This window comes from Periophthalmus magnuspinnatus, chromosome 23 (assembly GCF_009829125.3).
Source record: "Periophthalmus magnuspinnatus isolate fPerMag1 chromosome 23, fPerMag1.2.pri, whole genome shotgun sequence".
NCBI lineage: Eukaryota > Metazoa > Chordata > Actinopteri > Gobiiformes > Gobiidae > Periophthalmus > Periophthalmus magnuspinnatus.
The window spans coordinates 18,222,440-18,510,797 of record NC_047148.1 but is presented as its reverse complement, the minus strand read 5'-3'; the positions used below and the strand labels follow the sequence as shown (position 1 = coordinate 18,510,797).

The 288,358-nt window shown below is 39.0% G+C and overlaps 15 protein-coding genes across 21 annotated transcripts; 6 read left to right on the top strand and 9 right to left on the bottom strand.

The window, feature by feature from the left end:
• Positions 1 to 4,647: 4,647 nt before the first annotated feature.
• Positions 4,648 to 103,574, bottom strand: LOC117392053 (netrin receptor UNC5D-like). The gene is made up of 19 exons (XM_055231560.1): positions 103,423 to 103,574; positions 99,697 to 100,112; positions 40,655 to 40,861; positions 32,246 to 32,389; positions 31,574 to 31,677; positions 23,801 to 23,975; positions 21,807 to 21,974; positions 20,043 to 20,207; positions 19,753 to 19,785; positions 18,216 to 18,401; positions 17,232 to 17,381; positions 16,931 to 17,149; positions 16,084 to 16,168; positions 13,452 to 13,620; positions 11,636 to 11,866; positions 9,949 to 10,098; positions 7,435 to 7,602; positions 7,030 to 7,208; positions 4,648 to 5,546 (listed from the first exon to the last, which is right to left on the bottom strand). Exons 1-19 carry the CDS (start codon positions 103,572 to 103,574, stop codon positions 5,339 to 5,341), a joined length of 3,309 nt encoding a protein of 1,102 aa, XP_055087535.1. The 3' UTR covers positions 4,648 to 5,338.
• Positions 103,575 to 129,399: 25,825 nt separating this feature from the next.
• Positions 129,400 to 132,713, top strand: arid6 (AT-rich interaction domain 6). The gene is made up of 6 exons (XM_055231397.1): positions 129,400 to 129,527; positions 130,206 to 130,362; positions 130,714 to 130,766; positions 130,861 to 130,958; positions 131,052 to 131,199; positions 131,465 to 132,713. The coding sequence occupies exons 1-6, from the start codon at positions 129,513 to 129,515 to the stop codon at positions 132,668 to 132,670; spliced, it is 1,677 nt and encodes a 558-aa protein (XP_055087372.1). The 5' UTR covers positions 129,400 to 129,512; the 3' UTR covers positions 132,671 to 132,713.
• An 889-nt stretch (positions 132,714 to 133,602) lies between these two features.
• LOC117392051 (rhotekin-like) lies at positions 133,603 to 145,354 on the bottom strand. The gene is made up of 13 exons (XM_033990032.1): positions 145,340 to 145,354; positions 143,173 to 143,378; positions 142,979 to 143,025; positions 142,833 to 142,886; positions 142,494 to 142,611; positions 142,036 to 142,254; positions 141,863 to 141,957; positions 141,634 to 141,740; positions 141,438 to 141,554; positions 140,965 to 141,118; positions 135,196 to 135,294; positions 134,814 to 134,900; positions 133,603 to 133,658 (listed from the first exon to the last, which is right to left on the bottom strand). The coding sequence occupies exons 1-13, from the start codon at positions 145,352 to 145,354 to the stop codon at positions 133,603 to 133,605; spliced, it is 1,374 nt and encodes a 457-aa protein (XP_033845923.1).
• Positions 145,355 to 145,784: 430 nt separating this feature from the next.
• On the bottom strand, positions 145,785 to 158,792 carry zgc:162472 (uncharacterized protein LOC553495 homolog). Of its 4 annotated transcripts, none has more exons than XM_055231394.1 (33): positions 158,655 to 158,792; positions 158,033 to 158,220; positions 157,387 to 157,942; positions 157,200 to 157,303; positions 157,037 to 157,102; positions 156,700 to 156,888; positions 156,423 to 156,556; positions 156,252 to 156,346; positions 156,117 to 156,171; positions 155,878 to 156,015; positions 155,591 to 155,800; positions 155,495 to 155,525; positions 154,023 to 154,182; positions 153,851 to 153,951; positions 153,419 to 153,773; positions 153,092 to 153,226; positions 152,950 to 152,983; positions 152,763 to 152,876; positions 150,979 to 152,692; positions 150,837 to 150,898; positions 150,567 to 150,742; positions 150,457 to 150,490; positions 150,235 to 150,385; positions 150,002 to 150,143; positions 149,894 to 149,921; positions 149,716 to 149,817; positions 149,415 to 149,631; positions 148,422 to 148,623; positions 148,157 to 148,347; positions 147,462 to 147,704; positions 147,221 to 147,376; positions 146,505 to 146,649; positions 145,785 to 146,413 (listed from the first exon to the last, which is right to left on the bottom strand). In XM_055231394.1, exons 2-33 carry the CDS (start codon positions 158,212 to 158,214, stop codon positions 146,297 to 146,299), a joined length of 6,339 nt encoding a protein of 2,112 aa, XP_055087369.1. In that variant the 5' UTR covers positions 158,215 to 158,220; positions 158,655 to 158,792; the 3' UTR covers positions 145,785 to 146,296. The 4 variants fall into 4 exon arrangements, with proteins under 4 accessions (XP_055087369.1, XP_055087371.1, XP_033845922.1 ...); XM_055231396.1 differs by having other exon boundaries at positions 148,422 to 148,605; positions 150,241 to 150,385; XM_033990031.2 differs by having other exon boundaries at positions 148,422 to 148,605; positions 158,655 to 158,756.
• Positions 158,793 to 159,399: 607 nt separating this feature from the next.
• Positions 159,400 to 165,276, bottom strand: dab2 (DAB adaptor protein 2). Of its 2 annotated transcripts, XM_033989731.2 has the most exons (15): positions 165,082 to 165,276; positions 163,642 to 163,868; positions 163,395 to 163,534; positions 163,180 to 163,278; positions 162,957 to 163,088; positions 162,783 to 162,875; positions 162,529 to 162,555; positions 162,405 to 162,452; positions 162,256 to 162,318; positions 161,354 to 161,956; positions 160,866 to 160,995; positions 160,149 to 160,793; positions 159,901 to 160,079; positions 159,731 to 159,813; positions 159,400 to 159,646 (listed from the first exon to the last, which is right to left on the bottom strand). In XM_033989731.2, exons 2-14 carry the CDS (start codon positions 163,763 to 163,765, stop codon positions 159,748 to 159,750), a joined length of 2,349 nt encoding a protein of 782 aa, XP_033845622.1. In that variant the 5' UTR covers positions 163,766 to 163,868; positions 165,082 to 165,276; the 3' UTR covers positions 159,400 to 159,646; positions 159,731 to 159,747. The 2 variants fall into 2 exon arrangements, with proteins under 2 accessions (XP_033845622.1, XP_033845623.1); XM_033989732.2 differs by lacking the exon at positions 161,354 to 161,956 and having other exon boundaries at positions 165,082 to 165,270.
• Positions 165,277 to 169,340: 4,064 nt separating this feature from the next.
• Positions 169,341 to 172,838, top strand: c9 (complement component 9). The gene is made up of 11 exons (XM_033989736.2): positions 169,341 to 169,433; positions 169,524 to 169,611; positions 170,207 to 170,357; positions 170,731 to 170,872; positions 170,981 to 171,119; positions 171,198 to 171,467; positions 171,541 to 171,781; positions 171,860 to 171,988; positions 172,090 to 172,265; positions 172,339 to 172,570; positions 172,639 to 172,838. Exons 1-11 carry the CDS (start codon positions 169,366 to 169,368, stop codon positions 172,794 to 172,796), a joined length of 1,794 nt encoding a protein of 597 aa, XP_033845627.1. The 5' UTR covers positions 169,341 to 169,365; the 3' UTR covers positions 172,797 to 172,838.
• Positions 172,839 to 173,754: 916 nt separating this feature from the next.
• fbp1b (fructose-1,6-bisphosphatase 1b) lies at positions 173,755 to 175,819 on the bottom strand. The gene is made up of 8 exons (XM_033989733.2): positions 175,576 to 175,819; positions 175,190 to 175,352; positions 174,998 to 175,090; positions 174,654 to 174,794; positions 174,435 to 174,572; positions 174,214 to 174,333; positions 173,956 to 174,145; positions 173,755 to 173,889 (listed from the first exon to the last, which is right to left on the bottom strand). Exons 1-7 carry the CDS (start codon positions 175,743 to 175,745, stop codon positions 173,957 to 173,959), a joined length of 1,014 nt encoding a protein of 337 aa, XP_033845624.1. The 5' UTR covers positions 175,746 to 175,819; the 3' UTR covers positions 173,755 to 173,889; position 173,956.
• A 1,938-nt stretch (positions 175,820 to 177,757) lies between these two features.
• On the top strand, positions 177,758 to 183,126 carry LOC117392049 (KN motif and ankyrin repeat domain-containing protein 1-like). The gene is made up of 11 exons (XM_055231558.1): positions 177,758 to 177,794; positions 178,324 to 180,618; positions 180,691 to 180,813; positions 181,177 to 181,276; positions 181,343 to 181,519; positions 181,592 to 181,679; positions 181,819 to 182,038; positions 182,202 to 182,344; positions 182,441 to 182,641; positions 182,876 to 182,974; positions 183,048 to 183,126. The coding sequence occupies exons 1-11, from the start codon at positions 177,758 to 177,760 to the stop codon at positions 183,099 to 183,101; spliced, it is 3,537 nt and encodes a 1,178-aa protein (XP_055087533.1). The 3' UTR covers positions 183,102 to 183,126.
• A 2,228-nt stretch (positions 183,127 to 185,354) lies between these two features.
• LOC117391818 (probable global transcription activator SNF2L2) lies at positions 185,355 to 189,776 on the top strand. The gene is made up of 6 exons (XM_033989735.2): positions 185,355 to 185,650; positions 186,896 to 187,131; positions 187,340 to 187,445; positions 187,925 to 188,026; positions 188,123 to 188,267; positions 188,337 to 189,776. Exons 1-6 carry the CDS (start codon positions 185,555 to 185,557, stop codon positions 188,462 to 188,464), a joined length of 813 nt encoding a protein of 270 aa, XP_033845626.1. The 5' UTR covers positions 185,355 to 185,554; the 3' UTR covers positions 188,465 to 189,776.
• Positions 189,777 to 194,013: 4,237 nt separating this feature from the next.
• Positions 194,014 to 197,059, bottom strand: LOC117392178 (neuropeptide FF receptor 2-like). The gene is made up of 4 exons (XM_033990197.2): positions 196,961 to 197,059; positions 196,215 to 196,541; positions 196,045 to 196,144; positions 194,014 to 195,539 (listed from the first exon to the last, which is right to left on the bottom strand). The coding sequence occupies exons 2-4, from the start codon at positions 196,531 to 196,533 to the stop codon at positions 194,639 to 194,641; spliced, it is 1,320 nt and encodes a 439-aa protein (XP_033846088.1). The 5' UTR covers positions 196,534 to 196,541; positions 196,961 to 197,059; the 3' UTR covers positions 194,014 to 194,638.
• A 1,973-nt stretch (positions 197,060 to 199,032) lies between these two features.
• Positions 199,033 to 216,529, bottom strand: LOC117392177 (electrogenic sodium bicarbonate cotransporter 1-like). 2 transcript variants are annotated; one of them, XM_055231984.1, is made up of 27 exons: positions 216,161 to 216,474; positions 214,241 to 214,314; positions 213,481 to 213,657; positions 210,359 to 210,491; positions 209,268 to 209,428; positions 209,011 to 209,190; positions 208,773 to 208,868; positions 208,406 to 208,482; positions 207,613 to 207,770; positions 207,453 to 207,540; positions 206,508 to 206,662; positions 206,201 to 206,329; positions 205,949 to 206,123; positions 204,945 to 205,078; positions 204,203 to 204,465; positions 203,744 to 203,796; positions 203,473 to 203,658; positions 203,186 to 203,299; positions 202,530 to 202,691; positions 202,272 to 202,450; positions 202,012 to 202,084; positions 201,633 to 201,701; positions 201,369 to 201,542; positions 201,129 to 201,293; positions 200,943 to 201,036; positions 200,547 to 200,624; positions 199,033 to 200,460 (listed from the first exon to the last, which is right to left on the bottom strand). In XM_055231984.1, exons 1-26 carry the CDS (start codon positions 216,178 to 216,180, stop codon positions 200,581 to 200,583), a joined length of 3,333 nt encoding a protein of 1,110 aa, XP_055087959.1. In that variant the 5' UTR covers positions 216,181 to 216,474; the 3' UTR covers positions 199,033 to 200,460; positions 200,547 to 200,580. The 2 variants fall into 2 exon arrangements, with proteins under 2 accessions (XP_055087959.1, XP_055087958.1); XM_055231983.1 differs by lacking the exon at positions 208,773 to 208,868 and having other exon boundaries at positions 216,161 to 216,529.
• A 963-nt stretch (positions 216,530 to 217,492) lies between these two features.
• On the bottom strand, positions 217,493 to 219,914 carry dck (deoxycytidine kinase). Its single transcript, XM_033990199.2, has 7 exons — positions 219,805 to 219,914; positions 219,413 to 219,528; positions 218,296 to 218,489; positions 218,048 to 218,195; positions 217,856 to 217,971; positions 217,679 to 217,778; positions 217,493 to 217,572 (listed from the first exon to the last, which is right to left on the bottom strand). The coding sequence occupies exons 1-7, from the start codon at positions 219,893 to 219,895 to the stop codon at positions 217,546 to 217,548; spliced, it is 792 nt and encodes a 263-aa protein (XP_033846090.1). The 5' UTR covers positions 219,896 to 219,914; the 3' UTR covers positions 217,493 to 217,545.
• Positions 219,915 to 220,466: 552 nt separating this feature from the next.
• Positions 220,467 to 224,069, bottom strand: LOC117392180 (MOB kinase activator 1B). Its single transcript, XM_033990200.2, has 6 exons — positions 223,773 to 224,069; positions 223,043 to 223,209; positions 222,731 to 222,824; positions 222,370 to 222,503; positions 221,928 to 222,091; positions 220,467 to 221,846 (listed from the first exon to the last, which is right to left on the bottom strand). The coding sequence occupies exons 1-6, from the start codon at positions 223,784 to 223,786 to the stop codon at positions 221,769 to 221,771; spliced, it is 651 nt and encodes a 216-aa protein (XP_033846091.1). The 5' UTR covers positions 223,787 to 224,069; the 3' UTR covers positions 220,467 to 221,768.
• Positions 224,070 to 224,505: 436 nt separating this feature from the next.
• tnpo1 (transportin 1) lies at positions 224,506 to 235,910 on the top strand. 2 transcript variants are annotated; one of them, XM_033989366.2, is made up of 25 exons: positions 224,506 to 224,646; positions 224,744 to 224,854; positions 225,193 to 225,268; positions 225,493 to 225,642; positions 225,734 to 225,840; positions 227,416 to 227,549; positions 227,741 to 227,822; positions 227,901 to 228,023; positions 228,099 to 228,217; positions 228,409 to 228,469; positions 228,552 to 228,714; positions 228,870 to 229,022; positions 229,101 to 229,326; positions 229,400 to 229,571; positions 229,658 to 229,744; positions 229,904 to 230,011; positions 230,471 to 230,629; positions 230,694 to 230,781; positions 230,859 to 230,957; positions 231,059 to 231,154; positions 232,594 to 232,669; positions 233,258 to 233,357; positions 233,434 to 233,508; positions 233,677 to 233,818; positions 233,899 to 235,910. In XM_033989366.2, the coding sequence occupies exons 2-24, from the start codon at positions 224,750 to 224,752 to the stop codon at positions 233,782 to 233,784; spliced, it is 2,667 nt and encodes an 888-aa protein (XP_033845257.1). In that variant the 5' UTR covers positions 224,506 to 224,646; positions 224,744 to 224,749; the 3' UTR covers positions 233,785 to 233,818; positions 233,899 to 235,910. The 2 variants fall into 2 exon arrangements, 1 of the variants encoding a protein (XP_033845257.1); XR_008649211.1 differs by lacking the exons at positions 232,594 to 232,669; positions 233,677 to 233,818; positions 233,899 to 235,910 and having other exon boundaries at positions 224,512 to 224,646.
• A 786-nt stretch (positions 235,911 to 236,696) lies between these two features.
• Positions 236,697 to 260,286, top strand: fcho2 (FCH and mu domain containing endocytic adaptor 2). Its single transcript, XM_055231472.1, has 29 exons — positions 236,697 to 236,875; positions 241,166 to 241,257; positions 241,927 to 242,001; positions 242,092 to 242,233; positions 243,083 to 243,235; positions 243,639 to 243,743; positions 243,840 to 243,938; positions 245,376 to 245,472; positions 248,103 to 248,147; positions 248,231 to 248,300; positions 248,370 to 248,394; positions 248,527 to 248,583; positions 248,936 to 248,995; positions 249,113 to 249,286; positions 251,879 to 251,903; positions 252,359 to 252,391; positions 252,951 to 252,990; positions 253,075 to 253,160; positions 253,746 to 253,832; positions 254,726 to 255,214; positions 255,470 to 255,585; positions 255,665 to 255,791; positions 256,482 to 256,593; positions 257,105 to 257,260; positions 257,725 to 257,857; positions 257,978 to 258,177; positions 258,266 to 258,330; positions 258,424 to 258,582; positions 258,656 to 260,286. The coding sequence occupies exons 1-29, from the start codon at positions 236,843 to 236,845 to the stop codon at positions 258,676 to 258,678; spliced, it is 3,078 nt and encodes a 1,025-aa protein (XP_055087447.1). The 5' UTR covers positions 236,697 to 236,842; the 3' UTR covers positions 258,679 to 260,286.
• The last annotated feature ends 28,072 nt before the right edge of the window (positions 260,287 to 288,358 follow it).

The window sequence follows — 288,358 nt, the reverse complement described above, 5'->3', positions numbered from 1 at the left end:
CCTCTACCAAACAAAGATACCCCCTCCTCACACACACGCACACACACGCACACACACATTGAGTTTCCATGCTTTTTGCGGACATTACATTGACTTATTTTGCGTTCACACTTGTCCTACTTTGGTTTTGGTTTACTCCTCATATAAACTTGTTCCAGTGCTGTTCTAATCTCTTGAATGCACCTTTTTGCATTTCCTTGAGACCAATAACCTTCACCTAATTGCTTATAATGAACTAAACAGAGCCAATCCAAAAACTTTAAACTAAGGATTTATTAGTAGATCAACTGATTCTTCTAAGGTAGACAGATCCCCATAATGTGATTTCAGTCCTCTCTCTGTGATAAATACCCTCCACGCACACACACACACACACACACAGGTGAAGGGTCACAATCAAAAGCCCCGTCCCTGTTTGCCCGTGCCCTGTGAAAAAGAGGTTAACCTGCAGTTTGCTGAGAGAGCGGCTGTTGACTGGTGCTGTCTGGTTGAAGTGGGGTGTACATTAACACGCAGGATTACGATAGAGAGAGGAATGCTGCTCTTTGTTGTAGCCTCTGTGATGTCATGAGCAGTACTTTCCCCTGGCACCTGGGCAGAGTCCCGCTGTGCCGCTGTAATGAGGCCTGAATCATCGCCCCAATGAATGTTTCACCTGTGTGTTTCAGCGGGCAGTGTAAAAGACAGGCTTCAGTCAGCAGAGGAGATTAGGCTGTCAGACTGTGTACATACAGCAGATAACAGTGAGGTGATGGGGGAAAGCAAACAAGAGGAAGATTTTACTGGCATTCATAAGCTCTGGTAGCGTTTGGGAAGTGAAGCTGAGCAATGTGGTGTTTCTTTGGTGTAGGTTACTAAATTCAAAGCCACTCACACAATGCCACATATTTTCTTGCAGCAGCTACTAGAAGTTATTTTTAACTTTTACTTGAAAACCCAAGCCTGTACAGTGTCCTATTCATATGCTCAAGTGAACTGATTTAGATTCTGAAAAGCTGCAAAGATGGAGTAGATCCTCTATTCCATTAAACACTCTTAATTGTTCAAATTAAATTAAAAAATGAATAATGAGATACGTTACTAACGGCGTCTTTGTTCTTGTGTGAACTGTAAATCTTACTTCTGAGTTGTTTGGGTAAATATGATGTATTTGTTATGTGTTGTCATTGGCCTTCTCACAAATCAGTCTGTGAACCTGACAGAGGAATGTGAGTGGGTGTCAGTGTGTGAGATTCTTCTGTGTGAGTTTTGGACAAAATCATAAGGATAAGTGGGAATGAGTGAGGAAGATAAATGGAGTATTTGTGCATTGAAAGCAGCAGACAGAGCGAGCATGGAGAGAGCGGCCGAGAGTTGGAAAAAGCAGGGAATTAGAGCCAGCCTCATGGCAGAGCCCACACTGCTGATGCTAGCTGTCTGATCCACACAGAGACAGTTGGCAGCAGACGCTCCACCAGCCACAAATGTACAGTAATTCAAAGCATGCGACGTGACGCCGCTGTGTGCTTGCTGAGGCTGCAGCCACCCACTCACTGGATCTGCCACAGTCACAAATGCACCCAGTACGCCTTTCCACGTGATGCAATTATTCACAGTTCCATGGCAAATTTGGGCTCAGGCTAATCTCAGCTAAATGGCATGGCGCCTCTTGCAGAAAGTCTGAAGTGAAGTCAGCTAAGTGGCAAAACTTTAGTTGGAATTCAGAAAGCGTATCAACCACTCTAATTTGACATAATGAATAAGGCAATATGTTGGTTTGCCTCAAGTTGGTATTGGCATCACTGAGCTTTTGTCTATATCACTCCAGTACAGAGGACTATTTTGTTCTTTGCCCCATCTCATGCCAAAAAATTAGCTTCCAAAATAAAAACCTCCAGTCTCCATGGAAACAGGAAAAGAGATAAGATTAAGAGCGTGTCTGTGGTGGGAAGGAGGAGCAAACAAAAGGACAACAGTAACAAGCCGACAAAAAGAAAAAACAAGATTCTAACTTTTGTAGGTTAGTTCTCATGAGCTTCACATGACTTGCATTTGCCCCCCTCCTCCCCTCCCTCTATGTCCCCCCCCCTCTACTTCCCCCTCCCTGCCCTCTCCCCTCTGCACAGCACATAGACTTCCTGTGTGTCCTGGCCTGAATGGTATGTGCATGGAGTGGGTGTCTGGGAGGCCTTTCATCCGCCATGGAAAGAAAAGATGTCGAGAGAGGGAAGGGGGATGAGGGAGGGTGTTTAGGGGGTAGGATGGAGGGGGGTTAAAAAAAAAGAAAGTGAGAGAAGAGAGTCATCTTTAATCTGCTATGAGTCAGAGCAGTTGTCCAGTGGGCAGGGTTAGAGGGCTCTGTTTATGCTTGCATGTGTGTGTGCGTGCGTGTGTGTCTGCGTGTGCGTGTGCATGTGCGTGTGTGTGTTGTCTGGAGGGGAAGAGGGAGGCATGGAGCATGCTGGGAAAAGCTGCTGCTGCCTGTTTGGCAGAGTGGGACAGATGACATCCGGCTGGGACACATTTTAAGCAATGAGAGGACCCACAGTGTACCTACTAATAAAATGAGGCACAAGGATGTGTGTGTGTGCGCGTGTGTGTGTGTGTGTGGGGGGGGGGGGGGGGGGGGGGGGGGGGCGGATGTGTGTGTGTGTGTGTGTAGGGGTGTGTGTGGGGGTGTGTGTGGGGGTGTGATAGGGCACACACAGTAAAAGAAATACAAGGAAGCCTTTCACATGTCATGGAAAAGTCTGGAGCCACAAGTGTGAACAGAACACAAGGTGCACAGCGTGGAGCAAACATCCTCCTGCCAAGGAAAGACAAATAGCCCCCTCTGGTGGTTGAACAACGATATCATTAAAGTTCAGAATAACAACTATTTGAATAGCTGAACTATTAATCCATTAATAAAATAAATCTAACTAATAAATAAATAAATGCAATCTTTGTTAAATTTTTTGTTTCTGCACTATCAATTCCATTTACAAAATATATAAACACTAAAGCCAAAATGTATTTAATTTATTATCACGAGCTATAGCGTTTTCATTTCAGTCAATAGGCCATAAATTGGCAATAATGGTGAACAACTTTTACCTTGAAAGAATGGCATATAGTCTAAAATATTATGCTCCCCTGTAACTTACACTCCCTGGGTCTTAAATCAAAACTAGAAATAAATGAGTTCCCAAAAATCCTTGGAGTAGTCTACATAGGAGAACAGTAGGAGATTTGAAGGACGAATCCACAAGTCACTCTCCTGGCTGCGCGTTGACGCGCGCGCACCAACAGATGGACACATTTATCTTGGGCCTGTTTCTGCAGTAACTGTCTGTTAAACATATTAACTGTTTCACTAAAGAAATGTAACATGGTAACATGTAGCTTTTCATTTTGTTTGCAATTAAAACAAGACAAACTAAATTTATTCATTTATGTATTTATTTATTTAAATTCAAGATGTAAAAACCTGGTCTCAAGACTCAACGTGGATTCAGAAGATCAGTGACTATGAGAAGGGAGCAGGTGACCACTGAAATACTTAATTTGGGTCACTTTATACAACACCTCTAGTTTTGAATGTTATTGCCCATAAGAATTGTTCAAGCATCAAAGCACTGGTGAAGGCATTACTCTAATGATACTTTTTCAGTCAGTGAGACACGTGGCCATATGCATCACTCATATTATTGTTATTAGTGATTAAAGTCACAGAGCACTATGGATACTGCCATCTCATGGCCTCTTATGTTTGGCAATTCAGAAATTATTATTTACATAACTTATTCTTCTTTAAAGTGCATATTACAGTTTGGGCTAGTATTTTCACTAAAACATATTTAAAAATTAAGCCTGTTTGATTCAGTGAAGTGTATAACTTTATTTCCTGTTTGGACACAGGCAGCAGGTCTGACAGACATAATTCCATAATGTTACCTAGCAACCATAATGTTAACAAAGACCAATACAAATAAATGATTACACCCTTATTTTATTCCTTCCTTGTGAGTAAATGGAACTTTCTGTGTTGACATAGGCAGATTTATTCCATTTTAGAACACTCTACTACTTTCTATATTTTTGTACTTTTTTTTAATCATAGTTTTGTAAAACTATGATAAATATTTACCACTAGCCCCACCAAACAAGCAAGTCATAATTAGAAGTCATATGCACTTTAAATCGTAAAAATTAAGCCTCTTTTTTTTTTTTTTTTATCAAATTAAAGAACACAGTGACTTTAAAGCATCACACACATTCAGATAATTCTTATTTGCATAATTCTCATTTGCATCTAAAGGAGACTGTAGTTTAGGCTTTATAAAAGGATGCATCAACCTGCATCACTTTAATTAGTAATCAGAGGAGGCACTTTGCCCACTCTTTGTTACACAATGTTAAATCAACATCATAGTCGAGAAACGGCCTTAGTCATAAGAAAGATATTTCACCTTAACAAATGAGACTTTGTTGGGGGCTGTAGCTTGTGACTTTGATAATAAATGAGTAAAGTCATTAAAAAGGGAACCACACAGAGTTTAACACAAAGTCACTTTATTAGCTTAAGGGACAGGTGGAACAACTCATTAGATGGATGACAAACTCATAGCTTTTCTGTTCAAGTATATGCCAACATTTCTGAGAATGAATAACATCAGTCTGGTGACTGTGTCCAGTGTACTTATGTTTCTGTTTTTAAATGAACCCACAGAGTAAAAAAATAAACCAGTGGAATGCAGTGGTTTTATGATTCCTTGATTCAAATTCAACACCCCAACATGTCATTATGTCTTGGTTTTTGCATCAAGTTATAACTTCAAAAAATGTGATGAATGTCACATTGTCTTTGCCTTAAGGCAAGTGCCTGATATTTCAGTTTGGCAACCTATATCCAATATGTTTTCCACCAACAGTAATCTTAGCCAGTGTGCAGAGGAGCAGAAAAAGGCCAACTGAATGACATGAGTGAATGTTTTGACAGCAGAGAGGACTGTGGAAGGGCAGGTGCCCAAGAATCTGATCCTGGAGGGAGATCACCGCTGTGGCATGATTGATTGGCAGTCTGTCAAAAACATACTCCATCATATGATGTGTGGCAAGTCCAACACACATATCCATAATCCTTGAATACACCATCCAAAGAATTATCTTGTCAGGGATTGACACGGATGCATAACCTCCAAAATCCTTCATTTTAGCTTCTTTATGCAAAATAAGAGATAGCTTTTCACAAAAACTCCAGTGCACTTTACTATTTGGTTTGTCAGAAGAGCCCAGGTATTAACAGTTCAACACTTAGTGTTATCTGTTCATCTTCTGTTTCTTGACAAAAACTCACAGAGCAGTGCAAGTGTAAATGTTATCCTAGATGATTGAGGTCTGAGTCCCGTGAGCCACGCTCCTCCTCGCTGTGGCCTAGTGAGTTTGTCCTGCAGGCCTGCACTCTGCTGATTTCCTCTAGAGCACAGGCCAAAGAGTCCAGGTCTGCTGAGTCCTGGTGCTGCGCCTCCCACAGACTCAGGATGGCTGAGGACGGGCTCTCCTGACAGGCAAAGTAGCACAGGTTCCTACAGACAGAGTCTGATTCAGTATGTGGTTCACAAATATGCAATATGGTGATTAGCAAGTAACACAGAGTAAACAACTTTGCAGAGTCACACTAAAATATAATATAAAGGGCATTTGGGGAAATACACTGAAATGATTCAGTACCTATTGATGCATTATGATGACTTATTATAGACGTGCTTGTCATCTTGAAGGAGATAAATAATACAATTTGTTGAAATTATACTGGGGTTGACTCTGTGTATTCTATTAGCAACAGAATACACAGAGTCACAGTTACTTACTATACAAGTTGTGAAAGCTGTGTTATTTAGACTTTCATCCAACAGAGTGCACTGTTTCATTAGGATAATGTCCTCTGAGCTGTTAATGCATTTCTCTATAAGTTAAATGCTTGTTGACTTCTTACTAATTCACATGAATACTCTTGGTCAATCTGCTTAACTAAACAGACATGCATATTACATGCTTACTGGTGTGTTTAACTACTGGAACCTCAGCCTTCTTTTCCCATCCCCAAGGCACAGAAGTCTGTTGTCAACACTGAATTCCTTAATAATCTACTGGCTGTGCTGGTTCATGTTTATCTTGCCAGTTACTGAGAATATGTACTTTCAACTTAAGGCAATTTCCCGTTATCTTTATCTCTTTTCAAGTGCTTCTCGGAGCTGACTGCCCTGATCTAATACTCTTCATGGCTTTAAGCGCTTGATTATTGACTGCATTTTAGAAGCGCAAATAGATATCACCATTACCAAACAAGAGCAGGTCTCCTCAGCCCACGCAGAAGAAGACCCGCTTGACCCCTGCTGAGTTCTGCAGTGAGCTGGAAAATGGAGCTCATGCAGAAACACTGCTAATGAGGAACACTAAAACATGAACACATTGTCTTGCCACTGGCTGAACTGTCAGACCATCCTTCAGTTTTCTGTCAGACATCTATAGTTTGTCTGACTTTGACAAAGTTGGCCTCAACACCTTCTTTTTCTCTGTTTTGCACATTTCTTCTGTGTGCATGTGTTTCCAGATCTATAATGAAATCAGCCGAGTGCTGCTTTACTGAGGGCTGGTTGGTTGAGGATGGAAGATTAGGTCAGACAAGCTGCTTGAATTTAAGATTAAAATAGTATTAAAAGTAAGAGTTCAAACTTTATACACATTGTCAAATAGCATTTACAGTATTTCATAAAAAAAAGAAATATATACATTTATTTTATCTAAGTCAACAAATTGGTCATTAACTTCCCATTAACTTCCCTCTTCTTATCGAGGGGTGCAGCTCTATCCAATTTCAGCTTGTAATGTCGGGCAAATCATGGACAAACATTCTGAACACATTTATATGTGGCTTAAACTGTACTTTTATATTCATTTCTCATACAGACTTGTGTATGTGTATTGCTCTACTGTATATAAATAAAAAGCGTCTTTATTGTTGCTAACTTTAGAATCTGGTATAACAGTGAAATATATAGTTTTTACCTGCTTATTTGGAGTTTCTGAGCCAGCAGCTGCCAGTCCTTCCCCTTGGCATTAGCTGAGTCAAAAGTGGCACTAATCCGCTGACGAATGGACGGAGGGATTTTGAAGGCCCTTGACCCTGTCTGAGAGGTGACGCTGCAGTCCGCCTGGCTGCAAAAAGGTACCACTGCCTTTTCATTCTGGTAAAAAAAAAAGACAGACATAACAAGTGCTTAAGGGCAATCTCTGCAGACACTGCAGGGTTGAAATGTGCTCAACGCAGAGACAAGGACAAGATAGTATCAAAATGGTTTCACAATATGTGCAAAGCCTCCCTGAGTGGCTCATTAAACAGACCTTTAACAAATCAAGAGGTGTTGTGTGTAATAAAATAAGCCATTAACAAGCACTCCACTGCCCACTCACCTCCAGCACAGACGTGTAGATCTGGAGGAGCTGCTCGTCACCTTTGACCTGTCTGACACTGATCTTGCAGGAGAGATGAGTCGAGGAGTGGTGGCTGTAACGCTCCAGAGAGAAGGCACACTGCAGGGGGCGCTGGTGAGCGGTCCACACCTGAGAAAAGCTGAACTCCTGGGTTGTGGACAAAGAACGAGACAGAGAGAAGTCATTACATTAAAAACATTTAGATTGCACATCGCTGCCCACTTTTTCATGATTAACACATGTTTGTTTTTTTTAGCCAGTGGCGTTACGTAATTAAACCATTTATCCATCAGGCACTATTAAACCTGTTAAAACATGATGTGTCTTCTCTTCGCTTCTGCGGGATTGAACAGGTGCCTGCTCCACGGAGGGGTGGAGACCACGACCGCGCGTTAAAGAGACGTGAAGCCTATTGGATTTTTACTTTACAAACTCTTAGTCCTAAGGGCTTAAATGATGAACTGTTGTTTAATGTAATGTTGTGATGTGGATATGTAGAACTGTTTTTTTTGCCCTCTCTCTGAGTTATGAGGGAGATGTAATGGAACCTTTTGGAGGGGTCAGTTATGTCATTTATGTCTATTATGCTGTTTTTTACGAAAATCCAAGGTATATAGTATATATCTGCTATTTTTTCTGATTGGTAATAATCATTATATTTTTCTGGTTATTATCCATGTATTTTAATTCACAAAAAACGTTTGCAAAGGGAAATTATGCACAATCTTGCGGGTGTTTTTTTTTTTGGGTTCTGATTGTGAATACATGTGTCTTACGACCATTGGTTGATTAAACTATAGGGGGCGGTCCCTTGATTTATATAAGGGGAGCGGAAGGGGCTGTCCTCGTACCTGAAGAAGGTCAGAGCGACCGAAACGTTGTATGGAATAAAATTGCATTAAGAGTGAGACAGTGTGCGGGAGTTTTTCTTTAATTTTTTCCATCAGGCACTATTCCCATTAACAGCCTATATTCCAGCATATTAAGGCAAAAGTCTCACAAAATAAAGTGAATTGCAGAGGTTTATATAGACATTTTATAGCCCAGTTCTGTAGCTTGATGATGTTTGATGATGGCACGACTCAACTGCCAAATATGGTTGTGTTGGCTTTCTAAATCCTTTCAACTTTGAATCAGTGGAGCCTCAAGCTATTCAGCGTCTCATGAAAGTATATGCACTGTGATCGCGTGCAATCCTTCTCGAAAACAAACTGTGTATTCAAGTCTGAATTGTTGAAGTCTTAAGGATGTCTTGACCTATTTTTGAGTCATTACAATTACAAAATCACCACTACACTACAAAAAAGCACCCATTTTTTCTGCTTTCAATACAAAACTAAGGACAAGATGTTCTTTTGCAGACATCCAGCTGAATAAAGGGCAGTATGATTAAAAGACAATCTGTGTTAATAACTTTAGAGGAGTCATAACTCACTTTTTCTGTTAAACTCATTTGCAACTCCAAAGATTGCGCTTTTTGATAAATTGCATGCATTGAATTAAATATGGTGTTATAATATAGTTACTGAAATAAAAACAAAGCTTGCATGTAAAGTCAATTGACCCGATGCTGTGTCATTGTTGTTCTACAAATAGGTCAGCATTGCTTTTTTGGGCTAGCACTGCCAAAAGCGAGATAGCGTTTCATTTATCTGAACCATAGCTCTATTTGTAACAATCTGGCAACAACAAAGCTTACAGTGTATTTGAGTGATACTCTGAAGTTGCCTTGAACCAGAAAATCTAATGTGATTATAGAAGCAGGACAAAATGGTTTAATTTAGCCAAACTAGTGCGAGATTTCCCTTGAAAGTAGAGGCTTTAAAAGAGTATCTGAGCTGTATGGCAAATGAAATCTAAACATCCCATTTTGATATTGACCGCAGTGTGACCCAGACAGCGCACACTAGAGAACAGGTCATAAGAGTTATGGGGGTCAGTCATGCTCTTTTTTGAATACACCAAATAGAAAGATTGGTGAGTTAGACAAGCTCCTTCTGGTGTGAAATGTCCATGTCCCTGTATAACAACTGTGTCTGCCTGTATGAAGAACGCCTTGTTGATATTCTGCAGGCGCTGTAGGCTAGGCTAATTCTGCTAATAGGATGTCACTGCTGGGATAAACATCACAGGGCAGAGCTGAACAAGCCACATGTAGACCCCTAGGTAGAGAGCTCAGAACCCCAGTGCGTGTGTGAAAGTGAACGCCTGGCAGTCATAATTAATTTACTAAGGTTGTGCGAATAGATAAGATAGCTATAGCCTTAGTGATCCCCTGCTGTGTCCTTGCCGCTGTCCTTTAGCTTTGATGCGGCCTCATAAGACATCACATACAGGGGAGAGCTCTAATGGAGGATCAGAAAAGGCACAGAAGATGAAGGTGCACACTTTCTTCCGAGGTCTGGACCCAACAAAGTTCAGAGTCACTTGGATTAACATTAGAGTCAGACTGGAGCCACCCAAGCTCAAATGCAGAGGTGGTTTACAGTGTACCTGGCAGGTGGTGAAAGGCTTGATGGTCCAGAGAAGCTGTGGGACATCCTGGATGGACACCTGGAGACTGTTCTTGTTGCCCTTGAACACCATCATTTTGGGCTCTTCCAGTAGACGCCCCCCTTGGCTACGCTCCGCCACTGCCAACTCCTGGTGGGAGGAGGACGGATTTAAATGGTTTTTGAAAGAATGGTTCATTTTCATGATAAGTTTTTGTCATTAGTTGCATATTGTCATGCTAAATTTACATAAAAATATAGAGGTTAATTAAGTTATTGGAAAAGTGACTATGCCAAAGCCGGACCAATAGATGTGTGCCTTATGCCAATGAAGCTTACACCCGGTGGCACAGTGAACAGAATGGGAAATGCAAAGCATTCAGCTGTCTACAGCCTGATCGATTCTAGCTCCAAACTCACTGGGGAAATTAATTGTTGTATGAAGCACAAACAAAAGGGATAAAAAAAACAATGTCTGACTGATGGAGAGGAGAAGTGAATCGACTCTCAGAGTGCCCATATCCAATTTTTCACATGTGATTCGACCTCCCAAGTGCCACAATAAGTGAGCAGGAAAACTGAAGCAGCAGAGGTGCACAGGACCATCCTCATTCAGAACTTAAGTATATGGAGGTAATTAGATTAGGATATTACAAACGCACAAAGTGTTTTGGAAACATTTCCCTTGATGATAAAATGAGGTCATTTGCTCTCTTAATTGTGTCTTCATACGGCAGAAAGAGAAGCACCACCATCCACACAGACAGCCCTGATCTGATCGCTGTCACATCTGAGAAAGTGGATTATTTTTAAGAGTCCAAATAGTCAGTGTGTGGAAGGCAATGCAGAAAGTCATTTAATTAACAGAGAGCAAATTAAATTACACAAAGAAAGGGCAAAGAAGCAACCTTGGAGCATCTGTTGTCTTTGTAATTAAAAGCTGCTCTTTGTCTCCTAGTCATCAGGCATCTCCCACTGGCCATGTTAGTGAGCAGGCAGATCTTCAGCGGAGCACGAACACCACACAGAAACTCTTCAAGGCAGAAACTACAGCTTCTGCCAACTAATTCACTTCTGTGTAAATAATTAGCCAGCAATCATTTGGTGAAAATTGTTTGATTTCCTCTTTCATGTTTTTCTTCTTTACTTTTGAATTACCAGTCCCAGTTCAAACCACAGTCAGTCACTGTTTCACACCTTAACCTTTATTTATCTGGGCTTGGGACTGAAAAGGACTAGGACCAGAAAGAGTAAACTGGCATGTGCCCCCCTTGTGGTTGGACTATTATCTTCTCGTTCTCATCTCTTTTGGGGAGATTGTTTCAGCAACTGGCATCTTAAGATGGACACACCATGGACTACTAACAGAGAGACTTAAACCATACACAGGTGGACGTTTGCAAAACAAACATTTGCACCAGTTGTAATGTTATTGGCCTTTAAGTAGCTTTCCTTTGTTATTTCATGATTTAGAACTTAAAATAATGGCTAATTAACAATGCAGCCATCATTTCACAGCTTCAGTGCTTCAGAGGCCTTTTTTTACAGAGCATTACTAAAACGAGAGAATGAAACAAAATACAACTCCAGGTATGTTTTAATGAGGGAAGAATATTCTAACATGGTTAAAAACTCCAAAAAAGTAAATTTAGTATAGTATGTGTTCTTTAATTGTTATCCAGCGCTACCTGAAAGGCATGCGGTGTGTCATCCACGCAGTAGACCCTGAGGGTGAAGCCCAGAGCACTGCCGGGGTCAGGGCTTCCAAACACAGCCAGCTGCAGCCTCTTTGCTGCGTCTTGGTTCAGTGGTTCCCCCACCAGAGCATATCGGCCCGGCTGCTGCAAAAGCACATGGCACCGCTTAGCCTCCAGCAGACAGTAGCAGCTAGTGCTGTCCTCCTCCACGGACATCACTTCCTGTAAAGAAGAGGGCAGTGACCTTTTACGACACGTGTCACAAATGTCTACATTTACATGAGGACAAAAGTACTTTTGCATTGGCTTGGTTGCTTGAAGTTCCAACAAACATAGATTCATGTTCAAAAGCAGCATTTTCACTAAATATTACATTGAAATAGTCTGTTTGACAGGAAAAGAAAGTAAAAACAGGTTAGGGTAAAGTTTAGGTAAACTCGATTATCCTCGTGGGGAAATTCATACTCCGCATTTGACCCATTCTTCAAAGAGATAATCTGTAGCAGTTGCAGTGGCGCGCCCAGGATACCAATCTCTTGAGCTAGGCTTGATCAGAAAGATTTAAATGTGCAAGTTTTACGTTGATAGGGAAACCAGAGTGGCAGACTCTGGATGAATCCCACCCAGTCACAGGAGGAACATGCAAACTTTGCACAGAAAAAACCCACTCAGCCCTGCAGAGTCCATCTTTGTAAGTCATAAAAGACTTTGGGGTAATTTAGTTCCTCACAGCCATCCAAATCTGCCTCATTAGCCTTGGTGACGCGAGGCATCTCTATGACAGATAGACAGAAAGGGATGATGGAGTCAAACTGTAAGGCTACAAAGTGCACACAGTAATGGGAATGGCACTGAGAGACAGTCGGGGCAAAAGGAATGAAAGTGCAGGACACAGACTTCCATCTCTTTTTTATGTCCCTAATTCACGACATGAGCAGTTTGAGTAAGCATCCTGCCTGAGATAAAGGGCTCATTATCTCACAGTGACAGAGAAGGGTCAGAGTGTTGCATTTACTTGGGGAACATCTTTTGCTCTTTTTCCAGAATCCATCTGGCTGCCTCATCCCTCGTCTATGTGTCTCTGCCCTATTCTTGTCTTTTTGTGGCATATAGTGATGGCTCCCTTTGTGCCACACATCTGCTGGTAAATTACATCTGTGTAAATGTCACTCCGAGAGAAAAATGTGTGTGCAGAGGGACTCCGAGCTCCACAAAGTCATGTAAACTCCAGGTCCCAGCACACACAGCTTCAGACTGCTCCATTACACACTTCTGGTGAGGTTTTTTACACATTGGGTGACCAGATTTGACATGTCTGCTCTTATTATTGCTCTTATTTCAAGCTACACAGAACTGAGCAGAGGTTGTTTGGATTGATGTTAAAAGAGAGGATGAGTCTAAATGACTCAGAGGGAGTTTTAGGGAGTGTAAGGTCTGTGTTTGTCTGAACAGAAAGGTGATAACAAAACAGGACCACTAACTGTTTGGGCTTTGAAAGTAAAAGGGAAATGTAACTGAACTTATGTCGTAGCTGTTGGTTGCAAATCTCAGTCAGTGTCCAGCATAGAAATCATCCAGGATATTTGGTATTTTGATTTGATTTAGTTTGGATTTTTTCAACAAATGTACATTCCCTCACTTAAAGTGCACCTGACAGTTTTTTTCTACAACTTTTTTAAGCAAAATTTAAAATTAGATTATTTTAACTATGTTTTAGTGAAATCAGTAGTTTAACCTGTCAAATTCACTTTACATACTTACATTGAATGTTTGAAGTGCAATTGTAAAATGTATGAAATATTCTCACCTCCCACTTGTCCAGTACATGCCTCTTTAGCCATATGTTCCAGTTGTTAGTGGAGGTCTCCGCACAATGAGCTATGGTCATGGCTATAGGACAGGACAGGTCCAGACCTGTGGGGCCGTATGTAACTGCTGGACTGAGGAAGATCTCTGAGTCATCATCAGAGAGAGCACTGTAAAATAGCACATTTATCAAGCACAGAACCTCTGAAGTGATGGGGATAATTTGTAAAGACGTTGGTGTTTCTACTCCTAATAGAGCAAAACAACTTTGCATAATTCATGCTGATAAACAATATAAATCACTGCTTACATATGCAGAAGGCAGTGTATGTGACCCCAGCTTTAATATATAAAATAAACTAAGCCTTAATGAATCAATCCCAGACTAGCTGACATGCAGACATTCAGATAGAGGGAGATTAAAGCACCAAGACTAATGGAGAGTGGGTCTGGGGAGGACAGGCCTTCGCACACAGCGTGTATGCTCTGTGGGTCGATGGGGCTTATGAAGCCCGCTCCAGTCGGTCTGGTGACAGATTAGCCAGGCCAAGCTGCTCTTGGCCAGGGGCGTAATCTTGGCTGGAAGCCCTAAAGACACAGAGCAATCGATGGGCCCAGCATCAGTCATGCAGCTGGCCCGGCCGGACACCTCAGGACTGAGGACATGCTGCTGTCGCTGGAGCAGTGGGGACATTTTCTCCACATCATTAATATTTGTGCAGAGCAGGGCCAGTGGAGCACATATACAAACACATGCACTTATCATGCTCCTGTAAACTACAATACATTATAATACAGAACTTTGAACAATCAACAAAGATTGACAAATGACATTTGTAGCATAACATCTTTACATATTGTAAGTGAATCACTTTCAAAACAGTTGTGTGGGTATGACATTTCTTAAGGTAGTGATTACGGTGCGCTGAGCACCATAGTTGCTGAATTATGTGTACAGTATATGTGAAAACATGCAGTTCAGTTCAGTCGTTTCAAATCCAGAAAAAACATAAAAGCTTTACAATCCTGTGTCTAAAAATAAATCCTACAGTCAGAGAAGACTGTGACCCTGCAGCTGCACTTTGTGCAAATCAGCCCTGAGCCCAGAGAAAAACAAGGTTACCTGCTGCTGCAGAGACTATGCTAATTGGGCAGATTGCCTACGAGCAAAGATTAAAGATGGTTATTTAGCATCTTTGATTCTGGTTATGAGAACAAAGGAATGTCTCTTCAGCATAATGTCTCATATTGGAGCAGTTTAGGGTTATTAGGTAACTTGTGAATGTGTTTTTTTTATTGAGTGCCAATAACATGACAATCTCACACATGGGGAAATATTGTTTGAGTACCATGAATTTGAATCTAAAATACTGTACAGTCTTGTGTGTGCAGAATAGTGTTTAAGCCCTAGTTTACTATATGTCTACAAGGAAGTAGCAAAATACAACATAATTTAATTTAAAAAAAATGCACATTGTTATACACTAACCCAGTTCCAGAAGAATTTGACTGAAACTACAAATATGTAATAATAACTCAGCAAAGATGCCTTCATAAGGGTCAGGAAGAACTGTGACTCATAAAGTATGTCTGTGTATTCTTTTGTAGCCTGTCTGATTGTGTCCTTGGTCTACCCAGAGCCACCAGCTGAGCCTCTCACTACACAGGCTAAAGCCCTGTGGACGTGGAGGAGCTCTTGTGAACACCTGAAACCAAGCCAGAGTTGATCGATCCCTATTCTTTGCTGAGGCAAGCAGAGTCTTATGTAGATGGCCGGGGTTTAAAGGGGGAGAAAGGATCCAATTTCTGCTCTGGACTCTGCAGTTGTCAGAAGATAGGGTTTGACTGACAGCTCAGTGGTGCGCAGCTCCTGCAGCTCAGAAAAGGACAGGCGGAGGGGTAAACAGAACCAGGCTTATCAGAGCAGAGCAGCAGCCTGGAGGGCGCAGGCCTGGCTCAGCTGGGGAGGCTGTGGGCCGAAAAGTGTGCAACTGAGCTTTGAGCCACAACCTTCAACTGACCCCTGATCTGTATCTGTGCCCACACGACCCTGAGCTACTGACAGACTGAGAGAGAAGAAGGACAGATGTGTTTCATGTGCTGCTAAATGTCACTCCACTGTTGTGTTAATCCAAAAGCAATAAGAGACTTCCAGTGAAAGTCAGGGCACACAACTGATGTCTGGTTATTATGGCATTTATAGACATTGTTGCACATTAATCTAGTTGAACCATTTAGAACATGTATTTTTATACTATAATTATAACCGAAAATGTCATCTGCAGGAGAAGTAAGAGGATTACAGGAAATATCTTTAAGTATCACATCAGACTTCAGTTCTTAAAATACAGACTGAATTAAATGTAAACTTAACAATAACTGAAGCCAACAAATAATACGCTGCTAAACTGATTGTGAATTTTCCTAAGTAAGACAGATACTTTTGTGGACACCAAGCTAAGTGATAATTCAATATATGAATATGAATACTATGTATAATTACTCTTTATATCAACACATGTTGACAACACAAAGGAGGAGAAGGCAGAGTGAAGAAGATGATGATTAGGTGTGACAAGTGAAAAGATTAAAGAGGAGCTCCATATGAAGCAGCACGAGGTGTCACAGCCTACCTGCTGTCCTCCTGGTTGATAATCATATACATTTCCCATGTAGTGTCTTCTGCAATACCCCCGTGTGGCACCAGCAGACTGATGCCTGCAGAGAAACAAGAGCAATGCAAAACAGTGAGTGGCACATACAACACACAGCAGCACCTGCTGAGCTGTCAGCTCTCCTCTCACAGGGCGACAGTCACAGAGCGACTGGCCCCCACAAAACTTCACTGTAGAGAATCCCCCTGTACCTTGTGAATCAATGCAAGTAGCACAGTGTGTATCAATAACATCTGCTCTCACAGACGGCCTAATTCTTAGACTTAAAACTATGCAGTGTGCACACACTCTTAAGATGCTGTACATATGACAAACAATTACTGCCAATCTATGCAGCAGTACATAAAACTCCTCGGGTGACAGAATGATGAATGTAGGCCAAGAAGATGTGCCTGAATAATGAGAAGGCATTGCACTCAAGACTTTGTATTATACAGTGCATACTTTTAAACTGCTGCGATTATCAGTAATGCCTTTAAACGTTGGTAGGTGAGGCTTAATGTTAGAGATACATGGCATAATGTCACTATATTGGGTTTTCAGTAGCATCTGCTCCACTGAAAATGCCACAGCTGTCAGAGTTCATCTCTTTGCTAAATAATATATTCCTGTTCATGTTGGAGGGTCAGTCAAAGACATTTTCACAGATAACAATGACAATGTCAAACAGATTTAAAAATGCAGCAGCCTACATTACGTGCTCCAGTGTCAGGGACTGATAGCTTTAACATTTGATAAGATTTGAGTAGGATTTGTCATTGTCTAAGAGAATATATGTATCAGTGAGAAGGCCACAGGGCCTCACCTGTGTTTGGGACCATCAGCTTTCCTCCTGTATGGCTGAACACTGCAGACGCTCTGTGCGCTGGTTTACTGGTCCACTGTGAGACTTGTGCATTGAAGGGATTCTTCCCTCTCCGGCCTAAGGTCGGCCCGACTGGTATTCCTCTGTAGTCTGGAGCCAGACCCCTGGGAAATGTCTGAGGATGGGAGATTATGGGGTACTCTGAGCTCTCTGTGACTCCTGAGAATAACATGTTAGTAAAAGTTAGTTAGAAATAAATGGAGAATGGGGAAAGTCTAAAATCACTCTTCATTGGACAGACCTTTGACCTTGATATCAGGCATAGGATCCAGGAGCAAACGCTCAGCCATCAGCTCCTTCTCAATGGAGTCCTGAAAACACATGGGGCTGGTGTAGGTGCGCGACACTGTCAGATCTGCCTGCATAGACGAGTTCATGAGGAGAGGGTTTGCTAAAAAAAAAATCCAAAGAGAGCAGGTTTTGTAAAATGATGAAAAACGTAAGCAATATTATACAAGAAATGAAGTGTGATTCAGTGTGACTGACACAAAAGAGGGTTGAGGACCTATTGGTGAATGTGTCATCATTAAACATTTTCTATAAAACAGCATGTCTCCTCATAACAACTGTAAAAATGTCAATTGCAATTTAGATAGTCAAAAATGAGGTTAGCTAAAAGAACAAAAATATTAAGTGCCAGTCTACTGCACAGTGAAACATAGAAATGAGGACATGTGCAGTTTCCTGTAGGTCGGTTGCTTTTGGCCCTGTACATAAGGAAACAGGAACCAAGATTAAAGCTTCAGCTGGCTCCTGCTGCGTTATCAAAATGAACTTTATTATACCCTGCTGAGAGCTGTTGCTGTGGTAACCCATTATGCTAGCCTTAGTAAAATATGTGTAGATCTGGGAGCTAACATGCCTGTGAATGTTGACCGTTTTTATGTTGGGGACACTTTAGACTGTGAAAACACACTTGAAAATGAATGTTTCAACTTTAGCTGTTAGGTATTATTATGTGATTTTCAAAACAGCTGGAAGTGCCACAGACATTTTAAGTTTATTTGAAAGGATATAATTAGACCTCACACATAAAGACGGCTGACATTTTTAATGTGATGTATCAACCGATGTTTTTTGGTAATTCACCCAGACATGTCATTTGTGAAATAACATTTGAATACCTAATTTGCCGTGAATCATTTTGAATGTAATAGCTTATTTATGAAAGATATATGACACAGGGTCGGTTCTTGATGTTATATTTGCTTTCGATTGGGCTCACCTTGTCGAGATGTTTTGAAGGTGAAAGACTGGAATCCTCCCGTGAGTGCAGAAGAGTCTATGACATCCACCCCGTATTCACTCTGGCTCCTTCTGTACAGCGTTACAGCGACGATCAGCACCACTACAGTCACCACACCAGCAGCCAGGCCAGAGTACAGGGCCACATCACTGCTGCCTTCCACACCTGAGAGAACCAAAAATACAGATACGAGTGTGATGTGGCTTTCGAGACTAGAAAATCAGATCTGCAGCCTCCCCAGATCGTCATGGTGGCTCTCCTTGAAGTTTCTCTTTTTCCCACTGGGGAGTTTTGCCTATCGAGAAGGAGGGTCTAAAGACAGGGGACGCTCTGGGACAGTTATCCATTTGCTTGTTTTCTGTCAATATTAGTTAATCTGCTTGTCTGTTACTGACCAATAACTGCTCCACTGTTTGATTTTGTTACTTTCTGTTGCTTAAATCACTGATGTTGTTACACCCCAAGAAGCAATTTCTGTTGTCATTTTGTGCCAACATTTTTAAGTATTCTCTAAAATTGTATTGCAGTGATAAAGTAAGAAAGTCTTATACATAAAGACAGATATGTTAGACACGACTTTCAGCTTTCTCTGCAGAGGCTGTCGAGGCACTGCTTCATTGTTCCTTCCTGGAGTGTTAAAGCTACTAATGAGGAACCTCGGAAGGAAGGCGATTATAATCAAGCCAGCACCTGACTATCATCTCAAACACCGCTCTGTCTGGCGTTGGTGGAGGAACGTGGCTTTCCTCTGGGATAATGCGACAAAACCAATTCATTAAATTAGCTCATCTGCAATGATTAAGGTCTATCAGGTCCCACAGTGCTACATTGGCCGACTACACCAAGAAAAAGAGCGAAGGGGGGAGGGGAAGGCATTGCAAACTTGTTCTTGAAAGATAATGAGATCTTTGGTGGAATAAGACTTGTCCAGAAACCCTCTCAGTAGCCCGAAGCTGAAATGAGGAGGGAATATGCAAAGTGGCATTAACTGCTACTGTAGCAGGTTAATTGGGGGCTTGGGAAGTTTTGTCGGTACACAACTGGGCACGAGAAATAATATGCTAACACTCTGTGGAGAAAAACATGATTTCACTTAATAGTAGTTAATAACAGGGCGACAGTAGCTCAGTTGGCAGAGTGTCCACTGATCTGAAAGTTCGCGGTTCGAATCCTGCTCTTGACCTAAAAACATTATTGTTAGAGCGTTCAGATCCGCTGACCCACAGTTTGGCTCCCACAAGTGAATACTGTCGTTGTGTCCTTGGGCAAGACACTTAACACTTAACCCACCTCTTACTCATTGTCTGCGCACATTGGTGTATGAATGTGTGTGTGAGTAAATATATTTTTCTACTTTTTTGATCAATTTGAAAATGAAATCCAGCAAGTTGTGAGCCTTTTTTGTTAGTTTATTTTCTCCCTATGATTTATAACTTTTATTATATATACGGTTAATTCAGAGGTGCTAATTCAGAATGTTTCTTGTGTTGTGTTGATCAAAAGTTGAAGGACTCACCTTGGGGCTTTGGGTCATGCAGTAACTTTCGATCTGCAAAGAATGAGAGATAAATGGTAACCCTGGGGAACATCAGAAGTGTTTTGTTCTAATGGCTTCTTGTGTATGCATGCGTGCCCATGTTAAGTATATGAAGTGGAGAGGAAGACTAATGAAGATGGATGAGTGTGCCGTTAATGAGCGTGATTATAAAAATGATCATGATCTGGGCCTGCGCTGCCAAGAGTGATGATCAGTAAATGCATAATGACACAGTCTCAAAGGGTCTGACAGGAGCGGTCTGTACCCACCCTGAGTGCACTCTCCTCCAGTGCAGTTTTCCACAGATAAGGACACTCCGTCACACAGCCGTCCTCCGTGTTTGGGCTCAGGAGCGGTGCACTCTCTGGACCTCTGCCGCTCACAGTCGCCGCTGCACAGGGTCCACTCGCCCCACTCCCCCCAGCCACCGTCCACTGAAAGGACAGAAGCAAAGACATGTCCAATCAGACCGCTCTTACATTAGACCTGTGACAGCAACATGTGTAGTCCAGGACCTGTGGGAGCGCAAGAGACTGCAAGAGGTCCCAAGATTTTTGTAGGTTCTGAATTATTAAAAATTGACTCAAGTAAAAACGCACTCAAGTATAGAAAAAATATTATTATCACAAATATTGTTTTTTTAGCGATAGGTTTAGTTTTATATATTGTGCACTATGTAATTTAGTGAAAACATGTAGTCATATTTATTAGATTATATTTATTTTGAATTTGTTTAGTTACATGTTGCTTCTCATAAAATAGTCACAAGTCAGCGTGTCCTACTTTCTCTTACAACGTAAACTTAATGAATAAAGTATAAAGTATAAAGAATGCAGGAGTGCTACTGAAATCAATACCAAAGTCTCCACATTACCTTCTCTTTTAAAGACTTTACCTTCTACTGCCACTTCTTTTACTTCTCATCTAATAAAGTCATTAGATGAGAATTTTTTTTTTTTTTTGCTGATTATAATATTTTGCTTTTATATCAAGGGCTTTCAAGAGAACTTTTGATACAGATAAATTCTTTTGCATTTTATGTGATGTGCAGCAAATGGCATTTCAAAACTGTCTGAGTCACGTTTTTAGCTCAAGGTGCCATTTGAAATGTCCTCCTCCACTTCCTTAAGTTCACTGCTTTATGCTAATGAAGACACAAACGCACCTGTTTATGTTCAAACCCTTATGCACCGAGGAGAACATTAAGAAGCAGAGGCAGTTGGCAGGAAGCAGATAAGTTTGAGAAGTGCACTGCTTTTCCCTGATAACTTTTGGAAAAGCTGGTGAGGAACTGACCTGATACTGGTACTGTGTTGAAAATGTATGGGCAGGGCAGATTACATGTCAGTATGGAAGTCTTTCTTTCACCAGCTCCTTCTCCTCCTGTATCGGCGCCACATACTTGCCCTATTAATCTATGGTTCACAGTCCTTTACGCTGATAACGAGCACGTCTTTGGGTTTGAATAACAGCATCACTTTTTGAAGCCGCAGTGAAATAATAATTTAACTTGTTGTTTATTTATCCTGCCAGAGAGGACACTGAACTTTGTGCCAGTGTTTTTCTCATGTGGCTAGACCCAGTAATTACAGAGATATTAACCTTAAACCAGGTCAACAATGTCATCAGGCAACAGGAAATTCTACAGCTAAATTATTATCTGTCCTCTAGCTTTGGACATTTGAATTTTGTGATACCTTCTGAACGCAACCAATACAGTATGTTCTTCTCAGTGTTTAGCATTTCTGTGCTGTGCCAGCCCCGCACTGCCAGCTTTTATCTTATTCAATGTCATCAGGAGTATAATATTTAGAACAGAAACATACTGAGACTAGACCGCAATGGACAATACTATCACAATGTCTTGAGGGTTCATGTCTCTGGGTCCTATACTGACTTCAAATGAACTTCTCCTGCATTAGAACTCCAGCCTCATGTCTCTTCTTCCAACTCTTCGGCTGCTGCTTCAACTAGTGGCAGCTTATTTGTGCATGAGTGTCACGCCTCACACCGCCCGTCTGCAGAGTCCGTACCTGGGCAGAGGATGTTGCAGGTGCTTTTCTGTACCGACATGCCCTCACAGAAGGTTCCTCCATTCAGAGGAGCAGGGTTGGTGCAAGAGCGCGAGCGTTTCTGTACACCGCGACCACAGTGCACGTTACAGGGAGACCAGTCTGTCCACATCGACCAGCCCCCGTTCACTGCAATAGTAATGAAAGAGAGATTAGACAAGTGCAGTGACCACCACAAATTGTAGAAAAACTGTGGTGCGACATGGGGGTACAGACTCAGGAAATTTAAGATAAAACACCCAAAATGTTTTATCAATTGAAATGCATGCAAAGACTGGGAAAGCACTTTATATTAACATTTTACAACTCTGCCTGCTAGTAGACCCCCAAAGTCTTGGAAATCGCCGGTCTTCCATATAAGACAGGGTGATATGGCAACATTTCATTATTTTTTTCCTCATTTCCTTATTTTTTCTTTTCAATAACATAATAAAATGTCTTTCAGTATTGATTTCAACATAAACAAGACCATTTAACACAAAAAATAACCACCAGATCTGAACTCTGCTCTAAACTGTTTTTCTCACTGTGTACCCCCTTTGACTAAAACGACCTAAAGATATCACAGACAATTAAATATGTCTGATTTCGATTCAAAATTGATTAATTACGCAGCCAAATTTCTATGTAAATCTCACTTTTTATGCAATTCATGTAGCAGTAAAAAGTGTGACATTCACTAAATAATTGGGCCAGTTTGTCACTCTGGTCCTGTGTTTCCTAACCAGGAGTACGGGGACCGCTGGGAGCACTTGACAGGACGTACCTGGAATGATTTAAGATTAAAAAAGAAGGTCATGTTATTTGTAGCAACGTCGACTTCCTTACAAGCATGTTTTGGAGGTCTTTGGACATCGATATCATTAGAAAAGGAAATTAAATAGTAATTATTGACAAAATAGTACGATATTAACTGATTTATTTGCCTAGTACCCGAGATAGTTACTCAGAATGTGACAAACTTACAGGATACATGAGACAGATAAGGTTGGGAATCACTGCTCAAGTTTATAACATGAAAGTGTCACTGACTAAAACTACACAGAGCTTCCATCACAGCGCATTGTTACAAAGAAACACAAACATAATGAATGATGTCTCCCCTTCTTCCAAAGTCCCATTCTTGATTTGTTGTTTGAAGTAATGTAGAGTGATTGACTAATAAGCTCATTTTCTGTAATAGCGGCTGAAGAAATACTAGCGCCTCGGCATGTGCATCTGTTGGAAGAGACTGGGAGCAGTAAGCCTGTCAAAGACTTCATTATCATTATGTAAATTAATGATCGATCGGCCCCAACAATACTTGTCAGAAGGAATCACACGAATTTATGTGGCAGCTAAATGCGCGCTCAGAAACCAATACAGCAAGAACAAAGTCATAAAAGGAGCTGAGAAAGACTTCCTCTGCTCAGATTGTTCGCTTAGATCATTTCTACACAAACTGAAATGATGTCTCACTCGAACATGTGACGCAGCTCTTATGAATAAAAGTTTGGTAGGTTTTTCAGCGTGTATATACTATGAAACTGCTGACTTGACTTGCTAATTTGGGATAATAAAACATTGCACGTTACGATATTTTGATTTCACATATTCTGATTCTTGTTTATTTCTTAAGTTTAGACTGGTTTGAAAGCAGCATATCTTAAAAAAAGCAGGCACGCAGAAGCATTTACACTGTTCTGTGGCCCCAGTGTGTTGTGACAGCTCGTAGCACACTGCTTTCTTAATAATTTATCAGTATAAAATATTGCAACTTCTCTTTCTGTTTAGAAGGATGTCTTGGTCATTATTTGTTCATTAGGAAAGCCACTCACTGGGAGAAGCATGTCGTTTGAAATTAAAAGCAGTGGGGAATTTGCTCGAGGTATCACGTTGACAGTCCTCTTATGCAAAATTGATTCTTTTAGACCAGTGTGAGCAGTTGAAGCCGTGCGATCAGAACGAGTCCTTACCGAAGACAACGACGGTGGCGGTGGCGCTCCTCCTCTTCGCCACGATGTTGCTGGCCACACACGTGTAGTTCCCCGAATCCGAGAGCCGCGCCTCTGTTATGATGAGGTTATGGTCCCCTCGAGTATTGATCACGCCATCAGAGCTTATGGGATCATCGTTTTTCAGCCATTCCACCTTAAAAAAACAAAAAAAAAAATTCCTAAACAGGTGGCACAGACAAAAATCCATCTTATAAATGATATGTATAGTTGTTTGCAATTCATTACACATTCGCAAAGGCTATTTACACTGTATTGTATGAGAATATGTGTTTATTTGTACGTAATTATAATTAGAGTAAGCAGAATAATGTTTTTACTTTACAAAGTACTGGCACTGCTACTATTACTACTACTACTACTAAAAGACAAACGAAATAAATGTTCAGTTTGATTTTAGTCAGTAATACAAGTCAAATCAGATAAAAGCAAAAAACACATTAATAAATATGTTTTTATTATTTATTTATTTATTTTATTATTTATTTATTTCAAGCATATGTATAGGGGTACACTTAAAGTACATTTCACAAATTAATCCTTATATAAGCTCAAAAAGGAGTGGGAAGAAGAAAACTTATCAAATCCCACCCCTGTATTCATTTAAGACATAAATTCAATGTTTTATTTAAGCTTCTTGTTCCGTTGAAAAAGAAGAAAAAGAAAGAAGGAAAAAAAAGAGCATATAAGTAGAAATAAACCCCATTAAATTATTAACTCTATTTCTAGCTTTCACATAAAAAAATAAAAAATAAAAATAAAAATAAATACGTTACTCTATAATCAGGCTTTTTTCAGACAAATGAGCACCAATTAATTCATTTCTTATCATTTTTTCATTTGATCTACAAGAAATAAATACCAAAAAAGCATCTTATTTTGAAGTAAGACAAACATATTTCATAACATGTAAAGCACAAAGGATTATATCTCAGTCAGAGGATTGTCAAACAAAAACGTGACTGACAGTCTATTGTGTGGAGCATATTGCATTAGTCAGGTCACCTCTTCATCTGCGAGTCATTCCGCGTCCGTAGCAGAAGAAAGTAATAAGGAATTACAAACTAAAGGACGGCGTGTTGATGCTCCCTTCTCCGCATGGCTGCTTCTATAAATTGCTATTAATGTGCCACTGGCTTGAGCTTTTCATTGAGAGAGACGAGCCGGGCACTGGGGAGAGAGCCTTGATTTATGACAGTGTATTTGAGGATTAAAAACTCCGCCCAATTGGGAGTGTGTGCGTGCGTTCGTGTTTGTGTGTGTGAAAGCTTCCAGACTGACTGCATTTGCCAAGGGAATAGAACCGCAGCCAACAAACTCAAAAGATTGCTTTGCTCTTTTCAAGCAATCTGTGAAAGAAAAATGAGCAGCAAAATCAATGAATCAAGAATCATGTTGTCGCTGGCATTTTGTCCACAGTTCTGATGGCCAGAGTCTTTCATCGCGTGGCTGTAATTTCACTTCTTATCATTGGATGTCACTGACTTGACACAAAGCAATAAACATGACCTGAATTCTTGGCGCTTCTTTCGCAATTTCACACCTTCATTAGCTCACCGGGGCTTTGTCGCTGTGTACACGACTTTCCCCATTCTCCACAGGTGCCCACATCAGTGCAGTTGGCTGTGAAGGAAGCCGGTTTATACTTTCATGTACTACAAGAATGAACACATGTTTGAGTCTTTGAGAACATCATTTCAAGTTTAGTTTATTTGAAGCACACTGAGTTCTTACATTCAGTTATGCAACATCTCTGAACAATGCCCTTTTCTCACCGGTGATGCTGAAAACACGGTCCAAGCCTTCGTCTCCTTCAGGCTATGCTTTGGTCCTTCCTCATTGGGTTCCATGGACTGACTTAAGTCTATAAAGATTACCGCACGGCACTGCTAGTTGTCAGCGTATCAACCCCATCCTCTGCTCAAATTCAACAACAAACACATTAAAAATCTGGTTTTCATTCATTCAAGTCTCCGTACTTCACCTCCAGAGACCATGAGACGCCTGCACACTTTAATAGATAAGGCACATGCTAATTACAAAAAGTTGTGCTCATAGTATTAATATTGTATGCAGGGACCAATAAAGTGAAGTGATTTATATGTGTGCAAAATAATTTAAGCCAAATCTTTTATTGGTTTGTATTGGGTTTGTATAAAGGCACAGTATGTGACTTTCTGAAGGCGGCGCATCACCTGCCTGAACATTTATATAGTTAATTTATACAGTATGGCATAAAACGTAACATGTTTTACGCCAACAACATTTCCCTATAAACAAACAGGAAGTGGCTCTCCCCCAGGTCAAATAAAAGTCAGGTTTGTGAAGATGCAAGCCCACTTATAGTAGGGACACGTGTTTTTTTCTGTTTTTCGGTGCTATAAACAAAAACAAAAAAATAAATAAACAAATAAACAAATTGTCTATGTTAAATGTGATGTAATGTGGTTTTAAATAAATAACAAAATGATGTTTACTAAAATATAAATTGCAGCTTTTATAACAATTATAAGATGAGCTCTAAACTAGAACCTTCAGTAATAGTATTTTTAATTTGAACTGCAAATTGTAATTGCCTCTGACACCTTGATGATCTCTTTTATTCTACCTTTTTTATGTTTTTCCACTTAAGAATAAGTACAACGTTACTGCGCCGCACAGTGAGCAGAGACACAGTTAATGAACAGACCTGTGACTTTGTGATCTGGGGTTCGCTGACATGGGCTTTGTCATTTTGTTCTTCTGCTCTGAATAGAGTCCCAACAGTATTACTTCCCTGAGTGATTGTCTGTAAAGGTCGTGTTAATTAAACAAGATGAAACCATTGGAAACTGGCTGTTTTTTAAACAAGATGAAACCAATGGAAACAGCTGTAAAACATGAAATCTTTACAAAGTTTCACATTTTACAAACTGCAAACTTGTTTTAGTCCATGCTTTATATTCTGGTAGCAGATTTCTTTGGGAATCTAATGTATTCACCAAATTGAAATCAGCTGTGATATTGATCCCATCAGTAAATTGTATTTTAAAGTGGGTATAGGATAAGAGCATATACAACAGATAGTAGTAATTATATAATATAATCTGTGGGCTACTGCACTGAAAGTCTGTTTCAGATGATGCCAAATGAGACAAATATTGAGCTTTTGTTGTGCCAATTATATGAAGTTGTTGTGCTTTACAACCTGACAAAACAACTACAAAGGGCTGTTGAAATAATACATGACTTATTTTAATATATGCCTTAATGTTATGAAAAGAGATTATATCTTTAGCCTGGCTTTCCACTCCTGTATTCCTTTTGATTAATATTTGTCCCTCCAGCCATATTTCCTCCTGTGTGCAGCTGATAGACCAGGAGCTGTGTGATATCCATTCAGTGTAGTCTTCAGAGAGACAGTAGAGATGCTCCGGTTGATGTGGAGGCGGGGACAGAGTGACGTGAACGGGGCTGATAAAACAGTGTCAGGGGAGGCCCACTAACTCATTTACTATGAAGCCAATTTGTTCCACTTAGATATAACAGCTACAGTTGAACTACAGCACACTTGACCTGTGCAGGCCTGAGGGCAGTCTGCAGTCACCAACACAAAGAGTAAGGACTGATGCTTCACAAAAAAGGGCAAAATAGCAATAACAACAACAAACATTGAGGACTTTTTGGTTTTTATGTAATCACAATTCTACAATGATAAACAACGGGCATTTTTTGTCTAACCTGCCAATTACAATTAGATTAAACTTTTCCTGTTTTAGGTCAATTAGGATTACCAAAATTATTTCTATTTGCTAAATGCCAGAATAATAACAGAAGGAGTTTTTGAGGCAATTTTTCATTACTTTCTTCAAAGTCAGAAGTTTACATACAGTAAGATTACTAAGCCTTTCATTTCTTTAGAAGCTTCTGATTGACAACATTTGAGTTAGAGACACACCTGAAACGCACTGCTTCTTTGTGTAAAATCATGGGAAACTCCAAAGAAATCAGCCAAGATATGAGGAGAATTGTGGACTTGCTCTGGTTCATCCTTGGTGCAATTTCCAGACGCCTGAAGGTGCCACGTTCATCTGTTCAAACTATTACACACAAGTATAAACACCAAGGAAATGTCCAACCATCTGACCACTCAGGAAGGAGACGGGTTCTGTCTCCCAGGGATGAACGTGCTTTGGTCTGAAATGTGCAGTTCAACCCAAGAACTTTGTGAAGATGCTGCTGAAGCTGGTACGAGTGTTTGACCCAAGTCATAGAGTTTAAAGGCAACTGTACCAAATACTAATGAAATGTATGTAAACATCTGACTCTGAAGAAAGTCATGAAAACTTGTGCGATGACAAACTATTCATTCTTTAACAAGTAAATAAGTACATGCGACTGGAAATGTTTAAATTGAACTCTGTTGAAATCACACAGTCTGATTAACATGTTACAGTGTTTTGTGGGAGGGCTAACGATCTCAGAATGTCTATTGTTTATGGTTTATTTAGCCACTCATGTTCAATTCATTTGGCTCTGCAGTGGGCTTGGAGAAATGTGATCTGCATTTGGGCTCATTTACATATAAGTGAAGGTGACATCCAGACTGTTACAAAACATTGCAGCAGGTTTTGTTCCATCTGATTTAATTAGAATCATTAAGTGGCCTTTTCCTTTTGTGACGGGCTACATGCCTGCACCCTCACGCCTTCTCCTCTGCCGTGTATGCTCTTTTCTCTGCCTAACAACCACCTCCATTAAATCACATTAAACAAATGAGCCCTCCAATTATGACAGCTGAAATTCTGGAGGCGGGCAGTGCCTAGGACCCTTGTCATGTCCTTGCGTTCTCGCTGTACCGTGTCTGGAAATGTTATGTTTATTACTGAATAATTACATTTTAAGTGCTTCAAATGACTTTGGCTATGAGGCTTGATGATTAATTAGACTCTGTAAAGAATACTTGGACAGTTAATGTGAATGTAATGATGGTGAAACAGTAGATGCAGGTATTAGATTGTTTACCTGTCCATTTGTCTTTCCTAAGAGAAAATCTGTGATAGAAATGTTTGATGAGAGTTTGCTGTTGACATGTTAAGTAGGTAGTAGTGTATTTTAGTCACTGACTAAAAGTTTTCCCAATTCACAAAGGTTTTATTACTGTCTTTTTAAACCCAGTGAGTGCTCATGAAATGATGTTTTACAGAGCCTATTTTTGTCTTTATTACTGCCGTTTTCCTGCATAAAACGGTGAAGAATCACGGCATTCAAGTAAGTTCTTTTTATTTTTTTATTTTTTTAATACTCAGTACTGTTGTTGGAATTGTGATATTTGAGACAGATTAAACAACTCATTGGTTGTTTACCTCTATTTAAATGTCTTTATTAAAACACATTAAAAAGCACATGTTTGATGATTAATTCATACAATATTACTAAAAAGTAAGCACAAAGTAATGTAACTAAGTTGCTTTCTTGAGGCAGTAAATACATTGTATCATATATTACATAGTAATATATGATGCTAACTAGTAATGAATTACTTTTCAAAGTAACTTCCCTAACACTGCAGATAACTGCCAGTATCACTGCTACCATAGAATACAGCATACACTCATTAACATCCAACAAAGCATCCCATAAATCCCAGAGAGATGTGGATAAATGTCTCTCTCTGTGGCCTCTGAGCAGGAACAGAGCCGTGGCATAAGAGCATTTCACCTGGTAATACATCAGCAACTTTTGTCTTGAAACCACATGCAAGTTATGTTTTTCCATTTACAGCTAATGTGGAAACTGTTAAATTTGTCTTTCAAGACAAACATCAATAAGTAGTAATCTGTAGTAACTGAAACACACCTCCATTTAATAACAAGCAGGGTTCAAAAGATTCACACTCTGCACTGTGTCCTCAGCTCCTAAGACGCAAAGCTTGAGTGGCTTTCTGAGTCCATTTTCACACTTCTGCATACAAAAATGGGTTTAACCTCTTAGCATTACCCACAGTCCCCAAAACAGACACATTCCCAACTCTGGGTACTTAGCCATACCAGGGGGAGCAGAATCTGTCCCTACATTATTTACCATTACCATTCTCTTTGTTAGCTGCAGTCACATTAATGAATGCATGAGGACTTGCCTATTTGATGACCACAATGCATGGGGGAGACTTGCGGTACACCAATGCTCCATTTGTGTGAGCTGAATCATTCATCATACACACCGCTCACACAAAAAAGCACACAAAAACGGTTTTATGTGCTTTGGTGTGTGATAGCTATAGTCATGGTCATCTCCAAGAAGAAAGGAGGGGATCAGCAGCCAAAAACTATTGGAGCAGTTTTCTCTCTCCTTTTTTGCCAGCTCTGCCTCATATACAGTCTATTTTGTCAACAATTATAGAACCTCAGCAACAAACCCGCAGCTTGGATTATGTTCTGAGCCCAAATGTCTGCGAGTGAGCTACATTTTAATGAATGAACCTCTCACAGTTGGAAGAACTTTGACACAAGAGACTTAACTCTGGCTCAACCTTCTGTACGTCTTTAAACAAACACATTTTCAACAGATTTATTATACTTTTTAAAGATATTTTAGATGTAAAGTAGTAATGCAGTAGTCTTATGATTAATTTTACTACAGATACCATTAATACTACTACCAGCCTAATTGTAGAAGTAGTCCTACTGGTACCATTATTACAGTGCTACAGTGCCCATAGATTGACCTTAAATAAACGACATTTTTCACTTCGCACTGACTATTTTCGAACATGTGTGGTGTCTCTATGTGCATAAAGATAGAAGGTGGGCATCATTGACTCGTCTTCCTCACACTTTCACGTTCAGACCCTAATGAAGACGTAAGTGAAGTAAGATAGACTAAGGTACATGTGTCAAACTCAAGGCTCATGGGCCAAATGCGGCCCGCCACATCATTTTATGTGGCTCGCGACAAGGTAAATTAAAAGGTCTGACTGTCTTAAAATATCCTCTTTAAACATAAACATCAATACCCTCCAAAAAACATGATCTGTTGGGCCTTAGTTTAACAAAAGACAAACTTGTTGAATACATGATTTCTTCTAGAGTTTGGGAGTCATAATTTAAATGGTTTCATCTTTGTTCACAGTGGTTTTAAGGACAGAAAATGACCTTTTTCCGCGTTGCTGTGTGGTGATATTGTATATAGGCTACATGAAATATTAGCATGTTTACATTTGGTCACAGAGTGTGCTTTTAAATAAATGCAGAGGTGCAGATGAGGCTGACAGGCTTTGATTCTGATGCATGTGCCTGGTGAGCCTCCACATGAAGATGCAACATCAGAGTACCACAACACTCACACACGAGCTGCACTCAGGGACGCTCAGCCTCATTTTATGGTGAAAATCTAAACAGCCTGACAGCTTCTCTCAAACACAAATCTATGCCATGGAGAGGAGCCAGTCATGGCAAAAGTGAAAAATATACATGACAAGTAAACAAGTCCTGTACAGACATTTACAAACCACTAGACGAAGAAGCACTGTTATTTGTGGAAACTAACTCCCAGTATATTGCAACTTGAAGTGGTGAGAGCAATGCAACTGCAACTAAAGAGGTGACATTTTCAGCTCATTAACAGCCTCTCTGGCATATTTCATACTGACACTGTTTTTGAGTCTGACACCCTCACACTGCTCTACAGAAGCACAGTTTGTAAACCTGATGGCGGCTGCACTTTAAAGTCTGAGACGAGAGAAGGAGAGCTCACCTCAGCCGCGGGCACTCCCTCTGGGGGCCGACAGTGCAGCACGATCATCCCATTCAGAGGAACCTCGGAGCCCTGGGGGTCCTGCTCAAAGTTCTTTCTTAGGTCTGGACAGGTAAAATAGAGGGGTGGTACAGAATTTATTAGAAAACATGTACGGTGTCTTAAGGGTTTAGGTTAAGCAAGCAGTAATTATGGTTAAGGTTAGGATCATCTTCCAAGAATTGAGATGTAAAAAGTAATCTGATTAAACCTGATGTGTGTGTGGGTGTGTAGACAGGTATTTATCATATTATGGGGATTAAAATCTGTATACACACTCAATTAATGTGGACCGGACTCCCTTGTGCGGACAAAAATCAGATCCCATGACTAAAACCCTTTATTATTAGACACCATAATTTAAACAACAGGTTAGGTTTAGGGTTTAGGTCAAAGTTAGGCAAGTTGCAAGCCCAACATGTGTGTATGTGTGTTTGTGTGCATTTATAAATATGCACAATTACTCTTTTTCTTTTTCAGAAGCTTGCTGTTTGATGTTATATGGGTGGTTTCACATACCAAACCCTCTCCTTCACACAAACACAATAATCATATATAAAATGGCCCATGACAGTCAGACTGATACATGGTACAGTGGGGTCAAAAGTATCAGGTGATGTAAGCAGCTCTTACATGCAATGCGGACGGTTGCCTTGCGGCTCTTAGAGGTTCCCAAGTGGCTCCAGGCCACACACAGACACCAGTAATCCTCTGGACCGTGGAAGTCCTCCACCTGCTGCCGCGACACATTGATCATCACCTCACGGATCTTCAGCCCTGCACAGAAACAAAACAGCGATAACATTACACACTGTATCACTGAAGACTTTTGTGAGGTTGAATTTGTGGTACATATTATAACTTCATGTGTGTGGCACTTCTTATGCAGTGGGAAATGGAATATTTTGCTTAATCTCCTCTGAAGTTGCATCTAAGTCAAAAAGGCAAGGCAAGAGGAGTTATTTGTATGGCACAATTCGTACACAAACTGCTTTACTGAATAAGAAAGACATCAAAATCACAATATAAACAAATCAAAACATAAATAAACACAAATAGTCATCATAAAATCAACATTAAAAGTGAACAGTGCAGAATAAAAACCTTTCAGTCATATGCACAGCTAAACAGAACCTTTTGGAGTCTGGATTTGAACATTGTCAAAGTCGAGGCCTATTTCACATGTTCAGGAAGAATGTTCCAGGATTTAGCTGCATAAAACTGAAACGGTAATTCTCCATGTTTAGTCCTGACTCTGGGCACCAGCAGGAGGCCGGTCCCTGAAGTCCTCAGAGTGTGGGATGTTTCATATGGCACCAACATGTCAACAAATAGTAACCTGGGTTATTGGATATTTAACCCGAACAGGTAATACTGCATTCTTTAATTAATAGAAAAAGAGATAACAGGCAGGAAAATTGGGTTTTTAAATAATAACTTTCAAAAAATAAAAAACTATAATACACAGACACACAATACACCTCAAGAAGCTCATCATGTCAGTGCAGCTGTTGTAAAGTCTATGAGAATCAAATATTATAATTAAACAAGCTGACATAATGAACTTTCCCGTGGCAGACACCAACACAGACAGGAGAAGACGGTAACGTTAACATTTACAAGAGCATAATGAAAGACTGCAATCCTTTTCGAAGAAATACTTACGACTTAAGCAATATGTTTTCATCAAGTGGAAAAATATGCTTCTAGTTAAGCTCTTCAGTGTAAGAAGTCTGTGTAAACAAAGTAATCACCTCCGTAATGAAGCTTGTAGGCACTTGCAGAGAAAGATCTTTGCATATTCTCTTTTGGGGTTGTTGGAGTCTTTTCCAAGAACTGAGGCCTTAAATGTGTGATATAGATTGATTCAAGGGCCTCCGTAGTTTCACCAACCACAGCCTATGACACCGCTCTCAAACAGACTTAAATTATCTTTTTTAAGGACACAATGTATGCAAGTTGGAGCTATGATTGAAACCCATAACTTGTGATTATTAGACAATCACTGGTACTGTCACCCAATCAGACAAGCAATGGGTAGCTAATGACTCTACTGCCAAGATGTCTCTGCTTACAAAGGTCCAGTAATTACAATCAAACAGCAGTAGTCCAGAGACATTTTATTTCTTTAAATGTTCCAGAAACCCCGGAGATAAGCTGTGAACAGTGACCTCATAGTTGGGACGTTCTATGGGACAAAATGATTATAAGACATATAAAATGATGCGAGTGCTATTATGGCTATACGGCTCAGTGACATGCAGGCATTTGAGGACAACACAGAACATGAGCAAATGTAAATCAATGGACTTCTCGTGCCCGTTTACTCGTTTTTCTCTATCTGGCAATGCATCTGTGTGATTTTTATTCAGTCTGGCCCTTTGTCCCATCTTGGCCAGTCTACAATGCAGGCCTTGGGGATCGAACCCATGCCAGGTACTTGTGGCTCCTGATCCAAGCATGGCTAAGCTCAGTTTGGAATCGTCTACAGCTCAGATCTGAGAATGTCTGTTTCCTGCTGCAGAAAGGCTAATTTTCCTCTAAGTTTGAGTTATTGGTGGAATCGTGGTAACGAGGCAGCTGCGTGTGTGGTGGGCGACGGAGTGTAGGCTGAGGTGGATGGATATAGCTGGCTGTCTGATGTGCTCTTCGCTCGGGGGAAATGTTTGTGTGATGTGACATTGCAGCATGCAGCCGAAGCATGTGGAGGCAGTGAAGGTTGGCTCAGGGCCAGAAACAGACAGACCCTGCTAGACAAGCGGAACATGCTTCTAGCAACATCTTCACTCTGGTCCCAGCTGTGTGCGTCAGCCTTAATCCTTGGACCAAAGGGACCCATTACGTTATGCCTGAAAAAATATGATCAAAAGTCAGACATTAAGTGCACGTAGTCCTTAGTCATACCATTACGCCAGCAGTTTTGTTTATGTTTATGAAGGAAGCACAGTTTTGCTAAAACCCACAGAGTATGACCTGTATAGTTTTCATTTGATTCAACAGCTAGGCATATCATGGAACGCACAGGTCTAGGTTGTCATTCTTCTTTTAAATAGTTTCATCATATTCATGCTTTTCAGTCACGTGACTCGTTTGCTGTTGTCAGTCATCTTGAGGACGTCACTGTACCTGTCTGTGGCCTATCTCCAATGTGGGAAAGTCATGATGCTACATCAAAAATAGTGACTCTTACCGATGAGGAAAAGGGGCGATACTTTAAGACAGAAGTTTGGGGGTTTGACCCTTACCTAATGCCTGGTGGGTTGTTGACACTGTTTACAGCTCCTTTGGTTTATGCTAGCTTCATAAATTTAATTCACAGACCAAAAGCCGCACAATGGAATCTAACCAGAAAAGAGCTCTCTGATGGGGTTTTGTTGTAACCAAATGACCTTTAATAAAATAGTTAGACTATGTTATTTGGACACTTACGGTGCTTTAACTTTGAAAACTGCTAGACACGGACACTACACTGTAGGCTAATCGAAAGCCGCTGCTAGCAACTTGTAATCAAGTTAACGTTAGGGCAAGCATGTTACCTGAAACAAATTGTTCATTGCACAATCTGGAATGAATTATTGGAGTCCACTGATCTCTCCTGATGGCGTTAATCCATTTCTGGCGATGAACAGGGTCTTTGGGGATGGGGATATAGAAAAATAATCCTTGCTTGTTGGTACAACCCACAGCAGAGCAGGCAGACGGCATAGCCGCTTCGGTGGTCCTCAAAATTGTAGTATCAATAAATGTGCGATGTCACTTTGGTGAAAAAATGTCTTGTTACTGTTGAAAGATTAGGTCGGGTTTGTCTTAAAAAACATGAACACCACAACTAGTTAATTTTGAACTATTTGAAATGATCTAAAGTTATTCCTCACTTCTCTTATGCTTTCCAAACATCCTAATTAATCACCACGATGAGTTTATAAGTGTTTTTCACAACTCTCTGGTGGCCATGATGGTAAAGCTAACAACAACTAGCATTATAATGTGGACTTCCTGATTATCAGACACTAAAAAACTTTAGAATTAGATGAAGACAGCACACAGCAGACATATTTTAACCTCAAGAGCTGCTTATACAACATATCTGTAATAGGGGAATATAATTTTGCTGTATCTAATGGTAAAAATTGGGTGCAGGCCCTTAAAGCCATGTTGTCAACAAATAAGATCATAATAATTATCCATATTCCATATAATATAATATAGTATAATATAGTAATCCATCCATAATAAAAATAATAATAATCCATATTTATCCCTCAGTAGGTGTTGTCATTGTCTTAGGCAAGAATCAAGACCCTAATGTTTTATTGGATCTCAATAATGCATTGAGTGCTATGAAACACTCACTGCTGGCCATATATCAGTTCTAGTGACAAACCATTGACACGCATGGGTTTATGATAAGCTCTAGATTTCCAACCGGAGACCAACATTGTAACTTAACTCATAAAAGTGTTTGCAAAACAGATCCTCTTCAAATACTGGCCGTGATGATGAGAGACGATGTGGCTTCTCACTATCCTCTCACTGGGCCCCACCTTGCTCTTTTTGTCCTGAATGCCGCCCGAGCTGATGGTATCTTTGGTCCAGTCCGGATCATAATACACAACACTGGAGTGGCTCTTTGACAGCACATCAGCAGGAATAGATATCCATATACTTCCCCTATCCACCTACCATTCACTCGCTATCTCCTCATCTCCCAAATCTGCAGCAGCTGCTCTCCTCTCATTCACCACACAGGCAGCCACGTATCTGTTTGCAGCCTCTATTTCACTCTCTCATTGCACTGTCTCTTCATTTTTCTTATGTCGTCCTGGTCCCATTCGCCCTGTTATCTCTTTATCAGGGTATCATCCTTTCAGTCCCAGTGTATAGGCACAGATATCCCCACTGTTCCTCCTTCCTATCCTCTGCTCTTCTTTCACCCTGTCCTTCAGCAATCTCACTTGTGTCAGTTATTTTCATCTTCTACCCTTCATCACCAAGGAGACAATTTGTAATTTAAATATAAAAAAAAAGTCACTTGAGGGCTGAAATGAGACATGATAACATCAAAAATAACACATTAAAATATGTAGGGGCTATGCAATTTTATGTGACGAGTGCACACTTAAGATTTCTGTTACAAATAGGTACGTTTATGCTTTTGGATGCACAGATACAGACTTTCCATAGAGCTGGGATGTTGTTGCAGGTTTTGCCCCAATCTCCCTCTAACACCCATGAGGCATTTAGCTTTGTGTGACAGCATTTTGTTTCGGGATAGCCCCAGGACAGGATAGAGAATGTAATTGAAAACAATATGTGGGTGTTTAGACATAGATTTGATTTCAGCTGATATCTCGGTGCAGTGCATAAGGTGGAGTTGCGTTTAAACATGTCATTTTATTGTCTTAAGTAGCAGGTCAACTACCAGAAACTGAAAGGACAGGGACAGGTGTATTCAAGACAGATTTTGTGTGAAACAGTAGCATAGATTAGCGCCTAAAAGCTAAAGAAAGACATTCTTATCAAATATGTAATGCCAAAATAATATCATTCAACATTAGTATTATTTACAATGTTTAATTTTTTTGGTTTATTTGTTAAATTACAGCCAAAGGGGAAAATGTCTTGCTAACACTATACTACTTTTTTTGCGAGCCAAAACGAGATATTCACAGAGACGCAAAGCTTACCATAGGCAGTGGTTTGACACACTGGTATTTTTAAACCCGGTGTAGCACAAGGTGAATAGAGGCACAGGCAGATGGTGGATTTATTTAAATAAAGCAGCACAAAACAAACTATTGGTATTTTGGTGAAGGCAGGGGTCTCAAACATGCTCTGACTGGAAATGAGGGTTTGTTTATGCGATAACTAACTTTCACAGCAGAGAATGATTGGACTTAATGTAATGTAATGTAAAAATAAGCAGCAGATAAATGTTTACAGTAGTCTTTCCTTCTTAAAAAGCTAAAGAGATAACATTTTCATTACTCTATCCATGAGTTTCACAGTTAAGTAAAATTAGGCCCGTTGCCAAAGCTATTCAGCAGCAACATACTCTATATAAATGGTCATAAGTCCTCAAAATGGCACCTATGTGCAGGAGTCAGAGCCCAGGAATACCTAGAATTTTTAGCGTCGCTTTTCACTTGTAATGTCTCTATCTGATGCTTAGATATTCCGTCATGTTTTTTCACCTGAGATACAATTATGCATCCATCCCATTAACCAACCAATGAGACGTGATTAGTTTATTACCTATTATAATGGTTTAATTCCAGGTATTTCTCACACATCATTTTTTGTCAAAAGGCAAGGCTTCTACAAGGACATTGACATGATCTCTACACTCCACTTTAAAATATGTATGCACCTTGAATATTTGATGCTAGGATGTTGCTAATGATACTTGTTCAGTTATGTGTCTCACTTTCCTAGGTATTTGTGGAGATGCTGTGTGAAACAAATCTTTTTGACACATTTTGAATGAAGCACACTTTTCTTGGCAATAAATTTAAGAAGTTGGGGGACAAGTGTAGCTCCCACTCGCTCATTGTCATGCCGTGTTTGTCAGTCTGGAATATTCTTCCCGACAAGATGAGCTGCAGGTATGAAATATTAAGGCACTACATGAAGAATAATACTCCTTCACTCTGATACCTCACTAACTGATTGGGAAACAACAATATTCATTCAGTTGCATGAAATCCCTTGTTCTTCAGATTGTCTCCTGCTTGTGGCACAATTGCAGTTGAGGTGTAATGGATATTTTTTGCTGTGCTTTTGTGTGTCTTGTTTTGTTTGCTGGAAGGCACAACATGCACTTTGAGAGAGAAAACAACACAATACAAAGCTACAATAAAGTGAAATGTATATATCGCTCCAAAGAGAACCTATATGTTTCTTTTGCTCCTGGTCACACTTTGGTGAGGAGACGTTGTACAGACATTACAAAATGGATTTGAAAGGACAGGGCAGAGTATGAGCAAATTATTTAATCACTTGAAGCAGAATAGACTAAGGCAAAGGGCTCATGGCAATGGCGGTTTTAGCACATAATCCCTCTACTAAATCTTAACCAGACCTTTGACATAATGTTGTTCTGTAAAACAAACTTGAATGATGTCCCTGAATGTTGCACTACAAGGACAACAGACCATTAAAAATAAGTCATGTGTAACTTTACTGGTGTCACTGCTCATCTCCATGAACATATGTCCTTTTGTATGCCATAGCTTGAACCCCATGAATTGGAAATAAAAACACCTGTTCTTGAATACAAGGTAGAAAAGCCATACTGTGGGACATTACAGGCAAATAAATAACTCAATGGAGACATGCAGGTGGTGAACCTTCCACCAGAAAAGTTGCACAGTGCACCTTCAGGTAATAATAGGCTAATCAAATGTTGACTCAAAGAATAAAGCTTTGCAGATTCTACTTAAACAGTAGTTATAATAAAATGAATACTGCTTTGTCACGTCTCTTTGAATCAAAGAATGTCATTTTAAAAAGCCTAATGAAGCCATTACTTTCAACTGAATTCTTTCAGACAAATTTTTCCATTTCACTTTCAAAAGCCACCTCAATTTACCAAAGCAAAAATGAATAAATATGTGATGCAAAATAGGCTCAAACATAAAAAAGACTGATTTACAGCGCAGCTCTTTGAAGTGGGCTGTGGAGTGGCTGTTTGGACAGAGAATGTATGCCATGTTGAAACACACTTATGCACAAATGATTTGTTAAGCATGAACAGCTTCTGAATACATTTTGTGAGGCTGTTGGAGTGTGCAGAAACATCATGCAAAATGGCCAGGATACTGTTCTTTAAACCATCAAATTCTGGAAAGTAGTTGGTAACGTTTTGTTCCAGCCTGCTACGCCAACTGCAGGCAATATACAACGTCATTATCTGCACTAAACAAAAAAGCAACAAGCTACTCCGGGCCATACAAAATGCTGTGCCATCCTCTGTGTCCCCAATATGTTCTCCACCCTCCCTCCTCCCCCTTTATCCAGGAAGAAAATGATAAGGAACCAGATAGGCACAGGGCAGGGCAGAGGAAAGGCAGTCAAGATCTGCTGGTCCATTGTTAGTTTGCTGGAGATATTGATTGGTTCTGTGTTAAGTGAACCATCAACAGTGTTGCCCTAATGGGAGCCTGGGCAAGAGCATAAATATTCACTTTCTACCTCGACCCCTTTCATAAAGTAATTAGAATGAGGATGTTAGATGTTTACAGCAGAGTCACTGCAGTAACTAAAGCTTTTCCACACATACAATGTTCAAAAAACAAACAAACAAATGAATATGGCATTTTTCTTTTTGGCCTTTATAGGGGCATCATTGTTAATCCTTCATATGAACCATGATCTACATGTGAATTTATCTGAGCATTTATGCCTCATTCCCTCTTACATTCAACCCTTTTCATTTATTCATGCTTGGGACTCTCTTGCATAAGGATATTTGAAGTAATACCTTAAGTGGTACCCTAAGGGATTCCCCATAAATATTGTTAAATGTATTACTGCTGCTTAATGTCTCTGTTTGGATGGTGCAATAAAACAACTAATAGAGTTCTCTTGTCCTTGTGCTACTGTATGAATCCATTTCAACTTAAAACAACAACTGAATTTCAAGAAGTTGCATCACTTAAAGACACCATTTGAAGTTCAAAGTCAAAATTCTGAAATCGAACAAGTGGCTCCCTTTCATGGTGTAACAGTTGTCATTTTGTTTTATCAAGCGTGACAAACTGTTAAGGCTAAAGAAGCGAGGAAAATACATTGGCAGGGAGGGACTGCAGCTCAAGGCATCTTTATCAAGTCCCATTGGCTGTGTCTCCTCAGCACATCCAAACACAGACATGGTCAGTGAGTGTGGAGGGGTGAGGGCAGTGTCTGTGCATGTGTGTGTGTGTGTGGGGGGGTGTGTGTGTGCATGTGTACGTGTGTGTGCATGTGTCTGTGGGGGTGTCTGTGCATGTGTGTGTGTGCATCTGATACAGATACAGTGGGTTTAACCGTGTAGGTGAATACCTGTTCCTGTATCAGTGTGCTCCTGGGACATGTGCTGGCTCTGATGGACCCATTCTCCGTTGCACTTGAAGAAGATCTGCAGCGCAGGCCGGGCCTGACAGCGTAGCTTTATGGGGTTGCTCTTGACGATGTAGGCGTCAACCGGCTCCTGCAGGAAGTGAGGCAATGTCCCAGACTGACCATGCTGCAGAGACTCACCGCGTGGGCCTGCAACAACAACACACACCTGTTGTATAAGTCTACACAAACATAATGACAATACTGCAGAATATCATACTTTCAATTCCTACACATATACTGTATGTCAGATGATTTTCAAATAGCAATTTAAATAGCAATATTAAGTGGAACACATCTTCACAGAAACAACCAAGTCTTAAACAGTCAGCACACAATTGCAATTAATATTAAAATGAACATGTAAGCCTCAGTTAACAGTGTAGTTCATTTGGACAAGTTAGCAGCAGACATAATTTCCTCCTGCCTTCCTTGAGTCAGTGCACGTGGTGCTGTTCTAATGCCCTGCAAGTGTAATTACACTCAGACTAATCCCACAGTTTGCTGGAGCCTCTTTCATGCTAGTGTGAGGTTTAGTGAAGCAGTTGTGCTGCTGCCCAGCCCAACACCAGCCTGACAGAGCAGTGTGGCATCTCCCTCTACAGCAGTAGAGCACAAGTGAAAAGCCCATCAGGATTACAGAGACACTCTCTCCTTTCTGCTAATCTAATCCCCTACCTTTCCAGCGGATGTCTGCTGATTGAGGCCAATAGATAAAAGACTGTGATTCTCTGGCTGTAAAAATGACTTGCTCTGTTCCCTCCACATGACACACTTTCTTTCCTCTTTCCTACAATCGAGGCGTAACAAAAAGACATGCTTTAATTTGAAAATTACTGGCCCCAGGCTTTCCTTGTACAGAGTACCCAAATTTGTTTTGATGCGGCACATTGACACATTACATTCATGTTTGGAAAGACGTGAGTCTGCCTCTACATAGTGAGATGAAAACATGAAAACACAAAACACAGCACCATGTATCCAGGTTGACAGGTTGTGTAGCAACAACTGTATATAAAGCAATTTGACAACTTAACCATTTTGACACCAAAACGTGTCACTTTGTATTTTACTTGTCTATTGTGCAATTAGGATATGTTATTATCAAATGAATGAATAAATGCATGCTGAGGAAAGAGGAGGATTTTATTTTCTGAAAGATGAGAGTTTTTCATATGATTTTGTCTTCACAAACAAATTAGTTACAGTATTGAATTTTATTTCAAAACTTGTGAAAGGATATATTTACTAAGCCACACTTATCAGTGAGGGAAATAACAGTAAACTGTCTTATGTCATCTGCGGCTCTAGGATGATCTGCACTGCACTAAAGTCTTTATTAACATTGCTCCTTTGCATTGCTGGTAGTATATTGTTGTAGTAGCTGCTATAAGTGGCCAGAGGACAGGATGAAGACAAATGTGTGTATGCACTGTGCTGCCACAGAGGAGACAGCACTGTCCTCACTACAGTGATCTACAACTGCTGCTTGAGCCGCCAATAACACAGAAGGGGCTCGGAAACATCGAGACCAGCCTGAAAGCAAAACAAGGCATCACTGCCACAGGCCTGAGTGATGGCTCTATCTCATATCGCTCTCCTGCCTCCTTCCATCCAGTATCCAGCTCCAGCTCAAATGATTATTTTTCCCCCAACAGCCACTCAAACTCATCACATGCAAAATTAAAGGCAATCAGTTGATGTGGTCTCTAATGTCATTTAATGAAATCTAGATGAAATGACGAAGAAAGAGCCCCAAGTTGACTACACTCATTTAGCGGTTGAGATGGCGCAGGCGATTTCAGGAGATGTGGTTCTGTTGTAATGGGCACTTCACATCATCAGGTCAGAGGGCAGGTGCTGTGTTCACTTACAGCATGGAGCACATCTTAACTTTAGATGACAGACCGTAACAGTGTCAGCTATGAAACACTGATTTTGATGCTTCAAATCCTTTACATCTCGTGGCAATTTAACATGAAGACCATTAACACAAAAATCCCTAATATTATCTTAGGTGTATAATGCAAACCCATGTCAAAATACAGATGGGATGTGGTCACCAGTGGAGCTGTTAAATATTTGTGGCTTGTGATGGGAGCTGTGCAGCAGATGGATGGTGCATACAGATCAGAGGTGAGGTGTAGAGGAGGTGTGGAGGAAGGAGCAGATGAAGGGTGGGTGTGAGAGGCACCCAGGGCACTGAGGGAGCATCTGTTCTGATCACCCATGAGGAGTACAGCACTAAAATCTAACACAAACCGATCGTATAGCTGTGTTTTCTGTGAAGATCATGATAAAGAAAAATCAAAGTCAGTTGCTGCAAGACACAATACAAGTGCGATGATTAGAGAGGCGTGAGGCTACGGTTTTAAAGCTGCAGTACGCCACTATTTCTTTGTGCATTTTGCTGCTTTCCCCCATAGAGTATATTGTAAAAGAAGCACTTTGTAACAACCACACTGTAAAACGTTTTATTGATTGCAAATGAGGAAGAAATAGCATAGACTGTCACTATACAACACTATGGGATAAGAGCGGTTTGGCTGTGCTAGTGCGTCAAAGTAGCTTCGCTAGCTGAAAAAGCTGAGGGTTTATGAGCACTTAGAACATGTTAGAGTCACGGGTAACAGTTTAAATAGGTACTACCTTTTTCATGGTTTGTAAATCTCACACATCTGGTTTAAATACTTCAGTATCAATGAATAGAGACACAGAGAGTGCAGTTAAGAGCCTGGTAGGAATAGTTAAAAGCGATCACGGAGAACAAGGGTCCAGAGATGTAGACACAGGTTCTAGATACCAGACAAACTGCTAGCTTAATGCACATAAAGCAAATAAGGTCACGTTATTTCTATTCCGCGCCATTGCTATAAAAAGAAATTCTGAATGTATTGTTATTTCAAATCACATCGCTGCTTCCTTCGTGTTCGTTCTCCTTAAGTGTCCTTAGGCAGAGTCTCACTATCACGATTGCAGAGAGACGGCCTCCAGCGCTAAAGCTACTTTCCAACTTCTGAATTTCTCTGCAACTGGCATCACATAAGCAATACATCTCCGCTATTTAAAAAGAAAAAGAAAAAAAGACTGGGTGCATTGTTCAAATATTGATACAAACCTCTCATCTATCTTCAGAGAGGAACGGGCCAGCCCATGCACACTGATCATCTGTGTGTGCCATGACTGGAGATGGTTTCTTTAGCTCGCATGTCAGATTTCCTTCCACTCAAAACACTCTGTCTCTGATCAGCCATTCTCCACGCAGTGAAAAAGGCTGTATTATCCACTTGTCCAGTAAAGTTGTAGTTCAAGCTTCAAACCAAATATCAGAGTTACTTTTTAAACGCTAGGATTTATTGGACACCACCTCGCCGAAGCCACAGGGGGTAGTCTTGCTTAAGTGCACCTGATCTGAATACAAAATAAACATGTTAAAAAGTCCCTATTCCTCCTGAAACTTACTAGATTACTGTGGGAAGCATTGCAACAACTGTACAGTGTTATATCCTTTAGCTCTGGTGTAATTTAGATATTGAAGCAGAAAGTCTTCAAAGCCTTGAAGTGAAAAAAAAACCAGATCCTTATATCAAAAATAGTAGGCTATTTGGATTAGTCCTTTGCATGGATTTCATAGTTGGGAGTTTCTAAGGCGTAACAAGATAAAATACAAGTGAGTGTATTTCCGAACATTGGCAGATAATTTTTAGGAAAGTGTCTTATAAAAAACCCTTCTATGGACAAAGTTGTTCTTGTTTGGAAATGTCAGTATATTGAAACCTGTAAGCCATAAGTAAGTAATACAGTACTGACACTCATCTTAATATTTGTGTAATATCCAGATGACTTTACATAATATATTTAGAATTTTTTTTTAAATTACACAAGATATGCAAAATTAGAGCAAAATATATCCCCAAAAAACTAATTATCCACCTGATGAGTCACGTATGAATAGTGTAGACAACAGACAGCAACTTTAAAGGAAAACTATGGTGCAAGCATCTCTTATGTTTTGTTATTATTATTATTGCATTAAAGTTCAAACAAGCACTAAACACAAGCACTGAACACAGTCAAAATGATTGAGCATAACACACATATGTTTTTCGAGTTTGTCAGCACACAGGACTGTAGTTGGTGTTGCCAATAGTTTTCTAAATCATATTTTCAGCATCCCTCAAACATTTGCATGTCTGTTTGTTTTACAACACACTCTCACCTCTGCGGTTGTTTAAGTTGTAAATGATTAAGGTGCATTTCATGAAGAAAGCATTTACATGTGTACAATAATATACTGGCCATGTATGCAGCGGCCTGGCGGTGGATGTGTGTGTCACCTCCACACACCCAGGTGGTGTATGTGTCTTCATCTGTGTTGTGACAGCTTGCCAACCTGCTTTTGGCAGCCAGGAGATAGTGCTTCCCTCAGCTCTCCCCCTAATCAAAGAGTAAACATGCTGAAGCAAAAGTGGGTTACCTGGATGTCAAACTGACAAAAAAGACTGTGGTCCCATATCCCATCAGCCACTGCTGTATAGGTATAAGCACATTAATATTTATAGGTGAAGTAACACATCTAAATAAAGGGCACACTGCTATTTGCACTCCACCTTCAGATGTACATGTCACAAGACTCAAACCAACTTAATCCTGTGCTATAGAGACAAATATGTATTTCAGTGAAGTCAGTTTTGATAAAAAAAAAAAAAAAAAAAAAGCAACAACTAAAATAGTATGAAACTAAATCATAACACAACCACAGCATAATCTTTGTCCCAGGACAAAGCCTAAATGAGACTTAACACTACTCTCTTTCCCGCACTACAGCCAGTGACAAGCAAGCATGCAAATCCCTGCACACTAATTTGACTAAGATTTTTGTGACTCAAGAAGACAACAAAAAGTCAAATTCACTTTAACTAAACAGTAGCAGACAATAATAAGGTCTGAATGGCACGTCTTCTGTGTCTGTCATCTCCCTCTTGCTCCGATGAGCCATTTGTACTCGGCACACTTCCAGGTTCACCAAAATATTAAGTGTTGACAGGGTCAAAGAAGCACATTTAAAAAGCTTGTCTCCAATTGCCAACACGCCCCTGTTTATTTCTGCTCTAATTTGCATACTAAAAATGGTTGTTTAGAGAGGCGGAGTTATTATTCCCATGTTAGTTTTAGAATAACATTTCAAACTGTTGTTTACATTTTGAAAGAGAAAGTTTACTTATCCTTTAAGAGGCTTGTTGATACTCAAATAGTCAACAAAATTCATATTTGTTTATGTTTTACAAGTATATTTTAGTTAAAGACATTATGCTTTTGTCTGCTAATTATAATCTATGACAGCTGTGGATCATTATTTTATCATTTGAACAGTTAAAATCACAGTACTGAAAGAACTTAAAAGAAAGAAGTGCAGACCTCTAGTTAAAACTGCAGCACTGACTTCTATCTGTCCTTTTAAGGGTGGCCTCCATAAACGACAATAGAACAGAGTGCTGTGCCAGCGCACCAAGAGAACTACAGTTCATAGCAAGCAGCAGATTTATTTGCATTGGTGCCATGGTTACGTGGTGCTTTTAAATCCTATGTTTGTCACTGTTCAAGAAAACACAAATTAGAAAATAAAAATGGTAGAAGTACCAAGCCGTGGGTGTGTATGAGGGACAGTGGAAAGCAAGAACGTTAAGAGCAATAGCATCTTGAATTAAGTACAATAAAATGTACCCAAACCTGCATGAATCACTCTAATTATAACTTCCTGTAGGTAAAATAAGAAGGAAAACAACCAAATAACAGAATTATAATGAATTTTGACATGTAAATATGAAAAATCAATTGTCACTTTTAGATACAAAACCTTGTACATAAATTAAATCCCAAATCATTTCTGTACATGGTTTTGCATCTACTGCTTAGATAAACTATAGATTATACATCAAGGACATTTTCTTTGTTTCCAGGTGAAAGTCTGTATATATGCAAAAAACACAAACAGACCCAAAACCTAAAAACCTAAAAAGAAAAAAAAAAAGATTCTTAAGTCACCACTGCTGGCAAAGATCATTACTGTATTCATTTCAAAGTTATCTGTATCAAACCAAAACAACATGAGTGCAGAGAAAGGACTAAAGTAGATGTAGTTCTTCTGTATTGAGATGTAATAAGCCTTGCATTATTACCTCATCTATCAGCGTTTCACTGCTGGAGGTCTAGCGTCATTTAGAAAGCGACTCGGCGCTGACTGACAGACAAAAGCAGATAATTGCTTTCTCACTTTTTTGCATATACCCTTTGATACATTTTGTCTTTTTTCTGACAGACGAGACAGGGACATAATTAAAGCTATTGTGCGGTCTATGCAATCTTGGCACAAATCACGCTGGCACCCTGACAGCTCACTCTAATGCAGGCACACTTTACAAGAGAGTTTCATAAATAAGTAAAAACACTTGAAAACAATCCCCACTATTGCATTTTCACACGTTTTGCTTCCATTCCTCTTCAAAAGCGTCAGCACATGGAACGAATGGAAAAGTGGGTCTCTATTATGAAATGAATATATGAATAAATTAGAACCGAGGAACAGTGAGGTGCAAAAACACTAAAATAGAAGTTTTTCTAAGAGAGATTCCTGGTGGTGAAATAAGCAATGTTCTAAACAACAGACAGTAATAGTGACGTGTCATTAATGAGTAATGTGATTATGCACAGTGATGGTGCACAGTGGTAGAGCAGAGTGATGGTGCACAGTGATGGTGCACAGTGATGGTGCACAGTGATGGTGCACAGTGATAGTGCACAGTGATGTGCACAGTAATGGTGCACAGTGGTAGACCAGAGTGATGGTGCACAGTGATAGTGTACAGTGATGGTGCACAGTAATAGAGCACAGTGATAGTGTACAGTGATAGTGTACAGTGATGGTGCACAGTGATAGTGCACAGTGATGTGCACAGTGATAGTGCACAGTGATGTGCACAGTAATGGTGCACAGTGGTAGAGCAGAGTGATGGTGCACAGTGATAGTGTACAGTGATGGTGCACAGTAATAGAGCACAGTGATAGTGTACAGTGATAGTGTACAGTGATGGTGCACAGTGATGGTGCACAGTAATAGAGCACAGTGATAGTGCACAGTGATGGTGCACAGTAATGGTGCACAGTGATAGTGCACAGTAATGGTGCACAGTGATAGTGCACAGTAATAGAGCACAGTGATAGTGTACAGTGATGGTGCACAGTGATAGTGTACAGTGATGGTGCAAAGTGATAGTGTACAGTGATGGTGCACAGTGATGGTGCACAGTGATAGTGTACAGTGATGGTGCACAGTGATAGTGCAAAGTGATAGTGTACAGTGATGGTGCACAGTGATGGTGCACAGTGATGGTGCACAGTGATGGTGCACAGTGATAGTGCACAGTGATAATGTACAGTGATAGTGTACAGTGATGGTGCACAGTGATGGTGCACAGTGGTAGAGCAGAGTGATGGTGCACAGTGATGGTGCACAGTGATAGTGTACAGTGATAGTGTACAGTGATGGTGCACAGTGATAGAGCAGCGTGATGGTGCACAGTGATAGTTGGTGCACATATCCTTTTTCAGCGATGGTTTAATATACACAGGACATATCTCACAGCAAAATGACGTCAGATTGATGGGGAAATTATTAGCTCTAAACAAAATCCTTATTATTTATGAAGCATCAGTCATATGGAGTATGGAGTGTCACACCTGTTTTGAACTTCCTCAGATGAAAGTCCTGCAACAATCAAGTGACATTATTCTAAATATCTTGGTAATTAACTAGCTTCTTAGCTTCGTTGTTAAATTGAATAGTTCTTTGCATTTTCTGCATAATATTCAAGACATTAACAGTAAGACATGTGGTCATAGCTGCAGCATCGGGAAAAATACAATATGGATAAATCAGATAATGGCCTAATGATTCAGTCCTGGTGCTGTTCCTGAATAAGGGAAATCTGCAGATACTAAACAGATAAAAGTGTGTAGCGTGTGGTTTAGCCACATGGCCTCTACAACCAGCAGCCTGTGATCTCTTTACATGTAATATTCATGATCATCACACACCTGTGCAGTGCTTTCCCGTGTCTCTCCTCATCCTCACTTATATCAAAAGGCAACGCACTCTAATGGCCTTGAAAAATGCAAAAAGGGAGTAACTTTATCTAGCCCCTCGGTGACTGCTCTGTTCTTCGGGCTGGCCTGTGATTGTCTGCAGTAGTCCACAATCTGCCCTGCTCTCCCTCTCCCAAAGGAGGTCTTCAAACGGACTTTTAACTGCCCTGGTAATGCAAGCCGAGTGGATGGCGAATATGCGATCCAGCCAAAAAGCTTTGTAGCTAATGGCACGTGATGTGGACTACATGAATAATAAACAAAGAGGTGAAGTTGAAGTCTTATTCAAATCTGAGCTGCTGTGGAAAGCCAGTTGGCCACTGATCTCCTGATTTTTTAATGGCAGTGATATCAAGCAATTTTTGCCAAGTAAAGCGGATAAAATGCCTCACTTCACTTAATACATTACTAATGAACAAGTTCCCATTTTAGTCCTTAATAAATTAACAGTCCCAGTGCCCTGTGCAAGGATTTCTATTGAATATTTAAAGAAACAGAGAAAACAACAACAGTGAGGACCTTTTAAGGTTGAATACACACATTTGAAACACATGGATGGACACAGCGTCACTATGTCAACACAATCGCTTGGCTATTCTCTCATAATTGATGGTTACGTTGCATGTCAAATAAACAAACAAATGAGTGGAGAGCAAGACTGCATGCCAGATCAGCACCGTTAGCATAGCCTCTGTACACTGTGTCCCAGATTCCTTCTTACCTAACTGTATTATTGTGCCATGCCATACAAATTGTCATGACAAACAGAAACGATTATGGCATGTTCATTGCTCAGTGTCTAAAAGGGGTACTTAACAGAGCAGGCCCTGTGCAGCGTCAGCGTTAAGCGTGGTCATGTAGAAGACTGCTGAGTAAAGCTGGTTACAAGACAAAAGGGGCTCTGAGCATTGAAAACCTTCTCAGACACTTCCTCAGAGGAGCGTGCAGACGAGACCTTGACAGACAGCAGCTTGCTTCTTTCAATTCAAATCACCATCTCCCCCCCCCATGACACTCCACTCGAATACGCTGAGGCAGATTATTATAGGTAAAAGCAAGAAAATATGAAAAAAGGATGCGACAACAGGATACAATTAGCATTAAAGGTGATGAACCTGATTTTTAAAGATAGAACCGGTTCATTTGAAACGGTTTGCAGTGGTCCAAAGTGACTCCTCACTTAAATAATGCACTCCGAACACCCCAATTAGCCACGGTGGTAAGTTTACAAGTGCATTTCACAACCCTCAGACGCCACAGCGGAGTTTTGCCGTGACAATAAAGGTAACAACAATGGCTTATTTTGACCTCAAGAGCAGCTTATAGACATATTTTGCCCAGCTGCATGTGAAAAAAAAAATCATCTTTAATCAAGGAATTGCTTCTATCAACCTTAGAATATAAATGTTAAGTTAATATAACATTTAAAGCAGGGGTGCACATTTTTGGTGAGTGCATTTTGTGTTTTCCTCCAAAGAGTATTTCAGAAAATCAACACTTTGTGACAGAATGACATCAGTTTATGCCTTTTTGTATTTTATCGCTCATGAACTTCGGAGTAAAAGCCGACTACGCCTTGGCAGCCCACTCCTGTTTCACCTTTTCACATGTCTGAAAAAAATAAATAAAAATGTTCTAAAGCACGTACACATCCAAAATATGTGAACGTTAACGATGTGCCAAGACGTTTGTGAGAACTGGGAACTAGATAAATACATTTAAATACCTACTTCCTCCATCCAAAGTTTGAAAATCACGTATCCACTAGTGACTCAAATCATATTATTTTGATAGCCCTTGGTAATCTGTGTAATTGCAATGCAGAGTGCAGCAACAACATGCAAAATAATAGCAAAGTCAAGGGAGGTCAAGGTGAGACGACCACTTCATTTTAAAAACATGAGAAGGACCCGCGAAGGCCGAGCTGTAGACCTGTTTATGCAGCTTGTCAAGCATGTGTGACTGTGTGTCATTGCATAATGTGTATTTAAGTCAGAGAGGTGATCGGTGACTGCGACCTAGACCTATTGAAGGAGATATCGGGAGAAAATTAAACTAGAGCCGTCAGCAAGACTTGGCAATATACTCATCCAATACACGAGTTTACATCCCAGTGTTATATAGATTATCTGGATTAAAAATTACTAGTAGCAGCGTTGGTAGCATTACTGGTGACATTTGTCCACTGCAACCTAAATAAATCAGACCACAGAGAGGAAGTAAGATGGAAAATGAAAAGTAGCGAGGCCTGGATCAATATCAATATCCCACAGCTATGCACAAACAGACCACAAATTAATCCTGGTGCTTTATTAGGACCTACCAAATCTATTTAAACACACATTCTTCAGCTAACCACAGCTGTTTCCAATGACAGCAATTACAATATTCATTAGACAGAAATCTCTTTAGCCCAATCGATGGTCTTTGAGCTGAAGGGATCTGGGCAGATATCTGAGTCAAAATCCATTGGATACAAAGGATCCAATTGCACAAGCTTTGTGACTTCTCCAACCCTTGAAGAAATCAATAGCATGGCCCCTCCAGTGGATTTAGCAGCTTGTTAGCAGTCCTGGAACAGCTGTCTTTCCTTACATTTTGTGATGTTCTGGTCCAATCTATTTGGGCCAGTGTTTCAAGCCTTTTTTAGCTCATTGTGGACTTGCAGTGCACTCAGGTGAAGTGAACACAGCCTCCATCCACTTAGGCTTTTCAATCTCACTGTAACACGGTCAAATAAGAGTGCACAAGATTAAATCGATGGCTGGCCAGTTGACTGCTTGACGCAGCATTCTCTTCCACACCATTTCCTTGCTTTGACCATCTATCACACATTCTGAACAGTGCTCTTCTGCCTCACCCTTATTCCACTATTCTTATTGCTGATGTCCTGCTGACAATGTGTCATCACCTTAAACGGACCACATGCACACGGACATGTCTGTATTCTAAATGCTTTCTCCAGAGGCGATGACAAACTGTGACATGGAAACGTACAGGAAAGGAAATCTAATTTACAGTGTGGCCTCTGAGGTCAGCCCACTGGACTGATCCAAGACATCTTTCAGACAAATCTGTTTCTGGTCCCTCACAATTCACTCACCACGGCAACCATTAGCACGCCATAAGTGTAGGACGTGACAAAGCGGTGACAGGCCCTCATATATGGCGTTCAGATGCTCATAAAGAGAATGACTTTTTGCACAAGTAATGCTCAAGCTGTCCTGCAACTGTTTAATGTTGGTGTTTTTTCTTTTTCTTTTCTACATGTACATTTTGGGATTCCTGGAAATAGAAACTTTTAACAAGGACACAGAAAAAAAAACAAAACTGTCTCTAGTTTTACTGTAAGATCCATTCATATGACCACATTAGGGTTTATGTGAGAAAGCTGTCTTCAATATGTACAACTCTGGCGAGAGCTTCCCTCTGTTTTTCTCATTACTGAGCACCAACACGAGTAATGACAGTTACACACACAAAGCCTGTCATTACCAGTGCTCTTCAGTGGAACAGCCCAGCACAAACTTGTCACATGTCTCTATTTTCCCATGCTCCTCAAATGCACCAATTAGGAGCTTTGAGCAGAGTGTCACTCGAGCTGCCTCATTGACCTTTTGTGGGCTCTGCAGGGCGGCCGCTCTGACTGCTCTGGCAATGTCTTTATTAGCTCATTCACACGTGAAGGAGAACGCACTTAAGAACACTACCGGCGGCCAGGTGCGCTTGTTTGGGAAGCTTGATGGTTTGTCAAATAATTCAGATATTTTCAGGACTAAGGGAATGCTTAAAGTTATGGCCGGATCACCATTTAGATTTTATTACAACACTAGGGTCTTTAAGAAGATGGGTGAGAGAGCGCAAGATGAAAGATGTTGGACCAGCCTAGATGCGGATCCTTCATAGACTTTACATGTAAATACCCTGGTCTGAACGCATCATTGAACCGGCTAATCAACTGGAGCTGCATTACACTGACAAAAACGCGAATCACGATATGACAACATGACCAAAACAGTAGACCAGCGTGACTTAAACTCACTGTCAAGAAAACTCTGTTCTCTGTTTTACCAATAAAGACTCAAAACAGGTATCAGACTTTAACTTTACTCTGATCAGAGGGAAGGAGCACAGAAGAAACTACTACCACTCTGTTTCCATGAAGTCTGCTTCTATCTTCTCCATCATCTCCTCCTCAATCGAGCCTTTTTATTAACAGCTTGACATTCCAACAATTTCCTTATCTGTCAGTAGAACAACATCCCAGACCCCTCCCCACATTCACACGGCCTTTCTGTTATTTTAGGTTACTCATCTGTTGACCATTCAACTTTTCAACTTAATTCAATTACTTTACGACTTGATTAAACAGACTTGTAGTTTCCCAATCACACCTGGTTAGTCTGTAACACAATATAAACACACAAATCCATCCATCCACACAACTCCATCCATCCATCCATAAAAATACAAACAATATAAACACACAAATCATTAATGATAAAAATAAAAGCATGATTTCACTCACACTCACCCAGCTACTGATTCCCTGGTTCATTCTGTCCACTAAACCCATACACAAAGAACATATCCCTATATCTCAGCAGAGAGGTTTGACCACCATATGACTATAAAACTCTACACATCACATATGTTTAGTGATGCAGCGTGCACAGCAGTAACAACCGAGGGAAAAGAAGCATTACAGTCCAAATCTACAACGTGGATCTAATGTACAACGCCTACAGTATTGTAATGCAGTTTTTACTTTACAGCATTGAACCGGGGCCAAGTAAACACCATATGTGCACGGAGGAAACTTCAAGTGATATAAAGGCTGATTGTTTAATGTAGGAGGTGATCGCCCAGATGTAACTTTACAGAAGTGTTTTGATTATATAATTCACTTGGACTCCCTTTATAATATTTATGCAAAACCAGACACCGCAAACTAACTTGTTAATGTAAGAATGTAGGTGGTTGCTTCTAACACATCCTGTATCATTTAATCTGAAGTTCTAAAAATAAATCTGTGAAGGAAAAATAGGCGTCTGATTATTTTAAACATGCTGCAATGTACAAATATCTATGGGAAAAAGGAAGTAGGGGATTTTGTACTGCGATACTGTGGAACTTTCCAGGCAATATCATCGTCATGGACACAGGTAGTAGACCCTCCACGTCAGAGAAGTTATACTGTGCACCTTTATGAAGACTATGGTACATAATCTGTACTATGTGCCAGCAGTAATGATTCTATCCTTGGCATGACATAAATATAGTGTATTGAATCTAAAACTTTTACACAGGGCTGAAACTGTGCAGATGAAGACGACAGTGGGATGTGTTGGTAGAGGTGTGTGTTACTTGTCAGTTGTGGGCCCCTCGCACTTCTTCCCCACAGAAAGCAGAATATGAGAGTGTTTTATGGCTGACACCTCTCCTGTACCCCACCCCACCTCCACCCCCAATCCCTTTCTCTTCACCCCAGCCCCAACTACTGCTCCCTCTAAATCATGTCTCTTTTTCTTTCATCTTCCCCTATCCATCTTTCTCAATCATCTTCTTCCATATTGCTCTGGATTCCCACAAATCTCCTACTCTATACTCCAGTCCACTGTCCATCTCTTCATTCACTCGCTCCTATAATGGGCTTCTCCTGCCACGTTCAGTTGCAGTCTCGAGAGTGACTATGGATATACATCATAAAATCAGATTAAGGAGAAATGTAAGGACTATAATAGCATTACAACAGTATTACTGCTGCATACAATAAACTCAATTAAGTATTAATAAAATTACTTAATTTATCAAGGGAAAAAAATCTAAAAAAATAATAATAAAATCTATTCCTTTTACACCTCGTTTTATCACTGAGATTTGGAATGTGTCCACTTATTGATCGGCAAAGCAACCACAGGCAGAGGCTTGTCGCAATACGTTGTAATTAAAGCTATGAGATTATGCACAGAGCAGAAACAATGTTGGCTGTCTCACAAGAAAACTATGACAAAAAAACACTTTAGTTAGACATAAGCAGTTTATGTATTATGTAAACTTCTGTTGTAAAGCTGTTAGACGACTACTTTATGACCAGTTTGACCTGAAAAAATAAGACTCAAGTACTCGCAGCTACTAAAGCTACACAATACCACAAAAAAATTTGATGAGATTACTGTTATGAAAGCTTCAACTTTGCAAAGTTTCACTGTAAAAGCATATTAGCATAATTATGAGTTTGACATAAAAATCAAAAATTAAAAGTCAAATTGTAAGCATGAACGTACAGCATGATTGCCAAGTGGAAGAAGTAGTGAAGAAAAAGTCATTTAGTGGCTTCAATTGACAGCCATTATGACCACACATCCTCTCTCAGGGTAGCACTTTAATGTTCCACTATAACCTATAATTCAGACTGAGCTCCAATCATAGTTGTATTCTTTTTGTGAACAGACTTTTAAAATCCCCCTTGATGAATGGAGATATTTCTCTATCCCTGATTCCTGCTTATTCTTCTTGTACCGTTTTCAATTGATGCAAGTAGCTGCAATGCATTTTAAAACTGAAGCCATCCTGACTATCAATGAGATGAGTTTCCTTTGTATAAATTCCTGTTTGCACACGTATGAATCGCTATATAGAGTGAAATGTGCTGACATGGTTGCAAGAGGAGCACGGATGCACTTTTGTGTGAATGTTCGATGTAATTGCGCTGGGGAAAAGAGCGGAGTGGGCGATGCTGCATGTTTTACAAAACATTACCCACTGAGTTGAGTCAGAAATATACAGAGCGCAATGTGGGCAGATGTCATATAGAGTTAGGGGCACAATGACCACTCTGAAGATGGACACATGCGAGCGTGCACAGGCCTTTTCACGGACCATTTCCCCTCACTTATCTGGTGACATGGAGATAATCGCCATTTTGTCATTCTAAATGGTTAATGGTCGGGAGTGGAGTGCAAGACTGGCAGTCAATCATGAGGAAAGGCAGAAGGAAGATGGATGAAGTAAATGTAAAAAATAAAGTTACATGGATTAAAAGAAAAAAATAAAGCTTAAAAAAATCTATACAATGCCCAAATACACAATAAAAACTGATTTAGATATGACAAATAATGCGCAAATTTTAAGTCTTTTAGAAAAATATCCATAAATGGCTTGGGTGGTGCCAGAAGGAGGGCATTACCATTGTTCCTATAAGGAGGATGATTCAAAATGATATTATAGAATGAAAGCAATACATATTTGGTAGCCCCAGGATCAACCAAATTACAGCCTTTGTACATCTCAATCAGGACTAGAGTATGGATGATCCCATATGAATCTTTTGTGCCAATACTGATATCCTATATATGTTTTGACGATATGACGATATATTGTATACACCGGTATTGAAAAAGCATGGTGGTTTAAGTTTATATTTTAAACTGCAGCCAATAAATCACTGCATTAAATAATATTCTCACCCATTTGACAGACACTCACCTCTATTCTGTTGTTTAAATAGCTTTCTTTTAATTTCAGTAAATAACAAGTTCACAAAAGCTGAAAACAAGCACTAAGCGTAGTTTAAAAAGTTACAGAGCACACCTGAACTCATCATCACACCTTCTGCCTGTCAAAACTACTATTGGAGCTCAAACAGGGCTGTCTAAAAGAAAGAAGAATCTAACTTTCTAGCACAGGGACTTAGAACAATGTGCAGACGTATGGAGTGATGTGGACCGCATGGAGCTGGACTCTATGAACGTATGGATACAAACTCACTTCGGATGTACTGTTTGGATGTTATTTTCTTCTTGTTCGTGAAGGGCAGAACAGGAGTCACTTGGACAGGACGAAGAGGTGAGTGAACCAAAGTCATAAACTGCACAAATACGTTGAGAAGTGGAATGTTTTTCTTCACTTCATTGTTTACGCACACGCTGAGACACGTGCGCGCGTCAACAGCAGGTCATTGATAAAACATTACCTCCATATCTCTGTTATAATGCGATCATGCAGTCAGGGGAGCGCAGCCACAGGCCCGCGCTCTATTTTATTTAATGAATATTTGTGTATTTACTGTCATTAGAAGCTGATACAAGTCCAAACTCGGGTTCTGTTTAAATCCGTGTGTGGTTCACTCTTTGGTTTAGCTCTTAAATGTATGAATTTACATCAGGTTTACTAGTTGCATGGATGAAAGTCATTGAAATTGTAAGAGTAGATTATGGATCTATAGATGGATGGAGAGGAGAGAGACACGGGGCTTATTGATCGATTAATGATGTATTTTGCATTTAAATCAGCTACATTCACTTTGCCCCTTAATAAATTTGTGTTATGTTATCTATTTTACACATTCTGTATGTGCTATAGGAAGAAAAATCCAAACGTAACTACATTTTTAGCTGATTTGGCTTAATTAGTTGGGAAAGGCGATAATACTGTCTATAATTTAGGGAAGGCATGATTAAAAATGGATATCGCCCAACTATAGTAATCAATATCTGCCAACGCTGATATTAAGCTTTTAAAATTCATAGCAAAAAGACGTGTATGCTAAGTTATAGTAAAGTTGTCTGTGTAATTCCTCCCTCGTCCAGGCATGATCCATAGCAAAAGAAAAATTCAATTCTGTCAACTGGAAAAATGTTTTAGAGTGAAGAAGTTTTGCGGCTCATCCAAGCGACCTCTTCAGTTCTGGTCAGATTGCTGGTAGACACTGACTTATATCTATCTGAAGGCATTAGCTAACTACACAGAATCTACACAAAGTAATTTAAAGTGTTTTACAGAATAAGAAAGACATTAAAACTATATAAATATATCAAAACCTTTCAGTCATATGCACAGCTAAACAGAACTGATTTGAGCCTGGATTTAAACACATTGTCAAAGTAGAGGCAAGTCTCAAATCTTCAGGAAGACGTCCACACTCTGACCTGTTGGATGCAGTGGCAGAGTGAATCCACAGGTCTATATTCACCTCGTGTCAGTGAAACATAGATCTGAGTGTCATCTGCATAGTTGTGGTAGGACACATTATTGCTGCGTATTAACACGTCTAATGGCAGCATGTAGAAACTGAACAAAAGGGGTCCCAAGATTGACCCCTGGGGTACCCCACAGATCAGGGCCATTTTAATTAAGACACATTTTCCAACTTCATCAGAGAGCAAATTTGCCTTCTTAGATTGTGCAGTAACTATTGGGACAGGACCAGCGATTCCAGGTAGAAGTCTTAAGGAAGTCCACACACTTTGGCCAATACCTGCTTTTCGATTCACACTATCTACTGCTGAGTTATTTAAACATAACAACACAAGCTCAAGTAGTTCCCATAGGCACAGAGGGAAAAGTGAAAGAAGAATAATAAGTGCAAAGAGCCCCCTGTGCTCATGGATATCCAAAATGGGCCTTCAATAGATCTAAGAGCGCTAAAAAAACAAAACAGAAGAACAGAGAATCAGAACCTAGGCTTTTCAAACAGCATGCAATTCTGGTCTATTTCAAACCCACAAACCCTATAAAACAGAAACTGGTTCACCCAAAATACAAAAACCCCAAGCCACAAACAAAACAATCCGGTCTACTCGATTCAGTGTAGTGAAAATGGCAGTGAGCGTTACATGAGAGAAACAAAACAGCCACTCCATAAGAAAATGTACCAAGACCGTCGTGAGAGCTCCTCGGGACCTCAATCTGCCGTACATATCCATCAAAAAGCCACTAACCACTCCTTTGAAAATAGTAAGGTACAGAAAAGACTTTATTACAAAAAAATTTGAACAGTAATGAGGGGGCTTAGACATCATTTATCTCTATCTTTAACTCCTCTTTCATTCCTCAGACCTAAACAAGGAAACAATAGTGATAGCCAGTATGCTAATAGATATGAGAGCACCCATTAGAGGCCTAAATGATTATGCAAAATATGACTCAGGGACAGTTCATACTTAATGTAGCTCAACAGACCTAGCTAACAAACATAAACTGTAAACAAATACATGTAGGTGTGATAGTGTCAGTGTAGTTAGCTGATTGACATTGACAATGACATTTTGAAGTATGATATATTGCTACAGAAAAATAAAACGATAAACAATAATATTGAAACTATTTTTGCCACACGTACAGTAATAATAAAGCATTTAAAAATTTTATTTAACCTGTTACAGCCCAAATCTTATCGCAATACAACAAAAATAACTCAAATTTCTCCATTATTGCAAAGAAAATACACATACGCTAAATAGTGGGCCTAAATGCTGTTATATATTAAATGATGAGTCAATGTAGTAATTATCATGACCTAATTAGCTCCTTCCTTTAGATAGATACAAGTCAGTGTCCACCAGTTGACAGAATTGAATTTTTCTTTTGTTATAGTAAAGTTCATGAATTAGCTTTTTGCGTTTGTTAAAATAATCTCAACTATTTCTATCAAAGTATTTTTTTTCTCCCCAGTCCTATTGCTGGCGCATTAAGTATGAATTAGCGTATAAGTGTCAAAAATTTCAAACCGATCAGACTAAAAATATGCATGTAAGATTTTTTTTTTATTGTTTTTAGGAGTCTCTGTGCCCCTTCTGGCCAACTGTGAAAAATGCCCTATGCTCATCATTTTTTTCATCATCTCACACTTAGAATCTAATCCCTAAGTTTTGTACAAATCAGATAATGTTGACATGAATACCTGAATAGAGTACAAGGCGTTATAGTACACACTGGTCACACTGGTTTATCTAGGATATAAAATCATTAGATACACGATTGTGCAAACATGCAGCCATATTTTTTGCATAATTGCTCTTCTATTTCAATTTTCACTCATTAATCCATTGAAAAATACAAAAATCTGATGCACTGAGGACAATCTGGGCACATGAGCACACACTGACTGGGGCAGTGCAGAAACAGAAACATATCAGTGCCAAATACATTTAAAATATCAATGGAGCTTCTGTGTCATCATTACGCCTCTAGGCTCCAGCCGCTCCCTCGCCTCTTGGACCTTTTCCGTTTATTGTCTTTCCAAGTGTCCGAACTTGACTGACATACCAATGCAGTGTCCATTAGGGCCTCTTCATTTACACATATACTACGCAAATGATATTCACCTAATGATGCGTTTAGATGGAGACAGAACTGTGGCCTTTCCCTTGTCCTTGCTGGTAATGAGGAGAGCTTTAATTAAAGGAGAGAGGACTTTTTGACTGCCAGACATAAATGTTTTGTTTGAGTGGGCTGGTGGTTTCGTAAGTTAATAATGAGACATGTAGACTCGAGTACATGGCATGGTTACGCGCTGAACTGTAGGTATATTTCACACGCATTTAAGAATGAGTCAGTTTTATGCCATTGTGAAACTCAGTGTATTTTGCTGTAGTTGTTTTAACCGCTGACCATTTGATTTGCCATTTGATACACGGTGCTTTTAAGCTTCAAATTTCATCTCCTGAAAATAAAAGGTTAGAAATAATGTTTTAAGAATATTCCACTAAAACATTCATTGTGAAAATAGTCCCTACAACAGTATCTTGGCTTTCACTGACCATTCAAAGATGTCACTGTTAATATCTCAGCCAACAACAGGCTGCCCCAATCAGAACCTGTATGTCATGTGTCTTTTTGACAGTATTAGACAGTATGTTGACAGTATATTATCACACGATTTATTTCTGAAAAACCATGTTAACACCTGTCAGTTAAAGGAATAAAACTCGCCTTTTGTCTTCCATAAAAGTATTTAATTTCTCTTCACAGGTTTTGAGAACATTGGTGCTGCCAATTATTGCAGTATATCTGTTTCTACATCTGTGTTTGAAAGTCCCCCCGGGGTAAATCTTGTTTATAATGGATAAAATTGGCTGTATGCTGTCAGCCTATAGAAGTAAAAAGACAGCCGACTCTTAAGTGTCTCCCAAATGATCAATTATGTGAGATCCAAATCAATATGAGAGCCAGAAAAATGTATTTATGTGTCTTTGGAGAGAGCAATGTGAAAGACTGGGCGCAATGGCTCATGTATACACATTTTAAAAAGCGTGTGCTTAGTCAATGGAAAATAATAAATGGTTTTCATTTTGACAGATGGCCTTCACCTTATTGGAATGCTTATGGCAAATGTAATTCTGTCAATAGAGATGTCAGTTATTATGCTTATTAGTATCCTTCATATTGAGTACCTGTAAATCAAGACTGCCCTTCATCATCTTTTAGCACATGCAACGACTGCTTAAGAATCAAATCAAGAATATATTCTGCATGAAAATACCATTGCTACATTTACAGCCCGTAAATCCCTAAAATAAATACTAAAGGCTATACCATCCACCGCCCACAAAGCTCCTTTAGGTGCTGATCCCTGGAGTATATAATTCTCCTTTTGTTCAGGTGTGAATCTGTGTACAGCGTGAGGTTGAGGTGTTATTTAATGCCCATATTTCCAAGATACTCTAAATGCAGTCTAATAAGAGAAAACTATAACTATAATTATTTGTAATTACGCCGTAATTTAAGATTTTAATGATGATATAATTAAGCAGACACCAAATGATGTGATGGGCAAAACATCTTACATGACTCAAAGGAGGTGCTTATGGCAGCTGATCAAGGATGTGCAGAATTTCTGCTGTGACAAATAAGAAGGCAGAAAACAAGGCTATTACAGACCTATAAAGTCACACATAATTAATTGCACTTGTACTAAGACATGTATTCAAAAGGGAAGTAAACTTTAATTGTTTTGCTCACATGGTGCTTCCTATAACACGTTTAGCAGCATACCAACTTGTGATATTCATTTACACCTGAAAAAAAACAGTTGGTTTCAAATCTTCCCACCTCACTTCAGGTCTAAGTTTAGAAATGAAACCAAAGTCATGGTTCATCTCTGTTTTGAAGATGTTCATATGTGTAAAACTATTCTGCTGAGCAGAAAGTGTCTGTTCACACTTATGTCCACAGCTGGTCCTCATCTGCCACTGCACAATCATAAACACACATATTTACAGTGCTGTTAACCACACACTGAAAACTATCAGCGTGAATCAAAGCATTATTTTTATGGTACTGGGATTGTCATCTTACACTACTCACTCTTTTTAGTATAAGCACTTTCAAAATTAGGACCACAACTAAGTCATACATGAAAATGTAAAGCTAAAAAATGTCAAATAGAGGCATGTTAGTAGTATTTTTTATTAAAATGTAACAAGCGCTGTATGATAAAACATTTGATAGCAATTGGCGTGTGTTATAGTCTGTTTATGCTCCAGATAATGTCTGACAATTATCATAAGTAATTAAGTCACAATTATTCTGATTCATCATTACAGGACTATTAAAATGTACTATTTAATTGGTCTGGAGATGTAGAGAAAGTGCTTCACAATGATGCAGAATCACCTGCAGTGTGTGTCTTGTGCACATGTTTCAAGGTTTATGGTTTGAGTGCGAGAATATTTGCAGTGTTTACAAGGACATTTACGGCAGACTTGATAATGGGAGCACTGATCTGGCCTGTGACCTGACATGCTTGTACACACTCAGCCTTGGAGGCATCCTTATAAAAGCCGTACACCATATCTGTATCGCTACAAAACTGCAGCTCATCTCACAACGGCCCCCTCATCACTCATCAAAACTGACTTTATCTTTCAGGTGCCAAGGATAACAATAGCCACAAGACACTGTTGATGACCCATAGGGCGGCAGTGCATGGCTGATGATGACCAGAGAGCTGTGACAGAAACACCCAAATAAAATGAAAAATATAAAACCTTTTGTGTGTGTGCGTGTGTGCGTGTGTGCGTGCGTGTGTGTCGCAGAAAGAGAGGACAAGTGTGGCACAGTGATGGAGGAAATTCTATTAAAGGTAATGAATGAATGTCAGTCTGTCATTCATGCTGTATGATCCAGGTGCCTTTGCCAATTATCCACACACAGAGGTGTGCTGCCTCTCTGCTCCCCACAAGGGAGGAGCAGGTTCCAGAGCCAAACGCTGGCCTCGTTAGAAGCATCTCCGGGGACCAGGGCTCCATCCAAAGATCATCACTTCTCACATTTAGAGCGGCTGGTAAACACAGAGGACAGACGACGGTCCATTTGGCGTTAACCCACTTGTGCAGTGCATGGACTCTTTACACACTGATCTTTGTCACTACTCTGAGCTCACGCCACATATGATGCACTAATATATGACATAAAAACATGTTTTAAACAGTCAGTTATCAGTTTTAAACATGTTTGTTTCTAGATCACAGTACAGCATTTTACATGTCTCTTAATACAACTGTTGCAATGTGAAGGATCTTTTCAATAACAAAATTCACACAAACAGCCAAATATGTAAGTTCAAATACTTATCCAGTCTATTTCTCTCATGTTCTGTCTTTTGTATCATTACACCTGTGCTGTGCAATGGATGTCATTTCGTTTCATTTGTCATCAAGATCAATCATTTCAAATAGTCAGGCTTAGGTCTTTTTAATCGAGAAGTCCAAAACCATCTTCTGTTCGTAAAGCCATGTGTTGTGGAGCAAAGTTCAGACTTTGGAGGAATAAATATTTTTGATAAATGTTTGTGATTAATATTCTGTGTAATTCATGTTGTATATGTTAAGGGCATTTAGAAAACAATTTTAATCACTTTTACTAAGACAAAATTAAAAAAACAATATGAGGACGAAAATCATGATTCACTTTTTGTCCCTATGGTCCTACATTACATACAACAAACCCAAGGTCTCAGTGTAAAGGCGTACAGTATAAGCAAAGAAGGCATAAGGCCATTGGAAATTAGCATTTTAATGGCTTGATTCCTAATAGATCAACGTGAAATCCTCCTGATGTGCCTGTGTGATGTGCTGCCATTCTTTAGGGGTTTGATGAGATAGGACGGCAGCGCCTGAGCCAAACTGCCTGCGCCTCCCCACTGAGTCCATCTGTGCTCCCGTCCCACAGAGAGCCACAGGGGTCTGCACAGAGGAGAGGAGGCCTGCATGTGGTCAAAACATGTGGTCAATACATAAATGAGGCAGTGCTCAACATCAAGGGAACCAATCAACAGCCAGCCAACACTACTGATGCCGCGATAGTGCAAGGGCCAAGTGACAGAGACTATGCAGTCGTCAAGATCGTCCTGAAATCGTTCATAGGCCTGTCACAATAACACATTTTGAAGCACTTTATCCAAACGACTCAATCGTAATAATGCAAGATAAAGCCAGTAAAGACTTTTTAAATAGACAGTATCATTAAAAGGCCTGAGCTGCAACAAATAAACAACAAAATGAGGCAGTAATTTGCCACGGAAGACCTTTTACAGCTCAACTCTTATTGCATTACCAGGAAATACCTAAAAAGCCACTATTATTGCAAAAACGTGTAGCCCCAAAATACATTGTTCCAGTCAATACAGTAATTATAATGACAGGCCTAATTGTTCAGAGAAATTAAGACAAGGCTGCAAAAATAGAGAACAGAAACAGAAAAAGAGAACAGAAACAGTATGTCCAGAGTCATTTCTTCACTTGTATCTAAGTTAAATAGAAGAAAAATATAAACAAAATCAACTCATTTAAAACTTCTTATGACAAATTGCAAATATTTCAGTTTTGCAACCTCACTTTACTTTTTGAGCTACTGACACGAGGGCTAGTTAATTTTCACCCATCAGCCTCAGCAGCGTGTCATTTTATTTGTCAGGTTATTATTACTACCACTGTTAGAATTATACACCTGAGACTACTTACGTCGACCGCATTTAGTAACCCGCACTACGTCTTTGTCACATCTTTGTCATTTTTCTCCTCGTTTCGTGCAATTTGAGATGCTGAAACTTCCAGATAAGTCCCCTCTTGTAGCCCGCGCGCACACATCAGTGTATTCTACAAAAATACATTTGGGATAGCACTGTGGCTGACACTATCAACAAGCCCTGAACTGCTGCCTAATAACCACTGTTGCCGGTGTATCTCGTCTCTATTAGAGGAACTCATTCTTCACCTGCACCACCTGAGAGCGCAAAACAGTTCTGAGAAAAACCAACAGAGAAATACAACCAACCACCCGCCTATATCAGAAATAGTCTCCCCGCTGCATACTCCCCAAGATGAAACAAGCATTCTTTTAGCTGTCTCCATAACAAAAAAAAGCCACTCGTCTGCTGTCATTTTTAGATGCAATAAAAATATAAAGAGGGTAAATAACTAGTGATTGACAATTCATTTCAGCTTCAGTGAAAAATAGGCTTAACAGACCACAACTTATTCCCAATTAAGCTAATAATAAACCAGTGTTATAGAGTCGAGATTTTCAAAGTCCAAGTTACGCTTAGGTCCTCGTGTCTTAAAATAACGTTTGAGTCAAGTTCAGCCCATTTAAGAAGAGATGATATTGTACTAACGGTGCTCGTTCCCAAAGATTAAACAAACTTTGAGCTTTAAAAGGCATGTTGCGGATAAAAAAAGCTCCTTTTGTTGGCACTATTTCTTGCAGGAAATAGGTCCAACAGAGCAACCAACAGCTTCGCGTCCAAATTCAGACCCAGATTGATACAAATCGCTAAGTTTATATGATCTGAGAAGACCAGAGGACGTATGTTTCAAAGTAAGAATGTGACAACTTTCAACTGACTACTATGGTGTGGTCTGACACGCTCCTGGTGGTATTTATGAACTGGTAACATGTGGAGTTAGAACAATACAAGGAGTGATACAAGTCAAAGCAGAGAGAACACATTGCATCTATTTTGCATTCATCCCTTATCTTCATTAACAACCAAAAAGAGTTTACATGAAAACTTTTCCTAACGCTGTCTTTGACGACTAAACCAAATAAGTTTTAGTTACGAGACAAAGTGAGCTTCAAAAAGATAAAATCATCACACAGTATTTTCATTTCCTTTACGGGCATAACTTCAAAACACGTGTATAAAAGTGTGGGTTGGAAGTATAAAGTCTTCACTAGTCAAGTCCACGAGTCCAAGTCTTTGCTCTACAAGTCTGAGTCTTTTTGCCAGAGTTACCAATCACCACCGACCGCCAAAAAAGCACAAGTCTGATTCGAGTCCAAAGTCATCGGTCAAAAGTACTACATCTCTGCAGTAAAACCAATAGGAATAGGACATTTTCCATGCTTGTTTATATTAGACTAAAAGTATTCTTCAAACAATTTTCCAGTAATGATCTAGCAGTGAAATTAGTTGTTACGACACTTTTTTGCTTTATTTTCATTTCTTTTTTTTAGCTCACAGTCTGCTATCCCTTTTTGGAGGGTCAGTAAAGGTCATTTAACCATTTACCATGGAACAATCCCAGCTGCCAACTAAAACATGATAGGGCCTTTGCCAAGAGTCTGCAACCTTCTTTTGACAACTTGTTCTTTCTCCTGTGACACTATCTTCACTGTGCCTGGGTTCCAAATTGCAGGGCAGAAAGATATGGCCAAAAGGGAGAGGAAATATTGCCTGGGTGGCCCCTCTGCGCACATGGTAAGACAGGTTTTAGCTGTGTACACAAAGACAGCAGGTCTCCACATCGTCCTCCATCTCTCCATCTGGATAGATCTCTGCTATTGTTCATGATAATTGCATCTAAGAGCTGCCTCTGTGACTACGTGCCATGCAGAAAGTGCAATTGACAGCCATGTGTTAAAATGGCTTTGGAATTAGAGATATGAAATGATGTGTTTTGGGCTTGCAGTGCAGTACTTCATTCACGTTTATTAGGCCAGTACTTTTCTTCATATCGTTATGTTGGGTTTTTTTTTGAAGGAGTGAAAAATGGTGCTCCACAAAATGAATAGCAAAATACTCAAGTGGCAGTGATCAAGTGTCTTATTAGGCCGGACAAAATGATGACGTGTCTTCTTCATGCACAGTTGAGCCGTAATGAGCAGTAAGTGTGTCAGAGTAAATCATTGCTCTCAGGAGATGGCAAAACATCACTTCAGAGGAATATAAAGTGCTTTTGGGCAGTAAAAACAAACCGTATTTACAACAGTCTCTCAGTATGGTAATAACACTGTCCATTAAAGGGCTGATTAGGGTTTGTGTAAGAAAATTTAAAAAAACAATGGGAAAAAATCAAAAGACATGTTTCAATTAAAAACTGGATGAAAATCATGTTTTGTTCTTTGCAGGCAGCTAGTAATTACGTAAACACTTATTCTTTTTCAATACTTGACTTAAAAAGTTTAATTATATTTCTCTAGCCACATGAGATTTTGTTGTTTGCCTTAAAAACTAATAAAAATGCATCACGTACTGTATTCGTGCCTGTAACGCTCACTATTGTTGACAGATGATATTAAAAATGATTATTATTGTCTTTTTTTCTCTTTGTTTTATTTGGTACATCATAAACGTGGTATTTAAACGTATCCACAGGAGGAAATATGTCCGTGTGAAAATGCAAATCTGGCTGTCAGGTTGACCCAGGGAGCACAGTGGGAGCATGCCGTCAGTCATCCACTTCCAAAGCCTGTGTCCTCCTTCCAACCCGGAGGCGATTTCCTGTCACTAGAGGAAGCGGGGAGTTCCTATGCAAATGCCTAACCCACCGCCATTACCTCCTACATCAGCGAAGTGGGCAAATATACGTACACGGGGGGAGTAAAGTCAAAGAGGCTGCAGCTGCCGAGTACCTCCTGTTGTCTCTGTTTTATGCCAAACTCGACAGGACATGTTGGTGTAGGGTAACAGACCCCCTCCCCCCGTATCTCCCACCTCTCCACCACACACCCCTTCATCTCTGAACTCAGGCCAGAAGTCCTCTTGGGTCTGCTCTATTGTGCCTCAGGAAAATTGCCAATCCAGGCTCTGCTGATTGAACACTGAAAGCTGGAGTTTTATAAAGGGCCTGATTTGCTATTCATTACCTCTCACTCCTCCTTCTCTACACTTCAACTTTTTTCTCCCTTCCATCTTTTCTTAGGGTGTCTTTGTACTGTGTTCACCCATTTCCTCTGCACTGATCCCTCCCCCAGAGACTCCAAAAGTTAGCCAGGAATCTTGTGCAGCTTTCTTGGTTTTCCCATTGTGCAAAGTTGCAGCAGTCGGTTGATACAGCAAATAGTATAATTACCTCCTGGTTTGCTCTGAGATTAGCACACACCTGCGTAGATTATCAAACTGTGGCTGTGTTTGAGTTGGAAAATTACAGCACAGAAAAGAGCCCGGGCTGAGCTAAAGCACATGATGGTGTAATGACACAGTAATGCCGTCTCAGTCAATGTATATATGGGAACAGATGGGGCGGTAAACAATGTACGAGACACGCACAGACTGTTAGCAGTTTTGGTCGTTTTCAGAAGGTGGTTTTGAAACCTCCAATATGTTACAATACAGTACTGGGGGAAATCAAACATTCAGCAATTAGTTTAAAATAAAGAAAAGAATCAATCAATAAAAAAACATCCTATTGGGTCACGAAATAATGTCCCCAACCAAGACAGTTACAATGGTTTGAGCAAGAGGTCAGTTTCCAAAATAAAAGTTGAATTCAAATGTTTACGTATAAAGTTAGAAATATGCAAACTGAATTAATATTGGGACTCACAAGCAAAGTAGAGATAAATGAGAAAAGCTGTGTTTGGAAACAAAACACATAGAGATTTAAAATTCGATTGTATTTTATAATTATTTATTTAATTTGAAAGGGGACATTGCACTATGTTGTCTGTGTAATACCTCTGTCGTCCAGGTCTGATCCATAGCAAAAAAACAAGGAGGTTTAAATCTGTCAACTGGAAACGTCTTCACTTCTACAACGATTTGTCCAGTTGACAGATTTAAACCTCCTTTTTTTGGCTGTTGTACTATATTATGTGCCAAACAGCTGATTGAGCTCATTTTCATCAGTACAGCCTTTTGGTTGTACAATGAAGTTGGATACAATAAAATTACAGGACCCAGTGACCTAACACATTTTGGATTTAAATGTTCAGGGTCATCACAAGATTTTAGAGAAATTCTCACGTGCCTTTCAATACAGCGACTGAGTTCAAACCAGTGGCTGCTGTCGCTATGTCCAGTCCACAAGGTGCAACACATGATCATTCAGACTTAAGGTGCCTTCACTTGCACACAGACAACATCAGAATTGGGGATAAACAAGGACTAATTTCAGATCTAATCCTGGACTAGAACAGGACTAAACCAAGTCAAACAAGGACCCACCAAGGACAAGTGTGAGTTCATCCTGAGACACTTTGAACATGCCCTCTCGGATCTGTCTCATTCTGTCTCTTAAACTCTGGGGGAGTGTTGTACTGAGCGCTGTCCCAAACACAAACTGCGACAGTGTACCTGGGGGGCGTGTGCAGACATGAGATAAATGCCTCCGCTATTTTTGTCACTTTACAGCTCCTTTTGTCATAGGTGATAATCACTTAAAGGTAAAAACCTCTTCAAAACAAAATAATTAAGTCTAATATCGTAATTACAGTTACTCTGGAGCTACACATACATGACTGTGGCAATTACATTTATGCACGCATTACCGAGAACAAAATGCATTTAAAAACATGTGCAAAGACAAACTATTTTATTTGATAGTGTAGTAGCCGAATGAATTAAACGTGAATAAGTGACTAATGAACAACTCCACCCTGGTTTGGAAAGGTACAGGGAACTTTAAAATGAGCCCTTTACCCCGGTTTAAGGTCAAAAAGGAAGGAGAACTGAGATGAACGAGAGGCGCAAGAACTCATTTAGATCTACATTTATTTAGCAGTTAAGGTTTAATTTACAAAATCACTTTATCTTGGTTTAATTCATTAAGACTTTAAGACACTTTGCTCAAAATAAAATAAAAGAACATTCGGTTTAGACAGATTTACAGCCGCTTGAAAGGGCCAACATTTTTACAGGAGTCCCTTTACCCAGCCTTTACCTTAATAGGGCAGATGATTAAGACCGGTGAGGCTGCTCTTAGCACAGCCAGTCAGGTATTGATTGTCTTTAAAAGGGCCAAAGTTGGACCATCAACCCCTAAAATGAGTCTAGAATACTTCCATACAGCCACGTGATGCGCTGCGTAATAATAACTACAGTAGAGGCATAGAAAGTAAACTTAAAGGAACAAAGGAGATGTAAAGAGATGCACTTTTTGATTTTTCTTATTCTGTAAAGCACTTTGACTTACTCTGTGTACGAATTGTGCTATACAAATAAACTTCCCTTGTGTCTTGCCACTTCTCCAAATCAAAGGTGCGCAGAGTGAAGGAGAACCACAACCGACCTCCGCAGACGCCACATCATAATGAAAAGAAAAGCTTCAATGTACGACTTACCAAAAGAGCCATAAAAGCTAGACGCAGTGAAAGAAGAGGACGACGGCAGCGATCTACAACGCGGTTAAGTCAGTTCCAATGCCGCGTTTTTATGAATGAGACGCAACTACTACAAATCAGCGTGAAGCGTGCGAGCCGGCTGCATGGCCACGAGCTTTAGGTCAGCGTAAAAGCGGCAGATTATGCTTTGATTCCCAAGCTGTGTGGGTATGATTACAGTAGCTCCCATGTCCCCGGTCGGCTTCAAAGCGGCGTGCTGCACCCCCCGACGTCAGAGGTGAGGAAGAGGGGGTCTCAGAGGTGAGGAGGAGGCCAGGTGAAGGGACGTCCCCAAATAGATTTCCACTGCAAGCGAGCGGACTCGGTATCTCAGCTTTAAACATCTTATATAACATAACAATTAAACTTTAAACCACATTTGAGTTCATTTTAATATCGCTAAATTTTTCAGCAGTGCATTTCCCTCATTATTCCCACTTCTCGTGCGGCTTTCTGATTCTGTTGATCATAGTATTCAAATGGATTTTCTAAAATGGCATGTGAGTGGGTATTTTTGTGAAGAGATTTATGGTAATTTCATGTTTTTGTAATTTGACTTCCTCCCATGTGGGTTTGACAAGTGGGGAACTGAAAGGATGTCTGGGTACACCTCAATTTCCGTTCCTCCCCTGTGGCAAAATATTAATAATAATCAAAATATGAGTTATTATAATGCAAATGTCATTTCTATCGATTTGAATTTCTACACACTGTTGCTTACACGTATAGCATGGTGCGCTGTGGCGGAGTTCACGTGTGGAGGGTAAGTAAAGTGTCCGTCTATCGTTCATACTCTCACCTCTGTACGAGAGCCTGTTCCCGGGTTCAGTATTTTTGCACAAGAATAGATGAGTGGGTTCATCTGACAACAATCCCACTCAATAACAGAGAAGAGGACCACTCCACATGTTGTTCATAAGCTGACCAAAAACACTTCTTAGCCTCTTCTGTGATCACAAATAAATTTAAAAATGATCATCATAATAAGGCGGTTTTATATTTTTATGCGAGACACCCTGGGACGAATGCAAAAATGACAGCCCAGTTTTTATTCATAATGCACGATTGAAAATATAACAGTATTTTGAACAAACTACTCCTCTGTGAACCCAAATTACGCAGTTCCAAAAAGATCCCCGGACTTCGCTTGGAATAATTTGACTTGAAATTTGTACATTTAGATAATCAAATGTGTCGGAAACTAGTCTGGTTAATTTGTACTGTTCTGTTTCACCGTAAAAACCTGCACATAATGATGTTTTATATTGGTATGGACTGTAGGAAACATCATGTATTGGACATTTTATTGTATCTCACTGTTAATTTTAATGATGAACTGATAGTCTTATAATGTAATTGTAAATAAATGTGTGTTTTTAATGTGTGTTCACCTGCACAGAAAAGTAGCAGTAGTTAAATCTGGTACAAATAATCTTTTCTTTTGTAAGATTAGTGACTTTGTACATGGTTCCTGACAAATAAAGAGTAAAGAAAGAAAGAAATTGTACTAATCCTAACACGCGCACACACCAATATTGATATAGGGATAGATATAACATAAATAGATGAGCACATAAACCTCTAATGCTGGCGTCACAGTGTTTATGTCTTGGGTCTTGGTCTCTTTGAAGCCTTTTTGGTCACGTTTTTGGGTGAAAATACATCAAGTGCTGTTCGATCTCAGCTTACAGGTTAGTAAAATTATCAAAATAAAGTCTTCTATAATATTATAACCATGACAGTTGAAAGAAAATCCTAACTCTTTTGTTTCTAAATATTTTACTTTTATTTTTTCAGAGCATTTAGAACGACCCTTTCAACATTAATCTGAGCAAATACAGCACCGAGGAATGAACCCTCATTGTACAGTGGTACTTTGAGTCACATGGGCCAAATTCACAAACCCAGCAGTGTCACGTCGACATTTTAATACCAGAGACGCCCCGAGCGTAAACGCCATTAAAGGAATAATAAGTGGTTTTCAAAGACAGGGGGCAGTATGTGATCTCCACAGACCTGACTAATCCTTATTTCTTCCTGTGGGGCGATCTTAAAGAAAAGGTCTTTGTGAATAAATCTCAGACGACTTATTAAACGACTTAAAACGTAATATCGAGGATCAAATAGAGCCATAAGCCCGGAAATGCTTTCAAATGTTATGCAAAGTGTGTGTATTTTTAAAAATTTGGTTATTTTTACTTCCCCTAGTTTATGTAGTGTAAGTAAACAATTATAACCGTATATATTACCAAAAATCTCGTAAGGTTCAGTTTATCTACTGCTAAAATTTGGTGAGTATAACTTAAGAATTAGAGGAGCTATTGAAGATTGAAAAAGCGTCAGTGACTTTTGGGCCACCCAGCGTGAGAAGACAGAGCTACAGGACGATTCCAAGAAGACCTCGTGCTCTCATTTCCCCAGTATGACACACCTCACGGATTCACTGAATTAAAATCCAATAAGATCTGTTCATTTCACCAAATGTTTTGCACCACTGAGCTGTGATATCACTTGTATTCTGTAATCAAATCCTGGCAGTATGCTTTTCCTGATATTCCACGCAATCACACCACCTGCAAGATATGGATTTCTGACTTATGGCTGATTGTAAACTAGGGCTGCGAGGGCTTAGAAAAACATGCAATATACAGTTTTGAATAGGGCAATAAAACGTGACTGTTGATATTTGCATGAGCCTAATTGTAAATAGACTCCAGTAATTACATTTAACACCTACTTGTCTCCATGGAGATGTTTGTTTTGCTGGAATATTTCAAAGTATAACATTAGATATATTCATTTCCATGCAGCCCAGCAACTTCTTGGACAATAAACAGGTCAGATCGGTGGAAAAGCAAGGCCACTCTGTGTAAGTGTAAGTGGTAAACACACCTGTAATTTCGTGAATGAATATTGTGGAAAAAGATCCACTAGAAATGTTGCATAGTGCACCTTTAAATGTTTTTTTTTTTTTTCAAATACAGATACTAAAGCTGTAGTAAAACCCTAATGGAATACAAAATGAAAAGAAACACCAGAAAATGCCACCATCAAAAGCCATTGTGGTGCCTTTTGACTTGCTCTGTATTGCGCCTCACTCACACAGAATAAAATCGGTTTCGCTGGATGACTTTGTTCCAGGCTCTCATTATGCAGGCGACGGAGATATGTGCTTTGTCCCATGAAAACTATTACATTAATTAATGGGTGAACATCTTTGCCTCTCTCCTCCATGTCTGCAATCAGCTCCCAGGTCCATTCAGCACACACTAGAGTAATTCAATATTTAATAATAATAGCCCTTCGCTTTCCTTTTTACCAAAAAGACCTGCAGCTCATTTTGATTGGCCTGATAGATTTGTACCATTACCATGGCAGCTTAATAAGGTGGAGAGGTAATCCAAAAAGGGACGACATTAAACCAATTTTGTTCCTTGCCTTTCTTTCAGAGGAACATTTAAACACACAGGAGTTGTTTTGTGTGCATCTCTGTGTATTTCAGTTTTCCAAGTGTATTTCTTGTATACTGTGAAAAATGTATTAACCCTGATTAAAGGAGAAAGAAATGTAGTAATAGCATTTTATTTCACAAGTAGATTGGTGTTTTCATCACAGTGAAATATGTTTGAAAGATATGTCATTTGTGTTACTGTTTAACAAAGCTTTTAATAGTTTGTGTGTTTAATTATTTCTAACTTTCAAACTTAAGTGATGAGAGACAGTGATAAGTGCATTGATCAGCTTTAACGGTTCTATGTTCATTTATCTGGAGTGGGACATGCTGGTGAAATAGCAGCGTTTGTTGCCTGCATGTGCTGTGTCCTCTGGTAAATATGTCCATGGCAGGCCGGTGAGGAGGAGCTGATGGTTTGTGCAGCTCTGTGACATGTGATGAACGACGCTATGCAGCGAGAAGGCTGATCAAGGCCACCTCTATCACTCAAGCAGATAATCTGCAGCACCAGGAAAAACAAATGATGGCTGCTGGCGAGCCTCAATAGCCTGTTTCACATCTCCATCCCGCACCCCCACACTGGTATCAATGCGGCTCCTATTCTCCCAACGCTGCCTTGCACTGAATTACATTCATTTTTAAAGGCTTCTTAGAAAGCACCAGTGTGCTTTAAAGCCCACAGCGGCGTGTTCCTGTGTGTAAATAAATGTGATTGGATAGCACCTCTAACCATTAATAGGACAGAGGAACACACATGCTAAAAACAGATTCTGCTTTTAAATTACAAGATGAGAAAACTTCATTCATTCAACACAAGTTAATCATGGAGAATAGTTATACACATTCAGTAATGGAGAATAGTTATACACTTTGCATTTTACAAAAAAAAAAAAATCTGTCGTCTTTGTAATTAATTATTTCTACTCGTTCTGCTTTTTTCTCTATCTGTTAATGACTTCCTGATGTTGACTTTATACCTCAGCATTTCAGAGGTTTTCACAAAGAGTGGGAGACGCAATATCTCAGACGCCAGGCTTTTCCTTTCACTAAACATTAAAGCTAAACAACTTTGGTCTCCTCATACAGAAATCTTGACTTTTCCTCCCTCTGTGATTCATACACTCATATTATGTAGGTTGCAATGAATTGAACATATCCAGCTCCAACATCAAGCTGTCTTGTGCCCCCCTCATTAGATCCAAATGCTATATAGTGCTGGTGTTTGCAGAGGCTATGTTTATAGGATGTAATGAAAAATGGAACAGAGTGCAGTGTAAAAGGGGACGCTGTGAGTACCAGAGCTCCCACTGGCCTGCATGTAATCTGCGCCAGTCAGGCCAGAGAGCTGCAACTTTGATCAGAAACATTCTGTGCAGTCCATTTGGGGCGGGCTTGGCTGTGCACATGTGTGAGTGTGTGTGTGTGTGTGTTAGTGTGTAATCTAGAGGACATAAGCAGGTCACACACACACACACACAGCTCATTCCCCCGCAGCAGACCCCAAGGATTCATTTAACGAGCTGTCCGACGCTTGTCCTATGTGGCCCTCGTTAAGAACATCATGCACAATCTTCATTTGACTGCTGCCTGCCGTGACTAATTTACTTATTTTGCAGGCCTAAGCAGTACTGAAAGCTCTCATATTTCATATTTATGTCTTTTAGAGCAAAGTCAGGAAACTTCATTGGAAAAAGGGCAATATATCCACTTGGGAAGAGCAGAGCGCCCTCAGGATGATTCCCACTCTCTGACCACATTCAAAGTATATACAATCTTAATGTTCCTCAATTTCAGCAAATAAGTTACTCATTTTGCATCGTCGCCTGCTCTTCTGCCTTCCAGCAAAAATGTACCTTTTGCATGAACTTCAACATGCACGATTCTCCTTTCACAGGTTGTATTCTCTTCCAGTTTGTCATATTGCTGTGTAGAATAAGATAATTTGCAACCAGCCCATACTGGTAATAGGAGGAAAAAAAAATAGATTGAAGAATAAACTTAAAACAGGTATGTCGTACAAACATTTTCAGAGGTTGTCCTTTCCTTGACCATGTTAAAAATGATAACTTTTGCAATATAATTATGTTGTGGTCAATTTAAAACATTGTGGTCATAAAATGCTACAAATCCAACATAATCCCACACAGACATATTCTTTAAAATCCATGACACTCAGATTTCAAGTGCAACACAAAGGGAATGACAACATCAGTTCGGCTTAACACCTTTGCTCTGAACTAATACTAAAACAAATGGACTTGTAAGTTTTTCTTCTGTCATTTTATCGCATCCGCTGCCTCACGCTCTCCCGATAACATAGTAGCGTTTATATACATCCACAGAGCAAGTGTCAGACGCACACTGCTCCCTGGGGCCATACAGTCAGGCTTTTAAAAGCTCTCTTATTGACTTAAGTGCAGTTTCATTTGTCTGCTGCACGGCAAAGTACCAGTATTAGAAGAGGGGAAAGTGTAGCACTCACAGCTCTGCAGAACAGCCTTAAACTCACTTGTGTGATGTCTGTCTCCAGCAGATGGTTGACATATGTTCTTGTTAACACTTTAACACTAGTCTCCTTTGTTTTTAGCCTACTGAATGCTCTATGTTGTGTCTCTGTCTGTGATGTGTATAGTGTGTTTGTATGTTTTCCTGTTCATGGTCCTGGTCATGTTTGTATATGATAATTGGATCTCAAACATTTTACCTGGTTAAATGGTAAATGGTCACATTTTTATACAGCACTCTTCCACCTTCAAGGCACTCAAAACACATTACTTTAAGGAACCACATATCCATTCACACCCCAGAGTATGCAGACACTTGCCAAAAGACACAACAACAGCATTCATCTGTGGGAGCTGGATCTGACCACTCAACCAATGATGTTTACATCAAGAGCAGGATTTGATCTGCCAACGTTTGGATCAGTGGACAAAACTCTACCAACTGGGCTACTGTCAGGAGACAGACAAGTTAAATCATTCCAATGGGAAACTCCAGCAACTTGTCTTAGTTAAGTTGAGAAAAAAAGCAGTTCACCTGCTTTTACCCATTTAGGCCGCCTCCACACCGACACAATGCCCCGGGCTGATGTACTTTGCTCATCATTGATGGACCAATATATTTAAGTTAGGTGTTGGCAAGTATCAGCTCCAGGAATGGACTGAGAGAGGCCTTTATTGGATCCATATTGTGTCTCTAGACATAAAATGGGACAGGTAAATGGGAAAAGATGGATCTTGTCTTGGGAAAAAGAAACAACATTTTCAATCGGCATCAAGTGGAAAAGGCCACAGTGATCAGCTGCATTCTGAGCTTTCTAATTGAGAAAAGGTGTCCACATTTCATATTGTACCACGTAACTTAATTATCAAATAGAGCATGATGTTTACTGTCCTTTCCTCAGTTTCTTGCAATATTACAGTACAGTATGTAAAATCCAAAACCATGTTAATGTGGTAAACAGCCATATATATATATATACAGCGTGTCCATTAAGTCTGTTTACAATTTACACATTTAATTACAGGCAATTGATAAGATATATTAATTAGATTTGTTCTATTGTACTCAGTGGTTATAAACATTTTTAATCACATTGCATTTTTGTATTTCAGGCATCCTGCTGATTAGAGGCATCCTTTTAAATGAACCCCTAAGAAATGTCTACTCCTCAAGAAAAGTATTTCTTTCCGTGGGGCTATGTTAAAGATATCGTGTATCGAACAAAGATACGGGACATTACTGAACTAAAGCAAAAGCTAACAGATGTGATTGCAACTATTGATGAGGCTCTTCTACAGTGAACATGGCCAGAAATCCAGTACTGTCTTGATGTGCTCATATAGAGGTGTAATAAATGAGTACAAAAGTTTGGAAACAATAGAACGATTCTGATTAAGATATCGTATCAATTGCCTTTGTAATACATTTTTTAAATTGTGAAGAGACTTTAAGGACACCCTGCATATTCATGGTTACATAATAGACACACATTTAGAGCTAAATGTCTAGATTCATGAGCTGTAAACACCAACACACGTCTCACCCCAAAATAACCTGTAGTGCAACTGCTTGTGGACTATTCAGCGATCTTGACTTTAAGTACAAATAAACATTATATTTATATGTGGTTGTCATTTGCAGATTTGCTCAGGATGGAAAGGAGGATAGTTTAGGCAAAACGCTGATGGGAAATTCAATTATGATGCACTCCCAAGGACGTGCATAACCGACGTACTGGAAAACAGTTGTGTTTCTCTGATAATCCGATGCTGAAGACACACATCAAACCACAACAGATCAGATGAATAAAGCTTGTGGCTATGACTAAGTACCGGTAAACGCTTTTTTTTGTAATAGTTTCAACTTCCTATTTCATTTTTAAAAAGCCCAAACACTCAAATGTAAGTCCTAGCAGTCTGTTGCCCATGTCTGAGAGCTAGCTGTTGTGATTTGTGTGTGTCCCTTTGGACCAAGGCAGATGCTGTCTTTGCTCGGAGCGGGGGAAGCTCATTTAGCCCTCTGCCTTTGTCTACGTGAAAATGATAGATGAGACGTGCAAACAGTTACAGGCCAAGACACATTAATTCGGACAGATGAATCGCAGGTGGCACGGCAGCCATCTATGCTGCGATTCTGCTCTCGGGAAGGAGAACGTGTCAGCTTTAAGGACTTGTAAGTGAGCAATGTAAAGACAGAGACGACAGAGATGGAGGATAGGAGGAGACTGGCCAAAAGCTGCTAAAGGATTGCACTGTGCTGCGTGTTGACAGTGAGCCCCGACAGTTCATTAATCCGTCCAAATCCTCCCAAAGTTACTCAAGTGTGGATTCTATTTTCAAATTTCCTATTAGTTCCTCTTTGTGGATTAAGCGGCACGGTTCACGAGTGAGTTGCCAGCTCCAGCCGTGGCCCAGCACACATAATTGGCTTGTAATGGATTTGGGGGTCGTCTTTTTGCATCGGTGATACAGATAGATCTGAGGCAGAAGCCAGCTCTTCCCTACTCTCTTTCTCTCTCAGACAGAACATCTTAAGGCGCTGAGTTTGGTATAATTCCTCTTTCTTTGCAGCATATAGTCATTTCTGTCTCGCTGTGGAGAGAGCGACTGCATCCAGCGCTGGCGGACAGTGGCAGCGGACGTGACATGGCTGGAGATGAAACATGTCAGGTGTCATGCAGCCTTAGGGGCCCTGTCATCATCACCAACCCTCATATACCAGGAAGTGTTTCCGCTCTCACTGTCCCTCCATATATTCTACACTTAATTTCTAAAGATGTTTTGACATTTACGGAGAAAATAAATACACCTTTCATTTCATTTAAGATGTCCAGTCTTGTCCAGTAATGTGTTTTTATAGAAGCAGTATCAAAACCTGAAGTTTATGTTCCATTGTCACTGCAGAGAATTGTACTGTGTTATTTTGAGTTCCATGCTGTTGTCTTTTTGGGTGGTTATTCTGTTTCAAGTAGAGCCAGAGCATAACTAAATCAACAGGGAGCACGGAGACACAGAGTCCAGCCGGGAGTACATTTCATAAGTCTGAATAAATGAATTTGAAGTAATTACATACTCTGTAGTGTCCACTGCACCTTTGAGCCTTTAGGTTTAATCAGAACAGCAAGGTCCAACTCAAAGACATAAGATCTTCACTCTCAGGGTATATGTGAAGAATAACTGTGCTGCAGATGGTAAACACTATATATAGTTATTGGTCTCATTGTGTTGCAGGCCAAACTCACCAGGTGGGTGTCGGCCTTGGACAGTCTGATAGTCCCAATCTAATTACCACCCCATAATGAACCGCTCATATCACTGTATACTCTCATTTAAGATGCAGTGCCAACACACACTCTATGTACTTCAGTGTGTGTGTGGCTAACTTTTATGAGATGTTCAGAACAACATACATATACTGCAAAAAAAAAAACAACTGAAATGATGCAGCAGTAGCCAACTCCTAAATTAAAATAGGCATAAATTAAAAATGATATTACATGATTATTTCTACATTGACACACACACACAGACACGCACAGTACACAGTATATATTACACAATTAAAAAATGGCCACTTCCAAATGAATCATGATCAAAGTGAAATGTGATCTGGTGTCTCGAATATTCTGATACATATTTTTAGCTTGACACGTGTATCATGGAATTTGAAAAACTGAATTACAGGAGCTATATTTGTTCTTTTTTAGCATCTGTTGTATTCAGGATACTTACATCTTGAATATTTACTACCACTATTATATTTGTCAATAATAAGGAGAACTGTTTTGTGAATTTTCTTTAATTCTCCTGTTTGTTTGTTTTTTTTACTAAAGAAAAGGATCATTAAATATGATCATTAAATCCACATTTTTAACTTGACCATGCAGTAAATGTGTGTAGTTGTTAAGTACTCCCAGAGCATGTGTGGCTCTGCAGTGCCTTGCTGTCCACCCCAGCTTGCCCTCTCTTTCTTATATTGATCCATCCATCCTGAGTCTATCAGGACCGGATATACTGGACACATAATGGCTTTTCAACAAACTCAGCCGCTGCTGCACTGAACTGTAATTATACCATTAATGTGCCAATATCAACACATTATATGGAGCAAACTGTTAGCTACTGTTCCTTTTATTGCTGATGCATGGCCAAGCCCCAAGACTGAATTAAGCCCATACTGGCACACTATTACATCAATTTGCTTCAGTATTGTGCATAACATTTTTTGTAACAGACGAGGAAAATGACTAACTACATTCAAACATTTCTGGACACATAATTAGTGTCTGTAGAACAATGTTATTTAAATGGCTTCCATTTAGATTCCATTAGGCACTCCAGCCTGCCAGTCCCAGTGGTGGCTCTATTTTATCCACCCAAAACTCACCATTTGTAAATGAGAAATGGCGTGATAATGAATAGGCCATTTGTTATCGACTACATTAAACAAACATTACAGAGCGTCAGTCGAGCTGCAGTGCACTCAGGTAGGTCCATTTTGGATGGGTAAGCAGCCATTTAAGATAAACAAGCATCCCTCCAAATGTCCATATGCAGCTTTAGAGGCAGCAACACGCCAACAAATGAATATCACACTTTTCATAGTGTCAGATCATGATCTAGAATTGGTCACAAGATATGACAATATAATTGTTTTCCCTTTAATATGAAACTTAAGCCACATGCTGCCTCTGATAGTTCACATTTCACTGTGATTGGTAACAAAAAAGTTCCAAAATAGCATATTTGAATAGGCATCAGATCACAGTGTTATTTTTATCAGCACAGAGCCCAGCCCTATGCAGTTTCATCACAGTACTCATTATTACTCCTGATGCAGTACAGCATAACTTACTCCAGATAGTCAATAATGACTACTGTACAACGGCAAAGCAAAGTATTCCATTACATCTTTATTATTATTTCAAGTCCTTTTTGGTTTAGAAATCTTAGTTATTCACACTTGTAATTTTTTCACAAAGTTTTTGAACAACTTTCACATCTTTTATTTTCTGCTTCTTCGTGAGTTTTCCACATAGAGCCCAAAGTTCACATAAAAAGAGGAAATGAGCACAAGTCTGTTCCAACGTGCTGCTTTTTCGCTATGGTTATTAACATATGATTATTGGTGATGGACAATTGGCCTCAAAGATGTTTCATTATAAAGGCGCTGCTGGGATCTCATTAGCTCTGTGCCTCTAAGGGCTACTGCACAAGCCCCACTCGCTTCGGAGACTTACATTTCGATCACTGGTGCTAGAGTTAACAAGGCAACATTAAAGACGTGTGAAGGTAGAACAGCCCAAAAGAGGCAGATTAGAAAACTACGCGCGCACATCAATGCACTATGACAGTAAGTAAATAATTAGGTAGGAAGTTAAAACATGCATTCTTATGTGCTCTGTCTTTCTTAAACTCCAGGAGCCTAATTTGGACCACCACATAGAAATATACAGAGAAAGTGCATAATATTATAAGTTAGCATTAGCATTTGTAAAATTTCAGCAACAAATTTATGGCGAAACTTTCAGAAAAAACACTAAACAGAAGATTAAAATATCAGATCATGGAATCAATTGCTACTTAACTATAATGTCCATAGACTGTATAAAGAAGTGAACTAAGTGAGTGTGTAAAATGAAGCTCATCGAGGTGAATTTGGAGTCGAGTTCCTTATTAGGATTACGTTTGAGAGTACCATAGCAACCAAAGAGCCAATCGGGAGTGAAGCTGTTGAAGGTAACGTCCCTTAACGCTCGCATTGTCGATTTAGCAGTGAAACAACTTGGCGGGAGCGACTTCGGGGAAAAAAGGCGCCTGATTGGTCTGTTATTAACGTTCATAGCTTGAATCACAGACGAAATAGCGAAATAAAAACACTAGGATCGTGCAGAGCAGACATTTTAAGACCAAAATGACGAGTCTGACAGCAGCAATTACAGAGAGACGGCGGCTAGAAAGTTAGCAACGTCCATTTATACAGACAGTCTATGCTTTTTGTGTTAAGTCAGTCCTACTTAAATCAGAATATGCTCAGTAGTGGTGCCTTATTTACCTCCATGTGCAGTCATATTATGGAATGTAGCAGCTTGTTCTGTGGAGAGGCTGTTTTCCTCTGACAGGGGCATCCATCAAAAATTGTAATTTCATTTTTTGAGCTGTTGATAAAGTTGCTGACTTGGGCCATACCCACCACAGCACCCCAGGATCAATAGCTCTTTAGACAAATAACATTGGAAAGCCACCACCCTGTAGCCATCGCTGGAGGTGACTCTCTCCAAGGGCAGCGGCGGTAGTTTGCAGAGCTTCGTTTTGCGCGTAGGGCCTTTATTAAACACATAAAGCTTAAGGTATACCGAGGCTGTTTGGATACACTGACAGCAGAGGTTATTACACAAGGCAACACAATCATTTCTCTTTGTAATTGTTTATTCATAACCCCGGCACTATTACATGACTTTTAGGCAGCGGTCTAATCACTTTATTATAGTTATCAAGTGAACGAGGGAAACCGTTTAAATGGCCTTTAGGTGTTTATGCAGATATATATATGCTGACTATCGATCACGAGCCCCATTACAACGTGTCGTGTTTGTTTCCTGTTGTTAACTTTGCATTCAAATGGAAAAAGCCGCATTGTTTATTTAGAAATTTTAAAAAGACATGTCTGTGGGGGGAAATCAAATATTAAAAGTACATGAAGAATATGTTTTGTTGTGCATTGTGTGTTTTTTACTACAGTTTTGATAGTTACCTTTAGATTTTGTATATTCATAATGCTATCTTATTATGGTAATGTTTTATGTTGTTTCTGCTGTTATTTATTTATTTACATTTTTTAGGAATAGCCTGTAGTTTTCTCCAAGCAACTCAGTCGTCAATAAATGGAAATCTTTCAGCTAAAAAGCAGTAGAATCTATAAGGGCCACTCTATGGCCTTTTCTCACTATGTCACTCAAAGTTCGAGCTTGAATGACGCATCTGCTCACTCGGCTACTGATTACAATTTATACGTATTTCAAGGTGCCTGCACACTTCTTCAAAGTAATGCATTTTGAGGCTTTACAATGCTGGGATTTTCGGTACACAAGCTCCCTCCCACACAGGCTCTCTGAAATGTTTTCCAGTTGAGCAGATAGAAAACAATCCCACCTGCAAGAGGAGGAACCGCACGGCCCCCGTCCCCCACCTTCCCCCTCTCCGCTCGGACTTTCGCGGTTCCAGCTCCGAAGACGCACAACCGCAGCGTGTGAGTACGTCCAGGCAATATTTCCCCATGACAACAGAAGAGGCAGAGCAGCGTGAGTGAGAGAGGCGACAGGCGGAGACAGTAATGATGTACTGTAGCCATCCGCGGCACAGAGATGGACACATCACTTACACAGCTGCCTCCTCAGTCTGGACACCCACCACCAACGCTCACTATTTCATGTCAGGTATTGTGTTTTGCGTGTGACTTTGTTTACGAAAATCCTTTCAAAATAATATCGCTCACTATTGTTGGGAAAAAAAATATATTCATGGGTTTCAGCCAAAAAAAAACATCCTGGTTTGAAGGATTTTTTTGAGAAACTTTCCCCGTTTCCTCATTAAAAATAGAGCTGGACTATTCGAACTGAAATTTAACACAATTTTTCTGATGATATTGGTGATATTTTATTAATTCTGTTCTAAATAAACCCTTCCAGATTTGATAATTGAGCCAAATTGAGCCAAACTGAGCCAAAGTTTGAGTTGAATTGTTTATTTATTGCTATGGCGACAGATGACCAGACGTAATAGTTGAGAGTGGACCAGGATAACCAGGATTTGTCATATGATTAGTGTTAAAACGTAACTGTAAGAGCAGACAAAAATCATAAAAACTCACACCAAACTATCCCCAAAACTCTCCAACAAAATAGATTTCAATTCCATGTTGAAAATTTTGGTAAATGGTCATTTTTATGCGTTTTTTGAAGCACTTTTCCACGTTCAAAGCGCTTTACATTAAGGAATCACTCAACATTCACACACATTCACTCACCAGTGTCTTGCCCAAGGACACAACAAGCGCATTCATCTGTGAGACCTGGAATCGTACCGCCAACTTTCAAATCAGTGGACAAACGCTCTACCAACTGAGCTTCTATCGCCGAAATTTCAGAAAAACCAACTCGTATATGAAAAAAAATACATGTTTAATATATTTCATTGTTAGGGAAGTGTTGTTTTTTTCCCATTCCTGTCTGACAAGTCCACAACAGCTGTACGAAAACTCATGTACATGGAAGAAAAAGGGTCTACTCTGAAGATGACTCAATCCAATGTAAGTATGTAACGGACAAGGACAACACGGTGGGCTAGTGACAGGCCAGAGACGGCGAGAACACGGCACATCACTGGGAGAAAAACACAGAGAGGCTATATGTCAGCTCCAACTTTCTGCATTGTTGTGAACCTAACTCCAGCGCGAGACAGAGTAAACAAGGGTCTACACATTTCAAAGACGGCAAGAACAGGAGTCTTTTTCAGCTGAGACATTCATAAAACATTAAGGTGCCTATTATTTATTTAATTATTAATGGCGCTGGCTTTTTCCCATGAAAGGGATATGAAGCCTGGAGGAGATACAGTGTGTAGATACAGCGAGCACTGGGACAGGAAAAGAACAGGTCTGGGAAAGCAGCAGAAGACGGGACAGAAGGAAGAAATGCATTTTTGCTGCAGTATCCGAGCAGTTTGATAAGTGTAAGTTTAAAAAAATGTTGATTTGCACCACTCTCGACTTGTCCAAAGAGGATTACTGCGCAGATTGCTAAATTAAACCAAAGATTTTGCTAGTTTCTTATGATTATAATCCAATTTTTGACTTTGTGTATCTGCGAAGTAGGTCTATGCGCATGTGTTGGTAAAATGGTGTGAGTTTCAGGGCTACGAAAGGCAACACCGCGCACTGTACTTAAAAATTTAAATGTCATAAAGCCACAAAGGGGAGCAATTCCACGTTATCCCTTTAAAAAAACAGATATATCTCACCTTGTCCACTCTGTATTTGCATTTTTTTTACCCTGTATCTCATCTCTGTAATTGTGTTATGAAACTTGTTTGTGTAATGACGAATAAAAGCGCTTTTCCATTACCATTACGTTACACAACCCTCACTCAGTACTTTATATAAAAAACTATTAGAGTAAATTCCGTTGGCCTTCTTTTTGTCAAATAGAAGCGACGCTACGGAGACACCTGATTTAGCCTATGGGCCAAAGTCTGCCATTTCATTTAGCGTGGACAGTATACGTGTCCAGTCTAAAAGATGGTGGCCCACTTTCCGCCGCTGATGAGAGTAGAAAAATAGAACGCTTGATTACCCCTGACACCGCTCAAATGTGCTCCTGCCAATGAAGGTTACCGGGCCCCTATACTCCGCAGCGGTCAGATTTAGGACACAGTTATGGTCTGGTTTTGGGGGGACTTTATATTTGCTGTGAAGTGACCAGGTGTGATTAATTATACATGTGGTCAGATGATTGTGTTGGTAATGAGCCCCCCTGAACCCCATTAGTGCTCCATCAGATTCACTCCGACCTACATCTCCACTGTTAGCACCGGGGTCATCAGCGGATTTAATTAATATAACCACTGTCACTCATCTAAGTATAGTCTATGCATCAGTTTTAAAGATGCACAGTGGAACTTTTCGGGTGGATGCGTCGCTGCTGGCTGCTTGTTTCTGTAGAAATATTACTGTATGGGATTAAAAATAATATATCTCCATAGAAAAAAAACAAAAAACATAATTCAATAGATAAAGTTATATATGTTTATTTATTTTATTTATGTATTTATTTAGTTAGTTAGTTATTATGAATTTATTTATTGACTTATTTATTTACTTATTTATCCATTTACTTATTGACTTATTAATTTATTTATTATTAATTTATTTATTGACTTATTTATTGACTTATTTACCTATTTACTTATTGACTTATTTATTAATTTATTTATTGACTTATTTATCTATTTACTTATTGACTTATTTATCAATTTACTTATTGACTTATTTATCTATTTACTTATTGACTTATTTATCAATTTACTTATTGACTTATTTATCTATTTACTTATTGACTTATTTATCTATTTACTTATTGACTTATTTATTAATTTATTTATTATCAATTTATTTATTCACTTATTTATGTATTGACTTATTTATTTATTTATTATCAATTTATTTATTCACTTATTTATGTATTGACTTATTCATTTATTTAATTATTTATTTATTTATTCACTTATTTATTTATTTTGAATTTAAACATGTTATTCAAAGAGTTCAGAGCTAAAGCACAGAAAATTTAAATAAAAGTATTGTTGAACAAAGAAAGTTTTATGTTTTATGCTATACTGTGGAACATTCCAGGCAAAGCAATAACATCTCCATGGTAGCAGACACCAATGGAAAAGTTGCATAGTGCACCTTTAAGGACATCTACAAAGAGCAGTAACAGAAAACACACAAAATATTTAAATGTAAAAAAAAAAAACAAAAAAAAAACCTTCACTATAAAAACTGAATGTATTTTGATGTGTAAAAGTACTTTTTATGACATGCTAAAACTTTGGTGCGATGCTGCATTTTCTTATTGCTGTTATAATTGTCTCGTTCCCTGTCCCTCATGGGCAATTTCCTTTCGAATTCCATTACTTCCCTTTCCCGGATAGCTAGAAAATTGAGGCGAGATACAATTCATGCTTGTCCATATTATTTTTGCCGTTTTTCTATTCAAACAGGCGTTGCAGACTTACAGCGAAGGCCGTGAACAAAACACTCCCCGAAGAATGGCGCTCCTGATGGTTTTTCTACTGTGTAATGAATAAAAAACAGAATGCTACGGCGTTTTGCTGCAGGCTGCTACAAAAACTAAACTCCACAAGTCCCCGGTATCCCTCTCTTCAGCCTACCGTTACCACAGAGCTGTAGAAACGCATACATTTTATAACTAACAACACCTGTCCAACAGTGTAACCATGACAATGCATCACCTAAATGAAATCCACCATAATTGGAAACATAGCTTTTGTTCTGTGAAGCGGAAAAGGCGGATGCCGGATACAAGTCAACAAACAATATGCAACCAGAAAATCTATCTTTCTGACCGGTAACATACAGGCAGAGAACAGAGGCCAAATATCATACTCATGTGGAGAGGATTGTAAAATAACACGACAATAACACGGCTAAGCTAATTACAATCACAATGTTTGTAAGAAAACTGTTGTAGAATAAATGTAGTAGCCTCAGATATAAAGAGAAGAGGCGGGACGCTGGATTTCTAACGCAGAAAGTTTATCAAAGTGTTGCCCATTCCAGTTTAGTACAGTCCCGTCTGGCTACGCTTCTGTTGTAGGGAGTATTATACCTCTGATAACATAGGACTGGGCTGGCAGTGAGAGCAGAAATGGAAACACTAGTTACCCCCAAATCATTATACAAGAAAAAATATTTGATGGGACAGAAAAAAAAAAAAAAAAAAAAAAAACTGGACGAGGTGCACTTTTTCCAATGAGAGCTGATATTTTATACTTTATTTAAACACTTTATTTTTGATCACTGCTGCTGGTCGGCTGCACGTCTCACAAAAAGAATGTCCCCTCCGAGATGAGTAGTTCTGATTCTGATTTCATAGAGTGGGCAATTCACCAGTATTGAGTTGGTATTCCCGCGCTATTCCCCAGCTCATCACAGTAGTTTCACCATTAAACGTCCGTGTAATGAGGGACAGGTTGGACTGTCATTTTGGGGTGTTGGATATTTTCTGTCTTTTTGATTCTGAATGTAATTACCCTTTGAAGCACTCGCTCAGTCTTTTCGCTGAATGATGTAAGACTCAAACGTGCACTTCAAATGTCCTCTTCCAGCCGTTACACTCCAATTACCCAGAAACTTTGTGCGAGCTCCAACACCTGATCCAATTCTCCATCAGAGAGAAGGGTCCTGTCCCTCTGCCTCTCTCCGATACTTTGATATCTAACATCTCTGCGACCTTTTTACCAGCATCGGCATCACAACCTTGTCTCATTTCAGCAGTACACGAGACGAGATTACAATTTTCGGGTAGTAATGTAGCAATTAAAACCTACTATTCATCAATGTGTATCTGGAAATGTGAAGAAAAAACATCTACTATATCTAAAAATCTGTTTAGTGCGTGTTCGGAAAAGATGTCCCCGTGAAAAGCACGGTCTAACGTGAGAAAGTGAGAACCAGAACGCCAATACGTGATAAAAAATAAAAATAAAATATAATACAAAAGCAAAAAGACAATCTCAGAATCGTCGTGCATTTTGTATCAAGCTCGTAGACGCAAAAAGCAAGAAATGTGTCGCGGAGCCTTAAATGTCAACAGTTTATATCCAACCCGAATGTGCAGAGTTTGAAAAAAACAAAACAAAGTCATAATATCAGACAGAGCTGCAGTGTAATGTGAAAGTCCTGGGATGGGATGTTCTTGTTGGCATTTGGGAAAGCGTTTGCAGATAAGTGCTGTCAGCAAAAGTCACACTTTGCATTTTATTGAGAGCGCTGCGGGATAATACAGATAAGATTAGAGCAGTATTTCCTTATCACACAGTCTATCTGCATTCATCAGCATTTTATTAGTTTAAACCGGGAACCTGATTTGACGTGGTTAGCGAAAAATTAAGGCTGATTATGGCTGTGCTCATTACAACCAGTGAAGCTGCGCGTTCTGTCATGTTTATACAACTTAAGATAGTAAAATATTAGGTAAATTAGAGGTTTATCTTTGAATTTTGATTATGACGATGATGATTTCTTTATTTCTGCTCAATATTTTTACAATAATTAACGTATAAACCATTTTTTCCATCATAATTTAAGAAAATGTTGGACTTTTTCCAGCAGTTTCTTAAAACATCTACAGGAACTATAACTGATCTCACTGCCTCTTTCAAATAAAAACCACCAAAGCTCAGGAAATTCATCCCAAAATATATGTATGGGTGGTTATTTGCGCTGTGTTCACCTCCTCCTCAATCTCCTGCAGAGCTGAAAACTCAAATGTTTAAATAATGCCTCTAAAATCTCATGGAAATGTATTCAAGCCTATTCTAGCGCTCTACACATATGCCAGGGCCCCATGCATCACACAAATGGGCTGACTCAAACAATGAAAAATTACAAATGAATGGGTGATGCTATAAGAAATGTATGAAAGGCAAGTTATTGTGCAGTACTGTATACAAGACGGAGAAATACAAACGTACAATTACGAGATGAGAAAAATCCACTGAGGCTTTATAATAACTGCAGTAATCAGCCTTAATAATGAACAAACTGTAGGAAATATTATAGGAAATACTGTAATAAATAGCATCAGCAGGAATAGAATAAGTATTAATGGAGTGTAACAAAGTAAAAGGAGTAAAATACTGTACTTAATTTTTAGGTTTCTATAGAGAGAAAGTATCTGTACTTTCTACTCCACTACATTTTTAACAGGGTTGAAAAGTAAAAGTATTTTTCATTATTGTTGGTGAAAAGGCTGAGGGGTTTATTTTTAACACGAATAAAAACAACTAGAAACAAAAAAAACAACAATTGATTCAGTTGTTTTTGTTGAACAAACCTCAGCTCAAATCTGGATAAGATCTCAAAATCTGTGCAGAATACTTTTACTTTTTACTCTATAAGTACATTTTTAAACAGGTACTTTAATACTTGTACTTAAAGAGATTTTTTTCATGTGATAAACCAAGGACCAAACCAGGACCAAACCAGGACTAAACCAGGACCAAACCAGGACTAAACCAGGATTATATCAGGACTAATTCAGGACTAAACCAGGATTATATCAGGACTAATTCTGGACTAAACCAGGACTAAAGCAGAACTAAATCAGGACTAAACCAGGACTAAAGCAGGACTAAACCAGGATTAAACCAGGAATAAACCAGGACTAAACCAGGACTAAACCAGGACTAAACCAGGATTAAACCAGGACTAAACCAGGATTAAACCGGGTCTAAACCAGGACTAAACCGGGTCTAAAACAGGACTAAACTGGGTCTAAACCAGGACTAAACCAGGACTAAACCAGGACTAAACCAGAACTAAACCAGGACTAAACCAGGACTAAACCAGAACTAAACCCGGACTAAACCCAGACTAAAAATGGGGAATCAGCGTTTCAGTTTTATGCAGCTAAAACCTGAAACATTCTTCCTGAAGATGTGAGACAGGCCTTTACTTTGACAATGTTTAAATCCAGGCTCAAACGGTTCTGTTTAGCTGTGCGTACGTCTGAAAGGTTTTTATTCTGCCTTTTCTCTTGTAATGTTATGATGATTATTTATGTTTTGATTTTTTGTATTGTGATTTTAATGTCTTTCTTTTTCTGTAAAGCACTTTGAATCACTTTGTGTACCAATTGTGCTATACAAATAAACTTGCATTCCCTATTTTTTTTTTTTTGGCTCCAGTATCTGTACTTTTACTGAACTACCAAAAGAGTACTTCTTCCATCACTGCCTTTAAGCTGTGTGGTTAGAGGGACTTGTGCTGGGAAATGAGGACAAAGTGAAACTAATGATTCTGTCCTTGTAGTTTTTTTTATGTAAAATGTAAAGTCTAACCACAAGTCCAAAGGGAACCCATATGGCACAGTTCTCCTCTCCACTACATCCATTTGCTACGTATAATATTTCACAAATCTGAATAACAAAATACAACAGAAAATAATTAAACAAAAATGAATGAAAAGCTTTATCAGGAACTATGTTGAACTAACTACCTGCTGTCAATCAATACATGGGATTTCACGTTAAGAGGAATAACTCATCGTGAGAAGGTGCAGCGTACGAGCGTAAAAACCCGCTCCGTGCTCTTTGATGCGCCTGAACTAGTGGGATGAAAACAGTTTGGCTCAAATTACGACAAAGTGCGTGTCAGTCCAGAGAAAGAGAGCGGGGAACTTTGACACTCAAAATTTAAAAAAAGAACAACTAGAAAGGAGTATCCAAGAGGGGTGCAGAGGGCTCCCAGTGAAATGCCTGCAGGACAGAAAGCCCTTACTCATGCCTGCAACAGAAAGACAAAAGACGGAGGAGAAATATTAGAGCAGGGAGGAGAGGGCACATGCAGGACCCTCGCGCGCCTAGCTAGCGAAGGGAAGTGGGCTGCGTGCGGTGGGTCTGAGGGGATTTTGGAGCACGGGTCACATTGATTCACGCCCGCGGATCAGAGCTTGACAACTCCCTCCGGTGATGACATTTTTGTAAGAACAGCAATTTTACATCCCACGCGCAAGTAAATAGAATCTGAAGTATTCAAACTCAAAGAGGTTCAAATGAGGAGAGAAAACAGCCAATATATCGCCGTGGGGATTAGTGATTAATAAACAAAATCACACGTTTGTGGATTTGTGGATTTGTGGGGTAAGGAAAGTACTGTTCAGGCTTTAAGGAAAACTATTAAGAAGGGAATGGAAACCTCAATCTACAGCCTGGACATAGATACGGTTTAACAGTGTGGAAAATACAATGATACTCACCCATTAAAGTGATTAAATTGAATAGCTTTATCGTCAATTGCTGTGATTTTTGCATTGTGTTTGGGTCTCTGAGTCACATTTACATGCTGAATGGAAGCAATCTTTTTCTTGTCTTGTCAGATTTTAAGATTTGTCCCACCCCAGTTGCGTTTATTGTAGCATTATTGTTATTCATTAGGGTCGGTAATGATTATCATTGTTTACATTGTGTCAGTCAAATCCAGAGTAAGAGCTATGGATGTCTTTGGATGTTATTTTCTCATAGGTTCTCCTCTTAAAGTCTGTTTCTATCAGACATTTGTGGTGTAATGTGAGGAGGGCCATTGTTGTGTGGCTCAACAGAACATAATTGTCTGTCTGCGTCTGTGGTACAAGCCGTGGCGTGAGTACAGCTGGAGGGTGGAGGGTGGAGGGGGGATGCCAGGTGGTATTTTAGGCCCAATTACCCATATGTTTGGGACAAGTGACCTTTCCATATTGTGCCCTGTCTGACTGTCGGTGTAGTGCGTGCTCCAGCCATCAGAAATGGTTTATTGAAGGGTTTATTCTTAGCCTTTTCCGCAAAGGTTAGACAGAGATCTCACACTCACTAGCCTTCCTCTTGTTTTCTAAAGAGAAAACAAATAACCTCCTGAATCATGACGGAGCACGACGTCTCCGAGCTGCCTTCATAATTTCATCACTCTTTATTTCATGTGAAATATTAGGAGCTTGCCCAACTGTGACACACTTATGGGCCCACTGCTCCTTCACTTCCTGCTCAAATCAAATGCTATTGCTACATTTAATTCTGCGGTGGTTTATGCAGGTTTCAAAGGCAATTAAGAGCCAACGGGACACTCATCCTAAATCTGAAGCAGGCTACTTTTCATTATTAGCATAGGGTCTCTGTGGGCAAAGCAAATCAAAGGAGTCAGTCAGCTAGAGAAAGAACAATGGAGGAGAAGGGTGACCCAGGTTTTACTTCAGGCTAATATGTACACTATTTCAGGCAAATAGTGAACATATTCTTATAGCGGCATGACCTACCTGTACATAATGTTATTCTAAGCATTCATCATTTGATACTGCAGAGACTAATGCACAATATTCGATTCTAAAAAATGTCTTAATGCTTGATACCCCTTGGATAAACTAATGCTTTTTAATACAATAACATGTGATTGTATTAATGTAGTGTAGTTTATTTAATGTGGTCTTATAGATTCAGTTTAGTATCGATACCAATACTTGTTTAGATGAGAATACTGTGTCGTTTTGATACTTGAAATGGACTCGCATCAGTCTGAACCAGCCCTACACCCCGTCCATCCGTCCAGAAAAGCAGATCTCTCCTCCGCTTTGATTCTCCTCCAGGTTTCTCTTTCCCCCACTGTGATTTTGGAGTTTTCCTTGCCAACAAAAAGGATCTAACGACGCTGACATGGGGGCAGTATTCCATTTGTTTGTTTCCCGCGAATGTCTTTTATTTACGGATGTTTGATAGTTTGATTTTCTGACTTTCTGTTGGTTAAATTAACAGTTTTGTGAAGATGGTCAAGGCGACTGTTGATGTAATTTTGGGCTCTACATATTAATTGGACATCAATATTAACATTTTCTCCAAGCTTAGCAGAGGCAAACATTAACAAACAAATGTAAAGGTAATAATAAGCATCGGCTGGTCAGCATTACCTGTAAAGAACTGCACGTGCCAAATATAAACTCTGCAACAACAAGAATCCTTCGCACATCATTATCATGCACCAGTCTCACCATCACTTCATTTCCTCGTTTGTTGTTGCACTTTCTACTTGAAGTTATTGACTCACAATCTCCCAACTCTACGGTTTTTAATTAATAGCAAACCCACAAAAAAGTTTTCCAGACTATTGTATTTACAAGAGCAGTTACAATAATAAACCAGCTGTTCCATAATTTTCTGTAGACGATCTAATCTTTGAGTTAATTAGTGAAATGTAAAAAGGATAAACAAAACTAAGGAACTAGGGCTACTCGAAATATAAACGTACTTATAGAAGTCTAGACTGTGTATTTTTAGTGATGCGTTCCTTGTTTTCAAGCCCCAAGTTCAGAACAGAATTGAATATATACTTAAAGGAGAGCTGCTACTTTCGTTTTGCACAATAATATCTCTCCAAACGTTGACTCATCTGGAGGAACGGGGGGTGACAGCAGTAAACACAGCCCCTTTGCGATGAGCTCTACATCATGGCTTTATGTATTCTCCTGAGAGAGGCCTCCATTAGGCTGGACAAATAAGCCGGCTGCTCTGTAGGTTATCATAGCTTGTAGGTCAGAGCACAGAGGCTGAATGTCACCAGTCTATTCCCTCAGAGTTTGCTGCTGCGATGAACATGTTTAGAGAAAGAACAACAAACTTCTCAAACAAACCTTATTGTGTTTTATAAAGGCACTTGCGCAGAGGTTACGCTTAAAATAACAGGAAGGTGGCAGCACGTGAAATTGCAAATGTGTTAGCGTGAGAGCAGAAAATATCCAAACTGCAAGATATTGTGTTATAGCTACAGAAGAAAGGTCTGAGTATGTTGGTTTAGCCTCGTTTCGGTCATTTCGGACAACTAAAATATTGGCGTTTTATTGCAGTTTGAAACTTTAAACCCTTTGGCTGAAATTAAAGAAGAAATAAGTGATGATAACTGGTAGAAAATTTGTCAGGTCAGATCAGATAACAGTCACAATTTTGGGATATTTTGGGAAAAGAAATGGGGGAAATATTTGGCTACACACGACCAAGAACATGCATAACGATAACAATGTATTTTGGGCTATCTACGGACGCACACTTCCCAAAAAAGGACTATTATTTAATGAAAATATTATTGGCAGCATAAAAAAAAAACATTAAACGCAAATGGCCCTACGCTCGGAAACTGGAAGGACATTGTGGAAGAAATTCAAGTTATGGAGAGGTTTACATATATTCTAAGGTTACAAAAAGAAAAATATGGCAGCTGACTGATTGTTCACTGTTATATTGTTGTTTTGTGTATATATATATATTTTTTTTAAAGCTTTGTAACAACATTCTTAGGTGCAACCCTAGCGGCGCACTGGCATATTAATCCAAAATAGTCATTGCGTGAACTATATAACCTCATGTGCATCTGCGTTGACGTCCCGAGCTCTTTTCAGTCCAATTGTCAGCACTTATTGTCTAAGACTTGAGAGACCGGTGGTATCGACCGACTATAGATCAGGTCCACTCCGGCTCGTGCATCATTAGGAGAGCCGGCGGTTCAGGCCCTGCCCCTCCGCGCCTTAATTGGTCCCCTCAGAAGTTGCGCGCAAATTTCACAATCACAGACTAAGATTACGCTGAAGAAAGGGAGGATTCCTGTGTGCACTCTGCGAGACATCGATTAGCTCACTCTATCAACATTGTTTCAGCTTCACGTTTTTATCGCGTTTCTTTTCAGCAGGTAGATTGCGATCTTCGGCGGTGGTCCTTGGGTAAACTATACAAGGTGAGATAAAGGGAAGGAGACAGAGCAGGAAAGTGGTTGAAATAAATGGGAGATGACTCTGGATTGTCAACTAAAGATTTATGCTCCGTTTTAATCTGACTTTGTTTTAGAATACTGCTAAAGGTTCATTTTGGTACTTATTCAGCAATGGGTTGGCGAATTTGATGAAGTCATAATTTCAAACAGAAAATCCAAACTTTATGTTGAATTTTATGCCGGTTTGCTTCGGATTAGCTCCATAAACTCGCAATATTAATCTTATGGTTTAAAGTTATATCGGCTCAATACGATCTCTGTCTTTGGGGATGAAGAAGAAGAGAAGCCATTGTAATAAAACTTTCACAAAATGTTAACCATACACTGGGATAAGATAAACAAAGCAAATTGAAATCCACCATTAAGTACAGACCTGTCCTCCAGATCAATTTTAAACTATGGGCGTTGTAGAATGTTCTGATGTCACATGAACACAACCTATAGAAGAAACTATTTGGGACTGTCCACAGTAAATAAATCTATTATCAAAGTAACATTGACGGCATCGGATACAATGTAGAGTTCTTGACAGTGGCATAAAAACTTTTTTTTTTTGTTCTATTTCAAATTCAGGGTGTGCTCAATTCAACCTGACATTTCAATTTCAGATGCTTCTCCAACTGAGTGCGTTGGTCTTGTCAGAGCATGTGTACAGTGTGGTAGGAGACCACAGGCCGCTGACAAGAGCAAGCAGGAGTCATCCACTGACATAATACACGATTGTACCGCCTGTGTTACAGAGGAATCTCATTATTTGTCTTTGCTCCGCACCACTGGTTCACGTAGCATCGATACTGCATAATCACAAATCAAAAAAGACACTTAATACAATAAAGTCACGTCACAACCGGGTGGACAAACACAAAAACAAAAACGTTGCAATAATTGTACAGCAAAAGTGTTGAATAGTAAAGAATATACAGCAATTTTTCTATTCAAAAGATGTAATATTTTTGTTTAAATTGTTAATCACTAGCACTAATTTCTGAAAACTGTTTATTAAGCCATTATGTCACACTGTACTATACATACTGTAAAATGTAGAGCACAACATGCATTTAATAAACACATTTTTCTATCACCTGGATCAGAATTCTATCACATTTGTCTTGAGCTGCAGGACTGGCCCCAAACTGAGCTCATCTGTACTTTAAAACACATCCCTCTCAAGGCCATATTGGTTCTGGCAATGGTGGATCATTATTTTATATTTTTCACAAATAAATAACTTCATAATAGCGAAAAAGTTTTCTGACTTCCGGTTGAAAATTGCTGCACTGACTTCTGCCCATTTGTGGTACGTCACCGTGCACTTCATCGCAACAAAGTGACTCACTGATGGACCCTGCTGTCGGGTCCAGTTCACGCTCAAGCAGCAGAATGTTTTTCATTTGTGCCAAAAAATTCAATGTGACGCTGCTGAATCTATGTGACGCTGCTGAATCCTTCATGTATCACTAATAAGGAAAAAAGTGGGTGGTGGATGGTGTATGAAGGGTCAATGAACACTGGCATTTTCTGAGCAATGGTGCCTCGACTGCAAGAGAATAAAGATTACTCAAAATGCACAAACCACATGCAGCTTGAGGGGGTAAATGAACACGATTATAAGATGGTTAAATCAACAACAAAAGCACTTTGTTTGCAATATTCTTGAGTTTCAACTTCTTGTCTACAGGTGCCATTTTGAGCACTGAAAGAATATTTTTGTCTTAATTGCTAATTGCTATGAGAATGGTGTTTATTTTTCATCACTCTGAAAACCACGATTAGTTGAAAATGTACTGTACGGCAGGGTCAGATGATCTTCCTTTCTTGTAAGCTGAAGTGGTGGTTTCGTCAGTAAAAACACGGAAAAACGCACGGCTTCTTCAAAGGCAAATGAAACTCCTTGAGGTGCTCTGTTTCATAAGTGACGGACAGGCCTTTGCTGCTTTTACATTGGACAGATACTCAGAGAATAATGTAGACTTATGTCAACAGGGACCTCGATATCCCAGACTGTGTCGTTCTGGAGAGCTCCACACACCAAGCACTCTCTGAAATGTGTGAGGAACAGCAACAAGGTCCTATGTGGTTTGGAACACAGAACTATATCCTAAAATTTCTATAGATTTGCATTTTCACAAGACTATCAAAGACAAGTCGAGGCAATGCCCTTCAGATCCAACTTTTATGCAAGACAACTTATGCTAATAATGTTGTCTAAATGTATTTCACTGTGCTTTTATCACATGTTCTCATCTAGAATCCACATTGCAGCATGTTTGCTTCTTCAAATCAAAACACTAAAGCGCTCGTCGCAAACACACAGCACAAAGAGCAAACAGATTTAACCCAATGTCATCAAATATATATCTGCTTTTGATTACACTTCAATCAACATCAATTCATCATGGGCAGAGGCGGCAGTGTGCGCCGTACTGACAAGCCGCTTACATGTCCCACACATACGCTCTCCATTTAGTCTTTTTCAACATGTGCTAAACTCAACAACGTGTGAAGTATTTGTCTCAAACCAAAATAAAAATGCAGGAGTGGATAAAAAGAGAAAGATATTGCATGTTTGGCATTGAGCGGTCTGTGGCGTGGCTCTTTCTTTGTGATGATGTCCTTGAGTTGGTCAGTGAGGCATTGAATAGTGCATTGTGGATGGGCTGTTATCTCCAAGGCTTCTCTTTCAATGTTATTAAGAAACACATAGGCAGTGCCAGATCCAAGGCCAAAAGCTAAATCCACAGCTGCAGAATGAAATAGCAACATTTCCAGCCATCAGTCCGCACACATTTTGACAAGCTGACATCACTGCGGGATTAAGAGATCGAAAACAACACACCCAGACTAATTTGTAGATTAACATTTTGGTCATGAGCACATTCACTTTCTCAAGCTACTTTGGCCAGTTGGATTTTATTCATTTTGCCCTGTATGTCTGACTACTTGGTAACTGTGGGTAACATCTATGTTTATTTGGCTAAACAGATAATAACTTAGGTCCTATTCATGTTTCCTGTTTAAATGTTCTTTTGAGGACTTTTTAAAGATATATTTTGCTTTAAATTGTCAATCACTGCTGTTGTAAAACCTCATAGAATTTCAGTCAGTCTAATCAACAGAGAATTTGTTTTGGCAAATGCATCTGGATGGATGTTTACACTGTGGCCAGAAGTATGTCAGATTTTTCCAATAACACTTATACGTTTAATAACGTGTATAGATTTTCAATATCAAGCTCTGTGGATAGTAAAATATGGACTCTTCCTCTGTGAAGTGATGCGTTAAAATAGCATAATCCAAGAATCAGAGTTTTTTAATCCATTTATACGATGGTCCCAAAAACTGAAATAGGCAATCTGTGAATCTGACTGCAAACTAGCCTATTGTTAGAGCCCCTATAGTATAAGTGCTATGGAAAATGGGTTTTTACTAAATAATGCAGCAGTGAAACCAAGACATATAGCTACCATAGAGTCTTACATGATAGCAGCTGGTGGGCTGGTCATATCATCTCACAGGAGATGTCAGTTCAGTCAAAGCCAGAGCTTCAGAAGAGTTATTTGGGTTAAATAATACATAGCTCCAGTGCCTTTTATTCCACTTTCTGATCACTCATGGGTCCTCTCAGAGGATCACACTCAAAATGACCTGCCTTTAGAAAAGAAAGAGCTAGAGTCCAACAAACAGCAGCTCGACAGCACACACAAAAGCCGTTCAAAATGATTTAGCTGATTATGTTGAATGTGTATAGTCTTCATGGTGTGGTTCAAAACATTTCTCTGTGAACAGACTAATGGTGGATAACTTATGTTATGGTGATCGGAAGTCAGTCAGACATCTGTGATGGAGCGCAGCATAGAGCTGCAGGCATGCGGCTGACACTGACTCAAAGCATGTTAAAAGAAATCCTAATCCTTCATCAAGACAAGGTAATACAGATGATAGCTTCAGCGTGCTGAGTGTAAACTGGCTCAAGTGTTGTGATAAGCTGGGACTGGGGAGATGATTGTCAAGGATGGAGCTACAAAGCCAATTAACATAAGAAGTTGTTCTGTTCATATTAAATAACCGTTATGTAGAAACAGTATTTATTCATTTAGGCTATTAAAAATGTATTAGGCCAACCAGGCGAGTCCCAGCAGGAGCCTCCTTCTGGGACTCACCAATATTTAGGCTTCTAAATATGCAGCTGGGTTACAACAACAGAGAGGGGTCTGGCCACATTAACTGTCTGTCCAAGATTAGAAAAATCTAAAAAGATATGGGCAGTGTGTGTATTCAGAACCGAAGCCTATCTGAACAATATGTATCATTTAACAATACTTTATGCTTTAGCTCAACATTTAGCCTTATTATTTAAAATGGAGATGACAGAAAAATCACCAAAACCTGGAAGGAGAACTTTCAGCGATTACAATAAATCTAGTCTGTAAATTGAGTGCACACGTGGGCAGCTTGAGTCTAATATGTGTCTTACCTCTGGCCAGGACAGGTACAACTTGTAAAGTGAGTAGTCCGACCACAGCAAAACTCCAGCAGCATCCTCCCGAAAACTGTCCCATCACTGTTCCGCTGGGGTCCCTCCCCGGAGGCTCTGGACGCACCGCTGTTGGGTCTGGGGCATTGGTAGTGCGCAGAGGACCGATGTGCACGCGTCCTGGTCCTGGCCGTGTCCAGCGCGTGTGATGCCGCTGTCGCCACCGGGGCTTTCGCAGTGCGGCGAGGAGAGGCGCAGAGTGGAGCTGTCCGCGGCTGCCACTGTACTGTGCGCGAACAGGAGAGGCGCAGAGTTGTGTGGAGCTGTCGGCGTCTGCCACCGTACTGTGCGCGCAGAGGAGCGGCGCTGCTGAAGAGCGGGTCGGGGGTGGGGTGGCGCGCCCGGACCGCGTGGACCTGTTGAAAAGACACCGGTATCAGACACAAGGCGTGGTGAGATGTGCACATCAGCTCCACACTCCTCAGTGCCTGTCGTCAATCCCCATAATTATCCAAACTCCTCTCATTTACTCAGACTATGGACAACAGTGTCTATGGACAACACTGTGGCTACAGGGATGGGTCAATCCAATCAGATTTACTCCTTTTATCTTTTTTTTAATCACATTTTTCTATTTCTCGTAGTAAAAAGGCCAATTCTCTAAAGGCATGGCATATTTTTCAGTCATAATAGCAATGTTGTATAATCCTAAATGTATGAATCAGAAGCAGGGTAGCCTTTGCAAAAGAACTAAGCACGTGTGAAGAGAGAGAAATGCACTCTAAGACATTCCCCTAAAAGCACGATGCATGCAATTATTGAGATAGCTGCTGCACCTGTCCAAAGGAGGATTATGCAGTTTGTGCAAAAGTAGCATGTGCCTTTTTGCTTTACTACACAAAGCGCATTTGTTCTGCGTGGCACCAGCCTGAAACCCAAGGACTAAACAACAAATGCACGTGAACCTGATATAATCTGGATATATCAAAGTCTACTTCAGCACCAAGCACCCTGGATCTGTTCTGATGAGGCAGCCAGAACACAGCAAGAGTCTATACAAACACAGCCTTTATGTTGAAGAAGTGATTGAAACATTTAACCAACATGTCCTTGGCTCTCTCTGTGGCCTCTTCTTCTCCACTGGCCTTCAGGCAGAAACAATCCAACAAAATAAGAGCTATAAAATGACATGAAGACATTGTGTGGGAGGCCTCTGTAAGCTTTCGATTGTCTGTTGTGGTAAATGAACTGCACAGTAAACTGCAAAAGTGCACTGAAGAAAATGAATTATGTAGTTTTTGAAGAAGTTTGAAGATTTGTTGTTTTTTTGTTTTTTTTTTAGCTCTGACTGAATGCTCTGCAAATCCCCCCAAAAAATAAAATATAGCACATAGTGTTCTTGACAAAGTACACTGGGGTTTGCAGGCTCAGGTTTGCAGTGTTTGAACAGAGCTCAAGAGACATGGCAAGATTACTCGAACATGCATAGATCCCATTTAAAAACACTTACGGAAGGTATGTTTCCAGGAACAATAATATGGAAGAAACATCTTGTCCGCATGGAGATAGATAACCTTAATGCCATATGGTGGAATGTTCTTGACTGAGGTTTGTCCCTTGAGACAAACACCTGGTAGACCCCCCACCAGACAAGTTACAAAATTCACCTTTAAACTCAACCACCTAAACCAGCGGGGTCGAAACTTTTCTCATTACGTCCCACATATAAAAACATAGATAAAGCTGAGGGCCGACTGAGGGCCATAGACTGGTCGCCAATACAGTGAATACTTCAAATCTGTGTGTTTATTACAAGTTAGACTGAACCACTAGACCTTTATTCATGTTTACATCCTCAATGGGACACATAAAATATTTGACATGGGCTTGTTAAAGTAGATTTTCAGAAATATACAGTAAAAAGTACTTTTTAAGGTAATATGGGCCAATTCACCTGGAAGCTTGAGGGCCAAGAAAAATTGGTCTGAGGGCCACAGTTTAGACATGCCTGACCTGAACAGATGTGTTAGTCTCAGTGTGACTAACTCCTCCCTTCAGACAGATATAAGGCAGTGTCCCACCAGAGACTTGACCAAAACTTTTGTCCAGTCGCTTTGGATCCCACCTGGACGACTGGGGGGTTACATAGACTTTATGTGACACACTTTAAACTCTGCAATATTTATTTTATTACATTTAATCAACTCAAAGTCAAAAATACAAGTGAAAAAAGTCCATCTTTGATCTGATATTTTAGAATTGGACTTGCATGTGTGCACACTTACAGTAAAGTGCACTTCTGTATGCTGCAGCTCTGCCCTGTAGATGTCTGAGGTACAGCACAAAGAGAGGCTCCACTGCACCCCCCTGTGACAGTGGCCCAGTGTGTGGAGCTAATCAGACTCCTGGGATTTTCTGGGACACTGTGTCTGGGTCTGCTGTGTTAATACTGTACTTGGGCATTCACTCTGAGGACTCAAGCCGAGCTAAAAGAGCTCCTCCACCTCACTGCAGAGACAAAATGAATGAAGTTACCGTACCATCTAACTTAAATCTGAAATCATCCTTGAAATCCGTTTTACACCACAATTAAATAAACTTAATAATTGATCATTAATAACTGATTATTTTCACTTTCAGACAACTTCATGTGACTTATTCCTTCTGAGATTGGACATACAAGGACATAGAAGGTTTACATTTCTGCTGTGGAGCTACATGGAGAAAAGCTGAGCATCATTTAACAGTTTGAACAAACAGACACGATGTGCTTATGAAAATCAAATGTCAAAATTGATGAGGTGGATCCTGTAGTGGTAATCCCATCCTGAAGCCGCTCACATCAATATTGTAGTATAGACATGCTTTCTGAGACGATTGGTGCAATATTCCTTCAGGGGAAACCTGCCAATTAGTAATGTAGCAGTAGTAGTACATCCAGCAGCCTCATCTGCCTCTTCCTTTGAAACAAGTGATCTTAAGGGCAATTGGTCGGATGGTTCACAGATACAATCACTAAAGCAAAATTATGTTCATAATTATATTGGAAATGTGCAATAAATAAAACTGTAAAATGAAAGTAGCGTGGTTACAGGGTCAGTGGATAGTTTCTGTTCTTTCTTGCAGTTAATATAAATATGCTACATGGTTTGATTAGTTTTCAGTGGATTAACAGTGAAAAATGGAAAGTTCTAAGCAGTGAACATTTTGCATGAGCTCATTTTTGACACATTTGGGTAGTTGTGGTTGTGTTGTATCAGACTGAGCTGACAGCCAAGTTGCTACAGGCAGTTTACATTTGAAATCTCTATATAATGATATCTGGGCAGGAAGTTCAGATCATGCATAACATCCTCTGAGACCAATTATCTATTTGCCTCATAAAAACCTCCCTCTGAAACGTATGCCATCTGAAGCTGTACCTACAATAAGCTACATGTGAAGAAGAAACAATACCGAGTATATTTTTAATTTCTTCAAAACACTCCCCTTTGTCTTGTTAAAGTATTTGTTGTGTTGCTTATTTAAGTTACAGCAGACACTGAACAAGAGCAGTGACTTAGGAATAAAATGAAGTAGTTAAAAGTGTATGCATTTCCTTTTATCCGCTCTTGTGATTTTGTAGTGGCCGTGTATCTTTTCCCCTTGGTCCATAGTCGACCTTGTCTTAAAGCTAAACCTGAATAGTCACCTGTCCTCTCCAATCAGTCAGGGCTTCTCTCTTACAACATGGGTGGAGAAGTGGGGGAATAGGTGTTAGCTGGGATGTTTTTGCCCTTGTACAAAGCACTTTCTTTCAAGAGCTTCGTCAGGATGGTCATTAGAAGAGCCATAAGTGACACTTTGGATAGCACTTTGAGGCTTTCTCTTCTATTCATCCTGAAATCTACTATGCGGGCTTCACTACACTTCCCTTTAAAGGACATTCAGTGTTTATGTCACAGGTAGTGGAGGTGAATTCATGCCATTCATCTCAACATCAGTGGAAAGAGATTCTCATTATTGTAACGATACAGGTAGAACACAAAGTCCGTATTCTATGCAGCTGAAAGTGTGTTGTAAATGGTTTCTCATTTACATTTGAACATTCCATGCTACGGCCTATGTTTACTGTTTTACTGGTTTTGTGACTATACTTCAAAAATCATAATCAAATACAACAAAAATGGTTTCTTTGCTCATATACTGCATGATTGTCATTGTGCACCAGTGGCTAGAGAACATCAATTTTAGAAAGATTGCCATAGCCAACATTATATTGCACAAAAGCAGATGAAAGGCTGAAACTATCTAGATGTAGTGGTTGAGTGGACATATTTAGCCTGTCTTTTGTTTTCTTGTCATTAATTTCCCTTGGCATGAATCAGCTGAATTCAAAACAACACTCAAAAGCGCAGCATTTGTTTTTCAAGAAGAAGCACCTGGTTTAATCCCCTGTTTGTCTATCACTCGAAACTCTTATTTTGATCACATCAGAGTGCTCAAAGACGATAAAAGATTTTCTTCTCAACAAACTGAAACTATAATGCACAAGGTCTTTATAAGAGCTTCATTAAAATGCACCAGCGACGACTGAACCACTGTTTACAGGCGCTGTATCTGAGTTTTACTGTCGGAAAACATGAAAATCAGTTCATTTTAAACTGTTTGCAGTGGTTCAAAGTTATTCCTCACTCACCTTTTACATTAAGATCCTTATTTTTGTGCCATGGTAACAACAACTAGTATGCTAACATGGACTTTCCAATTATCGGGTTATGCAGATTTTTAAAGGTGTTTTCTTCTAATTAAATGCTATGCAGCTGTAAAACGGCATTAGCAGTGTTTGTTAATGGAGGGACCACAGATCTATAGTATGTCCGGACGTTAATTTCTGTTGCGTTTGTTAGTCTAAGTTAGCTTTTAGTCAGCTAAATGAATCAATACAATTTGGTCGACTTGATATAACACAAAAACATGAAATATACCTATAAATCCCGCCCATATTATAAGTTCAAATTTGACTTTGTTTTCATTCCTGTCCATTTGCACAGTGTCCCAGAGTGCTCTATTCTTTTATCAGTGATGCAGCAGTGGGTTTCCCCGCTGTTCTCAGCTCCCTGTTTGTCTCCGCTTGTTCCACAGCACTGCCTGAACCAATCCAGTTTGCCACAGCCACTGAATTGGTTTAATTAAATCCAGGGGCCTTTACGCAGCGATGAATTTCAAAGAGCATACCGTTGAGTGAGGAGGCAAATGCCAAAAAGAGCCTTGCACCAGCCCAGCCCCTCAGCCCAGCCCCTCAGCCCAGCGTTTGATCGTCACTGGTTGATATTCATGCAGTGCACACCCAAAGGTCAGAAATTGAATTAAATTTCACATTGTATTTCTGTATTCATCAACATGCATATTAATCAATCCAATTCATGTGAACTGATTTGTGTCTAATAGGATTCATCATATTCCTACAGTTTCTTCAGTTCATTTTCTCAATTTTACGTAATTAATGCGTAATATAAAAATGTGAATTTGATAATCGGTTTCTCATTGGGCGAAAATATAACATTTACTAGTTTGGACCACACAATAACATGGGATTCATTTATTTATTTTGAATCCTGGTCAATATATTTATTACGCCAGATGGTCTCAAGTATTTCAAACATAACCAGATTTCTGAAAATTCTGAAAACGTTTATAATACTTATATAAAGTACTTGTAATATAAAGGATCTTATTTTTAACTACTTCACTTATTCTACCACACTGTATAACAGCATATGCAAACTATATTAAATCTTAAGCTTTACTGCTTGAGCGGGGGACTTTTAAATGGCTGTGAGTGAATAGAAGAGAAAAGAGAGAATTACTGCTGTGCAGATGCTTAGTGATGCCTAACACTAATTACATTTTCTGCTCCTGTTTTAATGGAGTTTAGCAAAGTCTTGTGGCAATCAGGTGGCGACAAGAGCTACCTTGTTTTTATTAGATTGATCACTGTTGCAGAAAACACCTACACTGTCTTTGTTTACTAAAGCTTACGCGTATGGGGCACAAATGTATTCACAACAGCTGCCCGTGATATCAATGCAAAGTGGCAGGTAGCGTTCCCTGAATTAGAGGCTCTGGATGTCACTTGCAGCATGAGGACTGTGCTGGGGAAGGGTGGGTCACCTGCTTGTCTCCATGGATATGTCACTGCTTTGCCTGGAATGCTCCACAGTGTGGACTTAAAAGTATCTGTCAGGCATTTATTCAATTAAATGTGGATTTATTGCAAAAGAAAATGGAAAACATATATTTCTGTTCAGGATCACCTCTCCACAGATATGACCTGCAGCTTGGCCGTGGTAGTGTTACCTGCTTGTTTCTATGGAGATAGATTAGTTAATGCCAAACACACTGTGACACATTCCTCCATCTGAAAAGTTACATCTTTAAAGCATCAATGAAAAGCTTTATTATTGCTGTCATCGGGCATGTGGAGGTGCTCTCAGCCATCGGGCATGTGGAGGTGCTCTCAGCCATCGGGCATGTGGAGGTGCTCTCAGCCATCGGGCATGTGGAGGTGCTCTCAGCCATCGGGCATGTGGAGGCGCTCTCAGTCATCGGGCATGTGGAGGTGCTCTCAGCCATCAGACATGTGGAGGTGCTCTCAGCCATCGGGCATGTGGAGGTGCTCTCAGCCATCGGGCATGTGGAGGCGCTCTCAGTCATCGGGCATGTGGAGGTGCTCTCAGTTCTCGGGCATGTGGAGGCGCTCTCAGCCATCGGGCATGTGGAGGCGCTCTCAGTTATCGGGCATGTGGAGGTGCTCTCAGTCATCGGGCATGTGGAGGTGCTCTCAGCCATCGGGCATGTGGAGGCACTCTCAGTTATCGGGCATGTGGAGGTGCTCTCTCTCTCTCATCAGACATGTGGAGGTGCTCTCAGTTCTCAGACATGTGGAGGTGCTCTCAGTTCTCGGGCATGTGGAGGTGCTCTCAGGAGGCGCTCTTTGATGTGAACTCTAATTAACTAGCCTCTCCTTTGATCAACCTTTTACAGTAAACTCAGACTTTCTTCTTTGGAGAGACAAAACATAAGGCACTTTTCACTTACAATACGATAAAGTACATAAAAAGATCATCATGACCATGTTTTTGGTGACAGAGGTCAAAGTGCATATTTTAAGTTACTTCCTTCTGTTTCTTCTTTAATTATTGAACTTTGTGTGTCTACAGTGAGAAAAATAACCAGAGTGGCACTCGCTCCGTCCTGGTTTCAGGTGCTAATGCAATTCGTCTTTTCACACACACAGTAAGTGCTTTTCTATAAGTGGAATACACACCTTTTTGAATTTAAATTTTTAAAGCAGTAGAGATGAAGAAAGAGTCACAAAGCTTTAGGCCTTTTTGCACAGGTGCTAAGCAAGAAGCCAGAGGAAAACAGGGAGAGTGAGCAGTAGAAACATTCAAATACTGAACTGTTCATGTGACCTGGTTAGATAATCTCTAATAAGTAATGATTAAAAAATGCAAACGTTCCAATGAACCACAATCCCCCAGAGATGAGTAAAACCTATGACAGATGTGACAGTAATCAATATTGATAATTCAAGTGAAACTGACACAAGGCTTTTATGTAAATATATGCAGTAGTATTTCCCACCGGATACTGCTGACGCTCTAGGGCTGTTTGCATGGGTCCAGCGTGATGTGTGCATGGATGTTGTTTTGATGTGCACACAGCATAATGTTGATGTTAACCATTAATAAAAAATTACATCATCTGTTTGATGCCTGTGCCAGGGATGTGTGCAATCTGTCCACTCCTGTGCTGCCACAATGGGCCTTTATTCAATAACCAACTCCAGAAAAACTAAAGCAAATGCATAAGGTGTAACCAGTGTGGTGTCACATTATACCCCAACAACATGTTAGCTGACCGCTGAATAATTAATAGTGTGATGGGAAATGGCTTCTAGCATGTAGCTGGGCCCTGCTATGTTTAACTTTGGCTTCAGTTCATCAGCTGCATTGACTTTCATCCACAAAAAAAAAGACTGGTGGTAATGTTTTCAGGGGAATTGGAACCGTTCCATGTGAAAATTCTAATTAAGAAATTGATCTGTGAAACTGTCCCTCATTTTTAAATCTATTACTGCATAAGATCTCTAATCCAACTGTACGTTTACAATAAAGTACTATTTTAAAATACTAAGAACAGTCTCACATCGCCTGAGTGAACCGGAGTCAAACTTATAGACACAACATAAAAATGAAATCACATAAAGCATGGGGACATAAACCTGATAACTATTCAGACAAATGTAATCTTAATGCCCCCATGTGAATTTGAATATTGAACTTCATGCGGCGCTGCTTGTTTACCAAATGCTTTAAGTATTGGAAATGATTCTGAGCAACAGAGCGTTCAAACACCAAACTCACAAATGACCATAATCACAAACGGTGTACATAAGTATTGGGATTACCTGTAGCTTGAGGAACATTGGTGTGTCGCATTTGGATGACATTATTTTTGCGGTGTCTTGTCAAAATGTATTGTAACTTTGTGCATTAGTGTATATTCTTCAAAATCATTGTTTTTCTTTCATTTACCACAAAAAGCTCATTTACACAGCCATTACGGTCTAAATGGATATAAACGCTTTAGCAAATTTGGAGCAAAACACGCTTTATTTTGTTGTTATAAATATTGTAAGTGTCACTGTTTTAATGATGAGAAACAGCATTTTATTGTTTTTTGTGAACTGCACACACTGAAATGACAGCTCAAGTTCATTTATTTATCATTTGTTACTCAAAATTACAAATACATTTTTTTGTAAAAGATTGAGAAATGTGAAATATCCTGTCTGTAAGCGACCATATTGTCTGTATTGGTCCCTCCAGTCTTTATTTGGGCTAATGGCACTAAGGTTAAGGACCATTAGGCGGCCCCCTGGACTAGAGCTGCACCTATTACACAGCCCCTCCATAGCTTTCTTCAATGGGCCAGGCCTACTTTATCACTGCTCAGCCAAGACCTCTCTCAGAAGGTCAGGCTTTTCTAATGAGTCGTGACTTGAGTCATGAGCAGACGAGGAGGGGAGAATGGAGAAAATTGCCCATGGAGAAAGGAGAAAAGTGGAATGAAAAGTAAGGATACACTATGGAGAGGGTGGGGTTAAGGCTGGTGCTGGAGAAAAATGTATACAGTGTGGAAAGGCTGGGTTTGTGTGGAGGACTCGCTCTGCTTTGGTCCACTTTAGATGAACAGCAAGCCAAAATCTAATAGTAAAAAATGTTAAATCTCGAAAAGACATGGAAGCCACTCAATTTCTATACAACAATAGAGCGGGGCGTCCAAACTATTTCTGCTGAACTGGTCCAAATGATCTAAGGCAGAACTTTTTACTGCCAGTTTGAGAAGTTCTTTCACTATAACCTTAATAACCTCACATTGCATTGTGATACAGAGCTTATTAAAGGAATAATGGCTCTGACAAACCAATGTAAAAGGCAATGATCTGAGTGACGCATTGCATTGACCATCGATCTGCGGCCCTCACTGAAAACCTGAAAACTCTGCTACCTTTCTAACCTGAAGTACTTTGAGAGATTTAGGACTGAGGAAGGCCATCTATAAATGACAATACAATGATAAGCCACACGGAAAAGATAAGGTGTCATCAGGATTATTGCTTCAGTGGAAGGACACGCTCACGATACTGTCAGCACATGATGGGAATGTAATTGCTTTCTAATGAATCTGAGATTTCCTCAAAAATGTCACCTGTTGCCTCTGTTGTTAATAACAAGTTGATGCATATGGCAGGAGTTTTTAATTGTTTTGCTTGTTTTTTTTTCCAAGTGACAAATGGCATCTACAAAGATCAGGATTATTAATCAAAATATTCTGAGCAAATCCATCTTTGTTTAAACAGACAGGCGTTATTAGTCAGTCAAAACCATTTAAGGTGAGGCAAAGGTGAATGGGGAAAAGTCTTACATTTTGAGATATCAATGTGAAACTTCTCCTGTAGTTTACTTCTTCTTCTTCTTCTTAAAAATGTAAGAAAATTTGTATTACAAGTTTTTCATCAGGTAATGTGAAAAAATGGCCAAAATTGACAATTTTTTGGGATATTCTAAACAGAAACATGAAAAGAGCCAAGTTTCAATTTCTTGTTTCCTTTTGTTGACATATTAGACACTAAAAACTCTACAGAGGGGATTTTGGATTTAGTATTTATTATTTGAGTAAACTAAATATCACTGAAAATTTGCATAGGCAGAAGTTTATTTGTACAGCACAATTCGTACACCCACATAAATAATCATCATAAAATAAACAGTAAAAGAGAATAGTGCAGAATAAAAACCTTTCAGTCACATGCACAGCTAAACAGAATAGATAAACATTCAAAATTTGCCACATTTTTAATTAAAACGTGAGTAAATCAGACTTGGAATTAGATATCAACAAATCCCTCTGTACTTCTTTAAAATCTTGCTTAGTACAAGAAAAGTAAAGTTTGGTGTTTTAAGATGCTACTTTAAGGGCGGATCCTTATGTCCCTGTGGAAGAAAAATGCAATTTGAGTTAACGGCCATTGGAGTTAAAATATCCTATGTAAATCTATGTACGTTAAATTAAATATTAAAACATATTTCAGTGCAGAGTGGACCATTTTGTTGTTTCCACATGAAAGTTTGTTTGCTGAGAGACCTAAATGACCAAACTCCAATTACTGTTTGTAATTCTTTGCCAGGTTTTTCCGGCTTGGGCTCAAAGAAATTCAAATTGTGAATCTCAGTTTTCCAAAAATAAGACCTGACATTATGAGAATTTAGACTACATTAATACTCATTCGAATGTAATTGTGTTGTTTAATTAGCTCACTGTTGAGGTCCTGGATCAATAACCTATCACAAAGTTTATTCTCAGCTGCCAGTGCGAGGCATTGCAGACAATATTTTGTTGGCCAGATTCTGGATTTATTTCTTTTCCTTTCCTAGCCAGAGGGCAAAGCAACACCTCCAATACCTCACATTCAATAACAGATTCAAAAAAAAACAACAACACACACACAAGCCGCATCAGAAAACACACACACATACACACAAGCCGCACAATCCCCATTAAAATTATATGTTCAACCAGGAAACTTCAGGAAACAACTGCACAACCTGGGTATTCACCTCGGATCACCAAATGTCATTTCAAACTGGGAGTAGTTTGTTTACATTCAAAATCAAAGCCTCAAATTTAAAGCAGAAAAATGGCAGCTTGATGGGAAAACAACATCGCAGCAGCACCGTGTATGTCCTTGCAGATTAGTTTGCACCTTCAAAGACACTGAACGAATTGTGTGCTTTTGATTATGAGCGCACACAAAAACGCGTGCGCATCATTTTGCAGAAAGCTGATTAAAGACTGAAAGAGGAAGTTGATTTGGACCCCACGGTGGACCAACAATGCATGGGATTAATCAAGCTGGTGTCTATCCATGCAGGTTAATTAGGGTTAAATGATAATTAGGACACTATTTAAAAGGCAAACAACCACAGAGGACTGCTAATCTGCACACTGTTTGCTCCAGATTATTTATGGACGCGTGCATTAACGAGGCAAAGTGCGAGTTTGTGCGTCCGTAATGTATGTTATTTTCACTGTACATATGTAAAGAACAATTTTCCACTCAGCTGAACCGTAACAAACGTGTAGGTGACATTTTGCATCAGGCAGTCGTTTCCTTTGGCAGAAAACAATTGAAAGAAGAACGTAATATTTATCAAGATTGCAGAACTAGCGGTAACAACGCAACTCGGTCTGCAATAGTCTCAAGCCAAGATATTTAAAAAATGCATGAGGTAGGACAACGGAGTTTAAAGTATTCAAATTACTAGACGTGAGATGCAGAAGATTGTACCTGGTGGTATCTCAGAAAAGAAAACGCCACAAATTATACGTCTGCATGCCAACATTTTGTGATTTGCATATAGTTTTAAACCAGATGCCCTTCTTGATATCATCCCGTTGAGGAAGCGGTATTAAAATGACACCGCTTCAGGACTGGATTAAAGTCCATATTAAACCTGGATCGTCTGGAGCTTGTAAATATCTTCCGGTTTGATTTGAAGTCGAACCTGAATTATAATCTGAATTTGCGACAACCAGATTACAGTGACAAATTGGAATTGATTGGACCCCTGGCTACGGCGCGCTGTCTCAGGCTGTGACCCCAAAAGCTTCAGAACTTTTGTGTTAGTATTCTGCACCTGGCAATCCTTACCTGTAGGGGGAAATTTGAATATACAAAATAATGAAAAGATATTTTTGATCACGTGTGACATCAAAACAACAAAGTTCATCGGCTTTTATCAGATATGGGATTATTTTACACCCGTTTTTCAATATAAAAGTTGGTCCACAGCTTGTTTGACCCTCGCAGAATGTTCAACGTTTCTCAATCTCTGGGGACGCCACGGCACTTCCTGTTACCTCGGCGGCACCCTGATGCACTGAGGCGAGATTTATCAGCGCAAAAACAGTCCTGGTATGCCTGAGTGAAAGCATAAGGTATAGCCAACACACAATAGTAAGCAGAATGTTTTTTTTTTTTCTTTTTTCACATATCTGGGGGCTCGTGTGATCTGACTGGGTAATTCCAGAGCAGCGATAAGACTCCGGATAAGCATAATGGCATTTTGGGGTGTGGAGTTTTTGCTCTTTTAAATGGCGGACACTGGATCCTTCTTATACCTCTGTGCTTATTTGGAGTCTGCAACCTGGTCATGAATTTCAATTGCGTTTCTCCAGCCAATCGTGGTTAGGTTTGTGAGGTGTGTGTTAAACGGCTGACCTGTATTCTTGGCCGTGGGTGTCTCCTCCTCCCCCACCTCCTGATGAGAGTCTAGTTGAGAGGTCAGTCTTTTATCTGTGTATGGGCACTTGTTCACCGCTGACACGTTTACGTTGGGGGAGCAGGTGGGCAGCGGTGCATTTTTCAAAGAGTGATTGGATGTATCTGCGGCGGTGAGAATCTTGCTTTTATGACCACAGCAGGGTAACAATATGTGCACCGAATGGGTTTTTTATAATGGAATACAATCATATGGAAAAAAAGGAACATTATGTCAGCTGTATATTGAGTTAATCATGTGTTCTGGTTTGAAATTGGCAAATGGTGAGCTCAATGGATGTAAAGTAGTATTTTTTTTTACATGGCTACAGTGCAACCTTCACATAGACCTATAGAAACTGACAGCAGACAACGGCAACAAGCATTAAAACAAGTAAAGACAAAAACAGGTATTCTCTCTTTTCTTGGTAATACTTTTATCGACACTGTTACGACCCAGCGGTGCCAGGGTTAGGGAAGTAACAAAAAACAAGGTGTTAAAGTGGTATAAATAAAGTTCTAACAAAAATGGTGTAAAATATTTATGCAATTGACAAAATAAGGGACACATAACACGATACCGAACTACGAGTGTCCCGAAATAAGAGTCTGTGAGGTATTTTCTAGCAGTGCAGCGCTATGTCAAACTGATATCTAGATTTACTAATGCTAAGGTAAATAACATGTGCACACCAGTGGATATGGAGTGCGTGGGGGATCAAGCTATAGAGACCAGCGTAGGAGATTACAAGGACGTGTGGACAATGAGATAACGGCTATGTTCTGGGCATTTTGGTTAAAGCCACATCTCTGGAATGTGTGACCTCCCCACTCTGAGAAGGTTGTAAAACAGTCACCTTGTTCGACTTTGCCAAAGGTTTCTTAATGTGTAACACCATGCAGACCAGAAGAAGACCCGCCTCACACACAGAGACACTATCAAAGCGGTGAAAGTGCACATCTCAGGACTCTCTTTCTGTCCTTTCATGAGAGTCCACTGCTTCATTGTTCATTTTACCTGTGTGGAACTCAGTGAAACCCTTCTGACTTTATGTTTCAGTCTCTTGGTCCTGTTTGACTTACACCATGAAGACCAGAAGTCACATAAACCTACAAAAAGAAACAAGTTGTTACAGCCCTAGGCCTTACGTTCTTTTTGTGATTTGTATTTGTCCATTATGTTTTGTCTGTGTGTCCTCGAGTCTTCTTCTTTCCCCATAATCATGGCTGTTGGATCCCTTGGCTGTGATTGGAGGACAGTTTTCCAGTCTGGTCCATCTTCAGCCGCCTCCCACCCTACTCTAAGAAGACTGGGGACACCTGTTCGGGGCTGCTGGCCTGGTGTGTGCCTCTTTTGGTCTACTCGCTTTTATGTTATGAGACATTTTGTTGTCAGTACAGATTCTGTTTGTTCATCAAGATTTTGTTACTTACTGTGAGATTTGTGTTGTAGTTAACTTCACCTTTGGTTTTGTTTTAAACATTGCAGGATACCATTCGTTTTGCTATTTTTAGTTCCCTTTTGTTTAATTTACTCTTAACATCTCTGTTCATGAAATTGCTTCTTAATTTACCATTTGTTCCATCTTGGTAGTTTTTTGTTACTCCCCTGTCCCCGCACGAGCTGGGTCGGAACACAAGTGACAAAATAACAAGAGACAAAAACGGCAGACTGAGCACAAAGGCCAGCAGCCCCGAGCAGGTGTGTTGAATCTCCTTAAATAGAGGAGGCGCTGCAGGTGACGCACAGGATTGGCCAGGAGGAAAAACAGTCCTCCAATCCGCAGCGAGGACTCACACAGCCAGGATTCAACAGGATTCAATCACACACACACACAAAACATAAGACATAAGATACTAAAAGGGAAAGAGCATAAGGCCTGGGGCTGTAACAGACACAATGCTTATAAAAAAAAATAAAATCAAATGTATAAATAAAAATAGTAGAAATGGAAATGTCATAGTGAGCAGATTCCTCTGGGCTGCCTTTTTCAACACAGACAGTGGCATTATTAAAGATGCACCGTGCAACCTTTTTGGTCAGGGGTCTGCCAATGTCGACCCGCATTTGCCTGGAATGTTCCACGGTATCCATCTTGCATTTACTGAATTACACGTGTTCTAACTGCACACATTCATTACACATTTTCATTGAAAGGAAAGAGGTTTGCCTTGCCACAGATCTGACCATTTGATGTGTTTAATTCCATATTATGAAACCTTCCAAGCACAGAAAAAAACATCGTAAAGGTGGTAGACCCTTCACGAGAAAGGTTACACATCCGATTTTCATCAGCAATCCCAATGTACAAACGAAATAATCATTTGAATAGTCGAAAATTACAACAACAAAAAATATGTACAGCTCAGTTAGTTGCAGCCCTATTTTCCTTTGAGGATGAACACCATTACTCAGGTCCTGTTGAGGGTTTTATCTATTGACATGACTCATTGTGCTCTAAACGGCTGCAGTCTTTCTTTTTCATCTCAGGAGAGCGCTCAGAACAATGGGCTGTAATGAAGTTCTTTGAGAGATGATGCCTGCAGCAGCTCCCCTGGTTTCATCAGACGACTGCTCTGCTCAGGTTCACAGGTGTGGAAGAGCCATGTTACGCTTACGGGGGGGGCACAGGGATAATGAACACAAGGAAGGATGATGCTAACAGATGCAAAGACGTATAGCTCATCAATTTATCATAGAGTTGTTTTGAATGGAGAGGCTGAGTGGTAGTAAATATTCAGTAGCATATTCATTTACGTGCTCCTCTGCTAACATCTGTCCACTATAGGGATGGGACACATTTCCACGTGACTGTACATATAAGAGGAAAATGACTGTGTGAGCAATGTTCCCTCTAATATTTCACAAGTCTGAGCAAACACACAAACTCCCTGAGCGTCCCATGGACCACTGTGAGTGACATCAGACGTGTGCACTGTGGTCATGCTGCATCACATCCATCCAAGTTAAATGTTTTTTTAAAAGAATCAAATTACCACATTTACATTTCTGTTATAAGACTTTTAATTAAGTGCTTTAGCCACTTATACAATGAAAATGACAAAAATCTTGCTCATGACCTGTGTAGTATGTTAATGCTATTGGAAGTATAAATATTTAACTATGGAAAAACATGAGCTTCCAACCAAACCAAGCCAACTGTAAACTCCAATGTTGAAAACACACTGAACATTTTTATTATAAAGCTCTGACTTGTATTATGAGTATAAGCCATTGTGTGAAGCTTTGTTCACTGAGTGAGATTGTCCTACTGTGTCTGGGAGACAGTCTGTTAACTCTTTTTCAGTAAATGACACGATCATTTGATTTTTACAACTCATAAACTAGTGACAGTTTCAATGACCAACACACACTGAGAGGAATCTGTATCTGCACAGCTGCTCCATTACTGTACATTTACATATCATATCAAAACACAAAACGCAGATTGGCATTAGCTAATGCTACTAATTACACATAATACACATTTGACCCACAATTAAGGCAATAGCAGAATAAACCACGCTTACCGATCAGAAACTTCATTCAATCCATCAGCACATCAGGTCCTCTGCTCCTGAGTCCATCACGAGATCTTCACTCGGTTCCACGAACCGCTCCGGGTCCGAGATGCCTCTAGTTTAACTTGTACAAACATCCACAGTGTCCTCGGTCCGTACTTCCTTTGTTTTGTCCGTTTCGTCATGTTTAAAACGCAAAACTGCTACAAAACAGTGCGTAACAGTGCGCCCGAGGGCGGGCCGTCGGAACGTTAAGGGGTTAAACACTTAGCATCATTAGCATCATTAGCATCATTAGCATCATTAGCATCATTAGCATCATTAGCATCATTAGGAGTCTTCACTCCACATCGGCCACATCGGCTAAAACTCTGATAGGCGCATGAGGAGCCTGTCAATGACGTGGATAAACTGCGCAGATACGTCTGTGAATCACATAATTGTCTGGAGCAGCTCGTCCCCGGTCACACTCACTGACTCACATTGAAAAATAGCGCAGAATGAATTGTTGTGTGTTTATTTTATTTTCATTTCCGGTTCGATTTTTTTCGTACGCAGCACAGATTTTCTGTGCGCGGAGACCGCGTCAGCAGTGCGCAACTGCGCACGCGCGCGGTTTAGAGGGAACAGTGTGTGTGAGGTGTTTTTTTTTTACTTTTTTTACTTGTGTTTATTTTAGCTTGTACAAAGGGGGATTATGAATTGCTGAGTTACATTTGTGAAGCGATTCACCTCATTCTGGAAGTTGCTGTTGGCGCCGCCATCGTCATTTCGGATGTACAGTGTTATTTTGTACATGGCTGCCTATTTTGACGGTAAATAAGTTCTAATCGGACTAGAGAGCTGTTTTAAAGCCTCCCAAAGAATCTGTGAGGCGCTGACTTATTGATCACGTGAACATAGAACATTTAACACTTTATATCAGAGTTTTTGAGGTGAAACTTTTCCCAAATTCGTCATTGAAAAGAACCGGAAGAGCCGCCACAAACGAAGCACGGTTTAGACCGTGGGCGGGGCTAAATAAGGTCAATAGTCCCAAAAGTCATGCTACAATGATAACAAAAACTGTTTTAAAGATACAGGGTGTTCATAAAGAATGTATTACAAAGGCAAATGATAAGCTATCTTAATCAGACTTTTTTTCCCCTCATTTAATCCACCTCTACATGGGCTCCATTAGTCGCACAAAGCACATCAAGACGATACTGGATTTCTGGCCATGTTCGCTGTAGCAGAGCCTCATCAGTAGTTGCAATCACATTTGTTATCTTTTGCTTTAGTTCAGTAATGTCCCGTATCTTTGTTCGATACACGATATCTTTAACATAGCCCCATAGAAAGAAATCCAGCAGAGGTGAAGTGAGATCGGCCCATTCTTTCCAACCCAACGGTCTGGAAATGGAACTCACGAAAAATGTGATTAAAAACTAAAAGTTGCCAAAAAGTACAATAGAAAAAATGTAATTAATACATCTTATCAGTGCCTTCATTATCAAGAGACTTCATGGACATCATGTATATAAAAATTCAGAGGTCAAATTGATGAATAAAATGTATTTATTAGGTAAAAATCACATCTCGTTCTTGTGTATCCTTGTGGGAATTGTGCCTCGTCAACTCTATTCATCACCATTGTGGTTATGTCCTTTGGCAAGACACTTTGAGGGAGTGTGGTTTGCTAAAAGGTGATAAAAATGAGTGCACACTGACAATCACACTTCTATCACTATGCCTCAAAACAGCTTACTTTTTTCCAACTTTGTTTAGTTTGAAAAAAGAGTAGTTTGGGCTTTTAACACAATAGCTGTTCCCTGCTTGTACAGCTATAGTCTGGACTGGAAAAGTTGTTAAATGATTAGATTTTTTTTTATTATTTTGAACAGAATTTTTACGCACTCAAGCAGGTGTGTGTTTGTGTCCCTCTAAAATGCTGTGGCTTGATTCGTTTCATTCAGTGCGCCCATTCAGAGTGTGCTGAAAGCTCCCGAGTATTGATTGTATTAGACAAAGGACCTTCACCAGGAGAGATAATGCAATCATATTCCCATTAGCGACGGGATGGACGAGCTTTGAATGTGCTGGCCTTTTCTTTTTGCCCATATTCAGCATTAATTATTGTTCGTTTCACACATGAGCTTCTGTCGTTCTCCACAAGTCGTCATAAGGCTGAGACAAAGAAGGCTTCCACTGGCGATTGGTGCTATTCTGAACCACTTCATTTGTATGAGGTTCAATTTATAACTGGAAATAAATTAACTGCTTTAACGACTTTTGCTCATCCTTATTGTCGCTTAGGCATTTCAGAGGAGTTTGGTGTTTAACGTGTGGGCAAGGCAAGTTTATTTGTACAGAATTAAGTTATTACAAATCACAATACAAATCAAAACATTAAAAGAGAAGAGTGCATAAAAGCTGCATAAAACTGAAATGCTCCATGTTTAGTCCTGACTCTGGGACCAGCAGGAGGCCTCAGAGTGTGAGATGGTTCATATGGCACTAACATATCGGAGATGTACTTCGGTACTAGGCCACGGAGAGACGTGTAGACAAGCAGAACTGATTAAAAGTCTATTCTCTGAACCACAGGAGCCAGTGCAGAGACCTGAGCACGGGACTTACTGTACTGTATGTGCTTGTACTTCTTCGTTCTAATCACGACCGTTTTGTGTAATGACTCACTTTCCAAAAATCCCTGTCGTGGATTATTACAGGAATTGAAAAGGCAAAGGAAACTGAGATTAGAACAAGGTGTCACGGTTTTATTAGAGATTCAAAAGCAGCACACGACAAGGAAGTAGTTCAGCTGTTTATTGTCCAGGCTAGTAATTAGGTAAATGTGGTAAGTAACAGGCTGAGGGAGTCCAGAGGTGCAGGTAGGTATTGAACTAGCAGACAGACAGACAAACAAACAGACAGATAGACACGCAAGGTGACAGGTTGGCAGCTTCTAAAAAAACAACAGACGTACCTGGACAAAGAAGAAAGCAAAAACACCGAAAAAGTTAACACGTCTTGCGGCGCCAAATACATATTAACTGGAGTAATACAACATCAACAAACCACAAACTGGTGAGGCGTCTTATAAAGCACGTGATGAGGGAAACTGGATCCAGGCGCGCCAGCTGTCAGTTCAGGTAAGCCGACGCCCAGGTGGGAGGGGAGACGGACAACACAGAAAAGGGAGGATCCTGTCACGAGGAACGCATCGAGGTTGTAATTATATCAGACAGTATATAATTAAAATTGCACTATTATTTGAACGCGAGTATTTGGAGTTGAACACAGTGTTACCATAAGGAATGTTCGAACAATCAGTTTAACCACATGAAAAATCACAAGCACCACCTCACCGCAATTTAACAACGCTTTGATTGCTTGACCTTTACCAAGTCACAAACACGTCATACTCGTTTGTCTAATCCCTTTTAAGCATTAAAATCTCTTGGTTGAATCTTGAATTGAATTTTATAAGACTAAGAAACCATATATTTTATAGGTCAGTATTTCTCAAACCTTTTAAATCAAAAACCACCAAGGAAAAACAAAATGGCTCACCAGTGCCAGCGTAAACTGTATATCTGTGTATATAAATGGACATAGCTAACCTGCTAGCCGCCACGTTCCAAATAGGAGGTGATCATGGGCTGCACTTCCGGCTCCATCGACCCTGGCTCCAATTCACTTTCCATTAGAAAACTGTCGACTTTCTCTCTGTAACTGCTGCTGTCAGACTCGTCGTTTTGGTCTTAAAATGTTCGTATTAACCCGCTCTACATGATCCTGGTGTTTTTATTTCACTATTGTGTCCGTAAATCAAGATGTGAACATTAATAACAGACAAATCAGGCGCCTTCTTTGCCCAAAGTCGCTCCCGTTAGCTTTAGCACCAGGTTTGTTTGACAGCGTTGCTTAGCGTCTGCCCCATGCTAAAGCAGCAGTTCGGACAGGAAGGTGCGTTATGTTCAAAATCTTTGCTCCAGATTGGCTCTTTGGTTGCTATGATACTTCCAAATATCGGAATTCCAAATACAAAACTCGACTCAAACGCTACAACCGCTAGCCTCAATGCGCTTCATTTGACTGGAACAGAATGCAATGGGTGACGTCAGACTCTCTTAGACCACTTCTTTGTACAGTCTAAATCAGGGGTGCGCAAACACTTTTCACCGAGGGCCATATCTTGAAAAATATTCGACACCGAGGGCCAGTGGTTTAATACAGTGGATAATTCAGATGGTGCATTTAACATAGTTTTGATTTTATACTTTAAATAAGGCTTGACATATTAATATTAGGTCTGTGTGACAATGCAATGTGATGTTATTTAGATTATATTAGTGGGATTAGTTTGGACACCCCAGGTCTATGGTCTAAAGTAGGAATATTCCAGGGATAAATTGGGACTACATCATTACAGTACTGGAGTAGTTTTAAACAAGACCTTTCTCACCGGGAGACAAAAATGTGGATACAACTGACTTGAAATCCTAAGAACTGAAGACGACTTTGCAGCTTACGTACCACAGTTTGAAAACCATTGTAGGCGTCAATAAGCCAACACTGTTTAGACATCAATATTATCAATTCAAACTTCAATGTAAGGCATAGATTGCTTGATTACGACGTTTGGTATTGTCCCTAAATAGCCTTTTGTTTTAGAGATTTCCAATGTCCCTGGAAAATCAATTTATCCAAACTACAGCGTGCATTTTTCTCTCTCCGTACTTTAGCATTCCCGTGAAGTCTTACAAACACTAAACATTCTCCAGTCATTTTGAAATCACTAACGGGAGCAGAACATAAGCCGTATTGAAAGCCGAGCACCTTCAAAGTAGATGTAATGTGCTTTTTCTTTGTTTACTATCATTATCATTTCTACAAGGTGTTTCATCACAGGAATGGCACATCTGCTGTTTGGACTCATTGTTTGCCTGAAAATTAGCCATGCAAAGATGTTGTTTGGACACATTTTTATCCTTATCCTCTCCACTGCAGCACACAAATTACTGCAAAGTCCATTGTGGCCTTATTTTAGAATTATTTTAGAGTTTGTAGATGGACATGTTGCAAAGTTTTTATTCATTTATTCATGTTCGACAAAACGGCATTAAACTTAACCATCTGATTCAACCAAACGAAACTTTATTGTAAAGATTTGAGCCAAAAAATGAACTAAAATAAACGTTTTGGTTAAACTTTCTCCATTGAGACATGAAGGTGACATGCCTTTAAATAATGGTGGTTGTTTCTCATGTTTTTTTTTGTTTGTTTTTTTTAATCAGCGCAAACGTGAACACCCCTGTTAACTGGTTTGTTCATATGTTCCACACATTTTGCACAAAAAAACAGATTCTTCTAGTTCTCCCATTAATTCAACAAGATCATTATTTCATTGTTGTTGTTTTTTTTGCTTCCCTTTTTGGAAACAACACCAAAAAGTTATATTTGTCAAGTGAGTTACTTTGTTTCTTTTGTCAGTTTGTCAGTTCTATGAGAAAACTGGTATTTCTTAATGAACAAGACTTAGGTCCAGCGCAGCAGGGAAACACCAGGCAGAGTTCTTTGAAGATTTTTTTTTTTTTTTTTTTTACTATAGGCATCAGTGACTTGCTCAAAAGAAAGGATCACAAACAGTAATCTGATCTGACACGGCATAAATTGGCCTCTAAATTGGCAAAGGTGTGTGCTATAGGTCAAATGAGTTAACTGTATTGCCAATATTGCTCCATAGATGCACCTACTGAAATATATATATATATATTACGGCATTTGGACGCAGGTTGTTCATTTGTAAAAGGAGTAGTGTATTTTTAATGAGTCAAATGTAAGAATATCTCCTCTTTAAGGGCTTAGTTTAGTTCAATAAAGCACAGGTGTAGCTTACTTACTATAGTTTATATTGGGCTGAATACATTTTGCAGCTTTTCTTACATATTTTACTTGTACTTTTATTGAGTTTTTTGTGCTCTGTTATCCCTAAGGTGCAAACAGTGTAACGTAGAATCAGATTTTTGCTTGTTAAATATTATAAATGATTTTTCAAGACAAACATTTTCGTTCTGTTCTATTATTCATACAAGCAGAAGTTGCAATCCAAGGACATTTTCAGTACGGCGTGTGTTGTGGAGGTCAAATCATCGCGCTGGCTCTAAACTATATTTATAGCTGTGTGCTCCTGTGTCTCTCGTCTGCTCTGGGCCGGGTATATGCTGTGACATTGATGGCTTATGGCAGTGATGGATTGGCATAGACACATTAAACGCTGTTGTCAGACAGTTTCTTCTGCAGCTCTGCCTTCTGGACACTGGTGATTTGGCCAGTTACACACAATCAAACTTGTAATTGACTGGAGTTAGTGCAGAGACATGTTCGCACAGTCTTTGATCATTAACAGACGTACAGCTCAGACATAAGCATTGATGGCTCACCTGTACTTAAGAGAAGAGTTCAAACACAGGCCAGCCACTGTCTTTAGCGAGCAATATGTGACTCCACATACAAAGACTCATTTAGACAACCCCCAGCTCCTTTTTTACAGATGGCCCCAGACACCTGCTACATCTAAAAGATAAAGTGTGGGGAACTATGCCATTACTTGACAGGTTTTGTAGATTTTAAAGTGATTTAAAGTAAAGTTATGACGTGATAAAGAGACATTTTGGGGTGGTACTTTACACATTATACTTCATTATTATTACTATTAACATTAAAACTCAACTGAGATTTTACTTTGAGAAATAGTGTTGCTATTACATAAATACAATAATAGGCTACTTCACAGGTGTTTTTCATGTTTTCATTTTAAAAAGCCTTATCTCCTCTCAGTTGTTCATCTCTCCTGGTTACACACATGCACAAATCATGTAAACATATTTAAAGCCAGATACTCTGCTATGGGCTTCTGTGATCCACTATGACCTATAAGAACTCACTACTAACCTATGAACTTTAGAGACCTAAGCCTATGTCATAAGAACAAAAACAACACGTCTGTCATGAGTCCATCACGGTGCAGTTTGCTGGTGTAGGTGACACAAACGTCTTTTCAGTTCATATAGGTTTGAACGCAGCGAGTGTCAGCTCAGACTGAATGATGATAATACCTGTATGTTTTACATTCTGAGAGTGGCACAAATATGACAGGAATACTGATAAGGGCCATTCACACCTGCATTATTGACATTGATGTTATGCTAATGAAGTGCTCACTGTGTCCTCGGCACTTTTCAAATGAGACTCTTTAAATGGTCAGATCTCAAAAAGCACACTTCATCATTTTAAGAATAAAACTGATCTCAAAAACACATATTTAAGTCAATTATAAATGTACAGAATGCGCCTTTAATTTTTAAACAGAAACAGGATTAGCTCAGTCCTGACTATGGCGGGTCAATATCAGATGGAAAAACAATTATAATCAGTTTGACGGAGGCTCAGCTCAGCAAGACGTAATGAGATTTTATTTTATAAATTAATTTGTTGCATGCACCAGGCTTTTGCTACAAACCCTGCATATGAAGTGACAGCTTTCTGTTGTAACATGCTGTAGAGTAAATGTCCCGAGAGCAGACTGTGCACTATATGTTGGCTGGTATAATGAGGTCTGCTTGTGAATCTGCTGCTCAGAAACACAGACCACTACAGGCCACTACATTATTCAGTACGCTTTCTGCACATTTAAAGTAATTCTGAATAAAACAAAGAGTTTGCTGCTACAAGTATTCAACTCAGAACAGTATGTCACAATGTGCAGTTTGTGTCATATAATAATGTAACAGATTCACTGGACAAACGCACTGTTCACAGATACCACGCTCATTATGCAGTTTATGCAAGGAAATGAAAAATGTTCAAATTTTAACCCCTTTTATCCCTTTTTAACAGCAGAACCACTGGTCTTGAAATTGTTAATGTTATCTAAAGTAAAGTGGCATTTAGCTTACAGACATGCTCAGCCATAACAATGACAAGTGAGATGGCACAAGGATAAGCACTGCAATGAAGTTTTACAACAACCTGAGCAGGGGGTAGAATTACCCAAAACAGTCTCTAATTGAAGGGAAGGCACACTATAGTCAGTCCAAGTAAATAGAGGTGCAGTATACAAAGGCTCCCTGCTAACTCGTGCTTACGTCTTCTGTGTCCATATAATAAAGCTGTCCCCTCCAATATACACAGCACAGTGGAAAATAAGCTGGTATAATTAGATATCTCCATGCCTGACATGATCAAGGTGTGAAAGCAACATCAGAGCGCTACTCCCCTTGAAAGTTAGAAAAAAAAAACAACAACTTCTATGTGATTCTTTTCATCCAACCAATTTAATTTCTACCACAAAGAGCTTCCAATCCAGTGAGACTTGCCGACTGCATGTGAACGTGAACTAAGAAAATGGGTATAAACAGAAGTGAAGATATTTACGGGATATTTTCAACACGCTAATCAATACTATTACTGTGCTCATGACCATAAACTGTCTCTGATGAACTGATCTGTGAAATGGACACTGTCATTTGTAAGACATTATATCATTATTTTCTAAATGATGAGAGTGTGAAGTCTGATCCATCCCCAGCTTTTAGATGAAGGATCTCATCATTCCCCACTACCTGAACACCATCAGCAGAGTCTCATTCAATTCAAAGTTTAAAAATCATGTCCCTTTTAATGGCCCCAAACCAGCAGATGATAACAGCCCCAAACCAGCAGATGATAACACAGCCCCAAACCAGCAGATGATAACACAGCTAACCTTTGCCCATTCACCATCACATGTAGAACCCTGTCACCATCATAAAACCCTGTCACTATCATAGCTGTAGCTTCCCCAGCAAACCAGCAGAATTCAAGTGCACATGTAAAATGGGTAAGAGCTGAAAAGGTTTCTTCATCTGCTGGACTAAACACCTAAACAAGTCAAACATGTCCTTTGTGTTTTACTCTGCAGACCTTAGGACGGAGCACACACTTAGCACAGAGCATTTCCATAGGTATGCTGCAAATGTAAAAGAACTACTGTGATGAAAAGAGGCAATTTCAAACCAACATCTTGAACTCTAATTTGTGTGCTCTTACAGTAAAATGCACACTTGTGCCACAGCGCCACTATGTGGTCAGCTAACACAATTACATAATTCTTCATATCAATTCTCATATCTCATACACATCTCTCAGCAAATCCCATAATCAGAGGTTTAGGACAACACAACGAGAAAAACGAGTTTATTGGATTACAATAAATGTCAGACACAGTCACACCCAATAATTATACCTGATAGCCAGTGACCGACTGGTTACTGACACTGGTTGCATAAGACAAACAGCAATGAAACTCTAAATAATAGGTAGAAAAATAAATCATAATTGAGTGTTGGAATGACATTTTATTGAGGCTATGAAACCAACCTACTTGACTGAGCCTGTTGGGCCTGGTCTAGACACAAAATACACACACATGTTGTACACAAAAGGACAAACGGTCTGAATAGTAATATTAAAAAGGGATGACAAATACATAAATGCCTCTCACAATATCTAATTAACAGTTTGACTCACCCCATGTCACAAGCAGTTGTCATTTTTGTTTTTATTTCCTATGGAAGGCACTGACTCATCTTTACACACACATACATTGTTTGGATAAACTAGCATCACTAAATCCTTTTGTGCAATAACAGTTTTAAGCTGCACAAAAGAGACACCAATATATTTCTGAACATTTGAAAGGCGCAGCGGTTGATCTGATCTGATAACATTATGAACACCTAACTGCCCTTAGCACAGCTCTGCACCCAGCCCCACACACCGTGCATGCCTACACTGCACAATCTCAGAACTGCTGTGACATGTGTCATCCTCTAATAAAAACAAACAGTTATGACACAATGGAATATTAATCACAATATAATGACGGGTAATTTACAGCCAGTTCTTTGAAAACTTGAATCTCCATAGGCTATAATAAAAACAGTCTGTTACTCTATGCTTTGTATATATACTTCTACACTATAATTCATATGTGAATAAATTGTTTGCATGTTGTTATGTGTAAACTACAATACTGATCTAGAACAGCTTCAGCAAAAAAAGACCTATTGTTTTTTCAAAAACGCAGAACTGAGAGATCCCTGCTCTATAACAAGAAGCAGGTTTTCATTTTTTATTGTTGAAATGTGGCTATGTGACATTATTTAACTCTACCTGCATGACCCAGAGTGATTTCTTTAATTCACTGAAGTAAATACAGTGAAGGGGCAGAGACAGGGGTTGGTGAATGTCGGACAATACAGGATTATTCAAACATGCACAAATCAATCAAAATACAAATTTGAGTTAGGTTTTGATGAGCCAAGGGAACACCTTTATTTTATTAAAATCTCAAAAAGTACATTTTATATAATATGTGTCCTTTATTACATTATTAGTCTCCTTTGAATAGATAAAAGTCAATTACAGTTCCTTAAATAATAGGATATGATAAAAATGAAAATGTAAGATCTTCCGTTGTTTGAAAACTATCAGTCCCTGCTCTGACTTACATTCACATCTACTAAACTACTAACTGTCCAGAGCAACAAAAAAGTGATTTTTATTTTTTGACCATATGAATCTTCAAAATTGATTTGCAAACTATAACTGGCACTCAAAAGTAAAATAAAAGTATATATAAAAAGGAGGAATTACTCAAGAAGGTACGTGAGTGTACAATGTTGATACTGTCAAGTATTACACCGGTAATGGAGCTCCACAGTGACTGCCCACCACTTGGTTCTGGAAGTACATTTCTCATTCATTTTTCCATAAACTTTTCTAAAAACAGTCATATTAAAAGTCTGAAAGCTTGGGCTGATCATCACTAATGACCACAAGACCTTTCATTTTATTTAAAATCTGTTTCTGAAACTTTATAAACCACCAAGTTATTAAAACATTTAGCTGAATCTTGCATTTTAAATGTGCTTCTTGGACTCAAAACAACTGTGTTATGGATATTAGTCATCACAAAGCTGATTAGCCTCCGTGATGTAATATTTGAATTTTTTTTTAGTCTTTGGGAAAAATGTATAAAATGTGTAAAATGTTTATTACAACATGTGGTGCTGGCCTATGGAATGGACAAGAAAAGTAAAAGAAGTAATTTTAGATATAAACACAAAGTACTGCTGTTATGAAGAGACGGGTGTAATGGATTCATGTCTTGCTTCTTTTCTGATTTGATGTTTGGATCCTTTGTGTTTCATGGACATACACTCATAAATACACACATGCACACTATGTGTGTGTTTAATGGGAGAGTCTTTGGCGGCAGCTGAGGATTGCACATATAATTAATATCTTCATTCTTGTGGTGTGAGATTTGCTGCTGCTATTGATGGATGTTATTCAGTTATTTACACCGGGCCCCTTTTGAGTTGTCGCCGCTAAATGTTGTCTGAACTCAAGCAAGTTCAAACTAACAACCTGTCTTTAATTGGCTTTGACACATGACAATGAGGGTTTTACAGATTAGCACCTATTGCTCTCAAACCTGTTTTTTTCAATGCAACAGGATACGTACAGAAACTGTACTATACTATACTGCACTATATATAAACATTTTTTACACATTTTTTCCACGCCTTTTCCTTATAGAGCACATGAGGAATGTAGTTCAACATTAGTCTATTTCATCTTTTGGGTTCCATTTGCATTTCCTCAAATTTCACAGTGAATAACTTGCCGTGTCATGTGTGTGGTGCTGATGTGCAGACCTGTCATTTCCACATCATGAGGGACATCACTTCTCATTTACTTCATTCTGTCTTTACCTCATTTCATTCATGTCAAAAGTCATAGGAGACTAAAACATATCACCACAAAGAACAGACTATAAGTGTGGTGTTCAGATGTACCACTCAGTACCTGTATTTGTTGAACTGTTCTCCAGATGTTATGGGAGACAGAGGTTTGAGACAGTTGCAGACACAGTGCTGTAGTGAGTCTGCGGCCTCTGCTGCCTCTGCTTAAACAGCTTTGACTGTGAGCATGTAGGGTCAGCTTTGTGGCTGGGTCAGGGTTAGAGCACATCAAAACATTGCTTCTATTATTGATCTGTTCTGTCAATTCATAAATTTGATAAACCACATCTAATACACTGAATGTCAAGTCCAAAGGCTGATAAGCCAGGATTCAATTACTATGAATAGTATGACAACAAAATTAAATTTGCCAGCCTCACCTGTCTGTGCAGTGCACCTGTTATTATGAGGATTGGTCAATGTACCAATGGTATTTTATTTATTTATCTTTATTTATACAGGGGGACCCAATGAGAGCACTTGGGCTCTCTTTTTCATGGGTGCCCTGTTTAAAATACAACACAAACCGAAAAAACAATCAAAACAAATACGTCCATAAAAAACATCAATAACAAGTGCAGGTGTGTGTATAAAAGTTTGTTATCAGATTATTAAATTGCAATTGTGTCACCAACGTGTCCAGTTTTGCTTTTCCTTGGAGCATATTCCATTTTTGTGGAGTAAAACAGCTAAAAGCCTCTTTCCCGTCTCAGTTCTGCTGTGGCTCTTCCTTAGCCTTATGCATCATGTGATCTGGTGTTAAATGTTCTGGTATCAATAATTAACAAGCAGGTGAGGTATTCTGGCAGTTTTTGAAGTAATCCCTTATAGATAAACTTAATGCAGTGCTGTTCTCTTCTAACAGACAGTAATGGCCAACCCACTTTTTCATAGAGACACAGTGATGAGTTACAAATCCATCACCTGTAACAAAGCGAAGGGCCGAGTGAAATAGTGGATCCAGTGGTTTCAAAGCAGAGGCTGAAGTCTGCACATACACCACATCCCCATAATCCAGTACGGACAGGAAGGTTGCTTGCACTATTTCTTTTCTGTAACTCATTGGGATACAATATTTGTTTCTGTAATAGAATGATCATTTAGATTTTAAACTATTACATAATTCTGAGATATGTTTTTTAAAGGACAAGTTTTCAACAAGCCAAAAATCCAAGATATTTATAAGTGTTGACTCTTTCAATGGATGTACCATTTATTTGACGCATTAGTGTCAAAATAATTGGTCTATGTTCTTCCAGGAGATGTTGATATTAATATTAAAACATAAGTAAAATTACTTTCTGTTGCTTTATGTTTGATTTATCTGAATTGTTGTTGTAAGTTCCTCATTCAACTGTGATGTGCAACCTCTGAATGCCAGACTAAGAGCAGGTCAAACTGGTCTGTCGATAAAAATCTCGGCAGGAAGACGTTAGGAGTAAACACCCCCTCGTTCATTTCCCTATGTTGCCAAACAAACAGTGAAGACAGAAACTACTGCTATAGACATGCCAGAAGGATCGGAGCCGCATTGAGCCAAACAGCACCTTCACACAGAACTCCAATAATATGAGAGTAAACTCCACATGATGGACAGCCAGGTAAGAGCACTTCCATTTTCATTTAGAAGATTATTACACAATTACTTAAGAGACAAGTAGAAACGGCTGCTTTGAGTTATATTTGGCAGTTAATGCTAAATATTGACAGCAACTGTTTTTAAATGTTGAGGATTCATTAATAAGCAATTTTATTAGGCCCCGGTCCTGCATTTAGTGCATTTAGTGTGACTAAATGTAGTCACATGGTCTCCGTGTTAGTAAGTTTGAAGGTTTGAGCATGTGACATTTGGTGAAATAAACACTTCATGTATCATATTGAATCATGTATCATGGTTTAAATTAGTAAAATTTAAACCATTATACACTGCACTGCCTACACTGCCTCTGCACTCAATGCTTTGAATGAATATAGCTGATGTAGTTGGTCATAATTACAAATGCAAGAATTCACTTCATTTGTCACACATGTTGACCCAAATGTTGGTCATGACCTTTATTGTATAAAAAAGGGTGCACAAAATGAATGGTGTGACTGTTGTTTCTTATATGAATGGGCCTTTGTGCCAACCCTAGGACTCACCTCTACAATGTACACTGCAAATATGTGTTCATTTGATACAGCCCCATTTGTTATTTGTCAAAGTAGTTTACCAAACTGTGATGAATGGCCACTTAAATGTACTTTTGGTCTAATACACGTGTTATTACTGTTCCTAGAGACAAACAGAGATGCTACAGAAAGAGATCCAAGAGGAGAGAGGGAACAGACCAACTGAAGACATCACAGAAGAACATTTTCTTAAAGAACTGTACCTTTTTATGAAGAAACGAGACACACCGATAGAGAGGATCCCACACCTGGGCTTCAAACAAAGTACATTGTAACCCCTTCCTGTTACTACATGCAGTACTGTACTATGAATTTATATTTCAATAAAGCTGGAAATATACGAAAAGTAAAAAAATCTGGGTTTTAAAAGATCTTACAACCTTTTGGGGAAACAGGTCGAGGATAACGTCACTTGCTAAATGAATTTCTATGTAATATTATCTACTGCAGGACAACATTTTAGAGATCAGATTTCCAGCATTGTATGCATTTTCTGCAAATAATGAACAACTAAGAATGTAATGTTTAGATGTTTCTTAAGTACAGTACACACGTCTTTGGAGTTCTCTTGAGCACTATGCAATTTTAATATTAATATTTATTTGTTTTTGACAGTTGATTTGTACGTGATGTTCAAGACAGTTAAAGAGTTGGGGGGTTATCACCAGGTAAGCTTCAGTACTTGATTTTATACAATTGTTGTTCTTCATAATAGTAGTAGTAGTAGTGATATAGCAGTATAATAGAGCTATATATGTTTAGGTGACCGCTCAGCAGCTCTGGAAGCAGGTCTACAACACTCTGGGAGGAAATCCTCGCAGCACAAGCGCAGCCACATGCACCCGGCGCCACTATGAAAAGTGAGTACAACAATAAAGCTCTGTTTATCTATACCAGATACACACTCAAAAAATGTTTTCTTAACGCCTTCAATATACAATCCTGATTTACAGATTACTGCTGCCGTATGAGTGTCACATCAAAGGCCTGCATCTCAATGCAGTGCAGCAGCCAAGGCACTATCACTATGTGGGCTACGGGAAAAATGAAGAGGACGGCCCACTGCCTGCCAAACGCAGACCTGTGCTCTTCCCTTTGCAGGTACAGATTTACATAACTCCTTTTAGTTTGTTATTTTTTCCTGCTTGCATTGTTGGAAAAAAACATTTGATCGAGTCTCACACCCATTTATTTATTTAGTTACACAGCACTGTTATTACCCCATGCAATTAAATGTTAAAAGAACATAATGAAATAACAAACTATTCATTTCTGATACACCAGTTAGTTACGCATAACACAATTAGATTATAACACGCTGCACTACAATTAAATATTTTATTATTGTTATTTTCTTCTTCTTCAGAGTCCCCCAGAAGTTTTGTCGGAGCATCACTCAGGCTTGTTTCCTCTAAGCCCCTCCTATGCCAAATTCTACTACCCTCCTTACCCCTATCCTCCACTCCCACAATCGCTCCTGCCTTCCCCACGGCTGCCCGTACCACCCCCACCTGTGTACTTAAGCTGCACCCCCGCCTTACCCAACCTCACAGAACGCCCACCTCCGTCGCCTAATTGCTCGGACCACCTTAAAGACCCGTTGGAGCATCTCCGTTACCTGGCCAAGCGGTATGAGACCTCAACGGGGCTGTCAGAACCTCTCAACTTGAGCGTCAAATCTCCGAACAGGGATATTACAACCAGTCCTGCGTCTTCCTTTGCCCCACCATCATCCAATAAGAACCCAAAGTTTTTAAATAAACCCTCCCCTTTATACACATCTCTGAATACTAATGTGAAAAGTGACGCAGAGGACGGTGGGGCAGCTACGGCTGAAACATCATTATTCAGCAGCGTAAAAGACTCTCCAACTCCAAAGTCTCCAGATATTAGCACCGATCCCGAGCAAAACAAGAAGGCAGCAAGTGAGAGATGTCACAGTCCTGAAGTCAGCTGTATAAATGAGTTAATATCCTCGACTGGAGAAAAGGGAGGAAGAATGGAAATTGAAATACCCCTTTCGGTGTTTAATAATTGGCTCCAAATGTATGGTCCCCAAGCCACTTTGAATGCCTCGAGACAGCTGTTAATTCAGGAGGAAAACACTAGAAAAAGTACAGTAACCGAGACGACGCCGGCAAACTTGACCTTTGAGATAAAGCAGAGCAAGTCAGATGAAGAAAATCCACGACACATGCCAAGTCAGAGATCTCCGAGCCAGTATCAATGCAGCAATCATAAGCCCACGTTTGGTACGCTGAGAAACGCAGTAAGCAGAGATGTTTATGTATTCAATGACGCGAACAAGCCATACAACATTAAAAGCGTGCCTATAGAGGGCTGGGGTATGACAAGCAGAAGCGGACCAACACTCCCTAAGCAAGCTAACGTTATCATCAATCCACCCGTTTTGCCACAGGACCACAGAACACCTAAGCCTTATGTAACTAAAGAGCACAGGCAGCAGCAGCAAACTGAGTCAGAGGGTCTAATGCAGAAGCCGGTTTCTATGCTGCAACTGACCCCTGAAGAAGTGATGAAACTCAAGAAAATCATCTCGAACTCTGCGTGACACCACCACTCCAATCAACTCCACAGATTGCATTATATTTGTACAGAACTGTTTTATTAATGTTTCTATTCTATTCTAAATAAAATACAATTATCACTATTTTGTAGATTATTTCAAACAGAAAAGAAAAATCAAAATCTTATGCACGAAAGGCACTGTATTTATGTAATAAGGTAGCAACATATTTCTCAAAATACTTCTACATATGTCTCCTTCTTCGAGACTTAAACAAAACAATACTGACATTTCGTGACACTCAAATTGCGTCAGTAAGATGGCATCAGAAAAAGTCCGTGTGAAGAAGATACTTGAGCCAGAGCCAGCACTGTAAACCATGTTTTTTTCTTTCCTTAGTCTGCCCTTAAAAGAATGCATTATCCTGACACATAATTAGAGTCTTTTGTTAGTATTATGTCTGTTGTTTTTATTCCTATATTTAAGCACTTTGGCAGGAATCTAGGTGTGGCACTGGATCGACACACCCATGACAGTGATTTCATGATGACATGCAAATTCATATCTATAATAATGGCTTTTTAAATTTAGAAATAATTATGTCAGGCCATGTCGGAAAAATAAATAAGCACAACATAACATAATAACGTAACATAATCAGCAAAACGTGAACTGAACATGAAAGCTTTGGCATACGTGTCTTCAGTATTTCTATTTCCAGACTGGTGAAGAGAGAGACGTGATGTGATGTAATCGCCATAAAGCTGTACACATCTAATACAGTTAAGTTCTACGTTTAGCTCAATGAGATATTTTCCTGTCTTCGTCTAGTTCAGCTGGATGTTTTTGATTCATGTCCATATTAAAATTTGAGATTGTCATAATAATCTCTAATGTCACCTTAAATGAGAGAACTAAAGAACTCATTTAAGAGTGGAGTTGATTTCACGAGCTTCATTTTCTTCTCAGACCTGGAGTTAGTGCTGGGGTTTAAACTTCTCTTCACAATCAGCGATTGTGTTTGCTTCAACAGCTGAAAACACACACACAAAAGTGAATTTAATATGTATCCTTATATGTAGTGATCCTTTCAATACATTATTAAGCATGTATATATGTTATTTAACTTAAATAAGCACTTGTGTAACTTTCAAACCTCAGGTGGGCCGTTGAGTGCCAAATTTGTTATCAGAAAAAAAAAAAACCCTGGTATGAGGATGTCAGTTGATTGTACTTTTCAGAACAGGTTAACCCTAGTAGGAATGCAGTCATGAAGAACAGTGTCATGCAATATTTACTGGAAGATGAAGGAAAGTACACTTTACATTTTTGCATTTGCAAAATGATTCCTCTTCTCATAAACGTGCACTAAATATATATAAATAAAAATATAAACATTCATTGACTCTGGATTCTGGAGATTCTGGAGAATTCATAAATATTATATATTCCAATGATTTGGTAGTTTATCTCCAAATAACCTGACACATAACACATAACATGTGTGAGAAATTTGTTTTTTTGTCTTATGGAAAATTAAGCTATTAATAAATACTTGAGGAATGATATCAGTGATGTACGTGGTAGATCTCAAGAAAAACTAAGCTAGCATGACTCATTTATTATGAGACAGAACCGACATTGTCAAAAGTGAAGCACACATCTTATTATCAGTATCTCTTGGTAAACCTGTTCAGCAGGATGCTGTCTATGTAAACCCCTAGGTCTGTGTAAAATATTGTACAAATGTCTGGAGGTCTTTATGGGTGTTTGTCATTTTAACGAGTCAAATATTTAAAATGTGTGAGCTGCATAGAGCCTCTTTGTACAAGCTGACTCTGTATATTTCCTTAGATATCAATCTTCTTTACAGCTCTAATGCTCCCTGCCAAGCCATGTCAGAACAGATATATAAATCTACAATTTGTAAGGTCATCCATTGTCCATTATGCAATAAACCAATATATTTGGTGTACACCATAAGATGACATCATTGAAAGGTATAATATATTTCTTATTTGTGTACACCTACTCAAACGTCTACACGTCTGAAGAGGGAAAAAGAGAGGACATTGTGTGTAACGTAAAAAACACAGTCCAAACTATTCATATATCAGTAATGCTATATCATATCTGGAATTTTATATGTTTTTGTCAAATAAAAGCAATAACTGTTTGGGCCTTTTACCTTTTTTGTAATAGGATGCGAGCAAATTTTGCATCTCAGCAGACAGATCTGATGCCGCAGGTCCTTCTTTGGGTGTTGATGGGGTCACTGGACAAAAACAACATGGGATGTGTGTGTCTTCATTCCTATATTGTCACATTAATACCCTCATGTCTAGTGATCATTCACTGTTCAAGAATACAATACGCTGCAGCATTCTCAAACACTGTAATCATTTTATATTTGCTTTATACAATTATATTAAAGGTGTATTACGTACTTTTCTGGTGGTTTTGTATATAGCGCCTTGCAGATGAAACTAATTTCCACTAATGTTATATACAAATGACAAAGACTCTGAACCTTAATTATTGCTTTCAATTGTTCTGGCAGTGCTTGTTACCTATTTCATGAAATAGTGATCCTTGCTGGACTGCTGCAGATTTTGGTGCAAAAGACACCTCGAGTTTCATAAGTTCAGTACAACACTGCTGCCACTGACCTGCCAAAGTACAGACATAATCATTAGTATATATGTATGTGTGTGTATATATATATATATATATATGAATGAATGAATAGTTTATTATTGTGTCTTGCATACAAAGAATGCCGAGCCCAAATGGGCTTATAAGACACCATTAACAAAAATACAATAGTCCAATAGTCCAGATGTGTATACAACAAACAAAAACAAAAACAAAACAAAACAACAATAAACTCATTTAAACAAACTCATTTGCCGCTTCTTCCAGGCTTTACATAAAAATAAAACCAACTTATAAACATTAGAATTAAACAACCATTTCATTTTGCTGTCATCATCACACCAGAACATTTCAGGACATTGAGTGAACATTTCATCAAATAAAGGATTTCTAAATTCATTGTAAAATGAATATATATATATATATATATATATATATATATATATATATATATATATATATATATATATATATATATATATATATATATATATATATATACATACACACACACATACATACACACACACACACACACCCACACACACACACACACACACACAATACAATCTACATATATTAGTGAATAATGTTAGTAAAGAACGGGTCATTTTGGCTTTGTTCCTTCTACTGTCTGTGTAAACAGACATTAGTAATACTTATTTATCATACTGCGTAAAAAAAGACTCACTATAGTGTACGATGTAGGCAGTGATACTAAGGCTCTTACTCATTTATTTTTATTAATGAACGGAGGATAAGTGAGTAAAATCAGACTGACATCACACTACTACAACAAAATCATTACATGTATTGGCTTAAGTGATGTAGACCAACTAGATTGACTAGAACGTTGAGTTATTTGCATGTACAGTATCTCCTAATATGGAATGTCAAGGTCGCATACCTACAATGTTAAAAATAAATATTTGTCAAACATGACCACTCTGTATCTTATATGAGTGCTGACGTTTGCTGCATCAGTTAAAGCATTCAATGAATGTGCGTAAGGTCAATTCATTCAGTGCATGAACTCCATCCATCCATGCATTTTCTTTCACTTATCCAGGAGCCAGGTCACAGGGGCAGCAGCCTAAGCAGGGACTCCCAGACTTCCCTCATCCCAGACACTTCCGCCAGCTCCTCCGATGGGACTCCAAGGCATTCCCGGGCCAGCTGAGAGACATAGTCCCTTCAGTGCATCCTGGGCCTCCCCCAGGGCCTGCTTCTAATGGGACATGCCCGGAACACCTTGCCAGGGAGGCATCTGGAATATATGCCTCAGCCACCTCAGCTGGCTCCTCTCGACGTGGAGGAGCAGCGGCTTGTGCTTTCAGTCATTACCAAAACCTCACGACCATAGGTGAGGATAAGAATGTAGACCAGTAAATCGAGAGCTTGGCCTTTCGACTCAGCTCCTGCTTCACTACCACAGTCCGATACAGCTGCACCAATCTGCCTGTCAATCTCATGCTCCATCCTTCCCTCAATAGTGGACAAGACCCCAAGGTACTTGAACTCCTCAACTAGAGGCAGGGACTCACCCATCCACCCTCTCTGGGCGTTCCAGTCGAGAACCATGGCTTTGGATTTAGAGGAGCTGATTCTCACCTCAGTCGCTTCACACTTGGCTGAAAACTGCAACACAGGTCCTGGTTTGATGAAGCTATCAGGACAACATCATCTGCAAACAACAGAGAGGAAAGCCTGTGGTCCCTGAACTGGACCCCATCCAGCCCCTGACTGCACCTAAAAATTTTGTCCATGAAAACTATTAAAAGAACCGGTGACAAAGGGCAGCCCTGGAGGAGTCCAACATGCACTGAGAACAGGTGTGACTAAATGCGAACACAGCTCCTGCTCCAGACATACAGAGACCAGACAGCCCTTAGCAAAGGGCCCCTAATCCCATATTCCCAGAGCACCTCCCAAAGGACACCATGAGACACAGGGTAAAATGCCTTCTTCAGACCCACAAAGCACATGTGGACTGGTTGGGCAAGCTCCCATGAACCCTTGAGCACCTGATGAAGATTATAGAGCTGGTCCAGTGTTCCGCAACTGGAATGAAAACTACACTGCTCCTCCTGAATCTGAGGTTGAATTATCAGTCGGATTCTTCTCTCCAGTACCCTGGAATGGACCGTTCTGGGGAGTGTGATTCCCCTGTAGTTGGAACAGGAGAACCACCACTCAAGTCTGCCAATCCAGAGGTACTGTCCCCGACTGCCACACAATGTTACAGAGGCGTGTCAGCCAAGACAGCCCCAGAATATTCAGAAACTTAAGATACACAGGATCTCATCCACCACCACCTTGGCACTGAGGAGCTTGCCAACCATGCCAGATATTCCCAATAGAGCCTTACAATACATCTGGGTCTGCCAGGTCTTTCCGGCTTCCTTCTCCACTAGCGGATCCAACTCACCACCAGGTGGTGATTGGTTGACAGCTCTGCCCCTCTATTCACCTAAGTGTCCAAGACACACGGCCTAAGGTCAAATGACAAAACAACAAATTTGATCATCAACCTTCAGCCTAAAGCGTCTTGGTGCCACTGTGATGGACGCCCTTGTGCTTGCATGGTGTTTGTTATAGACAAAATCTGACTAGGACCGAAGTCCTATAATGAAACACCACTTGGATTCAGATCAGGGAGACAGTTCTTCCCAATCGCTCTTCTCCAGGTGCCACTGTCGTTGTCTATGTGGGCGCTGATGTCTCTCAGTAGAACAACAGACTCCCCCAGTCAGTGCACCCCTCCCAGGGACTCCAAGAAGACTCTGACTTGTGCCTGACCTGAAGGTGCAGAGAGGCGACCCTCTTGTTCACTGGGGTGAACTCCAACACGTGGTGGCTGAGCTGTGGGGCAATAAGCGAGCGAACACCAGCTCGCTGCCTCTCTCTGCAGGCAATGCCAGAGAAATTAAGAGTCCAACCCCTCTCAAGGAGTTGGATTCCAGAGCCCAAGCTGTGCGTAGAGGTGAAGCAAACTATATCTAGTCGGTACCGCTCAACCTGCTAGACAAGCTCAGACTCCTTTGCCCCCCAGAGGTGACATTCCATGTTAAGAATTGGTCGTCGAGGCCCCGCCTTCGATTGCCACCGAGATCTCTCTGCACCAGGCCCCTTTTGGCTCCTCCTGCAGGTGGTGGGTCCACAGGAGGCAGCCCCACATAGCTCTTTCAAATTCTAACTCTAAACTGTCAAATAAAGTTTTTTTGAGATGCATACGTGTCTTGACAGTTGATGATTACATTCCCTTATAACATTATAACACGGTAAAATCTAAGCGCCTCAGTATCATGCCTCTAGCGTCAATACTGTATGTTCTGTGCATTCCAGTGTGATTAGTTGACAGGAAAGAGGAGATGCCCTACAGGTATTATTTGTCATCTATATACAGAAGTACAGTATCAATGAATTTGAATTCAAACCAATTCAAATTAAATATCTGTGATTTATCTAATAGTCAGTCTGTCTGTAATATATCTGGTGTACTCACTACCATTCCACCTATATATATATATATATATATATATATATATATATATAGTGTTTGTATAATCAAAGAAAAAATTGTATCAAGTCAAGATACTGAGCAGAAAAAAATAGTATTTATGTATTTATTTTATTTATTTATGTATGGTTAAAAAAAAAATCTAATGTTTTGTCTTAGTTTACAGAATACCACAAACTACTATGTTCAAAACTGCTTGTTCTATTCAGATTTATAATTTTGCATTTAGTTTAGGTGTGTTTTACAATACTTCTATTTGTAAGGTGTAAACATGATTTATCTGGTTCAGACACTCAGGACACTTATTCTGTAGACAAGTAGTGCAGGTTCGAAGAAATCCTGTCTTGCAACTTGAAGCTAATTATCAAATTACATAAAATGAAAAATGAATGATAATAATACGGTAGTAGGTGTTCTCACTGGGAGTATGTGTAACATGTCGTGTTTTATTATGTCCACATCCTGTATGCTAGGACTTTTTAATTAGTTCAAATGCAATTACAACTATTTTGGCATGCAACCAATAGTGACACTTAATTTAATAACGGCATGAAAATAATATATGTACCAGCCACAATAAGGAAAAAGAAAATATAAGCCGCAGGCAGCGTTAACGGCCCTCCCCCCCCGTGCACACTTTCCTCAGGCTTTGATTTTGCATTGAAGGTTAAAGGTTTTGCTCTGTAGGCTGATGCACGTGGCAGTGAGCAGTATCAAAGAAGACAGAAGACAGTTTTTAATGGCATGCTACACAAAAACCATAATGGATATCCCAAAAAAATTGGTACCTATTGATTATCAATATCGCTAGATGTGACATGTGGAGTGTGAACTCATTTGGATCAAAAACCAAGGATTAGATAAGTTTCAGCAGCAGAAATACCATTCAATATGGCTTATAATGGCTGAGAAGGGTTGGGTTGCTTTTATGTGTCCTATGACTCTTCCAAATTTCATTGGCCGATGACAAAGTATGTGTGGCTCGCATCAGGTAAAGATAACTTAAAACGTGGCACTGTAGAACCATTTTGTGTGGCCAATGTAAAATATTGTTAAGGGAATTCATTTTTCACTAAGATGGTTGACTCTGCCGTTTATTGTGTGTTTTGGTTAGTGTAGAGTGGGTTTTTCTCTCTCCATTGTGTGATTTGAGTCACACCACTGTTCACTTTGAATGGGCTGTTTGAATGACCCTAGAGACAAAACTGTAAAAAAAAGTAGGGCATAATTATGTTTTATGATCAGAGGCCCATAAAAGTTCAACCATTTCTATCAAAGTTGTTTTTTTTTCTCCCCAGTCCTATTGGTGGCGCTATAGCACTGAGCAATAAGTGTGAATTTTGAGTGTCAACCAGTGTACAAGGGTCATAAATGTCAAACCAGTCAGACGTGCACTATATCCTTTTTTTTCTTCATCTAATGCATAGAATCTAATCTTTAAGTTTTGTACAAATCAAATAATGTTGACATTCATGAATAGGGTAGAGGGCGCTATAGTAAACACTGATCAGATGATTATTAGTCCATTACATTGAGGCCGACATCACGCAGTAGTGATTCAAATTTGAGCTCTCTCGGCCAATGCCTGCGGCCGTGATCAACGAAACAGGAAACTAAGGTGTTTTTCACCGGCGTGTGATCACAATGACTTTTGAAAAGCTAAGTTTCTAAATGTGGCATGTCAAATCTGAGCTCATTTGGACAAATCTGAGCTCATATGTACACACAGTCGAAACAGTGATACATTTTTGATTCAGTATGGCCGACCTCCTGTTCGTCAGAGAAATGCTTCATTTCATTTTTAGGCTTGTCTCATGGAGCTTGATCAATGTACCAAATTTTGGGAGTTTATGCCAAAATTTGCTTGTCTCCTCTTCCATAGGAGTCCACTTCTAGGTGGCGCTGTTGAGTTAGTGAGTATCGGACATTCTCGCAATGCCCATATTATAATTGTTTTTATCCTCACATGTGAGATTTTTCATTGATGTTAAGTGTCAAAAATGCAATTATTTTGTTGGGAGGGAAAAAAAAACCACAATACCCCTCGCCAGAAACCAATAATAATATCAAACTAATCGGGAACAATGCCCCTCGTCAGTTACTTCGTTACCGGCTTTGGCCAAAATGAACTGAGCGGTTTGACCCAGGTGAACTTAGGAGTTACCCATGTTGTAGAGGTGTTGCCTGAGGGCTTTAGTCCAGCGCTGCGTGGCATCACATGTGACTGTGTAGACTTCATCTTCTACGTCTGTTTTTGTGCTGATCTGGAAACTCTGTTGAGAGCCAAGGTTTTGCTCTGGCACACAAATGAAAGTATCCTGCCAAAAATATGTTAATCTTTGTTATTACAGGATTTAATATTTAATAATACAAAAGATTACATCAGATGAAACCTGCACCCTTGTATGTAAAGATCAACAAATGTTCTATGTCCTACATATTTCACTGGGTACATCAAGTTTTAGACAGTGGCTCAAGTGATGTGTTTTTGAGCCCCTGGACAATCCAAGCTATTATTGTTATTATGATGAAGTATAGAACATAGAACTTTTTATGGCATGTTTAGTAGGTGTTAAATAGACAAACAAATGTCCTTGCTGTTAACTTTAAAGTTGTCTTTGATATGCATAAGCTCACCTTCCTTATTGGGATTACAAGTAATGGGCTAGATTTCTGTTCCTCTTCACTCTGATAGCAGACAAGACTACTCCCCTGGAGGACACCATAGACGTTTTCCCAACCATCATGGCCCCTCTGAAGAGAAATAAGAGCATGGGCCAACATCAGCAGATGAATGACAATGCAAAAGACACAGATGTGAAAAAGCTTTTACCTTAACCTTCAGGTGGCCACATAAAGTTGCTTTCAACATGCACTGAGGCTGAGCCACTAAGCGGCAGCATATGTTGCCATACAGAGGCAACCAGAAAGAGCTCTCCTCTGGAAAATTATAGACAAATTGGTGACTTCAGATGATTATGAAGATTGATGATTATCAAAATCTTAAAAAAGCTTTAAGATTACAAACAAAACAAAAAAAACTATTAAAAGATGTTCCTCACCAGTTGCAACTAGTGACAAGTCATGTGTCTTGAAACCACTGTGGACGTGTTTGAGTTTCAGAGTAACATGGGCCAACAGGTTGAACTTGGGTTCCCTTTGAAAACAATAATTCGGATTGGCTAAGATGACAATACAAAAAGTGTTTCGAATATAAATCAGAAGTAATGCTGACAGTGTGGAGGGATCGGAGATGACAGGTGCTGATGCTTTTCCATTGGGACTGGATCCACAGACAGCAGCAGATTCAAGAGCAGCACGAAGCTTCTTTCCTGAAAAGTTTCCCATTGCTGTGACTCCAAGACTGCCTCTCCTGGTGCCCAGAGAGCCCTCCTCACCCACACAACTACTGTACAGCTCCAATCGCAGCACGAAGCCAGGGCCAACCTCATCACTACAATTGATACAAAATATACACAGCCTGCTAAATTATTTACCCCATATTTATTATATATATATATATATATATATATATATATATATATATATATATATATATATATATATATATATATATATATATATATATATATATATATATATATATATATATATATATATATATATATATATATATATATACTTATCTGTATTTACATTGCAGTTAATACACTGAGTAAATTCTGTACTCACAAAATAAATGTGTCTTCAAAGCAGATATCAGTCAAGGTTCTGTCTACTATCTGCAGGTCAGTAGTCAAGATCTGAGAGCCGCACTGAAGCAGACAGAAGAAAGCACAGCGATGCAATTCTGTGGCAAAACAAACATACAGAGTCAAAAATTTATTAAAAAAGATAGCCCAAGCCTACGCAATTATACCACAAGGAATCACGTTGAGAATAACTAACCATTAGCATAGGATTTGAGGATCCTGGGTGATCCAAACCCAGGTGGGTAATCAGAGCTGGGCCAATACTGAGGAATTCACTTTAAACACATTTTTTACCACAGACCACAGCGCAGTAACTCACCTCCCTTGTTTTTAAAGTATTCAGAGTCTTTCCACATCAGAGGAATTCGCAGATCTGAATAAGAAAAAAATGGGCTATAAATTTAAGGTAAAGTAAGACTTAAATGTACATATTTATTTGAATACTGTGAGGTAAGCTGCACTCACCAGAGAGGGATAACTTTCCAAAACACGTCACAAGATCATCTGATAAACTGCAGGATATAAATAATATATGCTATTTTAGTTAATAAATATTTAAGCCAACACTGCATGTGATGTGATTAGTCTGTGCTAAAGGCAGAAAAAGCCTGCCCCCTAGTGACTTTGTAAGGTATGGCATAAACTGCCCTTGTTCTGACCTGGTGCCGTGTCCCACGCGCTGCAAGACCTGGGCTCTCCTCATCCTCTGCAGCTGGCTGAGCAGAGCCAGTATGCGGCTGTTGCAGCTCACAAGGTTTTTGGACACCTCTAGAGCCTGGTCTCTCTGGGAACAAGCTGCGAGCAGTCTGCTGGCTCCATCCTTCATCCGCACCTCCATCTCAATCTGCTCTAGCACCTTCTCATCCTTGCAGAACACAAATACACATATAACTATACGGTTATTAGGGCCCGAGCATGAATGTGCGAGGAGGGTGACTCAGCGACTCGTGTCACTGGACACAGTAGCTGCCCAGTGTGGCGTTTGTGTATTTTAATGACCTGGACATAATGACATGCATCTTAAACATCTAGCTTTAATAACAGGTCTTCAGCGCCCCCTGCAAAGTTGAAACGGGCCAGAAACATTTATCATATGTCAAGCTATGGTTGATATGTAGCTCTCCAATCATGGCCTGCCCTTCTGCGGTGGCAAGGATTGAGAAGGCCCTTTATCACTGCTTGCCATTTTAATTCATAGATGCGTTCATATGTTTACATATTTATCATTATGTGTATGTTATACAGTAAAAACTAGAAGTTTACATACGCTATATAAAAAGACACACACAAAGACAAAGACAAGCTTTTTTCCCCTCACTGTCTGACATGAAATCAGACTAAACTTTTCTTGTTTTGGGTCAATTAGGATGAGCAAAATTATTTCTATTTACTAAATGCCAGAATAATGAGAGAAGGATTTGATTTTTTAAAGACAATTTTTCTTTACTTTCTTCAAAGTCAGAAGTTTACATATAGGAAGATTACTATGCATTTAAACAGTTTGGAAATGATGAGTTCATGTTTTTGGAAGCTTCTGATAGGTTTATTGACAGCATTTGCTTTAGAGACACATCTGTGGATGTATTTAAAGACACAAAGCAGCAGTGTGTTTCAGGTGTGCAACATCATGGGAAAGTCAAAAGAAATCAGCCAAGATATCAGGAAGAGAACTGTGGACTTGCTCTGGTTCATCCTTGAGTCCAATTTCCAGACGCCTGGAGGTGCCACGTTCATCTCTTCAAACTATTACTTAAATTTTGGAGATGGGTCCTGGTCTGACAAAACTAAAATTGGACTGTTTGGACATAATGAGCATTGTAACATTTGGAGAAAAAGGAGGAAGCTTGCAAGCCAGAACCATCACAACTGTGAAATATGGGGGTGGCAGCATCATGTTGTTGGGTTGTTTTGCTGCAGGAAGGACTGGAGCACTTCACAAAATATATGGCAACAGATGGCATTAGGAGGAGAGAACATTATATGAAAATACTGAAGCAACATCTCAAGACATCAACCAGGGAGTTAAAGCTTGGGAGCAAATGGGTCTTCCAAATGGACAAACTGGTTATAAAGTGGCTTCAGGATAACAAAGTCAATGTTTTGGAGTGGTCATCACAAAACCCTGATCTCAGTCCTATTGAAAATGTATGGGTAGGCCTAAAAAGGCATGAGCAAGCAAGGTGGCCTACAAACAAGTTTTGTCAGGAGGAATGGGCCAAAATTCCTCCAAACTATTGTGAGAAGCCTGTGGAAAGACATCTAAAACTTTGACCCAAATTATACAGTTAAAGGCAATGGTACGAAATCCTAATGAAATATATGTAAACTTCCGACCTTGAAGAAAGTAAAGAAAAAATGTAAAAAAAAATTAAAATAAAATCTCTCATTATGGTATTTAGCAAATAGAAATAAATTTGGTTAACCTAATTGGCCTAAAACAGGAAAAGTTTAGTCTGATTTCATGTCAGAGAGAAAAAACGCATGTGTCTTTTCATATTGTGTATGTAAACTTAAGGTTTCAACTGTACATGTTAGACGCCTGACCCAAGAATTTAAAACGACTTAAGAAAAAGTTGAAACTAATACCACATTTTGGTCTTCAATTCAAACTTGGCCTTGTCTTCATGATTAGGCTATTGTATAAAACCATGATAAACTACAACATACTAATGGGTTTTATGGTATTTTAAAGATTTCAATATAGATTATATATTCCCAGTTTAAACATAATCTCTTATATCCAACACGGTTTTCTTAACACAATGCCTGTTGACTGTTACCTAAATTAGATTGTTGACATAATTTCAAAGATTTCATCACACTGACCTGTGTATTATTCATAATTGTAGCCAGCCTCTTCCGTCTTCTTCATTCAGCTCACCAAATCAAGTACAAAGTAAACAGCAAGTACTGACTGAGATTTCAACTAGTTCTAATCTTAACAGTAAACTCTCAGTTCATGGTCACATGTCTCATGAAGTCATTTTAATCCGCCAACCACATGTGCCTAAGAATACTGTGAAAGGTTTCTGTAGGTTAATCCATCCATCCATTTTCTTCCCCTTATCTGGGGCCGGGTCGCAGGGGCTCCCAGACCTCCCTCACCCCAGACATGTCCTTCGGCTCCTCCAGTGGGACCCCAAAGTGTTCCCAGGCCAGCCCAGAGACATAGTCCCTCCAGCGTGTCCTGGGTCTTCCCCGTGGTCTCCTCCCTTGAATCCATACCATGTGTATTTTTAAGTGCTTAATTAGTTTGTTTACAAAATAAAGATTTGATAGTTGAATATTTATTAACATATAGATCAGCCTCAACTTAAACAATGACTATAGTAATAAAATGCAAGGTTTAGCCATTACAAGAAGCTGCCAAAAAGCTGACTGTAAAGGTAAGTTTAACATTCTGGGAACTTGAAACAGACATTCAACTTAAGGCTATCCTATAGTTGTCAAGCTTGGTTTTGAAATGACTGACTGTTGAGGTAATATACAATAAAACATGGCTTTTAAAAATTATTTTGCATTATGGTTATTAAAGTCAAACTGTTTAAGGCTATTGCAATATTTACAACTTCCTTTTTAATAAAATATAGCTACAGAAAGTGATTTCTTGCTCAAACTTCACTTTGCAAAATATCTGTTTCTGCCCAACTATAGGCCTACTGTACATACTACACATACTTGAAGGTAAGAGAAAAACACAATCAATCAATCAATCAATAAATTACAACACAACAAAAAGTCAATAAAACAGGAAAGGCAGTTCTCGCTCCAGTCTCTAACTTACTACGGCCTGAAATTGTCATCCACTTCTGTAAAAACATCACTTAAGAAATACTCGGACACATCGGTTGGTTCATCATCGGAGCTCTCCTTTGTGTCACTTTGATGGACGACTGGAAGCTAAAACATAAAACAAACAATACAATGCACATGCTTTAGATTTAGTTTTTTTTGTTTTTTTAACCCAAAATGTAATCTTTTCTGCAGTTACCTGAGGTTGTTCCATGACAGATTTTGTAGGAGTTTCTTTGATTTTCTCCGCTGAAGGAGTTTCAGGAGTTTCAGGAGATTTTAGTGCTGCTGTACATTGCCTTTGAGGCCGTGGTCCCCTGGCTTTAACGGTGGATTTATTATTCCTAAACACATAGAAATAGAATACAGTTAAATATGCTTTCCAAATGAGCATTAAGACAGCTGCAGTACATCGAGAAATCTGCTACTTGGGTTCTGACAAGAACCAGGAAGTACAAGCATGTAAATCCTGTGCTCAGGTCTCTGCACTGGCTCCTGTGGCTCAGAGAATATGTTAAAGCAGCTCTGCTTGTGTACAAGTCTCTCCATGGCCTAGCTCCAAAGTACATCCCGGAGTCCCACATGTTAGTGCCATATGAACCATCTTGCACTCTTCAGGAACCGGCCTCCTGAAATAGTTTTCCTGAAGATGTGAGACAGGCTTTTGTACTTTGACAATGTTTAAATCCAGGCTCAAAACTGTTCCATTTAGCTGTGCATATGACTGAATGTTTTTTATTCGCCACTCTTCTCTTCTAATATTAATTTTATGATGATTATTTATGTTTTGATTTGTTTGGATTGTGATTGTAATGCCTTTCTTTTTCAATAAAGCACTCTTAATTATTTGATAAAAATAGTTAGTAAATAGTAAAAAATGTAAATTATGTATAAACACTTTCACAACATCCATACCTACTGGACTGTTCCTTTCCTCTAGTCCTTTCTGTGTGAAATTGTTTGACATCAACATTTCTTTGTGTTTCATTAGCAACTGACGCTTCTGATGGTTGCCCTTCAGTCAGTGGGTCATATTGTGCACATGGAGGATCACTGGAAGCTTTCGTTTTTCTAAACAAAACAAGAAATATGACACCATCACTAAACACACATAATAAAGAGAAAACTCATGTTGACCGAATAACCTTACCCTTACCTTTTTTGCCTTTTTTTCCCTATTGTTTCTGAAGTTTGAGCTGGTGTTTTTTCATCGCAAGCCACTTTGTCTTTATTCGATTTCCCTGTAACTGAAATGTTGCCACTTTCCACCTCTGTGAAAGCATCTTCTACTAGATACTGGGACACACTGGTGGGTTCTTCGTCCAGTAAGCTGATCACAGTTGAGTCATTTTTAGTGACGCACTGTCCAATGGAAGGATCACATGGGGCTTTTGTTTTTCTGAAAAACAAGAGTATGTATTTCAGTTTGGAACCACTCTTTAAAGACCTTCCACCCTTTACCTTCGCCAGAAGGGAACGTACAAATGTGGTACTCGTGATCACTGTACCAAAGTCCTCAAAAGAGACACCTTTATTGACGTTTAGACTCAGTCATATACCTGTAAGAGTTTTGCAAATTGCACGTAGCATACCACCTGGAATGTGAGTGGCTGTTTGTGTTGGCAGAACCAAGCACAGGCTAAGAGACTGATTAGCAAAAAATTCTCAATACCCTATCAGCAAGTTGGACAAAGCAGCCCACGCACCTACACACTTCATTACATGAAATTAGACCAGTTTTTCACAATAATGGTAGTGCATCTTTGGATTATGTTATATTTATCTGTGTGTGGTCTTTAATTCAAATTTTAATTTGGACACAAAATTAATCTGTCCATATATTTTTCTCACCTATTTTGGCTTTTGTTCCTTATCGTCTCTGCTGTTTGACCAGCACCAGTAGTGTCATTTGATTTTACGGGGACTGGACAATCATCACTTTTCACTTCTGTAAAGACGTCACCGATGAAATACTGTGACACATTGGTGGGTTCTTCCTCTAGAAGGCTGCTCTCAGTTGAGTCACTCTGGGAGACAAGACGCTAAAACAGAAGCAGTGATGTATGTTAATGTGATGTATAACAATAGCAAAGATTTGCATGTTTAGTTTTCCCACCTCAGGTGTACCATGTAAACTGCTTTGTTGGTTAGACTCTTGTGTTGACCCTGGAACTGTGCAGCTGGATGATGAAGAATCTTTCAAGTAGTCCAGGGAAAGTGCTTCAGGTGATTTTACGGCTGCGGATTTTCGTTTTTGCCATGAGTTCTCAACTTTAGCTTCATTTGATGCAAAGATTTTCCTAAACAGAGAAAATATACTATATACACATACATAGACATTATATATATATATATACACACAAAATATAGCCACAACCAGCAATGATCAGCCCTCGCACCTACTCTGTGGTCCCCCCTACACCCCTTTTTAAATCCAAGATGATGGACAACCTGTAAGAGGGTGTGGTCACAACATAATTGTTTTATTCCAATTGCCATAATGCAACTGGCTACTAAATTTGTTTTGGCTATGCCAAAGTTTTTGTCAAGACATCTCTTTGGAAATTTTTCGTTTGTTGCCATGGCAACACAATGTGAGATGGGGTGTGGGCGTCATTGATTTATTTCAAATTTCACTGAAATCAGAGTTTGTTTGTGCAAATGGGAGCAATTAGTATAAACTCTAAATTCCAAAATTCTGGGCTTCACCACACAGCCGACTTAAAACTTGTGCCAAAAATATGGATAACTTTTGATGCTCCACCCCTTAAAATAACGTGTACAAAACTTGAGCCCGTTTTGGTGACATTGTTTTTATAAACAATCAATGTCGAGTTTCATGACTCTACGCCGTTGGGCGTTGATGAGTCATTTTATTTATTTTCGTGAATTGGAAATAGCCAGAATGTAGAGAAGAGCGAGTTTGAATATTTTTGTGAGTTTTCACCATTGTTCACTGAGTGAACAAAGCTTTGTGATACTAATAGGCCCTTCGCCAGCTTCTACCACGTGGGCCTAATAAAGATTTTATTATATTTATTTGCATATAATTTATTACTATAAGCAGGAATAAAAAATAAAAAAAGTAACTATATTTATGTTGTCTCACCTATTTTGCCGTGTGTTCCCACTTGTCTCAGCAGACTTCCTCTTTATTTTGTTGGTGACCAAAGAGTCATCACTTTCTTTCTGTGATGTACTATTGATATTTTCAAACATTTCTCTGCTTTCAACCTGTGCAGGATCCTGGGTTCTGTCTGTATGCTTGGTTGCTTCCTTCGCAGTCAAATTTTGTCTTTTACCATTTGGTTTCGTATCAGCAATATCTGGATTAAGAAATGACAAATCAGATTAGTTGGAATATGACAGTAAATGTGGCACAGTAAGTGTATGATGTAATAATACATTACCTCTGACTGGAGTTTGGCTCTCTATTGACGGAGTATTCATTATATTACTATTCCTATTGTCCTCAGGCTCTGATAAATTTAGACTTCGTACTGAAAGCTTTTCTGTTTGGTATAATAGAACATAAGAAATTCAGCAACAAATATACTCTAGCAATAAAAAAACAACTCAAAAATCTACCTTGAGGCTCTACCAGTATGCTTATGTCCTGGTAACAAAAAAATCATTAATGAATAAAAAAGGGTTTTTCATAAAACGGTTCATAGATGTATTCTTATTTTTACTTACAACAGAGGGTGCTGATGGTAGATATTCTTCTACACAAATGTGGCCAGATCTGAGAGCAGCTTTTTCTGGCGTTGGAATGTCAATGTTAGAGAGAGAGATGTCAATTCCCGCAACAGGTGGCACCACAGGCTCAACAGGATTTCTATAGAATTAAGAGGAGAATTAGTTTTCAGATACAGACAATGAAACCCCATTGTAAAACCTTATCAGACTGTAAGTAGATAAAAGCAAACCCTAGCCTTTGCTGCGCCTCAATAACTGATGGAGGGAGACAAGACTTGGGCTCAGAGTCCACAGCTTCCCCCGATGGACAGACCGGTATCTCAGTCAAAGAAAGAATGAAAAACGGTTCATCTGGATCAGATGGGACATGATCTGGAAGCACTTAAGTAAATATTATGTTATTACTTATGTAAAGAAATATGTTAAATCTGTAAATAGTCAGAGCTACTTACTGCTGGGAAATAGATTCTGGTATTGAAAGTTGTTCTAGATCAATAGAACATATTTGGTGAAATTATTTGCAGTATGAAGAGTGTCAATAGTAAATAGAATGGATCATTACCTGTACAGAGCTGTCCTGCACATTACTGGAGCCTAAAGCCTGGAAAGCTACAGCATTATTGTGTTGAAATGTAGAAGAAGGTTCCACAGCACCATCTACTGGTCTTGGATGCCCGGTGGAAATTTCAGAGGTTTCCAGGTGAATACTGGAGGAGGCCCTGCTGTTTTGACAAATGCCTGTACAAAATAAACAGTGTTTACTAAGATTTAATCAAATAAAATATTGTTTATAAATTGTGGTATTACGTTTTTTTTCCTTCATAGCTCTAACCTGTATTATTAAGAGTGGTATCCGGAGGTTGTTGCACACTTTTGCCAGAATCAAATGTTGCACTGTAAACAGTGTAGAGAGACAGTAATGATTAAGCACCAAAGTCAGTACAAATATGACTTATATTTCAAGTTTTTCTTACCATTCCAGCTCAGATACAGAACTTGATTTGATATTTGTGAAGTTTGTTTTTAATCCACTTGGAGCCTGTTCCATGTCCGCCGTGTCCACGGTGCCCAATGAAATGTCCAACTTGGAAGCGACTGCACTTGATGAGGTTGGTTCAAGGTTTACTGATTTGTCCTCATGTGGTACAGCTGAAGTGCTTTCCTGGAGGCTTTTTTGTTCAGATGTTGCAGCAACAGAACTTGCTTTTACAGTTGCATGGCTCTTTTCTTTAGCCTCCACTTTTGACTTTGTAGTTCGAGGCGATAGGACTAAATTGGGCTTAACCTTTGGGATCCATCGCCGTCTTTGATGCGTACCAAGTTTTGAGCTTTCTGAGCTTGGATGTGACTGTTGAACAGGCCCGGTGTTTGCAGTTTTGTCCTCTTCTGAAGAATGATCACTTTGGGTTGAATGCATGTTTCCAGGCTCATCAGTTGTACTCTTAACAGGTTTGGGTTGATCTGGAGGTTTCTCTTCATATTGGACAGATGCTGTACCACATTTCTCTTGTAAATGGCTCAAATATGTATGAAATGTGCTTTGAGATTCAGTTTGTTGAGTTTGTTCTTGTCGACTGGTTTCAGAGTTTGGATCAGGTTCTATTCCCTGGCTGTTAAATGTCAATGACTCCTGGTGATGGTCTCGATATGATACTGTGGCAGATTCTGAGACTGAAAGTGCAGGTGACTGGGGCTCACCTGTTGCTGCAATTTCACACTCAATCTGCCTTTTTTCCTCATTGGTAACACTTGATTTTGAAGACAATTTTGTAGCCCTTGAAGCACACCCAATGTTTGGCTTAGGTTTAAGATTCGAGAGTCTTCCTTTCCTTGATATTGGAGAATTATTAGCACTTACAGAAGCAAGTTGAGAAGTAGTGGTTTCTCGTGAGCTACAGGATTCATCACTGGGTTTAATGACTTGTGTATCAGAAGTGTGTGATTCTGGCATCTCATTCCTTGTACTGAGTGATGCTAGATTTTTAGTGTTGGATTGTCCTGAGACCGTCTGAGTGGAATCCTCCTCATATTCTAAAGATCTGAGCTGACTGGTTGTTGCGATGTCATCAGAAATCTGTGTCCTTTCTTCAACAGTCTGTGTTGTGGTCCTTAAATTACAAAGAACATTTTGCATTGTTGTTGTGTCCTCTTTGATCAAAGACAAGTTATTTGTAGTTTCTGGAGTAAGTTTAGTACACATGGCTGTCTCTGGTATTCCACACTGATCATAACCAACTTGTTTATTAGAAATACAGGACGCTGGCATCACTTTTGTTGCATTGTCTGTTGGTCTGTTTTCAGTGTGTGATGGTTTGGACACAGCCCGAGTAAATTCCAGTTGTTCTGAAGATTGGGGATGACTGATTGTTGCAGTGTCCAATTCAACCCGTTTGGTTTCTATAGCAGCCCCAACAGTCTGTGTGCACAGCTTTGTAGTCCTAGAACCAAGGTTAGGCTTAGGTTTTATCTTAGAAAACCTTCCCTTCCTGAGAGGTGACGACTTCTCTTGTGTGCTACACAATTCCCCACTAGATATAATAGCCTGTGTGTCAGAGGTATGAGTCACTGGTAGCTGTACTGTTGCGCTGTCTTCAGTTGATGGTTGTGAAACTGACTGAGGGCATTCTTCTAGCTGCAAAGAAGACTTTGATGTATCATCTACTTCAATGCATTGGCTGCTTTCAATATCTGAAAGAAAAACATTGATTTTACTGTTTGACTCTCCTATTTTAAACAAATAGTGAAATGCAGTTCTCACTTGATGTGTGATCTGACATCGATGACTGACTCTCTGTCGGTTGGGACAGACTAGCCAGATTTCCAAACGTCAACAAGGTTTGAGCAGCCTCGTTGTAGCCTTCATCCCCTGATGCTGAAAACAGTGATTTATTAAAAGAATATAGCTCTCCGCAAAATATGACTATAATAAAGCATAAAATACATACTTTCTGTATGTTCTGAAAGGAAGTCAATGACATCCTGAAAAAGAACAAAAGAAAAGAGTTTACACGTTGCAATAAAATATAGTTATTAACTACAAAAAAGAACAAGGATCTTACAGGAGCACATGCATTATGGGAAACTTACAACAAGCAGGTCCAGCTGATGCTCACAGGGTTCAACAGTGCCGCTTTCATTTTGTACTTGCTCACATGAGTCATCAGGGCACAGAGCATTCTTGGACAAACCCAACACATCAGGCATGTGGGTCAAAATGTCAAGCTAAGTGTGAAATGAGGGGAGCCATACAGGAGAAGATGCATTTGGAAATGAAGAACCATGCACAAAGAAGAACAGATCAACAACCAAATTAAAAAAAAGTAGGATGACGTGTTTAATGCAAGAGCTATTATAATGACATGAGTGATTGGTTATTATGAAGGTGAGATAAACTAGTGATTCTGATTTCCTTACCTCTTCCATCGTCTCCTCTACCTGTGGGACCACAGGTCTGGGCGAGCACAGACTGGCCGGCACAAACGCACTTGTACTGTTCTCATCGTCGTCATGTGGTGCATCAGGTTCCTCTTCTTCATTGTCACTCTCTTCTGACTGGGAGGCTCTGAGTGTTATCAATTTGGGTTTCTTTGACTCTTTTGCTGATTGTTGTTGTGCTGATCTTCCCGTTCTTCCCCTCTTCCCAGAGCCTTTGCCTTTGGCTTTTGTAGCAGTCTTACGTGCAGGCGAGGTCATAGTGGTATCTGATGAGTTTGTATCCTCTTTTGCCGGGTAATTTAAGGCTTGCACAGGTTTGGAAATTCTCCCAGATCTACAAAAGCCAGCAATGAGTTCATGACCAAAACATCTGCTTGGAATTTAAAATAAGACTAAAAGGTTAACACATACCTAGTTGGTCTTGATATCAGCACAGTGGTCTCTTGATCTGAAGAATCATTGTCAGATATTTTCTCTGTAGATTTTTGTGATGAACAGGTCTCTTTATTAATCTAAACAAACATATTGTTTAGTGATAAATATATATATAAATACATACAGATTAAAGGAAATAAGGCCCCACCTGGCCCTCTACCATTTCTTCACTTGTACTCTCGCCTTCAGAAACTGTAGCTTTGGACTTGAGTGCTGTTCGACTCTTAGAACCAATGGGATTGAGTGCGTTTCCTCGTTTCCTTGATTTGGCTTCTGTACTCTTGGCAGAATCTTCAGTCTTTTCACATCTAAATTATTGAACATAATTTAGGACATCACTATATAAGACATATATACACTCACCAGAAGGATTATTAGGAACACCATACTAATACGGTGTTTGACCCCCTTTCGCCTTCAGAACTGCCTTAATTCTACGTGGCATTGATTCAACAAGGTGCTGAAAGCATTCTTTAGAAATGTTGGCCCATATTGAGAGGAGCATCTTGCAGTTGATGGATATTTGTGGGATGCACATCCAGGGCACGAAGCTCCCATTCCACCACATCCCAAAGATGCTCTATCGGGTTGAGATCTGGTGATTGTGGGGGCCATTGTAGTACAGTGAACTCATTGTCATGTTCAAGAAACCAATTTGAAATGATTGGAGCTTTATGACATGGTGAATTATCCTGCTGGAAGTAGCCATCAGAGGATGGGTACATGGTGGTCATGAAGGGATGGACATGGTCAGAAACAATGTTCAGGTAGCCCGTGGCATTTAAACGATGCCCAATTGGCACTAAGGGACCTAAAGTGTGCCAAGAAAACATCCCCCACACCATTACACCACCACCACCAGCCTGCGCAGTGGTAACAAGGCATGATGGATCCATGTTCTCATTCTGTTTATGCCAAATTCTGACTCTACCATTTGAATGTCTCAACAGAAATCGAGACTCATCACACCAGGCAACATTTTTCCAGTCTTCAACTGTCCAATTTTGGTGAGCTCATGCTCGTGTAGCCTCTTTTTCCTATTTGTAGTGGAGATGAGTGGTACCCGGTGGGGTCTTCTGCTGTTGTAGCCCATCCGCCTCAAGGTTGTGCGTGTTGTGGCTTCACAAATGCTTTGCTGCATTCCTCGGTTGTAACGAGCGGTTATTTCAGTCAACGTTGCTCTTCTATCAGCTTGAATCACTTGGCCCATTCTCCTCTGACCTCTAGCATCAACAAGGCATTTTCGCCCACAGGACTGCTGCATACTGGATGTATTTCACTTTTCACACCATTCTTTGTAAACCCTAGAAATGGTTGTGCATGAAAATCCCAGTAACTGACCAGATTGTGAATTACTCAGACCGGCCCGTCTGGCACCAACAACCATGCCCTGCTCAAAATTGCTTAAATCACTGTTCTTTCCCATTCTGACATTCAGTTTGGAGTTCAGGAGATTTTCTTGACCAGGACCACACCCCTAAATGCACTGAAGCAACTGCCATGTGATTGGTTGATTAGATAATTGCATTAAGGAGAAATTGAACAGGTGTTCCTAATAATCCTTTAGGTGAGTGTACAATAGATATAATTACACAAAATCAAAGCAACATCTTTACTTACTCATCTTCTGGAGGAGCAATTCCTTCAGAATCTGCAAATTGCCAAGACGTTAAACTTGAAACAATAAAATCAGAGAGAATTTGTGTCCGTTCTCACCTGGCACATTTTTTGTTTTCCCTTTCCTTTTCTTTTTGTCATGTTGTGGATCTGGAGAATGATCATCTTCATCTTTTCTTTTGCGTTTGGGCTTGGGGGCTGGTGCTTCCTCATTACAGAGGTTCTCCTTCTCCCCTTCCTGCTCCTCATTGGACATTTCATCTTCAGTTTCCTCCTCCACATCACTCAAATTGGGAGTAGCTTTTTTACCTTTGAAGTGACCAGGAAATCATACTAATAGAAACATTTTTAAAATTAAGATAATATTCAAGTAACATGAATCTCACCTTTTGTTTTTCTTTTATGTTTTTTAGGAGTTTGTTTTTTCTGAGATACTGACTTTAGTTTCTTTTTACTTTCCTGAAATTCAATAATCTTCTCCAGCAATTTTTTAAAGTACTCCAAGTCCAGTTTACGCCTGTCCTCTACAGAAAGACGAAGACTTCCTTTTCACATATTCCAAATAATGTTATGGAGATATAAAAGTTCAATTTAAAGCAAGGATTTTATTAATTTCATAACTTACTAAAAGCTTTGTCAATCCTCCAGGCATTATGCCGCTCCTCCTTTTTAAATTTGTTCTTTAAAAAAAAAGAAAAAAAAAGAAAAGAAAAGCAAGTTAATACTATTGTACACACATACCCTATGATTGCATGCTTACCTTAATTTCTGATCGAGCTCTGTGAGGAAAAAGCTGACAGATCATAGTAAAATCTGTGCCCACCATACTGATGGCTAAAAAGAACATGTCCGTCTCTGCAAAAAGAAAAACACAAGTTAATTGTCAATGTCTTTTACACAAATAATGTTAAAGAATGGGTTAAAACATTACCTTCAGTAGACCAGGGTTTGGTGTGGGTCCCTTTCCTGAAGCTTGAATAAGTCGTTGTGGACCCTCGTTCAAAAATAGGATCTCGATCCTGAATTGTATTTGGCCCCTTCATCCTCTGAACTTCCACAGTTAAGCTAAAACAAACATCATTTATTATTTGAGGGCTTGTTTGCCATAAAGAATAACAGTGGATCAAAACCGTAATGATGACACAACTTTTGAACATTGAAAACCAGCATACAAGTGTTACAAAAAACTATAAAAAAGACCTACAAACCTTTCTTCATCAATTATGAGTGTGCCATCCTCTGCTACTTTGACTTGAGGGACCATTAGTGCATCTTCATCCTCATCTGCCTCCTCTTCCTCATCCTCTCCTGCAGCTGAAGTGGTTGCTGTCATTTCCCCCTGACTAGGACTAAGCATGTTTGGTTGGACTTCTGTTTCCTGTTCTCTCTCTGGTGATCTAGGAGGAATGACAAACAGTTTAAATTAACTATTGAGTGAAACCTGTTATGTTGTAGGATTTCAGCATTCATTTTGACACCACGATTGTGCATTTTTGATTCAAAAATTATAATAAATAAAGCATAAGAAAATATTTAGCCACGTACGCCTCTCTTTCAGGGGATTGTGGAGTAGCAATCTCATTTTCCTGCTGAGACTCTTCAAGGCTTGATCTGTATTTTGGGAGAAAATGCAAGAAATACAGAATTAATTATTATTGTTGTTAGTTGTTGTTGTTGTCAGCTAGCTTTTTAGATAAAGAACACTTACGACATGGGATTGGACAGTGGGAGATAATGAATAAGGTCTCGCATGGTCATTTTGGATGGATCTAAATCATGCTCGTTTGCACGTGGCTTGGCCTTTTTTGATTTCTTAAAGTTTAAAAAGTACAGGTATTAAAATAGAATATTATATAAGACGACAGATGCGTTACGGTCAAACATTTTGAACTTACCCCTTTAAGCATCTCTTCTTTTAGCAACTGTCTGAGTTTTCGTGCCTTTTCAAGCCTCACCAAATCAGCTTTATCATTGAGGAGTTGACTCAGAGAAAACTGTTGTGAGGATGTTGTAAGATCAGTTTTAGACACCAGAGTTTTTGCTTTCTCTGATATTTCAATAGTTTCTTTGTCGGGTATAGATGGTGGGACTAGAGCTTTGGGGGAGATTTCTTTCACTTGGCTGCATGTCTGTATTTTGCCAGTGTCAGCAGGGTGGTGTACGGCTTTGCTCGAGACTTCAGCTGGTGAAACGATGTCTGTCTTGGACAATATGCAGTCCTTTGAGGACAATATTTCTTGATCAGGTGTAGTAGAATTTGTCTCAGTTGTAGTTGCTGTTTTGATAATGACTGGATCTGGACTTTTGATAAGAGGAAGCACTGGTTTGACTGGAGACTTGGGAGTTCGATGAAGAGCAGAGGGACGGCCTGGTACCACTTTAGGCTTCACAGAAAACCTTTTTCTCCTCTGAATTGCAGATGAACCCTCTCCACTTTGGTCAGTTGAATCTCTTAAATAGATAAGTTGATGGAGAAGCAACATAAGTAAAAACAGAGGGATTCCCGTGTTTATGTTAGAAAAGGAGATATAAATGACTGACCCTTGAGGTGGCTCATTCTGGGCTTCAGCAGATTTGGCGTCAGTCACAGAAACGGGAGTCTCGGCTTGACTGGTGGCGATATCAGAGTCCTTACTGGATAAAGGGGGTTCCTGGGGTGTCCCAGCTGTTCTCCCAGTGGTTCCCACATTAGGGCGAATAGATAATCTTGACCGCCGAAACATGTTAACCTGTCAAAAAGTAGATGAAAGAAGCAAACCGTAAAAAAGATTATACCGTATAAAAGCCTCACTCGTGGTGACTATTAGCTAAACTTTATAATCACGTTTGTTGTCTGATTGTGCAGTGACAAGTGAAGTGAATAGAAACTTGTTTGGACGTGATGAACCGGAGTGTTTGTTGACAACAGAAAAAGCTGTTACAACAGAAGCTTCTCTAATAGTACAGCTGATGAAGAAAGACTTAGAGAACTAAAAATTTAATGTAAAGCGTCTATATTACTTCCGCGTTTTACCATAAACTGTTTCAAACTGATTGCAGACGTTTGAAATTGGCAGTTACAAAAAACAGGATTAGAGATTTCCGTCCCGTTTATTGCCTCCGCGCGGCATTGAGAGCATTAAAATACACACGAGAGGATTATATTATCATTATAAACACATACTTGTTATTATAAGGAGTCGTCTGGTGAAAAAATAACCCATTGTTAGTGAACAAAAACCTAGATTTTGTAGAAGGGGATAAGAAGACCCCTCGCGCACGCTACTCCGCCATGTTTACTGTGACGCAAGGTGTCATCACCGTAAAGCATTGTGGGAAGCGTAGTTTTGTAGAATGAAAAAATTCATATTTCAATTATAAATGAAGCAGTGACAGTAAAAAGGTAAGTAGGCTATACACACCAAAATACAATTACTACTTTGTAGCAACTATAAATCTGCCACGTAATCATTGTAATTAACAGGCTTATTTGTGTTAGATTGTATGATTGATAGAAGTGTTTGGCTGTATAATTGGCCTATTGACTTATATTATGATCTTTGAAAGCATTACAATTTTAAATACATCTCTATAAGAGTGTGAAACTAAAGCTTTATGAATAAATCACACATTTAACAGCTGAAGTGTTATAGGGGACTACTGCTGAAAAACTTGACCTGGTGAGGCCTTGAATTTCACATGACATAAAATGATGTAGTAAGATCTAGTCATGCACACACTGTAGACATAACACTACATTATAATAATACATGCTGGGGTTTTTTTTGTTTTTTTTTTTAAAAGAGAGAAGATGAGCGGACAATATTGTATCCACACCTTCAAACACTTGATTTTGGTGAAGTGATCGCACTACTGCAGTGTGTAGCAGGAGGGTAGACCTAGAGAACAGTGTACACTGAAGACAAGATCACTGAATAATGTAGTTGTTTTATTTGGTTATTTTTATACATTAGACAACTTCCTGTTCTTTTAATGGACATTTTTAGCCTACTATTTTCTACATTTGCTGTTTTCAATAACTACCATCAGCTTAAATGAGGACAAACACACCAGGTGTAAAAGCCAAAGATTTCTTTTGAGCTGAAAATAATAATTGAATCCAAAGTTGCCATTTCCTTCAAAGATCTTCATTATTATCATTTGCTTCCACAGCATCTGGAAAAGATAGAAAATAATTGTAACTGGAATATACATTACATATTCAATTTAAAATGTAAATCTATGAGAACAATTGCCCACCTTTACATAGTCTTTTATTAAGCAAAAGGGTCATCAAAAGCAAGTCCCAGAGCACCAGTGCTCTGTCCAAATGAAGGGTTTGGCTGAAAAACATTAAAAACAATTACAAATGTTGGCCAAAATTGTGTGTAGAGTATGTTAGGGAATAAGTAAAAAAAAAATAAAAGTACCACTGTTAAAACTGGTGCTATGGATGGACTTGATGCTGAAACCCCAAAAGCATCATCAAATATGTCCTGGTTGAGAGTTTGGGCTTGTGCAGGAGTATTTGCAGCTGGAGCAGAAAATGCGGCATCTAAAAAGCCCGGGTCCAAGCTTGGAGCAGGCACTGGAGTTGGTTTTGGTGTGCCTATGTAAATTGAAGTACAGTTTAGAGTTTGGTTATAAAACATTTTAATTTCTTGCACGGGGGTCTTACCATTAGCTGCTGCTGAGATCCGATTTATATCAAAGTCATCATGATCTGCTGCATCCTGAGCCACGCCCACTTTACTGGAGAAGTACTGCTCAAATGCACCTGCTTCTTTACTGTCGGGGACTGGTGCGATGTTTGACCCTTGTTCGCCTTTTCTTGCTGGAATGGCTGGGGGCTTGGCGATTTTGAAGTCTTTGAACATGTCCTTTCCCATCTTCTTTTCTTTATCTCCCAGAGGATCCAAAGCTGTGAAGGCATTGTTTTCTACCTTTGCAGGCTCTTTTACAGGTGGTCTAGGAGGGGGTCTAGCTGGACCTTGCTGGTCACCCATAGCAGAGAATGGCCCGGAGTGAAAAGGATTAGTGGAAGGTTGGCCCCACCCTGGACCAACAGGGGGCATCGTTGCACTAGGTTGACCCCAAGCAAGGTGAGGTGGAGATAAAGGTGGATTAAACTGAGCTGGCATTTGTGGGCCCCACGCAGATGGGGGTATAGGTAACCCACCAAAGGCAGATGGCTGCGGATAAACAGGCCTGGGAGCACCAGGCATCACCCCGGGCATGTTTAAGATGGAAGTTGTGGTGTTGGGGGCTCCCCACACTGGTGCAGCAGTGACATTTGAAGGAGGCGGACCTAACTGAAGATTTCCTACAGCAACAACAAAAAATTAAAAATCTAGATATATAGATAGATAGATATGTGTGTGCACAAATAAGTTACCTAAAGCAGCTAAAGATGATGGATTGGAGTTTGCAGAGGTACTGTTAAAGAGGTCACCTGCAGCAGATGATCCTTCAGACTGACCAGTACCAGAAAACAGATCTGCTCCAAAAAGGTCACTTGATGTAGACTACTCAGAAAATAATAACCATTAGAAGCAGATAGTACCAAAGATAAAACAAAGGGTATTTATGATATAAATAAAACCATCTTCATGCATGTGCTTTCAAATGCATTGCTTCGTATACATGAAACATAAAGTACAGACATGCCAGAAGAAGAGTTATGAGGTTACAGTGCAGCAGACATGCAAGAGGAAAAGGTTCAACCTCATCCAAAATAAAGATAACACCTGAGTGTAAAGTAGAGGTCACCAACCTAAAGTCCCACATACTCTGACAACCATGTTCCCTGAGAGTTTATGATAAGCCAAAATGCAAACCACATGCAGCATCCCAAATGTGCTACTTAAAAGACTGAAGTTTCACCTTTGTGCTTCTTCTTCGTCCAGTCTTAAAGCTTTGGGGAGGTGGACTAATCACAATGGAATCTTTGCTATAATATGGCCTATTGTTTTGAGACTTTCTATCACTTGTGTCGTTTAATGATGTGGAATTTTCCAAAGCGTTTTCAAAAAATGGGTTACTAGATGTAAAAGATGAGTCCAAATGATTTCCGTCCATTATGGTATTTGTGCCGTCTTCTGATATTTTACCACCTAGAGGCCAGTAACCATGGTTGATAGCAAGGATCATAGTTTTACTGGATAACTCATTTATTTGAGTAAGCTGTTCAGAGTCCACATTTAAAACATTGTTACTGACTGTATTAACAACGCTGCCAGCAGTTTTGTTTAAGCAGTAGTTAGTGTCCATGGGGTGCTTTGAGATATTCTGGGGGGGTGATTTTGAAAGTGGGTCATCTCTAAAAGGATCATTATCGGGGGTTGGAAAATAACCTAATTTTTCTGAAAATGTTTTGACTGTTTTATGGTTAAGGGCACAGGATGTAACAGAGGACGTTCCATTTATATGATTCTGATTGCAGTCAACATCAGCAGAAAAATCCAGCAACAGAATGTCATTAGCTTCCTGCTTAACACGAAAGCAGAAAAGAAAAGGAACCATAGATCAGTTTACATAAAAATGACAAAAAGTGTGAAATATGAAATATAAATCACATGGTAAAGAGATAGTTCTTTAACAATACAAGTAAGTGCTGTTTAAGAACTAAAGTCAAATAGATTTCGACATACAAAAGTAGCATTATTGTAGGCTTACATAAGTGGAACATTAAGTGGTATAACTAATCTGGCAGAGATTTTAAGTAAATGTGGTAAAATGTGTGGCTTTTTACACATTTATTTAATCAACTTAAACCAAATACTTACATTTGGAGCCTGGATGTCTGGTGGGGTTGTTATGTCTCCAAAAAGGTCAGGCTGCTCAATTGGCTGATGGTAAAATGAGACAAAACTTACCAATATATATCAAACAAGAGCAACAATTCATGTCATTTAAAATAATGATCAATTCCCACTTGGTCTGTTTTCCCCACATCCGTTTTTAACAAGGCGTCTTCTCCATTCTAAAAGCAACATTTTAAAAAGTTATTCTTTGCTGCAACTAAAACAAAACACAGTCTCATTTTATAAAACTTATACCTCAACTACTGCGCTGCCATTTTCTCCCTGGAAACAGACGCAGACTGTTAATGGCTTTACTTATGGGTTTTTTCACATCATTTCAATGGAATGCCTGAAGCTGTGATTCATTGACAGAGCACAGAGGGGCACTGTTGGGTTTTCGTGCTGCATACAGTGTACCTTGTTGCTGCTTCAGGAGCAGTGAGGTAATGTCTTCGAAAGGAAATTGTTCTCTCAGAGAGGCCTTATAAAATCTGTGCCAAACCCTTTACCTTTATGCCTTTCTGCGCAGCCTCTGCCTCTTTCTTTCTCATGTTGAAGATGACCTGAAATAAATCTTTTAGGTCGATGACAAGTGGTTCAGCCTGTATTAAGACAAAAGAATAGTTTTGGGTTTTTTTCTAAATAAACTGTATGTGTTGACTTTACCTCATGTATAAATTTACCTGCTGTGCCGTTTTTATTGCATAAAACTGATGCTGCCCCTCAACTCCACAGACATAGCCAAACGCTCTATTGTCTGTCACATCTCTGGCTATGAAGGAGATCTTGTTTACCGCATGCTCATGCTCAATCACCTGAACAGAATAAGGGTATAACATTGATATTTAATGCAAACTGACAATAAAAACAGATTAACATTCAGAAATATTAATGAATGAAACATACTCCAGACTTCTCATCAATAATCTTCATGCCTGCCATCGAAATGTTGACCCAAATTCTTTGTTTGTGTTTACCTTGGGAACGAGCCGCAACTGCAATGCCCTAAAGAGAATAACCTGGATTATGTCTGAATGCAGTTAATGTACACAACTGAATCATCATTTGTCTTCATTTCATACATTCATTAATTAAATGTCCTGTTTTGATTTTTGTTTTACCTTCAGCTTCATCATTGAATCCTGGCACATCTTGTCTCCTCTTGCCTCTGGGACATCATCAATACCAATGAGCTTGGCTTTGTACCTCACACCATCCCCTTGAAACCGGGCCAGTAGGTATTCGTCTGTCTTCTCTGGAACTGACAAAAATCTAATAAAAAAATCGTATCGTGCCAATATGAGGGAAACATCTTGGTTTTCTTTTGTCACATTTCCCAGTCCTCCTTCTAATGATCTAATACGTTACCTTTCTTTTTCTCTTTCTTGAATGGGACCTTGGATGGAGTTGTTGGTGTAGTGGGAGGAGTGGTGGAGCTTGGACTTGTTGTATCTGTTTGGACAGGCGGGCCATTTTCCACTTCTGCAGACATTGTTGTGGAGAGAAGCTCAAGTGGACAAATGAACAGCCAGAGGTCAGCGTCTTCAGGCCAGAGGTCAAACTCTTAACACCCACACATGCTTTGTTTTATGCCTCTGAAAAAGAGAAAGAGGTTAAGGTGGACTAAAATAATTTAAACTTAAAGCATATAATGAAGGATACTTAAGGATGTTGTGGAATAAGAGCACATTCCTTAAAAAGCATAATAATAATAATACTGCTTAGACTCTCTTAAACTTTTAAACTATAAAGTCAGATTATCTACGCTCATACAGTGCAATCCCAGTGGCCTTGTGAGTTTAAGAAAATCAACAAGTCTAAAACTACAGGCATCTCTATCCTTATGCCAGACACAAGGAAACTGACTGACTGTGTGCAATATCATCTACAAATCCGTCCAAAATAATAATCCAGCCACAGTGATTTCTTCCCATGCATACCAAACAATAGCTGGTTAGAGGAGGCTGTCTTTGACTTATCATTAAATCCGTCTGGTATGTCATTTCGCAGAAGGAAATTGAGGCCTTGTCCATACTGAGACAAAAGATGCTTATGTTTACAGAGGATTTCCACTGCTATCATGTTAACACAGGTAGGAGAAGGTAAGAACTTTTGTCCTGCACTAAAACAATAAACCTTAGAGACAGGGACAAGGGGGCAGTCTCTGTTTTATAGTTTGACAAAACTGATGAATTTGCACAAATGACACATGATTTAGTTTGACCAATAACTAACTGTGTCAGCGTCCTGAAAAGACTAATAAAAAGGGTAAATTTTCAACTTAATGCGGTTAATTTTTTACTTTTGTAACAATGTATATGGCACAGTTATGATGACAAGCATTAAAAACATCACTGGCTGACAAACCCACCATCACAACAACAGCACAGAAAAGTGCTGAATTCATATTTTGTCGAGGCAAAAGACTCTATGCAAACAGACATGTCACAATCCTCAGGAAGCCTAAACTACTGAACATCTGGAGGAAATCACAGAATGAGTCAGTCTGCAGACAGAGTGAATGAGATGGTGAAATACCACAGGCCCAGTACAACTGTGCATTCACTTTCAAACTAAAGTGGACACACTGTGGATACACTGGGGGTTTAAAAGGGGGAAAGGGTCACGTAAAACATTATGGCAAATACAAAGTACATATTCATAAACTTTTGTATGCAATTTTGGATCAATTCCAGACGCTCCAAGCCTTTTTCTGCGCAGGACGAGTGCGGCCAATTAAACGATGGCATAAGCGTTTTTGTTTGAGTCAGGTCCCCAATTAATGAAATTTACAGCACAGAAACTTACCTGAAAACCCAACAGGGAAAACGCAGCACAACAGGTTAGATAGTTTCTCTCTAAGGCTCCTGGTGTAGAAAATGACGGCGATGCAAACGCAGCAGAGTAAAGAAGTCCAGCAGTCAGATGTTTTCCGCTGAAAGCAGAAGACAGAGCGAGAGGCTGCTTCAAACTCCCACTTTAACCCCTGAGTGTCTGCCTGACAGCGAGCGTGGCCCTCATCATGCAAGGGACGAGGAGGCGGGGCTTCCCGGATTCGGGCAACTCTGCAACAGGCTCCTCAGTGAGAGTCTGCTCTTGAGAGAGTCTGCTCTGTGAGAGTCTGCTCTGCAACAGGCTCCTCTGCGAGAGTCTGCTCTGAGAGAGTCTGCTCTGCAACCAAGGTCAAACCAGCCGATATTATTGACTTTGCTCCTGCTCTTTCCAAATCCTCAGTGAGCATCATGTAAAAGGAACAAGAAGATACTTTGTGTCAAAAATGTGCTTTCTGGGTAAAAGACAAAGATGATTTGACTTCTGATCCTGAATTAACCTACATTTTGAGGAAGAAATATACTGCACTGGAGTCACTGTAAACTGTTCACTGCATATGCAGTGAACCAGTGTCTTTGTTTTAAATAGCAGTTCATTTTAAGTTCACTTAAAATGTTGGCATTAGAAATATACATAAATATCCATAGTCCTTCTCTTTGGGATTACTGTTTTTTTGAATTGCTTAATATTAGAAAATTCTAGAGAAACAGTGTCCACTGCACAAACAACAGAAACGGAAAATTTCCTGTTGCTAACAAAGCACATTTTTGACAAGGCCTCGTTCATTTACTGAAAGCTCATGGAGTCACCAGCTTCTTGATCAGAGTGTTGTCATGTTATAGAGTGATTCATATGGGTCATGTGTGAAATCTGATCCAGTGTTAGAAATGTAGCTAGTAATCGAAAACATAAAATAATGCACAAAATCTAGTATTTTTGTGGTAGATCACAAACATTTGAAGAAAATAAAACACAAATGTTCAAATCACTTAATATTGTCAACAAAACATGATACTACACTCAATGCAGTACAGTCTGCTCTGTAGGATTTTGAAAAGGCACAATTTGCAATATTATACTATTTAAATTATTTTGTATATTACGCAATGTGCAGTATTATACAAATAATTGTTGTTATGGCAACATATTCTGGATTGTTCTGACAGTACACATGTTGTAATAGTAAGCCTATACTGTAGTTTTTAGTTTGAGAGTAGAGGGATTAGAAAATGACAGAGGAAGGACGTCCTTCCTGGCTTTGTGTCTTTTTTTCTGCTGACAGAAGCTTTTAAACCTTTCTAATTATTTCTTTCACATACAGTAAATGTAAACATTTGATTTGTGTCACAACAGTAGAGTTGAATTAAATATCACTCTAAATGTAAATGTCTAAATGTGTCATTTTAAAGACAGGCCTCGAACAATTAGAGAACTAATAACTCCACAGTATTCTAGGCATGTTTATATGATGAGTGGCAGGGTGTTGCATTCTGAATCAAATATACACAAACATACACAATATATAAATATATAGGCCCGTAATATCATCTATAGAGATCCACTGATATGTTTTTTTGTTGTTTTTTTACAGATTTTTTGAATCCAGAGAAACCGATGGCTGATTTTGATCATTTTCCTCAAATTATTCAATTTGAATTTAGTACCAACTCATCCACAACCTTTTTTTTACTACAAACTGGTTTAGAGAGCTGTGCAGTCACATTTTTTTCCAGTACCTCCTTTGTACTAAAGTGTTCAAATAAAGCTTCATGCATAATGTTTAGGCGGCTGGTTGGGCCAGACAGAACATCGGCCTCTGCTACAGGCTGATATTCAAATGAGGCTTATATTCAGTGCAAATATCAGCCTGATATATCGACCAACCAATATATCTCTAATCATTTATATTATGTTATACACTTTTATTGAATGACATTAAACACAGAGGTATGTCTCTAAATTGTCAGTATGGTGCTGTATTTAATTGAACCTTATATATGTTAAGATTACATTTGTGTGAAATGTGTCAGTTACAGTGAAGTAAGCAATAGTCCATCCCAGTTTGAACCCCTTGTGAAAACAGGAAGTCTTTTTAGTAAAAGCCAAGCACCTTATCACTCTGGTTTCCTGAAAGCCAGGAGGAAGCTGTTGGACCCCATAAAAGTGATGACTTCTGCACATAGTTGTGCTTCTCCAACAGGCCATGACCACAAGACTACCCTACTACCCTCCTTACAGGCTGCATCATGGTTTGAGTAATGAGTCCGTGAAACTGCAAAAGTCAAAAGTGGAGGGTTGGTTAATGTTATGTTATTTCCAAAAAATTATTGTTGTTGTGTATTTGTTGTTCCAACAGACGACAAAGACAATAAGCATTACTCAAAGACTAGATTCACAGATACCTTGTACAAGAAGCGGTGTGCAGGCCCCTCCTCGGGATTCTCACTCAGCAAAGAGAGAAAGAGCTGGAACGTGGTGGGCAGAAGGGCAGCCCACTGGACTCTGCACCAGACTGTAGAGGCGCTGAGCCGCCCCTTCAGCAGCAGACACCCTGAGAGTAAGAGGAGTGCTACAGCAAATAGTGCACCAGATCATTATGATTTATCTTACTAAACACATGCTGCTATTATTGCATCATTTTAAAATGACTTAGAAGCCTTCCAACAACAATTACCGCACTTGTGTCTACATTACATGTGCGTGCTATTCACCCTAAAAAGCCCAAGTCATTTTGAAGAACAAAACATGCAGAATCAGCAAGACTTCCCAAATCACATGACAGACTATAGAACAACAGTGTAAACAGTATTCTCGTAGCACGTCTCCATTTAATAAACAATTAATGGAGCTGTCAGACTTGCTTTGCGGGAGAGGGACAATTCTATCGCATTTTTTTTTGTCTCTAAAGTTTACTGTAATGTTTATGAAGGGTTGCAATGCATTAGTACTATTCCAAGGATTATGTCACTGTTTCCATCTAGAGGACATACATAGTAATGCAACTGCCCATAAAACACACAGGCTACTGCAGAAGGTCACAACAGCGTTCCATAATAAAACATTTTAGTCAATAGATTATATATAAATAGATCATTTTATGTGTAAAAATCTAAACAAATCCTTGTATAAGCCATCAAAATCTTTTAAATACGACCTTGGAAATTGGTGTTTGTAGGTGCTACTTTAAAGCCTGATCTTTATGTCCCTGTATGAGAAAGATGCAATTAAAGAAAATTCAATGAAATAATAAAACATCTTTGAGTGCAGATCTGACAAATTTGTTCATTTGTTTTCATATAGAATCATACATGCTGAGAGAGCAAAGGAACCAAAACATAAATAAATAAAAGTCTCACCTTAGACACAGAGAATAATGTTTGATTGATTGATTGAAGTAGGCTGTCAGAAATGGTGACACGTGTAGATTGTGCAGATATTAAGTTAAGTTTACTTGATTTTGTTAGATTATCTCAATATTACAGACTACAGGTAAAGTTTATGTAACTTGGGAGTAATTTTAATGCAAGTTTGGTTCACAGTTTTGCTGAGTTAGAGAGTTTGGCCTGTCATAATAAACACTCAATACATGATGATGGATCTATTCCTTTAGGGAGTCAGTGTTGATCATAGGTGCTTTTTCTCTGTAATACTGGGGAATGTTTTGTCATGTTTCTGTACTATGATTAGATTTGACTGTAGAGAGTTGAAAAAGTAGTGTTTTATTTATTTTTATTCATTTATTTATTGCAGCTCCTGTTCATTGTCAGTACTGTACATATCGAATGTTTTTTGGGGGTAACTCCTGCTTTAGGCTGATCGTGTCAGTGGCACAATGACATTCAGTATTATCATATTTTCTCCGCAGTATATTGTGACAGGCCTAGGTGCATTTTGTTTCCCAACTTGAAGCTTTTTTTGGGTTTAACGTGTGATGTAATCTTTACAGTGCTCTGTTTTTTATTTAACTGTCTTGCACAATTTATCAGCGAGGATACACTTTGTGAATGATCAACATTTGCTAAAGAAGGCTTCAAATATATATTTTTTTATTCTGTTTACTTTCCCCCGTCTTTTTAATTTAAGGACTCAGTTCTGGAAATATGTCAGGGCTTTACTGGCACTGAAATCAATTATGTAAATAGTAACGCAACTCAAATCTTTTTCATGTATAATCATTGATGAACGAGCAATGGGAGGAAGATAAAAGCAACAAGCACAGACAGTGCATCACCACACAGAATCACACAGACCTACTTCAACATGAGGACTGCTCTGCAGCTTGGCCTCTGTGGCCTCTGTCTCACACTGTGTCTGTTTGAAGGAAGAACGTATGTATTTCCTGTTTTATGAAGTCATAAGTCATGGATTTAGGTTAAGCCTGTTTGCCTGTTGTTTATGGCATTTCCTGATATTTTCAGGGTAGATTTACCGGATCCTCCTCCTGTAAACTGTGTCTGGGGCCGGTGGTCTGAGTGGGGTAACTGTGATCCTTGTTCAAAAACACGAGTAAGTATTCTTCATCATAAACCTGCCTGACAAAAACATTTTTACAATTGTAATTTTTGACATTTTATGGGTAAAATGGCCAAATTGCTCATATTGGGACATATAATTCTGGAAAACATGTAGTTAAGGTCAAGTTTAAATGTTTTGGTTCATTCTTTATCCTTTTTGGTTATATGATATATTTTTTGTAAACTAAATTGGGATAATATGTCAAAATTCTAATTTTGTCTATTAAAGCAATAATTACAAAATCCGTTTGTAAAACTTGTCTAAATATTTGACCAAGATTGGAAAAGTATGTGTGTTACTTTACAGAGCGCCCTTTGTGTCCCTATGTCTGTGTAGACCCTCAGTCGTCCAGGTCTGATCCATAGCACATGAAGTTCAAATCTGTCAACTGGACAAAGAGTTGACAGATAATGACAGATTTGAACTTCGTCGTTTCCTTTGTGTCCCTTTTTTAGAAAAATGCATTTTTAGAACTTGCGTTACATTTAAACTGACCTCGTATCGCATACATTGTTTTCCTAAAAATGGAAAACAATGTATCCGACCTTAACTTGAAATGGACCTAAAACCCTGATGTTAACACCAGAGGCGCTCCAGGACCGTAGAGGTGTTTGGGCAGTTTGGAGGTCTACCCTGCAAAGGCTCTTTGGGGGAGAGAGAGGCCTGTGAGACAAGTCAACCATGTGTCCCGCCACCAGCTCCGGCTTGTTCTCAAAGCGACTTCATGTGCGAATCAGGTAAAATGTTTTCTCTGAAGCCTTTTGTGTTGTTAACATAGTTGTATCAGCTATTCCATATCTACTCATAGTATGTAAAAGTAAAAATGAGTTAAACTACAACTGCTACAAGGTTTAAAATAATTGTTCCCACAGATATTCAATAACATATTCATATTTAACATAAACTTCATCTTCAACGCTGGGGCTGCTGACCAAATGTTGTAGTTTTTTGTTTTTCTTTTATGGGGTTAACAGCTTTCTGGCCTTGGAAATCAAATACCTGAATTCAGAAAGCTACTCGTTTCAGTTCATTGGGATAGATGTAAATTAAATTATACACAATTAAATGACAAAACGTGTCAACATGAATGTCATTTCCATTTCTGACCAGGCCAGTGTATCAAAATGAGGCTTAAATGCAATGGGGATTTGGACTGTGAAGATGGGACTGATGAGGATTGTGAACCAGTGCGTAAACCATGTGGTGTTCTTGATCTGATTAATAGTGAGCATGGCAGGAGAGCAGGATATGGGTAAGGATAATTCATATGATTAAGTATTCATATTATTTTTCATATTAATATTAATTTAATATCGTTTGCCAGTTAAAATGTAATTCTTTGATCGTGTCTTTGCAACAGGATCAATCCCTTAAGTACAGATCCCAGACAAAACCCGTTTAACAATGACTTTTTTAATGGGAGGTGTGAGAGAGTGAGAAACCCAACCTCTGGAATATATGACAGGATTCCTTGGAACCTTGGAGTCCTTAACTATCAGGTCTAGAGTGTTCTTTTATCCCTTTGTGCCAGTTGTGTTTGTATACATGGCTAAATGTCCTATATTGCTTTTCCCAAGACTGTGGTCAAAGAGACGGTTTCCAGGGAGATTTATGAAGATTCACAAACTCTCCTCACAGAAATACTCAGAGAAATGTCCAATAAACTTCACGTTCAATTATCCTTCAAATTTACACCCAGTGAACCTTCCACTTCGGCTGGGAGTGGAACTGAGAGTGGAGCTGGGAGTGGAGCTGCAGGTTCAAGTATAAGTGGAGGCCTAAGCTTTGATCCACAAATCGAGAAGAAAAATATGGTTAAGGAACTGTCGGAGTACAAAACCATAAAGGTAATAGTAGACTGACTCATTGTCCACAGGGCTATGGAACTTAAACTGTATGTCTTCTGTCTTTCCCCTGTAGAACAAGAGCTTCATCCGTGTTAAGGGAGCCATACAGCTCAGCACATACAGGATGCGTTCTAATGGTCTTATTGTCGCCATGGGTTTTGTGGAGGATCTTAAAAGACTTCCACTAGAATATGAAAAGAGTATATATTTCTCCTTCATTGAGGACTATGGAACACACTACACCAAAAATGGAAGACATGGTGGTCAATATGATCTTGTCTATGTTCTCAATCAGGACACCATCGAGAAGAAAAGTACGAGTGCTTCAGAAGTAGTAGTGCTACATCATAGTAGTAGTTATTTGTTTTATATTTGTACTTTTTTGCTTACAGAAATAACAGAAAGAACATTGCAAGAATGTGTCAAACTAGGACTCTCTGCCAATATTGGCAATGGCAATATTGATGCATCAGGAAACTTTAATACAGACAATTGTAAAACATTTACTAACAAGACTGAAGGTGTGTCCATCTCTTTAATAATGACTTTGATAACTGCAGTGGTGACTTACACTTGCATATTATGCACAATGTGAGCTAATAATTCTTCTCATTTACCACAGATGGAAAAGCTGGTAAAGCTGCGGTAGACACAGTGGTATCTGCCATTTATGGAGGCAGTGCGGAAGCTGCTGCTGCCATAAAGGCCATCCTAAACAAAGAGGGGATCCTGGATATGATGACCTTTCAGAACTGGGCTAGGTCAATTGGGGACGAGCCCATACTCCTTGAGAGTGATGTATGGACATTTGTAATTCAGAATACAATTACACACTTGTGTTTTTTATTATTAATGTGTTTTAATCTGACAGCCAGAGCCTATCTACACACTGGTACCACTGGATCTGCCCAATGCTAATACCTTAATAGCCAACATAAAGAGAGGGTTAACCGAGTATGTGGCAGAGTACAGTCCGTGTAAGTGTAAGCCCTGTCAAAATGGAGGCACCCCTGCATTGATAGAAGGAGAGTGTCAGTGCCTGTGTCCTCCTTCCTATGGAGGCCTGGCCTGCCAAAATTACAAAGTCCAATCTAAGAACGTCCGTAAGTAAGAAAAGATTTAAACAGTGCAACAAGCTTTTTTGAGTGTTCTGACTTTGACAATCTTTCAGAGGACATACCCATTGTGGACCAGATTGGGAACTGGGGGTGCTGGTCAGCCTACACTCAATGTGCAGCTGGGAAACGCAGTAGAACCCGCACCTGCAACAAAGAAGGCCTCCAGAATGCATATTGTGTTGGAGAAAGTAGAGCCGAGGAGTACTGCTGAGAATTATGAAATACTTTAATTTATAATAAAAAGTAAACAGAAGGAAGGACTTACAAAACAGAATTAAAACGCCACAATACAACAATGATGAATTCATATATTGAACTGTAAATGGATCTAATTATGTGAAGGTCTGAAGATACTGAAGAGCTAAATTCTGACTTAGAGTTTAGTTTGTTTTGTGTATATCTTCGCATAAGATTATTAGAAGTGCACCTATTTTTGCAGCGGTCAAGGCTGCGTGAGCAGAGTTAGGACCATGTAGGTACAGGGCAGCAGGTACAGAGACTGAGTGATTTGTGATGGTGTTGCAGATGAAAACACTTGTTGATTTTTTCCAGTTGCTACAGCAATAAAGTGTTAGTCAGAGCTGGCGATAATTAATTATGTGGAAATCATTTGTTTAAATCAGCTACTATCAGTTGTTTGTATTGTGAGAGTGAACTCACTTGTGAGCACCATGAAAACACCATTAAAAATTAAACTTTTAAGCAGTTTTTATTTTTATTAATAATAATGAATGATAATACAGTCTTACATAGTGTTTTTTTCCACAGGCTTAAAGTCTCTTTACAATTTCATGCATTATTCATTCAGTCCATACTCGATGGTGGTAAACTGCATTTGTATCCACAACTGCCCCGGTGTAGACTGACGGAAGCAAGGTTGGGGGCCAATTTGCCTCTCCAAACACCACAGACACTCATGCACACATCACAAACATGCTTGCCTAAGGACACAACAATAGTTTTTGCCTCACCCACCTGATATACCCAGCAGTCTCCCATAGTCCTGACCAGGCCCAGCCCTCCTTCTGAGATCTGACGAGACCAGGCTTTGACAAGGAGGTTTGTCCAAATTATTTATTAATTTGTCTATTTATGCATTTACTTGCATTTATTTATTCATAAAACATTGATTGTTCTAAAGTAAAAAAGCAGCACACAAACACTATATATTTCATATAAACATTTGCTATATTTATTGTAAGATACAAATAATACACACCAACACCACTAAAAACCTGAGTGAGTCATATTTTTTTCTTTATATCAGACAAAATGTGGGGTGGGTGCAAAAACATGTCTTCTCCCTACAAAGGAAAAATACATTTAAACACCATGTTCTCTGTCCAGAGAAGTTTGTCATAAGATGTTACCTCATTTGGCGTGTTTTTGGTAGATTGCGATGTACTCTTTGACATCATCAGGAGAGCCCAAAACCACTGGGACTCTCTGGTGGATGGAGGTGGGCTCGATGTCCAGAACATTCATTGACCCTGTGGTGGCCATACCTCCTGCCTGCTCCATAATGTAGGCCATAGGGTTGCATTCATACAGCAGCCTCAGCTAAAGCCCAGAAAACTCAGTGAGTGCATGTATCATAAGATATGAATGGGACTGTAAGCCCTGCCCACCTTTCCTTTAGGACTTTTGACATTGGCAGGATATAAAAAGATCCCCCCATACACCAAGGTACGATGAACATCTGCAACCATAGAACCCACATAGCGTCCACCATAAGGAGCAGAGCCATCCTGAAATATTAATATTCAAATATATTATATATATATTTACACACAAAAAAAAACAATGTTATATAAAAAAAACAAGAATTACTGTAATGTTCTGAGTGTACCTCTGGGTATTTCTTCTTTTGTAGATACTCTGTTACATCTGGGAAAAAATGCTGTGCGTATCCTTCATTTAAACTGTAAATTTTCCCCTTTTTCTTAATCTTTACATCTCGATCTACTAGAATGAACTCACCGATGGCCTGAGCAGATGTACAAGGGGAGTTTTGTATCAGAAGACATTAATTACACTGTAATAATATTAGTTTTTAATAAATGCTTACAGGGTCAAGCATGAAGCAGTTGACTCCTTGTCCAGTAGATAGGACCATCATAGTGGCACTGCCATAAAGAGCATAACCAGCTGCAACTATGTTTCTCCCAGACTGAAGGGCATCTTTCTCACAAGGCTCGTCATCTGTGGTCTATAAAAAGGAGGTATACACCAAATAATATTTAAAATCCAATCATAAGTTGTTGTTTTTTGTTTGTTTTTTTAATCTTAAACACTCCTCAACAGTTAAGAGTCTACAATGATGTACAGCATATCGCATGAAAGAATAAAACTAAAGAATCAGTGAGTGATGAGTGAGAAATGTATTTCCATTAAACTATAAAGGTATTTTACCTTTTTGTAGACAGCAAAGATGGTCCCAATTGAGACAAGACAGTCAATGTTTGAAGAACCGTCCAAAGGATCAAAGCACACAATGTACTTTCCCTGTGATCAACAAACTGTTACATTTATATCATGAACTGAAATCAATGAGAAATGAACAAATCAGACATGCATGGATGATAGAATGACACAAACTCATACTCTCTTCTCTGGTTCCACAATAATGGCCTTCTCATCCTCCTCAGACACCAGCACACAGGAGGAGAAGGAGGACTTGATCATGTTGATGACCAAATCATTTGACAACACATCCAGCTTCTTTACTTGGTCTCCTGTCACGTTTGTGCTCCCCGCAATGCCATAGCTGTCAAATTAAACACAGAGGTAACAGATTATTATGTTATAATAAAAAGTGTGAGCTACTGTAGAGGACTATGGGCCTTGGACAGGGAACATTCTTGACCAAAATCAAATCACGGTATCTGGGCATCACTTTGTCATCATTCACCACTGTGTGATTCATGTGTCTAAAGAGCTACCACCCCAAATGCATAAGTTATATGTCTTCCTGACAGAGGAATACTCACAGGTTGGCGATCCCAGCCTTGCGGACAGCAGTGGAGATGGCTTTGACAGCTGTGCAGATGGAGTTGAGAAGGTTTGTGAGCTCGCCTGTGCCCTGGGCCTTCCTGCCCTCCTCCAGGACAAACCTAGTGAGGGTCAGCACATTAGTGTCGAAGGCTGCTTTGTCAGACATTCTGTCTGGTGGACTGGGACTGCCACTGGACCTGTGAAAAAGCTCTCCTATTGCTCAAAGAATCACAATGTGCACCTTGCACTGAGATAGAAGAGAGGGCAGGGGAGTGTATCTCTCCCAGCCAATCACACGGCCTGCTTATCATATTGGGGGAGGTTTAACCAGATGCTTAACAGAGGGTTAATGGTCAAAGTTCAAAGATAGTAAGTGTTTTAAAAAAAAACTAAACAAAAGGCCTTTTCTATTAAGATATCTATTTGCATCAGCACAACTGGTGGCAAAATAAACTAACAACGCTTGCAATAAACAATATGTAATTTTAATAATAAATCATTTTTAAATGTCTAAAAGTGGATTTTCAAAGCAATTGGTAGACATGGTCTATGAGTTTTAAGTTCCCATTTTTTCCTGGTTTGGTCATGGTTTGACTATGAGCCCAGTTTAGTCCTGACTTGGTTTCTCCCTGGCTGCTCTGATGCTTGTTTAGACCCTGGTCTAGTACCAGTTTAGTTGGTTTAGACCCCACTATATCGTTCCAGTTTTCACGTGTGAAGTCCAAATCAGTACAATCATTGTCCACTCAGTCTGTGTTTTACACAGAGGCCTTCAGTCCATCAATTGTGTCAATGGAACCAGAGGCTGGTGTTGAGTTATATCTTTTATCTCAACTATTATGTAATTCATTTGACTGTTCTCTGAGATGCAAAACTGATCAAACAAACTATGCATCAGGAGGTTGACCCTTGACCACATACCTTAAACTATCTGAGTGACTAGGCAATTTATTAAAAAACAAATAGGCCTAAATAACAAACTGAAATGCTAAGTTATATAGTTTTTAACCATAATTAATACTCAATCATTTAAAATATATATTTGTTTTTCGTCTTTCTGAAGTTGCAGCTCATCATTGTAACTCTTGGTGCACAATTCATTCTGTCCACACGATGGCGCTCTAACTCTTGTTGTATAAAGAACTACTGTGTTTCTGCAACTTACAGCTCAAAGTCAATGTTAATAAAATAAAGAAAATAAATAATAACTACTTGGCCAAATAAAACAATGGCCGGTTTACTCAGAGTGCCCACATTATTGCAGAGTGTATTAATAATGCATCGTGGTCCACCTGACTCCTGTGAGTTCATCCTGCTGTAGGACAGGCCTGTGAGAGCGCACCACTTTGCTGCTTAAAAAGTCAGGAAAGATTAGGCCTTTGGCAATTAAAATACAAGGCAACTACAACAACAACACGTTCCCCTTGAGCACAGCAGCACCAGTGAGTAGTACACGCTTTTCTGATGGCTACAAGTCAGTGTAAATGTGCGCAGTTAACCTGAGCCCTGGTTCACTAGCACAACATTATATCATGGTTTGAGTAGGCTGCAGTTAACTAATTTTTATTTTTATTTTTTAGGCAGTATATCTTAAGGACAGGCTAAATATGTATGTGTGTCTGTGTGTGTATATATTATTATTATTATTATTATTATTATTATTATTATTATTATTATTATTATTATTATTATTATTATTATTATTATTATTATCATTATTATTATTAATGTATGTCTTTATTTTATTTTGTATTTATTCATTTATTTTTATTTATACTATATTAGTTTCCATATTAACTTGTGCAGTACAGTAGCACATAGACATGGTGATCACATAAATTCTAAAAACAAAGTAGCCTTGGTGAAAATAGAACTTATTTTCTTGCTGATAGGCCAATATAACATAAGATGCTTACAGATGAAAAGACGATACCCAGTGCAACATCCAGCTTTTTCCTGTGAGCAAGGCTTTGTATAACCCCTGTAATATGTCCTGGGATTGCATTTCCTGGGTGTAAGCATTGTGAGATGTGCTGTCATTGAGGGCTGATGCACTGTTCAAGAAGACAAAAAGCACAACGCTGTAAGCAGACAAGTTAAGGATATATATTCGTATATTTTGCATTGTATTGTTTTACTGATTTTAGATTAAACTGGACTATTTTTATGCAGATCTACATGGCCAGAGGAAGATTCATGGTTAAAGACATGCCAGGTATTTTTTTTAATTTTATTTGCATTATTATTTGTTTGCAACTACTGACAAATATGTAAAAAGTTAATATGTTTTAAATTAAAACTTCATTGTTACATTATTTAGAGAAGTGTGTGTGTGTATTTACCTTGTTGTTTTTTTTAAATGTCTCTTATGCCACTGGTCTTGAGATTATGTCTGAGGTTGAGAAAGCCTGCCTAAAGTATGGTTATGCATTTTAAGGGCGAGCTAAAGGGTAATTATAGGCTAAAAAGGTCTCTGTAGTGAGACATATTATTTAGAGCGAAGTAGGTTGTGAATGTAGTGACTCTATGATTGGTAAGTCTGATGTCCCTCCCCTTGGATGGAACAGTCTCAGAGGATAAAAATGCCTTTAGGATGTTACAAATGTTAGACATAGCAAGACCAAGATCAACTCAATGAGGTAAAACTAACCCAATTTAAAACTTTACCCAATTTAAGTATTTAGGGAATATGCCTTATATTTGTCAAACGTATACAGTGTTTTCAAACTTGTTTTTTCTCCTAGGCGGCTGTTTCTGTAAAGACTTGGATATTGACTACATTTCTCAGTACAACTTTACATGCACCAGGTGTACAGATAATTTACCAGCTACCACCATTAAGCGACTAAGCTTCAAGAGGAGGCCCAGAGGAGCCTCAGATAACACAGAAGAATCTCCCAATGTTGCTTCACCCAGTCAGTGGCATTCGGCAGAATCTCTCCTGTCAAACAAAGATGCCACAAGAGAAGTGGCTACATCTCGTTCAACACGGGGGCGTCCTCCTCTTCCTCCTCCTCATACTTCTGCCACTGATAAAAAAACATCACGTAATAATACTGAAGTGCCCAATATTGAAGGAACACAGTGTATGGAGGAAAAAAACACTCTGGAAATGCAAGAAGTCATCAGCCCAGCTCCACCTCAGCCTCTTCCCCGACGAAGACTGGCAAGCTTTGGAGGACTAAGTTGCCCTGAATCCTCTTCTCTCTTTACTGGCCTAGGTGCTTATAGTCAATTTAAGGATGGGCACCAGCCAGGAGCAACGGGAAATCTCCCTGCTTATATAGGCTCTTCTGTGGGCAGCACTCAGTCTCTCAAAGTGAGCCCACAGAGCTCAGGGAGAAGCACCCCAGTAACAGGGCTGGGCTCTGTGCAGCTGCAGAATGTTCGTGAGCAGATGGTAGTGGCATTACAGAAGCTGAAGGAGCTGGAAGAACAGGTCAAAATCATCCCTGTTTTAGAGTTAAAGATTTCAGTTCTTCAAGAAGACAAGAGGCAACTTTTATATGAGCTCAAGAAACATAGAGATGAAGATACCAGCGCTGTTTGGAAAATGGCCTATAGTCAAGAAAGGTTTGACATTTCAACACAGTATTTTGATGACTCAGTGCATAAGGAGAACATTAAATTAACAGAGTGTAAGGAATCTGAAAAGGTACAGTCAGTGGAGCAACAACACAAGTCTGGTCTTTTTCATACACGGCAAAAAACAAGGTCTGTAGCAACTGGTACTGACAAAGAAAGGGATTTTGTATGTTGTGAGCATCATTGCCAAAGTAAAGGAAAACAGATGAGGTCCATCGCAATTGAAGTTACTGAAAACAGCCTCGGAATTAACTCAGAAAAAGATGACGAGATTTTAGCCCAACAAGAAATTATTTATTCTTTAAAAGAGAAAATTGGTTATTTAGAAACCGAGCTCAAAGAATCCACTCTTCAAATAGAAATGCACCGATTAAAATTAGAACTCCAAGCAGCAGAAGAAAGAAATAATAATAAGAAAATGGACAAAGCTTCCAGTGCTTCACCGTCTACAGTGAACACAAGTACAGAGGCCAGACCGTCCACGAAAAGCCAAGCAGTGGGGAATCATGTGACTGTTTGCGATGCTAGCACAGGGGAAGTGACAGAAGTGAAAAACGTTGGAATATCGTGCTGCAGGATGATGCTGCAAAGCGTACGTCCTGGACCAACCGTTCAGTGGGTGGTCAGAGAAATGGTGGCCACAGCAGATAAGAATACGGGAGTCCAGATTTTGACAACATCACAAGGAGTTGGGACGTGTATAAAGCTTTGTGATACAGGAACCAACACAGACAGTGGGGTGGCTGCAGTTAATGTGAATTTTTCTAGAGATCATTGCATCGACCAGGGCATCATGGCTTCCACCGAAACAGCTTCTCAGCATACTAACACGGTGCGCACTTTAGTATCCCGCTTTACAAACACAAAACAAGCGTTCAACACAGACTCCATCACTAACACTGTAATCAAAAGCCAGGACAAGCATACAAATACTCCTGCAACAATCACAAGGACAGTATCTGTGGGGAGCAGGGTCCAAGACATGCAGGCTCCTCTGCAGACTCGCACTATCGGTGTGGGTACCGCTCATTTGGTTGACGGTGATGCATTGCAGCCAAACTTAGCCGGCAAGGTAACACGAGATGCTAGTGTGGGATTTATAAATATTAATGAGAATTTTCTGATTGGAATAAAAACACGGAATATGGCGTCTGGACCGTCACATTTACCTGATCCTTTAAAAACAAGGAGCGTTGGTGTTGGAGAGGGAAAAATATGGGATTCCCCACCCAAAGAAAACAAAGAAGTTAAACCAAATCAACCTTTAAAAGATACTGAATTGAATTACTATATTGAGGAGATGCAGAGGTTTCTCACAGAGCACAAAGACTTGCTCAAAGAAGAGAGGACGTGCGTTCCAAACCAACATAAATCCAGCCAGAGGAATTCCAGCCCCACCCAGCTCTGCAAAATCACTCAAGAAAAGAATGACGGGGCTGCTTTGGATACATCAGGTGGACTTTCTATGCTGACAAAATATATAATGTTTTTGCAATCGTAAAATTATTTCAAAATGTGTTTTTTAGAGTCAACACGCAGAGAATCCCAAGAGATGTGTCCAGATGATGACACTTGCACCGGTGCTAAACCAAATGAGGTCAAAAGAATGATACAAATGTTGGAGCAGCAGACATCATCGACTCTGAAAGGTAAACATGGTGAACATACATTTTACATTGAAACCAGATTGTTGCAAGTTATTTGAACTGTAAATAGAGATTGAGGTTTGTTCTTCTTTGACCACTCCCAAAGGCCAGTTTAAACTCTGGGTGGGTTAAGAGGAAGTGGCTGACCGTTGGTTTGGCAGATTTTACGTTGGAGGGATGCACTTGCAAATGTTTTGAATGAAATTTGGTTTCGCAACCACAGAGCAGTTTGTGGTATCAGACCAAAACTGAATATAGCTTTACAGATGTTAGGTTCCCTTATACTATGTCTGTAATGGATGGATATAACTTTTTTGAGCCAAAACATACTCATGTTCATTTTAGCTTGCTCCTCTTTGCTTCCAGACAAGGCAACTAACCCATGGTCTGTATGTAAGAAGAAAAGCAGTGACCAAAGTTGCAGTACCTCCAGAAAGAACATGCGGCTGATGGGGGTGGCCACAGGGTAAGACTTGCAAATACAAACTGAACATGATTTTTGTATGCATGTAAATTCTGAAAATGCCTTCAGACTGGAGCCAGTTTCATCAAATATTACCAGTGACACAGGGACAGCTATGGAAAAAATACAGACAAACAAAGCTGCAATTATAAAGACCAATAATGAAGGATCAAAGGAAAAAAAATACAACAAACATTTCTCAAGCAAACGGCCCAAAGGATCAGCTAAACCATCTTTACAAGAAAGGTACAGAGATGCATTTTATTTAGGTACTACAGGATTCAAGAGTAAATGTTGTTGTTTTTTAATTTGGTGTAGGTTTAAATTAAGTGAAAAAATGCTTTCTGCTTGCCAAAACCTAAAGAGGCACCTATCTGATGGGACAGATAAAAGAACTAAGGATTTTGTAAGTTCAGTTTACTCTTTAACAATTTTTTTATAGGGTTAAAAAAGAGTTTGGAAAAATTGCTATTTACAGCAAAGCATCTTCTTACTGTCTATTATGAAATCTTAAATTGTAAATATATGTTTTTTGTCCCTGGTAGAAAGATGCTATTCAAACACTTAAACAAGAATGGTTTAACATATCCTGCCAGAAGTCCACTGCCCCTCATGCAGTGGACATTTACCTCTCTACCTTTCAAGATGTGTCACCAATGGTGCTGCAGTATGTGGTCAATATGGCCGACAGCAATGGAAACACAGCTCTGCACTACTGTGTGTCATACTCCAACTTTGGGGTTGTCAAGAAATTACTTAACACAGGTAAAAGAAGTACATTGAGTATTTATGGCGTACACAAGCTGCATGACCACTAGGGGGCAGGAAAGGTGGGACAATTCTTGGCAGAGACTACATGAAAAAATAGCAAGATGTGTTTTGTGTTGGAGTACTATGGCTAACACACAACCCGTTCCTGTTCCTACAGATGTATGTAATGTAAATCAGCAGAATAAAGCAGGTTACACTCCCATCATGTTGGCAGCTCTTGCATCTGTGACTTCTCCTGAGCACATGAGTGTGGTGAAGGAACTTTTCTCTAAAGGAGACGTGAACGCCAAGGCCAGTCAGGTATCTGTCACTCTGGAAGTCTTTTAGATGTATGTTTTTTTATGAATGACGTAAAATATGTCAGCGTGCCTTGTCTTTCCTCTTATCCCTGTGCAGGCCGGGCAAACAGCTCTGATGCTCGCAGTGAGCAATGGGAGTTTGGAAATGGTACAAGCTCTTCTGGAGCAGGGGGCAGAGGTCAACCTGCAGGACGATGAGGGCTCCACAGCATTGATGTGTGCCAGTGAACACGGCCATGAAGAAATACTGAAACTTCTGCTGCAGCAGCCCAACTGTGATGCTACCCTTACAGACAGTGTAAGGAATCTCTGGTACTATGAGTAAATAGTATTTTGGCAATTGGACACTAGCCCTCTCAAACGTTTAAATTACTTTTTTTTTATTAGTTACCTGCTTATTTTGTAATTATATTGACTTTAAAACGCCTGACAGAATCAAACTCCACATCTGCCCCACCAGGCTTTTTTATACCATTGTCACAATGAATTTTTTAATAATAATTAAAAATATTTAATATAATAATCTTTTTAGGATGAAAGCACAGCCTTGTCTATTGCATTGGAGGGAGGTCATAAAGAGATCGCGGTGCTTCTTTACGCACATGCTAATTTCTCCAAAGGAAACACTGGGGTATGCTGCATCTTTCATCTGCTTTTGACTTGTAAGAAATACTTTAACTCTAAATGTGCTCTTGTTTTAACAGACACCTGTTGGTCCCGGCCCACCTACATCCCCCGGCAGAAAGAAATGTATTTGAATAGAGAAAATGTACATGACACCTGAAGGTGTGTTCTGTTATTATACTTTTATTTTACTTCACTTCACTTTGGCACATTTTCTTTCTAGATCGCTGGTACACTTTGCAAAGCTATTTATACAAGATACATAATAATAATAAAAATTATAACAAAATAATAAAGAAATAATAATAATAATAATAATAATAATAATAATAATAATAATAATAATAATAATAATAATAATAATAACTTAGAAACCAATAAAAAAGGACACTTTGTGGTTAAAATACAAACACAATCATCAAATTTATAAGTTGTCTTCAAGATACTGCCCAGGGAATACTACAACACGTTTAGGTGTGTTCTGTGAAGGGGGATTTTCTTTCTTTTATAATGCTCTAGTACTTCTATCGTCTGACTATAACATGTAGGGTCTTGAGTTTTGAACATAAAAAGACAGTGTTACAGTGGCAGTCTGTGTAAATAGTATCATTTTGTTAAGTATGTGCTAGTGCAAAAATGTTATAAAGTTTTGATATGAGTGTAAGGCTTGAAAATGAATATAATGTCAAACCAATGAACTGAGTGCTCACCTGAGTGGCAAGTTTTGGAATCGTGCCAAAATGTAGACATTAGTTTCAGTGTGATTAAAAAAACCCAGTAAGTTTAAAATTGCAATGTGAGTTTCATCTGTGTTCATGCAGATACCAGTTTTCCATTAGTCACATGAATCAAGTTGGGTTAGAAATTTGTAGAACTCTAAACCTGATCTATGCATTGTTGTTTTTATATTTTAAACATCACATTTTGTTTTGTTTACTGGTTTAACATTGAGAAAATAACCTGTTTGAGAAATTGTCCTTGACTGACCATGTGGGCCTAATATGTATCATGAAAATACAGACGATAATGTGCATGTTTCAGCTGCTTTGTGTGTAGTGACTCAGTAGCTGTCAGTAAATGAATGACACAAAGGAGAACATACACTTGGGTTAAAGTGCAAAAAGAAAAGTTTAATGTGCTGCATCAAAAACAGCAGAACAGACCCTATAAGAGCTTCTCTTTCAGTGTTGGAACAGCCTATAACAATTAAATCAGTTCTTATTAAATTAATCCTCCTCTGGTCTGGAACTGAACAGTCAGAAGACGGCAGATGTAAAGAGCTACAGTGAATTCAGGTAAAGTGAAACATCAGGTAAAGCATTTGAGCATTTTTACATGTGAAAATGAAGTGTCCCATCACTTATGTTTTTAGATTGTTGCCCCAGACTCTGTCTGTACAAAACTATAGTTTTAATCGTCTGAGAGGATCACAATGTGGCTCAAAGTTAAATAAACAATGTTTACACACATGAAAATGACATGTCATATTGTGGTCTTGAATAGATCTACAAATCTAAATGAATGAGTGATACACATTTATTTATTGATTTATTTGCTTTTGCATTTGAACCAACAGGACACTGTGAACTTAAATGAATTTATTTTTCAAAAATATATTTTTTTGTCATTCAGTGGGACAGCATATTCAGAGAAAGACACAAAAAGAAATGAAACAACTAAACAACAAGTCCATGGAGCGAGGGTCATAGAAACATCCCACTGACTATTTGAGCTCAGAAACATGTGAGCTGCTCTTTACTCTACAAAAAACATTACTGCTGTTTAGTGAGAAAAATACTTTTGACTCGTTCAGTACTGAGACAGGTTCTTGGTCATCCAAGTGAAAATAACATTTTAAAACTTTAAAAAGTATTTTTACCTAAACTAGGTTGATTTAGAAGTTATTTAGACCCAATTCTAAATCATTTGGTCATATCAAGTCTTATGGGTCCCAGCAGCATGTAGCACCAGAGCATGAGTAAATGCCTCTGGTACATGCACCTCATGCAGTGGGATAAAGTGGGAAAGCCCTTTCTTTTTTTCATTTGTCCCACTTTACCTAACTTAGTGTCCCACTTTACCTGCACAGCCCATCGGCTCAGGGGACAAAGTTATTTGGGACATTTCGAGTGACCTAAAATATTTGGTTTATTAATGAAACAGACAAAAACACACAAGATATGCAAGTAGAATTAATTTGTAGAATTAATTTTGTATGTTTCCTGACGCTATTACCAAAAAGTGTCCCACTTGAATGCATCATATCTGACATGTTGTGAGTTAGTTTTTTCCTCCTCAGACTCATCTTTTAGTCTGATCTCAGACTAATACACTGGAAACCAAGCCTGATGCAGAGTAAGAATAGTCCCAATAACAATAGCCCTCACAAGTTTACAGTGTGGCTAAAGAGACTTGCCTTTGTCGCGGGTGGCGCAGGTTATGGGCCCTTCACAACCTTTAACCACAAACGCAAAGGTGATGAGCCGCGTGCGGAAAGGATCCTATTAGTATTTTCTCCAGCCCATTGATTTGTGTATGAAAACATAATCTCCCCCTTCTGGGCTGTGTGCTTCGGAGTGATCAGCTGATGAAGAGAGTAGCAGCTCGCCGCTATGCTGGTTTGCTAATTCTCTCCCCCGCCACTGCAGCTGATCGCGAGAGCCTGCCCGCGCGCACCACTCAGGTAAATATGCTCCATGACTTTCTCTTCACACCTCCACAGGATCCAGCTCCACGCCGTCGAGGAAAGAGGAAGAGGAGGATAAATGTGTGCGCGTGTGTCCGTGCGTGCGTTAGCATAGGGGGCGAGAGAGTCGGGAGAGAGACTGAGTAGGTGTGTGGCAGTAACAGATGAGAGGAGAATCTTTGCCAGATTAGTCACTGAGGGAAGAGCCAGGCTCGTTAGGAGACAGCGCGCGGGCATGGAGGCAGCGCGTGCAGCCCGCCACAGCACATGCACAGCGCAGCGGGCTGGCGTCAGCTGTGTGTGAGTGTGTGTGAGTGTCAAACACCGTCAAACATCCTGGAGGATTAGCCTCTATCCCTCCTGTGTTCTGCGGGAACGACTGCAGCAGCAGAGAAGCGGGGCTTTTAAAGCCAACATTTGAGTCGTGTGATAATGACGAGCACGTCTCTGTGCTGCCTGTCTAGTTGTGTTGTTATCTGGCTTGTTTTAGATGCATATGCTATTGAACCTTTTCCTTTCGCTCCAATATTCAGATCAGCCATTTTTGACATGTTAATTAGGCTATATAATCTGGTGTGTTGTGTAGGCCTATTAACAACAGCGCTATGTCTGAGCTTTGCGTGCATCTTTTATTCTCCATCAGCATTGTGTGTGCAGCAGCCTCATACATCTGACTCTGTGCAGGCTATTCTCTTTATTCTGCGTGACCAGTTGTTTTTCTGCAGCTGGAGCTGCCCCTGCTACAGACTCATGTTTAGCTCTTATCCTTGTCAGACTCATGTTTAGCTTTTATCCTTGTTGTGCTTCGGAGAAATACAAGGATTTATGTAAATACAAAAGGGATATTTCAAATCATATTGCCAGTAAAGCTACACATTATGTTTGCTGTTTTAAAGACACGGGCAGCTGTTTAAATATAGGGTGGGCAATATAGAAAAAAATAACATATATTTAATTTATTTTCCTTATAAGACGTGGATGTATTATGCAAAATTTGAAAAAGTAAATATCCCTCATATTCCCAAGATCTCATTTGTTTATTTAAATGAGCCATTTGTGCACCCAATTATCGACACTGCTCTGCAGATCTCATATCATTGCAATATTAACATTTTATTTTTACCCCTCCACCTCTAAATCATTTTACATGGCAGTCATGCATTCCCGCTGAAGCTGAAATGGAGAAAACATTATGCCTTTTACTTGCTAATAAGGTCAACACATGTTGCTCTGTTATTGCAGCATCAAAAAGCAGCGAACGGTTCCCTGCAGGAGATGGAGGAGGACATCAGTCTAAAGAAACGCAAAAGTGATCAACCTGAAACAAAAGAGCAAGAAGTCCAGACCACACCAGAGCTGGGTGAAAAAGTCAAAAGGAAGCGAGGACGTCCACCGGTGGAGAAACTGCCCCCAAATCCACCTGAGCTCACCCGACTCCTCAATACACTGGTGGATATGGTCATCAACTACAAGGATGGGTGGGTTCGGATGTTATTATTGTGTCTCTAGAATAGAGCCAACATTTCCCTACACACTGTAATACTTCTTCTTTGTCTTTAATGAACATGTTCTAATGCAGAAGCAATTTTGTGTGGTAAGGTATTTCTCCAAGCAGAACTTGAGCTGTCACTGCTGTTTTCTTTGGCATCCCAAAGGCATAATTTACAAACTATTAAATCTTGTCAGGTATGGCCGACAGATAAGCAAAGGCTTTGTGCAGCTTCCCTCCAGGAAGGAGGTACCAGAGTACTATGAACTGATACGAAAACCTGTGGATTTCAGAAGGATCAGGGTAGGTGCCATTTTATGTATATATGTATATGTATGTATGTATGTATATATGTATATATGTATATATATTATACTGCAATAGTCTGCAATAATCTATAGTGTGTTCCAGCTGCTTTACAATAGTGCATTATTCATTCACTCCCTATACTCTGTGGTAAGTGACCCTGAGTTAGACTGAGAGGATCAAGATTGCCAATCTGCATCATCGACCCCCCAACCACCAGTCACAGTCACATACCACAGTAGGAGAAGAACTGCAAACCTTCAGGCTGGAAGAGGAATACAGCAGAGCCACTGCCACCCCATATTCATAATGTTTTCAGAGCAGTTCTTATTCTAAAGAATAAAACTATTGGAAATTGTGAAGTTAATACAGAAGCAATACTATATAAAATGAAGAATATACATATTTAGTAAAACAAATTGTCCTGTGTGATTGTGTTTTCTGTGCAAAATCATTTTTGTGTGCATCTTTTCCAGGAGAGAGTGCGTAACCACAAGTACAGATGTGTGGGTGATTTGGAAAAAGACATTCATCAACTGTGTCAAAATGCTCAGACTTACAACCTGGAGGGATCTCAGGTGAATCTCGTGTAACCTTGACTTGCTTCACTTGTCTCACATTTTCTTTGATTTGGTTTTGAACAGCTGGTTAACCTCTGCATTTCCTCATTGCAGATATATGAAGACTCAATCGTCATTAAGTCTGTGTTTGAGAGTGCCAGACAGAGAATTGTGACAGATGAAGAACAGAAAGACATCGTGAGCACCAGCCAAAGCAACAATAGTGGCCAGAAAGAAGACCACTTCGTCCCTGTAGCAGGTGAAAACCCCAACTCACATTCACACAAAAACAACAACTAAAAGCCTTCTAATTCTTTTTTCATACTAGTGAAACCATTATTAGATCCACTAAAGAAGGAGAAAAAGGAGGAGAAAAAACAAACAGCCCTGTCCCAGATGTTCCACAGTGATGTCAACAGTGAAGATACAGAGGTCACTACAAAAGATGAAGGCTGAAGCATAGTCCTGTCCTTTTTATACTTTTAGATACAGAATGCCTGTCCTTTTCTGTGTATTCTTATTTGGTTTCCCAAACATTTTTTTTCAAAAGGCTCTTTGAGGAGTAACTCACCAAGAAATGTTGGTTCCTTGTACAGTTGAACTAATGCAGAATACTTACAGAAGTAGACAGTAGGGGTCACTGTGTGGCCTCACAAACTTGTCTGACTGCATTTTTGCTTAAACTATTTAAAGGGGAACAGTAGATCTTACTTCTGATTGACATGTTCCTCCTTGTGTCTTTCAGACAAAATGATTTAAAATCGTCTGAATAGCTAATTAAATAAGGTATATTATCCATCTGTTACAGGTAATGTAATTACACTAATAAGGGAATAAAGAGGGACATTCTCTCTGTTTTGACTCAAAGCACATAGGCCTATTGTTCTGTCACATAATCTTACCACAGTAATATGTATTATGCATCCAACAGCAAAGGAAGCCTTTAAAATATTTTACTGTAGCCTGTTCCCAGTGCAAAACATTATTCTGATTAGATTTCCAGTGAGTTACTCTTTACAGGCCAAAATGGACCAGTGCTTTTTCCCAAACTTGGCTTTTTGCACATTGTGGATTTCCATTCATGTAGCTATTTGAATAACTTCACATTACATTTGTATGCCTTAGTCCCTGTGATAGCTTATGTCTTAACTGGTTTTACTGACTGTTTTCAGTATATATCTTTGATTGTATAAAATGACTTCATATGTTTGGAGCATGACAGCCTACAGTATAATACAGTCATATAAGTGGCTCCCACTCTCAAGAGAATGTCAGCAAGTACATGTGTACAAAGTACAAAGTGGAACACAACAAAACCTGTTGTGGTACTTTATATTTCCTGAAAATACATTTCTGGAGGAAAGGACTTAAAGTAGGCTACTTTCTACTTGTTTGCAGATAACATTTGTGTACATACTCAAGGGTCTTCACCTTGGAAATTTGTATCCCTAGTCCTACATACAGGCTATTCACATTGGCCAATGTACAGTTTGTGTCCTATGACGATGAAATGCTTTTCATTTACGCAAATGTTTGAAAATAAAATGACATCGGTATCAAAACGCACATTAAAAAACTGCTCTTTTGCGACCACTTATTTGGTGTTTGGTGTCTTTATATTTTCTTCCCAACAGATGGTGCTGTTTACTGTCTGTGTTTGAATGTTGAACTGTTCAAAGAAGCTCTTAACCCATAGCTAAAAAGACAAATGTGGAGTTGTTTGCATTTTTTATGTTAATGGCATTAAAATATTTGACAAATTCCTTATACATATGTAATGGCTGCTTTGTTACTTTCTTTCACGCTATCGGCCATGATCCAGGTTCATTCATTTGTTTAGACGTCACATTTGACAGAGACCATCTGGAGAGCATCACAGCCACATTCTGCCCACAGTCCCTCACATGTACGTCAGCTCATTGACTCACTAATTACACACTTTGAATGAATCAAACATTGACATTACATGCTTGTAATCTCTTTTTCTTTTTTTTTTTTTACGGTGCTGTTGATAAGAAAGTTTGTTTTATTGCTATTGAATTGTTTGTTTTATGGTCCAATATCTGACAAATGTTTGAGAAATGAAACAAAGCTCAGACTTGGTGATTTCCTCTCCCTCCTTTAGGGACAAAGTGATTATTGTGCCTTGTTGATGAAAGTCTCATATAAACTGACACTAATGGGATGGACACATAGGAGGTAATGCTAATGGCGTCTGGAGATTAGACATTCTACAAGGAGCTTTAATCTGCTGAGAGAAGGCCTCCATTTTCACATTTCCCCTGAGCACCCATTCATCAAACATCTGGTTAATCACAACAAAAAGGTGATCTGATTGTGTTTCACATTTTGTCTCCGTCCACTCTATAAACTCATAGGCTACAGAAAATATTATCAGTAATGAACAATTATTAGATGTAGTTTCACATCACTAAATGCCGCCTGTTGCCTGTCATCATTCATTTGTTTCAACATTAGGTCTATACCTTTCAGAGGCAGAGCAGCAGCTCAAGTCAGTTAAAGTGTAAGTCTAAAGAGTAAAAGGATATCTGTGTAATCCCCCAGTCGTCCAGGTTTGATCCATAGTAAAATCTGTCAACTGGACAAAATGTTGTAGGAGTTAAGACGTTTCGCTGCTCATTCAAGCCACTTCTTCAGTTCTGAGTTCTGAGTCAAAGGATACCACAGAAATATTGCCTTTTTTCATTTATCCACAATTTGAGACCTTTGACTTTATGGAGCAGCTCATCACCTGCACATATGTGTGACTTTCAGGCTGGTGGTCTGGGGCTTATGTTCATCGTTTACACATATATGCTGTTCATAACATTGTTTCAGTGCAGTGCACATGTATATTCATGTGAGAATGTGTGTAATGCCATGTTATGTAAGACCCCTAAAGCACACTGAGGAACCAAAACAGAGGAAGTGGTAAAAGCTTTTGTAAAGTGCACTTCACTGCACTGGTAATTGTAACTTTGATTATAATCTTGTTATTATGTATATACTGTATGTTATGTCCCAGGAAAATGCTTCATAAAAGTCATGTTCTAATGCAGTCGCACTGTGTGGCTAGTTCTGACAGGCATCTGGTGTATTAGCTCTGGTGACCAAAAAGGGGAGCAGCCAAATGATGAAGGAACAAAGAAGTACTCTATTCTACTCTGTCTTTTTTTCTTTTTTTTTTTTTCAATTCATTTTTGTAAATCACAACAACAGTTGTCTCGAAGGGCATTCATGTTTTGGTTGGGGAAACCGGAGTACCCAGAGGAAACCCATCCAGACATGGGGAGAAACATGAAAAACTCTACACAGAAAGGCCTGGGCGACCCGGGGATCGAACCAAACCTTCTTGCTGTGAGGCATGAGTGTTGCCACTCAGCCACCGTGCTGCCTACACACAAAAAGACAACAATGGATACTTTATACTTTTACTTCACTACAGTTTAGAGCATGTAGTACATCTGTACTTTCTCCCCTACTGGTGTCCAGAGTCCGGACTAAACATGAGGAACAGTCTCCCTGAAGATGTGACACAGGCCTCTACTTTGACCGTGTTTAAATCCAGTTGTGTTTATCTGTGCACATGACTGACACGTTTTTATTCTGCACTTTTCTCTTTTAATGTTTATTCTATGATGATTGTTTATGTTGTGTTGTGATTTTTATGTCTTTCTTATTCTGTAAAGCACTTTAAATCACTTTGTGTACAGATTGTGCTGTACAAATGAACTCGCGGTGTCTTACCTGCTAAAAAAGTCTCTATCTTGTTTGTCCTGTGAAACAGCTGAGACATGTTCATGGTGAGAGAGCAAACAAAGCTTTTTGGTTTAGAAAAATGAAGAAACTGATTCAGTTGTCCATAATTTGCACAATTCTTTATCAAGACAATTACACTTGACTCATTCTCAAAAGTGTGGCACAGAATTGTATTTAATATTAAAAATGAAGGTGATTTTGTTGAATGTTTTCAGAGTCTGGTTTAAAGACATTTGACCTTGTTTGTTTGTGAGACTGACACATTAGAGGTGGTCAGAAAATGTAAGAGCGAGAGATCTACAGATTGTAACAATATGGATATGACAGTGATAAGGAGGTCTTTAACTGTAGAGTTAAGCCTTTAAATCTGTAACAGTTGTTTTGTAACAGAAACATTTCCTGAGAAAATGAAACTGTCTAAAGTGTCCCAGTTTATAAAGATGGAGATAAGCAGCAAGGAAGTAACTGTAGACTAATTTCATGATTAGATACATTTTCAAAAACACTGGAAAAGTTGTTTGCTCAACAACTGTTAATTACACAAACTGAAACAGAGCTGATACAATTTTAAAATGATTTCTGGGAGTAATTATAGATCATCAGATGTGTTGGAAACCACATATACATCAGCATGAAAATATACAAACTGTTGATATACTAAAATAAATCTGTATTGAATAAGAAAGGTCTGCATATTTTATATATCACTTGTGCTTCCTTGTTGATCTTATTGCTCGCAAATTTAGGGAAATGTAGTAAAACAAACGTAGATCCTGCAATCAAACTACAGAAAAGGGCAATAAGAAGAATTAGTAAAGCAGGATTCTATGATCCTACTATTGAAGTATTTATAAAATTGAATATATTAAAATTTATGGACATAGTTAAGTTAAACATTTTGACACTTGTGTTTTGTGCAGTGAACAAGGAAATTCCCATAAGCCTCAGTTCTTCTTCAAATTAAGTAGTAGTTGCTATAATGTAAGAGGTTTGCTTTGGTTTGAATCTGGTAAAATAAGAATAATGTGAAGCAAAGATGTGTCTGTTTTAGGAATAAGACTTTGGAATGATCTCACTGATGAATTTAAGTTAATTAAAACTCTGTACTCTTCATACATATACATTGTTGTAGGTTTATATGAGTCAAGGCATCTGTGTGTCTAAGACATTGATTAAAGTAAATGTATTTTATGTTCCTGTCTCGTGCAGTTGTTATGTGTTGGGCTCACGTAAACACTCGGCTTCAGCTCAATCCTTTTTTGGTTAATGAAGAAAATGTTTTGTTTTGTCTTTGTTTTTAATTTAAACAACTAAAATAAAATTAATTCATTCATTAAAAGAAGATTGTACGCACACTTAGAATTTTTGATGGAGGCTAAATCTTGATCTGTTGATATTTCTGGACAATATCTTACAGAAAGGTTGACCCTATTGTTGTGTTTCTGCTGTGTCGACAGTTTTATAACATCCTTTACCACAAATGATACTTTTTGTGAAGCTCAAATACAATTTTGAGGCTGGAAAACCTAAAAAAAATCTCTGTAATAGACAAGCACAGTATTTCTGCACTGAAAGTTATCATTTTAGTTGTATTTTTTTTGTTCAAATTGCTTAAAATGATCTTAACAGCTGTCAGTTAGTCAAAGTATTATGTTTATTATTCTTGCGCTTCCAGCCATCTTCACTTTATTGTCTATGTTCTATATCTTTAAGGGACGACTTCAAAAACTCCCAGAATACCTCACCTGCTTGTTAATCATTGATAACAGAACATTTAATACCAGATTACATGACTACATAAAGCCAAGGACTAGTAACATCGAAACTGAGACGAGAAATCTGGAATACACTTCAAGGAAAAGCAAAACTGGATGCACTGGTGACATAATCGCAATTTAATAATCTGGTTTTATTGCTTTTTAAACATGGAAAAGCAGCATTTTAAAGGGTCTCTAGCAGCAGAGAGAGCAGCAGAACTCTTGCATTCAGGTGGTATTACGTCTAAGCTCACACGATGCTGTCACATACAAGTTATTTTTGGGAGAAGTCAGCGTGCCATAAACAAAAGCACCCAGTGGAACATGTCAGACCATCTCCACAGGTTGTAAGAGGTGGTTGTGTTACAGCAGCAAATGACCAGTAATCTAGGCAAACGCACATCATTTACGTAAACATCCTTTATTTAAAAGAAAATACTCTTCTAAAAATGAGCATTTCACTACGAAACAAACATTAACCAAACAATAAAATAAAGACAGAAAACACCAAATGGCATAAACGGTCAAAAGGTAAAACTGGCTGCAGAAATCTTGCCACAATATTGACAAATCTGAAAACACAAAGCAGTGCAGAAGTGTAAAAAAGACAAGCAGAGATCCATTTGAAGGGATAAAACTTCATTATTACACCACATTCATCTGTTTGTAATTGTTTTTAACACTGTAAACATGTGAAAAACATGGTATATAGTTGTTTACCTCGTCTTTTTATTTTATTTTTTTTACATATTACATAATCTACAAAAGCAGCCAGGCATTCTACATTCATTTATAAAGAAAACACTTCACACATAATAGAAAAAACCCTGCATTTAGCAAAGCACAGTGATGAGACCTTCCATGTATAAATGCATTTCAGATCTATTTTCCCCATTTCATTACATTAGGATGTTGTGCTGCATTTTCAAGAATAGAGCACTCAACATGTTCAATCTACTGAAAGGACTAAACACAACTCTGTATTGACACAACTCTGCACACGCCTCTCTAGCTAAACAGAAATATTTGATAAGTAAAAGTGAGATTTAGTGTTGGCAGAGGATACAGTTTCAGTAGTAGTTCATAAGTAGGTGCCACATTTTGTTTTTTATTCTTAAATCTGGGACACCTTCTCCAGATCTTCCATAATCAGATCCTCATTTGTCTGTGCGCTTTTCCCAGACAAACACGTTTTATCCTGCAACATGCAATTCCCGTTCCCAAACATGGCTGTCACATCATGCCTTTCTGTTTCGGACCTGTTGCCCGTCGGAGGCTGAAGGGGGAGCACGGCATTCCTGTGGATACGGATGGATCTGGACCTCCGCCTCTCCATGTCCCCCGTGCACAACTGGAACTTGAAAGCCGCTTGGAAGCCTCTGCGGAAGTTCTCATTGAAGAAACCGTAGATTATTGGATTGATGCTGCTGTTGAAGAAGGCCAGCCAGTGAGCGAAAGGATACACATAGATGTTTATAATTCGATATTGGTGTTCTGTCAGGCTGGCATAGTCGCTCAACATCATCAGTGTCCATAATGGCAACCAGGAAAGGATGAAGAGGAGAGCCACAACCAGCAGCATCATGATTACACGCTTTTTCTTTCTTGTTATAGTGTGACGACTGTCTGTGCTCGATTTGTTCTTTACACTGCCACTTCCATTTTCATTCCCGCTTCCTCTCAGCGGGGGTATGGCTGTATTGAAAAGGATAAAACCGATACGAGCATACATGATAACAATAAGGCTGAGCGGAGCGAGGTATATGTTGGCAAAAAGCACAGTAGTGTAGATTTTTCTCATCTCCTGGTTGGGCCAGTTTTCTCTGCACCAGTAGAAGGGACGGGTGCTGTTGTCATGGCCCGAAACGATGAGGAAGTTCTTCTCCTTGGTGACCTGCAGCATGACCCCCGAGGGACACATGATGAACACCGCCAAGACCCAGATAATGGCTATGATCATCTTAGAGGTAGCAATGGTCAGCTTTTGTTTAAAAGGGTAAACAATGCAGCGGAACCTAAAGACAGACAGAAATACATGAGTTGCTGGTAAAATAATATAGTAGTAATAGAAATAAAGGTGCCTACTGTGTCAAATAATGTGTTTATACAGGTTTTTTAAGTATTGTCTAATATAAAAATCTGATAAATAGGCCTAGCAAATGAAAAAACACAACCTTTTTAAAATTACAAATCATTGCTTTCTAGTTTTATTACAAATCATTACTTTCTAGTTTTATTACAAATCATTAATTTCTAGTTTTATTACAAATCATTGCTTTCTAGTTTCTCATTAGACAACAATAAACTGTCCTAAACACATTTTTCAGATCACAATAATAAACTAAATACTGTGGAATGTCGCTTTACAGCCACAGAAATGCTCTTAAACGTGTCAGTTAGACTATGATCAGGCTTAAAAAACAACTTAAGTGCTTAGACGTTGAGTAAACATAAAGTCGTGCTGCTTAATTAACCCATTTCACAAGAATAAAACAAGATTTTTCTTCTCTCATTACGTACCTATCAACAGCAATGGCCACCAGAGTGAATACAGACGCTGATACTGAAATCCCTTGGACCATTCCACTCAGTTTACACACCACACTTCCAAAAGGCCATCCTAAAAAAAATACAACAATTATTACATCTGAATTGACCGACATGCTCATTTTGCACGTGAGAATCTTTACCTGTGATAATATTGTCCACGAGTGTCGTTGGCATGCAGAAAATGCCCACCAACAGGTCACTTATGGCCAAGTTGAGGATGAAGAGGTTTGTGACGGTGCGCATATTCCTACTCCGGAGAACTATGAAACACACTATCCCATTCCCCACCATACAAATGAGGAAGATGAAGAGGTAGGATATGGTGAAAACTGCAGCGATGGAGGTCTTGTGGAGGTAAAAGTCTACAAAGGTTTTGTTCTGGGAGCTTAAGGTGTCTTCATGAAGCCACAAACTGCTGGACAAATTTGTGGCTTCCATTGAATTGTTGATTGCAGTCATATTTATGTCTGAAACGATAATGGAAATGTAGGTTTTATTTTATGCACACCTGTATTCATAGCATTTATGTTTTATTGTGCATTTATTAACTGCATTAATACACATAAATAAAGTCTATTTTATTTCAGTATGGTTTTCTCAATCAAAAAACAATACATTTCAACTTTAATTAGTAATAAAGTATGTCTAATTGCATGAGATATGATTTTGGTCTGTTGTTCTACTCTATTGTATCTGTTGCACTGATCAATGTCAATGAATTCATTAAATAAGTTACATATTTACAATTAATTGAATCATTTTTAATCAATTGAAACTAAACTGAACTAAAGCAACTGAAAAACACAGTGTTATTAACAGGAGCTCTATGCATTTTTACAGTACTGATCATTACTGACAACGGATATAGGTAATTGCATGACATTACCTTAGAAGATAGAATCCCTGAGTGTCTTCTTTGTGTCCGCACTGGCTGCTCTCCTCCCTGTTACGCTCCCTGTCCACCGCTTCAATCCCTAGATGACAAAGAGGCAATGAGATTCAATCTGCAGATGAGGCTAACTGGGCGTTTCAAGAGGCTGGCAGCAGCACATGACAGGAGGTGTGGGGGGTGTTAATAAGATGGCATGTTACAACCTCCATTCTGTTACATGCACAGTTAACTATGTAATTAATGTCAACACACACACGAGCGTGGACACACATGAACACACACACACACCCATGCACAATATCAAAACATCTAAAACATCAAGACATCTAAAACTAAACTGTGCAAATGTACATGGCCCTATCAGCCACTAGGGGGCCCCCAAAACTTATCCACTGCCTCATGTTAACTGTTAGATTTTCATTTTAAATTTCATAAACCTGATCTATGTTTGTCCAGAGATGGGAGGTAAAACAAAACAGAACAAATCAAATATGGCTTTTACTGATAACAATTCTAAAGCTAATTTATTGTTAATTACAAAATGCGACTGTAAGTGTCATTGAAAAGCTTTGTGCATTAAACAAGTTCATTATGTTCAGAAAAAGGACATATTTCTGTTCAAATTATTATCCATCTGGGTAAACTATGTCTTTATGTGTAAATATTGTGATTGTAAATGTATGTTGCAATATGATATATGAAAATGCACAAAATGACTCAACTCTTGCCCAAAGAAATCCAAGGTATTCCATTTTATTTTGCACTTACTGTATGTGTTAGCCAACCCAAGATGGAATGTCTAATTTTGCAGTATTATTTGTTAGTTTTCACGATTTTCATGGTATTTATTAATGCAAATAAACGTGCCAGTGCAGAGATCGTGTGCAGTGATTGAGGAGCAACACCCACATCATTAGATTGTGCAATGGACATGAATAATCTAATGTGAATGCATATTTCACTATAGGTCATTTAAGGTCCCCCAAAATGATCTTTCCCAGAGCGCCACAAAGCTAGAAACGGCCCTGGATAAAAACAATATGTAATGTAGTGGCTATAAGGATGTAGCCTATAATTTTTACATTAAAATATGGTATTCTTATTGCTGTTATAGCCATGCATTCCCTGTTACACCGTGTAAACAAGACCCACATGATATCATTAATAAAATATGAACAAACTGGGATAGACATTACATAAAATAAATGGACTATCTAGTTCACCCTGGAGAAAACTGTCTAATGGCTCAGCTGAACCCAAGACTGTGATCTGACTGAGTCTCAGAACACCACCAGACTCTATTTGCTTCCTGTTAGGACTTCCCTGAGGATTTTTCACTATTTACAAGATATAATATGTTGTTTTAAAGTGATGTAATGGAAACAGTCCAAATTTTTCATCATTCTGAAAACTATGCACGAAAGGTGTCTGGTTTAATGTAGGATTCCTCCAAATGTGTCTAATTCAATGAAAATGAAGGTCTATTTACAGTAGGCTATGGACTTTCCCTTATTACCAATAGACTTACAATAAATAAATAAATAAATAAATAAATAAATAAAAAAAAATAATAATAATAATGATAATAATAATAATAATAATAATAATAATAATAATAATAATAATAATAATAATAAATACTCAACTTTTCCTTTCATCCTTGTCTCTTTAGTAGTCTTTGTTGTTTAGTGTGTTAGTTTCATCCTAGGGGGCAGTATAGTCGGTTCTTTAACAACACTGCCCTCTACAGCCTGTGTTGAGCACATGACTTTGTGCCATGAAGAACCATTGTAAACACATTCGCAGCACCTTTTATTTTAAATGACACCCTCACGAGCTGATGCCAGAGAAAAGCACTGATGTGTCGCCAAATGGGGCCATGAGAATCATTGTGCTCTGCTTTCTGTCTTGGCAAAGAAGAGCAAACTGTGATGAGTCAATTAACTTCCATTATAGCAGATCCTTTTCTTGTGATAGGACAAACTATGCAGCTCTCACTAAAGACCAATTATTTGAGATGTATGAAGTAAAAGCATTAACTTACCACTGAAATAACACACGACTGTTGTTAAGAATCATAGTCTTTTATTGATTTCAAAAACTGATCAATAATTAAAAAAGGTAATCTGCTTCACACATGCTTGTCATGTACAAAATGATTTGAACAAAAAAAAAAAAAAAAGATGCTCATTGTCAAATCAGTTGTTGTGAGTGGAGCTAAATACTGTGCTGCCTGAACACGCAGACTTGCATGGGAGACAATGAACACTTTATAAAGTCACAAAAAGTCAATGTTAAGAGATGTATTTCATTCCAAGACGATAATAAGAAAGTAAGTTTACTATTACTAATAAGAATGTCATATTATACTCACTGTTATTTCTGATTGATTGAAGAACCAAAAGATGCCAATATCCCCAACAAAAAGTCCAGTTTATGAGCTCTTCAGCACACTAGAGCCATTCAAAGAATATCACGTAATATGATCATAGTAACAGAAAATGAATGCACTTGCATTCATAAATATGGTGCAGTTTACCCAAAGTCTTTTAGTATTTCTAGTCACGCAGAGTTCAGCGTGAATATGATTCATTGCATTGATTATAACAAAGCAGGTGAAAATATTTGTTCCATTATATTTATATCAAAATATAATTACAAAATATTCTATTTGAAAACAAAACTATGTATCCGATTACAATATACATTAACATTTAATAATGAGGCAAGGCCAAAGATTCATAAAGTATTTGCTGCCAAATGTATACAAAGAGAATGTGGAAAAATGATCAGGAAAAAGTAACACATTAACTGTATCGAATACAGAAAAGGGTCTTGAAAACAACAACAATCAAACTTTTGATTTGTTCTGTGCTAAACACAAGTAAAGTGTCACATTTTAAGAGGAAGCTGATCTGGACGTAAAGGTTGTGTATGAATAACATACAGCCTTGCCTCATAACTTTTTCTAAAAGGACAATGTTATAGGGCTCATTTTTTTTGGAGTTGTGTCGTCTCCTTTGTTCAACCTAACATAAAAGACAATGCCTTCAGAAGCTGGTCCATAAAGAGAAGCTGGTCCGACTGGTCGTTGTGCAATTAGAAATGTCAAGTCGAACAATTACAGTTACAGAACACTTCCTTTCCTGAACAGGTAACTCTTTACAAGGAAGTCATTCTACATAAAAATCACATTTGTCATAAAATAGTATGATTGATTTTTGATTTTAAATCGTACCAACATTGTTTATAGGCATTCAACCGACTAAATTCAACATCTTACATTCAAATGGTTTTGAATCACAATAAATATGATAAAAACAAGCATTTAGTAAAAGAAAATAAATAAAATATATATTTCCAAACATAGTATTGCCCATGGATTCATTCACAGATCGATTTCAGAGCCCTTCTTCTGCAAAAATACATTTTCCATGGAGTCACAGTGTATTCGTATCTGAGGTGAACCTTTGGTATACGAACCCCTGTCAAGACTTGAACAATAAAAGAAAAGCATTAGCAGAAATTCAAACCTCAAATGAAATTGAATATGTCAAAGAAAAAAAAAGTTAGTACTCACCAACTCGGCCACTGTGGAAGACTCAAAGTACTGTTCAGCACGCCGAATGAGGGGTAAGGAAAATCTGCGACTCATCTCCTACGAGGAAGATGGAAAAGATTAAATATTACATGTAAATGTTTTAAATGCACTGCACTTCTTGCCCTTTTATTTTTTGTTAAATTGTTTTAACCCCACACATTAAAGCAAGATTCAAATAAACTGATATTACATTACGGAGGGAAGAAATCTGGTGAATATCAAATTGAAATGCAAGCAAACACCATATTAACACTCTTAACTGTTAATGTTAATATGGTCTGGCAATTCCAAAGGAAAACAAAAAAAAAAGGTTTTTTCTTTGTGCAGAAATTCAAAGCAAAACACAAGTAAAGTCTAGGGTACACTAATACTCACTATCCACAGATTTATTCTTCAACATGGGCTCCTGCTCCAACATGTCCATGGAAATTTTTATACTGGGGACATTTTCAAGGTAGGGATAGTCAGACTGTGGGAGGAGGGACAGTGTTAACACAGGGTCTACAGGACACTACCACTCCAAACACTGCAATAGCAACAGCCTGTTGTTGAAGTACTCACATAATCTATTTCACTATCTATGCTGCCCTTCTTCTTGTTTTTCTTTTTCTTCTCATCTTCCTTCTTCTTTTTATCCTTTTCTGGTATTACATCGTCGAGATAACTGAGATCGTGTTGAGAGAAGACATAGTCCATGGCCTTACGCACTGCGACTAATGCAAGGATCTGTTGAAATGTAAATGCAAAGTACTTAAAGCATACTTACATAAAGCCCTTTGATAATTAAGGATCAGTTCTTACCATGACTGGGAATATAATAGCGGCCACAGTCGACTTGAGTACCCAAAGCAGAGCTAGGCAAAGAGCCTGGATGAAGGTGAAGAGGTGGATTCTTCTCTGTGGTACATGACGCAAGTAGATCAGATCAGGTTGATGTTTGGCTGGCATGAGAAGGAGTTGCAACCGATCCATGAACTGAAAAATCGAATATATAAATTCAGCGATTCAAGACAGTTGACAGTGAAAAGGGTCTCATTGCAATTGGTTCATGGTTTGAAAACTCACTTGGACTCCATTGAGAGAGGCTACACCCATGTACAGAAACACACCATACAGCACAGGCATTGGGATAAACTGCAAAAGAAAAAAAGAAACAAATAAATGCTGAAATACTCCAGTTGTGCACCAGGAGGCACACCACACACAATAGTTTCCAGGTATGTCACACTTAGTTCTGCAGCAACCTAATAAGGCACCAGCTTAGAGTTAACAAGAGCTTAAAATCTAAGAACAGTTGAGCTCACATTACTTTTTTTGGTCGTTCATAATTGGATGAAGATTTGTCTTTGATGTAAAATGAGAAACTTTGCCAATGTCGTAGTTTTGCCAAAGAATGCCTAACAGCAATTCAATATTTTTTTTCCAGCAATTTTAAAACGTGTACCTTCAAAATGGGAGCCATGAAAACTGACAGTCCAGTGAGGAGGAACACGAAGATGCCAGTGACCCTTTGTTCCCTGGAAAACAAGAACCACATGTGATTTGGTGTTAAACTGCCTGATGACTGACTTTTCTTCAGTTTTCATAAAGCCTGTTGTGCAGATTTTACCATTTGCGCCATTAATGGTCACCAAAAAGTATAGGTAAGATATGTAACTGAATGATCTATGACAATCTACCACATCCAATTAACAACTAGTTTACCTGACACCCAGGAACTTTGGCTGCTCTCCAGGGGCTGATGTCTCCGTTTCCATTTTCAGAGAGTCGATGTGGGCAATAGAGATGACAGTAGCAGCCACGTACCACGGCAAACCCATGAATGAGCACACAATCATTAGGACAGCCACCCAAAACAGGTCTAAGTGATAACCTGCTCCTTTCTAGAAAAATGCAAATTAAATGATAAATGTTTTAATCATATACAAGTTAAAATAGTAGTAGTTGTTTGTGCATACCAACCTTTAGTTTGTGTTCTTTTCTGTTGACAATCACTGCAGTAATTTGTTGATCCATGAAGATAAGAATGGTAACCAGCAAAGCAGGCAATGCAGCTGCCAAATACACCCACCAAGGGTTTCCTCCAAAAGGAGTAACGAACCACCCTCTCTTTGGACTTGTAGGCTGAACACAAAGAAAATGGAGTGAAATTAGTGAAATAAATATGCAAAGAAATCCAGATGATAACACTTCATCTCAATCTCTTCAATGCCCTGCTTTTCACATGAAAACAAATCTTTTGTGCCACAAAGCATGCTCTATATCTGCTGCTATTCACAGGCCCATGTTCTCACATCACCTGTAATCAAGCTGTTATTTGATGCACATTCCTGTCCACAGCATCTGAGAGTGCTCTGCTCAAATGTTTCTCATCAGTTTAGGGCCAGTCTCAAAGAATAGACTGTTTTCATTTCAGGTAAGAGGTACTGCTGACTGGAAACTACAAAGGGAGCATTATAGAGGTATTTTGAGGGAATTACAGAGGCTTTCTTCATGAAACATGGATCACTGTCAGTGTTGGGGTAACCAGAAGAAGGCACACCTGGATGTTCCTTGTTTTAAGACATTGGGGTACTAGACTAAAAGAAATATAGAGCACATAAAAAATCTGTTTATACCTTAAATTCACTTGGCACAATGAGTTTTGGAGTGTCAACCCCAATCAAGGCATCCACACCACAGAAAAGAAGAATGGTTAAGATGATGGCAAAGTCACTGATGAGCTTCCTCACCTAAAAACAAAAAGCAGAATCATGTCAAAGAATTTCCCAACCTTCACCGCTGCATTCACTTGTCTTTCCCTTATATTTTGGGACAACACATGTTTAGGTCTACAACAAAAGCAGATATTGTCCTGCTGACTCTTTTTGTTATTTATCAATATCTAGGTTTTATTCCAACTCACTCTGGTAGGGAAGAAACGGCTCGTCTTGAACTTCTTCAGACCCATGGAGCAGGTGTAGGTCCCAAAGAACAAGATGAAGGACATGAGTGTGATGTCAGGCACATAGCCACACGTCTCACCAACTAACTGGCCACCGTATTTCGAGCACTGTGTTCTGGTAAGAGACTCCCAAGTGGCATTGACTGGCTAGAAAAAGCAGGACTGTGTGAGTGAATCACAAGTGTGCAAGGCGAATAATATTTTAGCCCATACGAGTTAGAGGATCACATACCAGATCTGTACTGTTTGTCCAGGCAGAAAGATCAAGGAGTTCTGAATTGTTGCCTAGTAAAGAGAAAAAAAAACAGTTTGAGCTACACTGTTCGAGGGACATTTTAACGACTAGATCTTTTTATAGATTTTGTGTGCTGTACGTCAGCATTTCTTCTCTAAACAGATTCAAAAGTCAGCAGGCCAATTAAAAAGCAGAAGCTGACATTTATTAGTATCATTATTTACTTTCGGTTGTGTACTTGGCAAAGTAGCACAACAGTTAATGGTTCATTTGATTTTGTGAAATGTATATTTTGCAGTGACAAGGCAAGGCGACTGCTTATTGTTTCAGTTTCCTATTTAGAGACTTTTAGCCATTTAAAAAGTTAATCAGTTTTGAATTATTAATTGCCAAGTGAGTGGTCCAAACTTTTTAACATTCTGAAACCCATGGATGGAGTGAATTGAATAAACATACCAGGTACACACAGGCAGCCATACTGGGTGATGAGATTGGGATCATAGTAAGCATGAATAGGGTTATGGTGAGCCAGCTTGATCATCTTCTTAAACGCGTCATAAATGAAGATGAAGCTGATGAGAGCAGAGAAGCCTTCCTCGGTAAAACGAGTGAAGTACTGCACCAGGAAACTAGCATCTGTGGCGACCAGCACCAGACAGAACAGGGCCGACCACAAGCCTATCCACAGCCGAAACTCCAGGTAGTCAAAGTCATTGTCTCTGAGGAACCGCAAAGCAAGCAAGCAATTAGTCATGAATAATACGCACTATTAAATATGAAATGATGTGCAAATAAAAAGGATTCCAGTTTGGCGACATGGATTAAAACATTTACAGTAACAGGAAACAGGAAATGTGTATACCGGTACTAGATTTACAACGCCGATTCTGACTGATGTGGGCCTTTGCATGCTCACGATGGCTAAACATTCTACAGTCACAAATTAAAGTGAATTATTGATAAGGGAACATAATCAGCATTGTGTTCGTTTTTCTACAGTCTTCTAGTATTACCACAGCAGGGTAAAATCATGCAGTAGCCTATATTTCACTATTCAAGGCCTATTTTTTATAATATATGGGAAAACATATTGCTTAAAAAAACAAAAAAACAAAAACATAAAAGAGTAAGGTGTTTGTTTGGGTGGTTTTAAAATCGTACTTGCATGAACCTGAAAGCTTTTTGCGTTGACACTCACCGGCTGAAGTTAAACAGGAGTTTTTCGAATACAAGCACAGGGCCTGTGCTGCTGAGAATGGTAAGGGGCTGTCCGGATAACAGACAGAAAACTGCTCCTGTCAGTGCTGTGCCCAGGAAACTTTCCAGCACACCCTTTAACACACAACACACAACATGAGATTCACACCGCCACAATTACACAATAAGCATGGCCTTTACAAATGTCTAAACATAAATGACATAATTGTGCAAACTCTGCAAGAGGCTGTTTACACTATACACATCAAACAGCTGCTGGTACGGTCAATCAGGAAAGGCTTGTTTTTAATCACTCGGAGTACACAGCTAATTCTCATTTATCCGGTAAAGTGAACAGTATTTTCGCGTGGGTCATCCCACTTTTCAGGGGGCACGGAGGCATAGGCATTCTTTTACAGAGTGCTTTGAGCTAACGGGACTGGCACCTACTGCAGGAGGAGTCGGAGGTCAGTGGAAATAGAGCCATGACGAGGCGACAGTGGCTGCATAATCTGGATCTGTGGTTATTTACAGCCTCGGTAAATCCTTAAGGCCAATGAACTGCAGGTTTTCTGGGATGTCATTCTAAGCCAGCGCAGAGGTTAGCAGTGGCACCTTTCTCAATGGACAAGGCCATTCAGTGCATTAAAACACATGTGGACTTTCTTTAGAATAGTTTTAAATAGCAGCTGTAACCAATGGAAACCTCTGGAAGTCAAGGAGAGTTAGAAATGCAAAGGAGCAGAGTAGACCAATGAGAACACAAGCTGATTAAGCTGCAACGATATAGCTCCATAGGAACAGTAAGACCAAATTGTTTCCTTTGCATCTTTTCTTGTGGCTGCTGTTCTTGGCCTAACCATCAATTTTCCCAGGCTTGGAACCAAAACACTATGTTGAAAGCCTTTTGATCAGTTATGGCACAATACCAATGTGAGCCAAAATAGCTGAATGAGTGAATTGTAAATTACTATAAAAGCAAGGCGTAATTTAACAAGGATATACCTGCATATTTTCTGTAGCATCGCCAAGCAAGCCTCCAAAGGTTATGGCATTGGTGACGGTGCCAAGGTAAATGAACAAGATGGCAGAAAGAGACTGAATATGCAAAGCATCATAGAAGTCACTGGCAAAAAATGGCAACTTGCGTTTGATATCCAGGACGAGGCCACCACAAAATCTATAAAATGGGACAATACATATTCACACACCAAGACTTTAAAAGATGTACTGAGGAAAAGTGGATTCTGTTTTTACTTATTTGTGCGTTGCAGCTCCTCTCCAACCTGATGTCCTCCTCCACCTCCACCTGCTCCACCGTGCCCTGCATCATGGGGAGCATCTCCATTCATATGAGGGGGATCTCCTCCAGAATACATGTTCTTTCTGAAATGTTGAGCACATTTGAAATGAGATACATCCAAATATATACATATCTGTAGAAAGTCTAAAGACTGACTGTTCTGTTACTGTTTATAATCATGTGTATAGGATTTGAAGACATGCATCTTTAATGCTCACTAGGAATTATCATGGGTTAAGTCATGTGGATTATCTCACAGACCTCTTGTCTGATGAGGGCAGAGATTTAGGGGGCTCTATCCTGATGTCAGGGTCCCATTCGCCAGGAGGGAGAACAATGACCTCATCAAGGAACTCCTCAATCCCAGCCAGCAGGTCCTGTCTGTTCTTTGCCTTGTAGGCAATGTCATGAAAAACCTAAGGGAGGGGGAAATATATTGAATTTTTAATTCTGTAAAGATCTTGATCATGATACTGCATCACACGGTTAGCTTGGTTAGATAATGCCATATTCATTCTGTCTTCAAATCTCAGAAATTTAATTTAAAGCAACATTTTGTGCGCTGTCACAAACTAACTTTACCCATAATTTTTATCTGTTGCTAATAGCTTAATTATAATCGGACAATTTCTTAGAAGCGAGACGAAAAAGCCTTCATTAATGTCATAAAAAACATTCAATATTTTCCCCTTGAAACAACAGATTTTACATTCTATGTGTAAACTACATATAGTTTACTACACGTAGTTATAATATATATAAAATGTAATATGTTTGTTAATGTTATGCCAACAGCTCATAAACTGACATGTAATTGCAACTTAGTGATACATACACATGTGTACAAATCATCTTTTTATAAGATGAATGAATTTGTATGTGGTCTCTGTCAAATATAGAATAATCTAAACTAAACTAGTAATGTTTCATGCCTATAGTGTCACCCTGACAAGTCAAAAAGGCAAACACTGATAACCTATGACCACAGGAAAGCATGCAGAGAATAAAGTTTAACCTGCGGAAATCCTGAAAAACATTTCCTACTCAGAGGCATTGACATACAAGGATTTAATGACACAGGGAACAAAGATGACCTGACAAAAATTTAGCATGTAGAGGAAGAAATACAACAAAAGCTACACCAAACAAAATATATCAAAACATGCATCATGCCTGGACACGATAATAAACTTAAGTTAAACAAACCTCATCAGACATCAGAGTTGCTATGGCCCTCCCAATCTCATGATAAGACTTTGCTTTTCCTTTGGGACCCAAGAGGACAAACAGGAACCTTGTATGGACAGAAATATAACATTATATGTATATACACATTTCTTTGATTATCCATTGATGAGTGGTATACCTTGTGGGCACAGGGACCTCAGTTAAAGCCCCCAGCATGACTGCCTGTTGCAGCCGAACAAATGCCACAAAGGGAGTTTCCAGGAAATCCACTTCTCCTACCAGTACATTTGAAGCTTCAGCATCACGTGGGAGTTTCTTCATAAACTTGTTCTTCAGCTAGATTAAAAAGGAAAGGACTTAAATATTGCAAAACATTTAAATGACATTATAATTAGTCATATCTACATTATAATTCCTACAGTGACAATAACAGTGGCGGCCATTTTGAGATTCATTTATTTCTGCCATAGACTTTTATATTCATTAGCCATCACATAGCTGGTCGGCCTCCGACATCCCTTTAAAATCTTAATATTTGAATTTTCCAAAAAGTCTGTGAAAAAAGAATGAAAAATACACTTTTGGAAGCTTGACTGGTTTCTAGGAGGCTGGGACTGTTCCACCTCCATGGAGAACACTAGTGAGCGCCCAACAAGATATAGATTGAACCCAGGGCTGATTATAACCATTATAATTACTGTTATTATACCATTATATACTTAAATCATACAACTTCACCTAAGACTTCAAATACAAGCCAAAGTGAATGTGAGGAAACTGAGTAGTGTATAGGAAAAAGATGGCAGACACTGAGCTTTTGTTACTGTTCAGCAGACCAAGCCAAGGACTTCTCTGCCAAAGCACAAGGCTCACACGAGCACTGACAAAGGTCATTTAATGACTAAGCACACTGTCTCTTTGTTAGTGGAAACCTTCAGAGCCAGCAGAATGAAGAATGGATATAAATGTACCTGATCTTTTTCTGGCTTATCTGAGAAGTCACTCAAGCTGTTGGATGTGAGGTTTCGGTGGGCAGGGGTTGGACTACCTGCAGAGGCAAGACAAGCTTAACTTAAAATCATAACAAGAATTTGGCTAAATAGTAATATTATAGAAAAATAAGGGTGTTGATGCATTTTATAGCCAGAAACAATAGGAAAGACTATGCAAAAGGGACTGAATGCTAGATTGCACAATTTTAAACTACTTTCCTTCTATAGAAACGATTAAAGTGCCAATTGACCATTATCGTTTAAATCTTCTGTGACCTAGAAACTGTTAAAAACTACTGCAGCACTCTATTGCTCATATGGGAAGGAATGCCGCAACCTCACTTACAGAGGTATCCCATGCTGGAGCTTCTTATGACCTCCTCACATGGCTCCTCTGACTCTTGAGGGGTTAAACAAGGCACATGCTCATGAGGGTTGCGTACTACAGATAATGACCGTTAGGCAAGAAGACAGGGACAGCAAAGGCGAAAAGAGGGAGGAAAAAAGAAAACAGAAAGATTGTGAAACGAGTCCACAATGAAACAAGTTCAGGAAGTCAAGACAAATCTGAGGTTTTAATTTACCATTTTCAGGGTTAGAAAACAGTCTACTTGCGCTTGAAACACTTTTGCCAATGTCTGCAAGTGAACGCAAGTTGGATTTCTTTGTTTGATGCCGGTGTTTTCTCAGCAAAGTGTACATGACCTTCTCCTTCAGGTCAGGCTTCAGCTGTCCACTCTCGATCTGGCTGTCTGTGATCACCTCTGTTATAAACGAAATGGATCGACAAATATAGTGGGCTTCAAGAAAAGAGTCCAAGTTGAAATATTTGGCGACTTACCAACAACTTGAGGCAGTGTGGTGGCTTCCAGGTCAAGCATGATTGTACCCTGCTCAATACATGTCTTGAGTTCCATCAGACTGTGTAGGGACAGTGTAGCCACATGGGGTTTACTCCAGCGCTCTCCACCTTTCTCCACTTTCTCCTCAAACTTGATCCATCTAGAAAAAAAATAATGATTACATAAAATTGCTAGGTCGACAGATGACTTCTAGGGAATTTAAATATTGGACAGGCATGTGAACTGTTTGAAAAACAACTGTTGCTCCTATATGGGCCACAGACAAAAGGCGACATGAAGGGGTTCTTGTTTCTTTACTAAACACTTTCGCTGTTGTGAATTGGCTACAGTTCACATGATAGGAATGGGGGAAGCATAGAAAAAAGAAATAAATCATCAGACATGTAAACAGACATGTATAAATGCATGTAGGCATGTCTGGGTCTTGCTACATCTGACTGCAAACAGGCGGAACTATAGGACAAAGGGCCATTTTGTGAGCACTGTGGATGGGGTTTCTTGTGGGGATAAAATGACCCTCTGGCTACGACTATGTGCCATACAGAGGACAAGAAGAACACTGATCTCATCCACCTGCTTCAGTAACACCATCTTTAACCAGTGAAAGTAACAGGCACCTGCACAACTCTACCTGACCACATTCAGTAACACTGTTTTGCTGCCTATACTGAATTATTCCAAACATTTAACAAAAAAGATGCTGCATTGTTAACCCTTTATGTGCCATCTAACGCTGCACCAAGCTTGTGGAAAAAAATATATAGGATATTGGATATAGGATATTGGAAACAAAATATATAGTTCAAGTGTTCTATTTATGGAATAAATGACATTCTCATTTATTAAAAGTTCCATTGTTTCAACTATAAATACAAATCTCAAGCGCTTACTCTAGTTGTGGGTGTTTGTTTCACTTCCTCTGCCTGACTCAGCGTAAATCAGATAAGCACCAACTGGGTGTTCAGTAAGGTGCAGCTTTTCCTCCATGTACACAAAGACACAGTCTTTTCTCCACTACAATCTGTGTTTAGCATTGGAGGTGTGGCTGGAATTTACTGTTGTAGCTAACCTGGCCGTCTCCTTCCACTCCATCTCCTGTCCATCCACAGACAGTAGTTCATCCAGCTCAGTGAAGAGCTGTGGAGGCGGAGGGCCATCATCGTCTTCTCCCAGGATAAACCTGATTCTCTCAGCTGGAGAAACTGCAAGAAAATAAAGTATAAGATTAAAAGCAACTTTAAGTTGCTTGTTTATTCTGTATACAATTTCTGCTAAAAATATAGTATTATACCACAGAATTACGGCAAACAATGCCCCATGAATGAAACCTAGGTGATCATAATTGTTGATGGATCATTGGATTTACATAGCACCTTTCAAGACGCTTCACATTACATTATTCATTCACTCCACACTTGGTGGTAAGCTACTATTGTAACCTGAGCTGCCCTGGGCCAGACTGATGGAAGCGAAGCTGCTAATCTGCGCCATCGACCTCAACCACCACTCAGGCACGCACACACACACACACCAGATTCATATTACGCAATGTGGGTGAAGTGCCTTGCTTAAGGACACAACACTGGCACTCCACTGTGGCCCCTGATGTGACCCAGCGGTCTCCCATCCAAGTACTAACCAGGCCCAGCCTTGCTGAGCACCTGAGATCTTATGAGATCAGGGCATGACAAGCAGGTATGGCTTAAGTAACACTATGGTGACAGATTTCTCAGGGAAATTAGATGTGCAAGAGTGTAAAACATGATATTCATCAAGCGCCAAAAAAAAATGTTTTAAGCATGGGCTAATGATACACCATAATATAATTTCAGTCAAAAAGATAGCAGTGATATGAAGAGACAACAAGTGAGTGACTGAAAAAAGGATTTGTTGTAGACATTATTTATGGATATTATTAGTAATAAAGGCCAGCTATTGAAAGGTATTCGGTGGGAGCCGATAAACTACGAAAAACAACTTTCTCAGGTACATTTTTTTCCAAATGCAATTACACTCTTTTTTCTGAGGTCCAGGCTGTATGTAATGTGTTATTCATTAGGAAAAACACACTGTTGTCCCTTCTGAGAAGTTGTGCAACTCATAATTGATGAGACAAAGTGCAAGGTAAGAGAGTTAAGGAACATTTCCATTCCTTGACATGGTATTGGTGCCTTTAAACTCTTAATCCTCCACATGTATCCAGGCTTTATTTAGGTAGCTTGTTACTAAAATAGTAGCTGGACATGTTTTACTGCTGTAGAAAGGTTGATCTTAATTACTTAAAACTAAAAAAAGAATGTTCTTAAGGTGGTGGTCAAAAAATGTCTAAGAGTATGTTCACACTTGTCCTGCTGTGGCACAGGTATGAGAGCCCGGTTTAGTCCTGAGGCAGACTTTGTTTGGTCCTGTTCTAGTCCTGGGTTAGTCTCTTGACTTTCTAGGTTTAGGTCAGGGTTTAGTCCTTGGTTTAGTCCTTGTTTAATAACAGTTTTTATGTGGTACATTTGCACGTTTGAGCACACCCTAAAGCACCATCATAGCAGTTAACCCAAAACATAAAAACACACAATTTTCCCTTATTGCCATGGGGTCTTTCGCACTCGCAGAACTTGACTTTTAACTTGGCATTTTCCACAACACTATGTGTGCTTTTCAAGTTCACGACTGTTATCAATGGAAACCACACTTTTGTTGTAGTTACACACATGTTCAAGTGGACAGCTTCACAGGGTCTGGTAAAATAAACAGTATTATGCTGCTTCATAAAGATGGCAAAACAGCAAAACGTGCACCAGGCTCTAATCACTGTGCCTATGTTGTCTGGCTCACATAACCCACACATTAAAACACCACCTATAGCAACAGACAGTGCTGGTAGTACACGTACAACTCTACCAATCTGACGCCACCAGACAACAGAGTATTTGAACCTGGGAGAGTACTTAATTCAAGTATGGGTGACAGTGAGAGTGCATTACCTAAGGTAGACTTTTTTTTGGTTCTTTTTCATTCTTAGTTTAGTCCTGGTCTATTCTTGGTTTAATCCTGATCTAGACCAGGTTTAGTTTGATGTGGTGTGTAATGTAATATATATATATATATATATATATATCCTGCATTTGTTTCCATTGTACTACTAAAAAGCTGATTGCAACACATTATGGCCCCGGAGAAGTAATAAATTAGATACAACTTATGCAGCAACTCTTATCATTCCAAAGAATGACTAAGCATACACACTGATCTGCACCTGAGTGTAACACGGCAGGATTACAGAGTTAGTGAGATAGCAGCATGAAGAGGATTACTCCAGTGCATGGGTACTCAGTGAGTAAACTGCTTAAAATGACAACAGTGCAAAACGTGTCATTACAAGATGTTTTGTCTTTTGTTGTATCCCTTATGTCTTGCTGAAGTAGATGTTTCACAAAAATGCATTAATTTTTAAGCTTACCCATGCTCAGTTTGCCTATCCATGTAACGTGTACATGTCCAAACAATAGGGCACTTGTCTTTCCATTACCTCTGCAAATAATTCATTATTTTAAATGTTTCCTACATAATGTCAATGTACATACTGCTTTGGATTTTCATTTAAGGATTAAATTATAACTATTACAACTCTAATGACTCCCTGTGGTGATTAAGATGCAATCCATCTATTGACTTTTCAAAGAAATGGCCAAAATTCAGAAGGTATTGCTCCATTTTAGTTGTGTTACATTGCCCTAAAGGATAGAATTCAAATGTTAATACACATCTCAATTGCTAGAACAAAACATTCACGTGTTCAAGGTTAAGACTGAGCCAAGATATCTAAAGACTCTTAGAATTTATCCTTCTCTAGAAACAATCATGGGATTAATGGTTATCATGCTATTTTATGAGGAAGCTTTGATATAAGACAGCATCTGTTGTGCTGCAGCATAGAAGGCCTCCCATAGTGTGTGAATGCGTTTTGTTTATCTGTATAATTTTATGACTATGGGAAAACTGTATACAAAAATAATCATTTACTACAAACCTATAGATTGGAAGGCTCTTAAGTCAAAGTACTGTATAAAACACCACCAAGCAGCATAATTTTCAGATTAACATGATTATATTAAATCTGTTAATAAAAGGTTTGAGGTTTTGGTTTTGGCACCAGCTTGGTCTGCTTGCAGAACTGGTGAATGTGCTGATACTCACTGAGAGGTTTGAGGACACTTGAAACACAGTCATCTGCATTGTCTCCATCTGATTTGTATCCCTCTGTGGTGTGTTCTGTCCTTTCTTTCTTCTCTTTATGGCTGGACTTGCGCCGGTGGCGCCTCCTCCGGCGGTAGCTCTTAGGAACATGCACTCCAATGTACACAGTGTGGTGACCTGCCCAACAAAACAGATTTCAGCAGTGAGTACAGACGATGTAGATGCGCTGGTTAAAGAAAGTAATCCTTGTTGTACAATCTGTCTGAGCACTTTAACAACATAAACACAAGACTTTTGTCACGGAACAAGGCACATTCTTTGACACATTGTTCCATGAGGCTTACATAATACAGTTGAGTGATACACTTCTCTGGAGGATCATCAATCAGACGTAGCTGTAAACTATCACTTCCTATAAGCTCATACAGGAAATGGCAACTGAATGTCAGGAAGTCATTACTAACAACAACAAACTTGTTGTACATAAGAGCGTCAAAATAATAGATTGAAATACACATGAGAGGTTACACTATTGCACTAAAACCAGCAGTATGATGAGTAATGAATGTGCTCAAAATACTCTTTAATGACTTTAATAGTAAAACTGTGTCACAGTAACAAACTTAAACTGAAAACAAAAGCATTTATGATAGCAACTTTTTCTACATTTTACCAGTGATATTTCTTTTATATATTAATATGCCATAGTATGGATATAGGTTAATTTGCAGCACTAGTCCATGCTAATCTTTTTACATACCTTCTACCTCCTCTTCATCACAGACATGCTTGACAAAGGCTGCTCCTCTGTCCAAAACGGCTTCATCCTCCACTCTTCAAGAAACAATCAAGCGCAAGAGAAACACTGTCACATTTTATAACTACTTTAATTAAAAACTGGTCTATTCTATAACTGGGGAGGCACTGTCAAAAGGAAAAAAATAAACTTTAAAACTCTGGCTTAGCTATGGGTAGATGTAGCAGTACTGTAAACATTGTCTGGGAGGACACTACATATTATATTCCCAAGTGAATGCCTATCATATCTTTGGAAGAGACAAAGGAAGAAAAAAAAGGACAAAGTTGCACAAATTGGAGTCTCAGTAATTAAACCTCCACCAACTAGAGACAACGTATTGACACAAATCTATTGTTTTCAAATAAAAGTTTCTGACAAGGCACTGAATTCCAGTTTATACAGTTGCCTACAAACACAAGTGACAAACGCATATTTGTTTATTATATAGCAGGGTCAGGATGTGTTGTCTGAGCACATGTCATGCTCCACAGGGCTTGAGGAACTGCTCACAGTAGCAGCTCAAGTTGCACGTTTACTACTGGCCCCATGTGACGATTTTACCACGTCTACACAGAACACAGACACCCTTATAAAGCAAAGCCAACACAAAATACAAGGATGCACTCCGAATGCACCATTAACAATCCTGGATGGGAACCAAATTCCCAAGAAGATACAAAAGGTCCAAGAGATAGAAAATAAATTAAATATTGGCTACCACCTTCATGAAATCTTCAAATCCTTAATCCTCGCTCTACAAATATGAAACTGTACTATAGGTCAACTGATTCAGATGAACATTAGTCACAGCGGTCATCTCCATCTCATCCTAGGTGCCCCTCGTTGACCTCATGGGGCTAAAGCTGACAGTGCGTGAGGAGACTGGATCAGTCGCTCAAGATCAGGGATCATCCCAATCTCTTTCAGAATGATGCGTACAACCCCAACAGCCAGGTTAAGCCGCATGTGGTCACAATCAGAAACTTTAGAATATCACTTAGGGTTTTATATGTTGTTGTTTATATGTAAGTCTACAATAATCTCAGTGTTTTATTCTGTGCATGCTCAATGATAGTCAAGTTTATAGTAATGTGTTCTGAATGGAAGAGGAAACTGCAAGATGCCTTTTTGCTGAAAAAAGGGAAAACACATTGAGTAGGTAGAATTTGTAGTTAGTTTCAAACAAAAGGAGAGAAAGATAGCAAGGCTTGAGGGTAAAAAATATAGGCCTACGAGTGGAAAGAGTGGAGTAACCTGAAGAAAGCTGTGATTCACACCGCCTTCAGTGTCCACACCTGTGATAGAGAAACTCACTCATTCGTTTGAAATGTGCATCAAAGACAGACGCACACTGGGCATTCCCGTGTAACACAAAGAAGCAAAAGAAATGGGAATAGGCTACATGTTTCCGCGTTTGGCATCGGCGTAATTGCGCAACGTTGACGCACAGACTCGCCAAGGTTCAAATATACTCTTCTGCGTAAAGCCACATGGTGAAGGGGGCACATGCTCCCTACACACGGCTTTATTCATAAAGTTGCTGCCGAGCCACGTAACCGCGTCTCTGTAATTCAAAGTGACAGCTTCTTGGATAAATAGATTACCGAGCCGTTCAGAGCAGAGAATGGAGGTAATGCTGGGCTGTCGAAATGTAGATGGTACACACACAGAGAACACGTAAAGTGCTAAGGAATGGGATAAGAAAGACATTTTATTATTCAAATACGTAAAAATGGATCTGAAATATACATCAACAGTGACATGACTGAGCAGAAAGTTGCCACCTGGTCAAATGAAAGCGCAAAATGTGTCACCTACTCCAAAACTTTACATGTTGAGTAGAGAAAAACAAACAACAAAACACTGAAACTGTCCACTTACTTGTTTTTTTCCGATGCCATGGTGTAAAAGTAGAGTTGAGTAGTCGTGTCGTAGGTTCGGCTTGATCAGGTTTAGACAAACACAACAGTTGACGCGCCTCTAAAGTTGTGACTCAAAAAGTGGGGAAGTTGATCTGCTGGAGCTGCCTGACTCTACAAAAATCATCTGAAACTGCACCACACTGTCCTCATAATGTGCCACACGGCGTAAACTCGTGCTGAAGAAACATCTTGATCGACATTTCTTCTCAAAGTGTGAAGAGTTGGAGCGCAGCGTGTCTTTTTTCCATATTTAAAGCCCCATCCCTCCTCCTGCTCCTCCTGTGACGCTACGGAGGGCTGGAGGTCACAAACTCCTCCTGACGCGCACAAAACACTACTGTTTGTTTGGGTTTTATTCACTTTCACTCTACCAGCCAAAACTCACTTTGCCTCCATAACAATTTTATGTAATGTCATTTAAAAAAAAATATATTATTGTATTATTAATTTGCCTTAATAACAATTTAATGCAATGTCATTTAAAAAAAATAAAAATATTGTATTATTAATTTGCCTTAATAACAATTTAATGTAATGTCATATTTTTATTTATTATTATATTATTAATTAGCCTTAGTAACAATTTAATGTAATCTCATATTTTTATTTATTTATTATTCTATTATTAATTTGCCTTAATAACAATTTCATGCAATGTCATATTTTTATATATTTATTATTATATTATTAATTTATGATGAGTTCCTTGATGTTTTGTTATTATCGGGATTATTTATACCTTCAATTATTTAATGACATTATACTTTACTGTATTGTTAATAATACTGAGTAACAAAAACATAATTATTACTTTATTTATTGTTTTAAGTGCCCATTTTCATTTATTTTATGTAAGACAATATGCATTTTAACTGTTTACCTTACTATTAATATACCATCAATTATTTAAAGAGATTCTTTACTATATTGTTAATAATACTGAATAAAAAAAACAAAACATAATTATTACTTTATTTATTGTTTTTAAGTGTCCATTTTCATTTATTTCATTTTAACTGTTTACCTTAATATTAATCTTACAAATGTTTGATTGTTTGAACTAGGCCTATTACAATACATTTAGCCGTTTAAGTACCCCTACAATAGGCTATATATAAAAGATTCAAATATTTAATAAGCTTTCAGAAATATTTACACATTTGATGACATGATTTGATCATTTCTCATAAATATAACAACAGTCCACATGCAATTTTAGTACATTTGTTAATAAAAAACAATTGTTTAAAAACATTTTTCCAAGTAAAAAGTAAAACATAACAGTGATAATGCGGTCAAACCAGCTCCAACTATTGAGGCCAAGTTAGTTTGTGTTCATCAAGTCTATAGTGTGCTCAAGAACTCCTTCACCTGGAAAGACAAACACAGTACTGTTACTCTAAATAACGAGACCCTTCTTAACTTATACATTAATACTCAGAAAATAGGACAAGAAATCTTTCACATCGTGCCTCACCTTTTCAATCATGTCTGTGCCTTTGTTTTTATTACGTGCAAACTCTTCATTTACGTCAATTGTCAAAACAGGCACTTCGCTGAGATACTCAAATTCCATGCTATCAACATAACAAATATAAAAGTTCAATTTGATTATGGTTTCATCCAAGCATGTATTCGTGGAAAATGTGCTTACGTCATGGTCTTGTGCTGTAGCCAGCTCTCATGTTTAAAGTGAAGTTTCTCCAAATATTCCAGAGGGATCTCTTGCTCCTCCTCTCTGCCTCTTAAATGTAATCGTTCCAAGCATTTCTATAGAATAAAATACAAAATACATTATTAGGCTATTAAAACAACATAGGTTAACAAAGAAATCATGTTATAATACCTCTGGAGTTGCTCTGAGATACACAATCCCATCTAATTCTATGTGTTTGCCAAACTGAGAATGAAGCCAACTGTGCCAGTCCTGGTAGACGGACCATTCTGTGTCATTCATGCACTCGCTCTCATAAAGGTTGGACGCAAAGATGTACCTATGGCAAAGGCAAGAACAGGCGGAAAATAAAGCCAGCATTATAAATCAGTCGTGTCACGTCTCATTATATACTTCTTGTATTTGATTACTGCTGATACCGGTCACTGTAGATAGACCGCTCAAAAAACTGGACAGGGTTCTCAGCATCTCTAAGCTTCCCATTGGCCGATCGCATCTGGGCTCGGACTCGGCTGATGCAGGCGTAGCTCTGGAAAGTGTAGGCCCACCTCTCCGGCTTGTCATACATGAGCTGCAACACGTTACCTCCACTTTTCTGAGACGTGCTCAGCTCCTAAAAAACATACGTAGTTATTAGTTTAGTCTGATTGTTTAATGTAAATAACTTCACAAAATGGGTTGAAACCTGTATTGTGTATTGCATTATTATAAAGTCACAGCCTAAAATAAAGAAAACAAAGCAGAATTTGGTGAGTTAATTTCCAACAAACCAGTTAATATTAATTTGCACAGTAACTATGTCTATATCATAAATCCATTAAATAATAATAAATCAATAATATCAATACTTTAAGGCATTTTGTAGAGAAGGGCAGCACAATACACAGTTTCACCTCAATTTAGATGGATGCAATTACATTTCTGCAGTAAATTCAATAATTAATCTACTTTTTACACACACTTAAAATCTAGTTCCAATTATTATTCTCAAGTTCCCATTTAACAGGTTCAGGTTGACGGGACACAACATGGCAAACATGTCATTAATCAGCACCCTGATTATGATTAAGGCCACATTACTCAGCAGTGTAATAAAATGTACTTCACACAATGTGCTGTACTTTTACAACAGAAAAAGCCCTTTATTCTGGGTAACAATTGTTTAAAATGTTGGTCATCTTTGTTTTATTTTTTACTCAAATATAGATCAGGATATTTTGAGAGCAGTCTACAGAAAATGGCATTAAAAATAATCTCTGGAGACGTTTCCTCCAATAGTTAGTGGAGGAAGTGTTTTTCCCAAGAATGGTATGTCCATTTTCTCCAGCCTGGGACCATCTGTTGCTCTGGGGCTGTGAATGGTGTCACAAGTGCAGATATATTTTCAGATTGCAGCTGCACACCAAATCAGCACTGAACAGTTGTCACTTTGTGGAGATGGACTATCACTTTCTTACCCAAGTTTAAGAGTCTTGTACAAGAGTTTGACAATCATAGGGTTCTAGGACAGAATACTTGTAATATTCTTGACTGTACCTCAAAGTCATTGTCATTTCTTTGAACATTGCACCACCTGGCGATGGGCTCTGGCACCACCTCCCAGTCCGCGCTCTCCTTCTCCAAAAGGCGCACAAATGTGGACTTTCCCGCCGCTGTGCACAAAGACAAATCCTTCACTTGACTCATGACCAAAGGAATTATCAATCAAACGATGCACGAGCGAATCTGCAGATTGTTGTTTTACATTGTTGAGAATCATTAAGACATTTTACACTAAAACACCAAAGAGACGCGCGTCCTTACTCCTTATGCACATGCGTTTACAGAAGAACTATCAATTTAACATGCAAAACATAGAAATATAATCATCAACATAACAAAAGAAGTATTTTATAAGTTGCAAAGGTAGATCAGAACATCAAACGTACCAATGTTTCCTTCGATTGAGATGCGCTTTATTCTTTTTTCCATTGAATCGTCCAAAATTTCAGAGCGGGATCTTTTCGGCGTTAAAGACATTTTTGATGAAAGAGTTTTTCTTGTAAAAGCAGCACAAGGAGACTGTCTTGTCCAGTATCCCGCGTCTGTCTGCTTGTTTAAACTTTGGCGGTAACTAAACCAATACGGAAATGATGCGCCCCTGCAGAGAGGAAACTCCACCTCCTGCGCGCTGGAGGCTGGTCTGCAGGACTCATGGATCTGCAAATACATGGTCCCCCCCCCCTTCCCATTCACTATAGATCATATGTGTGAAACTCAAGGTCCGCGGGCCAAACACGACCCGCCACATCATTTTATGTGGCCCAAGACAAAGTAAATTAAAAGGTATGACTGTCTTAAAATGTCAGTTCATCAGGGGATACACAGTTAAAACAGCCATTTTTTTTCATGTCTATGCAAATCCATATGCAATATTTGTAACTTGAATAAGTAATAAATATACAAACGGTTAATTAACAAGATTAAAACGTAGTGACATTTATCTTACAGTTACATCTGGCCCTTTGAGAGCAACCATTTTGTTGATGTGGCCCTCAGTGAAAATGAGTTTGACACCTCTGCTATAGATCACCAATAATCCAAAAATCTCTCAAGTCAAGACCACTTTTATTTGTCTTGTCAACAGCATCATTAAATCTAGTAATTGAAAAGTTTTACTAAGCCATATTTACAAACCTTACAGTCAGGATTATAACTAAATTAGAGAACAGAACATGTCGAGATGCTTGAATGACAAAATTTGTATATCGGGTAAGCAGTAACATTCATAAAAGTGTGCAATCTCAAAACCAAAGTGGCGTCAGTAATCTAGCCAGCGAAAGCATTCAACATAATAAACTCACTTCATGCTCACTGTTTAAGAGAGAAACCCTTGATGATGTGTATAAAATATCGTCGTCAAAGAAAAGCCAGCATACACGCACTCAAATGTAAAAAAGGCTTTCAGCATGAACTAGTGAACCAGGGCGCTTTTTGTGTCGTGTCCAATTTTGCATAGTATTGTTACAAAGCAAGAAATAACATACTTTTGCTGTTTAAGAAGACAGCCACAGACCCAAGAAACTGTTCTTAGGTCCATTATAGAGAACACAAAGTGAAACAAGGGTCAGTCTCAGAGTAGAGCCTATGCAGAATAAACATTCAATTAGGTTAGGACATTGGGTAAAAGTGCTTTATGACTAGAGAGATATCAGCACAATCATTTTCAATGCAATACAAATTCTATTAGGGCTCTTTCTACACACCACCACTTCAGAGTCGGTATTTCTTTCTTTTTTTCTTGATACATGGTTACATCACTCTGTACATATTTCTTGTAGTATTGGAAAGATAAAATATGTATATTTCTATTCAGCCTGTTATAATCAAGGATAATTTAAGGGAAACGTGGAACCCCCAAAACACAAATGTGCAGGTACATTTATTTCATTTTAAGTTTTAGGGAAAAGATAGAAAGTGTGATGTATTCCTAGTTATGAAAGTTAGCATTTTATCTATTTTAATATCTTCACTTCTGAGTTTTTGGTTATTAGATACAACCAATGCGAGCCCTGCTAGGCACTTGTTGACAGGGGCAACTGAATCTGCATCACTGTACTTTCTCAAATGTGGTCTGATATTAAAACAAAAACAAAAAAAGATAGTGTTCAGGTCTATGACTAAGTAAATGTATCTCAATTAAATGTTTAGTATTCTTTTGCAATACAGCTTGGATAACTATAATCCCTGATAGACTCCCCTGGTGCATAACCCTTAATAAACCCCTCTACAACCCTGGCCTTGTGTTAAACATTTCCCCAAATGGAAATGTTATACTGCATCCATACAACCAGGGTTAAGGGGTATCTGTGCAAAACAAGAAAACCAGTTAGATAAAAAAATGTACATATATTTATCTATCCTTGGTTGTCAGTTTTTCAATCAGCTCTTGTAGTGGGGCAAGCTCTTTCCTGTCAATGAGGTTGAACTCCTAAAAAAACAAGACAGGATGTTAAGACTCATGTCATTTGATAATATTGTATCAATATAAATATTATATATGTAGATTTACCTGAACAAAAAAGATAAAGTGTTTGAATGAGGTGTTTAGGTGAGCTTCTTCCTGCAGTTGCATGACGGAATCAAAGTGCTGGTGGTAGATGTGAGCGTACACCCGAAACAGGCGCTTCAGGATGGTCTTTGCCACGGTTATAAAGTTACGCTTAAAAGGGACTCCTTTAAAATAAGACAATAAACACTTCATTAACTTTCTAATTAAAAGAATGAACCTCACTTCATATCTTTTCAACATAAAACTGCTATAAAACAAGAAAATAAAAAAATCCCATTACAACACTTGGCAAAAACAAATATTTACTTAGCATCAGGCAATATTAGAACTTCAACAGAATTTTTTTTAAAGAAAGAAAGAATGATGAAAGACAAGCAAACTAAGCACACAGTCAATCTGTCAAGATGAATGTCTGGACAAATGACATTTCCAGTGGCCTTACCTATCTTCGAAGGGAATAGTGTCTCGTCATCAAGTTGGTCTTGTACCCAGGTCATGAGGTAATCTATGTATTTAGGAGCGGAGCATTTTATTGGCTTCTTGATGTTAGTTCCATCAGCCCAGTGATACTCATATCTAGAACAGACAGAATAAGCAGAAGAGATGTCACCACACTCATGGGCATCATCGGTTTTGTGCCTCCAACAGGACTGTGAAACACAAACTAAGAGAGTGTTTACATATAAAGGATTCAATTAAAATTGGGGAAATAATTTTAGATCAAGTACATTTCACCAAGAAACATTAGGAAATGAGGCTTACTAGCGTATCAAACCACACAGGTTACTAGAGTTTTAACTTACTTGGGGCCAGCAGACATAACTGGACAGCTCTCCTCTGTGCAGAAATCTGTGACAGTCCCATAGAGCATGTTTATCTGGTTGAAGAAATCCACCGCTGGAAGCAGAAAAAGTTGAATTTTGCTATAAATGCAACATATATTCTATCCATAACTTTACACACTATCATTTGAATTAATACTACAGTAACAGGAAGGTTTTGTCTAAACCAAGGGCAACCCCCAAAGATTTTTAGGATGGAAATAATATTTGTTGTATAAAAAACATAAAAAGGCTTGTGTTCAAATACATTTTAAAGGCATAATTATTACTTACTGTTGACTGCGACCCATTCGTTCAAATCTTCACCCTCAGGTAACATAACTGCCATGCGCAGGTTTCCACTCCCCAGTGTTGCCTCTGCATGTTTCAACAGCTCATACTGATGGGAACCCTCCGGGATATTCTTCTTGGGCTTGAATGTCTTGGATGAGCGGTTACCACTATGAGTAAAAAGCAGTAATTATAGGTTTTGCAATAATGATGTCATTGTTATACTTTCTGATTGTGTCACAACACAATTGAACTAAGTTGAAATAACAGTTTTTCAATCATGGAGTTTATTTCAAATGTTTAATGGGCATTAATTTAATTGATGCTAAGAAAATGTGCGTTCAAAAATTAAATTGTCAGCCTAAACTTGTCCGTCTTTAAAACTTTTCTGGGGGAGTTTCAGGCACCAGCTTGTCTCCATGTTACTGCTTTGCCTCGAATGTTCCGGTATTAAGCTTATCCATCTCCACTGAGAAAAGCAAGTGAAGACATCAGACAAAGTTACAGGTCAGATCTGTGGAGAGGGCACTACGCACAGGGTAACATAGGTATTTTAAAGGCGTTTTAGATCAATAAAATACATGTTATGAAATAAATGCGAGCCAAGAGCCCCAGGAAGTAGTCGCAATCGACATAAGAAGCTAATGTTAGCATTTGCCAACTGTGTGGTGCATTTGTTAGTTTAAACAAAGAAGAAGACAATAATAGTATCAACCCGATATAGTATACTCACAAAAGAAAGCTCATTCTTCAAAGGGCAGAATAAGAAAGGGGTGATCTTTTTAGGGGTTTTTTTTCTTGGAAGCTGGGTTGTGGTCACAGCCCAACTCGTCTTTCAGTTGTTTCCTTGTGTCGTATCTTCGCACTTAAGTACAAATACCAAAAGCAACACAAACAAATGTACTTTCGAGGCAATGTAAACCCGGTTGGATGAATATATAAATAGAGCTGTGTGTCCGTATGTTGAGTGCTGTGCGAGTCTCAGTGAAGCAGCGATGACTTCCGCCCGTGACTCACGCTGGAGACGCATTACCGCCATCTACTGGTCATCAATAAACTGCAGGATTTATTTATTTTGCTCATTTCCTCCAAAACCAAATCAGATAGGTTGAAAGAATTATGTGCATGTATATGGGGTACGCGATATTAAAGTAAACCATATCTGTTTTACTATTCTTTATCAAATGTCCTCAATTCATAATTTTGACCACCAGGTGCCACTTTATCACGTCTGAGTTTAAAGATTCTCTGTAATTTGGTGTTTGTTTGTTTGTTTGTTTCTTTGTTTTGGCATTGTATATGTTTCCATTCTTTCCATATCATACTCTCTGGCGCATTATATTTTACTCAGACTTTAATCAAAACAAGTGTAAAGAGACGAAGGGAGCCACATTAAACTTGTCCGGCGCTAGGACCGCGCAGCCGCCGCGCGGAGGGGGGCCGCTGGAGAGGGACGCCGTCCGCCGCGCGCAGCTTTGCAGCCTTTGAGCTCGAGCGTGAGCGGATGTCCAGATCCAACAGGCCCATGTCTGAAAAGCCAGACGTACGGTGACATTAGACCAGAAAGTCACACGGGGTTTGTTTAAGACGAGGGAAAGCCTCCTGAGGTATGTGGTCTCCCGTGTGTCTGAGTCACCTTTGAGCCGAGCTAACATGACGTGTTTTCTGCTGCCATTAGATTTATTTCTTTGTACGCTGTCGCAGATTAAGATGGAGTGTGAGTGGAAACCAGACCAACAAGGACTTGAGCAGATTCTCCAGCTTCTAAAGGAGTCCCAGTCTCCTGACACGTCCATGCAGAGATCCGTCCAGCAAGTATCCTTTACCCCAGCGTCGCAGCCCGGTCCTAGTGTCTGTTAAAACAGGGACTCAACAGGCGAGACATGGTTCCCTCCAGGTTTTCACAGTCATACAGGTGTAATGGCAATGTCGGACTAAGGAAACTACCATTAGGCCACAAAACTAAGACTACATCTTTAACATTACACACAGTCAAAACAACAGCCTGAGTATTTCATTTGACAACTTTAGTGAGCAAAAGCATTGCTTAATTTGGAAAGAAGTAATAGGCCAATGATAAACAACATACTTCAATGCATATAATATATTCATCAATGCTTCTTGGTGTGTTGTTTCCTCAACAAATTCCACAGAGATTAGAACAACTGAACCAGTATCCAGACTTCAACAACTATTTAATATTTGTCCTGACAAAGTTGAAAACAGAAGGTAGGTCTGTTAATTGGTCTGATAACCTGTGAGTCATTTGTTTTCATTTGATGCTGATGATTTTATCTTGCAACATATCAGGTCCATTAGAATTAATGGCACTCTGGTCACACATGATTCACTAGGTAGAATATAGGTCAATCTAGAGCCTGTTCCTGTTCTGCTTTTGTAGTAGTGTAGCATTTTGTTCCTAAACTGTTTTTTTCTTTCCTTTCTCTTCAAAGATGAACCTACACGTTCTCTCAGTGGACTTATTCTAAAAAACAATGTAAAAGCTCATTATCAGAATTTTCCCAATGGTGTATCTGATTTTATCAAAAGTGAATGTCTACAAAACATTGGTGACTCATCTCCCCTCATCAGGGCCACTGTAGGTGAGTCTTTATTCCATGTTCTGTGACTATAATCTGCTTTCCCATGACAAATGAAACACAAACTGTATCAAATGTATACTTTTCTTTTAAGGTATCCTTATCACCACTATTGCCTCTAAGGGTGAGCTCCAAAACTGGCCAGAACTTCTCCCCAAACTCTGCTTGCTTTTGGATTCTGAGGACTATAATACATGTGAGGTAAGAAAGCAGATCATAACACACTATATACCATACCCATAACTTATGCTTGGGGTATAAACATTGTGAAGGTGAATGTAAATTATTTACACAAGCTTGGGTCATCTGACAATGTTATTTGGATTGCCTCCATATTTATTCCTGTAGGGTATGTTTGTTTGTTTTGTATGTATGTTTTTAAAAAGCCAAAAGCTTCAATCACACCTTTTTTACTGAGCTATGGAAATGTTTTAGAATGATTTATTTAGTAGTTGTAGAAGAAGTTACTCTCGTATGTTACACTTGTAGTTATGTTTATTTATTTGATACCAGGCACACTCACATGGTGTGCTGCAGGCAGGGACTCTCTGACTCTGTGAAGGAGGATTAGAACTGTCCATGTTGAGTTTTATTAAAAGGAAAAGTGCCTAATGCAAAACCTTCCACTGTTGTGCCCCAAACTAGACCTTCCTTGAAAGCTCATTGAGAAGTTGAGATTTAGGTCAGCTGTTTTCTGTCTGGAATCATGCATGATTTAACACTGAGCAGTTCTGAAGGTGACAGTGTTGTTTTTTTGAGTGCTTGTGGAATGAGGAATGCATTTACTTTATTGTGAAATGTCCTGCTTTGAAAATGTCTTGTTATATATACACATTCTATAGTACATAAAATTCACTTGGGAATGTTATTTCCTGCTTGCTCAACTGCTAATAGGTTGTACTGTAGCAGCAGCAGATGCCAAAATGGTCATCTTTCCATTGCACTGTACCCCTCCCTCTGAACACTATTAAAAGACACAAGCAGGTGCCTTGGATGCCAAGTGTAATGTTGGTGGATAGCTTTATATAGTTTTTGTGTGATGGCAGTTTTTTAGTTGGTGTCAGGGTCAAGCTTAATGTTACTCCTCTGCATAAATCACATGTTGACCATTGCAAATGTCTGAAAGAGCTATTCAGATCATTTCTTTGTGGCTGGATTTGTCTGCCTTGTGTTATTTTGAGTCATATTGGCTTGTCGGGTGAGGTATTTTTGAGTCTTTGGGACCACTTTGATTCTATTTTTGTCAGCACAAGAAAATATAAACTTGTATCCGTTTGGAGGTCAGGAGGACATTGCTGGCTTCCTCCTGATGATCACACTGACTCATACCTCTCGAACACGTTAGTATGTCATTATATCCTTAATGTTGTAAGCAATGGGAAGAAAATAACTATATTAACATAATGAATTGGCTATGATGTCTTTCACGTGTCTGTGACCTTGACTCCAATGTTCAATCCCATTTCTTCACAGTTCATACTGTTATTAATGTATTCTCTGCCAATGTGTTACCATGGCAACATGTTTCAGACAGCAATGGTGTGGATGCTGTGCTATATTTTTGGATCTGCTTCTCAGAGTGTGTCTTTGTGGGCTAATGGCTGCAGTTCTCCATGTCCATGCATACTAGTCAGATACCCAGTACATGATCAGGAATACTATACATGCAAAAGAGACTCAAAAGGAAACCTAAACCTTTACCAATACACAGTTATTTTTAAAGGTTGTGTCTGCTGATAATGTGATTTTTGTTCCCTCCCCTTTCTTCTTTGCCAGGGAGCATTTGGAGCCCTACAGAAAATCTGTGAAGACTCTGCCGAGATCCTAGACAGTGATATGCTTGATCGGCCGCTTAATATTTTGATTCCAAAGTTTCTGCAATTCTTCAGGCACAACAGTCCTAAAATTAGGTAATATATTTTTTTTGTAATTTCAAGTCATCCCCATCTAAAACTAAATGTCAGCAGATGTCATTGATCCAGTTGTTAAAGAATTTAAACCTCCACGCACAAAGTGTTTGGTTAACCAGGGGCAGAATGAAGACAGAGTCCTCATTCATTAACTGTAGCATGTGAGCATAACATGTTCTTTTGTGTTGTAGGTCTCATGCTATTGCCTGTGTAAATCAGTTCATTATCTGCAGAACGCAGGCCCTTATGCTGCATATTGATCCTTTCATTGAGGCAAGTCAACTTAGTTACACAAATGTACCTATTATTAATGATGAGTTTGTGTTCACCTTTTGTGCACTTTCTCCATAGAATCTGTTTGCACTAGCAGCAGACGAGGAGCCAGAAGTGAGAAAAAATGTTTGTAGAGCTCTTGTAATGTTATTAGAGGTTCGCCTTGACCGACTTCTTCCACACATGCACAGCATAATTGAGGTAAAGGATTTGTCTTAGTGTTTTAAAAGATTTTTCAAAGATTACAATATTGTGAGTCAAAGGGTCATCTTACAGTACATGCTACAGAGGACCCAAGATCCAGATGAAAATGTAGCCTTGGAGGCATGTGAATTCTGGTTAACCCTAGCAGAGCAGCCAGTGTGCAAAGATGTACTTTGTGGACACCTCTCTCAGTAAGTATCCAAACCCCTAGAGCTTGGTTGATATTAAAATGATTTATGGCAGCCTCTGCATTCACTCACTCACTCAGGGCCCCAGCAGTGAATAATATTTTTATACTTCAGCATTACAGAAGGGATGATTATTAAGATGTGCTGTGTGAACACAATGACAAAGGTCTTTTTTGTTTTTTTTTCAATCATAGACTTACTCCGGTGCTTGTGAATGGGATGAAGTACTCTGAGATTGACATTATCTTACTCAAGGTCAGTTTTATCTATTGGACTTACATGCACTCACTACAGCAGCCTACAACACGAGAGTGTGAGGATGTACATGTTTGCACAGGGAGACCTAGAGGAAGATGAGGCAATACCTGACAATGAGCAGGACATTAGACCACGCTTTCACCGCTCACGCACAGTGGCCCAGCGTCATGAGGGCGAGAGCATTGAGGATGAGGAGGATGATGAAGATGAACTCGATGACACCATCTCAGACTGGAACCTGCGTGAGTGTTCCTCTGGTGTAAACTGATATGACTCAGCTATTCTGCTGATACACTAGTGAACACTGTACAGTGAATTGATTAGCTGTCTTGTGTTGTCTGTATGATGTCTGTCTGCACATATCTTTTGTGCATGTCTCTATCTTTTCAAACGCCAGGTAAATGTTCAGCCGCAGCCTTGGATGTTTTGGCCAATGTGTTCAGGGAAGAGCTTTTGGTGCACCTTCTGCCTCTACTCAAGGAACTTCTTTTCCACTCAGACTGGGTAGTCAAAGAGTCTGGTATTTTAGTTCTGGGTGCTATAGCTGAAGGTATAATAAGGCAAAGTATCAGTGTGTATTTAAAAAAAAAGAAAACCTGCTCCATTGATTTGTTCATGCTACATCTAGGTTGTATGCAGGGCATGATTCCATATTTGCCTGAGCTTATACCTCACCTCATCCAGTTTCTGTCTGACAAGAAGGCTTTAGTGCGGTCTATCACCTGTTGGACGCTCAGCCGCTATGCTCACTGGGTTGTAAGCCAACCTCCAGATACTTACCTAAAGCCTCTGATGACAGAGCTTCTTCAAAGAATTCTAGACAGCAACAAGCGTGTTCAGGAGGCTGCTTGTAGGTGCGTAAAAATACGTTTTACACTTAATAATTCAAACTGTATTGTTCCTGACCTGTCCAAATCCCTAAAACAGTGCCTTTGCAACATTGGAAGAGGAGGCATGCACAGAATTAGTACCTTACTTGGCATTCATCTTGGACACATTAGTGTTTGCCTTCAGCAAATACCAACATAAGAATCTGCTTATACTTTATGATGCCATAGGAACGCTCGCTGATTCAGTGGGTCACCATCTCAATAAACAGGTAAAATTTTTACCCTCTGATTACACCTTCTGCTTGCATAGTGTAAAATACATCTCTGCTATATTATCTTATATTATCTCTTCCAGGAATACATTCAAATGCTGATGCCTCCATTGATACAGAAGTGGAACCAGCTTAAAGATGAAGACAAAGATCTTTTTCCATTACTAGAAGTAAGTTTCTGACATACTATAGTATTGTGTGTGTTTGATTTGTTTTAGAAAAGTCAAGTAGTAAATGTTTAAATAATCAGAAACAATGTCTATGGCTCAAAACGGACTACTTCTGTGTTTCAAAAAGCTTATATAAACGCATATAAATATCTTTTCCAGTGTTTGTCCTCCATTGCCACTGCCCTTCAGAGTGGTTTCCTGCCATACTGTGAGCCTGTATACCAACGTTGTGTTAATCTAGTCCAGAAGACACTTGCACAAGCCATCGTAAGCACTCAACTTTCAGCACTTTCTACCACCACCACTAAATACTAGTACATACCCAAAATATTTACAGTAGTTTGCATTTAAAAGTACATTTAAATTGTAGAGAATGCTGTAACAGATTGAGAAAAAACGCTAATTGCTATGTCCTTATTAATATATAAATAACTCCTGATAGGACTCTAGAATGGAATATGCAATTATGTGTGTGAATGAAAGTTAAAAAAATATATGCACAGAGGTGCTGTACACAGGGCTGGTATGTTGTACAGTTTTGCCCCCAATACTGTAACACAGACCGCTGTAACTCAGGGAGGGGGCTGCCTGTGCAAAACACACTGTACAAAAATAGCACACTGTGTATGCAATTATGAGTGTGGAACAACATAATGTGTGCAGGAAAATAGGTCACACCAGTACTAGTAGTTTGTGTTTTTTCTGATCTTTACCTTTATTCACCAGCTTCACCAGTCCCAGCCGGACCAGTACGAACCTCCCGATAAGGACTTCATGATTGTGGCTTTAGATCTTCTCAGTGGGCTAGCTGAGGGCTTAGGCGGTACCATTGAGCACTTGGTTGCCCGTAGCAACATTCTCACACTCATGTACCAGTGTATGCAGGTAAGATATCTCTTTGGAATTTATGAGTTTGTAATAATAATAAAGTTTTTGTTCCTTGTTTTAGGATAAAATGCCAGAGGTTCGTCAAAGTTCTTTTGCTCTGCTAGGAGATCTGACAAAAGCCTGTTTCCAGCATGTCAAATCGTGCATTGGTATGTTTGGGAAGTCTTTTTGAATCATCAGAATCACATAATTTATCTTTAAACTCACTAACTATTGTGTTTTTCAGCTGATTTTATGCCTATACTTGGTCGAAACCTAAATCCAGAATTGATTTCTGTTTGCAATAATGCAACATGGGCAATAGGAGAAATATCCATACAAATGGGTGAGTTAAGGATACTACAGTGTACTGATTCACTGGTTCATATTTTCACCCACAGTACATTTGACGCTATTATTTTTTTCTCACTCTTTCAAAACTTATAGGACCTGAAATGCAGCCATACATTGCCATGGTCCTGCATCAGCTGGTGGAGATCATTAACAGGCCCAATACTCCAAAGACACTACTGGAAAATACAGGTACCCTTTGGTGGCAGTCCTTAGCCAGCTATTCACCATGCACATAGTTTATATTTGTCAGGTCACACAATGTTCACAGTGCTTGTTCTGACCTCAGCCCTGTCCTCAAGGCCTTTCCAAGCCTGCAGTCTTTCGTGTTTTTCTAGTTTCTCTGTACTATTATTAACATTTTTGGCTATTACTTATTCAACTCTTGGGTGTGGGACATGTAATCCAAGAAAGGACTTTGGTGTGAATATCTTGACACCAGTGATGCTAGGGCAGGCTTGGAAATGGCTTTTTGAATAGAATGCTTGGTGAATGAAACACATACCAACAGTTCAGAGTAATTCACAATTACTTATTAACATTACCAAAAATAATCAGACTTAGTCTATTCTAAACAAGTCACCAGTTTAAGGTTTAATCAACAGTATTACTTACAAAAAAATAGTTGATTTTTAAATGTTTTCTTGTTTGTTTGCTGTCACTTTATATGTTGCTTGTATTTACTGTTTTATAAATGTGAATGCCTATTTGCCTTTAGGTGTTAAATGTGGTTTAAGAATGGGATTGTTTGATGCAGGACCTTTGCAGAACTTCTGATTACAATGTTAAGCCATCACAACAGCTCGTTTCTATAGTGTATCTACGTTGTAATTTAAAAGAAGCCAATGAGAGCTTATTTTTGAAATATCACTCTTAAATACTCAGATTAACACTAGTACAGTTTTTGACCTACATTTCAAGAGGTCTGTCATGTAATACCACTATACAAAGTGGGTTTGTCCACAGATTAATTTGTATTTTGCATTTATTCTATGTGATAAACTAATCCTGCACTGAACTTTACACTAATGAGCATACCATCTGCTTCCTGCATGTGTCATTGGACTGTTCATAAATGCCTGTATGTTAATGAGAATGTTGCATAGTTTTGTGTCTTTTAAACTTAGGTCCTCCCTCCTCTCTGCCTCATAAGAACCTGCTGTGCTGGATACTAGTCTCCCTCCATGTTGTTGGCTTGGAGTAATTTGTCATTTCTTTGAAAACAAAAAGTATATTTATTTATGTCTTCTGTGATATTAACATTTGTGAGTTTAAGGGAGAATCATTTGGGTGTAATTTTGTGACATGACTCTAACTTATCTTGATTATGGTTATTATTATAACCTTTCCCGCTAAGGACGTACTCCCCTTATCTGTGCCTCGTCAAAGCTGTCAGTGTTCTCCCTTAAACGTGTTTGTATGTTTTATTTATGGTGTCATATTTTACATTTTACCCACATCTGATGGAGCTGTAATAATCAACACTAGTGAATTCTTCTGTTTATCATACACAAATTCTGTTGATTTATGTCTCTGAGTTGTTTGTTTTTTCTTTATTTTCTCCTCCCCTTCTCATTGCTCATGTCTTGGTTGGCGTTTGGTGGTGTGTACCCGTGATTGCGTTACCTTAGCAATAACAATTGGTCGTCTTGGTTACGTTTGTCCTCAAGAGGTGGCACCCATGCTACAGCAGTTTATAAGACCCTGGTGTGTATTATTCAATATTTTTATTTCATTTATTTTTCTTCCGCTTTCATCTATCCCTCTCCTTTTTTTGCTCTGCATCTCAATTCACCCTCTAAAAACCTCTGAGTTGTCTTTTTGTTTCTATCTCTGACAACTTTGTGACTAACCATGTCCTTTAGAAGTCCTTTTGTGAATTGCATTAATTTGCTCAAGTAACGTTACTGTTATAATGTTTGTTTTTTTTACTTTCACTTTTTATTTCCTCTGTCATTGTTAATTGTTTAAATTATTTTAAAAAAAATGCATGGGATCACATGCCTGCTGGCGCAACAACAGAGAAAGGCTGCAGTACTTTTCTGCAATTAAAAACATATTAATTATATTGATTCTCCCTTTCTCATTTGGTAGTCACCCAGCTGCATGTGCCTGTCCCTGTAAAACCCAAGACAGAATATTTTAAGGCCCTCTGCAAATTAGGTTTTGACAAAAGCATGATACAGTTCACAGAATGTACACTTGTATTTAAAACAAATTCTAGTTTTGAGAGAGAAATGTTTGTTTTAATGTGTTTGTGTTTTTCTAACAAACTTAAATCATCCTTACTTTCAGGTGTACGTCTTTACGAAATATAAGAGACAATGAGGAGAAGGACTCAGCTTTCAGAGGAATTTGCACTATGATCAGTGTTAACCCAGGAGGTGTTGTTCAGGTGAGAAGATACGTGAATAAGGATTACTCTTAATTGTATTGGTGTTTAAAATATAGTTTCTGTCAATTTCAAACAGGATTTTATATTTTTCTGTGATGCTGTGGCTTCCTGGGTAAATCCTAAAGACGATCTTCGGGACATGTTTTATAAGGTACAACAAATCATGTATATATTATATTGTTAACATGTATGTTGATTGACTTTGTAGTTTTCCAGGATGTTGAGCCCAGATTACATTTATTACATATTGAATCCATCACAGAGGAAAAGTATTTTGTAATTCGATAAGGTAATACTATGCTGTTATTGTCAATACTAGATTCTTCATGGGTTTAAGAACCAGGTCGGAGAAGACAATTGGAAGCGTTTCTCAGATCAGTTCCCCATGCCCCTGAAGGAGCGGCTAGCGACGTTTTATGGGGTGTAGCTACAATAGCAGCATGCTTCAATCAAATCATAAGGTATTTGTTTTTTACATTTACTCTAATGTAGAAGTCTGAATATGACTAAAATAACCTGCCACATTTCTCACTATTTACAGCCTTTTAACTGAAAAGAAAACAATTGTTGAGACGCTCTCACGTGTTCTTCTGAGAGAGGGGCTGGTGTGCATGCTACAGAGAGGACAGGGCCCCATGATGAGGTAGATGAGGAGGGAGGGTTTAGAAGTACCTATGCTTGGACCGTGTTGGGTTGCACAATATGTTTAGGATTATTTGATTTGGATTAAAACGTGACCATGGTTTTCCTCACTCAAACATAATTATATTTTATTTACATTTACAACAACTGAAAAAATGGTAATTTTAATTTAATTTTTTTTTCCCACTAGTATTCAAAATTAATAATGTGCTACAGCTTTTTTTAACAAGCATATTTGTTTATAGGTAAGCAGCATGCTCGTTTTATATTGGTAGGTTCTACGGGAATGTCTGTTGATTTGGACCGCTTCCATTTCCCTATGTCCTTGATTAAGAGATTGATGCTAATCATTATATTGTAGCAAAAAAGGGTTTACATTCTAAAATGTGACAGATTTCTGCTGTGAAGTGTTGAGTGAATCATTTGGTTTTATGGTACAAGTATCTCCTATACACAGCTATAAAGGTGTTCAATAGAAACTTAATACTGTCATACAAGGAAGAGCATCATTCTCCATATAAATTAAGAATACTCTTCAAATGTTTTCTATTTTATTTGGTCTACTTACTGCAAAACGCATGACTTGAAAGATGACTGTACATGTTTTGGTAATTGTGTTTTGTGGGGTATCTTTTCTCTTGCATGTTGGTGGCCCCTCAAATCCCCACGGGAGGGGAATAGTCAAGGGAGGGAAACTTCAAATATTGAAAAGTACACTGTCCAAAAATATGTGTTAAAACTGTGAAACCTCGTCTTTTATTCTATTGTATTTGTAATTGTATTTTTTGTTGTATTTCTTCTGTTTATGTGGCCTGAAAGTGTTCCATGATGAGCAATGGAGATAGTTATGATCCTCCAGCCTGTGATATTTCTCTGCCGGACAGAGTCATTACTGCCACGTTTAAGGCAGTGTTGAAGTGTAATAATAATGCATTATACAGTCTGCACCTTAAGTGCTTCAAATGTTGTAGCTAACAGTTTGAGAAACCTTTAAGTTTAAGTGATAATGTAGAACACATACAGCCTCAGCTGTCTTCAATACTCCTTTGTTAGTAATATTAATACAAAGGACAGAACATCATGGAATACAGAGGCAAATTTATTTGTATTTTTGTTTTAATGGTTTGATTATGTCTGTCACATTCCAGCTGGCATACAAACACGTTTGGTTCAGTTTAGGTTATTTGTACAAGCACCATTTAAGAATAGCAGGGTTAAACTTAAACTTTTTTCTGATTTTACGCAGATTGCTGCAATATGCACACTCAGTCAGTTTTTCTCTACTTGAATATGTGTTTCTATGTGTTAACCTCAGGTTGTCCTCAGCATTCTGGTTTATTTTATCCTTTACTTGGTGCCATCTTTTAGCAGACCTTTTAGTTTATAATGAGTATTTTATGACTGTGGCATATATTGTAATTTGCAAACTAAAGGTAACTAAGTATTAGAAATAACTGATCTGTGGTGGGTTATTTTAAATGTAATTACACCTCAACTAATGGCACTAAATAATACTGTTAGAATGTCCAATTTAGGTGTTGATTTGTATGCAAATTTATTCAACTTAAATAAGCATAGTATTTTATAGAGGTCCAAGTAAGACTGAAATGTCTAAAATAATATATGTATGTTTAATATTGAATAGCCTTGATTAGATCACCTGCCTTTTTTTTTCTATGAAAAAGCCTAATGTCCTTTTTATGGACATAGTTTGTTTTTAAAAAGCTGCTGAATTTTAAAAACTAATACTTTGGGGCCACCAAATATTTTGGATCATGCAAAGAATCTATATTGTATTGTAGTAATTTTGTAATATTTGTAATATGATGTAGTGGGTGTGACTGGTTACCATTGCTTGAAGTTTTACATTGTCAAATAAACGGTTTACAACATGAATAATCAAGAAAGGCCTATATTTTCAGTGTCTTTTTTAGATTAGACTTTGGACTACTAATTGACCAACACAACCACAACCACCCAAAAGTCACACCCAAATGCCATTCATACTTAATACAAAAAGAAAAACACAAAGAACATAACACAACAGAACATCACCAAAAGAGCACAAACTGCTCACCCAAGGGCTCAACCCATATTAAAATGAACAAAAAGACAAATTATATAATAGCCAACCAATTTCCTATTGTGCTAAGGTAATTTGTTATTCTTAGTCACAATTATGTTTTGTAGATTGGACAGACTGTGAAATATGTTCTGTGCATAAATGTGTTCAAACTATAAAAATCTGTCCTAACAAAATAATTATATTTAAAAAAAAGTGTAAAATTTCCCTCAAAAACACACAGCATGATACTTCTCGAGGTAATTTCAAAAGAAATTCTCATTGACTGTACCCAAGACTGAACAGTAATCCAAAACTTGGCAACATAAGAACAAAAGTAAACAGGTGAAACAGGTTTTCCTCTTCCTCCTCACAGAACCTGCAGACATTTCCATGGAATTAATTTGGGGTATTTATTCCATCTTCCCAAAACAAGCAGGCTCTATGTTCATTTTAGACTCCTTTAACTTCTCGCTCTAAAGCCAAAGCTATCATTTGATACAGAACATTTCGGTGCGTCCTCAACCCTCCGCTCCTTGGATCTATTCTAGGACAGGACAGGTCGCGGCAGGCTCCCTCTGTCGTCCATAGGGGGCGCTGCTCGGGCTGAGGTCAGTGTGAGGAGCCAGGGCCACAGGAGGTGGAGTCTCCGATGGGGAGGGGGAAGAAAGCGGAGAGGAAAGCGAACAGATCATAGAAACAAGAGGACAGTGGAAGAAGTACGGTCTTAAAGTTGCATTTTATCAAAGTTGGGAGCTGTGGTGGGAAGGATTAAAAGAAGATGATAACACCCTATTTCCTCGAGCATTTCTGGGTAGGTGGTGTTGTGTGTTTGCTCCATGCCATTCCTTATTCTTGCCTTGCTGCGTTCCCTTCCTTACATGTTCATGTCAGCTTTGGTTTGACTAGTTTTCACCTTACATACGTGGCCGTATGTTTTATGTTTATATTCTGTGTGGCGCTTTAGTGACTTGAACTCACCGGAGTCACTGGTTGATGACAAACGTTTATCTTGACTATCCTTCGCCGTTGATATTTTGCCACCCCGGGGATTGGGCCTCTTTAAAACGCATCAAGCTTGAAACCTCACAGAGCCCGCCCCTCTTTGCTCTGATTGGCTCAAATCACCTGTCTTGGAATGTTTATGATCAGTCCTGGGCCTCTCATTGGGCGCCTCGCCTGTCAATCACTGACTCGGGGTGTACGCGTTTATTTCTTCCGTAACAAAGTTTCAGTGAGAGGACTGATCACAACGGGATGATTTTTAACCAGTAAAACACTATTAACTCCCAAAGCTAATGGTTAATGTTCTTGATTGTCTTTATAACTAGATTTCGTTGTGTGTCATTAGTAAATGGGTAACAACAGAAGTCAGTAAAACGTTTATATTCTTGGTAATATTTGACGTGGCTATGGAAGTAGCTGTGTTATGCACTGAATAAGATAATGAATCTGTCCTTTACAGCTAAGACCACTATAATGGCTAATGTAAGCTAAAGGAAACTGGATAAATACTGATAGAGTAAGGCTATTAAGTACTGCTCAGAAAGGTCTATGATTTTCTTGTACCTCTAAAACATTTCATGTTACATTCAAATGTTATGTCTTTGACACAAACTTTTAGTAAATGGCAAATACAAGTGCCTGCTTAAATTATATAATATCTTTATAATCTAAAATACACTTAAAAGGTGTAAAATAAACAAAACAATATTTTTTTTCAGGCAATAATGGGAAACAGGTGTTTCCTGGCTTTATTTGAGTTTCTCATATCTGCAATTTGGGCCTGGCTTCTGAGCACAAGAGGAACCAGTGATGGGCAAGATGCGCTGTGTTTTAGTATGCAGCTCACACATACACTCTTGGCATCTATGTGTTGACTTTGACTTGACTGCAAATCATCGCAGGCAAACCTAAAAGCAGACATGGTCTTGAGAGGAGATATGATATAAGGTAGGCCTATAGCAAGATAAATGAAATGTTATGGCTTAATTGAGCCAAATGAGTTTTCACCTTGTAAAAAGTCAGAGATATGATATGTGATGGGCCTTTTCAACCCTTTTTCTATTCTGAAAAAGTTTGCAGTTGAAATTACACCTCCATATACACCTCTCAGCTTGTAAAATGCTAGATCAGGTGATTAACTATTGGAATGTAACTGTATTGCCATCAGTATGTGATATAGTTCAAAGGTCAGCTGAGGTAACCTACTTTCAGTTTCAGAATGTAAAAGATGGACAGATTTTTAAAATTAAGTAGCCCATAGACCTAAAAAAAAAAAATTAAAATAAACACCTATTTTATTACTCATACCCAAGGCATAAAGCCCCTTCATGTCTTACCCATATAAAGAAGTCTAAGTGAGTGTGATGTCACCCATATCGTTCGGCTCCAGTCAAATGAAGCTCATCGAGGCTAGCGGTTACAGGGCGAATTTGGAGCCAGGCTCCATATTTGTAATTCCAACCGTGAGTATCATAGCAACCAAAGAGCCAATCTGGAGCAAAGCTGTGGAAGGTAACGCCCCTTCCCTCCTGCATCCGCTGGTTTAGCAGGCGCTTAGCGACACTGTCAATTAAACCTGTTGCTAAAGCTAGAGTTAGCAACCTCGGGGAAAGAAGGCAGCTGATTTGTCTCTTATTAATCTTCATATTTTGAGTTACTGACACATAATAGCGAAATGAAAATACCAGGATCACGTAGAGCGAGTCAATTCGAACATTTTGAGACCAAAACAAGCCTGAAAGCAGCAGTTACAGGGAGAGAGCTGACAGTTTGCTAATGTAAAGTGATTTGGAGCAAGAGTTGTTGTTTTTTGTTTTTTTTTACAAATTTGTAGTTAATTTGTGCATATTAAAGTGTTGCTCAGAATAAAAAAAAAAAACTATCATATGCCACCTCTGCGGTTACTTTCCAGCTCCAGATTATGTCAGATTATTGAAGCTGAAACAAATTCTAAATAACAAAATTTGTAACTTTTTAGCTGCTGAAATTTTGAGATATCTGTGGGAAAGTATAAAATAAGTTTGAAGCGCTGTCACTGTGTTTATAATACAAATAAACCCCAGCCTTTGCACGCTGTCTGGTGGTCACAGCTCTGTGCACTCGCCCAATGTCTTTGGTCACATGACTTAAACAGACACTCTGATGTCATCAGTGCTGTTCCACCCAACCCCGGCTGACGTGTAGCCTTATAGGGCTGTACATCTGTAATATTAGTTAGTTTAACATTTCATTGCTGTTGACTCAATACAATGGAATTTAATGTTACCTTGTATAGATTGTTAACAACTGATTGATTGTTGTTAAATAAGTTTAATTAGTTTAATTGAACACTGATACGTTTAATTTGAGCTTATAAAATCCCATGTATCCCATCTGTTTCAAGGTAAAACAACATTTAAGAAATGTCAGTAAATTATTTGGGATGGAATATGGCAAATTAATGTAACCATTGTCTTAGAAGTGAGTTTTTTTTTATTTGATCACAAATTGATGCATACTAATTGACTTTCATTATGTAGTGGATTCAATGACATTTGGACAGGCCTTTATCCTGCTGTGACCCATTAAAGGCAGATTTATTTCATGCAGCAGGATATTGGAACTGTTGCATTCTCTGAAAGAAATCAGATTCCAGTAGCTTCTGTCTGGCAGATGTTGTTTTAGATAAACTACAGTTTCCTTACATGTCTGCTTACTGTCAAAATTATGTTCCCAACTGCCATGACATGGACTGATGTTGATTATGATAATGGTCCAGGGAGTATGAGATTGAGTATTCAGCAGAGCAGAGTTCTGAACCAAAAGTTCAGTTCATATGTTCAGTTGTATACACAGTTGCCATCATGTTATTTAAAAAAAAAAAAAAAAAAAAGCAAAGTTTCTTCATGTTTTCTTGAAACTGTGACAGGTTAAATGATACTTTACTTGTGTTTCACATTGTGAAGGTAGATTATTAAGGAAGTGGAGTAGTAGAGCAGCTTCTATTAATTATTGTCTTATCAGGAGTTTAGGATTAAAAATTGACATTAGTTTGTGTTTACATTCCATGCATTTTTTTTTTTTTTTTAATCAGCCTGTTGTCTGGTGTTCTCGCGTCTTATTCTTTTTGAAGTTTCACTGCTTAGAAGAACAAGCACTGAAAGGACATCCGTCTGCTGACTGTTCTCTTTTGTTTTCCCACTTCCCTGTTGTGAAGTCTGCTGTGTTGTTTTTTCTTGATTATTTGGTTAACGTGTGTTCTGTGGGCACCTCACTATTGTGACCTCTGCCATACTACCGTGACCTTTTGTCTTTTGCACCTAAACAACCATTTCCCCATTGCCAGTTAGCCAAATCAATTAAGTTTATAAACTGTTTGCTTTGTAGAATCAGAATAATAATTCAGGAAGGGGGAATTCTTGTGTGCAATACCACCGACAACTTGAGTGAGATTTGAAGACTTATGCCAGTTGAATATGTTACATTTTTGTTGTCAGAATTTTTTTTTAACTTATTTTGGCTTGAGTCCAAATAAAGTATTTATCCACACATTATAGATTTAATTAGAAAAAAGCCATACTTTCTAAACATGAACCTTTAGGGTGCATTATTTAGCAGGCTGTTTGCATTGTATGGGATCATTAAAACAGGAAACCAAGTGCTAACAGCAGTGGTACTGCTGTGGTGTCAGACTTTCTGTTTCCTGCAGTAACGGTTATGATGAACATGGTCAGCCAGGGCTTTCTGCAAATGCAAGTCTGTATGATGTGCTTCTTATGGGGGCGACAGTAGCTCAGTTGGTAGAGTGTTTGTCCACTGATCCGGAGGTTGGCTCTCGACATAAACATCATTGGTTGAGCGGTCAGATCCACTGATCCATAGGTTGGCGGTGCGATTCTAACTCACACAGATGAATGCTGTCGTTGTGTCCTTGGGCAAGACACTTAACCCACCTCGCCCTCAGTGTCTGCGCACACTGGTGTATGAATGTGTGTGTGAATGGGTGAGTGGTTCCTTGTTGTAAAGCGCTTTGAGTGCTTTGAAGGTAGAAAAGCGCTATAGAAAAATGTGACCATTTACCATTTATGTATTTGCCTCCTACGGGTTTTTAATGTTTCAGGGTGAAAAAAATAATGGCTTTGATGTGCTGTACCATAACATGAAACATGGCCAAATTTCCTCCAAGGAGCTGACAGACTTCATTAGAGAAAGGTAAGAATCAATTTCCTCTGGGCTTTCTTATGTATGAGTCACAGGTTTCTAGACAAGACAAATCTGATAATGAAGTAATACAAATATTTCCTTTTAAATTGTTTTGGCCTGCAGATAAATCATTAATCAGTGCTAGTACAACCTCGTACTTGGCTCAGTGACTGAATTCTGCAAGTTCAGAGCCTTTAAATCAAGCAGCGCTGGCATGTAGGTGTCCTACCAAAAGAAAAGTATCAAACAAAAATGTTCCCACAATGATTCACATCCAGAATTAAAATAAAATTTTTAAACCAAAACCTTTTACACCATGGACCACTCCTAGGCTAATGGATTACATTTATTACTTTCTTTTTTAGGCGAATGGTAGGGTAGTTTCTGTCATGTTATACTAGCTCTGATATTGATCATGACTATTTTAAAACCGTCAGTCAATTTCAGTGTTAAGTATCTAGTTTCAGTACTAGTTAATAACACTTCATGTACTTTTTTGACAACCTAGGTTCAATTTTAACCCCGTTTCACACCAGTAAGACCATATATCCCACATACCCTACTTTTATCTTGACTAATTATTGCTGGGTTCTTGTGAAAATTGCATTACTTTACTTTGGTGCCCTCTTCTGAATTTTGCTGTAAAAGTTTAACTAAGTTCAATGTGTTTTTTTCTAGGAGTACTATCGAGGAAACATATGCCCGGTCAATGACCAAACTTGCAAAATCTGCTGGCAACTTTTCTCAACTTGGGTTTGTACTAAAACATACTGAATAATATGCAGCTTGGTAAATGAATACAATGCACTTAACACTCATTAACTTATCTATCTTTCTACACAGGACGTTTGCTCCAGTCTGGGATGTGTTCAAAAGCTCAACAGAGAAATTGGCTACCTGTCATATGGAGCTAGTACGAAAACTTCAGGAGCTTATAAAAGAGGTCCAGAAATATGTGGAGGAGCAGGCCAAAGCACACAAAAAGGTAACTCTTTGGCAGTGTAAAACCAACAGACTTGTGAATGTGTTAATGTGAATACTGAAGCACCTGAGTATCAAAACCGCAGTTAAAATCATTCAAAATTTCATCAGTTTTTGTGTTAATGAATTTTTGTCAGAAAGGTACAGTAGCAATGGTGATCAAATCCTTTAGATGCATAAAAGCTTTGTGCCACGAGCAACAGGGGAGAGACATTTCAGAATCCTCCACCGTCTCACAATTTGAAGTCCACACTTTATGAAATGTCTAGAGAAACTACATGAAGCGCCTGAGGTCATCTGTGTTCATGGTCAAATTCCAAGACTAGATTGTAGACAGCTTTATTTTATAATATCCCAGAGCATTAAGTTTTGTAGCTGATAACAATATGATGTTGAGTTGGGGCGACAGTAGCTCAGTTTGTAGAGTGCGTTTGTCCACTGATCTGAAGGTTGAAGGTTCGAATTCCGCTTTAATAAACATCATTGGTTGAGCTGTCAGATCCACTGACCCACAGGCAGGCGGTGCAATTCCAACTGTCCAACTGCCACAGAGGAATGCTATCATCGTGTCCTTGGGCAAGACACTTGACCCACCTCGCCCCCGGTGTTTGCGCACACTGGTGTATGAATGTGTGTGTGAATGGGTGAGTGGTTCCTTGATGTAAAGAGCTTTGAGTCCCTTGAAAAAAGTGGAAAAGCGCTATACATAAAAACCAAAAAACCTGACCTGAGTTTACTGTAGAATTATTCTTTATGCCTTCAGCAATTTTACCTTGATATAATTTATGTTGTATCCTGTATCTTGTCTACAGGACTAATGTGTGGGTGACATTTATTATTTATTTCATTTTAGACAAAAGAAGAAGTCGCACCAACTTTAGAAGCTGTCCAGAATATCCAGACCATATCTCAGGCTCTTCAGAAGTCCAAGGAGAGCTACAATGCCAAAAGTTTGGATCAGGAACGCCTTCGGAAAGAGGGGGCTACCCAGAGAGACATAGATAAGGTTGGTCGCTTAAAGCTGGGGTGCCTGATTGTACAACTGTGAAAGCAGGTAAAATCTAACTAGTTCCTAGCTCTCACAAACTCTTGGCACATCACTAGTATTCACATTGAAGATTGACCATTCTTTGACTGTGCAAGAGTGGTCCATCAGCTCATATCCCAAAGTGTCATGTAGTGACGCACATGGCTCTTTGTTAAGTTTAGGAGTGAGTTTTATTATTATGAAAACCACATGCTGCAGTCTTATTTGTTACAAAATTCTGCTTTGACAATACACTTTGTGGGGAGAAAAGCAAATGTTTTGTAAGCTGTAATCAACTGTGTGTTGAGGTCCTTTTTTGGTTGAATATTTTTTTCTTAACTCTTGTTGTATCATATATAAGCAACTGTCTATGCTTTTACAGGCGGGCGTCAAAGCCAAAAAAGCTACAGAAACCTACAAGTCGTATGTTGAGAAATATGCCACTGCAAAGTCAGAATTTGAACAGAGGATGGCAGAAACCGCACAGGTACTAAGTTTGGCCAACTATATTGTGAAATTGTTCATGTTTGGATCATGTCATTATTCTCCACACATTTTAAACATTTTTCTTTGTTTGGAGCAGAAGTTCCAGGACATTGAAGAAAACCACATCCTCCAAATGAAGGAGATTATTCAGTCATATTCACACTCGGTTGAAGAAACTCATGCACTTTTAGGCGAGGTGAGAATGTACACACATTCCTACACCCAGTCCACTGTGTGTTCTCCACAATAATGACTCAAGTGACGTCTGGGAAATGCCATAACTATTTCATATTTTAGAGACAAAGAATTAAATGCTTAAAACATCATAATATTGTTACTCTAAGCAAGATGCAAAGCAAACTTTTAGTTGTGGCATGGTCTTTTAGTTTTTGCATGGTTTTCCTGTTGTGGACGCTTGGTTGCCTCTAGAGGGCGACAGTGCTCTACAATGAGTGTATAACAGATCCATGTTTTGTTATTCTGGAAGTTGTTATTCTCAAAATGCTAAGCCTTCTTTTTGTTCATGCCAAATGTAAACACATGGAATTATAATGTCACTAGATCATTTTCCACAATCTTGAGGCAATTGAGGCAATTGTCTCATCTCACACAACAGTGACATTGCTCTGTGGTTGGAAGTGTAGTTAGTAAGACTACTCATCTTAATAACTTAATACACTTGAATATCTTATTTCCTCCAAGCAAAATTAATCTCTGACTAAAAATGTGAAAGTATAAAAGACGAGTTGCATTTGTTGAGATTATGGTGATATGCATACAAAGCTCGGTAGATAAGAGGAGTGTGAGAACAGAACAAGAGCAGTGTGTGGGAAATGGCTCTGCGTTTTTGAAGTGCAGTTTGTTGTCTGCAGAGAGCTGTACAGAGAGCTGCTCTTAAAGGTGTGCATGTGTGTCCCTGTGCGTGCTGTTTGTTTGTGTAAATGAGCGCTTGTGTGAGAAAGGAGCTTTTAAAGACATGTTGTGCGCATGTGAGTAAAACCTCAGAGGGCCTGTGTGTAGTGTGTAGTGTGAGAAGCGAGCAGGCATGCAGGCTCATAGCATTAGAGCCTCCTTCATAGCGGCAGCACCTGACCAATCGCGTGTGGTTTGGAGATCCTCACCACAGCCTGTCTGCAGCGCTAACAGTAACATTAACCCCCCTGACACATGCACGCACACACACGCACACACTTTCACTGTCAGTTAATGTGGACTATAACAGGGGGACTTGGGTTTGGTGCATCTTACACATGTAGATATGCGAGTAATGTGTGCATGCTCTTGTTACTTGTATGCAAAACCATTCTCTGTCATGTTTCCTTCAGTACGTGCACCAGTATCTCAAGCTCATTAAAGGACCACAATATCAACAGCAAGTTACCACAAGTAAATAAGCAAGGCAAATGCAAACACAACATAACCATTTTTCCAGGATATAATATGTACAACTGTTTTTACTGCTCCCTTTCAACTTGGCTTATATATCCATGTTTGCAAGAATACATGTGTTAGCTTCTTTTGTTTACGCGTACATGTATAAAAACAAGAATATATCATTTGTATTTTAAACTGTTTACAAAATCACACTGTAAATTTGAGTATGTGTTTGTTATTTGTTTTTTTCTTTTTTCAGGTCCAAAATGAATTTGTGAGAAACATTGAAAATACATCTGTGGAAAGCTTAATACAAAAACTGGCGGAAACGAAAGGAACGGGCAAAGATAGACCCGGTAAGATTTTTGTACAACTGTAATAGTCCAGTGTTGACATGTTTATGTACATCAAGTTTTTAAGCTGTGGGACAGCTGGGACATGAGAGGTTTTATTAGTGCATGTTCTGATGTGTACAACCCAGTTTTTGTGTTGGGAGGGAATGGGTGCATGGAGAAGGGCAATTAGAAGTAGTAGAGAGCCATCAGAGTCAATCATAGTAATCTGCTGCAAAGGTAGGCAAGCTCAGCATTCCAGTTAGCATGTGACACACTAGGGCTTTGCCCTGCTCACAGACTAAGCAGTCAGAACCAACCTTTTCAGGGGGTCACAGCTCAACAATCACTCTTGTGTAAACTTTGCCATGCTGCAATAATCAAGGGAATGCTCTTCAGACTTCTTAGGCTCACCCTACTCCTCCCTCTTCCTTCACTTGCAGTGCCTAATTGTTCATAAACTGGACCTAAGGCTCATAAGTGAGGTTTTTATTCACTTAATCATTTTGTTCTTCCTATTTACAAGAGCTACTGTAAAACAGAAATCATCCACTTGTAAAACGTCTATAATTATTGCCCTTCTTCAGCAGTGTGCACTTGTACTATATCACATCAGGTCAAAGGCACAAAGGGTTCACCTCTGCTGTGTTTGTGTGTACACAAGCAGTGACCTCCACTCTCAGGCTCAGGCTTTAAGGAGCTGTGGCCTTCATTTGTTTGGACAGCAGAATTAATTGAGTCTAAAAACGGTCATAAAATTCCTTGAGTATCAAACTGTTCATTAGCGATAGAACAGCAGCTCTGACCCTGTCAGGAAAATAACCTGTCTGTCGCTTGATTAAATGGCTGCACGGATGGTCGGTCCAGTGCCTTTAGAGAGAGAGAGGTTGAATAAACTTTCTATTGCGGAACAATCCCAAAGTGACACGCTGCGAGGCAGGGGGGTTTGAGTCTTCAACGATATCCAGCTGAGCTGTCAACTGGCCATGAGCCAGACACGCAATCCTCCGCCCCTCTCTCTGCCAGTACCATGTGAAGCATATACAATTTAAAAACCATTCTCCACTCAAGTGTGACAGTCTGCTTCCCTCACAGAGAGTAGAAAGAAAAGAAACATCTTCTGCTGTATAAACAACACTGTCTGTGTGTTTATGAGACGTTAAGCTGTTCCTAATGTGTGCCCAGCTTTAGGTAATATTCATGTGTCTGCTGTTATGACGTCTCTTTGCATAAATATTGTCTCCAATATTGTGGTGATTAGAGCAAAGAGGTCGGGCCTTTACACGTCAGTTTTTTAAACAATGCAGAATGCTCTTCAGTCGCTGTTTTACTTATTCATCAAATTGCCAATTATGGCAAATATTTCAAATGTGTGTATAGAATTTAATGATTTTATGCCATTCCAGTAAATGACTAGCAATGATTCAATTAGCATCACTGATCTTTTCTCCCTTGGGACATGTACGAGCAAGGCACTTCTGTCTTGATTGGCATGAAATGTGGCCACACAAACACAAACAGTTATTTGTGCTGTCAGTGCTGATTTGCCAGTGGTGAAGAGGCTGATATTGCACACTAGAGTAGACCAGTCATCATCAGTGTACTATAACCACTTCAGTTGCCGTGATGCAGGCCTCTCGTGACTCGCCGCTTCCCTGCGCTTCACTCCGCAATGCACGCGCCAAACAATGTGTCAATTTTGTTTGCCACCAACGTCCTCTGGGAAGATGACATTGGAGCATGTACTTTATTTACACTGAAAGTAAAATATTACATTAGCTTTGCTGCCTCAGAGTCATTACAAGAGGGGTCTCATGTTCTCAGGTGTTTTGTTTTTATGGGTTTTTTTCTGGTTTTTTTATATATATACTATATGACACAGCTGATTAGAAAGAAGCTTACTTTTTATTACATCAATGTAATGTATGCAACCATTTCAAAGTGCAGACTCGTGAAAAATAAATGTTCATACTCCATACTTACTTACTAATACATTTTTGTATTATTGTGTGGTAGAAATCAAAATTTGCATTAATGATGACTGTATATACGTAATATACTGAATACTGTAAGTATTTTTCATGGTGTAAATAAGTCTGTAGACTTTTTTTCTCTTGCATTTTTACCTTAATTCCAAAAAAATTGCATGTCTTAACCCTGAGAGCAGATTTGTCCATGTGGCTTTAAACACTTCCCTGCATCTAATCTTGGACTTGTTGGTCTTATTGTAATAGGTTTAAGTGACTTTGCGTGTCATGTGTGAATATGTTTAGTGTGAGCTCACTTTAGTACCTGTAGTTAACTATGTCAGTTAATGATTTCGATCCAGTTTGTATGGATGGCCATGACCCAGGTGCTGGTTTTGTGTGGGCTCGGGGAGAGTGTCCCCAGGAGGAAGTGGCACATCACTGCAGAGCCACCAGACATGCAGTTGACTCTGTCAATGACCCTGTCTGCCCTCGGGGACTGGCCCAGCCCTGTTTGTGTACTCTCTGCGTATGGCACGCCAGACTGCATGTTGCGTGCTTCTCACTGCCTTTCTCTTGTGTTGTATATGTGTAATTGTTGCGTGATGTACTTTCACTGCAGTCCCAGCAGCGAATCAGTGACCCTTTCTGTGCCAAATGAACCTCAATTATTCTTTGTCTCATTAGGGCCTATTGAGTTTGAGGAGTGCAATATAGCGATTGCTACAGAAGGTCAGTCATGTAATGTAATATTTTACCAATAAAAGTAGTTTGGTGTCATAATTTTTTAATGAGTTTTTAATATTCTCATTAAGTCACAAAACCCAGAAAGAGGAAACCTTTTGGTATACCAGGACGAAGGAAAGACAAAGACACAGACTCCACGTGAGTTAAGGAAGTTTAATCAGTTTTACCACTAAACAATAAATTATAACTTTTTATTTATCTTTTTAGAGAGTCGACAGAAGTTGAAGCTACTGTGAGTAATGTTTTGGTATAACACATTTGCTTGTTTTTTGTATGTTTGTTTTTTGAATGTATTGGCTACAGGTGAAAAAGGCCTCAACAGGATTTATGAATTTTTCTCTTTTTGCTTTGTTTATGCTGATAGAACACTGCCAATGGCGCTCCTCCAGGATACTACGGAGCCATAGACATCCAGAATGCTGTGAGTTTGCTCACACCAGAAAGAAAAATGACAACATGACAAAATGGCAAAACAAATTTCTATTACCTTTATTTCCAATGTTGGAGATAATGACAAAATATCTTTTATTTTATGTAAATTTTTTGTTTTCTTTTGTTTTGTTTTTATTAAATAACAATAATCAGAAACATATCAGTGGAGATGTTGCAAATGTTTAAGGACTGCAGAAATTATCCACAAATGTTCAGGGCAGTGTTTTTTGTATTGCTTTTTAATTTTTATTTTTTTATTTTTTTTATAGACGATACGTTCGGTATAAATATTGACCACCTCTGTTTTCAACTCCTAACTTTTTTTTTTTTTTTTTTTTCAGAATGTCCCACAAGTTGATGCAGAGGGCTTTTGCATAAGGCCAGAAGAAAATGAAAACAATATCCTTTTGGTTACTAAGTTATGATTATACTTTTTGTATGATGTATAGTATTCTATTTTATTTTTTTTTCATGTTCTTCACATACATACCTGTATTTCTTAACGGTTTGCGTCACATGCCAAAGAAAACTCCTTCTATTCATCCAGCGATTCAGAAGATGAGGATGAACCACGGAAGTTCCATGTTGAAATCAAACCAGTCCAAGCTAACAACGGCACACACCAGAACCGAGCCACTATAGACGAACTAAAGGCCTCCATTGGAAACATCATCCTTTCTCCCTCAGCCTCGGTATGAGCTAAACCTCTTTAAGTTGTAACCCAAATCTATTGCAGTTCCTTAACACTAGAGGGCATCAGGAGCATGTCGAACCTAATTGAGAACACGCTGATAAGTTGTATCAGCAGCCCTTACAAGACTTTCTTAAATAGTAGTTTTAGCAAAGTGTTTTTGTTAAAATATATGCTAGAATATATTTTTAATTTACTCACAATTTTAGTAATTCTAATAAGTGATGGGACAAAATCTTGAGAGTGAGATTTTTTTCCTCCACGTGTTTTCATGTGGCACTAATAAAGAATGGGTAAGTGCTGTTGAGAAACCATGAAACAGTGCGACAATGACAGCAGAAGTATACAATATTAAGAAATTATAAATAAGGCAGCCAGAATTTGAAAATTCAACCTAGCGATGTATTTATTCTAAATCAAGTTAAAATCTTGTCTCGTCCCACACCTAATTTTAACATATACAAATGTCTTCACAGAAAGTCAGTAGAGCATCATACTATTACACCTATAGATACCTGGTTTACCTGCTCATAGCTGTTCTTCTGCCAGTCCAAAGCATGGATAAATATGAAAAAACATACTTTCATCCAGCTCTAAAGGAATATTATTGTGTCGAAATCTTAATAAACAACAACCAGTGACATAAAAGATTAAAGTCACTGTTGCTTGTGTGCAAACCGTGTGCTTTCCCTGTGCTGTTATTGTTGTTAGCTTTAGTGCAAAGGGGTCGGGGGCCATGCTCAGTGTTGTCTCTGCCTGCACATTAACCACTGTCACGGCATCTTCATGGGCCAACTCTCAACTTTTTTTTTTTTTTTCATAGATTCTCTGTTGCAATAGTAATTAAGAGATTCAAATTAAAATATATATCTTTTGAACGGGGCAAGGTTCTCTCCAAAAAAAAAGTAAAATCAGGTCTGAATTATTATAATTATTGTTTACTACATTTGTACTAATATATAATATGTATATATATATATATATATATATATATATATATATATATATATATATGTACAAAATATTGTCTGTTGTAACACCAACCTAACACAGCTACAAAGAAATCGAGAACATAAAATGTGTAAATGAAACAACTCCAACAAAGTATTTATGCATTAGACTTTCGCTTTTTATATAGACATTTGCCGGTATTCTATAACATTACTATGTCGGTTTCTCATTTTTAGATATAATTTCAAACAGTTTTCACAATACAGTGTTTGGTAAAAGTTATATTTACAATTTATAAAAATATATATACTGAAAAAATACCACTATCGCTTTAACACTGTATCCATGCACGTGCTGTGTTCTTACTATTCACGTTTCTTCACATAGTATACACAGTTTTTGTTAATATCTAATTCAGATGCCTTGAAAATAAATATCACAAAGGTAACTCTAAAGTTCTAGGATGACAAATTATTATTATTTTAAGTTTTTTTTAAGTATTAATAATTATTTTGTTTTCTTCCAAATGTTTCTTTTTGAATTAGTCTCTGTTAAGTTGTTATTGTTGTGACACAGTTTGACCATTGAACCAAGCTGCTTTTCTTTGGAATTTTTCTGAATTTATCGTGTACCTGTTGTATGCTGCAATATTGAATACTACATAATAATTGTAGACACTTTTTTGTGCAGCCATAGTAAACTCTTGTTATATTCTTTTGCGGATAAACATAATAGTTGGTGATGAATTTTGTATCATCTGGTGCAAATTATTTGTAAGACCTCTTCCTCCCCATGCAGCCTCACAGCTCCCCAGCTCAAAGCTCACTTTTTTCTGTCTTTTTCTCTTTTATTCCTCCTCCTGTTTGCCTCCCACTCTGAAGCCCAGTGCCTTTATTGAAACAGAGATGGAAGTTGTGAGTGTGTGTGGCCAGCCAGAGCCGTAATTGAACCCATTTGCTGCTTAGCGCCTGTGGGACTAAACTCCGGCCCTCACAGAGCTGCGGTGGTTAAACGGTTTTGCCGTATTCTTTTAACCCGTTTCTCTTTGTTCTGACAAAACCTGACATCTCTAGAACCTTTCTCCCCTGACAAATTCTTGACTGAAATGGATGCTTTAAGTTTCCATTTTGCCGGTGGCCCCCTGAAGTAAATCTTGTTTATATTGTGTTAAACTGTGAGATATGGCTGATTTATGTCTTCAGCTGAATGGAGGCAAGTGCAAAGGTTCTGGGGAAATCGTTTTTGTTGTCCCCAACTGAGTTTTGTGCTGTTGAAATTTTCACCTTAGGTTAAATGTCTGGTATGCGCTGACAAGGTGTAATTTTTACTCTTGAAGAGGAAAACTTCTGTTCCCACTGGGAATAATATTTCTTGATGACGTGTAAGGAAAAGATTAAAGATAATAAGGAAAATACATTTTGGAAAAATGAAATACATATTTATATATTCTTTATTTATTAATTATTGATGTTTATCATAACATCATCATTCTGTACATTTATGTCAATCAGTGTCATTACTGGTAATTTTAACGTGATATGGGGAGTGTAGTTGGTAGTTTTTAAATTAAGCATCTGCATTATAACATACAATGGAGTCAAAGTCATTATCTCTAATAGCTCCTTTTTTGCTTCCTGCACAGGGTCAAATGCGGAGGAACCAGTCCAGTGAGTATTTTCTCTGTCATTCAGACCTTTGTATATTACTGTCATACTCCATGACTGTGAAAGGGCTTGACTCTATAAATTCTCAACTACATTTTTCTTGGCTGGGATTGTTTCTAAAAAGCCTATTTTTAAAAGAAAAAAATCCACTGCCCGTGCCAAAATCAACAGATGCTTTCAAAGTAAATTATTCTTTTCTAGAGTTGTTTTAAGGGAAATTTCACAACTCCGTACAAATGGGACTAAGTACTCAATTAGATATTTCTAACTTTACATGCCAGGATTTACATTTTCCTCCTGCAAACTTTTCAGTGCTTTGGGTTTTTTTATGCATTATACTTGTAAAAAAAAACAAAAAAACATTTATTTTATTTATTTTTTCTTACACATTTCCCTTTGTCTTTATAAATCACAAAATTATGAATTGATAGCTCTAAATATATTTTACACACACATAGGGCACACAGGAGCCACAATAAAGATTGGCCGTGGTAAGTACATCATTGGTCTACTCCCTGCCTTCTCTCCATTGAAAATAATTTGCAACATTCCTTTGAGCGCTTGGTATAGAAATGGTTCACATAACTGCTGGAGCTCCTTGACTAACATGGCTGACACACTGCACACTACACCATTGGGTAAAAAGCCATTTCTGTTTTACTTGAGTTTTGACATTTTGAGAATAACTGCTGCTTTCACTTTGTAACACTTTAGAAAAGGGCACAAATTACCGACTTGAATGATCTTTTATCTGAACCCCTGTTGTAAAGTGTTATCACTAAAATAAAACACAGACAAAAGTATTTGAGTAAGATTTAAAGGCTTTTACTTGAATTATGCCCTCAATCTTACTGCAAATACTCACTCTTAAACGTATTGTTTATGTAACCTCAGAATTGTATCTGAAATATAAACTAAGAGTATTTTCCTTTTTATATTGTTTCTGGATAAATCTGGTTGGAAGGATTTAGTTGGGCTTTTGAGAAACATTCTTTTAAACATTCTGTTTATGTGAATTTTAAAATGTTGTTGTTTTTTGTTTTCTTTTAGGTGATGAACTAGCAAAAAGCAAAATGCCACCATCATATGAGTAAGAACTTCAGTTTTCTTTTTTTTAATCTATACCAATTTTTTCTATTAAATCACTGATCCTCACTTGTTTTTCTTTGGTCAGACTGACAAACAATGACCTGTTATCCCTGGACCCGTTCGGCCCAAATGTTGCTGCAGGCTCCTCTTCATCCATCTCCTCTACGACAGGTACATATTGTTAAGTGTTGTTTATCTTGGGATCAAGCCAAATTACCAAAATTTGCAACTTGAATTTGGTGCTCTGAATATGAAGTACTTGGTATTTCTTATATAATTTTGTTATGTTTTGATTTTCTTTTGGTGATTATGGTTCATTTACAGAAGTGTTGAGTTTAGTGACTCTTTTGACTTCCGCATGGCACCTGGGTTTAAAGAGAGTGACATTAGCACTGACCCATTGCCTAGGCTAAGCGTAATCCACAGTTAATTGGCACCTAGTTAAGGTCAGCGGGTCAGCTATAAAACCCACCAGCACGTATGTTGTCAAACAGTGTCTCATTACTGTCGAAGGTCACAGCTTAAAAGTCAAAAGAGCATCACTGAGTGCTTCATACTGATGGGAATTAGGCCTGTGCTTATAGCTGCTTTAATCTCCCTGTGTACAGTGTATTACCAGCTCCAACCGCACACATGACACTTAGACTGGTCTGCTCAACAGATTAAACGCCTTTGGAGGGATTTTAGGTTTCTCTGTATATTTTATATTTATCTTACTTAATTTGCTACGTTTGTTTTATTTTGGCTTTTTGTCAGATCTAGCTTCTCTTTTCTACCCAAACCCTTCATCTCCATCATTTATGGTAAATGAGTATGATGATGTTTTTCTCCCTGAAGCACCAGGTAAACTGTCCCGTTCACATCATGTGACACCTCCATGTATACGAAATAGTTCTAACGTTACGTGAGCATGTTGAGCTAACAACAGGTTTTTGGTTGCTGTGGTTTCTGCTCGGTGTTAGAATATCACACATAGCCTAAATGTCCCCAGTGCACACTCAACACAGTGTTATCATAGAAATAAATTACGTTTTAAAAAAAAGAAATTTTTTTGAACACTCCCACCACAGAGCTGCAGAATGTTTGATGTTCTCTGCACATTCAGTACATCAGCTGCACAATGCTAAACTATCCAGCCCAATGATCAGTTTGCGACCTGACATGTTTTACATGAGTTTTTATCCTTATATTGAAAAGAAATATATTTTTCAAAATTAATTTCATGAATGAGATCTTTTGTTTTGCTTAGTCAGTGGAATTTAATTTAATTTCTCCCAAAGCCTGAACTCTGTTCCAAACCACATGCATTTACTGCCACAAGATTGGCCCTGGATCTCTCCTTTTAAAAAGCAACAACTATTGAATCTAAAATCTTTATTAAAATTTGAAATAATTGCTCAGCCTAATTAAGAAATTGCTGTGTATGTGGTAAGATTCAAACTGTTGATTTATAGGACCATGTGAATGCCCTGTAATATAATGTTTGTAGTTGATGAAGCCTTTACTAACATAACCTTTATATTATTTTTTTTTACTTTGAACTCTTTTTATTATTATTGATGTTTTGAGATACATATAATTATTAAATTGCAATTATCTAAGCTAAACACCTGTGTATTGCAGTGAATGTACAGTAGTCTCATGTATGTAACTTTTATCATTTTGTTCTAAAAGTTTGTCATTTACTTGCTCCACTCCATTTGTTGCGTCCCATCTCCACCTAAAACTCTTCTCAGCTGACAATATGCTACAGCGCAAGAGCTCTCCTCCATTGGCAAAGCTCCAACCGTCCAAAGATGTCTCCTCCTTTTCCTCCTCAATTTCCTCTCCCTGGGACTCATCAGAGGACACCTCCCAAGCACTCAAACCTGCACCAGCCCGAGCCCGCAGCGCCCCCATCACACTGCCCACAGATGACCCCATCAAGAGCCCAGCCGCCGACAGCCCACCGAAGAGCGTGGATGCATTTTACACTGTATGCTGGTCCCAAAGCCAGTGGATTGCCTTCAATGACAGCTTTGCTCCTGCCCGACACCAAGGCTCAGGGTCCTCAGTGAAGGAGCCCCCGCGCCCCTGTCCCAGCTCTGGCAGGTCAAGCCGTTTCCCGTCAGATGAATCATCGGAAGCCTATGGTAAAGCGGTGCCCAGTCGAGACGATGGCTTCACTGACGTCCTCTGTGGAGTTGGTAATAAACCAGCGACTTCAACAAACATGTCATTTAATGGTAACCTTTGCATTGAGAGGCGGAAATGTTGCCTGAAGTGGAATGGCATGGTGTTTTTGTTCTGTTCAGTGCCAATTTATATTGTTAAGGTTGTTGTTCTTTGTCTCTTTTGCCTTTTTTTGTTTTTAGTGTTTTTGGCATTGCATAATGAATGTTTGTTTGTGTGTAATTATACATTTGCATGATTTTTGATGTGGCTTGAATGTTGTTTGTTTCCTTGTTGATCCCATATTGCTCTTTTTTTTTTCTCGACAGTGCCCCCACCCAACAGACCCACCACCCCTCTGACAGCTGGAGCACTGATGCCTCCACCTCGGCCCTCGTCCAGACCTAAGCTTCCTACAGGAAAGCTTACAGGCATAAATGAAATTGTACGGAAACATTGCGTCAGTTACCTTCATAGTTCTAAAGTAGTGATGTTGAGATGTATTTAAATTTTTTAATTATTAGGTGCGACCGTTTAGCCCACCCAAGACCAATGTCAGCCCTTCACCTCCTGCACCACTGGCCCGAGCGGAGAGTTCATCTTCCTTGTCCTCGAATGCCTCATTTAGTGCAGGCAACACCCCCACTGTTGGTGAGACATGCCACTTCTTCTTTCTACAGTTTCTGGTAAAGACGCTCTTTTACACTGACTTCACCTGTTGTCACTTCCATAGTTTAACTTGGCTCATTTTCTTTCCTCATTTCTTTTAATTTCATTTAAAGAGCTGAGATTACTTTTTTTTTTTTTCAGACCTCAGCCAGACCTTTTAATCTTTCTTAAAACTAGACCGTCTAACAGTCATACGAACATATGCCCTGGTAAAAGTGTCACTCATCTCACTCCACATTTTTGTTTCTTTATCTTCTCATTTTCTTTTTATGCCTTTACTTTGGCACAAAGAGGATGATATATTCATATCCAAGCTGCCTACTTTTGAGAAGTGCTGTGAAACACCAGCAGGTACCATATCTAGTGATTAGTGTAAGAGACCCCCCCCCCTCTCTCCAGCTCCTGTAACTCGATAGTTGTCTTTTCATGACTAAAATGGATGTTTCATGTTTAGTTTGCAATGTATTTACCTTTTTCCCTTTAGACCTTTCACAATACAATTCACTGTACTAATTTTCAACTTCTACAGCATTTTTATGTAATCTCCTGCACTGATGTCAAATGTACTAATACTTGATCTGTGAAATTGTTAGTTATTGCATCATGTAATCTGTTGAACTTCTTTTATTATATGTTTCTTATACTGCAGAACTTAATAGCTCTTCTTTTTAGGAACTTCACGTGGTCCCAGCCCAGTGACCTTAGCATCCCAAGATGCTTTGCCCATTGCCGTTGCCTTCACAGAGACAGTTAATGCTTACTTCAAAGGAGCTGATCCCTCTAAGTGAGTCTCATGTGACTACCTTTTTTAATGAGATACATTAATTTGAAACATTTAATTGGAGACAGTGATCATATTGTTCATGTACATTACACACACACACACCTCAGACTGCTTAAACAGTCCCTTTCACACTGCATGTGTGGAATGTTTTCCTTTCGTCTGACACCATTCTTTCAGTGTGGATAACATACATGGGGCAGATTATAGTGTAGGGCAGAGAAAACATACAGCCTTTTATTGGTTAACTGCCGTTAAATTGCTGCTGTGAAAAAGGCTTATTTTTTCAGGGATTAGCAAATGGAACATTTCAGGACCAATGCAGCATAGACGCAGTGTTCACCACAGCAAAGGCTCAACTTAAATTCATGCAAAGAAAGAAAGATAAACACCACCATCACCAAACTGTTAAAATTCATGTTAAAATATAATAATGAAGAATAAAATATGTGCAGTATAGTTTATGCTTTGGTTGAAATGAGTAAATGATACATATGTGAATGTTTCTCTGCAGATGTATTGTGAAGATAACTGGAGACATGACCCTGTCGTTCCCCATGGGCATTATCAAGGTGTTTACATCCAACCCTTCTCCGGCCGTCCTCACCTTCAAACTGAAGAACACCAGCAGGTTGGAGCAGATCCTCCCAAACCAGCAGCTACTTCATAGGTGAGCCAAACTCCAAGAGGCTTCCAGCTGAAGTGAAGGAGAGATGTTGAGAACTGAGGAAATGTAGACTGCGTCAGTGGGAGGAAATTCAATTAGTAATCTGACATAGACTGTCAGGCAAAATATTTTCCACCAAACGCTAACGACCAGGCTTTCAACAGACCGTGCCTCATCTGAACAACTTTTTATTCTAAAATAACATTGAGCTCCAAACCATTCAACACATTATTTTATCTCACAAACTGAATGTCAAAAGCAGTGTGCAGTTTACCACTAGTTTCAACTGGGTCATTTAACATCTTCATTAGGTTACCTTTTATTTTGCCGCCTATGAAACCTAACCTGACCTGAATAAAACACTCCTCACACTGTGTTTTTTATATTATACAGCCAAATTAATCACAACATAGCCCTTTTTAACCTGCCCTTCTCTATTTACTGAAATGATGTGTGCTCTTCTCCAGTGATCCTTCCCAAAGTGACTCTGATTGCAAAGACTATTGTTTCAACATGCAAGCACTAATGTCCTACCTCAGGAAAGTGTCGGAGCAGAACCCCTCAGCATCTTACTTCAATATTGACATATTAAAATACCAGGTAAATTAAAACACCAGCTACATCAATATAATAAATATTGTGTAGAATTTGTACTAGGGAACATTCCATCGCCTGTTTTTATTTTTTATTTATTTTGGGGTTTTTTAACTGTGCATTTAGGTGCTTACTGATGGGATTCTCTCCACCCCCCTGAACCTGGCGGTGTACTGGAAGTGCACACCAAGCACCACAGACCTTCGGTTGGACTATCGCTATAACCCAGACTCCATGGCCTCACCAGGTCCTCTGACAAACGTCCAGATACTAGTGCCTGTGGATGGGGGGGTAACCAGCATGCAATCTCTCCCCAACTCGATCTGGTGAGGAGAAAAACAACACAAATTCAACGCTCAGCCATTCATTTTATTTTCAATATTGACACAAGTTTTTTGTTTTTATTCATAAAAGGAGTTCTGATCAGAACAAGTGTTTGTGGAAGTTGAGTGATATCTCAGACAAAGCTGATAATGAAGGTAAACATTATTTGTTCTTACCTTTCATGGTCCGTTATTCTGTAATCAAAATGACGATGAATGGTGTCATGATTTATTTGTGCTTGGCCTCAGGTTCTGTAAGGGCCAAGTTTGAGCTCTCAAATGGTCCCTCAACCCCCTCCACTCTCGCAGTGCAGTTTATGAATGAAGGGAGCACCCTGTCAGGAGTGGACATGGAGCTGCATGGGTCTGGTTACAGACTGTCTCTCAATAAGAAGAGATTTGCTACAGGTTGGTAAATGTCTTTTTATCATCAGCTTGTGGGGCTGTTATTTAAATATTCAAATGCATTTGTGTGTTTTAGGGCGTTACATGGCCGATTGCTGAGGTAACTGACTCGCTGTTCTGGTTGTTTCTGGAAGCCAATTATGAATCCATCCAAGCGCAGGTATATTTTTACGTTGGAGGTGGGAAACTCACTACGATTAAGCAGCACTGAGTAATGAACACTGTGTAAGAGACAAAAAGAAGAGAAAATAATGAGGAACATGTCAGAATTAAGTATAATGAGCTTTTGTTCAATACACTTTGTATAGTTCATGAATTAGATATAAATCTAATGTGCACTAACGATCCTTACTAAATAATGCCGCATGAAAGAAAAGACAAACTGTATATATCAGCTTGACCAACTATAACTCAGATCATTTTCACTAATGCCTATCTCCTTGTGGCACAATATCAAAAAGTGCTTTTTTAACAAATGCAAAAAATCTGACCTCAGTGCCTGTTACTGTGTTACTGTGGATCAAATTTCATGTTGATTAATATTTTGACCCAGAGTGGGTTTCCAGATTTAAGCTACATTTCTCTGTGGTAAGATATGATTTTCTAATCACCCAAAGTGGGACCTGTGATCACCGTCTTGTCTTTTTTAATTACCTGTCAGTATGTATGCCCTTTTTCTGTGCAAAAAAAAAAAATCAAGGGATTTTCCTCGTGTTCCCTTTGTTCAATTGGCCATGTTTTAGGCACTCGGTGCCTTGTTAATATTGAGATGTGCCTGAATCGACATTTGTCTACAGTGCATTTAATGAGGCTAATGCGTAACATTGTGCCAGTTATGCTTTTACTACTTTATTGGACACTGAAGGGAAAAGCCTCATCTTTGTACAACTTAACAGTCTTCCAAAAGTGAAAGAACCTGTTTGCCTCTTGAAGCTGTTTTGATTGTTATGTCCTTTTATATCTTCAGCTCAAGTGCACAGCAGGTTTATGTGCAGCAGTAGCACTACAAGGCCAAAAAAATCCTGATGCCTTATCACTAATGCAGAACATTGGCTAATCCAATGTTGTAGATGTGGTTGTATTGTAACTGTTCCACCTTCTTTGACTCTCAGAGGATGCTGGAAGAACGCACATTCAATTAACAAAAAGCACAAGCATTACAGTGTGGAGGTTCTGTTTTCCTCTGGAGCTTGAGGGATGGTTCAGTTACTCAGTCATTGCATTGACATTGAGTAGCTTGAGTAGCAACACCTTTAAAAAGCCGGTGACAAGGTGATAATGACATGTTTGAAAAACATTTGCAAAATCTTCTTGTAAATTGTTCATAATGCTGTGCCTGGTTGCAACACTAAACATAAATCTGCCAAAACATAAGAAAATTTAGATTATGTCATACCATATGAAATAGAGTGGTGTTGTGGAAAAAAAGTAAAAAAACAAAACAAAACCTGATTCAAATATTTTAGCAAGCTGGTTCTTGCTATCTCTCTAAATTCACAAGCATCTTTCTTCTCACTATTCACAATAATGTTTTTCTTAACTTGTAACAAACAGAATTTATTGGAGATAAACAATGTGTAAATGATTGTCAAATTGTACATTTTTACCAATATCGTTGCCACTTTGTCTTTATGATTTTTGCATTATGCCTGTATTAAATGTGTAATATATAAATATATACAAATATATAAAAATGACAACTTTAAACTTTCCTGTGGTTTGTTTACTTTATCACTTTTGAAGTATAACTTTGTCATAAATGCATATATTATTACAGAATAATTTATTCATTAACTTTCAGTGTCTACAGCAGATGTGTTTGATTTCTCTCTTCACACGTATCACCAGTGTCCTGGAAGAACCTCCTGCTGCGCTCTGCTGCGGAGGATGTACTGCACAGTTTCATTATATTCAACTCATTTAGCATTACAACAGACTATTTAGATCATTTATCATCAACAGAGGCTCAAGCAGGCTCTAGTGTTTAGATCAAAACAGCATTACTCATGTGGTGAAGAAGAAAGTATGTAAAAAATACATTAAATTATATAATGAATATGTTTATGCTAGAACACCATACTGTTTCAATTGTAATGTTGCATCTGGACATGGGTCTCTTGACGGCTTTCCAGTTACACTGAAGTCAAATGCAGAGGATAAATTCCCCAGCTGGGACGTTAAAATGTACCTTACGTTACCTTATAAGTCACCACTTGTGATCAGAAATATAAAACTATTTTAAAACCTTGGGCATGATAATTAAATAAATGTCACCTCTTCACAGGCCGTGCTGCTGTCCACCTTCCTTGACATGTTTGTCCAATGACCCACAGGACACATAGAACTGAGTTATTCTTCCTTGCAGACAGGCTCCCACCTCAGTAACATTTATGGACAATTGATAATTGATACGTTCATTTGATCTCACAGTTCAACAAGGGGAAAACCATCTGAACAAACAAGAACTGTTCTTTTTTTTTACAGCTTACTGCAGCTCTTCAAATTCCTCACCTTCACTTCTTCCCAGATCCATAACGACCTCTTTAAAATAACTCAAGTTACTGTCAGAGTTGATGCTTTGCATTTTTCCTCTGAACAAAAAGGTCTCGTGTCAGTTGATTCCCCTCAACATCAGTGTGAAAACATGTATTGCATTGACGTAATGTATTTAACGCTTTTTAAAACTCAGGTAGATAAAAAAGAGGTTATCTTAGTTTTGTTTACTTAACTTCTTATGGCAGGATGCATAAAAATGTGTGGAAACTACTCCTATAAATACAATTGCAATAAGATGTCTTCTAGTAAATGCAACTCACTCATTACACAGGCTAATAAAGTCACACAAACTCATGGATAGATAAATAAAATTAGTGATGATTATGAATACTATGTAATAGGATATGGAATTTGTTTAATGTACAGTATAAGTACAATGATTTAAAGATAAATACAGTTTTGTATATTTTAATACATCTTTATATGTGCTCTTTAAACTATAATTGACACACTGCACTGAAAGCTGCATGTGTAATAAGTGTGTGTTGTGTCATCCCTTTTCACCACATTATGATGTCAGTAGGACAGGAAGTAGATGACACTCCGATCCAGGGAGGAGATCCTGGCTCCTCCGAAGGCGACTTCACTTGCCCGGGGGAGAGGGAGTGGGACCTTCCGTGCCATGTTCACGAAGGCACGTCACAGGCTATTTGTCATAGTAAGCATGTGTGTGTCTCAGTGTCAGGGGGAGGGGATACACAAACATCCAAGACCTTGATCTTTGGTCTTTAACACTTTTAGGTACAGTATAGAATAGTATGCTTTATGGACCAGTCTTGTGTGTAACTGAAGATGTTAGACAGATGTGGAGGATAGTTGTGCCCAGGGAACAATTAGGGCCGTATGAGTCAGCAGGGGATGGACACCCACTCTTTCTCTGCCTTTTCGAGAGGAAATGTTCAGTTCATAAATATTTACAGTTTGCTAATTAAAAGAATGTGTGCGACTTGGATTGAGAAGGCTCTGTAAACAGTGAGATCATATAGAGTCTTTGTGTCGTGATCTGCCCTTTGTTCATTAGTGCCAAGTGAATTGAGCCGCATCTCGGGTAAGAAGGGCTTTACTTCTTAGTTTAACCCTGATCAATACTGGACAGTGTCTGCTGAAATAAAAGAGGGAGTTTTCATTTGCTGTAATAATTTAGAAAAGGGACAAAAAGAGGAGTTTGCATGTCACTCATCGGATTTCTGATTAAAAAAAATACAGAATGTAATAGTTTTGTGAATACATTTTGACCAGAATATGCACGTATCATGTCACTCACAGGAAAAGTATGTGTCACCGTTTGTGAATTTAGGAAACATATATTAAATTGCTGATAAAGGTCAATATGCCCATTGACTTAATAACATTACAACATGACAATCATAAATAGACTTACACTTAAACTTGACAAATTACCAACTGACGCTCTTTTTACTTCTGAAACCTCACACCTTTGAAGACTACAAACAGCAAATAGTATTGTGATGGAAATTCATAATAATTTAATGTGTTATGTGCATTATTTCATGATGAGTGAAGTAGAGTAAAATGTAATAGTGAGTAAGTTGCCTGACTGCACGTTTCGTGTGGCTGACTCTTAACATGGATAATGTTTATAGCGTGATGTGTCTTTACACTTTGCCTCGCACGTGTTCAGCTTCTGCAGGGGAAGCTGTGGTAGACACAGTTGGTTTTACATAACTGAGTGACCCAGGAGCAGTGTCTGTAAGGAGTGTTTAAACTAGGCCACGTTTTTGGATGCACATTACACCTACACTTACACCTGCATGATGAGCAAACACTCTGAAACACTTCAGGTCTGTCGCAATACAGTTTTTAAATGTGACATATACTTCATGCCAATGAAGCACTTTAGATGTAGGTAAAAATGTGTCATAGAAGTTACTTATTTGACTCTCAACAGTTATTAAGCCCTCAAAATTGTATCTATAAATTATTGACTTTATTGATTTCCGCAAAAATATAACATGCTATAAATATTGAAGCTTGAACTTATTATATAACAATAATGTTTCCTCTGTTCCGTTAGTTACAACTTCTTAAATATATTGTATTAAGCAATATTGTTTTTACAAATCTGTTTTGATAAACCACACTGCAGCCTGGGTTAATAAGCAACTTTAAGCTCTCTACAGTTTTACTTTGACTATTTCTGAGTTAATGTTTTGTGGGAGAAGCAGTTCTTTTTCTCTTAGGGATTTCCAAAGCAGCACGTTTTCTTTTATGGACTAACATGACAGAAGACATAGCCGTAATGGACACCAGCAGGGCTGCGGTACCTGCTGCTTGCACTCACCAGGTGGACCGGTTCCTGGACAGCAAAAGAACAGTGCTGCACTCATGTTTTCAGGGATCTTCTTGGGTCTGGTGGGGACTTTGGGCTGGCAGGAGTACAACTCGAACACCACTTTTGATGGGACACCACTCTTGGGTCCTGTCTTGAGCTCTGTTGGGGGCACATTTATGCTCACCAGTGTTTGCAAGTTCGTTGTCGGCTGCGTTGCACAAAATCAAGACGTCACAGAGTCTGCGATGCATTTGTTTACATTAAATCATCAAATCATGTTACACAACGCTGTGGTTTGCATCCCACCTTCTTATAACTTCATGCAGCTGAAGCTGGGTCATACTTCAGTAGTCTCCCATGATGCACCAGTGACTCCAAGTGATCCTAGTATGTACAGTATGTACACACTAGTACACACTATGTACAGACAACAGAGCACCTGAGGGTACCCAAACAAATGTCAGGTAAAATGATTATTTGTATTTTTCATGGTGAAGACTAATATTCCAAACCAGCCTTTTTTAATTCATCTTTATTAAACATGAATCTTTACACTAATAAATCCTAAGAGTTGCAAGTCTATCATATTGTAGAGTGGTGAGTCTGTTGTTTTAATCCAATTACTTCCACTGGGCTTCAAGGAAAATATTTCACTTTAATGCAAAGAGACACCAGCAATAATATTTTCAACCTAAGATAATAAACCCTAACCCAAATCATATGAACATGTGCTTAGCTCACCAGTTCTACTTATGCTGTCACAACATTTGAAAAACAGTGGGTTTCCACTATTAATGCCAAAGCAAGAAAATGGTGATCGAAAACGCACCAAACTTTGTTTTGATGAATGTTCTTACAACATGGATTTTACTGTTTAATACAAAAGGTTAAGCTGTGGTAAATATTTGAATGTGAATATGTTCATGTGCCCAAAGGAGCCAAAAGACGAAGCCGCTCTGAGGCTGAGGCCAGTCCTCCCTGTGAGAGCCTCCTGTATGAGGACAACGGCCCTTCCATAAACTAATATGTTTTGTCTGCACTTTGTTGAATGACGTAACTATGTCATGATCTAAATATGAATATGGTCACTGTTTTACTTTGCACTGCTAATCCAAATATCCCTACTACCCTCAGTTTTACCCAAGGAGCCTACTGTTTCTTCCTGCTGTTATCAAACACTTAGCACAATAATTATGAATGAAGTCATACATCCCACTGAGCTCAGCCTCTGTGAAAGAAAACCTCATTAAAACCAGATTTATGAATGAGATAAATCTAATCTGAGGTTTTGAAAATACTGTAATGATCTGATATTTTGGTTTAGTTTATGGTTGACCCCTTTTGTTGTTCTTATACCTGTTAGTGTGTTGTTGTTAGCGTAACAGCTTTTGCATGGACACTTTGCCATACGGACAAGTTGATGTGAAGGTTGTATTTTGTCACTTAGTGTCAGTTAGCGTCTGGGTTTGCTGAGTTGACACTGCTGTTGTTCAGGCCCGAGCCCCTACAGGTTCTACAAGCCCATGCACCCATCATCAACAGCTCCATCGCCCCAGCAGTAAAGCAGAACGGGACATGAATATTTACCAACATGTAACAGCCAACAGACTTTAAAAAATATATATGTTGCATTACTGGGTGTAAAAAAGTCAAGTCAAAATGCATAACGTCAATGGGAGTCGTCTGATGTAAAGTTTGTCGTGTAAGCACGAAATTCTGCACACACCTTCGTCATGTTAAGACCAACAAAAAATATAGCCACGCCCCCTGACAACCTGAAAGTCGGCCATCTTGGATTGAAAATTCCAAAATTATGCAAAATTTGCTCACGTTGGCGCATATAAAGTCCAATTGGGCTCAAGTCTGAATTAGCTGTAAAACTTTCATGGCAAAACTTACTCATTGTAAAAGAAACAAGACACAATGGCCCAGCACAGAATAAGAAATAAATTTACATGGAGGTCTGAAAATTTTGTTTTACAACATTTTCCAATAAATTCCATTTGTTCATCCAAATCAAAAAGTCAATGAAAACCATGTTGTATTTTTAACCGTGTTGCCATGGTGATGCACCAGTGTTATTCCAGTGGGAGTGATCTCAAAAGTCTGATTAATGAGAAAAGTATCAGCATCACGTAATCATGTGAAATTTGGCCCAAAGACTCTTCATGTCATCCCGATCAAAAAAAGTCCAATAAAACCACATGGTATTTTTCACTGAGTGATGTGCAAAAGCAAATTTTTTGTAAGTTTTTCTTTTCTTAAATTCTTTTATAAGTCCATGGGGTGAGTTTTGCAGCAGAGTTGCCATGGCGATGAAGCACGTCGGCATTTCTGATGTGTGTTGACTCTGTGCAGTGACAAGTGCCTACAGCCCAAAGCCAGGACAACACAGAGACAAGACAGTCCGAAGCGCGGCCCTGGAGGGCCCTCTAATGCCGCTTGCGGCTTTAATTTTGTTCTTGTTTTTGGTGTGAATTATGGCCTACAGTAGAACTCATCTTCCGCATATAAACAATAAGAAGTAATTCGGTGTGTTTCTTACACCAGGACGTAGTGTCGTAGTCCTCGGGACCGGCGTCTCTCGGCCCTCCTCGTGGTTTTACGCTCTTGGTCTCGTTGGTCTCGTCTCACTCGCGCGCATTTGGACTCGGTTATGGCCTCGGACATGAGGGCACGTGTCCTTGGTCTAATCACAGACTTGAGGTCTTGCAGTGTGATCATGTTTCATTCCGGCCGCTACTTTCGACTATAAACTTGTCCCGGGAGCGCGCAGTGTTTCTCAGTGCAGCTGCGCGCTCATGTGGAGCCAGATGACATCACACGCCCCCAGCGCGTGCGTGTCCACGACAGCGTGTCCACGACAGCGTGTCCAGCCTTTACGCCGCTGATTAAACTTGAATTTTTAAAAAGTCTTACCTGTCCGTGCGCCTTACGTCAGTGCGCCGCTCCTCCCCCTCTCTCCCTCCCTCTCTCCTCCTCTCTCTCTCTCTCTCTTCCTCTCTTCCCTCTCTCTCTCTCTCTCCCTCTCTCTCCTTCTCTCTTCCCCCCTCTTTCTCCCCCCCTCACTCAAAGCTGAAACGAATTTTGTGCTCCAGTCTGTATATGTGAGCTGAAGTTTGCTCAAAGTTTGTAGATCCATGTGTATTTAATGTGCGTTTGTTTTATGTGCAGAGGTAAATATCTCTGCACATCCAGGAAGACAATATAACTCCAGTTAGGTACTCCTTTAACTTGTTTAAAATTCTACTCGTTTTGAAGCAGTTTTCTGTAAAGTGCAGATGAAGAAGGTTTCCTTGAACCAAAGGGGCTCAAACTGTAGGTGAGGATCCAAAAAAGTGAATGTGTTTAAGTGCAGTTCGCTTGACTTATTTTAAGCCTAAACCTGCATTAATCAGATGAAATGGAGAAAAACAGTGATATAAATGTGCCACAATGACTGAAAAATACAAATCAATGTAGAAATGACAAAGATGGTCTTGATTTGGTCTCGACGGGCCGTGGTCTCGCTCTCGTCTCCGTCTCGACCCTCAGAGGTGTTGGTCTGGGGCAGGTCTTGGTCTGGTCTGGGGCAGGTCTTCAGATCGATGGGCAGACTATCTGCTCTAATAAACAATTACACCTGTCTCTGCTTCAAAATAAGAAATAACAGCGTGTCTGGCTTTGGGTCCAGCTGTACAAGCTGAAGAAAAAAGAGCAGAAGAGGCAGACCGGGCTACACCCTACAGTCAAAAAAGAATTAAATAAGAACAACAACAACAACAACAACAACAACAACAACAACAACAATAATAATAATAATAACAATAATAATAATAATAACGATAATAATAATAATAATAATAATAATAATAATAATAATAATAATAATAATAATAATAATATAGACAATGTCACCAATAATATGCAGTAAAAATAAAAATGAAAAGCCCTGCGCGTGCACAGGCTCGTGGCACCTGAGCGCGGCGGTGCGCGTGCGTCCTGACTTTCATTATTTTTATGGTCTTGTAAAACGCGGGTGGCCTCGTGGATCTATAATAAGATCCCTACGTCGCGCTTAAAGGTGGGCAACTGTTTTCTGTCCATGTTGTTATTATCAGTAGGAACTTATTTCCCGCTGGGACATTTATATGTTTATATATTTCTACGTTTATATAAAACCATGTCCTACCTTCTGCAGGGCCATCACGTGCGTGCGCAGAGGATACAGCTCGTTTTTTAACAGAAGTACAGAGTTTATTGATAGTTTTGACAATAAGATTAAGGCAGTGTTCACATAAATGATGCCTGATATCACCAAAGGTTTATTTAAGCCTACAGCCTCCTACAGGCTTTAGGTGAAGAGCAGCAGGTGTTTGGCAGGTCAAGGATTTCTCCCGTATGTTCAAGGCTGTGATGGTCTAAATCACTCTATAACCTATTGTTTATGATACAAACTGAACATGAAATGGCTCAGTATTATGTGTAATAAGTGTAAGTGTGTAGACCAGTGTCTCTGGACTTAAAGATGACCTTGATCTTAAGAGCAGATGTCACTGAGGAGCGTGGACATTATCTAGGCTTGAATATTAAAAACATTAAAAATAAATAAATAAGTAAATAAATAATAATGATGGTAATACTAATAATAATAATAATAATACTAATACTAATAATAATAATAATAATAATAATAATAATAATAATAATAATGCATGTTTTTTTCTCTTTTTTTTTTTTTACTTTTAATGTATTTGTAGCCTATTATTTTTCCCAGAAGGCAGAGCACAAGGTTATTTTTCTATTACTTGTAAGAATCTTAACAGCGTGGCATTTAATTTGACTAAAGTAACACCTGACAGTCTCCATGGAGTATCTTGAGTATTTCTTTCAGCTGTAAAAGTGTTTGTTGCACATATACGAGTGGTCCCCGCTCCGGAGTGGTGCGTGCTGCTTTCATTTCTCTTTCATTTCTCTGAGGCTGTGTGTGTGTTGATGTGTCTGAGAGCTGCACTACGTAAGCCTGGGCAACTGTGGGCCGTGAAGTCGGGGGGACAAATGGATTCCATGTTTGAGGGAAAATGTGCTGGAGGGGCAGGAAAGCTTTGTTGTTTGTGAAGAACACGTGAAACTAATCAAATGCGAATTATCTTCCTGTTGTTGCAGCTTTTGTCGTTTGCAGTTTTTCACTTGAGTTTTCCAGTCATGTCACCACCCAGAGAGTGTTTGGATGGTAAGGAGAGACTATCCAGAGCAAAGTTAAATCACATATTCTACTCAATACAAAAGGGGCAGAGAAATCAAATGTATTATCAAGTTAAATGGACAATCGAGATGAAGTGACATTTTGTGTTTTCTGCTGTGCCTGACCTTCCACAGCAACATGGGACAAACTTTGTGATCAGTGTAGTGCTCAGATTTCATAAATATTTTTTATTTATATTTTTTATGCCAGTGATCTACAGGAAAAGTTTAAAATGCTTATCTCTTATATGTTTTCCATGTACAGTATGTCTCATTGTAATTTTAAAGGGCAAAGTCAAACTGTATTCTCTTTTTTCCACACTTTTCACTTTCTCTCCGTCTCTCCGTGTTGCCGCTATAACTTTCCCACCACTGTTTTATGGGCCACCTTCAAGCAGGTGTTTGGTTCATTCAGTGGGAGTGTAGTTATTTCACTGCAGCCCCAGTTAAACATAATCTGAGCAGTAAACAAGCAACTGCAGTCGACTCCAGTGACATCTGTCCAGTATTATCTCTATGATCGTGTTATGTACGACTGTATATGTACATAAAATGATGTATGGTTATTGACTTTAGACTAGAATATGCAAACAGACATGTTTTAAGCAGTTGAGCCTTTTATCACATAGGCGTTTAATAAAAATAGGATACATTTGAGATAGTGAAAGGGACACATAATAAAATGTATTATTAATTTTACTTTCATTTCTTTAGCTTAGCATATTATTACAGTTGATTGTTTTTAAAAAAAAGTATATTTTATACAGTTTAGTAACCGTTATTTTAAGATATCGATACAATATTTTTGACATCATTTTACACTTTATCTGTAAACTCAAACATTTTGTGAGATTTGAAAGAATATTTCTTTTGTGTATCTCTCTTTTTGTGTGAAGGATCATTCTGTGGGTGAATGTCGTTCTGAGGTTTTTGCCCATACGATTTCTACTTGTGACGAAGGTTTCCATTTCTGCCTGTCAGTAAACACAACAGTAAGTATTTCACACCAACACAAATTAGGAGCAAGCTGAAAAGTAAACATTAGAGAATTTGGGAGCGGGTTATTTTGGAAAAGAAATCCTGTGTTTAAAATAATATTTCACCTTTGGGAAAACTTCTGTCACTGACAATTTAAAGGGCACGGTGCCAATATTATGTCATTTTGCTGTTACAGCGGTATTTATGACTTTATTGAATTAGGGCAGAGAAAAAGTCTGTGGTGGGTCGATGTTCCGCGCAGGAGGAGCTAAAAGGCGAGAATGGAAAATCAGAACTTATTTTTGTTTCAAATGTGTTTCCGTCCACATATGGTCCTTGTTTTGGCCTATATACTGGGAATCTGAGTGGTGACCTTTGACCCCAGCTCCTCAGACTGACATGATTTTGGCTGTCTCACTCAGGGGTTCAGTTCGACCCTCTGTCCCCCTGGGTTCAAAGGTCACCTCCAGGGAGCAGCAAATTAACCCAATGTGTCAAAGCTGGCATGACACCATGTTCAGCCGAGCTCTTCCGCTCCTCTATATATATAACCTTGTGCTTTTTTCCACTCACATGCGCCGGCTGTTAACTTACGTGATCTTTTCTGTGTCGTATTTCCAACTTTTCAAAATGTATGGTGCGTGACTAATTTCTTTTCCTTCAAACTCCATCGTTCTTGGGATCCCATGCGTTAAATGACAATCACTTTTCTACGTTTCGCTCTACTGTCTTCCCCTCTCTCGCATTTGTCTGATCTTTCCTCGTGGTGCAGCTTCTCCCTCTCTCCCTGCGGTTAAAGACGTTTCAGTTCAGCTGTCACAAATTATGTTCGCCTGCCCAGCTGTCAAAACAGGGGGGTGTCCTTTTCATTCCACCTCACAAACTACGAAAGGAGATGGGAGGGAGGAGGGCTTTAACGCTCATGTTTGGACACAAGCAATTATCTCTAATTATTGTTTTTCTTTTCAGTTTCCCTGCCCCAATGGAGGTCCGAGCAGCCGAACATGCAATAATCCGCTCTGGTCGTACGGGATCAGCAGGCCCCATAGTCCATCGCTCGGTACTGGGACTGTGGGGCTTTCATCTCAATGTGAGTCAGGAGTTGATTCAAACATGGAGTGATAGGAGAATTAACCCCTGAGACCCAGCTTTCAATGGGCTCAGCTAAGAGATTATATGTGTTGATGGCAGGCTTTTTTATACATCAGCCGTACAAAACATTAGCTGTTAAAGGTGTACTATGTAACTTTTCAGGTGGAGGGTCTGCCACCTGCTTGTCTCCATGACGATGTTACAGCTTTATCAAAAGTATTCCTCAGTATGCCATTTAAACGGATTTGTCTTGTATTTGTTTATTTTTGTGGCTTAAACATGCACTGAAACCATGGCGTCTTATTGGATCGCCTTTCCACAGATTGGACTTGTAACTTGCCCCGGCCACCACCACCAAAAAAGTTGCAATGTGCGTCTTTAAATCAAGGCGCCGCTGTCAGATTCATCGCCCTTTTCATCCGCTCAAATCTCACAAATTCACTGGAGCATTGTCTCATAAACGCCGCAGACAGGATTTTTCGCGTTACATGTTCAAAGAGGAGGGACTCTCATCGAATGCCTCTGGGACGGCTTTTTTATTCCCGGGATGTTCAGTGGGACTTTTTGACATGTGTGGAGATACGCGGTTCAAAACACACCGGAAAAAGAGCATGTAGCCGCGCATAGATCATCCTTTAATTAATTTCAGTGTACGGCGGGCGACTTTGGTGGTCCTTGTGCAAAACAACATTTCTAAATCTGTCCCAAGTCTGTCCTCTCTCAGACACATCGCATGCATCCTCTGGTTTTGAATGCACACCCAAAACCCAGAGGATGTTGTAGCAAAACAAAAAACCACAAGTCTCATGTATGACGGATGATCCAAATGTCTGTGAGAGAAACCAGTTTTGAACTCTGACATAGATGGCAGTTGGAAAGAGCAATGGGAAAATAAAAAACAAAAAAAAAGTTTTCTTCTTTATTTAATTGTTGCTCTTAGTAAGCCATTTGATTTGAGCTTATTGTGTTTTTCATTCAATATTGAAAGTGCTGTTTTAATGAAGGAATAGGGTGAAAATAATAAGCTTTATTTTCCAATTAAGATTTTAACAAGACACCACACATTTAAAGCCCAGCCGTAGCAGCTGTGAATTAAAATACCCTTGATGCATTGCACCTCGGTCTCAGGAAGTTTACGAATGTGAGGAGCAGGGCAGTGTAACAGTTAGCTCACATATGGTTTCATAACTAAATTTGAAGTTGATAGCCTTGACCAGCCCTAACCTTATTTGGTTACATTACAATAAGAGTAATGTACTTTACATGGACCACCAATGTTAGAGTTAGGGTTGTGTATGCAATAGCCAAGCGTGTAGGAGTATGTAGCTCCTTTAGTGTGGAATCATTATGGCTCTGTAAAACTCATCTGTGTCAATAAAAACCACCAAAGTGAGCGTTGACTTGTCAGGTTATGAGATTTCCACATGCTTTATGCAGACCTACACTAAGTCCAGCGCAGGGGATTTTCCCTCTAGCACCAAAATGACTTTTACTGAAGAAGTGGTCATTGTCACATTTGAAGGAACAGATGTTGAAATTCAAAATGAAACTTTTATAAAGCCGTGTTTGATTTTGCCACTTGGGAGCTCTTGTTTCACAGATTACATTGTTGTGTTGTGTGAAAACGATATGTGCTTGGATCTCAGCAGCAGAAGAGATGCTTTATTATGCTCTTGATTGGTTATTTTAACGTTAAAGAAGTAGAAGACAGGACTAATGTGTCATATAGTGGTTCAGTCACACTCATGGTGTAAACAGGGACGTCACGATTTCAAATTTTAGTGTTGCGACTAAAGAATATTGGAGATTATTGACACATAACAAAACAAATGTGAAATCCTTAATTTTCTTTCATTCTAACCCATTATCAGTCCTTTTGTTGTTGGCCAGCGTTATAAAATCAAACTTTCTTGATGAAAAAGTAAAGTTATGCTGATATTAACAACCACATAAAAACATTTTTGGAGTCGAAATTGAGATGAAATTACTTAAATTTTGCTTCTAAAATTGTTATGATTATTATATTTTAACTCTTACGATTATTACATTGTGACCTGAATAATCATGATTATCGATTAAACTAATAATCTTGACATCCCTGGTTGTAAATGAGCCCAATGACATGCTGCTATCTCCTCATTGTCCCAGAGTGGTGCTGCTTGCCTGGCTCCCAGCCCAGTCTCTTTCAGTGCCCTGTGCCTCTCTGCTAATTCCTCACTCCTACAGAGCTGATCCACCCTCTTTTTGTGCACTTACTCTATAGCAGAGACATTACATGAAAATCCCTATTGTCCACGTTAGAGCTTTGCGTTGTAATCTTGCTTTTGAAAAGGAATATCCCATGATTAGCCCCCTGCAAATTACAAGGACTGATCAATGTGTCTGTTCAGCTCTCATTAACTACTAACAGGGCTTTATCAGAGCCACCCACACAACCAGGACCTTCAACCTCTCACCCTTGACACGTGCAACTTTCTCTGTATGCTCGTACATTTTTCTCTGAATTAGATGGGCTTTTTTGTGTTTCTCAAAGCATCTGAGATACTCTGAATCAATGTATTTAAAGCTATATAAAAGATCAAAGCAGCATCATTAAACGTGTAACGCAGACAATAGTTTTCCAATCCAACAAACTTTAAGCCATGTTTTACAAAATGAATATGTGCTTTTATATCGTGTGTGGTAAGTTTACACAAATGTTCAAAAATGTCTTAATAAAAATAACAATTATGTACTAGATTCATAAGCGATTAACATTACTACATTTATTTTTAGTATGATATATTTTTGACAACAATTCTATATTTAAATGTTAAAGCTGTTGAAAATTGTGACTCCTGCCTATTTCAATCAGGTTGCCATCTTTTCCTCGTTTTATATCGGGCCTATATTTGGAAGGAAAGGCACCGCTGGCTGACAATGGCTCTCACTGTGTTATCAGAGGACCACCCATCTCTAACAGGCGTTGTACAAACAGATGAGTTCTAGGTGTAATATCTAGCAGATGGAGGGGGCACATCAGAATGGAGGTCACGTATGATGCTGGTCAACTGGTCATTTCTCCCAGCCCATTAACCACCTGGGATTGGTATGTTTTGTCAGCTTTTCCCAAGTTTTAGGTTTCTTTTTCTACTCTTTGAAATCAAACACGGCAACTACACACTGGCTTGAAACAAAGTCTTCACTCACAAACCTGCGTACACGGCTTATCTGTGCAGTTCATGCCACCCAACACGACGAGCTCATTTACATTTTGCTTCTCGAGGTGTGAATATTATGGTTTTGTTAAGGCAGTTTGCAAACATTTCCAAATACAGAACATTTTGCTGTGTTTTGTAATTTTAGTAGTGAATATTTGAGGTGAGTAATTATACAAAGACCAGGAATATATCATTTATTTAATTCCTCCCCCTTTTCCTAAATGTATTGTTAAAAATATAAAAAATACCTAAAAGAAAAATAATACATATGTGATTTTATTTATTCTTTATTTTATTAGCAAAGTCAATTGAGAACAGGTTCTGAAATACAATGACCAAATCTTCACACATCAGAACACTTTTGTTTGTAAAAACTCCCTTGACTCGGTTTTTCCCCCTTTTAAATTTTTTGTTAATCTCATTTTACACAGGCACAAACTTTATTTTTAAAATGTTTTCCTTAATAAAAAAGCTGCCATTTTCATTATTTTTGATCAGATATATTGTCATTTCAGTGTTAAGTATAACATATATTGATTGATTTTAGTACATAACATACACGGAGAGGCCTGTGTAGTTTGTGATTAATGAACATTAGAACTTGGCAGCACCAATGAACCTGTGTGAGGTTATTCAGTGCCAAAGTAAGACCACACTCAAAGCCTCATTCCAATTATACTGCACAACTTCGGATCATAGCACCGTTATATGAACGTCAATAAAATGTGGTATTTGTGGACTCAAGGAAAGGTCTACTTTAATGTACATAGTCTAACTGCCTTTTGAACCTGGACGGTTCACAACTGAGGGCTTGAGCAGCGGGCTGATGGAAACGGAGTAGTCCTGACAGAACCTCTGTCTGAGATCTCTTTGGTCCATGTCCCATGTAAGTGTCTCTGAGCACGAGCAGTACAGTGTAACACAGGCGGATGATTCTGGCTGAATTTCTTATTAGAGAAGTGTGCAATACGAAGACAAAGTGATCACTATTATTGAGTGGCTGCAGTAAAGCGGCAGTGCTCCAGCTGAGCGCCACTACTATCAGATGTAGGGTGCAGACCACAAAGTGTGGGCCCATGTGTGGCGGACCACCCATGTCAGCAGGCCTCCTCTGCTCCTGCAGCTGCAGCAGGAAGAGACACAATATGGAGCATGGGAACTGCAGCCACCAGCCTGCAACTGTATTGTGGAACGAGGATATTTTTAGTTGACCAAATGAGCATGGCTTCATTTAGTATCAATCTTGTTCTACCTAGAAATTATGAAAAGGCTTTTGGGATGCACATGACACATTTATGGCATTTTTAATTTAATAAATGATTTACATTGTGTTTCATATTACAGACATATTATACATATACAGTGCCTAACCATGTAACTGTCTCTTTCAGGCAAATAATGCTTCAGTTAAAGATGCTGAAACCCAAGTCCCCGGCTCTGTAAGCAGAGTAACCCCCTGGGTTAATAAAGTAAACAAAGGTAAAGCATGCAAAATGACTTCAATGAAAGTCAGTCTAAGTAAACGGAGTACAGTTTACGAGGTATAAGTGCTGCTTCAGCGGTGCATTCATGAGACTCTAATGTGACACAGGTGGTGATAAGAATCCAATTGGCAAATCACAGTCAAAATAATATGATGTAATAATGTCATGTTATTAGAGTGTAACATCGAAAATGTAAAATGTAAAAAATAACAGCAAAGTTTTTTTAATATGTTTACAGTTAGCAGATACTATCACTATTGTTTTATCAGACATCAGAGGTTTAGCCTAAGTGGCTAAGTGTGGTGGATTACATTAGGCTAGGTCCATAGATCACAGACTTAGACTAGGCTAGTCTTAGGCTAGTCTTAACTGGATATAAAATGAGTCTGTCTAAACAGTAACTCTGGCATTGGTTTCCCAATAAAAGGCAGCAGCACACGGTTGCTCCACACGTTATTTATATCTTATCTGAGAGATTATCCGCCACAGTTTGTCTTTGCTTTAGGTGAGTTATTGCATTCAAGCTCGTTACCCTTTTCATTTTCATTTGGGGGAACAAACACTGTGCATGGAAGAACTCCAGAGAAAATATGAACCCCTAGAACAACAAAAGGCTTCCTTTTAACTTCTTCAAACCACGTCTTCCAATAAAAGCTGAACAAACATACCCTGCCACTCAACGCGGCTGCTGTCCACTGAGTTTGACTGAAAAAAGAGCTTACTTTAAGACAGGAGGGAAGGGAACTTATGGGCCTAATGAAAACTTCACTTTTACTGAAATAATAAAATGCACACCACCCAAACACTGGTGATTTGTTCTTCTCACAAGCCTCCCATTTTCTACTTCACTCATCTTTTAATGTTATCTTTTAAAGATCTTCTTGTGATGGCACCTACCTTGATTGTTTTAGACCTGGATCCATGCTTTGTCCGGCTCTAAACTGGCTTATATGTTTCTGACAAAGGCTTGGGAATGGAATAACTTAAGCAGTAGTGACCAAACCAAATGACATGTATCTCTGTGTTCCTTGTGAGGAGAAGACAAAGAGGGTTTAACGGAGCAATGAGAAAGCGCGGCCTGTGAATGGTTACTGTTCAATTTGTATTGGGTCCCTGCTGGTCGTAGAGCTGAGATCAGAGCCCAAAGTGAAAACACATGGTGAGGGTCAGCAGGATCAGAGGACCACCACACACTCACAGGAGAAAAGCAGGAAAAAACCAATGGGAACTTGTGTGAAGAAATGGATTGAATAAACAGTGACTGCAATTGCCTGCACCCCATTATCCTATAATTTACACTGCATGGGAGCTCAGAGACGCAGGCTTTTCAAGGCAGCCCTGGGTCTCCGCTGGAAAGAAGTGGCATTCCAGCATAATGCCAATCAAAAGAATTGGCTGTATGGCTATAGACACGTTTTGAATTCTTTCATGTCTAATGTGTTTGTTTTAAATATCCCTGGTTTTATTACATCAGTGACAGCCAGTGTGTTCACAAAGAACAGTTCATTTCCCGCAGGAAAATGCTTTTGACGATTGTATCAACTTCACAAATTTGTATTTGTACAGTCATAGTGAGAATTAAATGTGGAAGTATAAGACTGGTGTATATGCTCATACATGACAAAACAATCCGGTTGTGACTAATGACTGTGCTGGTTTGGCACAAACACGGCTTTTACCACAGTCCTGGAGAATATCTGCCCACTTCCTCGCAGCATTACTTTGTATAAAGTTGATCCATAACACAACAGATTTTGGCAGCGAAAATAAATCAGGATAGATACTTAGGTTAATACACAGTTAATCTGAGCCACACACTCATTATTCCTTTCACAAGAGAAGATTTGAGAAAAACAGTCCTACTGACAACATCAAGTGTAACTGCAGCTTATGGACCCCAGGATGACAACGAGTGGGATCCAAATAAAGGATAAAGCATGTGCCAATTATTGTTTTGTAGAGGCAGGTTAATTGCAGGGGCAATAATGAAAAGAGCTGGAGAAACCTGATATAGAAATGTAAGTCATGTCAAATAAGTGCATCGTTATCTCTTATGAAACCCTAGATTTGATATTGGCGTCTAATGTGAGCCAGTGTTGTCCCGTTTAAGGATGGAGTAGATTCTTACATATTTGGTTTGATGGGCATTGGCTGAGGTTATCCGGCCTTTGAATCACAGCTTATTTATCCAACAGCTGGGCAAATACCCACAGCCCTTCTGCATTAGGGCTCATTTTTAAACATTTACAAAAGCACGGACGAGTGTTTATGCCTCCATCCTCCTTCACATCTGCACCTAATATCATTTCACAGGCCTAATTCAGAACAACGGCCTGATCCCTGTTATGACAGGAAGATATTTGGAACTTTTTGAGGATTAATACTGTTTGTTTTTTGTGCTCCCTCCCTCCCTCCCAGGGATTCAATAGGTTAAATATGAAATCCATAAGTGAATTTGGCAAGTGACCACAATGTATGGAGGGTTGTTTTCAGTGCATCTGCCTGAGATAAACCATCTTCTATCATGTGCAACCATCAACTTTATTTATCTTGTACAACTCAGTTCAAACACTCTCAAATAGTTAAATGTAGGACATGATCAAAATCAACGGAATTTATAATGTTCCACCAAATAAAAATATAGCTGTGTAACTAATTATTAGTAAAAAAAAAAAATAATTTTGGCAATTCAACAGAAGTCGCCATCTCTACTTTGACAAGTCCACAACTCAAGTCTGAACACAAGATTTAAATTAGTATATGATAATAAAATATTTACGGGAAGCTGTAACTAAGATGATTACAGCTTTTAGGTTTTAATGGTTTGTGTTAAAATAGGCCAGCTACATACACAGGTATGAGGAGACATGGACATATCTGTGTCCACAAAGACAAGCACATGGGACAGTCATGTTACTATCAGCTCGTGTAAGTCCACCTGAAATAAATGACACATGTACTACCCTGGGCTGTATGCTAGAGTAACATGTGCATGTTTTAGACTGTGTCCATATCCCAAACGTCTCAATGGGTTCATCTGTTTGTGAACAGTGAATCAGTGAAAGCAGTGAGAGGACTGCACTGTAAATGTGCCACAAGTGATTTAGGGACTCGTATATTTTGTGATGTTGACCAGTAACATATGGTGTTCATAGACACAAGGCACATGGATGTAATGGATGTTTTTAGAAGAGCTTTGTCAAAAGTATCTTTTTATAAGTAAAAAGCACGCGTACAAACATTTTCCAAAGCATAAATTGGACCACCAGCTAAGTCTCAACAACTCAACATAAAGCATGCACTCATATGTTTTTTACATGATGAATTATAGCATCTGTCACAAGCTAAAGCAATGACAGTAAAGGCTTCTCCACCCAGTCTAATGAGCTGCATCCCATGTTTTAACCACAATGGGACTTATGTACGTCGGGAGATGCAACAGAAAGATCCATCATCATCATCATCATTCATTCATTGTCAGGTTTGTGAGCGACATTGTACGACAAAGAGGTAAAAAATGAACACTTTCATTTTGGCTGTGGAGGCTTTTACATAGGCCTGTTTGCTTTTTATATAGGAACGGGCAAATGTTTTCTGATTTCATTCATAAATCTACTGCTGTCATAAAAAAAACAACCCTCACAATTATGGATAGCCTATATTTATATAACTAAACTATAGAATTGTATTTTGATGCAGTGAAGCCTATGAAAGTTTTGCTTGGTTTACATTTCTCACTCCAGCATTTGTTTCCTGTTTTTTTTTTTTACACACCGACCGTGACACAGGACCATTAAGGCTCATAAAACATTGATCCACCCATGACTCTAAACTCACGTTATTATTATTTTATATTTGTGTATGTATGTTGTGCACTTGAGCTCAAACACTTAAATGTATAGCCACTTTGACCTAAATGCAGAAGACAGTATGCCATTATTTTAGTAAAGCTTCCACTACAAGAAGCATGTGTGTCTGTTGACTCTAGTTCAGTTTTGACAACACAACATATTTTTCTGTTTAAGTTGGACAAGTGAATAATGTTTCATTTTACAGTTGAAACATGTAACATCATCTGCATTTCCGTGTCTAGTGTCAATCAGTCAAGGTACAGTCATTGTAATACCATATTTAACTACACATTGTTCTTCTTCTTTATCTGGTAAACAAGCGTATCATCTTTAAATACATTTAAAACTCCATAGGCTCCAGTCCATAGAAACCATATAGGCAGCACAATGTGTGGGAAATGCTGTTGGTGGTACACTGCCATATTTGTTTCCGTGTGCTTTTAATATCATGCAGGTTTATGCTGCCTTATGCTCTTGCTGTGCACATGCTCTACGTAATGGGAAAAGCCACAACTTAAGGCAGCTATCAGTGGGGTATAATTTTTCTAAATTGTTCCAAAAGCCACATAATGTTAAATACTTGTATAAATCTAACCATAACCAGACTTGAGGGGTATTTTAGTGCACTTCTGGGCCTAATTATTATCTCAGAGCACACTGAAGGGGCAAAGGACCTGCGGAACCACCCTCGTTGTGCAGAGTGGCAGGTTGGAACGCCCTGAGGAAACCACAGAACAGGGTGACAGACCTGTGTGGCCGAAGAGCGCACAGATCACTGCTCCCAAACTATAGAGCAGTCATCAGCTTACACTGGGACACTGTCGGACAGTTATGTCAGGTGTCAGTGCCACTCTGAGGAACAGCAGAGGTCAGCACATCTGAAAACAAAGATCTGCTCTGAGCTGTCTCGTGTGATGGGGGACATCCCAAAAAATGATCACAAATAACTGAGATCATTTTCACACATGTTAATGCCTCTGTGGACCAACCTCTGTGGATCACTGAACTTTTCTATTACAGCGCCCCATGAATACGCACATGCACGTTCACTTCCCTATGCGAGCTAGTGCCAACAGAGAAAAAACACACAGACAGACCTTGGGTCACCTGCGCAGACAGACCCTGCTTCGCCTGCACAGACAGACCCTGGCTCGCCTGCACAGACAGACCCTGGCTCACCTGTGCAGACAGAAGCAGGAGGAGACTGTCGCTGATATTAAATTGACCCAAATTGCCTCGTCAAATGAACATAAGAGCATTCAGCTGATGAAGCACTTTGGACTAACTTAATATCAGCGACAGACTGTCTCCTCCAGCCCCTGTCTGCGCAGGTGAGTTTGGGTCTGTCTGCGCAGGTGAGGCTTGCTCTGTTTTTGTGTTCATTCAAAAAGCTTTTTCTCCTCTGCCACCGGCGTGTACTGTCCTCACATTGTATTTAGCCATAGGTGAAAGAAAAGACAACCACGTAGAGGAGAAGTGAGGGTGTGTATTTACAGGCCTCTGTCCACTTGAAGTGCGTGTCATGGAAATAAGTTCTCAGATTGGCTGATGGACTCTTCGTGAACAAGACCCAAAAGTAAAGTGAACAGAAGTAAATGTAATGTGCACTGGGGTCGCTCCACAGAGCCACTGACGTGTGAAAACGACCTAAGACAGAATAGTTTGAACGTAGACATTTCACTTTCCACTGTTAGTCTGTACTACATGACACGAGCTTATAAAGTTAGTTCTCTGAGTTCTCAAATATGTCAACATTGAATCTGTCTCACAGTAAACAAAGCAGCCCGAGATTTGCCTGTGTTTTCATCTCATCGGATAACCAAGCGGTGCCCCGGACAGTCATGAATGAAGGCCCAGATGTGCACCATATGCAGATTGAGAGACTGGTCGAGGGTGGGAAACATGTCGGAGGCAATGACTGCTGAGGCCAAGTCGACATGGAAACACATCTCCTCTGGCATGGCCGCTCCTGAACGGGATAATTAGGCTCCAGGCAGCAGCTGGCAAAGGAGAGATCTGCAGCAGGGTGGCCATAGACGTATAGGAGACATATGGAGAGCAATAAGGTAAAGGGTTGGCACTGTCACAAAGTTAAACAGCACCAATATAATACAGTGCTGTTTTTGCTTATCGCCTTTACCAATAATTAACTGTTCCTCTGGATTTTAATGTGTAAAAACTTGGATGACTCATTCAGAACTGAAGACTAAAGACAGATTTTTTTTGGTAGACTAATAAAATATGAACAAAATTAAGTTGCCTATATGCTAAACAAGTACATTTCAAAACCTTTTCAAAATCCACAGTGACCACACTACTAACAAATGACCACTAGAGGTCATCTTCAGGTAACACACAGTATATCACAGGTTATCGTGCCTTTATCTTTCCTTTAAAAGCCTGAATTTTGGATTGGCATGGCAATTATTTGTAGTTGTTTGATCATGTAAGGCCCTTTTATTCACCTGAGCCCTGTTGAAAACTACAAAGGCACACAACTTTAGTCCATCAGTTCAGTGCAGTAGTTCCTATTGTAACACATTCTTGAGAGATCTCCTCATTCACTCACACACAGCCTCCATCCACACTCTTTGCCAAATGCTGCAACATAATTGGGTCCACATTAGATCTTTTCAAGTACTTGTAATTTCATAAGTGGGGAGCCTTTCCCTCCTATTTTTCCCTGGTTTGAATATGAACGGGGAAACCCACAGTTCCTCAAGAGGCACTTGGAAAAGATGGGAAACAGATATTGGCGCTTAGAAGTGATGGTTTTCTGGGGGCCTTCTCACTCAAAGCCCCTCACAGTGGCAGCGACAGCATTTTTCCTATAGGACCACACACACTGCACCTGCACCACACACTCGCTACACAGTAACCACCCAAATCAAAAGAGCTGTAGGTTTTCAGGAGGTTTGTTGTGAGCGACATAAGTTGTGCTATGTGCCACCGATTATTTTAATAATTCATATCATGTCACTTTATCTTTAGACAATTTTGAGGCAACCAAACTTAGAAACCAGGCGTCTTATTCTTAATGCACCTTGAACAATGGCAAGTAAGTCTCTTTTCTTTTGCAAAATTCTGATTTTAAATTCTACACATGTCTGTATTTTGTCTTGAGTTGAGTCAGAGTTTAGATCATGGTGTTGTAGTTAAAACAAGCAAACATATAAAATTGCATTCATTTTCATTTTGTTCCAATGATCTTACCCCATGTAGAGTAAACTGGGAGTCTAATTTGCCTCCATCCCTGAGACTGGCTGATGTGAAATGTAAATGATGTATTGTCTTCATTAGATGTAAAAATATGAGTAATCCTCCATGCACGCAGCACTTCTGAAGGAGTTTATTATTGTAGCTGAAGGTGCTACTCTGTTTTATTGACTTTGATCTTATGCGTTTGGGACTCTTTAGTAATCAGAGGTAGAAAGTCATTATGTTGTTATCACAACTGCAGCTGTGTGGCTCAGAGCTTGACACAAAACGTGAACTCGTGTGTAATGGAGAGGCCCTCTGTGGCTGAGCCGCCTGGCCCACACGTCCCACTGCCAGACCGGACCATACATCAGAGCCGGGCAGGGGCAGTGGCACTCTGCAGCCGGCCTTTGAGGACAGAGGCCTGCAAATCAAAAGAGAATGAATGATGGCTGTGATTTAAGCCTCCTCCTTCCACCTTCGCTGTAATCACCACATTAAATCAATGTGTTTACAAGAAATATGCTTGGGGATTTGGAAATGAATGGAAAGTGGTTGCTATGTTTGTTTTGTTCATTGAACTTTGTCACTCCATTTTTCCCTTCCTCTTCTTGCTCTTTTAAGAGTGACATTGCGTGAGTGGCAGCCATTTCACCTTGACCTGCCTGATTGACCCCAGTGATGGCAGTGAAAAAAATCCCTCATCAGTGTAAAACGTTGTCATGGTTTTGGGCTGATCCGAGACCCCTGCTTGTACAGGGGATGGGGGCAACGGGGGATTTAACCCCCTCCTTCTCTGTGGATGCTGCAGCTCTGTGCCTTAGCCATGTGGGGATGCATCATAACTGCTGGCCCTCTAACACGCACCCAGCACCATTGCGTGCAGAGGCTGCACCGAGAGCACAGCATTTTCACCCCAGTATCTTCCGCATGAGTAGACCTGGGAGGAGGGGCTGTGGGGCAGGGGAGGCTGGAGGCTGGAGGCTGGGGGAGAATACGTACTATAGATTGTTGTGCGCAATAAAATAAGGAACTTAAGTCTTACCACGAAGTGAATGAAGGCAACCAAAGTGGATTGACCGCAAATAGGTAAAGCCTGAATGACTGATCGTTAAATAAGAAAGAGAAATACAGGAAGTGGACAGCTCCTCATGTATTATTCAGACCATAGACAGACAGTGACTGGAGCTCTCTCTGAAGCATTACAAACATGCACAGAACAGATCACAACTCCAGCGATGTCTAGCCTCTCAGACCTCAGACTAAACACTGCGTCTCACACTGAGAAGTGCGGCTGGATCACACTGTATTGATCTCAGCATGCACAAATCAAATACCCTGATTTATAGCAAAATAAATTGATTTATTGCAGTTACACTGATTTATATTATTTGCAAAAAAATATTCCAATAGTACAAAAAAACAAACATGTTTAACATAAGATTTTTTAAATGAATATAATACAGTTTTGATTACTGCTTTAGGCTTCTACTTGACAAAGTTACACTTGTGTATAAACTATTTTAATATTCATTCATTCAAAATGTATTTATTAATTATATTATACTACTTATATTTATTTTTGCTTTAAATCAGAATGATCAGAATTACTTTTGTTCATGCCCAAGAGGATATTCTTTCACATCAGAGCCAATTAAAGTTAAAGTTGATTTATTTTTTATTTTACTGTCCACCTTTTTTCTTAGATGTTTCCTTGTGCAGTTTGTACCAGGTTCACCTCTTTAGAATAACATGATTATCACAACCATGAAGAGCCCCACAATTATCCACAGCCCACTCTTTCTCATGTTCGGAAATCGCCTTGAAAATTGGTTATGTCTGCAGAGTGTTGGCCACTTAAGTCCCGCTTCTGTCCTCCACTGCTCTGGAAACCCACAACCACTCAAAGGAAGGTCTCAGAACGGAACAACTCGAGAAACACATATGTGTGAATAAATATTACAAATGATGTTATAAATGCACAGTTTATCCATCACTTTATGTGTGTACTTCTCTGCTCTTGCTGTACCAGTGTATGTACTTCACTCCTGCTGCTCACAGATTCTCAACTGCCCAAATAAATATAACAATTGTGAACATGTGTGACTTTAATATGTTCACTGTTGTTGTTGTTTTTTTTTTGTTTTTTTTAGTACTTAAAAAATATAATACTATTGCAAAAAGTAAAGATATGTCTCTTACTATAATTGTATTGTAAAAAAAACAAAAACAAAACAGCTCTTTAAACTGCAATGCATTTTTCCATAGTTTGAATGCAGTTTTGAGCTCTCTCTTTTAGCTATATTTTATTGCTAATCGTTCATGTTGAAAACCACAGGAGATATACTTTGCATCTTTATTTTTCAACTGCCCCACCTCAGAGTGTTTTTCCCTCTTTTAGGGGATCTTTTATGTAAGATGTTTTACTTAGGTTACAATCAGAAGGTTAAAAATACTATTTTTATGTGAATCTATTTTGAGAAAACATTGAGCCACAATGTGTGTGAACCTACACATTTTTTTCACCACATCTCACGTCTGAGTCGAGGAATTACATAGAACCCTGGAGACAATTATTTGTGTTTAAAGGTAAAATGGCCTTGTAAAATTAAAGGCTTTACACTGTGAATGTTTTTGTTTTTTTCTCTATCGTAAAACATAAAAAAAAGAAAAACATAGTATGTTTGATATATATATATATATATATATATATATATATATATATATATATATATATATATATATATATATATATATATATATATATATATATATATATATATATATATATATATATATATATATATATATATATATATATATATATATATATATATATATATATATATATATATATATATATATATATATATATATATAATCATAAATAATAATTTAGAAGTTTGTTACCATTTCTGGCACGTTGCCCTTTTGGCCCTGAGCTCTATTTAAAGTGCTATTACTCTTGAGTTTTAACTTTTCTTTTGATGAGTCATTTGGACCCTGAACCCTTTCAGCTGGTATCCTGCCACAGGACCACCCCACTCCACTCCACTGATCATTCACTGTATCCTGCATTTCACTGGTTCAAAAACAGTGATTAATATTTGTGGTGCGTGAGAGGAAAGAGCCATGGTTTATTTGTTTCCAGGGTTGTTTGTTTTACTCATCCATGTGTGTCTGGAAGGCTGAGGCTGAACAGTCTGTGCACCATTATCAATTCCCCATGAGAACACAACATATCACCATTTTTATTATTGCTGTATTGTTAACACATTTCTGGTTCTCTAGTCTCTTTTGTAGCTGTCATTTATAGCAAAATATGCAGTTTCTATAATTTTTACAATGCTAATTTCAATATGGTGAATGTGAAAAGAAATAAAAAAAATTATTTAAAAAAAAAATCCTGATGAAACTATAATTAAGATGCTGCAGACGTCTTCTCTCTATATTTCTCCTTTAAGACTTGCACTGAGATTTCTTGTGGGCTCTTATGACAATAAAGGCACTTGTGGTGAAGGGGGTCCTGAAGTGGGAAACTCTGTGGTTTCATTAACATGCCTTAAGTGTTAATTGGCAGCAGTCATGACTGTAGCAGGTAGAACATGAGCAGTCAGAGTCCACTGGGTTTTACATTTGCACATCAATGACCACTATACTGGAGCTTCATTTGGATTTACTGTAGTCTGACATCATCCCATCTAAAAAGATACTTTTCCCCGTTAGAAAATAATTAAATCTTACTCTTAAATTGTGAAACTTGAAACTTCAACCACAAAGCTTCTTTTTCTGACAAGCACATGAGTTTACATGGTTTAGGCCGAATTAAGTAAATACATGAACTATCTCCAAAGTTTTGTAGGCCTGTATATTAGGCTTAAGGCACATCATAGGCCTGTTATTTAAAATGATCTGTTATTTATGAAAGCATCTCCTTATCTGCTGAAAAAGGAAACACTAAACAAAGTCAATTGACCTACACTTAAATTAAATAGGTTATAATTAGATACGTTGTCTACTCTGCCAGCGCTTTGTTTGGATTTTTTTTATTTATTTATTTATTTTTTTACCATGGATATTAGTGGCTATAATACACTATTATACTACTCCTTTGTACTGGGCTATGTGTATCCTAGAGGCCTATAGTCTCAGTTGGCCTGTGTAAGTTTGTGGAAGTGGCTCCACAGGTTTAGTTTGTGGAGGTGCAGCGCGCTCACTGCAGGGACGTGTGTTTTCTACGTTTTTAGTGCAATAAACTGATGGAAAAAATCATGTTTAATTTTGTCTATTTTGGTCTAAAAAGTTACACACTGTGGCTTTGTAGGTTTTTCGAGCTTAATTCGGGCGATTGGTTATGTCTTCCGCGTGATCCGTCCTTGTCTAAAGCCATGTACGTGCAGTTCCTGTAGAAGCGCGCTCTACAGGGCGCCGTCCCGGGCCCTGCGGGTAGTTGTGGCCCACATTCCCGCTCCCATCGGACAGCCGCCCCCTGAACCTGAGCAGCCCATTAGATTAAACCACAGGCCGCAGCCAATAAGCCGCGGGTGCGAGAGGCCTATAGGCGACGTGATTGGTGCGCAGCCAATAGCGCCGCGCAAAAATAACTCGAAAAAGTTATAATGGCACCACCACAACAGATTTTACCCCACTAATCACTGTGCAAGAGACCCGTTTGTAATTTCCTTCTTTTTTAGAAACAGCTAGGGCTATTTTGATGAGTTTTTACCGTGCGTAATTTGTTTGTGTGTTGCGTATCGATATTACGCCTTTAGGCTCCTCTAAACATAGCAGCAGAACTGGGCCTACGGGATAAACATGCACAGAACAGGAATACGCAAAATAACTATATTTTTTTAATCAACAATGCCTTTTGGAAATCTTTATACACTGGGATATTGAATTTGATAAAAACCTTTAAGGAAACCCGAGAACATGAGATAAAACAGGTTGAGGTTTCACTTTATTTAGGACAAAGCATCAGTTTAGGTTTGTTTTCCTCCAGTCTTCCTTTAACTGCGTTGTATTTAGACGCAGCAACATCTCTTAAAATTCGTTGTATAAATATTGGGATTAGCCTGTAGTAGTAATGGATTAATTAATAAAAGTGTAGAAAGTAAACTTCTGTCCCTGTGTGAGGTGAAGGGTGGCATAAGATCTGGCTTCCTCTGTTAAACTCCTTCTAATCAGGCAGTTTGCAGAGTTTGAACTGGATGGCGTCCAGTCAGTAGATTTACCTCAGTTGAACTAAATAGTTTCTGGATCAGGTACAAAATCTTAGTTGCTTCAACACACTGAACACACAAAAATGTAGGTATTTATGATTAAACTTAAGCTTATTCTAAAACACTGTGGCCACGTTGAGTTTGTTGGGATGCTGTTTCCGCGGATCTGATAAAAGATTATTTGTCTAGTAATTGATTAAATTGACGAAACGCTAAAATGTCATTGACTAAAAGGCGAAAATAGGTGCGGGCCTGGGCCACTACAGGGTAATAGGCACGAAGCCGCGTGTCTGCAGGTGTTTGTGACAGAAGCCAGTGATGTGCGATCCGTGAACTCATTTGTGTCACACTTGTTCTGTTTTTTCAACAAGTCATAAACTTTTTTTAAGCTTCGCGGTGTCGAAATCATAAAATAAAAGATTTACGCACGACACTAGATATTTACGCACGGTCCGGAGCATCGCCAGTGAAAGTGGACGGGCTCTGCGCTGCGCCCGCTGCGGCTCTGCGCAGTGCGGACTGTTGTGCGGACTGTTGTGCGGACTGTTGAGCGGACTGTTGAGCGGGCTGTTCCCATGATCCTATCGATGAAATGACACTGCGCGTAAAACGTGCACGCGCAGTAAACGTCCACGGAGCAGATAAAGTGCGTTTGGAAATGTTTGTTTCTGTGTTTAGTCAC

Bases quoted from the DNA above. Each gene is read 5' to 3' on its own strand.
- LOC117392180 (XM_033990200.2), bottom strand. The intron at 222,504-222,730 runs GTAAGTTAAAAC...TGTCTGTTCTAG, and splicing joins GTTATGTCTGCTGGCCCCAA to ATATGAGTATCACTGGGCTG. The intron at 222,092-222,369 runs GTAAGGCCACTG...CTTATTTTAAAG, and splicing joins ACTATTCCCTTCGAAGATAG to GAGTCCCTTTTAAGCGTAAC.
- LOC117392049 (XM_055231558.1), top strand. From the start codon at position 177,758: ATGGCCAGAGGAAGATTCATGGTTAAAGACATGCCAG. The intron at 177,795-178,323 runs GTATTTTTTTTA...TTTTTCTCCTAG, and splicing joins CATGGTTAAAGACATGCCAG to GCGGCTGTTTCTGTAAAGAC. The intron at 182,345-182,440 runs GTATCTGTCACT...ATCCCTGTGCAG, and splicing joins TGAACGCCAAGGCCAGTCAG to GCCGGGCAAACAGCTCTGAT.
- zgc:162472 (XM_055231394.1), bottom strand. From the start codon at position 158,214: ATGTTTCGGCGGTCAAGATTATCTATTCGCCCTAATGTGGGAACCACT. The intron at 152,984-153,091 runs GTAAGTTTCCCA...GTTCTTTTTCAG, and splicing joins ATCAGCTGGACCTGCTTGTT to GATGTCATTGACTTCCTTTC. The intron at 146,650-147,220 runs GTATGGATGTTG...CTATGTGTTTAG, and splicing joins GGAAAGGAACAGTCCAGTAG to GAATAATAAATCCACCGTTA.
- LOC117391818 (XM_033989735.2), top strand. From the start codon at position 185,555: ATGAAGAGAGTAGCAGCTCGCCGCTATGCTGGTTTGCTAATTCTCTCC. The intron at 187,446-187,924 runs GTAGGTGCCATT...CATCTTTTCCAG, and splicing joins TGGATTTCAGAAGGATCAGG to GAGAGAGTGCGTAACCACAA. The intron at 188,268-188,336 runs GTGAAAACCCCA...TTTTCATACTAG, and splicing joins CCACTTCGTCCCTGTAGCAG to TGAAACCATTATTAGATCCA.
- dab2 (XM_033989731.2), bottom strand. From the start codon at position 163,765: ATGTCTGCAGAAGTGGAAAATGGCCCGCCTGTCCAAACAGATACAACA. The intron at 163,535-163,641 runs GTAACGTATTAG...GATTTTTGTCAG, and splicing joins CAAGAAAGAGAAAAAGAAAG to TTCCAGAGAAGACAGACGAA. The intron at 162,556-162,782 runs GTAAAGGGTTTG...GTCTGTTTCCAG, and splicing joins CTGCGCAGAAAGGCATAAAG to GGAGAAAATGGCAGCGCAGT.
- dck (XM_033990199.2), bottom strand. From the start codon at position 219,895: ATGTCTTTAACGCCGAAAAGATCCCGCTCTGAAATTTTGGACGATTCA. The intron at 218,196-218,295 runs GTATCAGCAGTA...CCTTTGCCATAG, and splicing joins CGGTCTATCTACAGTGACCG to GTACATCTTTGCGTCCAACC. The intron at 217,972-218,047 runs GTATTATAACAT...TTTATTCTATAG, and splicing joins ATCTCAGAGCAACTCCAGAG to AAATGCTTGGAACGATTACA.
- fcho2 (XM_055231472.1), top strand. From the start codon at position 236,843: ATGATAACACCCTATTTCCTCGAGCATTTCTGG. The intron at 252,991-253,074 runs GTAAGAACTTCA...TTCTTTGGTCAG, and splicing joins AAAATGCCACCATCATATGA to ACTGACAAACAATGACCTGT. The intron at 255,586-255,664 runs GTACGGAAACAT...TTTAATTATTAG, and splicing joins TTACAGGCATAAATGAAATT to GTGCGACCGTTTAGCCCACC.
- LOC117392053 (XM_055231560.1), bottom strand. From the start codon at position 103,574: ATGAATAGAAGAGAAAGCCTCAAAGTGCTATCCAAAGTGTCACTTATG. The intron at 31,678-32,245 runs GTAAGAGCTGCT...TTACCTGTCCAG, and splicing joins GGCAACCGTCCGCATTGCAT to ACCTAAGAAAGAACTTTGAG. The intron at 23,976-31,573 runs GTGAGCTCTCCT...TGTTTTTTTAAG, and splicing joins AGGGAGTGCCCGCGGCTGAG to GTGGAATGGCTGAAAAACGA.
- LOC117392051 (XM_033990032.1), bottom strand. The intron at 143,026-143,172 runs GTCAGAACAAGG...TATATCCTGCAG, and splicing joins CGCGTGGGACACGGCACCAG to TTTATCAGATGATCTTGTGA. The intron at 142,612-142,832 runs GTGAGTTACTGC...GTTTTGCCACAG, and splicing joins ATACTTTAAAAACAAGGGAG to AATTGCATCGCTGTGCTTTC.
- LOC117392177 (XM_055231984.1), bottom strand. From the start codon at position 216,180: ATGGCATCGGAAAAAAACAA. The intron at 205,079-205,948 runs GTATATCCTTGT...TGTGTGTTAAAG, and splicing joins ATGCTACAGAAAATATGCAG to GGTGTGCTGGAAAGTTTCCT. The intron at 201,702-202,011 runs GTACACGTTTTA...TTTCTTTTGCAG, and splicing joins TCATGGCTCCCATTTTGAAG to TTTATCCCAATGCCTGTGCT.
- LOC117392178 (XM_033990197.2), bottom strand. From the start codon at position 196,533: ATGACTGCAATCAACAATTCAATGGAAGCCACAAATTTGTCCAGCAGT. The intron at 196,145-196,214 runs GTAAAGATTCTC...TATTTTTTTTAG, and splicing joins CGTGGACAATATTATCACAG to GATGGCCTTTTGGAAGTGTG. The intron at 195,540-196,044 runs GTACGTAATGAG...GTCTGTCTTTAG, and splicing joins GTGGCCATTGCTGTTGATAG to GTTCCGCTGCATTGTTTACC.
- arid6 (XM_055231397.1), top strand. The intron at 130,363-130,713 runs GTACATTGTAAC...TGTTTTTGACAG, and splicing joins ACACCTGGGCTTCAAACAAA to TTGATTTGTACGTGATGTTC. The intron at 131,200-131,464 runs GTACAGATTTAC...CTTCTTCTTCAG, and splicing joins CTGTGCTCTTCCCTTTGCAG to AGTCCCCCAGAAGTTTTGTC.
- c9 (XM_033989736.2), top strand. From the start codon at position 169,366: ATGAGGACTGCTCTGCAGCTTGGCCTCTGTGGCCTCTGTCTCACACTG. The intron at 169,612-170,206 runs GTAAGTATTCTT...TGTTAACACCAG, and splicing joins ATCCTTGTTCAAAAACACGA to AGGCGCTCCAGGACCGTAGA. The intron at 171,468-171,540 runs GTAATAGTAGAC...TTTCCCCTGTAG, and splicing joins CGGAGTACAAAACCATAAAG to AACAAGAGCTTCATCCGTGT.
- fbp1b (XM_033989733.2), bottom strand. From the start codon at position 175,745: ATGTCTGACAAAGCAGCCTTCGACACTAATGTGCTGACCCTCACTAGG. The intron at 174,795-174,997 runs GTAAAATACCTT...TCCTTTTTATAG, and splicing joins TCTTTGCTGTCTACAAAAAG to ACCACAGATGACGAGCCTTG. The intron at 174,334-174,434 runs GTACACTCAGAA...TTAATATTTCAG, and splicing joins AAAAGAAGAAATACCCAGAG to GATGGCTCTGCTCCTTATGG.
- tnpo1 (XM_033989366.2), top strand. From the start codon at position 224,750: ATGGAGTGTGAGTGGAAACCAGACCAACAAGGACTTGAGCAGATTCTC. The intron at 228,715-228,869 runs GTGAGTGTTCCT...TTCAAACGCCAG, and splicing joins CATCTCAGACTGGAACCTGC to GTAAATGTTCAGCCGCAGCC. The intron at 230,012-230,470 runs GTAAGCACTCAA...TTTATTCACCAG, and splicing joins AGACACTTGCACAAGCCATC to CTTCACCAGTCCCAGCCGGA.